This window comes from Vidua chalybeata, chromosome 4 (genome assembly GCF_026979565.1).
Source record: "Vidua chalybeata isolate OUT-0048 chromosome 4, bVidCha1 merged haplotype, whole genome shotgun sequence".
Lineage (NCBI taxonomy): Eukaryota > Metazoa > Chordata > Aves > Passeriformes > Viduidae > Vidua > Vidua chalybeata.
In genome coordinates, this window is record NC_071533.1 from 5,109,421 (window position 1) to 5,390,584 (window position 281,164).

The 281,164-nt window shown below is 44.4% G+C and overlaps 12 protein-coding genes across 41 annotated transcripts; 5 read left to right on the top strand and 7 right to left on the bottom strand.

The window, feature by feature from the left end:
- The first annotated feature begins 10,508 nt into the window (after positions 1-10,508).
- PRKG2 (protein kinase cGMP-dependent 2) lies at positions 10,509-30,980 on the top strand. The gene is made up of 18 exons (XM_053940608.1): positions 10,509-11,002; positions 13,860-14,026; positions 15,594-15,707; positions 18,410-18,515; positions 19,724-19,787; positions 20,413-20,490; positions 21,507-21,601; positions 22,335-22,403; positions 23,135-23,233; positions 24,189-24,339; positions 25,659-25,795; positions 25,956-26,045; positions 26,225-26,366; positions 27,164-27,327; positions 27,943-28,065; positions 29,016-29,078; positions 29,932-29,998; positions 30,852-30,980. The coding sequence occupies exons 1-18, from the start codon at positions 10,509-10,511 to the stop codon at positions 30,945-30,947; spliced, it is 2,319 nt and encodes a 772-aa protein (XP_053796583.1). The 3' UTR covers positions 30,948-30,980.
- Positions 30,981-41,227: 10,247 nt separating this feature from the next.
- On the bottom strand, positions 41,228-50,525 carry HNRNPD (heterogeneous nuclear ribonucleoprotein D). Of its 3 annotated transcripts, XR_008430739.1 has the most exons (9): positions 50,254-50,516; positions 46,758-46,926; positions 45,831-45,992; positions 44,949-45,080; positions 43,987-44,086; positions 43,764-43,910; positions 42,770-42,867; positions 42,348-42,454; positions 41,228-41,544 (listed from the first exon to the last, which is right to left on the bottom strand). XR_008430739.1 is itself a non-coding variant. In XM_053941805.1 (8 exons), the coding sequence occupies exons 1-7, from the start codon at positions 50,439-50,441 to the stop codon at positions 42,800-42,802; spliced, it is 966 nt and encodes a 321-aa protein (XP_053797780.1). In that variant the 5' UTR covers positions 50,442-50,515; the 3' UTR covers positions 41,228-41,544; positions 42,770-42,799. The 3 variants fall into 3 exon arrangements, 2 of the variants coding, with proteins under 2 accessions (XP_053797780.1, XP_053797781.1); XM_053941805.1 differs by lacking the exon at positions 42,348-42,454 and having other exon boundaries at positions 50,254-50,515; XM_053941806.1 differs by lacking the exons at positions 42,348-42,454; positions 44,949-45,080 and having other exon boundaries at positions 50,254-50,525.
- On the top strand, positions 50,440-52,227 carry LOC128786832 (uncharacterized). Its single transcript, XM_053940494.1, has 3 exons — positions 50,440-50,561; positions 50,657-51,254; positions 52,111-52,227. Exons 1-3 carry the CDS (start codon positions 50,440-50,442, stop codon positions 52,225-52,227), a joined length of 837 nt encoding a protein of 278 aa, XP_053796469.1.
- A 15-nt stretch (positions 52,228-52,242) lies between these two features.
- Positions 52,243-56,236, bottom strand: HNRNPDL (heterogeneous nuclear ribonucleoprotein D like). Of its 2 annotated transcripts, XR_008430740.1 has the most exons (9): positions 56,070-56,236; positions 55,591-55,759; positions 55,345-55,506; positions 54,951-55,082; positions 54,722-54,836; positions 53,953-54,120; positions 53,692-53,788; positions 53,205-53,308; positions 52,243-52,513 (listed from the first exon to the last, which is right to left on the bottom strand). XR_008430740.1 is itself a non-coding variant. In XM_053941810.1 (8 exons), exons 1-7 carry the CDS (start codon positions 56,156-56,158, stop codon positions 53,718-53,720), a joined length of 906 nt encoding a protein of 301 aa, XP_053797785.1. In that variant the 5' UTR covers positions 56,159-56,236; the 3' UTR covers positions 52,243-52,513; positions 53,692-53,717. The 2 variants fall into 2 exon arrangements, 1 of the variants encoding a protein (XP_053797785.1); XM_053941810.1 differs by lacking the exon at positions 53,205-53,308.
- A 319-nt stretch (positions 56,237-56,555) lies between these two features.
- On the top strand, positions 56,556-65,220 carry ENOPH1 (enolase-phosphatase 1). The gene is made up of 6 exons (XM_053941811.1): positions 56,556-56,702; positions 59,681-59,782; positions 60,633-60,835; positions 61,747-61,879; positions 62,152-62,275; positions 63,292-65,220. Exons 1-6 carry the CDS (start codon positions 56,619-56,621, stop codon positions 63,429-63,431), a joined length of 786 nt encoding a protein of 261 aa, XP_053797786.1. The 5' UTR covers positions 56,556-56,618; the 3' UTR covers positions 63,432-65,220.
- Positions 65,200-91,004, bottom strand: TMEM150C (transmembrane protein 150C). 9 transcript variants are annotated; one of them, XM_053941814.1, is made up of 10 exons: positions 90,901-90,933; positions 90,678-90,781; positions 80,800-80,935; positions 75,606-75,690; positions 74,562-74,615; positions 74,412-74,444; positions 74,243-74,310; positions 70,690-70,817; positions 68,186-68,363; positions 65,200-67,571 (listed from the first exon to the last, which is right to left on the bottom strand). In XM_053941814.1, exons 3-10 carry the CDS (start codon positions 80,804-80,806, stop codon positions 67,363-67,365), a joined length of 762 nt encoding a protein of 253 aa, XP_053797789.1. In that variant the 5' UTR covers positions 80,807-80,935; positions 90,678-90,781; positions 90,901-90,933; the 3' UTR covers positions 65,200-67,362. The 9 variants fall into 9 exon arrangements, with proteins under 9 accessions (XP_053797789.1, XP_053797792.1, XP_053797790.1 ...); XM_053941817.1 differs by having other exon boundaries at positions 75,606-75,687; positions 90,678-91,003; XM_053941815.1 differs by lacking the exons at positions 90,678-90,781; positions 90,901-90,933 and adding an exon at positions 86,087-86,109.
- A 2,065-nt stretch (positions 91,005-93,069) lies between these two features.
- Positions 93,070-117,952, bottom strand: SCD5 (stearoyl-CoA desaturase 5). Its single transcript, XM_053941809.1, has 5 exons — positions 117,784-117,952; positions 102,856-102,986; positions 97,862-98,067; positions 95,283-95,515; positions 93,070-94,806 (listed from the first exon to the last, which is right to left on the bottom strand). Exons 1-5 carry the CDS (start codon positions 117,950-117,952, stop codon positions 94,616-94,618), a joined length of 930 nt encoding a protein of 309 aa, XP_053797784.1. The 3' UTR covers positions 93,070-94,615.
- A 7,670-nt stretch (positions 117,953-125,622) lies between these two features.
- On the bottom strand, positions 125,623-165,300 carry SEC31A (SEC31 homolog A, COPII coat complex component). Of its 15 annotated transcripts, none has more exons than XM_053941774.1 (30): positions 165,210-165,300; positions 164,712-164,977; positions 164,090-164,172; positions 163,445-163,568; positions 161,105-161,303; positions 159,951-160,046; positions 158,279-158,419; positions 157,150-157,292; positions 156,112-156,211; positions 154,731-154,892; positions 154,409-154,561; positions 152,796-153,032; positions 152,125-152,199; positions 150,004-150,054; positions 149,214-149,291; positions 146,928-147,003; positions 146,136-146,314; positions 144,520-144,646; positions 144,227-144,372; positions 142,311-142,484; positions 141,631-141,804; positions 138,971-139,063; positions 138,137-138,266; positions 136,864-137,175; positions 133,558-133,596; positions 132,080-132,138; positions 129,952-130,224; positions 129,439-129,558; positions 127,250-127,321; positions 125,623-126,374 (listed from the first exon to the last, which is right to left on the bottom strand). In XM_053941774.1, the coding sequence occupies exons 3-30, from the start codon at positions 164,166-164,168 to the stop codon at positions 126,195-126,197; spliced, it is 3,792 nt and encodes a 1,263-aa protein (XP_053797749.1). In that variant the 5' UTR covers positions 164,169-164,172; positions 164,712-164,977; positions 165,210-165,300; the 3' UTR covers positions 125,623-126,194. The 15 variants fall into 15 exon arrangements, with proteins under 15 accessions (XP_053797749.1, XP_053797746.1, XP_053797745.1 ...); XM_053941771.1 differs by having other exon boundaries at positions 133,549-133,596; XM_053941770.1 differs by having other exon boundaries at positions 136,819-137,175.
- Positions 165,301-165,628: 328 nt separating this feature from the next.
- Positions 165,629-170,740, top strand: THAP9 (THAP domain containing 9). Its single transcript, XM_053941786.1, has 5 exons — positions 165,629-165,708; positions 165,794-165,989; positions 166,080-166,365; positions 166,625-166,775; positions 167,100-170,740. Exons 1-5 carry the CDS (start codon positions 165,629-165,631, stop codon positions 169,024-169,026), a joined length of 2,640 nt encoding a protein of 879 aa, XP_053797761.1. The 3' UTR covers positions 169,027-170,740.
- LIN54 (lin-54 DREAM MuvB core complex component) lies at positions 170,702-210,429 on the bottom strand. 5 transcript variants are annotated; one of them, XM_053941787.1, is made up of 14 exons: positions 210,359-210,429; positions 194,068-194,795; positions 188,414-188,534; positions 185,611-185,756; positions 184,025-184,180; positions 181,561-181,777; positions 180,807-180,880; positions 180,456-180,653; positions 178,633-178,724; positions 177,378-177,449; positions 174,958-175,060; positions 174,627-174,764; positions 173,709-173,911; positions 170,702-173,392 (listed from the first exon to the last, which is right to left on the bottom strand). In XM_053941787.1, the coding sequence occupies exons 2-14, from the start codon at positions 194,758-194,760 to the stop codon at positions 173,191-173,193; spliced, it is 2,415 nt and encodes an 804-aa protein (XP_053797762.1). In that variant the 5' UTR covers positions 194,761-194,795; positions 210,359-210,429; the 3' UTR covers positions 170,702-173,190. The 5 variants fall into 5 exon arrangements, with proteins under 5 accessions (XP_053797762.1, XP_053797766.1, XP_053797763.1 ...); XM_053941791.1 differs by lacking the exon at positions 210,359-210,429 and adding an exon at positions 202,285-202,318; XM_053941788.1 differs by lacking the exon at positions 210,359-210,429 and adding an exon at positions 201,744-201,765.
- A 365-nt stretch (positions 210,430-210,794) lies between these two features.
- COPS4 (COP9 signalosome subunit 4) lies at positions 210,795-219,813 on the top strand. The gene is made up of 10 exons (XM_053941807.1): positions 210,795-210,963; positions 212,112-212,191; positions 212,950-213,101; positions 214,102-214,205; positions 214,978-215,131; positions 216,231-216,381; positions 216,699-216,869; positions 218,175-218,290; positions 218,666-218,750; positions 219,254-219,813. Exons 1-10 carry the CDS (start codon positions 210,887-210,889, stop codon positions 219,385-219,387), a joined length of 1,224 nt encoding a protein of 407 aa, XP_053797782.1. The 5' UTR covers positions 210,795-210,886; the 3' UTR covers positions 219,388-219,813.
- Positions 219,814-252,388: 32,575 nt separating this feature from the next.
- On the bottom strand, positions 252,389-254,419 carry PRPF31 (pre-mRNA processing factor 31). The gene is given in 5 exon segments (XM_053940495.1): positions 252,389-253,065; positions 253,068-253,638; positions 253,640-253,769; positions 253,772-254,204; positions 254,408-254,419. Coding segments are annotated over 5 exon segments (1,326 nt in total). The 3' UTR covers positions 252,389-252,885.
- Positions 254,420-281,164: the final 26,745 nt, after the last annotated feature.

Below are 281,164 nucleotides of genomic sequence, written 5' to 3' on the forward strand. Positions count from 1 at the left end.
TCAATTTTAAAAAGTATAGGGGAAAAAAAAGTATTCTAAAAGTTTTGTTCTAATTCTTATTATTCTGTCTTTTAATTCTATTAATAAAGTTTTCTTTATACCCTTTAAAATTTTAAGCCTGCTTTGCTCTCCTCCTAATTCTTACCTCACAGCAAAAAATAAATGTGCACTGGCATTTAGCCAGCATTAAACCCACCATGTTAATTAGCATGTTAGCCAAAAAAAAACTCAAATTAGCAAACCAAAACCACTACACTTACACTTAACATGCGTTTTGTATGCTCATTTGTGGGCTTCCTGCAGTATTTTTGCTGAAAAAGAAGAATAATCCTTTTGTAGTGCAGCAATGTATGCTTTTTCTCTCAGCTCCTCTGTCTCATCTTGGTAGCAGATTTTTCCTGCTTAAAGGGAAGCATGTGCTAAGCTGGCTCTTCATACTGCAAGAACTGGTAAAGTTCAGTGAGGGTTTGTTGCCAGCAAGGGCATCATTTGATACCCACTGACACTTCATCACCATCACACTGTGCTGCATAAAGTGGAATATGGTTTTTTGTTTTCTTTCTCCTTCATTAGAAAGTTTTAGCTACAGTGTGACCCAAAAGGAGATCCCACTGTAAGCCAAGTAAATACAGTGTCCTCCTTTCGTGGAGATTACTTTTCAGGAAGATAAATGCAAAAGATAATGTGAATAAAGCAGCTGTTTTTCATCAGCTATTGATGTAGTCAAAGAAGTCTGAGTGCCAGTGATTCTGTGGGGCCAGATTACCTGCTTTCTTCTAGTGCTTTTCTCCCCTGCCTTGTGAAGTCCAGAGGCTGGAAGGGGAAATGGTTCTCTTAGGTGGACTTCCAGCTGCAGAGGAAAGCAGCATCTGGGCCCAGTGTATTCCAGGAAACAATAAGCCAAGCAAAATATCTGTTGGTATTACAGCAGGACCTTCTGCAAGCCCCCAAGTCTGGCCTAGTGGTCAAGAGAATAAATAACTTTCCTTGCATTAACGAGTCCTTATTGTCTGACAACTCGTTAGCATTTACATATGGAATGCCTCACTGCTTTTTAAATGAGTTTTTCTGGGGAGAAAGGTATATCTAGGAAGTCAGAAATAATTAGAGCTGGGAGAAAATTATTTCAGAAGGAGTTAGACTTTCCCTTGTCCTTTTCCCCTCCAGATGCTTCAGATGAGTTGAATTCTGCTGTTCCATTAAAAAAGTTAGAAGAGGATCTATGGAGGAATAGAAAAGAGAATCTGGTGCTTGGCACCCCTTTCCTGAGGCAAATCACATAATTGTAGCCAGCAGTATTGGATAGAAGGAAGTGCAAGCAATAAAAGTTTAAGTTACAGTAGTTTGTTTGACTTGCATATGTTGAATTTCAGGTTTGCTGCCTAAGAAGCTCCACTCAGCAATGCCATAGTGATTCTCTTGTAAAGGGAGTCAGAGGTGTGCTCTATCTGCTACCAGGCTTTAGAGAAGATAGCCTCCAATGCCAACAAGAATAACCTTGTAGGATGGCAGCAGAAGTTTACCAAAAAATCGAGCAATTAGTGAGAAAAGTTAAAAAAAACAGCATGTGAAACATGAGGTAAAACAAGTATTGGCTACACACAATGTGGTTCTTCCTACTGCTGATGCTAAGGTAACAATCTATTCTGATGCTAACGATGAAGAACATTACTGCTTCTCCTCAATTTCTGTTTGGGCAAACATATAACTCCTTTGGTACTTCTTTCTGTTTGGCAGTTCAGGATCACACCTAGAGGAACCAGCAGGTGATGCTGCATAACTCAATTTGATAACCAGCAGAATTGGTATTCAGAGGTGTTTGCCCCCCATAAAAAAAGTGCTTACAGCATTACACACTCTCAAATAACCTCACAGAGAACAGGTTTCATGTGAAGATCCAAGCTGAATTTGGAGGGTTGAGCATTAAGGAGACCTGATCTGTGAATTTCTGTTTCAACAGGTTTGGTGAGAACTTAAAAGTGCAATTACATTTTGAGCTGTTTTTCACAAAAGATTAATGAAAATATATTCTGGAGCAATATTCACAGAGCATGTCGTTAGTAGATTAAGTTTCAAGAAAAAGGTAAGTGTATGAGAACTGTGCATCACAGTGTTATCTTTTTAACAGATAGAATTTTCCTTTCCTCTTACAAAATCAAATTCAAATTTTAACTCAGATGGTTGCTTTCATAACACAGATTTTCAGGACATAGTGCAAGTATTTTTGATGTGCTATTAGGTGCTTGGTATACTTAAGAAACAGTCATTCACCACCTTTGGAAGTGAAGTGGGAATTTATTTAAGTCCATATATTTGTCTATACAAATTTAATTTCATATAATAGTAGCATACTTGATTGGATTATTTAAATGCTGCTTTTCTTCTCAAAGAAGAAAACTCCTTCTTTTTTATTAGCTGCTATGGGAAGTCATAGTTACACAATGTCTTGTGAAGGGTGCCAGTTGGTATATCAGTGGTCAGGTATATCAGCTGGTTTTCAGTAAAAAGAAGTGAAGAAGGCCCTTCAGTTATCCAGCATGACTGAGAGAGCCTCTACAGTTAAGTGTTACCTGGTTGTCCTGTTTAAATCCCTTATCTGTAGTCTGCTACTTTTGAATTGAGTTTTTAAAATTGCAGAGGTCCTTTTCCTAGTGGGAGGAGAGGAGGGTGGGTTTTTGTCCCCCCCCGCACCAGGAGAGGGCACTGACATTCCAGCTGCAGCCAGCTGTTCCCTGTGGCTGTTCCTTCAGTGCCCCTCTCCCCATGAGCCCGTTTCAGTCCATGAACTTTCCTGGTTTCAGCTTCTGCCTTTCGAGATGCAGATGGGAAACTTTAGTCTGATGCAGGGTGCCCTCTTGTGATACAAATGAAACAAATCCAGAGAGCCGGGTGGGATGGCATGAGGAAAAATGAATGAAGGTTCCCAAGAAAAAATGTATTTCAATTGTGACCATACCCAGAAGCCAGTAACTGCTTTATCTCCATACTCTTCAACTTCTGCCAACGTGTGGTGTGAAGCCAATGAGAATTAAGCATCATAATGAATTTTACTGGGGCATATTTCCTGCACAACCTCACTTCTCAGCTTTTTCCCTGGAATAGCTACCTTGCAATTGAAACAAAGCTAAAAGCCAGCAGCAATTCAGGTAAGGCACTGCCTCCTGTTTTGAACCACCTGGAAAGCTGGTTTCTTTGGGGTAAAGGAAATGAGATTCAGCACAGATGTTATCTTGCTTCATGACCCATTGAAAAGTGTTCAGGTATTTTGAGATTGAGACGAAGTAAAATGTAGAATGAAAAAAAGAAAAGCATTGAAAGCATGGTCAGAGTTTTCTCCCTGTAATTTTATGTCCTACTGAGTCAAAATTGCACTCACTGAATGTTTCTCTTGGGATTGGTCATGTGTGGTATATGATTCAACACAGATTTTCTCTTGTAGTTCCTTTTTTTCCTCTTAACTGCAGAGAGGGAGGTGCAAATCCCAAAAGGAACTCTAGGTTTTTGTAAAGAAAAAAGCAACAAGCCTGCCATCACCCACATATTTAATTTTTGGAGACAAATACTCAAATACTTGAGGAATGAACCCAATGAGCATATTAAAATGGTTTTGAATAAATTTATTCTCCCTCTCTCACCTTTCTCCCAGCCTTGTCATTGGTCAAATGCAAAAACATTAGTTCTAAGTGCTGTCTCTTACATGTTGATTTCAATCACGTTCTTGCTGCTTTTCTCAGTCCATTCATTTATCAGTTTGATATCACATGGCTTCCACAACCTCCTCTAAGCAGACGAGTCATCGAGCTCCCAATTTGGAATTTACTTGGTTATAGAACGAATTATATCATGTAGGTAAGCTCATGGCAACAGGCTGGCTCCTTCTTTTCCAGTGGCAAATATTTGAAAGCAAAATGGCCTTAAAAGAGTTGTCTGAGGTTGAGGAAATTGCTTGTCTTGGAAACACATTAAGTTTTGAAGAACCACTGAACAGAGATAGAGAGACAGGCCAGAGGCAGAGGCTGGGAGTATCTGCTCATTCTTGGGACCAGTCTTTTGTGTCAAGTTACATTTGCCTTGGGCTCTCTGGGCAAGAGAGCTTTGTACACTGAGAGATTCACCTGATGTCACACCTACAAGCTAGGGTGTTACACATGTAGTTTGAGGCACTGGAAAGAACCAGGCACCTCCAGCACTTCATCTCCTCTCAGGTGAAGTGATCTCACTCTTTGCTGTGCTTCCTGGAAAAGGTAAAATTAGGGTTGATCCCACCTTTAGCAGATGGAGTATGGAGTAGTCCCTGACCCTACGTTTTTCTTTCAACTTACAGAATGCTCTGCATACGTGTCCCAGTGCACAGTATCTCAGTAGGAGAGCTTGAATACCCTTCCAGATGTGTCATACACTGAAGGATCTGTGTCTTAAGTAAGCAGCTCTTCAGCATGTACTAAAACAAAGCAATGTGTAGCTCCTTTCCCTTCTCGCACTACAGAGCCAAAGCACACACAAAATGTATCCAAGAAGAAGGGATGCAGGCAGATGGAGGTGGTCCAGAAAGGACCACACACATTGTCTGGAAATATTCCTGCTTCCAACTGCTCCTGGCTGTCTCAGGGAGGAGTGGGGTGCAGCTTTCTGCAGCTGGCAGAGCGGACTGAAGCCATTCTTTGCACTGTGGAGCATCTGTGCAGCAGATACTGCCTGAGGAGGTGTCACCTGCGCTGCTGGAAGAGCCTCTCCTCCTGCTCTGAGCACACTTGCATTGCAGAAGTGACTTGCAAACTGTTAGGCACAGTCTGCCCTTTCTTCTAAACACCCAGGTGCAGCAGGTTCCTGAGGCTTGACGAGGGGAGAAAATGAGTGACGAGGTAGAAGGGGAACAAAACTGAAAAGAAATCCTTGCTGCATAAGCAGAATTTGTTTTTCCTGGGCCGAAGTGTAAGAAAAAAGGAGCCTGCACCCCTCCCACCCCTTGTTTGGCTTCCCTTGCTCAGCTGCCATCACCAGCTCGACCACCAGATGTCTGCACCCAACAGAAAACCGAAATGTAGCACTGAGATGAGCAGCTGGGATAAGAAATGAAAAGAGACAGAAAGTGACAGGGAGGGAAAGTGCGAGGGGAGCTGTAAGGGTTTCTTTCCAGGCAAAGACACCCTTGAGGCAGGGATGATCCTCAGGCCCTCCTGGTGAGCTTTTGTTCCACAGTGCAGGACTGTATTCCTACCACCAATGATGCTGAAGTGAGATGGAACTCTTTGGAGAGTGCTCAGGAAAAGGGAGTGCTCAGAAGCACCCTGGCTGCTCAAACTTATGACTTGATGGGCAGTCCCACAGGAGAACTTTTTCAAAGGAAGAATGAGACCTGGGTCAACACCAGAAAAGGTTTGCCTGAAAAAAAAAGCAGCCACAACAGCAGGATGCTTTGAAATGTGATATGTGATAGTTGAACTAGAAAAAAATGAGTGTCTTTTCAGGTGTGCTAGGTCACAACTGAATCCTAATACCAGCTATTCTTCCATGTAATCTAAAGACTGGTTTCTGTTTGGGAATTAAGCAATGCCATTTCCCTCATACAGTCCCTCTCTTGTATGCCATAATCTTTGTTATCATATCTGCATAAAGAGGCTGCCCAAGACATCCTAGCAACATTCAACCTGTCAATCAATTTTAAAGAGAGGCAGTAAAATATGGTGCTCTTTGCTCAGTGATCATTTTAGCGGGATGAGAAGCTATGTTTTCCCACAAGGCTGAGGAGAAGGATTTTTTTTTTTTTTTCTGCAAATGGAGACAGAAAGAAAAGCAGGATCTAATTTGTTATCTGCTGCCCTCTGAGCAACCACTGCTGTGATCCCAGCCTCAAGCCAGGACTGCAGCACCACCTCTTGCCAAGGGTGTTGTCCCAAAATTGTTTCTCTCACCCAGCGTGCAAGAGGCCAATCCACAGACTTGAGATATTTATTTACAGTCCTGTGCAGACAGGGGTGCTGGGTGATAAATTCACAAAGCCAGCATGACAACTACCAAAACCTTTTGCTATTTATACATTTTAGCAAACAAAACATGCTTGCTTTTTTTTTTTTTTTTTTTTTCCTGACAGCAGTGGAGCTTAGATAATTGGTGTGCTTTAGGTTTCAAACAATGTTCTTCTGATTGTTTGATTTTTAGTTATGTTACTAGATGAGCCGAAACCACAAGAACAGCCCCACACCCACAATAAAAAAACTTTTATTTGAAGTGGAAGGGAAGAAGGGATCAGCCCCAAACAAAACACTCTTTCTGAAAGTACGGTGGGCAAGTGAGACTGTATTATGTTTCAGGTTGAAGTCTATCTTCTAGATTACTGATTCAACAGGTTAGTCACAAAACTAAGAACAAAATCTTTAAAATAAAGAAATATTCCCCAAGGCATGAAAGAAGCAGAAGCACTGTTCTTTTCTAATCCCTGTTTGATTTCTACCTAAAAAAAAATAAATAAATAAACACCAACAAAGCAACATTTAACACCATCAATTTTATTCTGCTACAAAACGTGAAAGCAGCAGAAAGGTACAATCTAAATCCCCATTTAGATTTTCAAGCTCCTGCTCCTCAATACTTGGTGGCAATAAATGTCTCATCTATTTCTCTCTAGGACAACAGTACAAATGGAAAGGATTAACAACAGAGCACCCCTATTGTGCTTCACAGGTTCACTGTTACCCCTGCAGTCTGCAGATAGGACAGTGCTTGTGTGATATGACTGCACAGATTTTTCTTTCACAAACAACACCAAAATAAGTTGCAAGCTTTCCAAATTTTCAAGCAAACTTGTATCAAATGAAGTTCTAATTTATCTTCGCCGAAGCACCCCTAATTTTACCCAAACATACTGCTACCCTGAAACAAGTTCTGAAGGGATAAAAAGGCTCTGTAAGATATCTAAGGAATGTTTAGAAGAGGTGTGACAGCTGAACCTGCCCACACAGGTATGAGGCCCTCCAGACAGTGCCCTGCAGCTGACCTCAGTCCTTTCAGGTCTGGAATGCTGAACTCCCAAAAGCTCCTGGGAGGTGAACTCCCGGGTGTTCCCGTTGCCTTTTTCACCTTACCAGCAAAGAGCAAGACCCCCACGGAACCCCGGGTGTGCCACAAAAAGGGAGCATCTCTGGATTCCTGGCCGCATTTCTTGTGAACTTTGCTGCAGGAGAAGAGGGTGCTGACAAAATGCCTCAGGGAACTGGAGTCAGTCGCTGCATCACAGAGCAGCTCACTCGCAGAAGGGTTGCTGGGACAAGTTTTCTCATCTCATGCCTCACTGAGCGCTATAACATTTCTGGTTTGAGGCTTTGAGTAGTGAAATGTACGTGACCAGCATTTTTTTATAATTTTTTCTCTTGAGGGCCAGTTCTGTTGGAATTTATGTGAGCTGTATTCATCCCAGACACGGACAGAGATTGTGGAGCACCGAGATCTGTTGGAACCAAAGGAAGATTTATAAGTAGGCAGTCCCAAAAAGAGAGGGTAATTTTAAAGAAGAAATCTGGAGAGCCAGTGTTCAAGAGGCCACAGGTTGGTGTTAAAGCAACTGTTCTTGACAGCATCCCTAGGAGAGCATGCAGCTCTTTGCCTATTGTAAAATCCCTGGTTTGTCAGGCTGTTTGGGTAAACAACCCTTGGAGACAGGTGTTTTGAATCGACATAAAGATACGTGCTAGGAGAGAGCAGCCCTTGTGAAAGACTGTACTCTACCGAGAGTCAATTTTGGACATAGGCGATGCTCCATTCCGGGGCAAGCCCGAGTGAAGATATACCCTAGGACATGGGCAAGCTCCTTGCAGGCTGTGCAGTGGCGTTTGAGGCGCAGCGCCAGAGAACAGGGGCTGCGGGATCTCTGCAGCTGCGTGCCCGACAGCCGCGCCACGACCCCCGCACAGAGCAGCGGAAAGCAAGCAGGACACACGCTTGGCGACCTCAGCTGGGCCCGGCTCGTCCCTGCCCACCTGGGACGGGGCAGCGGCGGCTCCCCACGCCCGGCATCGCTGCCGCGGGCTGGGGACAGCCCCCGCACCGCCGAGGGAGGGACCGAGGGAGGGACGCGCCCGCCCCGCCGCCCCCTCTCCCGCCCGTGCCGGGCAGCGGCAGCGGCTCCGTGCCCAGCCCGGCTCCGCGGGGAGCAGCGCTCCGTCCCCCGCCGCCGGCCCGCCCCGGCTCCGGGCCGGCCGGGCACGCAGGTGAGGGCAGCCCGCGGCACCGGGCGGGCGGGGGCCGGGGGAGGCCGGGGCCGGGGGAGCTGCGGCCTCCCGGGGCGGTAGCGGGTTCCGGCGGGGCGGGGGTGCTGGCCCGGCGGCGCCGGCACCCCGCGGGCCTGCGGCGGACCCGGGTTCGGCTGGAGCCGGACCCCAGAGCATCCCCCGAGCATCCCCCGAGCATCCCGCGGCGGGCGCGGACGCCTCCGTGTCTCCCGGGTGGGTTTTGGGTCTGTCCGGTGCCTGTCCCCGTCTGCCCAGTGACCTCGAAGGAGCGGGTGAGCTTGCCCTATGTGGGCAAACGCAGAGCAATGAATGCCCTGCTGTGCCTTTTGTCTCCTGAGCTGTGGGTATGGATGGTCAGGAGGAAGGCTTTAAGTTTTCTGCTGGAATTGGCTACTGTAATGCTGAATTCCCCAAATCACCTGCCTGTCTTTTATTAATTCCTGCCACATACATGAGTTTCCTACACAAGTGGCCAGTTAAGGGCACGATGTGGAAACAGATCCGACTGCCTGTTCCATTGTTCACTGACAATTAACTGTGCGTGTACAATGGGAAGACAGAAGCTGCTAACATTGTCACTCCAGTGGGGCTGAGAGATTATGAACCTCAAACATCACACAGTAAACCTGTTCTGTTTCTGGGTACAATCCAAAGGGTTTTTCTGTGCCTTGGGGCAGTCACTCTGCCATACATAATTTTAAAGTGTGTGGGATATCTTTTATTTGAAATGCAGCGACTGCCACTGCATTTAGTAGCAGGGACTGCTACAGTGTGATGATGTGTTTCCCATAATCTCCTGTCTATATAGTAACTTTTAGTTTATGTTGATTGTTGTTTGGGGTTGTTTTTAAATATGGTTGCATGCTGAGCTAAGATCTTTGGTTAAGCCATGTGCAGTGACACTCAGGTCCCTCTTCAGAGTTATTTGGTTTGGTACCCTGATGTGCAGTTTGTTTAAATTCTCCTCTGCAGTACAGATTTGCCTTCATTTCTGACATACTGAGGTGTCCCCTGTTAACAGGCTGAAGCACCAGCTGTCAAAACGCATCTGTGAAATTGGCACAAATGAAAAATACTATTCAAAGTCACAATAAGCAAGACAGAGCTGAGAAGAAAGACTATGTTAAAGAAAACTAGATTTGGAATGTGAGGTACCTTGTCAGCTCTTTCAGTTCTGACCCACTGAAAGCTGTAAACCAGAACAGAACTGTGTATCTGTTAAAAAGTATGGTTATACTAACAAGTAAAAGCAAATTGTTGGAGCTTGTCTGATCAATGTACCTGGTCAGGGCCATGTTCTTACCCAGTTGCAATAAAATGTTGAAGGAGATTATCTTAATCCACATCACTTAGGGTTCAGCCTGAAAAAGGGGTCCTTCATCCATGGGGCAGCCAAACAGCTACTCTGGGCCTGCTGATGCCTGACCACAACAGCAGCATCATCCCTTGCTCCTCCTGAAATGATCTAATAAAACATGCCAAAGATTGTGTCCAAGGAAGAAGGTGGGTCACTTCACTGCAAATCTACTGAAGGCTGCTTGTTTGCAACAAGTGCTTTTTTTAGCCATAGGTGTGTTCTGACAGGAGCCCAGGACCATTTTGTTTTCCTGGTCACTTTCATGAGTAGCCAATGGAAAGGGGTAATTTCCCATACAAAGATAATTGTTCCTTTGCAGCCATAGCACCTGTTACAGCAGTTGTACTAACAAATATGAGCCTGTTTTAGATGAGTAAATGAGCTGCAGAAATGATGCCAGCTGCCTGTGTGTTAACACATATACTTACTAATCACATATCCTTTATGCCAGGCAGGTATGTACCCACTGGTCAAATTGGTCTGTCTATTAAATTAAATTGGTTTACACAATAATTATTCCTCAATGGGGAACTGACCCAACTTTTATTTTTTGCTTCTAACAATTTTCTTGCTTTAGCAGTCAAGCACAAGCTTTTCTCCTTCCTACTGTTTGTTTTGTCTTTGTTAGGCTGAAAGGAGCTTACACATCTCTTCAAGTCACAAAAATGAAGTAGTAGCCATGAGATCTTTTGCTTTGTTTCTACCACCCCTCCGTGCCTCCTCTCCTTGCCCTTTACTCTGCTGACTTGCAGGACTGGAGAGGATGAAAGCAATCAGCTGTGTTTACTACAGTTGCATATGGCAAGTTCAGCTGCCAGCTAATTGCTAAATTCACTGCTTAACATTCCATGACTTAATCTAATTTTTTTTCTTTGGGAATGAAATAAAACTGCAGATTTATTTTCCCACCTAGGTCTCTGGGCAAAATGGGGAACAGATTAGTGAAACCTAAGCAGCTGAGGCAGCCGAATAGGCACGTGGCAAACCTTGCTATTGGCTGTGCTGCCAGCCACAAGTTTCTGATGGACCCATGCCTAGGCATCAATGTGATCAATGGGCAAGCTGATGTCCTCTGCAGCAAGGTACTTGAACTGGAAAAGGAGCTGAAGAGAAAAGATCAGCAGTTGCAAGAGAGTCAACACCATGTTGCTGAGCTTCAGGAGCAGCTGGCTGTGCAGACTAAGGTCATAGCAGAACTCACCAAGGAGCTTCAGAGCAAGTGCATACAGTTGAACAAGCTGCAGGATGTTATTAGCACTCAAGGAGAGCACTCTCTTCAGCCTTCTCCATTTAAAGTTTCTGCTGACAGGAGAAGAGGAGCCAAGGAAGGTGTATCTGCAGAGCCGACGACAGGACTGTGTGATTTGAGCAGGCGAACTATGTTTTCCCTTGAAAAAGCAACAGTCCGGAAGGATTCAAGGTGAGCTCGTTTCAGAGGGCTTCCATGTTTGTGTCACAAGGTTATTGCTTATATCACAATTATATCCTCTCCTCATGATAAGTCAGGATTAAAGGATTCATCTTTTTCATGTAGGCTTTGCAGCTGTGGTAGATTCTGGTTGAGTTTGTGGGTAGCTTTGACCAAGAATCATCGGTGTCCCACAGACTTCTGATGAACAGTGGTGGGGGGGCCTCTGTATTTCAGATGAGAATCTTACAGTTTTTTTGGGATTTATCTTTATTGTCAGCTTCCTCCTTCCCTCCAGCTTCTAACAATCATGGTGTAGGAACTGAATCTTACTCATTCCTCCTTGAATCCAATTACACTTTCTAGACTCTGACAGACCCAGAAATCTCTGCGGTCAGAGCTGACCTTGCAGACAGAGATATCAGACTTATATCAGATATAAGAGATATCCTTAAGCATAACTTAGACCCTTCTTTCACCTTGCAGTGTAGACATAACCAGAGAGTCTGCTTAACATGCTGGTAGCCAGACTCTACCTGGACATCAGCCAGTGACTTTAGTGCCTTCAGATTTGTGAGGAGCTTTATTATTCATGGCATATCTGAGTCTTTACCACAGTAGACCTGAGAGTTATGAGGCGTGTTTTCTCATCCATCATGTCCAGCACTGCACCTTAGAGGGTGCCTCGTGAATCAGAGAGGCTGCCTGAGTCACCACAGGAGCTGAGAACTTCAGCTGGCAGTGTTTTTCCAGAGTAAGGGAACTGCATTAATATTTTATCACAAGTACCTGGGCAGCTTAAATCATAGTTTTAGGAGTGTTGTGTTTGTAACCTGTCTTCTCCTTGGCACGATCCTTGTACTGCAGTCCACCACATGGTTTTCTAGGGTGCCTTCAGAGACAAAATTGTAACAGCAGTGAGGAGAAAAGCCAGGAGAAGAGCCAGTGGATTAGCCAAGTGCAGCAGCCAGAACCAAAGCAAGTATTGCAGCTTAAGCAATCCAAACGTAATGCACATAATTTTTTGATGTTGTAGTAGTCAAAGTATTATTTGATCTTCCAGAAATTTTGGAAGCAAACATATGCCAAAAAAAGCACCACAAACCTGTACAGCTGTGCATAGCTATGTCTCTAAGTTAGATAAGCCTGTGATACACATGCACTTGTGTAAGGCCCTGTCAGCTTGCTGTTGAGACAGCCAAATGATGAAAGGCACAAACATTTGGTTTCCTTACCTGGTCTGTAAATGCTGTAGTAGGTCAAGTTCAGGCAGTTCAGACACGTAAGAACAAAAGTGTAATCTTCGCCGTCTACAGAATTCTGCTAATTTTGCTAATTAGAATAGCAAAATAGCTAAGCAGCAGAAAATTAGCAAAATTAGAAAATTAGCAAAATGAGCAAAAAATTAGCAGAATTAACGAAACAGAATTAGCAAAGACTGAGCCATTAGCCTGACAGTGTTTGTAGGGGTGTTCGGAGTTGCTGCTACCAGTAGCTGCCTCCCCTCTACAGAGAAAGGACTTAATGCAGCCCCACTGCTGTGTAAGGTAACTTTACAGTGCTCCTTGTGAAAGGAGCTGCCTCAGAAGGAGGGGAAGCTCCATGCTTCTTGAATTTGCATTGATTCCAGAGTGTCACCAGTCCCTTTTAGAAATATTTGTAAAACAAATGGCACAATTTGATGCTATTCATATGGCGGGGGTTTGAGTGCCAGACTTTTGTTTGGAGTATCTCAGCATGGATGATTTTAATGAAAGTTTTAGAAGCACAGTCTCCTCTTCTTTAGTTCTGGAAGCTTTTGTGCTCATTTTACGTATCGGGTTATATGCAATTACTGTATTTTATTGCAGTACTGTACACATGATGCAGGCCGGGATGAATCAAATTAGCAAGGTTGGTTTTAGATGAAAACTAAGTTAGAGCTTATATTCCAATAACCCTGTTGCTTTCAGCAGAAGGTAAATTATGATTCCTATTTCTAAACACAGTCCTCACCATAGCTACTTGGTTTTATTTTCCTGCATCATCTCATCACCTTTACTTATTTTCAGTCATTACATGACTAGTAACAATGTAAATGTATTTACGTGCCCTAGGTTTGTTCATTCCTGGGTTGTCCTCAGGAGATTTTTTTCCACATAACCTAGTTTTGATGACAACCTCCCATTGCTTTATGAATACAAACTAGAGGAGGCCTTAAATGCCTCAGAAATCTGTCAGGGTTTTGACTTTGTCAACATTAGGAGCATGGGGACTCGAAGGCAGAATTTATCTTTCACTTCAACAGTAAAAGAAAACTATCAGCAGGGCCATAAAAGCCCCATCAGTGCAGAAGTTTTTTAATTGCCTTAATTTCTGGTGAAGACTTGAGGCACTGCTTTATAGGATGTCCTTGAGCCAGAACATGCTCAAATCAATCAGAACCCATAGATTGCCAGAATGTACGTATGGCCTGCTTTGTTTCAGCTGGCTAGCCCTTATCCACAGATTCATCCATTGTTTCTTTTTCCATGTTTTCTCCTCCTTAAAATCCAACCATTGGGCTCTGTCGCCGGCAGCTCAAATACAGACAGTTCTTGTCTTTACAAGTCCCCCGTTTATATGCATTTACTGCAACAGGAAATTATGCAGAGGCTGTCTCAGGGAGCAGTGAGAACAAGATTGTTCAGTGAGATTGTTCCACCAGGTGACTACAGCACAGACAATTCCCTCACTAACCAGGCTACCATCCCACGAGCTCTAAACAAGGCAGGCAGAGCAGTGTGTTAGAAATGAGAGGAATCCTCTTGAGAGGAATGAATGCTTGGTGAATAACAAACCCCAGCCATGCTGGGCATTTTAAACTTCGTGGTTTTTCATTTGCAACCAGTGAGAAGAAGCTTATCACAGATGCCCTGAATAAAAACCAGTTCCTGAAGAGGCTGGAGCCCCACCAGACACGAGACATGGTGGAATGTATGTATGAGAGGACGTTCCAGCAAGGGAGCTACGTCATCAGACAGGGAGAACCGGGAAATCACATTTTTGTGCTCAAAGGTGAATATTGCTTACTTGTACAGCACACCAGTGCAAGGAACGGGAAAGGGGTCTGGAAGGTTTTGCAGGAAATCACAGTGAGGGTGTTTGGGCTCCTAAGTAATTTGTCCCTGTGGAGGGCAATGCAAGTTTTACCTGTGACTTTTATGAAATGGAGCACCTTGGAAACCTGAGTCTTGATTTAATGTGTTTTCATGACTTTTTTCATTTCTGAAAGCCCAGAGGCCAGCAGTTCCTTTCTGTTGTTTCTGTTGTTTCTGTTCCTTTCTTCTCCAGGGGAAGAGCAGGTATTATTTAAAATACAGAAAACTGCTCAATGGTGAAGCCACTCCTGAAATAAAGTTACTTTTCAACATTCATAAGATACCAGTTTTCTGTGTATGGGAAATTGAAAGATTAGGTCTGCATTCATTGTTCCCAAAGCTGAGAGTTTTTTTTTTTTTAAAAAAAGACCTGCTTGTCTTTTTCTGGGGAAAAAAAAAAAAGCTTTAGGATAAGAAGGCTTTCCTAAAATAAGGCAAACAAGTCTGAAATCATTTGTGCTGACTGCTACTGTGCCTCAAATTGCTGATCACCTGTAGTTTAACACCTTGAATTTGCTCCAGTCAGCAGTAAGATCTTTCATCATTTCACCATTAAAAATAAAAAGGGTTTAATTTGCATATTTCATCAACTGGGGACCACTAAAAGTCCCAGAGACTCATATGAATTAGAGCTCACACTATAAGGAGTATGTTCTGTTGAGGTGGGAATATTTAAACAGGAGTAAACTGGTATATGTTAGAAAGCACATTTTCTGGCTTCATATGGATGGGTTAGTTGGAAAAAAAATGATGGTAACTGTGTTAGGAAAACAGAAGTGTTAGAGGAAAAAAGAGGAGGCAGGATTTGTGATGGTGTGGTCATATTCTTGCAAGACAAAATGATAACATTCTGAAAACGGATGAAATATCAGAAAGGAGATGTGCACCTGGAACTTTTCCTGGCACATTAGAATCTTTCTTGAGGAGATGGTGTGGGCCTTGGAGAGAAGAGGGCAGAACTTTCATAACATGTTTAAGGGAAGATTTTTTGGGGCCAAAAAATGTGAAGTTCAGACTTCCTTTGACTTTTGCTAGTAAAGCTCAAGAACAACTTCTTGAATGAAGATTTAATGTGCTTTTAATTTTTCTGCCCTCTTCTTTGCATTCTGTATCTATATACACTCACACATCTGTATGAAGAGATAAACTATGAGTAATTTCTCCTGTGATCATTATTTTAAGGCTTCTTTCTTTACACCACACTGGAGTATCTGAACCACAAGTGAGTGGTTTGTTGTAGCAAAGCTTCATCCATCAGGATTTAGAATGGCCCTCCCTTCCAGAGTACATCTGTAGATTAGCAGTAAATTAAAAAAAAGTATCTTTACTGGTTTGTACATGTGTTTCAAAGCACTTTTTGCACTGTTGCTCCCATTCCTGTGTTCCAGGGAGTGGCAAAGTCAGAAATATATTGATTTGTTTTCCATTCACTCTGTGCAGCTGAGCACAGGTTTCATAGCTATTATCCTGATGATTTTTGACAGAGGGCAGCCTGGAAGTCTTTCAGCAGAATAAACTACTCTCCTCAATTCCTGTGTGGACAGCGTTTGGTGAACTGGCCATTTTATACAACTGCACACGGACAGCTTCTGTGAAAGGTACCTAAGGTTAAATGCAGCAACCTTGCTCAGAATGAAAACTGTGGGGTTTTTTTTGTGAGATCCCTGTTATATCCAGATTTTCTTTGAAATTTTCATTTAATAGATATTTACACATCTTGGTTATCTACAGTAAACTCATATTTCTTCCCAGAGTTCTTTCTTTTTGGGAATTCAAATAATACTATGCCATGAATGTCATTCCATCTTTGGTATAACCCTTGATAAACAATTAGGCACCTCCAAATTGTGCTGGATAGCCTGATCTGTAGCATGTTAACAACCAGGGCAGGATTGTGTTTTAATTTTGGATGCTTTAGTAGAGGTAGTGGTCTCTGGCTGTTATGTTCTTGTGTCAAATGCAGTGCTGAGGATGAAATCGCAGTGAGTTTGAAAGCATATGAAAACCATGGAGTTTTTAGTAGAGTGGGTACAATTCTAATTCAGTTTAAAATAAGCAGGAAATAGTTGTTTTTGCACTTCTTTTAGTTCTGTGTCATCGTTACGTTGCTGAGTCTTGCCCAGATCCATTTGCAGCTGGAAGTTTGGGGACTGACCAGGATGGAGTTGTTAAGTGTTGCTCTGATACAAAAATTCCTCTTCCTGCATAAGACTGGGTGTACATCCATTAAATACCCCCTGATTCCCTTTCCAACATGCCATAATTGCTCTGTGACAAACAAGTAAGTGACTAAATATGGTTAAGTTCATAATTTTTCCACTCTCCACCATTTCATAAATAATACTTTTGTTTGAAGACTAATTTCTGTTCTTGTCTAAATCTGCAGGGACTTTGTGCCACCAATAAGAATGAAGAGTTCATGTTGACTTAAAAAGGACCAAATGGAATAAAACAAGAAGTTGTTTGCTGTAAAAGCTTTTGGTCTTTCTTCCTGCACCCAGTTTATGCACTTAATCATTGCTGGCTTTGCAGATGGAAGTTATTACATGTAATCTGTTTTTGTTGCTGCCTGATAAACAGAACAGCAACACTAATGTGATTATTTTTCTTACTAACATGCTGTTCTAATTGAATATGTTCCCTATTTTTCTTTTTTGCCTGCTGTATAATATTAGCATTATAAAGTAGTGTTTCCACATAATAAGACATCAAGCTGCTTTAGCATTTTTGCTAGCATTAATTGGTTTTGAAGTCTGACAAGAATTGTCCAATTATGGACAAGAAAAGGTATTTGAAGACTTGCAAACACTGCAGAAATCCACCCCTCCCCAATAGCTTTCCTGTGATCCTTGTGGAGGAAGAGCAGCACAATGTCATAGCTGAGCATGAAGAGTGAGCACACATGTGAAACCTTTCCTGATGCTGGATCTCCTGACACCCTTTTCCTGCAGTCTTTGAAAACTCACAAGTGAAGGATTTCATCCAAACAACAGCTCAGTGGCTGCTGCTGCTCAGCAGCATCCTCACAGGCAGTAGCTGTATTTGAAACTGGCAATGTGATTTGCCCCTATGTTTCTGTATTTCTCTCCTTTTTTTAATCTCATCTTTGAGATTGCAGGCGTTTTTCTAACTCTATAACTGTTTCATTTAGTTAAGGGGCAAGATACAGGAGATACATCTGCAACAGGCTGGACACTTGCCATGTTTTCTTCATGCAAAGTGAACTGAAAGATGTTATCTAGGAGAGAAAAAAGTAACACCTTTGTTCTCCCATCCAGCAACCAAAAATATTTTTGATCTATTTTGATAGATGGCAGAGCATATGTGTATATTGTGTACAATGAGAAATGACTCTGCTTTGTTTTAAACCTGGCATTTTTTGTTCCTTGAAAAAAATGATTCTATGTTGATGATAAATAGAGGCAATCAATTGCCCCAAATTTTACTGTAAATTTTATCTCACAGAAAACACAGTTTTGTTCTTTCTTAGGGCAGAAGGAAAACTGCTGAATATGGTATAGCATCTTTTAAAAGAAGAGATTAAATTTAATAGAATCAACTTTTGCTTAAAAAAATAAGAACTGTTCTGTTGTGTCGATGATTGCACTCAGAGGGTGCTTAGGGGTTTGCATCTTTGATGCTGAATCCTGTGCCTGCTTACTGTCTTAATCATTTTATTATCTTTTGAAAATGAGTCATTAATATTTTGATTACCCTTTATTCCCTTATATAATGGGTAGTTTGGAGGAAAAGTGTGTGAGGATCACAGGATTAAATGAAATGAAATTTATTTCTTGATCTCTGTTGTTTCTATCTTAGTGCAGATAATTTGCATACAATCTGAATTTGTATATAATCTGAGTTAGAGTTTGATCCAAGGCACAGTACTTCATGACATAGATTTTGGAAAACCAGCCACATTCTTGTTTCTTTCAAATCAGCTTCTTTGCATTTTACAGCTTTTGAGTGCAGTGACTGACTGTGATTAGGATAGATTTTCCCAAATGTTCAGTCCTGTCGCTTTCAAGGTTGCTCAGCCTATAGAATTGCATGGAATTCTTCCCTAGAAGAACCATTTGGAAATCTATTCCTTACTTAAGTGAGCATTGTTTAAGTGGGGATTGAATTCTTTTTAAAGTCTGATTACAATAGGTGGTGGATATTTTAAAATTCAGCCTTGGGCCTTGTGAAATAGCTAGTCTGTCTTCTACCATGAGCTGATGCTGTAATATCATCCATCAAATAATTTGGAAACATTGCTGATTTTGGGGTTTTTTTTGTTTTGTTTGTTTTCTCAAAGCAATCACTAATGCTAAAACATGGGCACTCGACAGAGAAGTTTTTCAAAATATCATGAGAGTAACAGCACAAAACAGACAAGAGCAATACAGAAACTTCCTTAGAAGGTAAATATGATGAATTTCTATTTCTGATACTGCTTTGTGCATCTTACTAAGGTGCACAACAATACTGTGCCTGTCTTGTAAAGAGAGGAAAAGGTGCTCTTCATGCAACTATGGCCTCAAATGCCTGAATATTTGTCTTTTTTTTTCTTTTAAGATTCATAAAAGCTTCTTTCCACTTTAATTGTTTTTCTCCTACATCACACTAGAAAACTTCAATAAGTGCTTGAATGCCTTTAAGTAGTAAAAAGGTATGGGTCTAGAATTTAGAACAATATAATAAATAAAGTTAGGTAAACCCTCCAATGAGTAGTTAGTTTGCTGCTGGAGTAGATTAAGGAATATTCCTTATCCTTTGGAGATTTGAATATGAGATCTGCATGTCTCTCAACTTATGAACTAATTCCAACATAAATTACCAGGAAATCTGCAGGGTAGAATAATTCTCTCCTGCAGGGAATACTGAGAGTGGTGCCATGCTTCTCCTTAGGAAGATGGGGAAATCAGAGGTTCCAAACCACAATTAGAAATGTAATATTCTATCTTTTTAACACAGAATGACCATTCTGTTATGCCTTCAAGTCAAGATGCCAAGCCTGGCCATGCATAGAATGTCTTGTGTATTTTCACACCCCTCCCCACCTTTGATTTCTACACACACTTCTTTGCTGAGCCTAAATAGATAGAAAATTCTATAATTTCCTAATTTTTACAAGTCTAAGTGATCAGGGTGGAAGGTTTTTTCATTCTTACCAGCAAGCTCACAAAGTTTTTACTATAATTGGGTTATCTATCAATAGCTGTCCAAAGAGTACTGAAGTTTTTACCTTTGATTTTGCAGTCTCTGCAGTGCACTTGAAAATATATTCTTGAATTGCTATAATGTCTTGGGTTTGTAATTGCTGGATTCTTTTGAAATCAAGCCTTTTGCCCACTAGAGTCCTTCCTCTCCTGAAGCACAAAGTTGATTTACAAACTGACCAGTGTTTGCCACATTTCTAAGTTGTTTAAGTTTTGTTTATCTAAAAACCAGGATGAGAATGCTTGAACCTTCTAAATTAAGATTTAGTTGTATACTGTGTTCACCACTAGGTTAACTAGTTATAAAATTTGACTGTAAAAATTGCATAGATGAGAAGAGATCAGAAAAGATTGTTAATGATAACTACTTTGGGTTGTGGGGCTTTTTCTATTTGTTTGTTTTCTGGAAGTGTGTCCCTGCTGAAAAACTTACCTGAAGACAAATTAACCAAGATCATGGACTGCCTGGAAGTGGTAAGATATTGTTAAGTTTTTCTAAACAGTATTCAGTAAACTTCCAAAATAACAAAAATAAAAAACAACCAAGCTTTTTTAATATGAGAGTGGTTTTGGAGTGGTCAGAGTTGAATTCCAGGTTGGCAGAAAATAATAACATTTAGTGACACAGAAGTAAGTTATATTTTTGGCATCAAAGGAGTCAAGCAAGTAGTTAAGAGGATTTGTAATCTATCCTTTATTAAGATTAAGTACAACGTTGCTCTCCAGGACTCTTTTGGTAATCAAATTTACCTCTTTGTGATGTGGTTATGTAATACTTTCATATCCCTTGGACCACATACACTGCAAAATGTAAGGGAAGAAGGCATTAGGTCCCCAGCACATGAATCCAGCCAAATATCTGTGTGCCTTAGGGCTGCATTTGCCAGCAGCCTTTGAAGGTAAAGGTTTGATACATAACCATAGCTGGGATTTTTTTTTTTCCCCAAGGACAGTGGTAACTCTTTATTCTTTTCACATGGAGGCATGAAGGATATAGGAAGTTAAAGATCAGTGAAACATCCACACGTGTGTTAAGGACTCTGCATAGTAACCTTGAAAGATTTATTGGATAATATTTTCTCTCACTTGCCTCTCACAGGAGTACTATGACAAGGGAGATTACGTTATTCGGGAAGGAGAAGAAGGAAACACCTTCTTTATAATAGCAAAAGGAAAGGTAAGGTAAAATAAACCTAACTTATAAAATAGCATGTACAAACACTTGTATCTCAAAAGCCACTTTAAGGGGTGTGGTCTTCAGTAAAAATGTTGCAGAGTGTTTCTGCACATGCTGTTAAACTCACAATATCGTGATAAAAGCCTGGAGCAGCATTGTAGAGGTTCGGGGAACCTAATTTTTCATTCACAATGAACTCACGTTATACTATTCTAATTACAATGTAATTAAATTGTGTCCTGAAGCCTCTCGACTCCATGGCACAGATGTAAAGCCAATTTTTTTTGTAAATGAGATTTGACCCTACATCTTCTCCTAGATGGTGCAATATCTGATGCACAAAACATAGACTTGTGAAAAGTCTAAGTAATGGAGTCCCAGGCTCAATGCAGAATGGCCTTTGAGGTGTCTCAGAATCCTTTCATTTGTTAGTCCCAGAGGAGCAAGGCAGCAGCCTTTATCCCTCAGCTGATACCTTGGAGGCTGACACGGGACTCTAAAGAATTAAATCAGGAGAATTTTCCTCAGTAACTTCCAGTTTCCGAAACATCTCTGTGTCTGTAGATTTTTCTAGTTTGTTTTTTGCTAACATGGGCATCAGCAGAATGTGCTCCTGTGGAAGCAGAGGGGAAATGTTAGTTAATGCTTCTGGAGTGCTGCCTATTTAGCTGAGAAGAGGAAAAGCTCATATGACATCTGCCCACTGTGGGAACTGAAGTATTTTTCAGTCTTTCATTAAAATGTGACTTATCCTGCTGCTCTGTTTCAAAAAGAATGAGGAGAAAATGTTGAGAGGTTGCCAACAATGAATATATTCCTTCTTCTCAGCAAAAATCAGAGAGGCATCAGGGAATGTTTGGGTGTAATTTTTGAGAGGAGGGGTAACAATATATATCTGTAACTCTTTCTGCAGCATTACTGAGTTTAAGACATTTCTCAAATACACAGAAAAGAAAGAAAATCATGCAATACTTTGAAACTCTCTCTTACAAAATTTTTGTTCCTGTACTTTGCAGGTGATAGTTACCCAGAGTACTACAGACCACTCGCAGCCTCAGGTGATTAAAAATCTACACAAAGGAGATTACTTTGGAGAAAAGGCTCTCATTAGGTTAGTTCACACTGTCTGATTCACTCTATGTAGGATTTCAATTGTCCCATCACTGTGTGTCAGATTCTACAACTCATGGCTGTTTCGAATACAATATTTCTTTTGATTGTAAAGTCAGTAGATGAAGGTAGGGACCAAATTTGTGTTAATGTTGCAGAGAGAGCTTGAAAGTTTACACTGGCATCTGCCTTTGGTTTTCCCTGCAGAAGTCAAATTCTGGCCCTCTGCATTGTGGCTTACTGTTAATACTTCAGTAAAAACTGTGGTGAGAACTTGTGCCAGGTTGTAATTGCCAGAAGGGATAAGGTCCATTGTGACTGGAATGAGCTCCTGATTCCATTGCCCATGGCAGTAAGAAACAGAGAGAAGGAGTCACACAGTACATATATACATGTGTGATTGAGTGGGGAGTCACTTGGGTTTGGGAATGTTTTATATCCAAGGATCTTTGTAGAAATAAGTAGCAAATCCTGATGTAATGATAATTACACCTCACCTTAATTTCTTGGAAGGTTGCTAAAGGACGTCGTGATCCAAACCCAATTGAAACTGGAAAAGATACTGTGCTAGACCATGATAATGACTAGTAAAATGCTAAAGTTTGTATTTGGTTCAGCAGCATTAATCCAGGTACAGGCTGCAGAGGCCTTTGAGGAGTTTCACCTAGAGAGTGCGAGGTACTTTGAGGATTTTGACATGCTTCTGAATTCTCCTAATGCATTTCAATTCTCAGTGACGACGTCAGATCAGCCAACGTTATTGCAGATGACTACAATGTGGAGTGCCTCGTTATAGACAGAGAGTAAGTGCATTACACTTTCATAAAAGGATTGCATCCTCTTTCAGTAGGTTAACATGACTTTCAGTGGGTTAATGTGACTTCACTGTAGGCAAAACCACAATGTTTCCTTGAATGAATCCTGAGTGGTTGTGCTTTAGGAATCCTGATGGAGACAGCCTGACAGCAGGTGCCGGAGCACAGAAGCTTAAGAGTAGTTCAGAGTTACTATTTTCTTTCTTTCCTTGTAGTAGTGATGTTTATCCTGATTTCCTGGGACAGAGGTTCCTAAGGCCTGTTCTTGTCAGTGAAGACCAATACAAAGAGAGCATTCAGTAACTCTGCCTTCTCTGTCACCAGAGTCCCTGTTCCATTTAGTAATGGGTCCACATTTGCCTTTGTTTTCATCCATTTACTGATGTATTTGAAGATGCCTTTCTTCTTGCCCTTGACATCCTTGGCCAGATTAATTCCAGGTGGGCCTCAGCCATCCTTGTCTCATTTATATTTACCCTGACAACCTCTCTATATTGTTCCAAGTAGCCTGACCCAGCTTCCATCTCCTGTGTGTTTCCCACTTAAGCCTGAGTAATTACAGGAGTTCTTTATTTCTCCACACAGGCCTCTTGCCCCCTTTGCCAGATTTCTTGATCATTTCTTGAGCCTGGAGGAAGTGATTCTTGAGTATCCACCAACTCCTACTGGGTCATGATTCAAATGTTCAGCAGTTTATGATGTTTCCTTTGTGGTTTTAGGACATTTAATCAGACTGTTGGCACTTATGAGGAGCTGCAAACTTACCTGGAAGGTTATGTGGCCAATCTGGCCCAGGCTGATGAAAAGAGACATGCAAAGTAAGTCAGATCATTTGTTTGTTACACCTATAGTAGCTAATCATAAAAAAGAGCCATGGATACATAAGTAAAATCATGGATGGTAGTTGGAAGGAGATGGACCCCTAGGAATGACAGCAGTCACTGTAACAAAATAGTCTGGCTATGCTTATGGAGCCCAACAAGCTTTTTCTGATACAAAGATTACAGAGAATCTCAGGGTATTGACTTCCAAGCAAGAATTCATTTGATTCCTGGAAAACTGAGCACAGGAAAAAAAATTATGTTTTGCTCAAATAGATTTTGCATTTTGATGATAAGTTCTTTGACTGGTAAAAAGCCCTGAAGGCCAACTTTAACTCCAGGTTGAGTTAAGGAATCTGTATTGCTGTGCAAAAGATTAAGTGCCATTTCAAAAAGAAAGAAGCAGACATAAAGAAACAGTTTATTTTTAATGTTTCAGTGTAGCACTGATGGTATTGATGTCTACTCTTAGCTGTGGGCCCCACTTTTACTTTATGTAATTTTGATTTCAGTCTGAGCACTGCTGGAAGGTTAGCAGAGAGTGTTTTTCCTCTGTTTAGAGGAAATCTAAACATTCTTATTTCTGATATCTGCAATCTTATTTCTGATAATTCTACTGGAACTGGTACACAGTCCTTCAAGCATTGTTTCTCCAGCTTGGACTGCCCAAACTTTTGCAGCTGCCTGCATCAACAGGAATCTCACCAGGGATCGGTTCTTGCTAAAATTACTGTCAGTTCTATTCGGTGAATTTCAGTCTCATTTTTCTTCTTATTTACTTCTATAGAATTCCATTAAGATTCTGCTGGGAAATAAAAAGGGTTTTCTTTCCTCTTTCTCCTTTCCCACTTCCCCTTTCCTTCTTTTCCATTTCCTTTCCTTTCCCTTATATAGGATCATTAAAAGTAATGGCAAGGAAAAGCACTAACCTATGTTAATTTTCTTAATGCAGAGGAAGATCCTTCTGTGGACAGCTGACCAAAGAGGTGTCTTTGGAGATGATAGAGCTGAAGGAGAAAGTAGCCCAGTTCCCTCCTTCCCCATTCCAGAATTTAGAAGTTGTCACAACTCTGGGTGTTGGTGGGTTCGGAAGGGTTGAGCTTGTAAGAGAATGTTTTAAAATTATTCATGTAGCTCTCTGTCTTGGATGATTGATTTAGCACTGAATAATGTGAAGGATTTTGGTATTCTATGTGCTTGTGCCCCTCAGGCAGAAATAATTCTCCATAAAGCAATGCATAGTTAAAAAAAGCATTTCAGGACTTGGGTGTTTAAAGAAGCAAATCCATTCTTGTGTGCCTCTTATCTCCTGCTGTTAAAAGTACCTTCCTGGTCACTAAACACAGTCATCAGTTTGTACATGATGGAGTTTATTTGGAGTTTACAGATGTGCCTGTGTGCATTATGTCCCCTGAATGGCAGGCCTTTTTCCAGGAATCTGCCTGGACGTGGAGCAATCTGAATGGCACCACACAGTCTGTGCTGGTAGAACTGCTTCTGTATGCCCCACAGCAGCTCCAGCCAGGAGCTCAGCTATCTCTGAGCTGTGTTCACTGGGAAATTTCCAACAATTTGCAGTGGCTCTTTTGAGTCATATTCAATAGCGTGATCAGCTCTGCTTCTGGGCTACCAAGAGCTTCATTAGCCCAAAGCCTTAAATTCCACTCGCCTCTGGCTGAGCTGCAAACATCTGACAAAAACCTGAATGCTTTTTGTGCAGGCTGCTGAAGGTAATGGTAAATTAAAGGAAAATGTGTGCTTTTAGTGAAGTCAATAATCCTTTACAGTAGTAAGACCATCAACTGTTTCATTCTGATTCATGCTTCACCAAAAAAAAAAAAAAAAAAAAAAAAAAAAAAAAAAAATCCACACTGGAATTCTACTTCAGCAATCTGAATACTAAGCTAAAAATTGAATTCTCATCCAGCTGTAGAACACAGATATCTGCTTCCTTTATTTCCAAGAGGCCCTGTTTTAACTTCCATCTTTTTACTGCATATTGGATAATATTTCAGTGTAATGCAAAATCATTTGTAAACATTCTTCCTAAACTGCCTCTCCTTTTTATTTGTTTGTATTATGCTGGTGATTAGAAATCTTAAATTGAAATTGGGACCCACTGTGATATAAACTCCTTGTAATATGTAGTACCTGTCCAAGCTGCTGCTATTTGGTACATATAAAATGAACAGAGGGAACATTTCACTTTACAAGTGGGGACTGGGAAACTAAAATATCTGATGCTTGGCTTAAAATTGCACATAACAGTTCTGCCGAAAATCTGGATTTTTTTCCCTTGTTACAGCCATCAATTTCAGTCCTGTGCTGTGTTGAAAAAGATGGATATCAATGTATCTACTGAGAACGATTTAGTAAAACACCCTTTCTTTGCCTCATGTGTTTTCATCATTTTCATTCGCAGGTTAAAGTTAAAAACGAGAACGTGGCTTTTGCTATGAAATGTATAAAGAAGAAACACGTGGTGGACACCAAGCAGCAAGAGCATATCTATTCTGAGAAGAAAATCCTCGAGCAGATATGTTCTCCATTTGTTGTAAAGTAAGTTGAGCATAAGGTTCCCTTGATTTTGTCCCCTCACTGACCCCTGGGGCAGCACTATTAGGAATGGGGTTTGGCACACATGAGTTCTGCAGGAAAGACACTGCAAGTCTTGCTTTTTCCTTTGCTTTTCCTAAATTGCTGCTGTTTGTCTCCACAGGCTGTATCGCACATTCAAGGATAACAAATACGTGTACATGCTCCTGGAGGCTTGCCTTGGAGGGGAATTGTGGAGCTTGCTGAGAGACAGGTAACAGCAAACACAGCATAACCTTGCCCTTTATAGTCAGCCCCATGTGGCTACTGAGTAGGTTCACCATTCAATGAAAAGATGTTTGGTTCAGTTTGGTTAATATTCTGGTTGTTACGTATTATCTGGTTAATAACTGAGGCATTTTCAGAACTTGATTGCAATTGTTTTTGTTCCAGAGGCAGCTTTGATGAATTCACCACAAAGTTTTGTGTTGGGTGTGTGACAGAGGCTTTTGACTATCTGCATCAAATAGGAATTATCTACAGAGACCTGAAGCCAGAAAATTTAATTTTGGATGCTGAAGGATATATAAAATTGGTAAGATGTAATCAATTGTAATGTTATCCTTTTGTGCCTGTATCCTGTTTCTTTGCAGGGGGGGATATAAATAGCATGTAATTATAGAACCAGGATCCTGGAGTGTAGTAACTCTTGTGCTTCAGCAGTAAGAGGGAGGACTTCTCATTGCACAGTGAGAAACAAAGGCATTGCAAAGCCACTGCAAGCCTTGGACAAACTGGGGAATTGCAGCCTCTGAGAGCTCTTGCTGCAGTATAAGCAGCAAAAGAAAAAATTCTCCCAGCAGTCAGTTTTATTGTAAGAAGAGAAACCACATTTCCCAGGTGCAGAATTACCTCCCTGTCCAGTCTCATACAATCACAGGTTCAGCATTCATTGATTCAATTTACAATCATAGATTCCCCCCTCTTTGTAGAGGGAACGTGGAAAAGAACTCCTGCCATGCTTTACTGTGACCAAGAGATGTGCAACAAGAATATCCTTCAGGGAGCTTGAAATATCCATTCTGAAGAAAATGAGCAACCCACTGCTTTCCAGGGACAGTAACTCTCATGTCCTCAAGGAAATAATGGGTTATTCTCCCCAGAAGGAAAACTATTCAGAAAATTACCTGTGATAATAAATGTATCTGTTTTATAACATTCAGTAATCCAGTGGAATTACCTCTCTCTCCTTCACAACTACACTGTGTGGTTGCTCTAGTTGTAAACTAGCAATTGTGGGATCTTTGCAGGAGCTGGGGAAGCAATTAAGACCTTAAGGCTTCCCAGTGCAAAACTCCTCTGCATTATGCAGCATATGTTGATTTTGATCAGGTTGATTTTGGATTTGCAAAGAAGATTGGATCAGGGCAGAAAACCTGGACGTTTTGTGGAACCCCTGAGTATGTTGCCCCTGAAGTCATTCTGAGTAAAGGCCATGACTTCAGCGTGGATTTTTGGTCCCTTGGGATTCTTGTGTATGAACTCCTCACTGGCAGGTAAGTGCCTCCTACTGAACGTTCTTACCTAGTTTGGCTGTTATTAGAAACCTTTCCAAGGTTATTTTTGGACAGCCTTGCAAAGTGATACTTCTTTATGCATGTCTTGCCTTCCATCATTTCAGAAATGTCACAGACCAAGTGGGTTACATATTCTCAGTTCTGGCTTCTCCAGGCACAAGCTGTAATTGGCAGGTGCAGGGCTGCTGCTGATGTTTCCTGTGAGGAACAAGTGACAGCAGACTGTTCTCTTCCCCCTTAGTGGGTGATGGGGTGCAGTGGGGTGGATGAGCTGTAAGCAGGGCTCTCTCTTTAGCTCCCTGCACACTCCCATGACAACTCTTTGGGAGTGCTCAGTGGCAATGCAAAGTGGAAGCTTCTCTGAGTTAGGCTCAAAGGGACACGTGGTCATGCATTTTACCTGGTACCTACAGGAAGCTTCTCAGCTTCAAGCCTTTCTATTATCTTAGGCTGAAAGGGTGAGGGTTGTAAAAGTAGGACGGTGGGCTTTTTTTCCATATTTTTTCTATTTTCTCAAATATTTGCTTGGATAAGTACTAGCCACATCTGCTCTTGCCAGATGTTCCACTTATCAGTGTTGCTTTCCTTTTCAAGCCCACCATTCTCTGGAGCTGATCAAATGATGACATACAATTTGATTCTCAAAGGCATTGAAAAGCTGGATTTTCCCAAAGTAATAACAAGGCGACCTGAGGATTTGATCCGCAGACTCTGCAGGTAGGAGGGGCAGTTTGGGGCAAAGCCTGAGTGTACAGAGATTGGGCTTTTTTAGGACTCAGACTGAGCATTGAATTCCTGACAACCTCATTTGGAATTGTTATGCATGGCGTGGTCTATTCTGATTGAATTCAGTATGCATTGCACACCCCTGAATGTGTCACACCTCTGAGTCTGCAGAGGCAGCAGAGGCTCTGGGCTTTCTCTGCAGCTGGGAATTTTTTCTGAAACACATCTTTGGGAAAATTTATTAAGTGGGGGCTGAGGAAAGAGCTAAGGAATTTGATTTTCAAATCAAGCACATTGTTAAAAAAAAAAGAAAGAAAAAAAAATCTTCCAAAATTACTTAGGCATATAGATTCTACAGAAAACATAGGACACTTAAAGACTGGCTTAAATCCTTTACAAAATGTGCAGAAGGTGGTATTTCAAAAGGGCCAGCCTAACCTTGTGGCCTGCACAACCTCTGGCTGGTAACTCTGACTTTGGATTCCCAGCTCCTGTGGGATTTCATCCATGGCACTGGGAACAGTATTCAACATTCTTGTGTACCACAATTGGAAGGATCTTTGTGGCTGTAAATTTTGATCTGCCTCCTTTTGTAACCCAGACCTGCTGGCCAGGATAAAAAAAAAAGGATGTGCAGATAAAACTCAGCCAGCTGATTTCCCTGTGCTGCTTCTCACAGCTGAGTGACACTGTTTTGGCTTTCTAGAAGGTTTCTCCATCTTCAGAAAAAAGGAGCAGTGAGCAACGCCTCATTATATCTCCTCATGAGGCGACATGTTTTATGCAAGCTGCATCCCTGTGCAACCATTAAATGCAAGCAGTTAGGACCTATAAATGGTCTTTTTAAAATAGGACTATTTTATATATTCTTATACTAATTATTTTTCGGTTTTTTTTTCTTTTTTTATTTTTTTTTTTTTTTTTTTTTTTTATTTTTTGAGGCAAAACCCTACAGAAAGATTAGGCAATTTGAGGAATGGAATAAATGACATCAAGAAGCACAGGTAAGCAAAAGAGACTTCCAAGAAGAAAATTTGGGGCTTAATTTGAAATATTTTTAATATGCTAGAACCCAGACAGGTAAACTCATAGACATCCCTGTTGCTCTTGAGTATTTTTGCAACTATAGCAAGGAACAAAATGAATGTAAATCCTCAGCATTATTATCTAGAAATCTTATTTTTTACTGGTTTTGCTGCAGGTTATTGATGTAGGAGTTTAATGCAGTTCTCAGAGAAATCGATGCCAGTTCAGCATCTGCCTCTCTGACCTCCTGACCCTTCAACATTTGATTTTTAAGAATGAGTAGTTAAGGGCTCCAGAGCAATAATTTGAGGGGTTTTGTCCTCTTTCTTGTAACAAAGAAAGTCTTTCTCATAATGAATTTTTCTAATGCAAGTCTTTCTTCTAACAAAGAAAGTCTTCTGTAAATGAAACATTTTCTGCTTTCTCTTTTTACCTGACTTGTTTCTAAGCCCTACACTTTGTGCTTGGAGAAAGCAGTTCTTCAGTTTTTTCTGCTTGTCTTCCTCTTCTCGTGCTGTAAAAAGGGTGGCATCCCAAGGAGACACACAAGTCTCTGCAGGGCTGTGTTTCTGCATGTATTAACCTGCCTGTCTGTGCACCTCCTCCATACAGAAGTGCCAAAGGTCCTGCTGGTCCTGAAGCTGCCCCTGCCTTGTATGGCAACGACGGTGCTCGGGATTCCTCCTTCTAACTGCGTTGTTACAGGAGCTGACATTGAGAAAAGCTTCTTATAGCCCGTGATTTTTCAGCTCTTTGTGGTATAATGTCAGAAAAGAACCTGTCTTTCTCTTTTGATCTCTCCCTGTCTGTTTTTCATCTCTTTTTAATCAGGTGGTTGAGTGGTTTTAACTGGGATAGTCTGAAAGTGAGGAAATTAACATCGCCTTTAAAAAGAGAGGTATTGCCTTTGGCTTTCAGTATCATAATGCTTTACTAACACAGCTTGGCTACAAAGGAGAACTGATGGTGATAGCAAAATTTCCCAAAGACACATTTGAATTATTACAGCTCAACATTTTTTGTGAAAATTGAAGGAAAGAGAGACAGCAAGCAATACATAACTTACAGTCAGTTAAGTAATGGAAATATTATTCTGCCTGTGTACTTTGTATTACATTTTCACCATTACTAGAACAAATGGTGTTTGGTCAGAAACTAATATTGAAAAAAATATATCTCCCTTGGTAATGGGCACATAATTAAGATGCACTGTTCATATTACTGTGAAGAGTACAAATTCCTGTGTTCTCCTACTACTGAGTTCCAGCATATCCTTGAGTAAGCTCCCAGTTTTAAATGGCCTATTTGTTTTTGCCCTGAAATGAAAAAAAGACTAAGGATAAATCATTTGAAACTCACTTTGATCTTAATTTGAAACAAAAAGTAATTCTGAGGTCTGCTTTGAGTAGCTACGCTATGAGTGTAGATTTGGCCTTAAATAGCATTCCAATTGTACAGCATGGCCCAGTTTTCTTACTGAATTAACAGGGCTTTGAATGAAATCGAGGATTTGATATTTGGGAAGTCCTTTTGTACAAGAAGGCTAATGCCACTGTCCTGTTGTATAATGTAATTACTGGAGGTATTTCTTTTAGAGAATGAGGAATTGCATCCATTGAAAGACATAATTTTTATCATATTAGCTTTTCATTTCCATGTTGGGAGCAACAAAAATTATGCATAATCAATAGGGAACATTTTCAAAAGGTACTTTCTGAAACACACTTTTGTTTGTGTTTTCAATGTCCTAGTTGTCTGGACCAACTGATTACAGCTACTTTGACAGCTATCCACCTGAAGTGGGAAGCCCTCCAGATGAACTTTCAGGCTGGGACAAGGATTTCTGATCATTTTTCCTTCTGGCACATTTATAGAAACTCATGGGCATCAGTTCTATTTTGTTTCTTCCTTAAAATGAAGTTACACAAATTACACAGCACTCCTTGAAGAACAGAAGACAGTACAGGACCAGAACTTGTTTGGATAATCCACCAAAATCTGTGCATTTTATTGCAAGGGCATGCATTCAGTCAGCAGATGTAACCTGAATTTTTTTTTTTGATACACAGTGTCTCTATGAACATTTTCCGGATGCCATTGATCGGATCTATGGTTTTGCCACTAAAAATGTCACTAGCTAAAGTTTTGATATTGACAAGGTTACCATACATCTTTTTTTGGGTGGAGAGGATGGGTATCAGAAGCCAACAGTTGTGACATTTGTCAATAGCTCAAACTATAGGCACTTATTTTTCTTTTTCTCTGCTGTGCTTCACTTTCCCCCCAAAATGTCCTGCATTGCATTGATCCAGAAATGTGTAGAAAAGAGAATTTTACTGAAAGGTTGATTTGATTTAGCTGCAGCTAAAAGGGTATCACTGTGTAAGCTGACTGCCTGTCAGTCTAGTTTTGCACTAGGTTGGATATGTGAGACTGGTCAAACAAAAAGGTATATGCATAATAGAAGTTGCCTAGAGAATCAGACTGTGCTGTGCATTTCCCTTACTGCTTCAAAGAGCCATGTGCCTTTCTTAAAATGTTTTGCTTTTGTGTTGTGTTAAGATAAAATAGATGGACAAAAAGCTTTTACCTTGCAGGGAAAAAAAGCAGATGGATGTTGTGCATTCGTGGCTTATACAGGAAAATTCTGTGTTATGAACCTCAGCTGCTGTTGAAGTAGGGATGTTCCTGGGTTTCATGCTGGGTTTATGGGATGGATGCATCTGCAGCCACTGCTTGGATTTATTTCAGCTCCTGCTGAGACCAAGTCCAATCTAAATTTCCAGACTGAAGCTGCCGCAGCATTACCGCGTTTCACGTGCTGGATGGAAAACCTCCCGGGCAACTGGTAGTGTGTGCTCAGGGTTTAGTTACCCATGGCTGCTGGATCATCTCCCTAGCTGCTGCTCATGACTTCTCCCACTGGGAAGGGAAAAATGAGGGAGGGAATGCCTCAGGGGCAGTTCCATGGTTTGTTACGTGATTATAATTATTTTTCACTGGTGGGTGACTATCGCTTTGACGGCAAATCAATTCAAATATTTTGCATAGCCTTCAGCCTGAATAAGGCAATAGGATATTTTCCATTGAATTTAATGAAGGTTGGATGGAGCCCTTGAAAGAAGACGCTACATATTTAGCTGGTTTTGTTTCTCTGCCTGTTTGCAAATTATTATGGAAATTTGCAGCCAGCAAAGCCTGTGCAAAGTGGAATCAGAGAAGGTGGAGCAGAGGCTGTAAGCTGGGACCCTAGATGGTTGCAACATAACTTTGTTTAGTAATACCAAAGACTAAATTTTATTTTCAGGATTTAGACAAAGCACTAGACGTTATGTATTTGTGTTTCTCTGTGCATCTGTCTTTCTCTCATAAATATTTTTATTACAGTCAAAATAATATTGTGCCAAGTTTTCTAAAAAGCTTTTGAATGTATTTTTCCATTGTATTTATATGTAGTTTCCTTATATATATATATATATATAAATAATAATGGGGGCTATATATATGTTTTTTAAGTGAAAAATTATCTGTATGATAAGTTTAGTGCAGTTAGCAGTAAGTCTGTGCAGCTGTGGGATATATTTCCTTTATAAGATTTAACTTAGCTTGTTTATTTGTGTGCAAATAAAGTAAGCTTATAATGTAACGAGATGAACATTAATTTTTTACAAGCACATTCCATACAGCAGTCCGGATTCCTAGACTCGATTTATACTTCTTGTCTACATGATTCAGAAGAGACTGAGGCAGAAAAGGCAACCCTGGAGAGAAAGCCACTGATGTAATTTCTTGCAGTGTGTCGTGCACTCAGATTTTTTTTTTTTCCCTAGTGGATGTTGAGAAAATGAATATATGAGAAGCTGCAATAAATGAGGTCACAGATTATTTTGTACTTATGTAGAGTTCCCATATACATTTAATTCATTCTAGTTCTGGCATGTATGCAGTTGACTGAGGGGAAGTTTTCCAGAAACAAGCAGAAGCTGACACAGGAGAGACTAAATATTATTTGATCTCACAGCATCTGTCTCTGACAGACAGATGTGCTTCAAACTTCAGCTCAATACCAGTGGAGTTATGCTGATGTAAAACAAGGGGATGAGTAAGTGAGTCAAGCTCAAGTAGTGTCACAGTGCAGGAGATCATGGGAGAATTGAAAAGACAATTAGGATGATGATCAGATTATGCTTATTGCTGCATTTTCTAATTTAAAGTCATTGAATAAGGGATTTTGACATCCAGGTTTTGGGCATGCTGTGGATATGTTAGTAATTGTCTGAGTTCTGTCCTTGGTGTTCTTCTCTGTGCTTTGCCTTTCTGTCCTGTCAGCTTTGCTTTTATGGTGTGGCTCCCTCAGAAACTCAGGTGTAGCTGTGCTTTTCCCCCTGCACTTCTGCCACAAGAGAACCTGCCTTAGGAGGCAGGGGGGATGAAGATTGTTCCTGACAGAGAACAGTTAGCCTGGGCTGGTGAGATGAAAGTGCCTTCCCCCAAGTACCAGATCAGAGTGAAGATGCAGGTGAGCACTTCAGAGAGGCAGGAGAGTGAGAGGATACAGAAGAATTTTTATCTTTTTCTGACAAAGTCCTGAGAGATTGAAGTCCCTTGATGATTTTGAAGTCCCTCTAGAGAGCTGTGTGTCACTTTGGGTTTTGACTCCTTTGACAGCTTGACAATTTGGCTTCCTCAAAATTGTGTAGAAAGTGTGGGAAAGAAGAGAAAATTAAAACCAGCCTTCCCAACTGTAACACAGCACACTGTCCTGAATTCTTCCTGCCTTCCCACTTTTTGCAAGGCAGCACAAGACTGGCACTCTTTGTCTCTTAAGTTCCTTGTGCCTGAATGTTGTAGCACAGTTGTTTTGTTTCCTGGCATGGATCTGAACATTTCTGATAGACTTCTTTACATCTTTGGTATAGGGCTAAACCAGTAGGGGTAAATCAACATGCGCACAGAAATGCACCCAGTACAGAAATTTGTTTCCCAGTTGTATTTGTCACCACTGAAGTGGCTGCATGTCCACATTCAGGGATGTGGTTCCCATGGTTGGTGCTGTTCTTGTAATCAAAGGCAAGAGGTGAGGGCTTGGTTCTTCTGTACATCATGTGCAAGTGGTGCCAGACATGGAGTTACAAGTTCAAAGCAAACTGAGCTGCACATCAGGCACGGAAAAGGTGGGTAATTATTTTCTTTTAAACACATTACCTGTTGTTTGGGTAGATATTAAATAACTATTGCCCAGCTGTCTGTCTTGAGGATAGCAGGAAGACAGCAGCAGGATTTAACTCAGGGGTCAGGTGCATCCTTTGGCAGAATTCCCAAACATGAGCTCATTGTGACTCCTGATGTGCAGTGGCTCTGTGTCAAGCTCTCTGAAATCTGCTTTGCAATGAGCTTGCTACAAATTGATTAGATTCAGTTGGGTTTATTGGTTGAGCGTGTGAGATTGTTAACAATAGGCATTGTCACACTGAATTTTAAAAACGATGGGTTTATTTGAGCAGCTGTTACAAGACAACTGTTGCAAACTACCACATCTGATTTTGTGTGCAGGGCCTGATGCCTACCAAAACTCTGAGCCTGTTTCCAGCCTAGCAGGTGGCATCCCCCACGTGTCCTAATGACCAAGCCCAGGAGTGACCACTGGATTAAAAAGTGAATCCTATTGTACAGTGAGCCTGTGCACATCACTACTTCTGGCTGTCCTTAAAGCCAAGCCAGGAGTCCACAGAGCTCCACACCTGAGAGATGGGCTCTTTTTCAATACCATGACACAGCAGTGAAAAGTATTATTGTGCTGTCTGCAACTGCCTGTCTTCTCAGCCAGGAGAAAAACACAGCTTTTGCCTTCCTCTTTTAAACTCCACCTGTTTTGCACATAGATTTGACTTTTCTCCTGGCCATTTCCCATTGAGAAGGCTTGCAGATTTGAGCCCACCCCTGGCCAAGAAACGGCTTAATGATTTTCAAGTTCCTTCTGCCTAAGACCTATCAGGGTGCTGCTGTTTGCATTCGATGCATAGAGGCACAGCACAAAAAAACCCAAACCATCCAAACAAAAAATCTCCCAAATACCCCGCATTATCATTGTCTCTTCCCTGAATGTTCTTAAAGCTCCCGCTGCAAAAGACTCCTAATTGTCTAAAACCAAAAGAGGCTGGAATTTGGTCTGTCCTTTTTTTTTTCACAGGCTGATGGTGGTTGGTGACTTGCTGATTTCCCCACACAGGACTCGTTTTCCCTTGTCTGCATGGCAATTTCATACCACAGCCAAAGGAAAGGCATTTTGAAAAGGAAGAGAACACAGTTCCACAAGAATTCCCCTAGGGGTCGGTGTAATCATGAAATCTGGTACATTTGGATGAAACTCTTCCCTTGAGAGGACAGAACCCTGGAAAGAGAAACTGGCATTTAACAGTTGTTATAATGTGCGAGAGGAGTAACAGCAACGCAACAGAATCATTTAACTGATTTAACTAATTAAACAACCATGTTAAAGACAAGGGGGAGAATGTGGGAGGCTGCAATTTGCAATCAAGAGGTGCAACAGTGAGAGTAGAGGATCTGGAAACAAACCAGCTTGAAAGGGAAATACTGTGGGTGTGCGAATCAGGCAGGCAAGGCAAAAGTCAGAAACCTGAGAAGGCCTTTTCAGTCCCCCCACCATCTCAAGGAACATTTGAGCCAGAAATTTTATGAAAATGCACTTTTCTCCTCTTTTTAAGAGGAGAGAAAGACAACAGCTAACTTGTTAACTATTCTGCATAAATATATATATAGAAATGTCAAAAAGTGATAAACGCTCCAATTTATTGCTCTGGTACTTGAACTGTGAAAATATTGAAGGAGAAGGAAAAGGAGAAGGAAATTGATTACTGAATAGTGTGTTCATAGACCTGCTGCCACCCAGTGTCAAGGGAAAGTATAAATATAATTAGAAAGGCTACAGAGATAAAATTTCAACCAAAGTCTTAGAAAAGGCAGTTTAAAGCAGTAAAAACCCTTAATGCTTAAGGGATCAAAGCTTGTGCTTCCTACAGCTCTTGCTGACAGAGGGTCCAGCATGTTACTACTCAGGAAGCCCCAGGTAACTTCAGTTGCTGCTTCTTTAAGCTCTGGCTCGGTCTTGCAGCTCCAGGTCCTGCACAGTTGTGATGAGAGATGCTGCTGCTGCTCAGTTCAGGTGATTTCAATTCCAGTTACTGAACACTCCAGCCTCTTATAGCTTTGGCTTGTGTTCAGTTGAAGGTGATTTCAGGTCCAGCTTGTTGAAACTCCAGCTTTTGTGTAATAGTTCTGACTTCCTACAGGTCCAGCTGATAGACATAAGCTTATTTTGATTTCCAGCTCATTCCAGCTCCACTTTCTTGAAGCTCTACCCCCAGTACTGGATGCTCAGAAAGAGTTTCTCCTGCTTCTTCCAGTATCTGCTGATGGACATTTTCCAGCATGTAGCTCAAGTTATTTGAAGTCATAGGTTAGTTCAGCTCCTGCTTCTTGAAACTCCAGTTCTACATAACACCTCTGGCCACTGGCCAGAAGAGTGGGAACACTGGTGGGACAATGTTTTTTTGGGAGGGCACAGATACTTGCATTGGGAGGCCAAAAGTTCTCAAATCCCACACCCGTGGATTCCTGTGCCTTCCCAAAACCACTGCCACAGGCCTCCTGGGAATCAGGGGAAACCAGGCTCCAGGGTTTTAGTGACTCATGCAGGCACTGAATTCATTTAATGGAATATAAAAGCCAGGCCAGCACACCATCGACCCCATGGATCTCATCATAAGCTCTTTGTCAGTGCTGGCTGCAAATATGTGCTCTGTATCCATGGGCAGGCAAGAGCAACATCATCTTCTGTCAATTCCCTTGGATGCAGAAGATAAAAGCTCTTTTTGGATGGCCTGTCACACAGTTGTCATCTCCTGCCCAAAAGCTTGTTTGGGTTTGGATTTATTCTAGGCCAGTTCCTGCAGAAAATACTGTTCTGTGCTTGCTGGCCAGCCAGGACTGGAGGCAGAGGGAGATGTGTGAATGGATGTCCACGTGTTCCCAGCTGGCAGCAAACACAAAGCCCAACCAGCGTGCAAGTGGCTGAGCAGACAGCGCAGGAGCCGTGGCATGCATGACAGGCGCCAGATCAGCTCACGCATGAGCACGCCACAGCTTTATGCATGAACAGCCCATGACACTATGGACAACATCCCATCATTTCACACATGAATGTCCTAAAGCTTCGTGCATTAGTGCCCCATTAGCTTATGCATGGGTGCCAAATTTATTCAGACCTTAGTATCCAATCACCTCATGCACAAGCACTCAGTCTATTGACAAACAAGCCTCGAGACAGCTCACACGAACACCCAATTAATTCATGCCCCAGTGCTCAATCAGCTCACACAGGAGCAGCTATTTCTCATGCACCCACAGCACATGCATGACTGCTGTGCTGGGCAAAAATTGCAGGGTTCAGGTCAGTGATGCCATATTCCCACCCTCTGGCACTTCTTGCTGCAGGTGCTTCCCCACTGAAAATTGGCTCTTTTCAGGAGCATCAGAACTACATTAAAGGTCCCTTGTGCTCGTCCAGAGGTGCACAAAGAAGCCTCCTCTTTCCCCAGAGCACTGAAGGGCTGAGGAGCATGGGCTAGCAGGGGCCAGCACATCTGCCCAGCCCTGGGAAGAGGCAGAGTGTCTTTGCAAGCCCTGTGCCCAGCACCTGACTTTGCCTATCAGAGTTCAGCACTGCCCCCATCTCTGCCTTTGCTTTCTTCAAGGGTTGTACCATAGTCACACAATTTCTCACTACGAGGTAAAAGAATGTTAGTTTTTCCTTACTAAAAAGGTTAAAGTGAGCTACAGAGGGAAGTCACTTTTTGAAGATTATTTGGTTGTGAATATCTATCCACAAGCCTACACTGTTTTGTAACAAAATGAGGACATTTTCTCAAAATGCTTTGCTACTCAGTCACAAACCCACAGCTTTAAGAGAGGACTGATTGTAATTTTTAGCAAGGTATGAATTTCAATGGTCATTTATGAGAAAATGATCCACAGAACAAAATCCTCAAAATAACAGTTTATAGGTCTTTTGCAGCAAACACATTTGTGTGAGTACATTATCACCAGGCTGCTCCAGTACTGGGATAATGATCATGGAATTAGAAGGCAGGGAAGCCAAGCTGCTGGGATCACTGGCTGAGACCATCAGCCTGACCAAATCATGCTGCCTGTATGTAACACTGAAACTCTCCCACTCCTCCAGCAAGGAAAAATATCTATGTATATCTATAAAATATCTATCTCTATGCACAAAGGTTGCAAGGACTATCTTACCTTACAGAAGATGGGCAGGGAACCTTGCCAATTAACTTCAAGCACAAAGTTTACAAGTACTTACATGGTAAGACACTTTAAGTGAAAACTAGACCTGGGCTTCCAGAGGTGTAGCACAGAGCAGTGACAATCCCAGCTCAGCCACCCTTTTGCACTGCTCCTAAGCAAGGCAGCATTTGCCAAAGGAAAATGGTCTCAGCCAATTCTCAGCCTGGCTGAGAAACTGCAAATTCCAATTTACAGGACTGAAACTCCAAGGTCACTACAAAAACGTTCCTCCTCATTGCTCACAAGAGCCAAAGTTGGTTTTAACTTCCCATACATCTGGAAACCAAAGAGCTCAGCCAACACAACACTTTGTTGCCTACACAGTGAGACAGCAAAGCTGCGCAGTGATAATGACACTGCACTGAGAGAAAGCTCACAGCTCTTCTACCACAGCTGACAGAGAAGCTTCCAGATGCCTGCTTTCCTTAGACTTCAAATTTTGCTAACACAAAAAGCTAAGCAAACATTTGTATGTTACTCGCTCTCCTTGCTAAGCTGCCCGTAGCTGTACTGGATATCTGACCTGGGGGTCATGTAACCTACCCCCGTCCCAAAACCAAGTCAAAGAGAGCATTCAGGATGCTATCCAGCTGCAGGTTGAGAAGAAGAACATTGCCTAGGGAAGTTCCTCCAACAAGTCTAAGCAGCAGAGCAGAGTCTCTCTCAGAAGTATATACATACATGTACACTGCTCAGCATGTTCAGTAAGTCATCAAGAACAGCAGCATTTCTACAGTGAAGAAACAGAGACTAGGGACAAAAAATACATTCCTGTAGCCAGCTGCATTTGAGAACTAGGCAAAGACTGAAAAATACAAAAGCTTAATACATTTATTAGTAACTGCTAGCATGTACTGTAGAATAGGCTACAATCTTCATGCACAAGGAATTCGTAAGTACTGGCCAAGCATTGCAAAGCACAGGTTAAATAGAAAGCTGAAACAGCATGCACAACCTCCACAGGCTTATTAAACTGTCCTGAGCATGTAAATCCATCTCACACTTGTCCAATCAATCTGCTCTCAGTCCTATTTAAATGCTACAAGGACCAAAATTAAGGATTCAGAAAAGGGCTGGAGACAGCAGTTGTTTGCAAGTAGCAGGTAGGAAGCAAGTCCAGGTGATAGTTCTCTCCCTGCTCAGGGGTTAATTCTACTCCACTATGAGTGGAGCAAAGCTGGCAAGCAGAGAACTCAGTTTTCATCTCCTACTGCAAAGGAAACAGCAGATGCATATAGAACGTGTCATACTTCGGACACACCTTTTTTTTTTTTTTCTGAAGGGGCCATAAAAGCAAACGAGTAACCTAATGTGACCCAGGTGGTTACAGCACTCCCTACGTCTTCACTTGATCACAGAACAAGCTAATAGCAAGTTATTATACTTTTATATAGCTGTATACTTGCTAATAACAAAACACCAATTAATTACAAAGCCAGCTGGTCAGTACCCTTCCCCTTCAGCTCTAGGTTTTATTCCCTCTCTCAGTATTTTCCCATTTAGCACCTTACCCTTCACAGCACCAGCAAACGCTACCGTGACAAGGACGTTGCGCAGCCTGTGAGGTACAACCAGGCCCTCAGACCGCGCGCTGACATTCCCTACGGCTGTGGCTGCTTAGCATCCTTACCTGGTTGGACACCTTTCACATCAGGTGAAACCCTGCCCTAACTCAGGAGGGCAATTGAGAGATTGTTCACAACTTAAGTCAACCTGTCTAGAAGCAAAGTTCAAACCTTTATTAGGGTAAAACCCCTCCTTAATCTGTGCCTGAGACCAGGCAGACTGTGCTGTTCCACATCTTTCAACTCTAACACACGAGTACAGTCACTGCTACAGCTCTACTCTGGACTGACCAGGAATCTGTGCTGTGATGAGACCTTTGACATGCAGAGATTGGCAGCAGCAGCTTTCACTCAGATATAGGGTATTTTAAATGTTACCCTGCTGTGAGCCAGCCTGTAAACCACCTTTTAGCACTTTTGCTTCAGAGACAGAACAGCGGCTTAAACGCAGGTCTACCCTCTGGAAATGAAGGTACAGACTCAAGCTCATTTGCAGCAGTTTGCCCACAAAGTATCTCTTTGTGGCATTTTCCTAGTACTGCATCAACACCCAAGTAATCAGCAAGTTCCAAAGGTAACTAGAATCCAGGGTGTGCTTACTGATTACCTCAGCTGTTTCCATAACACATGCTGCTGGGCATCTTCTACAATTGTGGCAGCTGCTAAAGATAAACAACAGGTAAAATGCATGCATGTTTTCTGAATCATAGTAGTCCAAAATACAGAAAACGCTTCCTTGACCTTTGTACGCACCACTATCCTCACCGAGTCACTGAGGTCAGAAATCCCCCACCCATTGAAGTGCAGAGCATTATTACAGAGTCTGACGTAGAGTGAAGTAGCAGACTTGCTCGATTAACACTGACCAGTGATTTGTTATTAAAATCACACAGCACATAGAGTAGGAGCTACAACCCAACCCGGCTTGTAGAATTCCCATCCCTTGTAAACAACCTTCCTTAAGTAGCACATTCAACTGGATTCCACCTTTGTTATGTAAGGCACTTAGCAAGAAGAGAACTGGCTTTGGCAAACAAGTACCCTTTATAATCCAGCATTACCTAACTGATGCCATTCCATCGATAGCACAACACCAACACCCACTGTAAAAGAGAGACTGCTTTCCTGATTCAGGACTTGGACACGTGTCTCTGGTCTTGCAACAAAGAGTCAACACACAGTTATACAAAAAGATTTATTAAAAAACCAGTAAGACACTACTACATCATGACACCGTCACACTGGGCTTTGGAACACAAGACTTGAGCTACAATACTGAGGAAGGGGCATAAAACAAATTGATTCTTAAGCATAGCAATTAAGAAATAAGACCATGAAAGCAATTTTTTCTTAATGAAAACTCAATTAAACTTCAGTGGGACCCAACGTCTTACTTCCAATTCATGGACTTGATACAAAAATTAGTTTCAACTGCTATTAGCAGGTAGCATGTGCCACCTCAAATGAATCTTCAAATGAGAAAATACTGCGTCTCCACCTAGGAAAAAGAAAAGAGAAAGAAGTCATTCTGTGAAAATTGACAGCCAGCAGAAAAGTCTTTTTGTTGGCTTTTTTTTTTATTAACAGACAACTGCACTTTAGATACCCCTATTTCCCACTCTATGTAAATATGGTATATCAACATTAATCATGTAAATATATGCTTTTTAAAATTAAAGCTGAACAGAAGAGTCCATGAGCTGGAAATCCACATGTGCACCAATGTTTAAGACAAGCTTTTCATTGTATGTGAATTTACTTAGGAAATGCTTCTTGTCTTAGATGTTATAAACATCTACGATACCCATAACCACCACCAAAACTATTTCGGTGGATGGACCTTCTGGGCCCAAAAGTCGCATTTAAGATTTGTGCCGACCCACTCTAGAGTGTCATTAGCTTATCTGTTAAATTAAGAAAATACAACCAAAAGAAAAAGTTACATTAATTACTATAGTAGGATTGTATTCGGAAGCTAAGGAGAAGTCGACACAACAGGAATTCAGCTCAAGAACTTCTTGCAATTACTGCTACAATGTCTATAAATGGGAAAAGCAAGCATTAAAATAGATTAATAAAATATAAAATTAAGACTGGAAAATCCAGAGACAAGCTGTATCCTTAGAAGAACAAAGTTAAAATTATTCAGTAAGCTGACGTATTTAACCATTACTGGGCCTGTAAAAAATGCATTAAATTACATTACAAATAGTTTTAAAAGCAAAGAAATAAGTGAAGGCAAAGCTTGAAGTATCCATTTTATTTTATAATGCTGATACAGGATGTTGGAAGAGACCATACCAAACGGCAGCATTCGAGAGCGTGAGCATCTCGTACCCTGTCCGCATTGAGCGGGCCTGTGAGAATCGTGAAGTCAGCGCGACACAGGGCCTGCAAGGAAGTTCCCGCTGGCGGGTACAAACAAGGTATAATGTCAGAGTTAGTAGGCAATATTGTTTTGCTGCAATTCCTTAATTTGTACCCATTAGCAGTACTTTACCTGTTAACTTTACTGACTTGTTAATTATAGGGCAAAAGGCAAAAGCTTAAGAGCACCTGTGTTACATATCTTCAAAGTCATTACGTTACATTACGGTAAGCACGTCTGGGTGCTGTGAAATTTTAAAACATTAATCATTACAATATCTTATGCAGCAGATTTCAAAAATTACTATTAATTAAAAAAAAAAAAAAGAGCTTGTAAATATATACTGAGGACATACCTGTTTGGGGTAAGTTGCAAATGGAATAATTTAGTACGGTTTGTAGCTATTTTGATGACCACCTCGCCGAGATACTTTCCCATAACCACTCTGCTGATCTAGACACAACAGAAGGCAATCAGATGGAAAGCTCCAGAGCCCACAACGCTTCACAAGGAAACATCAAAGGCGCCAGCTCAGGCGGCTTTCACAGCCAGCTTCCCTCTCCACAACTTCTAAGCAACACAAAACTACTCAAAACTGTTTCTACCCTTCCCACAATGTCAGCTTCTCCAGAACATCAAGATTTACACCCACCCATTAAACAGCATCTGGGACAAAAATAACCCCACTCATGAAAATCCCAGCTTATTCCAAAACATCAAGTAGTTTTTGCCATACTGAGACAGCAAATCTACCAGAGAACCAGGAAAATGTCCCCAGAAGACTGATGGCCTGCCCTTCAGTACTGTGCATGTGTGGAACTGTGGCTGCCTGCTGACCATGTCCAAACGCAGCTCACAGCCCCACAACCACTGTGGTAACTACAGCCTTCTGTAGATGGAGAGTTCAGTCACTCACTATATGATCACTGCAGGCTTCAGATTCATGGTCTCTTCTTGGCCAAGAGAGCTGCTTCAGGAACCCAAATAGTTTGCAGGGCAGCTGAGGTGGGGCCCTCTCTCTCACCCACCCAAAGTGCTGCCAAACTAAGGGAGCTGAGGGGCACTTTCCAGAATGACCAGGAGAGGCAACACTCCCATCCCAGAGGCACAGACACAGGACTTTCCAGCAGCACTGCAGCCCCACCTCACAACCATGCACACTTGACAGAATGAAGCAGAAAAGTAGGGACAGATGAGTGTCCAAGGACCCTGTGCTCAGCAATACTGATAACTAACTCAGTGGAAAGCCTAAGCCAGTGTGTTATAAAGCCGTCTATCTTTTATACTGCTAGCAGCCATTTTCTTACAAGCAGCAGATTGGAACTTTTTGTAAGTAGTTCAGTACTTACTGCTATAGTCGCCATATCCGTAGTAGTTGTTGTAACCAGTGTAGTCATAGCCTCCATAACCGCCATAGCCTTGGCTGTTGTAACCATAGTTCCCATACCCCTGGTTCCAGTAGTTGCTGTATCCCTGGTTCCAGCTTTGACTGGGGCCTGCAACACAAAGCTCAGATTTAATTTCATTCAGGCTAGTCCCTCACCTTCCAACACTGCAGCAGTACAAGCTTACCTCCACCTCTCCCTCGAGCTCTTCCAACAAATCCTCCCCGACTCCCCCACTGCTGCTGCTGCTGGTACTGTTCCTTTGACATGGCTACTTTTATTTCACACTGGAAATGGAAAGTTAGAGTGAGATCCAATCAGCAAAGATAACCCTCAAACATCACTCTTGAATTTACAGAACACCAAGCAGAAAATTGGATTTGGCCACCCTGGTGCCCTCCCTAAAAAAGAAATGGATAGCTTACACTGACTAACTTGAGAGCAGTTGTGAGACACTGTAGAGCCCATTCTGAAAAGAATGCTTGTTTCTTTGTATGCCTTTCTGTTTTCCCTTTGAACTAAACCTCTGAGGCCTATTCATTTGAGAAAAGTGAAATCAAACCTGAGTTTGGCCAACATACTAAACTCAACTCAACTCTGTTCTGAAGCTTCCACCACATATTTGTGCAAGTACGAGTCCAGCTACAATTTGAATATATGCTACCAGGTTGAAATTCAACCAGGTTTCTGGAAAGAATGCAGCTTCTAACAGGGAAGCCTAATTTCCTATTTCATTTCAGTTTTGGAAGCTCTCTAAGACAAACTGACATTTGCTGATAACAACAAATATATACACAAAGATCCAGCTACCAGGAAAAGCTGGTGCTGCCTGATACAGCAGATCAGTGACACAGCACTCCGCCCACACTGCTGGAGAATGTGGGAGCTGCACTGTGGAAAGTGCGCTGGGGCCCAGCCCTCTCCCCATGGGGGTGCAGTACAAAACCTCACCTGAAACCCTCTAAGCTCAGAAATTAAGGTAACAGTCACCTACATAAATACTTCACGTACCCAATGCCTACATGTGAAAAATAATGCTTACAGGTATTGGCAGACTATTATCCCCAAAGAGATGCAACTGGTAATGTAATTCCCTCTATTGTCACGTTTGTCTAGTTTGTCAATTTCTCTAGGAAGAAATACACCTACTTTACTAAGCCCAACATTGTGGTATTTCTTTTCCATTATTTTCTTCACTGGTTCCTCCTCCTTGAAAGTAATGAAGCAAAATCCACGCCTCTTGTTAGTTTTGTTGTCCATGGGGAGCTCTATGGATTCGACCTGGTGGAAGACAGTGATTTTACTTTTTATCCTGCCATTCACATCACTGCAAAATCCCTCTAACAGTTCATACCTGTTACTGAAATTATTTAGATTTGAATAGGACAATGTGACCTGACTACAAATACAGAGTCAAAGTTCTTTGTACCTATGGCACACGGGACTTCCTAGGCAAACAGAAGTTAAAGCCTTTAGTCCAGAGTGAACTGTCTGTAAGTTTGGAAGAGGGCACATATTTACAACCAAATTCCCTGAACAGAGTTATGACCTGAAGCTGGCACCATCTGATAACCAACAGGGGAGCAGCAGCTGTAGCAAGTTCATACAAGACCAGCTTTTAAAAACTTCAGTGATACTTAGCTCATCTGCACCGCCAAAAACTGGGGACAGAGAAACAGACACTAACTACACAGTTGCACAGAATTTAGGCAGAACTGTCTCAATCTGTGCTACAGGAGATGAGCTGAGGTGGCTGAAGAACGTCTCACTGAACTGACCAAAGCACCCTGCTTGAAACACTGCCTCCCTCTCTGACTTATCCCAGCTCCCCCTTCCATCAAACCAGGCTGTTCAACTCAGAACCTGTAATTGAAACATCAAAATTCTGACCACTAACACACACGGAACTACAATGGCCATAAAGCTTGTATTAGCATCCATGCAGGCTGCACATGGGGGATGCTTCTTTTTAATAAATTTGTGAAGGCAGAACAGGTTCCACAAGTAAAAGTAGTTTGTTTCACTACATACCTCACCAAAACCTCCAAAATATTCCCGTATTTTCTCCTCAGGTGTGTCTGGAGATAAGCCCCCAACAAAAATCTTTTTAACGGGTTCTTTTGTTTTCATGGCTTTAGCTCTTTTTGGATCAATGACCTTTCCATTCAGCTTGTGTTCTTTCTGGTCCATGACCTGAGGATAATAAAAACACAGTTTTACACAGTTCAAGCTAAATGTTTCACTGATGTTTGGAGTAAGTCCAAAATTGTTTCAATTTCAAGACTTGGATCACACCAATAATTTGTTGCACAAAGTTCTGTGATTTTTGATCACTATCCACTGACACAGACAGCTCTGACAACTGGAACCACTTATTAGCCAGCAGAAGCAAGAGTGTAACATCTCTCAAAAAGTACTCTTCTCATCCTCAAACCTTATGAAGTAAAAAATCTGTACTTTAGCTATCACAAAGGTCATAAAGGTGAAAATTTTTCTGTGTGCTGTATCCACAGCATTTTAGAAAAGTTAACAACCAGTTTTTGCTTGGATAAAGCTTAAATGTATCAAAGCTATTGGCGCTACTCTAGGGGGTCACGGTACAGCTCAGGAATGCAAAAACTAGAAGATCTTTGCAAATGCTGCTTTCACAGCAGAAGGCAGCAGACATTTATACACTGTATTTTTCAAGTGCCCAAGTCCAAAGACTTGAAGAACCTGTAAGTGCACAAATCCATACCTCAGGAATCACTGCTGGTCCTGCACACAGCATCACGAGTAAGATGGTTCATAAGAACCATAAGAAGTTCATAAGAAAGCACTTTCAACAGGCACATTAAACATGCTGCACCCCTGGATCATCTTTACCAGAAGATGTAAGAACAATGCCTACAGTCCTCCTAGTGAGCGCTTTATCTCTGATACCTGAATTTTGAACATGTTTCATTACTTTAATCCCACCTTATCCACGCTCTCCGACTCTTTGAAGAGTACAAAGCCGAAGCCTCTCGATCTCCCAGTGATGGGGTCCAACTTCAGAGTGCAGTCTACGACTTCACCAAACTTGGAGAAGTAGTCCTTCAGATCCTTCTTTGTTGTGTCCCAGCTAAGGCCACCAATGAACATTTTCCTGTTAAGACAAGTTGGTCAATCTGTAAATGTGTGTTACCCAAAATCCTGCACTGCCAAGCTTTATGAGCTCAATAACCTAATGCATGGAACTGGCAGGATTTTATCAGTCATGTCACTACACACACAGGCCTGCACTTTTTGACAACTTGCTTAAGTGAGTCTGGCCAGGACAGATAAAGACTTCCACATACACAAACGTTTTCCACTGTCTTCTGCTGCAGCTGCTTACTCTGCTGCACCAAGAAACCACTAGTAGTAGTGACAAAAAAATATTTTACTACTTCTTTACATCCCTATCACACGTTTAATTCCATCCAGTTCTCCGTGGAGCCTCTGCACAACTGCTCATGAAACACACGCAGGCAGATTAGATTTGTAAGGAAGTGTGGTTAAAACAGAAGCATTTATCTACCAGTCTGGACATATGCCCAAATTAATAAACTAAAATAAATAAAGTTTAGTCAAGTTCCCTTCCCCAAAAAGTAGTTATGAAAAAGCAAAGTATTGGATATTGGACGGTCAGAAGTTCTCTTTCCTCACAAAACTTTATATATAAACACCTGGCTTAATCCACTGTCATCAACAGAATGTCTTTCCCGTATTTCTACAGCGCCAGTGCTGCTGGGCAGATGTGTACAGCACATAATTCATAACCTGTATTTTCAAAAGCACACTGGAAGCTTAGAATCAAATCATGACCATCACACCATGTTAGTAAGGCATAAAAAAAAAATTAAAATATGAAAAATCAAGCCACTATACACACAAATGAAACATTCCAGGTTATTAGGCATAGGGCTTAGGAACCCATTCAAAAGAGGATTTGATTTGAGATGATCTCTTCTAATACTGAGAAAGAAGATTTTACCGTGAGCTCTAACCAAAAAATTTGATCCATTATTATTATAAAAGCACTTTCTACAAAGCTTTGCCCATTTTCACTGTCCCAACTTATTTCACAATCAGACACAGTTATCAGAAAACCTGAAAAAACACTGTATCATGTTTCCAACCCTTCCACTTCCCACGCACAAATATTCCTGCCAATCATGTAAAAGAGCATGGCACCTCCACCACTCAGACTCTCTCGAATCAAAAGCTGCTCCTGTGAAATACCTCTTTTGACTTAGCTGTGCTCTCACAGAATTAACAAAAGCATTCTATTTCTGACAAAAATCCATACAGATGAGGGGTGCAGGAGCTTCAGAGGTTTTTATAACAAGTCTCCAAATCTGTAAAGAAGAAGCACCAGCTCCCCATCCCTTTATCCACTTTTCCAATTAGTTCCAGATCTCTCTTAAGGAAGTACCAACAGCCCTTTCTATCAGCTGTGACTTCTTCCTGTCCTCACAGAAGAAATGGCCCGGGCTGGTAAACCAGCAGCCTCACACCAGCACAGGGAGTAAATCAAAGGAGCTTTCTGCCCTTTGTTCACCCATCATTGAGGTCCTGCTGTTCTGTGGAGGGTTTTTCAAGCAGCCAAACAGCAGACCCAGAGGATGCAGCATCATGTTTCTGACCCATGGGGGGTAGCGATGCTCCAGCAGCTACTACTGAACTGACACCTGCTACACAAACCACGTGTCTCGATACTAACATACAGACCCCACTTTGCATTCCTAAGGACAGGCAGACCAAGAACACGAGCTTGAATCCCACAGCCTGGGAAGGTTTTTCATCTCTCCACGCAGGAACTGCACCTTTGAGCCCAGGCACAGCAGCAAACCCACGGCTGCTTCAGTCTGCCCCTACATCAACTACTGCTCCAAGGGAAACTGAGCTCAGGTCAGGGCTACGCCACAAACATCAGCACAACCATTCAGGAGCGGTGTCACAGCTCTGCCAAAAGCTTGTAAAACACATAATTTCCTCGCCCACAGTCTGGCTGGTCTAAGCCACATCAGCACATAGAGTTTCTCAAAATAAGTTACCAGAAGTGCACTGGGAAAGCTTTCAAACCTCAGACTTAGCTAAACAAAGTATCAGAGATATGCTTTTTTTCCCTTTACTAACCAGAAGTGTTATCAAAATCTTTGTTTCCAGTACAGCATGAAGAATTGATGGGCCAAAAAGGCTGAACTAGAGTACAAGTCAATGTGTGATATGTGTAATCACTGCACCGCTTAGAGACAACTTTTTCTAAGCTCTCTTGCCTCAAAAGAACCTGAGTTTGCACATGAAAACCCTTTAATTGGTGTGTATTCAAGGATAATAAGTAAAACAAACATGCAAACTCCAAAGGCATTTGAAACTGTTAAGAACAGCTGAAAAGTAACAAAACCATTTTAATTTCTGCTAATCCCAGCAAAATGCTCAAAAAATGGGTCCCTCTCCGCATTATCCCAGATTATTAAAATCTCTCTCAGCAACATCCCAGCTTATTGCTGAAGGAGAAAGACACTCAGGAAGGTTTTGCAGCAGGTATCTTCAGGATACAGCAGTTAGCACTCCTTTATCCAGGTTATTTTCTGCCTTGACCAAAAACAGACCTGCAGCTCGAGTTTCACGGGCCCGACAGGAGACAGCAGAGCGCAACAGCCTGTCCTGTCACTGGATTTATTACACACAAATTTCACCGGCAATACAAAAGGGACACTGCCCCAGGCAGAGACCCTATGAGGATCAAAAGCTGTCTTTACTAGCCATAAAACAGAGTAACAGAACATGCTGAGTTGGAAGGGACCTATCAGAATCATCAAGTCCAACTCCCAGCCCTGCACAGGACAACCCAAGAGTCACACCATGTGCCTGAGAGCATTTTTCAAGTGCTTCTTGAACTCTGTCAGACTTGGTGCTGTAACCACTTCCCTGTTCTATTGCCCAACCGCCCTCTAGGTGAAAAACCTTTTCCTGATGCATAACCTGGACCTCCCCCGGCTTAGCTTCCCGCCTTTTGGACTCCTACTTCTCAAGTTCAGACACCACCTAACGTAATCCGACAAGTTCCATGAGAAGCAGAGGCATGTTTTAGGCTGGGAAGAAGTGCCGGCACCTGGCGCTTCTGGCATTCAGATGACACACAGCAATGCCTGCAGCACAGGGCAACGCAACCAGAGCATGCGGCTACACCGAGTTACTGTCTTCACGCAAGCACCGCACTTTAACTCACAGAAAAGGCATCATTAAAAAGAAAAATAAGTAAAGAGGGCCTGTAGTTTGAGGTACATCACACCATTTGTACACCGCGGGACCAGACACCGCCCCCGCCGCTCGGCCCGTGACGTCGCCGAGGCGCCAAGTAAACAAACAGGGCAGCGAGCGGGGCCGGGCCGGGCCGGGGGCGCCGGGCCCCGCCCGGGACACACAACCCGCCCCCGCCGCTCACCCCTCGTCCTCCTCGTTCTTGCTGGCGTCGATCTTGGCTCCCTCCGACTCGACCCCGCCGCCGCCGCCTCCCCCATCGGTGCTCCCCGGCCCCGCCTGCCCCTCAGGCTGCTCCGCCGGCTCCGCCGCGCTGCCCCCGGCGCCAGGCGCTACCGCCGCCGAGTCCAGAGCGAACTGCTGATCCGACATGGCGCCGCCGCCCCGCACCGGCCACCCCCGGTGCCGCCGCCTCCCCGCCGAGGCCCCGGCCCCGCTGGCGGCCCCGGCCGAGCGCGCTGATCCCGCCGATCCCTCCTCCTCTTGCTCCCTGTTTTTAATGGCGCCGCCACCGACCCAACCTAAAATGGCGGCCGGAAGGAGCGCGGCGGGCGGGACACGTGACACCGCCCCCGGCGGGCCGTGAGGGAGCGCGGGGGGAGCTCCGGCACGGCCCCCGGGGGCAGCTCCGGCACGGCCCCCGGGGGCAGCTCCGGCACGGCCCCCGGGGGGAGCCGGAGCCTGGGACCGGCGTGGACAGCCACGGAATCGATAGGGTTGGACTGGGCGTCTGGAGTCCGTACAGTTCAACCCCTCCGCCCAAGGCAGGGCCACTTGGAGGGGGTGACACAGGAACGGGTCCGGGTGGGTTTGGAATGGCTCCAGAGAGGGAGACTCCACAACCTCCCTGGGCAGCTGTTCCAGTGGTCTACTGCCCTCAATGTAAAGGAGTTCTTCCTCAAGTTCAGGTGGTACTTGTTGTGTTTGTGTTTCTGGTCATTGCTCCTTGTCCTATCACTGGGCAGCACTGAAAAGTGCCTGGCACCATCCTCTTGGCACCTGCCTTTGAGATATCCTTGTGCATGGCTGAGGTCCCCTTCATTTTTCTCCAGACTAAACAGGCCCAGCTCCCAGGATCTCTTGAGAGAGATGCTCCAGCCCCCTCACCATCTTTGTGGCCCTTCACTGGACCCTCTGCAGGAGCCCCTCGCCTTTCTAGTGCTGAGGAGCCCAGACCTGCACCAGGTACTCCAGCTGCACTTCACTAGCACCAAGTGGGAGGATCACAGATTGAAGTAAAACTTGGCTCTTAGCAAGGATTTGTGTATTGACAATCCACTGGAGCAATGAATCCATGTTCTTGTGGCACAAGTCTCCCTCAGCTGCTGTGGAGGACAGTGCTGGATCCAGCTGCGCTCACAAATGCAGCGTATGATCTCGCACTGCTGTGGCTCCTTGCTGATTCTTTAATTTGTAGTCAGTGACATCAGTGAGCTTTAACAAGCAAGGGTTATTTTGATGCCTGACTAGGTATTTGTGCTGAGAAACATCACATCTTCAGGCAGACTGCTGCAATCCTCTTGCCTCAGACAAAATGCACGTGCTCCTTTACCCATCCCAACTACTCTCCTAATCCGGAAATGTGCTGGGTTAACACAGCGTTCCTTCTCCAGCAATCAGGCACTCAGGCTTTTAGTTGTTGCTTGCTAGTGTGCACTAGATAGGAAACCTGTTTTCTGATCCAGGTAAGAAGAGTCTAGTACAGCACCTAACTTGTACCAAGTTGTACAGAAAATAGTTGCTGAGCCTAAAGTTCAAGAACTTGTAATCTGCTTGGAACTGGAATAGAAGTGCTGTGGGAAAGTAATTAAGCTACATTCCAGAATACTTGAGGTTTTAAGTGCTTGAGAAGCCTTGAGAAACTCCCAACTCCTCAAGCAGTGTTATCAGCATTGAAAAGGTGCTGCTATAGTTCTAGATCCCTCCTGACATGTACAAAACTGGCAGCGTTGTGCCATAGACCACCCCCTCGCTGCTGCAGAGGGCAGGACGTGACTCTGCCATCTTCCAATGCTAATTCCAAGCACTCTGGTGCTCTCAGGACAGACCAGGAGGAAGAAGGGGGTGTACAGACCTGTTCCTTACAGTAACCCTCATCTCCAGAGAGGTACCTGCCCTTCTCTCCAAGCAAAACTACAGTTGCACCACTTTAAGGTGACAGCAAGACTCCACACTCACTTAAGTAAGCATTTATTAGAGAATCTTTTAACATGAAATTATACAAATAAAGTTTGTATAAACACAAGTCCACATTGTGTCATAACATGAATGGCAAAAAGAAAGTAAAAACCATAAAAGAAAACTAGTCGGCCGCTATGTACAGTTGGACACAGTTGTGTCATACACTAAAAGTCTTTTACAAAATAGTCATTTCCTCTCACGAAGACCACCCTCCATTCACTCGCGATGCGTTGCAAGATGGCTTTTTGTTGCAGTATCTCTACCTAAAAAATCAAGACAAAATGCATGTCAGATCTGTGATAGTTACTACAGGATTGTTAAAAGGTCCATTTTCATGAACTGCTTTAAGTCTTCTATATATTCCTTTCTTCACTGTTAAAGATCATATGCATATTTATTAAGGTAACACAAGAGGTTTGCTTAGTTACCCATCAGTAATTTCTTTTCCCAAATGTTCAGCCCATCTAGGAGGCTGCTCCAAAACAACAACCATCCAGTTTAGACAAGTAAGCAGGCTCTGGATCACTTTGTTTTCCATTGGAAACGCTGCCAAAAGGCTTTCTGATTATTTGTTTATACAGCTAAACGACTTATGTGCAACACAAGTCAGGTCACTTTAGTTCAGACAGTCCATATGCATATGATCTTTAATGTTTATCCAGATTTAAAAGTTCGTTTTGGTTTGCAGATTTCACTATTAGCTATAAAAAGAAAAAAGCAAGCATTAAAATCTTAAAGAATGCACATTTAAAATGAGGTTCCACAATTGAAATACAACACTAAACAGAAGACCAAATGATTAAGCTGTAAAGGCATTTATGTACTTTAACTCCTGTAAAAAACCATTTAAGTTAAAGACACTTAATCTCCAAAAAAGATTAAAAAAAGAAGCCAAAGTCTGAAGTTTTCCACTTTAATCTTTACGCTGGTACATGAAGTTGGAAGAGACCATACCACAGGACAGCGTTTTCTGGTGTATGCCTTGCGCTCTGCCTGCAACGTGCGACCCCAGAGATAGACGTGGTCAGGGTGACACACGGCCTGCAATGAAGTTCCCGCTGGCGGGTACAAACAAGGTATAATGTCAGAGTTAGAAGACAACATTCTTGTTTTCCTTAAGTTGTACCCATTTCAGTACTTTACCTGTTAATACTTCTAATAAGTTTAATTATTCCTCTAGACCACCTGGTACACAACGCAAACCAGAAAAACTCTTATGTTTTTCTGAAGTACTAAAGAAGATAAAGTCACACTTTTACAAAGTTAAAGATCTATAGACACGTAGGCAAAGCTGGTTTTAAAAAAAAAAAGTATTTTTTAAGTTAACAAAAGCTTAATTAAAGGAAAAGTCATGCTAGGCAAGTTTTTACTCTTCGTTTGTCTATTGATCTTTAAATTAGATTAGACATAGTCGGAGTGGAGCTCGTGCTCCTGTACACACCTGTTTGTCAGGTACTAGGTACTGCCTTAGTAGGGCTGGTAGTTGTTTTGGTGGTTGCCGCCGCCACGGGACGCCTTCCCATACGTGCTTTGTTGGCCTGGAGGTAGCATGCGGGGAAAAACAGAACCCACAAGCGTTAACGCCAGCCTCAGAGGGAGACTTCACCCACAGCAGCACACCAAGGGATCTCATCTTTAGAGCCATGGGCTGACTAAGAGCAAAGCTGCTCTTGTCATCGGGAACGAGGGCAAAACCACTCACCGCTGTAATCTGTGTATCCCGGCCCATATCCATAGTTGGGATAGTTGTACCCAGAGTAGTCGTAGCCTCCATAGCCACTGTAGCTCTGATCACTGTAAGCGCTATTGTAATTCCCATAGCCTTGATCATAATAGTTATTAAATCCTTGGTTCCAGTTTTGTCCCTGACCTGAAACCAAGCATAGCGAGTGTCAGTTTCAAAACTTATTTCACTCCTCTCCTGTGCCCCTTCATCTAACTTTTTGGACACGAGAATAAACAGAAATTGCCTGAGCACCAAGTGACACCAAAGGACAAGCCTTGCTGCGTGGTGCGAGTTGTTGTCTGCTTGACCTTTAAAGATTGAGATGCATTAACCTGTATAGTACCAGCTGATTCCTTCTGATCCATTTGAAGGGGCAGTGAAGCGACCACCCCACTCCTTAGCAAACAGCTCCTCATGAGCTTTCTCCTCAGCTTTCTCTCTCATGAGCCAATTAAGTGTATCCCTTTCAAGGAAAATTGTAACCGTGCTGGTTACACTGTCCACTAAGGGTGTACAGAAGCACCCTACACCCACCTTGCCCTTCACCACTTGAATGCAAGCAGAGCAAGAGGCGATTCCTCAGCTTCAACAAGCAACCATAACCACCAAAACACCACTTACTCACAGGCTACTTTACACATTTGATTTAAACATGAGATCTGCACACAGCCTGCAAACTGGAATATCTACAAACACCTAAATGTTTGGTAAGTACTTGATTAATAAAACCACTGAAAATACTCACCCCGTCCACGCCCCCTTCCGCCTCCACGTCCGCCAGAAGAATTGCTTTTCCCTCCTTTCTGCTGCTGCTGCTGCTGCCTGTACACCTCTTTGGGCTGTGCTACTTTGATTTCACACTGTAAGGACAGAAATCCTTTAACTTACTAAGAATTCCATGAGCATTTTGTGAGCTGCTTTCACGGAAGCCTACAAAGACAGACTTCATATGCTAAGAACAAGAGTTTTCCCACCTTGCCTGAACCAATCTGGTGGTATCTGCTCTCTAGTAACTTCTTTACTGGCTCTTCGTCTGTGTATGTGATAAAACAGAAGCCCCTCCTTTCATTCGTCTTTGTGTCCATGGGAAGTTCAATGTTTTCAATCTGAAATCAAAATTAATATAAACAACACATGAAACCTGTAAGCAACCTTTTATGCCACCAGAACCATCTGGCAGTGCAGAATCCATATGCTGACTACCTCTGGCAGCTATAAATCGTACCATTACAATTTTATGAAATCATTAACATATAGATTCAACTAGCTCTAGTTTTGGCCAACTCCCTCCTCACTAATTCTTTCTTAAGAGAGAGGAAAGACTACACTTGAGAATTAGAGGTGTTCTTATATGCCAATATACTATACCTCGCCAAAAGCACCAAAGTACTCCTTAATCTGTTCTTCAGATGTATCTGGACTCAGCCCACCAACAAACACTTTTTTGGGCGGCTCCTTCCCTTTCAGCGCTTTTGCCCTTTTAGGATCTATTAACTTGCCATCCAGTTTGTGTTCCTTCAGTTCCAACACCTAAAAAGCAGAGGAACAAAGTCTCGGATCGCTACAGCTACACAAGCTGGCTTTGTGCCACGGGCCCGCAGGAAAAGCGCCCACCTTCTCCACGCTGGCAGCATCCTTGAAGAGCACGAACCCGAACCCCCTCGACCTTCCAGTGACCGGGTCTGTTTTGATTGTGCAATCCACAACCTCGCCGAAACGCGAGAGATACTCCGTCAGGTCCTTCTTGCTGGTGTCCCAGCTGAGGCCTCCGATGAACATTTTCCTGGAGGGCAGGAAATGAGCGCGGACTCGGGTGAGGGAGCGGCGGGGGAGCCCCCCCCGCGCCCCCATAGGCTGCCGCTGACGTCACGGCCCCGACCGGCTCCCCCCGCGTCCGTGTCCCCGCCCCGCGGAAACTGGGTCACCCGCCCGGGACACAAAGGCGGGCGCGGCCACGGTGCGGGAAGGGAAGGCCGCGCTCCCCCCCCCCCAGCCGCCGAGCCGCCCCTCCCCGAGCCGCAGGGCGGGCGGCGGAGACGGACGCGCGACTCCCCCACACCTCCCCCCCGCCACCACCACGTCCCCGGCCCTACCCGTCGTCCTGCTGGTTCTTGCTCGCGTTGATTTTGGAGCCCTCGGCGAACTCCTCCTGGCCGCCGCTCATCTCTGTCGCGTCCTCCATGGCGGGGCGAAGGCGGCGGGGGTGCTCGTGCGAGCGGCGGAGACAGCGGAGACCTGCGCCCGGCAGAAAATGGCGGCGGAAGAGATCCGGGCACCGCCTGCGCCCCTTTTATATAGCCGTGCCGGCAGCCAATCAGCGCCGCCCGGCGCCGCAGCGCCCCCGGCGGCTCGCGGCGGGGTTGCAGCAGCCGCCCTGCGGCCGCCATCGCGCGGGCCGGGCCGGGCCGGGCCGGTGCTGCGGCTGCGGGCGGGCGCGGGCACCGCCGCGCCGGGTACCGCGGCGCCGGGGCCGGGGCGGAGCGGGCCGGCCGGCGGTGGGTAGCAACTCGTAACCCAGAAACCCCGTTCAGGCGGCGGCGGGGAGGGGCGGGGCGGGCGCTCCGTGGGCGGGCGCAGCCGGCGCGGCGCTCCCCGCCGCCGCGCGTCCCCGCTGCGCCCCACGTGCCGCCGCCGCCGCCGCCATGGGCGTGCTGCCGGTGCCGGCGGAGGTGCGCGCCATCCTGCTGGACATCGAGGGCACCACCACCCCCATCGCCTTCGTCCAGGTGAGACCCGCTGGCCGCCGGCACCGCGGGGGGCTCCGGTAGCATCGCCGCTCCTGTCGTGACCCGGCCCAGCCCTGGCGTCGCGGGGGGCTCCCGTAGCGTCGCCCTTCGTACCGTGACCTCCCCGGGCCCGGCAGCTCGCCTCAAGGCAGGCCGAGGTGCCGCCGGGGCCGAAAGCCGTGACCCGTTTTCTGCGTTTTTCCGAGTAATGCTCGCGAGCAAATACGCCTTGTGTTGCCGCTCGGCCGCCCCTGTGGTGGGCTGGGGAGCAGGTCACTAGCGCGGAGATCCGGGCACGTCGGGGATTTGTTTCATGCATGTTTGTTTCGTGCACGTAGGGCATTTGGGGGGGCTCGCAGCCTCCCCCGGGAAAAGCCCTCGAGCATCGCTGATGGCTGGAGCTGCAGCACCGCACCCGGGTCTGCAGGGAGCCTCAAGTGCGAGCTCTCTGAAGTACGGTGCTCCTTGGCCTTAATTTCAGTAATTAACCACTTGCAGTAATCGATAATTGTCGGGGTTATCCGCTGCCTTTTCCCTTCGGAAAAAGGGTACAGCCCTTGGTACAGCCAAGTGCCTCCGGTGTGCCGGGGGAGCGGAGGGGACACACCGGGAGTTCGCGACAGGGACTGGAGTGGCAGCCAATGCACGAGTGGCTTCCCTTGCCGAGGAAAAAGCTTAAGACTGCTGGAAGTGCTGGTTTAGGTGCGGAACCGAGGGGCCTGGGAAGTCTGCGAGCCGCAGGCGCTTGGAGAACCGCAAATTGTGATTAGCCGAGGTCCCTCCTCTCCGGGAGGCTTTGGTTCGCAGGAGGGAGCGGCTTGCTAAAACAGCGAACAGATAGATGTATCCCTCCTCCTGCCGTCCATTAACCTGGATTTCTCCAGGTTAATGAGACATTATAGCTTTTGGTGGATCTTTGCAGCCAGCGGCTTGCAAAGGTGCTTTGTGACCCACTTGGCAGGTGAAGGCTCCTGCCTGGCTTTCTAGAGGCTTCTGCTAGCACAGTTTAACAGATGAACAGCGTGACCTACATCTTTCCTGCCCATGTTCTTCCAGTGCTCCTGAAGAAACTACAGGCCTAGATGGCATTACAGCTGCCTCCCTCCCCTCAATATCTTTCAATTCAAACCCTTTGGGCAGCTCAGGTTTCTTACTAAACATCTAACAGAGCAACTAAGTTGTTTCTGTCCACCTTGAAGCTGTTTTGCAAACAACATGCCATGCACCTGAGACTCTGGGCTTCCACCCAAAGTCTTTCTGTTGCAGGGAGGCCAAATGAGTTTTGATTCTGAATAAAATTCAGTTTGATGGAAACCCTGAAAATGCTTGGAACGAGTTATTTCATCAAGTCTTTCAGTTAACCTCTATTTGCCTTTGAAAGGTCCACTGATGGTTCAGCGGACACTTTATTCTTCAATATTAAACAATTTTATTTAATCCTTTCTCTAATGTTAGAATTACTGAATCTGCAAAGTAAGGAAATAGAATGAGTCAGTTGATGAGTGGATTAAGGAAAGATATTAGAAAAGAGAGTATTTGGAATCTTTCTTCCACACAGACTCATGGCCTATTAAACTTAGTACATCATTGACTGGGATCCCTCTTGACATCCATAAACCATCTGTCCCACTAGCTGTCCACTACTCCAGCTGTCACATGGGTGTCCCCTCTTAGTTCACAGACCTATGCACTTGCCAGTGGACCAAGACTTTTACCCTTTTAAAATCGCCCAAATCACAGAATCCACTGGTCTTTCAGAGTCATTTTGGGAGTTTTTCTTAGCCAGCACAAGAGTATGAAACACTGCTTTCGAAAAACAATTGGGTCCTTTTGACATCTGAGTTGTAAAGGAGGTTAAACCAAACCAGCAGGTCAGCTGCATTTCCCAGTGGATTCTCTTTAATTTCTTCCATGATTTAAAAGATAGATTGAAAGTAAAGGACATGAGAGTAAGTGGGGGCATTACACAGCTTTTAATTTCCCTAGGCAAGTTTGTGGTAATTCTTGAAGCAATTTGCATTGTTTTTAAATTATACAGCATTAGAAAAAAATACAGTATTATTAAAAAATACAGTATCTGAGCAATAGAAAATCCTGCAGTTCTGTCATCACATCACAATCTCAGGACCGCTGCTTTCTTAATTCAGTAACAAGCTAAAGATGACATACAAAAAGGCACAAGAAACTATGGGCCATTTTTTGAGGCGAGGTGAGTTCAGGTTAGTTTTTTCCCAATTAAGAAAAGCTCAGTTCTCTACCCAAAGGAAGGACTTCCCTGCCCTTCTCCTTGACATGAGGCTTTTCCTGTACCCGGAGATGCACGGTGGCTGCTTGTGGCTTCTGACTCGTGAAACATCACTAATGAGAGCAATTTGTAATTATTTCTGGTTGCCCTTGGGATCTCTGTGAAGGTTTGTAATTTTCCTGTGGCGCTTTTCCCAAACCCCGTTTAATTTCATTTGCAAGACTGTCCTGTGGAGTTCAGTGTCACCAGACCAGGCTTTTCATTTTAAAAGGTCCTCTAGCTTTGGCGAGAGGTTGAGACGTGTTTTCAGAATGACCTTTGCTTGGACAAGTGCCCCATCAAGAATACAGTAGCATAACTTATCTGTTCAGGGTACATACCTTGTCAGACTTGTACCCCTCAGCTGGTGGGAGTGTGGGGTCACATGTGCCACTTGAGGCATTTTTTGGCAAGCCCGGGAAAAGTTATCACCTGCCTTTCCATCGCAGGCTTTAAGACTTTCAGCTACGTAAACATTTGTGTAAAAAAATCCACCTGCACTGATCCTGGCCCAATGTTGGCTCAGTCCTGTGCCCAGGCAGACGCCCTTGGCAGGAAGTTTCACCAGCTACAGCACTGTAGGGGAAGCTTGAGTTTGGGGAAATAACTGTACACAGCAGCATGTGCGAATGGTTCCTTTAAAAGCCAGTCAGCCTTACCTCTGCCAGGTTAAAGGAGCCTCTTTTTCTGCCAGGAGACCTTGTTCCCTTACATCAAAGACAACGTGAAGGAGTATCTGCGTGCTCACTGGGAGGAGGAGGAGTGCCAGCGGGATGTCGGACTTCTGAGGAAACAGGTTAAGTAACAGAGTAATTCCATGTCTCTGCATTTTCATAGCATGCCTGAGGCTTCAGGTCACTTGGACTCTCCCGGTCACCCCACATTTGTCCCTTTCTCTTTGCCCTCATCCATGGAGGCCAGTTGCCTTGAAGGTTGGATTCTCCCCCATCCAAAGCCTGGGGTTGGGCATGGCGGGCAGCAGCTTCCCTCAGCTCGCCTTGGTCTTCACAGCCCCTGGGCAGCTGTTGAGCCAAGACTTTCCAGCTTTTTGCCTGCACTGTGCCCTTCTCTTGTTGAATACAAACCTCTTTTGGGAAGCAGCACAGGGAGATGGCAGAGCACTTGTTCCACACAGGGCAGTGGACGCTGCCTCTGTACAGGGAACACAGCATCAATTTGAAACTTGTGGCTGAAGCCAACACATGCATTTGCTTCTTTGCCTTAATTACAGTAATTAAATACTTAATCAAGCACAGTTCTCATTAGAGTATTTACAATACAGCTACAGTAATGCTAATTGTTTGGTTTGGAAAGTACAATGCAAGCAAGTATTTCTAAACTTGTCTCAATTTTCTATTGAGAAAAGCATTCAGACAACGATGTGACCCCTTGTGTGAAGAGCAGTTCAAGCAGTGTCCTGCACAGGGGTGCATGGATGCAGGTGTTAGATCACTTTCCTACATTAGAGGTGTGCTCCACCTCTTCCCTCTCCTCTTTTTATCCTGGATGATTGCACAGAATCACAGAGTATTCTCAGTTGGAGGGGACCTGCAAGGATCAGCAAGCCCAACTCTTTAGTGAACAGCCTGTACAGGGGATCAAACCCACAACCCTTGTTAACACCGTGCTCTAACGCCACTTTGCAGGCTCAGGAGGACTCCAGCCTGGACGGGGCCGTGCCGATCCCTTTGGAGAGCGGCAGTGGGGAAGAGGAGCTGGAGCGCGTCATCCAGGCCGTTGTGGACAACGTGCACTGGCAGATGTCCCTGGACAGGAAGACCACGGCGCTGAAGCAGCTGCAGGGCCACATGTGGAGGGCAGCCTATGCCACCGGGCACGTCAAAGGAGAGTGAGTAATTGTGTGAGTAGTTGTGTGCCCCCTCCTTGGGGGGGGCAGGTGTGGGGGGAGCATCTTTCCTGAAAGTTTATTAGCAGAAGAGCTGCATAAGCTATTCCTGGGAACAGCCCCACTTACAAATACAAGTAGCATCGCTAGCTCAGCAGATAAGCCAATATTTGAGAGATTTCTTGTTAAACCGATAGTCTAAGGCACAAGTATGAGCTTCTTACAGTTCTCTGTCTTGCCTTTTTTATCCCCAGGTTGCACTTGTATTTTAGAACAAGTGTAAACAAGCCAGGATTGAAGGGTCAGACCCTTCCAGTTGTTTCCTCCTGCTTTGTCTTTTACCTGTGTGTTTCCTGCCTTTCCACTTCTTTTTTGTCTTCAGGTTCCTCTTTATGTTTCAGCCACAACACGGGGGTGCATAAGTAGGGACAACTGAAATTAAGCCTGATCTTCTTACTTAAGAGATACTTGGTTAAGCTGTGTATTTCAGGTCTCTAAGTAAGTAAAATAAGCCCATAAATTCACAAAGTGTTTTTCAGATGAGGAGCAAGGAAGAAGAAAATGAGCTCACAGAAAAATGTAAACATCCACCAGAGAAAGTAACAAAACCCAAAGACACATATCCTGTTGGTTTGGTTTTTAAAAACAAGGCTAAATTGTCTTACAGTGACCCAAAAACTGTGGAGAAAGCTGCCTGCTTGGCTGCATTCAAGGAGTGAGATCTCTAAAATCTCCTTGCCCAGCTCTGCAGCACCTGCTGCTGGAAGAGACCTGGTTCTGAGCCCCGAGCAGATCGAAAATGAAGTTCCCCTTGCAAACTAATGGGACAAAACTAATTGTCACAGTGCCTGGCTAATGATGTCCCTCCAGGTGCCTCTGGGTTTGCCCTTACCTGCTGCCCTGTTTTGCTCCAGAATCTTCGAGGATGTTGTTCCAGCCATCCGGAAGTGGCGGGAAGCAGGGATGAAGGTCTATATCTACTCTTCAGGCAGCGTCGAAGCCCAGAAGCTTCTGTTTGGATACTCTACAGAAGGTGATATCCTAGAGGTAGATAACCATACCACCTTCCTTACAGCTTCTCCCCCTGCAGAGCGCTCCCTTCGCACAGCCGCCCTTGCTGTAACGCTTTGTGGATGAATTCTGTGACAGGAAGGTGGGGCAGTGGGTTTGATCCATGGGAATTCAGCTCAAGCAGTTCACTGTGAGAGCATGGCTGCACCGACCCCTCGTTACTGTGGCAGAAAGGGAGGGAGGGAGGTTTATTCCTGCTCTTCAGGTGGCACTCAGCAATGGCCTGTGCTTCTCTCTCTCTCTTTCAGCTCTTTGATGGCCACTTTGACACCAAAATAGGCCCCAAGGTAGAAAGTGAGAGCTACAGGAGGATTGCTGCCAGTATTGGATGTGCCACCAACAACATCCTCTTCCTGACAGATGTCCCTCGAGGTACGTGACCTGCCACTCCTACTGGCTCTCACCTGTGCAGGGAAGGCAGGTGCTTTTCAGAGGTGTGCTGCTGCCTTCTTACAAGCACCCCAGAAATGCTTCAGCACCTTCCCTCTAGCTGCTGTCATCCCCCTTCTTTTTACACACCCGGGCTTGCACACAGCAGCGGGATGTCCATGTGCAGCGCTGCAATGAGGGAAAATAGGTCAAGTAGAAAACCTGCCTTTGCACCAGCCAGGAAGGAGAGAGTGCTGAAGCAGAGCTGAAGCACACCCCGTTTACAAACAGGGTCAGTGGTTTGGCCAGTGCTCAGGGGAAATGATGGTGTTTGCTGTGTTGCTACGTGGCTGGTTCTTTGTGCTACTTATGGTTAGGTTGTGTTCAGCAGCAGGAAAACATTGCTTCAGGTTGCCAGCACTTGACCCATGGAAAGCCAGGCTTGAGAAGCTAACTTAATTTCCTGCTTTAGCTGGAAACATCTTTCTGGCAGAAATAGCACTGGGTCTCAGTCCGAGCCAGCTCAGTCCCCCAGAGTTAGTCCTTACCTTCTTCCCAGCCTTGGCAGCAGAGCTGGTGGGAGCTTGTAGTTACCTCCTTTTCCCTGGATCATCTTCCAGTGGCCTTTTGTGCTCAGGGAGCAAAAAGAGGCTTGTGAGAAATGACTGGGGGAGGGGGCTGTCTGACTCACAGATGCCATAGGCTGACCACAGCCTCATGACAGGAATCGAGCTGATGGTGTGTGCTGCCTGCAAGGAGCCTTGGACAGCCATCAGCTGGCAGAGGGGAGGGGATGGTGAGGCAGCCAGCTCCTGTCCACGCCCCTGCAGCTACAGCCATCCACAGCAGGTCTGCCAGGAGCTGGTTCCTCTCCAGAGCCCTGCCACGTGCTGCTTTTCTCAGTGTCAGCCTTTAAAAGCACTCGAGTGTTTTGGGGCACCCTCAAGCCTTGGGGACCCTGATGTGAAGAGGTCAGTAAGCAGCTGTCACCTCCACTGTCCCCGCTCTGTTTGTTTCAGAAGCCAACGCGGCCGAGGAGGCGGACACTCACGTGGCTGTGGTGATCAGACCGGGCAACGCGGGACTGACGGACGATGAGAAATCCTATTACAGCCTCATCTCGTCTTTCACCGAACTTTTCTTGCCTTCCTCCGCTTAGGGAAAGCGGCGCACGCACAAAAGACTGTGCTTCACCTAATTGTCCTTGTGAAGTGTTAGGTCATTTTGTCCATCATCAGAATCTCAAACCAAATCCACATTATGTCTTGGGCCTCGTGCAGGCAGGTATAGATGGAGAGCACGGTGTGGAGTCCCTTGTGCAGCAGGACAGAGGCCTGCTGCCAGCTGGAGCTGGGAACAGGGCAAGGAGCAGCACCCATGAGCCCTGCTGTTCCTCCCCTTTCCTGGCTAGCAGTTAGCTAAGGGAATGCTTCCTCCAGACTCATCCACTGAAATCTGGTGCTGGATGTCCCACCATGAGCTCTGTCATTTTTAGAAGCAGTCTGCAAATAAGGTTTATGTCCCCCTTGTCCCAGAGGGAGCGCCGGGGACCACGGGGGGATATGTGAGCTTCTCCCCGCAGATAGGATTTCTGGCTAAGTCAAAAACTTTCACAGCTAGGATTCCCAAAGGAAAATGCCAGCTGTGGGCGATTATACAGTAGGTTTGGGCTGCTACAGAAAAAGCCAGCCCTTGCTGCAGACAGGCTCTTTAGACGAGGAACAATGTGTATCTCGGCTGTGCCTGCAGCAGCTCTAGGTACAAAACAGCACAACTTGAATATGGAAGCTGCTTAGGGGCTTTCCACAGCCAGCCTACCCAGAATGAAGTCAAGTATATATAAATACAGCTTTAAAAATTATATTCTGGACACACTTCACTGCTGCATCATGGTGCTGGGCTATGGGATGCAACTCTCTGGACCCCAAAGTCAGCTTGACAGCATTTCTGAAGTATCTCAGCACTGACCCACAGAGCTCTTCCTCCAGCCAACATCACCCAGTCACACGTTCATAGCACTGGTCAGCTGTGAGCAAACCTTGACAAACTGCTCCTGAGGGTAGACATCCTGCTGCATTTGATGAGAATTAAACCCCTGACCTTTTCAGCTTACCTAAATTGTGCCAATGTAGATCAGGTGGTCATAGAGCTTTTCCTAATGTAGTAAATAAAAACAACTTTGCTTTCATTGTGTTCACTCCATCACAGCATTTAGCCTTCCTGTCTTAGCACCAGTGATCCCAGCACCTAAAAGGCAAATTTTATTATTTTATTTCTAAACCTGTGAACACTGTGTTCCTGCTTTCACCTTCCCCAGTCCTCTCTTTAAGGCAGCAGCCTTGTCCTGCCAAGGAAGCTGTACTACCTCCCTGACCATTTTAGGATTTCAGTTGTGGCTCAGTGCAGGAGTGAGAGCCACAGGTAGGTTATACGTGGTGCTAGTGGAGTCAGAGGCAGTCAGAAGCTCCTGTCTGAAATCCTGTTTCCCCAGTCCCTGCTGCTGGCACTTCATGCACGGTGTCTTGCCCTCACAGCCATAAAAGATGTGCATGCTGCCTTCCTGAGCTCTGATCTACACTCACAGCTCTCCCTGTCGAGGGAGGCTGATGGGTAAAGAACAATGAAGAGACAAGCACTTGGGAAGGAAACCATATTGTGCCAGCATGGCCCTTCTAAAAATTTAATAGTAGCAGGCCAGGCTGTGGGGCAGCTAGCCCAGATCCCTTTCTGGCTGTGCAATGGGTGTGATCCTGCTCCTAGAAAGAGCCTGCTAATTAGTGCTGTTAAAATAAGTGTATCTGCATGGCTGAATGGTCCCTGGCTTCCTTAAGTGATAATGTTAATCATTACACTGTAAATAAATACCTTTTGTTTCACTTTTGCCATCAGAAAGCTATGCTTGGGGTAGGGACAAAAATAAAGCTCACTTTCTCCATAAAAGCACTTTATTCAGTGGTCATGTTTTAGTGTACATCAGCTGTCATTTAGTTGTACTGAAATGTACTGTTAGAAATACTCTAAGAAATGTACAGAATTATCACTAAAAACCTGAAGTTCAGTTTGGATTGCATATAGGAAAAGGAGCAAAAGGAAAAAAAAAATAACCACACAATTTTTTTTTCCTTTGATAAAATTACAAAAGCTAAAATAATAAACTGAAAGTATTAATTAATTAGGGGGAAAAAAAGACACAGTGGACTATTTACAGTAAAACGCCCTTACAACAAATTGCTATTTTGTGCTCCATATGGATTGAGTGTGTGCCAGTGCAAGAGGATCCCCACCTGCATGTTCTCCAGACTGTCCCCTCCTGTCCTTGCCCAGGAGGAGCTCCCTGGATGAGCCTCTAGGGAGCTGGCACCTCACACTGCTGTGTCCTTGGCCACTCTCAGCACATCCTTCTGGGAAAGCTTTCCACTCATGACACTGCTACAAGGAGGAAGCCTTCAGCAATCCACAACAACACTCTGTTGGCCAAAAATGCTCTGGACTTGTAACAGCTGCCTGAGAACAAGTTTTGGTGCACAGGAAATAAAGGGCTGGCTGAAAGCTTTCTACTTAACACACAGTTTGTCTCAACTGTTTCTCCTCTCAGTGTGACCTTTGCAGAAGACTGAATGCCTTTTTGCCTTTTCCTTCTCTGTCAGAAATGCCACAGAGCAGTACGAGTTCCCCTTCAAGTGCCCTTTCCTACCATTTAAATTTCTGCTTGTTTTCCTGCAGCTCAGACAAGATGTGAAACTAAGCTGAGCTTGATTTGTGGAGGAAAACAGGAGCCATGTTCATGAGAAGCAATTCCCATCACTCCCCTACCCAGGCAATACAGCAGCCTTCCCAAAATCAGGTTTCCAAATGGGCTTTGAGCTCCTTGTTCTCCGAAAACAGACCTTCTGTTTGAGAACCTCCCTTTAGGGAGGGAGAAGCCCTTCTGGTTTGCCTGTTCCCTTCTCACACCTCCAGCCCTCAGGCAGATCAGCCAGCCTCCGTGCCACAACTCCCTCCTGGCACCTTGGAAGCCCATTTAAACAAACCTGTGGCAGGCTCCACTCAGGGCAAGTGGCCTGGCCACACTGAGGGGCCCAGAGCCCAAACCAGCATGTCTGAAGTTTGGCTTGCACAAGGAGCAAAACCAAACCCTGTGTCCAGAAGCACTGGTACTTTCTCATGGCAGACAAGCCTGGTGTCTCTAACACAATGTTTTCCCCCTCAGTGAACATTAAAAAAAAAAAAAATTAAAAAGCTTTTGAAATGCTATACACAATGTGTGGTGGAAGCACTACACATGGAAAAAGCAGCCTTTTCTGGGTCGTCTTCAGAGCACACAGACGTTCTCATCTTAATTCAGCACCTCACTCCTACCAGTGCCCACCAGGAAGCCAAGCACAGCATCCCACTGTGTCACCCCCTCTGGCCTGGGGATGATCTGCCTGGCTACAAGGCAGCATCAGCTAAGCCTCACTTCCTGATCACAGCACAGTTCCTGCCAAATCCAGATTTACATCGTCTGCTTTCCAGGCTGGAAGAAATGCCTGCCTGCTTGCCATAAAAGCCAGTCCACTGGGGTCTTCTGTGTCTGATTCCAGGTTCTGGAGGAACAGCTGCTCTCGCTCCCCCTACCAAGTTCCCCCAAGTTGGCAGCAAAGAAAACAAGCCAAGAAACACATGGAAGATGCAGTCTGGTGACTCGGGAAGAGGTGACTCCTGAAGGCTCTTGCTGTTAGGAGAAGTCTGCTTCCTTCACCTCCTTCTCTGCAGGGTGGGCTGAGTGGGACCAGCCTCACAGGGGCATTGCAAGGCTGCTGAAAGTTTTGAGCAACAGGAGTGTGACAGAGCCACTCAGAAAGAGTCACTGGTGGCACAAACTAAGCACCTTGTGCTCTCTCATGCTGCCGCTGAGATGGATCCACTCCTCTCCCAGCAGACACCTCTGTTTGTTTGGCTCTTAGTGAGACAGCCACCCTCAGAGCCCTTTGGCAATACCATCATGATTGCACATGAAAACAAGCTCATAAAAAAAAAAAAGTGTAAATGAGGTCATGTTTCACCCATGAGACCACCCCTGCCCCCCTTCCCCCCTACCAGAGGACAGGCTACACCTGATCTGTCTGGTACTCGGAGGCTTCTGATAAGCTTTCGGAAAAGCTCAGAAAGTTTTCCTGGTACTCAGAACAAATTATCTCAAATCTGTAATGCCTGAACTCCACTGCAAAGGTGCCAAAGTAGCACAGGAAGCACATCACTAGGCCCCACTGGATCCTGGAAGCATGCATGTGAATGCCCTGGGCCATAAGGATGAAATCTGGAAGAGGAAAGTCAAGGAGAACAAGTGGGAGCAGAGACACCAACAAGTTTGAAAGCCAACAGGGAAAAAAATCTGAACAAAGTCAGACCCATCCAGCCATCGTGAGGAGAGTGTGAATGTGATGCTAGAGATGAAAGGGATGTCAGGTGTCCAACGATGCCCATGGAGCACAACAGCCTCTACAGACCGGGGCGTCCTGATCCCAGATCAGGGTGATAAACGTTTACAGAGGGGAAGACTCAGGTGCAGAGAAATCAGTGATTTGCTTGAGCATCCAGCTAGCCAGGGACAGATCTGGCTGTGGGCCCCTACCTGCCAGGAGCTTCCCAGTGGGAACTGGATCAGATCACTGCACCCACCGCAGGCAATGGGAACACCTTTCAACCCACACTCTGAAATATTTTCTTCTATTTAGATCACCTCAAAAACTGCCCCTTTCTGTGAAATCTGGAAGCATCACTCTACACAGTGTGGCACTGAAATAGGATTGTGCCATGAAGAAAGACTGATTAGCATTCCAAAATGCTTTGAGATCCTAGGACAGGTGTGAGAAGAGGTGCTGCAGAACATACGCAATACCTGGCTTCCCGGGGAGCAAAACAAAAGGATACAGAGCACCACGCAGAGGGTGATGCTGGCTGAGAGAGCCACTCGTGGAATCCCAGCTTTCCTCCCCTCATTCTTCAGGTTGATCTTGAGGGTAAGGGCAGACTGGATCCAGCACGCCAGTGTCCCGAAGCCAAAGGTCAGCGATGTGCCCACGTTGTGGATCTCCTCATCATTGGAAAGCTAGGAACAGATAAACCAGTGATTGCCTGGACACAAGAGGAATTATCTGAGAGCTAACTGGATTGCTGCTGGGGGAGGGGTAGGGGAGAGTGGGGATCACTGGGGTGCGAGACAGAGATGCTGTATCATTTCTTCTGGCAGAGGTGTAACGTGTAACGCAACCAAGGTGAGTTGACAGCTGTCACAGTCAAGCAGATCTTTTGCCCAAAGCCCAAGAGCACTGTGGAAAATGCAGTTGCTTGGGGACTGTCTCCACAGCTCGCTGACAAGACTCACAAATGCAGAGCTCAGAAATAAATTCTTCCTTGGCTCGAAGTGATGGCCAGGGCAGGCAAGGACAACCCACTGTGGGTCTTGTACAGCTCCCTGCAATGGATGCAAATTGTGCACCTTCAGTGCCAGCTGCAGGGAGCAGAAGCCTGGCACTCTCCTGAGCTAGCACAAGCCAAAACACAAATACACGCTCCTGGTTTGGCAAGTTCCTCCCACCAAATTTCTTCTTCTGTCCATCCTCGACCACTGGGGTCAGAGGCAACATGAACCCAGCCTCTCTGGAATGTCAGTGCTTTCCTGTTCCTTGGGCTGCCCTGTCCCACAGGGCTCTGACTGTGCAACACTGCAAGGCAAAAGGATAGCCAGGTTCAACTAGCAAGAATCTGCAAAAACACCCCTTGAGCCTGCAAATCCATTCAAAAAGTCCAGCATGGACTTAAGCCAAACAATTTCCATTTTCCCTCTGCCTCTGAGGCTTTTCTAGAAAAGAAACCAACAGTCTGTAACTTCTTCCTGCAGCCTTAATTCCTGTTTGATGATTAAACAAATATCCATCAAACAAGACACAATCTGCAGGACAACAATCTAGTTGCTGTGCCTCCCCTCCTCTCTACACTGAATTTCTTTCAAGAGTAAGTCCAAATAATCATTCAGGAAAAAGTGGGATTGAGCTGCCTTTCCCAAGATGGTCAGCACTGCAAGGGACTCACAGCTATAATGTCCCTCTAAAACACCCAATGTATAATTTTCCAGAAATATGATTTAATGCCACATTCAGCTCAGCAGTCAGGCAGGGACAGGCATAGACTAAGGTCTCATTAAGGTCTCATGTTTGGCAAAAGATCTAAGAAAGGATACAGGTAACTAACACAGAATGGATAGTTAGAATCAGATATCAGAGAATAATCAGAATTTATAGCCAGGCAAGATTCAAAGCATCTACTGTTAAATTACAATCATTTGCTCTGAAGACTGAAAAAAGGAAGGCAAGGTCAAAATCATTTCCTAGTGCCTGTCCTGTACTAGAAATACTCTTCTCAGAGGTAGACAAAGCTGTTACACAAGCTTCATAATTCCTAGCTGGGAAGCTTTTGTGAAATAACAAGACCCTGGGTTTTGGGCTTGTGCTGTGGAGTTAGGAAGACCAAGTCCATGAAAGTCAAATTATCTCACACCTCATTCAAAAAGAAAAAAAAAAAAAAGTCAACTGTAAAGGACACCAAGTTCCTTCAATAACTGTACAATCCAAAGAGATCCTCCTCACCCTTCAGAAAACAAGTACCATTTCTGTATTGGGTCCCTGTCATGCAAAGCCAGGGAAGCAGCCAGCCTGCACTGACCTTTCTCAGTTCCTGCCATTATTGGGGGTCATTATGTGCACCCCAGTGAGAGACAAAGCCTCAGAGTCAAACCCAAGCCCCACTGACTCTAGCACCTTGATTTTCACTGCAGCCCTGACAGACACAATCGTGATCACAGGGGACACCCATCCCTACAGATGTGGCAGATGTTTGTTGCTATAACATCACAGGACAGAGGGAGAATGGGAGGGCCCTCACCCAGACACCCATCACATCCAGAGAAGTCCTGGCACTCCTCTGCTGTGTGCCTCTCCTGGCAGGTCTGAAGATCAGTAGGAGGTGGATTTAAAGCAGCATATGCTTTAAAAGAAGGACACCGAGCTGTCTGCTAGATTTATATGGGCATTTGTGCATCTGTTTGCACAGATGTGCCCGCAAACTTCCCGCTCAACCCTTTTACCCAGGGCCATCTGTGCCGACTCCCAGGGCTCAAGAGATTCAGGAGGCTCCTGCTGAGGCTTTCAGGTCTAAGCATGCAGGTGCAAACCCTGCTGGAGACACGTGAAAAGTCACTGTGGCCCTTCATCTCGGCTCACAAGTGGCAGATAGAGGTGCAGAGCAGGTAGAGGAAGGCTGGGCCACGTGCTTTTCCCAGGCTCACATCACGGGCCGTTCAAGGACCCGAGCAGATCCGCTAGGAAAGCAGGGAAGTCACATCACAGACAGAGCAGTCCAAGCCTGCAGAGCAGTACCTGAAAGTTGCCGAGTAAGGTCATCCCAAAAGAGGCCAAGCACAGAGCCACCAAGCCGCTGATGTTCAGCCAAGGGGTGAGCACCTTTGGCTTCAGCTGAATGAAGCGCAGGACAGCCACAACAAGCGCTGGGAAGGAAACACAAGGCAAGGGGCATCAGTAGGTGGAACCTGCTGCAGCAAACACCTGCCTGGGGCCTCACAGCCCCTCCTCCTCTTTCTGCCTGCAGGCTGGCAAGCTTTGTGTTTCTGCACGGCCCCCTCCCATTTAATCAGGGACAAGACTAAGCACAGGAAGCATTTCTCTCGTAATCCAGCTACAGCAAGCTCCAGACTTATTTTTCTCATTATGCTTTGTCTGCAAATTTTCTGGGGGAAGAACACCTTCCTGCTTGCCTGTGAAGCTCCCAGCACACCATACATTCACTTAGTGGCACCTGGACTTGCATTGCTTCACTCCACTCACGAGTCCTGAGCTCTGCTGGAGAACGTATGTCAAACCCCACTGGTATTTAAAAGCATGTGAATGGCATATACATATTTCTGCAGGGTTTGCCATAACATCCCCTGCCTTTTCTCCTCCTCTGGAGTTCTGTTGCCACAAACATAAGCCAAAATGTTGCACTAATTTTCCATGAAGAACAGAGTAACATTCCTTCCAAGCTAACAATTCCCCCAAGCACTGTGGTATACTATACATGATAGATATGCTGTATCATACATTGTATGGCATGGCATAACCCCAGAAGATACTCAAATTGTGTATTCTTGCCCTCCCTAGTGAATGGTGCGTGGAACAACACAGAAAGCCAGGCAAACAGTTGCCCTTCAGATGGGATTCAAGCCAGACCACTAAAAACCAATTTAGTTGAAGAGGGAAATTTGCTTGCTGTCAAACACCTTCTTATGCTCGTGCTCAACTTGATAGCACACAGCTCATATTGTTGTAAATAGATGCCTCTAGCAAATTAGATTTGCATTTTCCCCAAAACCCCTGGTATAATACTGAAAACGTGGTTTAGGAAAAGTAAGGGCACTGTAAGTGAAAACCACCCACTTTAACCCAGAATGTAAAAGACAGTTGAATTTACTCTCTCACAATTACTCTAGTGAATCAATCCACTCCAAATCCTTAAAAATGAGAACTTTGTTCCCCCTCAAAAAGAGGATTTCTATTTTTTATCCCCAGGCAATTGTTTGGGACAGCCACCTGTGACTACTCAAGCTCATGTACAGGAACTTTTAATTTCTATTTCTACAATACAGACTCCTGAAATTATGTGATCTTTTTCTAAAACCTGATGGGAATGACAAAAGGGTATTAAAAGCATTCCATGCAAAACATTGGCATTTTCAATTTCAGTAATTCCCACATTTCTAGCATGTTTCTCTAGTTTTCCTCTCCTTTAGCTTTGACATAACTAAGGTGGTCAGAGATACAAGCTAAAAGCAGCTCTCAGAAGTACACAAATACAGCAGAGGAAAGATTGACTTTACCCACAAAGCAGAGATCAGAACAGACTGTTTCTGTTGGAAGGGGCCTACAACAATCACCAAATTCAGCTACCTGACCAATTCAGAGCTGACCAAAAGTTTAAGCACGTTATTGAAGGCATTGTCCAAATGCTTCTTGAACAGTGACAGGCTTGGGGCATCAACTATCTCAATAGGAATCCTATTCTGGTGTTTGACAGCTCTCTCAGTAAAGAAATGCTTCCTAAAGTTCAGTCTAAACTCCTCCTGGAGCAGTTTTGAACCATTCCCACATCCTGTCACTGGATCTGAGGAGGAAGAGATCCACACTTCCCATTCCACATCCTCTTATCCATTTATACTTGAGCCCAGTGTTACTCTGTCCCAGGTGCAGGATACAGCATTTCAACTTGTTTAATTTCATCCCATTGATCACTGCCCAATGCTCCAGCTATCTAGACCCCTCTGGAAGGCACCTGGTTTCTCAGGAGAGTCAACAGCACCTCTCAGTTTGGGATCCCCAGCAAACTTGCTAACGGTGCCTTCATGTCATTCATTCAGATCGTTGATAAAAATGTTGAACAGAACTGGCCCCAGAACTGAGCCCTGAGGCTGGTGGCTGGATGGCAGCCAGATGTAGCTTCTCTACAGCCCTGTGAGTCCTGCCCTTCAGCCAGTTCTTCACCCAGTGCACTGTGAACCTGATGATCTCACAGGTGGAGAACTTCTCCAGAAGGCTGCTGTGAGGGACAGTGTCAGAAGTCTTATTAAAATCCAGAAAAGCTACATCCAACGCCTTCCCTTCGTCCACCACGTATGTGGCCTTATCATGGAAGGATGTTGAATCTGTTAAACAGGACTTTCCTTTGTGAGCCCCTGCTGACTGTGCCTGGTGATTGCATCATTCTTTCAATGCATCCATATCATCTTGTCCATAATTTTTCCAGGAACTGAGGTTAGACCAAGAGGTCTGTGGGTCTCAGGGTGTTTCTTCATGCCCTTCTTGTAGGCTGGAATAACACTGGCTGGCTTCCAGTCAGCAAGGCACCCCTCCAGAATCCCAAGACATTTGGTAGATGAAAGAGAGAGGTCCTGCCCTAACATCCACTACCTCCTTCAGTATTCTGGGATGAATCCCATCCAGGACCAAGGGACTTGTGAGCATTCAGCTGATACATCTGGTCCCTGACAGTTCCAGTGCTCACAAATGGACAGCCACTGCTCCCACACTTGCAGTCCTTCAACTCAGAGGACTGGACAGCCCAAGGTCTATCAGCATTTTATGAAAGACTGAGGCAGAGGAAGTATTGAATGCCTCAGCTTCTTCTTCATCTCTATTAGCCAGGTTACAGCCTCTAACAAGTATCTGTGTAACATCCTCTTCAGGCCTCCTTTTGCCACTGACACACTTAAAAACACTCTTCTTGTTGTCTGAAACAACTCTGACCAGTTTTAAATCACACCGAGCTTTGGCCTTTCCTGTCTTCTCCCTGCATATACAAACCACAGCTCTGCAATCCTCCTGCAAAGCCTAACCTCTCTTCCAGAGACCATATAATGGCTTTCTCCTCTTAAGCCAAGCTGGTCTTCTGCCCCAGTCTTTGAGCATAATCCCACACAGCTGGGTTGCCTGCTCCTGTGCTTCTAAAAGGTGGTTCTTAAAGACTGACCAGCCCTCATGGACACCTAAGCCCTCAAAAGCAGATTCCTGAGATATTCTGCTAAGTACCTCCCTGAAGAGCCTAAAGTTTGCTTTCTTGAAATTTAGGAGATCAATTCTGCTTTGATTCCCTAAATTCCTTTTCTCTCATTACAGCAGAAGTTCTAAACTCAACCATTTCATGATCACCAAGGCCGAGACAGTCACCTACCATCACGCCTCCCACGACACATTTGCAGTCTGGAGGTTGCATTTCCCCTGTTACATTTCTTCCTTTGCAATGGGAAGAAGCAGCAATGAAACATACAGTTCAAAAGGTTTCACATCATCACATTCAAGAAGAATATGTACAGGATATTACTTATGTTTCAGTGACTCTTAAAACAAACAGAGAGAAAGAAACTCCAGTTGTGGTTCCTACCTAGAAATGCTGCCATGTTCATGACTTGACTAAACACACAGCTTGCAGGAGGTGCATCACCTGCAATACTTGAAAATATAAAGTGAATCATTGTAACTCTAAGATGGCAAAGACACATAAGTAGCAACCATTAACCAGAGCAGTACTTGGAAAAAAATAATTCATTTACCTTATATAAGGCGGTCTTTTGGGACCAGGTTTCCTAAGAGACACAGGCACAGGAATAAAGATTCAAGGTTTTCTTTCCCATTTTGCTGTAATTGTTTCATTATTTCAAAGAAACAAGGGATTGAACATAAAGCCCACAAACAGCTCTTACCTATCTGGTACACTTAGTGGGAGAATTTTGTTATCTTCCACTGCTATAAAGTACCTGTCAAGAAAAAGGGAAAAGAAAAAAGGAAATAGTGTGTAACCTCATCCTAGCTTCCACTCTAAATATCACTTAAACAACACATTAAGTGTTTCAAGCCCACTGGCAGGATCTGCTGGAGTTTCTCTCTGCCCAAGCAGGCAGTTTTATTATTTCTCAGTCCATGTGCCTTCCTTTGTGTTGCATCTGGTTTGCACAGTTGAGTAGACAAACAGGGTCACTGAACTGAGCTGCTTTAAAAACAACCAGCCAGGGGAATGTTTTCATTTTTAGTTTGAGTCATTTTGATTCATCAGGTTTACTATGGTACTCCATCCACAAAAGCTGTTTTAATAGAGAGTGGATGGGACAAGAAAAACAGCAAGCAGTGGAGGTCAGACAAAAGGCTTAAGCTGCCCCTGCTGCTGAAAAACAGCATCCATGGACCGTGGCCAAAGCCACATCCTACAACATAACTGCTTCTCAGCTGGAGCACACATTTATCACTCCCAAATTCATGCTGCAGTCATCTGCCTGCACGCTTGGAGAGAGCCCAGCTCAGGGAAGTGCACGTCTTACATGCATTTTGGTAAGAAGCATTAGGGAAAAAGTGAGGTGTCAGCATTAAGCTGCTGGCAGGTTTTCAGTGTGGTGCTGGAGGCTGCAGATTTTGAATTTCGACCCCAAAGCAGGGCCTAAGTGTTTCTCCAAGAGCTCTGCTGAGTCATTCAAAGAAAATGTCATTAAAGGAAATTTTTACATTTTTGGCTGTCTCTTTTCAGGCAGCTCCCAGTAGCACATACCAGGAAGAAAGCAAGGTCAGCAACTTGGCCTGGGGAGCACAGAAACTCAGGGATAAAAATGTGATACCTCAAGCCACGAATGGCACAGAGTGGCCCCTGCTCCTATCATGTGCCTTCCCAGCCCCACAGCAGCTCAAGGGCAGAGCATCCCCAAAGGCTCTCCTTAATGAGAAGCAGCCTCCCAAATAACCAGCAGGAGATAACTTACACTATCCATAATCCAGCTGATGTAAACAGGGTAAAGACAAGAGGTAAAAACATCCACACGCTGCATTTCTTCCCATCCATACCTGCTAGAAACAAAGAACAAAGTAAAAACAGAGGGCTGAGGCACCCACCCTCCTTAGCCCCCCTCTTCTGAGAGCAAGAAGGGCATCCTCACAGCAGGTGCCAAGGCACCAAGCTCCTCATGGCCACAAGGGGCTAAGCTGCTGCACGCAGGCAGCATCCTCCACACGGTTTGTAACAAGCAAGGCACCAGAGCCCCGCAGCTGGAGACTTTTTTTCAACCACACCTACAGAATTTGAGTGGTTTTCGAAGTGCTTCTCTCAAGGATTTGGTGCAAGGTGACCACAAGACCTGCAGCTCTGATTCCCTGCTATTTCCCACACGGACAAGGCAAGGCAGCCTCCTACCCAGGATCATTACCAATTCCACACACGCTGCCTCAGCAAAGCCTGCGGCACGGAGAGAGAGGGATGCCCGTGCTGGCATCATCTCCACAAAGGGCACCACCAGCTCCCATCCTGGCCGCAGCAAGCAGCTAAAAACAGCGTCTGGCCACACCTAGAGCGGAGCCAAGCTCCAGTGCCGGCTCCCAGGGCGCTGTCGGGAATCGGGACGAGGCGCTGCCAAACAGCATCCGCTCTTGACGCGCAGGCACTGTGAAAGCCTGCATGTGGCGTAAGGATGCTGCGGACAGCGCCTCCCGAGGAAGCATTTGTCCTCCAGGCAAGATCACGCTGGACGAGCATCTGGAATGCCGGGGCTGCTCCTCTAATATGTGCGATTCGGAAACGCTGCTGTGCTGCGGACACAGGGAATCCTATGTCTCCATGAGAGTCCTTCGATAATGGATCAAGTATTTTCTCATGCTCTGTCCTCCTCCATAAATGTTCCTGAAGGCACCAGCACAGCCAAGAGACAGAAGGAGAGGGGAACAACACCAGGCTCACAGCTCCAGCACCTGCTTTACTTTCACCAGGGCAGCAGCACCTGTGCTGCAGGGCAGGCATTCCTTGGGGCCACCAGCACCCACATGGCATAGTGAGGCACCCTGGGGTGCCAGGACAACTTAGAGATGACAGCCTCTCACTCGAGCCCGCTTGCATTTGCAGCCCAATTACCTTGTCCAGCTCCTTAAAGCCATGACCCATCCCTCAGCTCAGAGAAGAAAGTACCCACCTTGTCATCCTCCTCCTCTCAACTCCCCTGGCCTTCCTACATCTGCAGCACAGAGCCATGGTCTGCTCCCTGCTGTGAAGACCCAGAAGAGAGTCAGCACCCTCACCGTGTCACAGCAGCCCCCAGCTCACTGCTCCCCTAAGGCACCCCAAGCTGCAAAGGACACGCTGGCTGGACTGCCTGGGGCTCCAGACACCAATTCCTGCCCTGCCTCACTGGGACAGAGGCTGAAGAGCTTGAGTGAGGCTCCCCACACCCCACAGAAGGCATGGCACTCTCACCTCTACAGGTCAGCTATCTTGTTTTCCCTGCAAATGGCCTAGCAGGGGTACGAAACAACAGCCTGGCAGTGCCCAGAGTCACACCACACTTGCACAGAGCCACGAGACCACAATTTGGTGCTGTTCGTACAGACAGCCTGGAGTAAGGCTGAATTCCAAACCTTAGAAGACAGAAAAGCAGTCAGATAAGGTCTCTTCTCCAACCTGGGAGCAGAGAGAACTGCAGACAAGGAGCATGAAATGATGCAAGTATTAAGTATGCTGATTTAAAAGGCAGGCAGCTCCAGTGTGCATATAGATCTTCAGCACAGTGAATGGATCAGAAGAAATTATCAGCGAGGGGGACTAGATCTCCCATCACTTCTGTTCCTCTCCTCTAGCACAGGAGACACAGCATCTCACATTTCTGTAACCTGCACAGCTCCTGCTGTCATGCTTGCGGCTGTTCCATGAAGTGCTGCCCTTGCCTTTTCCTCCTGCTGCTCTGCAGCACTGCAGCAGCATTCCTTAGCTGGTGTTGGACGGTGCTGTGGTACTGGGAGACCCATGGCAGCAATCTCAAGGACCACTTCCAGGTGGCAGCTGCCACAGGAGCGCGTCCCAGACAGCCTCTGCCAGTGCCCCGCGCAAGGCAGACACAACTGTGGCCAAATTCCCCTCTCCTGCCTTGGCTGAAGGGAGCAACCTCCTGTTCCAGCCCCTGTCTGCCCTGCAAGGTAATTACTGCTGTGCTCAACTCTCCTCATGTCTCTGGTGGGGGCTGAACTGAGCCAAGGTAACACAGTTCTTTCATGTCAGGGGATAGCACATCTTATTGTTTACCCTTCACCCTTGGAAAGGCACGGAAGTTTCATTTACACAATAAGAGCAAACAGTAGCCAACCTGTCCTCACTAATGGGTTGCTGCAGCTCCTCCGCCTCCCAGCATGGAAACAGCAGCCTTCAAAAGCTATTTCAGCATTGCCTGTTGTGCAGAGAGGGAGGTGGCATGGGCTCTTCCCCCAGGCAGAGCAGCAAGGCAGCACACAGGGACATGGACTCCACACCAGAAGTGGGGAAATGTGAGAATGCTGCCTACATAACCACTGTCTTGTGCTGAGCTCGAAAATGAAGCAAGGCCAAGACTAGTGGCCAACCTCCCCAGAGTCAGAGCAACATGGCTACAGACCCACCTCCTTGGAAAACAGCCCTCTCTTTTATATTCACTGTGCCACACCGAGTCCCCCTCCGTCAGCCACTAACAGAAAATGACATCTGAAATCATTGCATATTAAATGAAGGATCAGTGCAGAGCACAGTATCCTGATGGGAAGCCAGCTCCATAGCTCAAAAACCCTCATTTCAGCCAGTTAAAAAGAAGGAAGCCACCTGCATCTGACAGATGAAATACCAAAGAAAAGAAAGGGTCCAAAAGGAAAGAAGGGTCCCTTTCCCCCATGTCCCCAAAGAGCAACACCTTTTAATGCTGGCCATTGGCACAGCCCACACAGGTTTGGATATGTTTCAGCCTCCCAACGTGGGCAGAGGATGGTTTAAAACCACGGCTCAGCTCCCGCACATTCCTCATTTATTCCCTGCTGTGTTATTCAGGTGCCAGGAACAAAATTACATACAATCCAAACTTCTTCCGAAGTAGAAACCCCGAACACGTGCCAAACCTGCCTAGCTTTGCACTAGTGTTCAGCAGACATCATTTTCAGCAGCTGCCTTTGGGTTAGCCTTGTCCTCTTCAGGGATGTCCCCAGTGTTTGTATCTTCAAGCTGGGAGACCTCCTAAGACCAGCACCTCTAAAAGAAGACAGGAACAAGAGAACAAGGAACCCAAACATCAGCCTCTCCTGCAGCACCACACCAGTTTAGCCAAAGGAGAATGCCAAGAGTGATAGGAAAAACTACTAAAACTCTTTATGGGAAATGTAGAAACAAACTCTTTAACAGTCAATTGCTCCACAGGGACGACATAAAGCCAAACTTCCTCTCCACAGCTCTGTTCTGCATTGCTGCCACGTCCAGTGATGCCAAATCTGAGCAGTCAACTCCAGCTGGCAACAACAGCAATCTCTGCCAGCCCATGTTCTCCCAAATAAACACGCTGCATCCAAGAGGCAGTTGGTAATTTCCCATAGCCATTTGTCTTCCATTACTAAGGTCTGCACAGGCAGGCCTTCAGCGACAGAAAGCCCTGGTGCAATGGACTCAACAACACCAACAAAAACATTTTTGGTATCACAGCTGACCCAGCCCACCTTCTCAAAAGCTCACATGTGGTTTTCCAGTCCCTCTTGACACACACACTCACACCATCCCTGCAAAACCTCTGCTGAGGTGTGCTCCTGCTGCCATCTGAGTCAGGCTGCAGACCTGAAAAGAGTTTCACATTAGCACTGCCCCAGTGTGTGTCTTGAGAATTTCTCTCAATGCAAGCTTACTCATCTCTAGTTCCATTTTTATGTCTAAATCTGCTTAGACTGTCAGCTGCTTGCTCTGCTTTTTTTATCATTGCCCCGCTATACACCCTCAACTAATTAAGCTTCCGTTCCTCTCATGTACACACTTCAATTACAGCAGGCAGCTCACCAAACATATACTGCTGCTTGCTCAAGGTTCATTTAATATGGACATCTTCATTTCATCTGCCAAGCAAAGTTACAGGCTCCTCCTGAAGTTGCTTTCACCAGAGAACATGAATGTAAGGAAGGACAAAATCACAACATGAACAGAGTCATACATCTTTTTTTAAGACTAAAGCATGCAGATGCATTTGAAATGCATAATAAGCCAGAGCAACACTCCTGCATTTCACAGCACTAGGCCATGGGGTTATTTCAGAGAACAGGTACACTGCAAGAAGGAGGACACTGTTCAAAGCATAGAGCAAGTCAAAAAATTGCTGCCAGTCAGCAACAATCAAAGGGGAACAAACACATTCTGTCTTTTGGGGGAGCCCACTATAGATCTCTGTTGCTTTTAAAAGCAAAAATAACCCCAGTCACTTGCTAGCTAATCACTGTAACTGAGTGGATACAAACCAGCACATTATATAACCTGCCACCCACAAGTCACAAATGCCAACATAACAAAGCAGGGCGTTTTCAGGTTTATCTCAAGGTTTCCAGTGTGAGTGCACAATGAGAGAGAGATAAGATGTGACAGAGGCTTGTAAATACATAACAAAATGGTGGGGTAGCAAGAAAAGAAGTGATCCCCTCTGTCAGCAGGACAGGATGCTCTGCTTGCTCCAGGTACCCACCTACCACCTCACGGATGTGCAGAAATGCCATTTTCATTTCATTTATACAAGAGGAATGGGAAAAGGTAAAGACATCTCTGGGTTGTGCGTGGGGGAAGCAGGAGAGATGCTTCAGTACTCCTGCAACAATGCTGAGAGGCAATGTTTTCACCCATGGCAACACCAGTACATGTTTCTTGTCTCATTTCATACACTGTGACTGCATCCAGTGTGCTAATGAAATGCTCTGGCCAACCTATCAGAGATGGGCCAAGTGCAACAAAGGAAGGAAACCTTGAAAGCACCAAAAACAGGGGCAGTAAAGGACATATTGATACCCACAGTGTCTGACCCAGAGATATTCCTGCAGCACTGCTGGGCCCTGAGGCCAGTGCATCCCACCGTACTGCAAAAAGTGCCCTTGCTTTTCTGCTTCTTGCTGCCCCACAACCCTCACCCTCAGTCCCACGTGGGTGTAAGTACTTACAGGCCATTTAGCAACCAGTGCTGAGCTGCTGTTTTACAGCCAGAGACGCTGACTTTCAACTCCTGTGGGCTGCGTCTGCCTGCCTCGCATTTGGCGCTGCACGAACCGGGCACGCCCCGCTTCCAGACTGGGCTTCCTGGGTGTTAGAAAAGAAAAATTAACCTGATTTGCCACCACAGGACTAAAGGGGTGGTTCTGCAGGCTTTGACCCATGGACCTGTGCCAGATCACTCTGACTTCCATGAGGTCCCACTCATATCATGAGCAGGGCTTGGGCCCTCAGCCTGCAAAGAGGTGAAGGAGGCAGAGAGAGGAGCTGGCTAAGGCAGAAGGCAACACCCAGTTCAGACAGAAGGAGCTGGGGCAGCAGGCAGTGAAACCAGGCAGGAGCAGCCAGGGTGAGCCGAGGAGAACCACATTTTGCGGGTGCTGTGTGTTTCTTTGCCCCAGGGATCCCATGCTGCTAGGGAGCACTCACTGCAGGACACAGCCATCCCAGCTCCTCCTGGCCTCAGGGGCTGCACAAGCCAGGTGGCAACCAGCTCCCATGAGCCCTCCCAGCGTGTGCTGGGCTGCCCACCTCCCAGGGCAGATGCCTTACTCCCTCCAGGTGCAGATGTTGAGGAATACAAGTAGCAGCTTGGTGAGCAGCCACAGTGGGAGCTGCAGGTTGTGGTGGTGGCTGGAGCCACATGGAAGGGGCCGTGACCCAGCATCTAGCCTTTGCCTAGCAAAGGGCATGGAGACCTTGCCACCATGCCACCTGGGGTGGCTGGTCACCCAGAGACTCTGTAGAACCCAAATAAACAGTGAGAAGGCCCCAGACTACGTGTCCTGATTGGAACGGGCACACAGACTGTGAGGGTATAAAAGGCCAGGGATTCCCCAGTGCAGGGAGTCCCCCTGAAGGCATCAATTCAAGCTGTTATGGTGTTATTGCACCATGATTAAAATACTTAAAGGGTCCAGGCTTCTGGGACTCTGCTATGGCGATCCTGAGATCCAGCCAGTGAGGAAAACCTGTCTGACTGTGTAAATGTGGGGCGTGTGGGGAGTCAAGCAAGGCACACATCAGCTTAATGGAACCACCCACTGTGAAAGTCCCAGCAGGGACGGCCCGGGGTGGTGGGAGCGTGACTGACAGAGTGGCTTCTGGGTGGTCAGACAGGAAAGTTTCCTTTACACAAGAGATACTCAAGACTGGAGCCACTTTCACCAGACCTCTGAGACACAAGGGAAATCTCTAGCAGAGTCTCAACACAGACCAAACCCACAGTCTCGCACTACCACCACAACCACAGGGGCTTATCTTTCCCTTGAGAATCCTTTGGTTTGGGATGCTTGTGAGAAGGGCACTTACCTCAAAGTCCCAGCCAACCTCCAAACTAAAGAGCTGCTGGAAAATGAGGAGGGCTATCTATCTCCTAAAAAAAAAAGTAAGACATCAAAGCTCTCCCTGCTTCAGCTGTGCTGTGAGGAAAGAGTCACTGAAACCATCTCCTTGCTCTGCAAGCAATACAGAAATGCAGGCTGTATGTATGTCATGGCAAAGCCATGCAGAGTCACCGAGCAGACAGGCTGTCCAGTGATTGTCCTCCACCTCAACCACCCCAATCTAATGACCACAATCTAATGAAGCAGCAACAAGCAGATGGAGTGTTTCTCCTCCCATAATGTACAGAGGTCTTGACAGGGTATTAATAAACTGATCAAGGTGTTTTATCTGCTCCTCATTTCCAAAAAATCACAAATGGCTTCAATCATTTCCAACGTGCACGAGCAAGCAAAGCCAAGACACGCATTAGGTCAGAAGGGGGAAGGAAGTCTGCCCAAAAGGTTTGTCCCATTATCAGGAAAACAATGTAAGTGTTGGGAGTGGCAAAGAACACTTAACAGGGAGGTGAACCTTCAAGTGTTGATTTACAAATAGCTTTGAAGGTAAGGAAAAGCAGACAAGCCCAGGGGAACAGACTTGGCAGAACGTTATTCCTGATCACGTTGTCTCCTTCTCCTGTAGTTTATGGATGAGAGAGTACACACCCTGCAAGGCCAGAAAAATTCCAGGTTCCCCTGCCTTTTCTACCCTGCCACTGTTTTTTCCCCACCAAACAGAAAACAAACACTCAAGCTACAGAGCTTCTCATGGGCTTCTCCCACCTCTTCACCCTGTCTTTCTTCTCTCTTATCCCTGTAACCCCTCTCCTATTCACCTTTTGGAAGCACAAGCCCCTTTCTTCACAGCACTTCGCAGCCCTACGCTTTTGGAGAGATGTACACTGTCCCCAGAGCAGCATTTCCTTTGGTAAATGCAACTCATCCTGGGGAAAACACCCCAGGCCTGTGAGCTGTTAGGGACTGTGGCAGAGCACACTGGTTCTCAGGGACAATTTTCCTTCACCAGCCTCTTCAGCCTGAGGACTTAACTCCTCCTCCACAGAAAGAGGTCCTCTTCTTCATGTATTAATCACCAAAGCTCCAGAGGAGCAGCAACGAGGTGATGGGCCAGAGGGTGAGCCACAAGGAATGGACGTGCAGTACCCACGACTTGGCTTTTGGCCCTCTCTGGCACAGGGATTGTCTTTTGATTCTGTTGAGACCTGCAGAAATCATTTGCCCTGAGAGGCAAAGTATGAGGCAAGCAATCATAGACAGGCGTTTCTGTGGTGTTCACCACTTAATTGCCAGCATTCCTTATTTGTAGGAATTATTTTCCTTTGTTTACCAGTGTCTCAAGCTGCTACAATAATAAATTGCTGTTTGTAGGGTGTTTGGGTGAGCTACAGTAGGAAGGTGCCATACAGCCTTTCCCTTCAAGCAAACACAAGGGACAGAAGGGAGAAGAGTTAAACAGGGGCCAAGCCTGTGTGAGCAGCCTCTACACTGCATCCAGAGGGATTATTACTTTTTAAGTCTACTGAAATATTTTCAGTAGAGACAGACTTTCCTGTAGGAGACCACATTCAACTACCTCTAAGAGCCAAGACCACACTGGGGAGGCTCTCTCTGACAAAGCTGTGGCCATCCTCGGTGTCTTGGCCAGGCAAAACCCACTCTTGCAGCCCTGTGGTGCCAAAACTGAAGGGCCACTGGCTCTTCTGGTTTAGGCAGTCACCACTATTAATACCAGTGGTTCCTCACAGGAAGCAGGAAATAACACAGCAAGAGCAGAAGTTCTCTCTCTCCCTAAGTACCTGGACCTGCCCCAGCTCAGGAAATTGCAGGGAGGACGCTGGACACGCTCCCCACCATTGCAGCACATCAGCCCACATCCTCCAGGCTTTTGCTCCCTTCCCCTTGCTACCCATGGGAGAGGCAGCCCAGACCTCTCCCCGGCAGGCAGGACCATCCAGCAGCAAGCTCAGCATTAAAAATGTGCAATAAATCCCATGTGAGGTAGCCTACAGCTGTTTTAACAGTTCCTTTCATGGTTTTTGAAGCTGCATCAGCCTTTTCCTCTCCTCCCACTCGCTCTGCCCTTCTCTCTCCACCTGTTCCCAATGTGTTTCTCTTCCTTTTCACTCTCATCCTGCCCTCATCCCTGAACCTCAGGTGACCTCTTCTGCAACCTGCAGGGACCTAAGGTGAGGAAAGACTTTTGCAAGTCTTCTTGAGACAGCGAAATCCCACAATTAATCCCATTTTAGACAACAAGGCCAGTGATTTCCTGAGATGTCACACAGAAAATCAGTGGCACAGAGGAGTGTGCACTCAGAGAGTCCTGGTCCAAGCCTTGTACTGCAGCAGCAGCAACCTCCTCACCTGCCATCACCCCCTATCCCAGCGTATCCATCCCAATATATTGCCTAGGATCATCTTTCTCTTTTCTCACAGACCTTTCTTTGCTTCTTTGCTCCCACTTAACCTGCAATCACAGCTCATTGCTTCAGCACGGACTGCAGGATAGGGACCTTAAAGTCTCTCTGTTGGGCCAAACTGCAATCTTGCAATCCCAGGCTGCCCGGAAATGGCTGGGGGAAGAGAAAAAACCACGGACATGACATTTCTTCCAAGGGAAAAAAAAATAAAATTGAAAACATTGGTGTTCTTACAAGCACACATCCCTGCTCTGCATCTGAAAAGCAAACACTGCAGCACAAAGAATCTTAAAAGGGGAAATGAAACAACTGCACTTTCAGCACCCAGGTTCAGAAAATGCTGACAGCTGGGCATGGATAAACCACAAGAAAACAATTTGACTTTTAACAGTTCAGCAGTGAAAACAGGAGCATTGTCAAGCAAATAGGAGCCCCCTGTCTTCATCCTATTACCCAAAGGCAGAAAGTGGGCAAGAATCAAGTTCCCTTCTTTTAGGCACTGTCATGTTTGAGCAAGACACAACAGGCAGTGTCAGGATACACCTTCCACACACTGCCCTCCTCCATATTGGACTGCTATTCCTAATTAACCATGCATGTGTACATTGCCATGGCATGAGGACTGCGTGATCAGACAACCCTTAGGGTCACTTTGACAAGCAGTTTGGCTTGAAAAGAAAAAAAAAAAAAAAAAGGAAAAAAGAAAAAAAATCACAAAGGCAGAAAGGTTAACTCATATTTTCTGCAACCTTTATAGCTTAAGGACTCTGAATCAAAGGTCTGGCACAAGCATGATGCTCTAACTGAAAGCTAAGACTGAGATCCCAAGCGCCCCATGGACATCAGCACCCAGCATCTTTCTATCACTCAGAGAGAGGATCTCGCCCTTCCTTCCCCGAGGCAACCCAGCACAGCCGAACCGCCTTTCCCGGCACCTTAAATTCCCTCCAGGGAACTTAACCGGACACAGCCTGCATGTCCTGACAGGACAGCCCGACAGGATCTGGGGAAGGCAGGACCTGTCCCACCCCACAACCTCAACCCAGGTAAGCTTCTTCACAGACCCCTCTGCAGCAACCTAGCCGAGGACCCGGCCGAGTTCTGCCACCGCCACATCCCCCAGCGCGCCGAAGGGACGGACTCGCGGCTGGGAGGGATGCCCAAATCACGACCCGGGAGGGATGCCCAAATCACGACCCGGGAGAGCTGCCCCACAGCTGCGTCCTCCGGGCCCTGCGAGAAGCCGCTCTCATCCTCTTACCTAGTGCCTACCTGCCGCGACACAGGACGCTCCAGGACAGGCACCGCGGGGTCCCGGCTCCTGCCGCAGCCTGCAGCCCGGCCCCACTCGCAGCTCGGGGGCTCCGCGGGCACCCCGGACCGCGGCCGGGGCGGCGGCGACGATTGGCGACGGGGCGGGGCGACAGCGAGACGGGAGGGGTGTGCCTGGCGCTCCCGGGAGCGGCTCCTACCTGCGCACCTGCGGACGGCTCCGGCGGCGGCGAGCGCGGCCGGGCTGGGTCCGAGCCCCCGCCCCGCCGAGCCCCGCCCCGGACGGGCGGGTCCGCAGCCGCCGCGGCCACCGGGGGCCGCGGAGCTCCGCGGGGCCCGTGTGTGGCTCTGACCGCCGGGTTTAGGTCGCTGGGACGCGGCCGCAGCTTGGCCCGGCGCTTCGGGGCATCCCTCGGGCACGGCCGGCGCCGCGCCCCGTGTGCAGCCGCAGCGGTGCCGCTGCCTGCGGGCTGTTCCCGGTGCGGCCGTGCCAAAGCGTCCCTGCTCTGCCTTCTTCCCTGCCCGCCCTTCCCAGAGCCAGGAGCACCTCCCCAGCCCGCGGCTCCTGGCGCGCCTTCTGCTCCGAGCCCCGGAGGCAGCGGGGAGGGCTCGCCACACGAGCCCCGCATCTTGGCAGCCCGCCCGGGAAGTGCTGCCCACCTGGATGGCTGTTTTGAAAGGCCTCAAGGAAGCAGCCACTCGGTAGCAAGAGACCCCAGCAAGAGCCTCTTTCACCCCTTTTCCCTTTCCTACTGGGTGGTGGGCTTTGTGATCTCTGTGAAGTATCCCCGTGGTTGGAATTTTGAGAAGAAACATTCCCAGCAAAACAGCTCGGTGATAACAGTTTGGGACAGTTTCCTGGGGTGGAGGGGTCACTTTGCTCTCTGATCTTCACGGGATTAAGTCAATGTGATTGCTACCACTTCTTTTTCCTCTTCCTCCCATCTCTCTCTGTCAGGATGACTGGTGTTATTCAGCGACTGTCTTGTTTGTTTCCCTAAAATCCAAATTAGGTAGCACTTAGTCAAAATTTTGTCCTGGTGCCATCACTTATGAACCAACACAAAACAGACAGATGCCTAAATCCATGTCAGCCCCCAGAACTGAGCTGAGTTATACATCAGCAGTTTATTGGTATTTCGTAGGTTGCCCTTCTAGCAAGCAACACTCCTTCACCCTGCAGCTTTGGCCCTCCTGCAACATTCTGAAGAGGATTTTGTGTCTCTGATCCCCAGGGATTGAAAACCCCTCAGAGTGCTGATCCTCGGAGCAAGCACTGCACCAGCAGGTCCCCTGAGCCCTTATCAAAGTGGCTGCATCATCAAGGGAGAGGACAGATGCTCCCACAGAAAGGCATGTACTGTGTATGCTTCTCGGTGTTTTAAAGGCCAAGGGGGCTATTTTTAGAGCTGAAATAACATTCCTCCTGCTTTGGTATTTCAAATCTTATGTTATCTTGCAGTAATAAATGTTTCCTTGCAGCATTTGCTTTTTTTTTTGCAACCCCACAAAATCCAGAGATCTTGGCCAGGTTTCCCCTCTGCATGCACCTGACACTGACCCAAGGCACTGCCACACTTGGGAGCCACAAGTGACTTCCATGGCTTTCCTTGGGCAAGGAGCTGCTATTGCCTCCATGTCACCAAGAGAGGCCCTGAAATCGGGTGCCTGGAAAAAAAATATGCTTGAGGCATCAGCATTAACCACATCCCTCCCTGCAAGGCTTCAAGCAAGAGTCAAGGAAGCTCACTTTAATAGAGGGGAGGTCTTTGAATCCCACTACCCTCTGTCTTTCAGCAGCTGAGGCTGAAGAAAACCTTCTGCCAAACAGGTGAGAAGTGACAGTGCTCAGCTCCAGCGATTTTGGCCAGAAAGGAAAATGCAGCAACTAATCAGAAACTGCCTTAGTCACTTCACCTCTGCTGTCAGCCAGTGCTGGAAGGGAAACAATGCACCATATGGGATTTTAAGGCAATTTCATTTTTGGTAAACTCTGAGTGTCTGAGACATTTTGTTCACAGCTCCTTTCTGAGCAGATGGTGTCCCTCTGAGTGCTGGAAAACACATGATGCTGACAGGCCCACCAAAAACCTATCACAAATTTAAAAAATCACAGCTTGAAAAAAGGGCACAGCCTGGGGACAGCAAGCATGTGTTAGAGCCCACCCAGTGCAGGAAGCAAGAGAGATGCAGGGAGGCATCAGCCACAAGGGGTGATGTTACATGGGTCCTTGGAGATATTTCCTACAATGATTTCTTCATGGGACACCATAGGAGGAGCAGCTCCTCTCCCATGACCCTCATCCTACAAAGCAAAGCAACCTCAAGCCCCTCTAGCTGCTGTCCTTCCCAGGGTGAAATTACCATTGAAGACTGGCTGTGGTTATCCTGGACTGGTTTGTTTTTTTTGGGGGGGGGAGGAAAAGGTACATTAAGATGAGGAAAATAGAAAAGGGAATTGCTGTGAGTTTGCTTCCATTTCTGGGAGATACATGTCTTCTGAAACTATATTTGCCACCTTTTTCTCCTGTTCTGCTCCTTTCTGCTCCAAAGGTGGAGTCAGGCCTGGCAAGAAAGGTTGTCCACCCAGAAAAAAGGAGTAGTGGGAAAATGGGCCTAGGGACCACTCAGCAGCAGCCACTGGAGCTGCTCCATACCCCGAGGCTTGTATTAAATACAATTAAAACTGTTATGAACCAGTTAAAACTGTTTCTCAGTTGAAGTGTTAACCCCCATTTCATTAGTCAGGTCATCTCCTATCAAGCCATCTGTTCCTTTATCGAGCTTTTCAAATATTGTGATAGACTTCATGTCTCCAAATGCCCTGCAGAGAAACAGATGCCACCTAATAAGCAAGCCCACCTGTGGCTTGGCTTTGGCAAAGTATGCTCAGGGTGGCTGGAGAGGCAGTGACCTGCAAGGTGCACTCTCTCACCCTAAGAAACATTCCCAGATACCAGCCCTACAAGATGAAGCTGTTCCCAGTTCACCCACATGATCCCAGCTGAGGAAAATTCACCTAGATCAGGGAATGGAGCAGCAAATTGGAGAGACACATTCCATCTAATTGCAGCAAAGTGATACCATTTGAATGTTAAGAAAGGAAGTTGAGAAAATGGAAAAATGCAGATGGGAGATGCAGACTGGTGTGCCCTGGTCCCAGTGGGTGTGTATTCTGGCCTGGCAGGAGGACAGTCCTACATGAAGCACAGAAAATGCTGTGGAAAAAAAAAATTTGTTTGTTGGTTTGGGTTTTTTTGGTTTGGTTTTTTTTTTTTTTTTTTTTTTTTTTTTTTTTTTTTTGTTTGTTTTTTTGTTTTTTGTTTGTTTGTTTGTTCACTTGGCTTTTAAGAATAATGAGATTGGGTAAAATAATTATTTACCTATTGTCATGCTATAAATGCTAATGGAATCATATCAGTCAGGAAAATTTAGTAGCCACATTGAATACAAAGGTTAGGCATGCTGTGCAGATGTGGTAAGCACCATTTCACCTACATTTCTTATCTGTGTTGCTCATTGGAGCCTCTCCTCCAATCATTTTCCACTCCTGCAAAAGGGGATTTTTTTTTATTTTTATTGTTCTGCAGGCAGGCTTTGCTGCTCATCCACTTCTCTTGGGCAGAAGATTTACCTTTAAAAATGCTTGTGTGGGGCAGGGCCTTTACCTGCACTAGGGCCATACCTTTGCTCCTTGCCCTTTTGGCTTTAACCCCATCTTAGCCATGGCTGGTACAGGAAGGGGAGAGGCAGTGGCACATCTCCTGGAGACACTTGTCTGAAATCCAGGGTGGGAATTCTTTCACCATTTTCTCAGAAAAAAAACCTAAAATCAGGGTTTAACTCCTCAGGGAATGGGGCAGCAGGAGATGGACTCACTAAAAGCAATGCATCCCCTGTGCAAGGCATGATTTAAACAGCAAAAGCCTCCAAACCATTTAGTGGGAAATTTTGCCCATGCAGGGGCACCCCAGGAGTTCTATTTTTTCCCTTGTTCTCATGTGTTTAGTGGGGCTGGGTAGAGGTTTTTGCCAGAGGTTTCTGCTCCCGGGCCAGGCACAACCGTGCCAGAGCCACCGTGGGAGCTGGGGCACATTGGCACCACATGCCCTCCTTTCCCACTGGGCTCTGCTTTCAGTTTTGCTTTTCATTCTTCTTCTAAAAGAAGATCTTATGGGAAATTGCACTTTGATTCCCATAAACAGCCAGAACCCGGTGAACACCCTGCACACAAATACCCTTTCCACTTAAAAGGTAGAGCTACAAAAAAGCCTTGGGGCAAAAATATCAAGGTAATTCAAGTCCAGCATGGCCATGCCTTTGGGACAACTGTTTGGGAGCCAGTGGATCATCAACCTCCCTCCAAACTGAGAGGCCTCCCAGCTGCAAATACCCCAAATATCATCTAAGCAGAGCCCATAGCTCAGCTACCACACTTCCCGCCTTGCATGGATTCTCAGGCTCATGTGGCCACAGGAGACCTTTTTAGGAGATTTTTTTTTTTTTTTTTTTTTTTTTTTCCCTAGGAGCCTCCCACCCCAGCAGCTGAATGTGATTCCTGCAGTCAGGCCACATTTCCCATCTGCTGGGCTTATTTCTAGAAAGCTGTGTTCTGGCTGCCAGCCGGGGACAGCAGTTGCCTTGCACTTCCAGGCTGCAGAGGGATGCAGACATTCCTGGGGCTTACCAGGGAACAGCAGAGCCTCTGGAGGAAGTGGGCAGAGCAGAAATCCACCCCCCCATGCCCCAAGAATGCAAACCCCCATGCATTTCTTCAGCACCAGCACTCACCCTCTCCCTGCAGCGTCTTTCTCAAGGCGTAACTTCAGTGCCAGCAGGTTTTGCTCATCTCTCCTGCTCCAGGGATTACCCCAGTGCAGCCCAGCCCAGCCCAGCTACAGCAGGGATGGGGTCAGATGGAGTCAGAAGGGATGGGGTCAGATGGAGTCAGAAGGGATGGGGCAGATGGAGTCAGAAGTTCCTCTGCAGTCAGCCACCAGAGCCTGGGCCTCACCTTACACCTTGGCTGCTGTGTTTGTGTGCAGCCCTGATGGGGGGGGCGGGTTTCATCGATGCTTGCATAGCCAATTACGTGCTGTAACTTGGAGATTAAATCCTCCTCTCTGCTGTAATTAACAGATTAGATCCTCCTCTAGAGATTGTGCCAAGTCCCAGGGGTCCCGGGGCAGGCTGGCGTTCCCTTGAGCCACCCCATGCCAGAAAGCAGCTGACCTGCTCGGGAGTTTCCACTTGGAAGAAGCACACGGCTCCAGAGCCAACACTGCATTTCACAAGGGCCCCACCAGTTCTGGGAAAAGAGGTAAAACCAATCCAATGCCTGCTGTGTGCCAGAGCTGAGAGCCTGGAAACACTCAGTGCAACAGTGCAGGGGGGCAAAGGACAAATTCCTGCTCCCACTGCTAAGGGGTGTTGTTCCAGATGGCTCAAGGTGCCAGAAACAGAGTTAGAGACAACACCAGGTCAGGCACTGCAGACCATCAGGTCTCAGAAGACAGTCACTGGTTGAGTCCAGCCTACAGCCAGCCACCAACCCACCAGCAGTCCCTCACCACTTGTGCACTGCTCAGAAAGCTCTAGCCAGCTTTCAACAACCAAATCAGCAGGAGAAGTGCCGAAGTCCACAGAAATAAGTGCAGCTCATGCCCCAGTACCCACCCTACCAAGGCTCCACAGCTTCCCCACATCACCTCATTCAACAGTGGATGGATCCAGTAGCTCCCCTGGGAAATGGCAGTGGCCCTTCCTGCCTCCCACAGACTCTACATCATGCTGAGGAAGAGAAAACCACACTAAAGAACCCGACCCAACTGTTAAAAAAAAAAAATCAAAACAATTGAGCAAGAAGTTCAAAACAAACGCAAAAATACAAACAAATAAGCAAAAAAAGAGAAATGCACAGAAGTATTCCTTTTTTACCAAAATTCGAGGCACCCTCTTTAAAAATCTAGTTTTCCTGTAGAGGCTGACACTTTTTTTATCAACTCTATCATATGGAGAATTTCATCTACAAAAAGAGGGATTCAGGTAGCATAAGCTTCCAGGTAAAACATTTGATGGAGGAGCTTTTTCTTTTCTGAACAATGTTTCTTTAGTTATTTTCAGTTTTTCCAAAACCAGGTAACTTGACAATGGCTTCAATTTCAGTTTTCAGACCCCTGAAATGCTGCTGCTTTTGAAGTCTTATGCCTTGGGGGAGGGTGAGGGGAATATTACCCTGTAATTTCAGGTACTCAGAGAGGTTCAGAACAGCATGTGCCTCTTAGCAAGGCCCTTTATCCTTCTTACACCAGGCACTTGACAGGAATGAGCCTAAGGAAGTCCAAGCAATAGCAGTACAAAAGAACAATTATAAAGATCAACAGGAAGCTGTGTGTCTTGGTGCATTCCCTGTAGTTCTGCGGCCAGGAAATTGCACAAAGGAAAGGATGAGAGCAGCGGTGAGATCAGGCTTCTGCACATCTTCCAAGCTTCACTCCTACACTCACACCCCAAGTCCAAACCCATTACTTTGAAGGCAGGTTGCCTATGATTTTTGCCATGGAAGGAACAGTTCTATCTTTGTAACCAGCAGGTCAGGAACCTCTCAGCTCCAGGAGCCCGTTTCCACACCATCCTGCAGGCACTGCAGCACGGGGTGGGGAGACATCTCCTACTCTGTGTGTATGTAATTCCTGTGTGTGTCAAATGGCTCAGACTCCAGATGAATGCACATCAAAACACATCTTCAGGCACACCTGGGTCTTCAGGCCCATCTCAGCCGAAAAAAAAGGAGAATTTACAGCAAAATCTAAATAAAATATTTAATATTTTTGTCCAAAGCACTGTCCTGCTGTCACTCTGGGCTAGGATTTTTCTATTAAAGCGGGATTTTCACATGAAGGAACTTGCCACTGTCTCCTTTCAAGATTATGTCAGCTTCCAGTTTCTTTTCCCCCTCCATCAGCTTGGCCAGGAAGCCCAAAGTTCTCAAATCCCTTGGTGCCCTTCCATTTGACAGCCTCCTCTTCCCCTGATATTCAGAAATGCTGAGGGGGGAGGTATTATGACCTGCACCAAATGCCTAGCTGGAAATGCCAAGCAAAACACTGCTGTCATTCTGATGTGTGATGCACAAAGACCTCTGCTTTGGGAGATGTTTCAAAATGAAACACAGTGGCCAGGCTAACTCATAACTGTTTATTGTAAATCACTCAAGAGTTTACACATCATTAATGGCAAAATAACACTTTTAAAACACCTGCTGGATGAAAGACAGAATAAAGACAACTCTTTAATATTATATGGCATCATTTGAAAAACAAGAAACAGAACAAAAAAGAAACCATTTTATTTTTTTCCCCCACTTTTGCATCTTTCCTGAAAATATCTGGGCCTGAGTCTCAGTTATCTTGAGATCCCTGCCTTGCCCAGGGTGTGGGGCTGTGTGTCTGGGAAGCAGGCACTCCCTCTCTGAGGGGCAAGGCAGTGACAATTCTTTATAAATGAAAATCATGCCCTCTATCTTCAAAAGTGCTCCAGTGCTGACAGTATAAAGCCTCTCTCCTGCACTGGCTAACAACTAACACAAAGGGCTATATGTCCCATTAAATCCACATGCCTTTTTTTTTTTTTTAAGAATTTTCTTTTTTTTTCTTTTTTCTTTTTTTTTTTTTTAGTTAAGCAAGGCAACTGTTAAAATTCAGAAGCTACATAACTGTCTTTATATTTTGCTCAGAAACCAATGGATGTTGCATGCAGCTGAAATATTAGTACAGGCTCTTAGATAAAGGTCAGTTTTCTAAGACCCACTAGTCAAAGGCAGAAAAAGAAATGAAGAGGCCTCTTGTGCAAAAGGAGCTAAAATATGCATGCATCGATGGCCATGACTGATTAAAATATGACTTAGGTCTCCGAACATTGAAACCGAAGCTTTATTTGGCTTAAGACCTGGTTGAGCTCTATACATTTACAATTACAATGTATATGTGACAACAAAGGAACCATCTCAATATAGCATCAGTTGGTATTTTGGCCTGTATAGAGACTAATCTTCAACACAAAAGCCTGCTCAGCAATAAATGGTTTTCATATTTAGCAAAGACAGCAGTGCACTGGGCTGGCTAACAGGGCTAACAAAAAGAAGAAAGCAGGTTTCCAAACTAACATCTAACTAAACTGAGGGTGATTTTCCCCCTTGGACATACTGTTTTTCATCAGGGGTGTTACTGTCCTTTCCACGAGTATGCAGCTGACACAGCACACTGGGCCCTGCCCCATCCCCCCGAAAGATGCGCCTCAAAACCTTACTGGATTAGCAGTAGGAACAAAAATATCCCCTAACTGCACTTGGAAAGGACAGTTAGTTCCTTCAACCTGCCAACGTTTACCATGAACAAGCAAATTACAACAAATCTCAGACATGAACTACAGTGACTAAAATCAAATCTCTCTCCCGCTTAACTGCAATATTAAATAATATATAACATTTTTACACTTAATAGTCTTAACTTCAGACATAAGACAGCTAATAAGGAAAGGAAAAAAAAAAAAAAAAAAAAAAAAAGAAAGGCTGTGGCTGAATCAGTTCCTGGGGAACTAATTCAGCCCAACCAATCGGAAACAAAAAAAATAATTTTACCCAGAGGTAAACCCACCACAGGCAGGGGGTTGTGCGCGCACACCCAGCCAGCCACGCGGACAGCAGCGCTGGCGCAGCGAAGCGCCGCTCCTCAGGCACTGCCATCCCCAGTCCTTTCCTTGCGAGCCTGGATCATCTCCTTCGGAGCCTGCTTGCGGTCAGTGACCAACCCCAGCCAAAACATGAAGTCAATGAACCAGGTGGTGGGGTTGAACTTCAGGCCCAGCTCACTGGCTGAGTAGTCAAACGGGAAGGTGTGGTGGTAGTTGTGGAAACCCTCACCTGAAAAACAGAGAGGGAGTTCAAAGACCACATGGCTGCCACTTTTGTCAACACAGGAACACGCTCAGGGCAGGACACTCCAACACCCACTGCCCAAGTCTTGCATCTAATGGAGGCTATGCTCCTCCCCAGTAGGAAGGGGCATGTCCCACACCTTATGCTCAGGGAAGAAAACCAGAAGTGCTTCAAGAGGGGAGACACACAGCTGAGTCAGAAGTGGGGTCAGTCACTTCTGCTGCACTATCTGCTGAGCAGAGCTTGCTGGGTGCTAACCCAGAGACCACATGATGTTGTTCCAGCGTGGCACCATCAGCAGAACACAGGCGCCTTCCTCTAGGATGCACAAGCTCCGGCCTCCTCCAAACCCTGGCTCCAAGCGGCGTCCAGCTGCAGGCACCCAGAGTCCCCACCAGGGTGAAAGAGGATGGGACATCACCCTGAGTTGGCAGAGCCGTGCCCAGGGCTGCAGCACTCACCAATGGCTCCCAGGGTGACCAGGGTGTTCTGCCTGGGGTTGATGTTCTTGTCGTAGGGGCGGTTGCCGTACATGTGGGCGGCGCTGTTGACCAGCCAGGTGACGTTCAGGGAGATGGTGTACCGCAGGATGGAGGCCAGGAAGTAGGCGTTCCACAGGCTCTCGCCCCACAGGTACCACGGCACGACGGTGGGGATCACAAAGCACATCAGCACAACTGAGCTCTTGTAGTACCTGCGGGCGTTACGGGGCGAGAAGGGGAAAAGGAGTGCAAAGCATGACCCGTCTTGTTCGTCCCCCTGTGACCGGCTTAAAATAGACCCCTGCTTTTGTTGAGTTTTCTGGAAGGGATGAGGAAAAACAGAGGTTGGATTTATTAAACAGTCATTCGAACTTTGCATTCCCTGAAAGTCTTTCGGATAGGAAGAACTGCCATTTTTATTTGACAAAAACAAACAAACAGCTTTCAATTAAGATTCACAGAGGTCTGGAAAAATGCTAATATTAGAAGTATTTTTGAAGGGAAAGAAGTTTTCATGAACACAGTTCTCATCTGTAACACATGAGCTAGTTTTGATCATCTTGTGCATGAAATATATCAATCTGTTCCCTTGCAAATTCTCTGCTTGGTGTATTTTGTTGCTCTTTGGAGGTTGTGCCTCACAACTAGAAGGAGATCTGCAGCTCTACAGCTACACCAGCCACAGAGAAGAGGGCATTCCTCAGCTCTCTCACAGGACTCAATTCTCACTTACCTGAGCTAAGGCCCTCCAAGCAAACAAGTTCCCCTTCTTTGCTCCACCAAAGATAACAAGTAATTTCCCACTCATATGACTGACTTCTGATAAGGTCAGAAGTCTGACCTTATCAGAAGTCTGAGGTCAGAAATCTAAGGTCAGAAGGTTGACCTTATCAGACTCTCATCAGTTCAAGGCCAGGATTTAAGTAGAGCTGGAGGAGAAAAATACTTTCCAGTCCAGAAAACTCCTTCAAAGTTCAAAGCCTCTACCACTCTGGGGAAATAGAATAAAATATGAAAACAGCTTATCAGGCACCAATTAAAACTATCCTGCCAGATGGAAGAAGCCCAGACCAAAGTCTTTGTTGAAGATATGAAATCTCCCATCTGAACAAGCATCAGAGTAAATTGTCTTCCTCTGACTGAAACATCCACCTCGGAGTGAGAAACCTGCTTACCTGGAGTGCAGGGAAGTCAATGCCTGGGGAGCACTGCTGCTTTCACCACACTAAAACTTTGTCATGGGGACACTTCACCTGTGAGCTCCTCTCTCCCATCACCTGCAGGATTATTCCTCCCTGATTCACAGAGGGTAGGTTTTGCTGTCAGTTGTGCCTGGAGCAGTACTACGATTTCAGCTGAAGTGATGTGGTTTTAAACTGACTGACAACTCAGCAGCACCACTAAATTCAGCAAAGCTAACAATTTGGCCTTAAAACAAAACATGACAAGAAGGATTTATTGTCATTCTTAGTGCCTGCTAGTTTTTCCATGCTGCCAAAAAAAAATCCCAACACTGCAACCCCGTAGAAAGGAGAAACCCAAATTCTGGGTAAGGGACTAACTCCTAAATCCAAATCCAGAGCAAAGGCATTTGCTAAGACAACTTTCCTGTAGAAAACACACTTCTTCACTGGACAACCTTTGCAGCATGACCAAAGCAGCAAAGCCTGCTTCTCATGGGATGCTGTTGTTGTGGAAAAGGTAATAATCAAGAGGAGCTGCAGGAAACTGCAAGGGAGCTGTTGCAAAAAGGCACTGCCAACTGAGGAACCAGTGAAAGCAACCATACATGGAGGGAAATATTCCTCAGTCCTGGAAGATTTCCATTACAAGGGTATTTTTTTTTTTTTCCTTAGAGAAATCTGTGCGCTAGCAGAAAAAACTCTTAATTTTTAGACTTAACTGACTGCTCCCCTCACTCAGAAAATACACAGAAATGGCCTTAAGCAGTTTTCCAAAGTGCCTGGATGAACTGCTTGCAAGCAGAAAGTCTTTTGTGCCTAAAACACAGGTACTCACATAGAGCATAAAGGATGCTGCTCAATTCCCAGCTCTCACAGACTGTGCAGCAAACTGAGCTAGGACTGTGCTAATTCCCAGTGGAGACAATTAATCCTGTACACCTTGGGAGAGGTGGCACTTGGCCTGCACTGGCCCAGGGGTACCAGAAATGACTTTGCAGAGTGAAATGTGCACTTCTGTGTTAAGGCAATTAGTGATTGCACAGTTTGCTCCACAGCAGAGTTTGCTGTGATCAAAGAAGAAGGCCGAGATCTGAGCAACTTCTGCCACAGCTGCTTTCATAACCAGACCTGGCTTTTTGGGAAAGCAGAGGCACAAGGACAGGGCTCACTGCTTGTGCCACAGAGCCTGCGAGGACAGTCAGCAAGCGTCAGCCACATGGGCAAAGGCATCCCAGCAACTGCAGTCACGGTGGCAGGGATATCTCGGGGAAGAAAAGGGAGAGACGAAAACAAGGAATGAGCCACAACCAGACCGCCAGGCACGAGGATCTCTCCACGCCCCACCTCACAGCAGGGCCCAGCGCTGGCACTTACTTTCTTTGGAACCTGACGACAGGGTCATCCAGCAGGTCAGTGAAATCCAGTTTCCTGCCCTTCTCGATGACGTCGCGGTGCTTGCGCACGAAGAGCCAGCCGATGTGGGAGAAGAAGAAGCCCCGGCGGGCGTTGTGCGGGTCCGCGTCCGTCTCCGAGTACTTGTGGTGCACGCGGTGGTCGCGGCTCCACTCGTAGATGTCGTTCTGCACAAAAAACACGGTGGGGTCAGAGGAGAGGGGCCAGGCACTACGACCTCCAGTCCTCCCACACGTGGTAACAAGCAGCAAGCCCCTCTCTGACGCTCCTCAAAAAAGGTTGTTGACTAAAACCATGGGAGTTGCCATCATCCATGGTAAAACCATGTTTTAAAACCATGTTAGTCACCATGTTGACTAACATGGTTTTAAAACATGGTTTTACCATGGATGATGGTAAAAACTGATGGGAGCTACCATCATCAGTCTGCCCTGGGTGTCTGAGGATGGGCTGCAGGGACTGGTACATACACTGTTATTTTAAGACTCTGCCATGGGGAACCTTATATATTTATTTTCAGCGGACTACTGTACAGAGGCTCTCAGTTCTGGCATCCTCTTTCTCAGCTGGTTGCAGCTGGTGCCCTCCAGGCACAAACACAGCGCTGAAAATGGGACAGAGCTTCTGGATCATTAGAAGCACTGTAGTGAACAACACGACACTGAAATGCCTTATGGCTGTAAATGGAATCACGTGGACTGCAGGGAGGAAGGGATGGACCACTATTCCACACTTGGATCCATAAAGAGAGATGTTGGGGAAGATGAAATAGGAAAGCCCTATAAATATGATTGCCTGGCAAAAGATTTGGAAAATACAGAAACTGTAAGCGAGATTGAGATGAGAACAAGTTTTGAGATACCAGACCTTAGTTAATGAACAACTAGAAAACAACAGCATAGCCAGCTGTAGGCAACCCCCACTTTGATTAAACAATGCCCTCTACCTACAGACAGCTCCAAAGGTCAAATGGAATGTTCTGTCTCACCCCCCCCCCAAAATGTGTGGCTCATCCCACACCTGTAACCCTCCCCTGAAGCATCAGGTATCTGTAACCCCATTGGCCCAAGTCTTGTTCCGCACCCACTTTGAAGCCCCCTGATAAGGTGTGCCCGGGGAACAGGACCCTGTCTTGGCATCCTCTCCCACCCCTGCTATATCTCTCTATCCCCTCCCAATCTCTCCCTGCCCCCACTCCCTGGGGCCTGCCACGAGCTGCAGCTGGCAGCTCCAAGCAGGGCCCCACACCCACACCCTTTACAATAAACCGTATATTCCAAGACGTGACTTCAGAGATCTCTTGTCTCCACCCATCCCGACCGTGCAGGAGTCCAGCGCTTGCTACAGAGAGACTTTCTGAGTTCTCTCAGCCAAAGGGATTTCAGCCTCCCAGCTTGCTCTGCAGGATGCCCTGGACTAAACTGGTGACTTCTGCAGTGGTGCTGAGCCATTAGTGCAGGGCACTGTAAGCACATTCAGCACTCGCAAACCTCAGGCCACACACTCATCTATGAATTGAATTGCTCAACACCAGCACCAAAATGTGGAAATGTCAGTTAAAGCCCAGATCCGCAGGAGGGTGAACTTTAATCAGAGAGCTCTTAGCAGAGGTTGCTAGCTCCATCTCTGCATGGTCACGGAGGCACCCAAGCAGAAATACCCAAGGAAGGAAAGGCTTGGGTTACTTTTAGGAACAGCACCCACAACCACCAACCACAGCAGCTTTGCTCCCAGTAGAACTGAGCAAACTGATTGCAGTGTCTCTGAAGTAGGAACAGGACACCACCCATCTGGGCACTGAATATCCCACAGGACACAGCAGGCACAGGATAATGAAATTGTGTGTACCTATATTCTGTGGGGTAAAAGCCCTGTGCTGAAAGCATTGCAGAAATCATCTTTCTTTCTTTCAGCTATCAACAGTTCAGAGAAAGCACTGAGGGGACTCTGGGAACAGCTGCAAAGAGCAGCTAAAGAATCCAGCTCAATTGGCTCCTCATCCAATTTCAGCTTTGCAAAAATGCTCTCTGCCTGCAAGAGCACACCAGGGACAAGTGAGGAGCAAGAGCCCCGGGTAGATCTCACCTCCACTGCATTCAGCCATGCTCAGCGCTCTACTGTTGCCATGTAGTGAACACTGGGAGTGGGCTGGGGGTGAGTGCTGCATTTTTCTGCAGCACTAATGCATCTAAACCACTGAGAGGAGGCAGCAAAGATCTGCCCCTTGCCAGGGCTCCATTGTGCTGCACCTTAACTATCTCACTGCACGAGAAAACAAAGTAACCTGCAAAAAAGCAAAGGAAGTCACCCAAGTCTTCAGTGAGAACAAGGGGAGACCTCTACCTTCCTACAGAGAAATCAAAAGGAATGAAAAACCTCTACACTGCTTCAAGTGGCTTCAGTGGGAATATCCATATGACTGGAAAATGACAACTTTAAGTAACTTAAAAATAAAACAGGGTTATGCAAGAAGCACACTTAGAAAAGGTCTTCTTTCTTAACCAGAAGTATTTTTTCAAGTGAGACTATTGATCGGCTTGTCACAAGAGCACTTGCTAAAGTCATTTGTGGGACAGCAGATAACCAGAAAAAGCAATGATACCGTGAGAAATTAACTTGGCTTTCCATGCCACAGCAAATGCCTGCAGAGCTGGTAAAAAAAAAAAAACAACAAACATGATTCCCCAGATGAAAGGGTTAGGAAGCTGTGAAACAACTGAATTGCATCTAATTAAAACCAACAAAGCTAAGAGGAAATAAAGGCCTGAGGCCAGTGCTGTTGACAATAAATACACCATGAACTGGAGCACAGCGTGTGTAAATATGCTCTGAGTGTATTATTAGCATCCAATTTTCAAGAACACATCACTTTTGATCAAGTTTCAGGTAAACACAGGTGTGAAATCCCTTCTGAAGCAGAGAGCAACAGCATCATGCTGTGACAGTGATGCAGCCACGAGGTTTCATTAGCAGGTCCCTTAACAAACCTGCAGACTGAAATGTGCCGATGGGCTGGGCCGTGTGACAGTCTCTGTGTGCTGACACAGATTTCCACACCAGCCCTCCTGCTGTGTCCAGCACAAACACAGATAGTGCCACAGGGATGACACCAGCACAGCCCAGCTGAGGTGCTGCAACTTAAATGCCAGGAGATCAATAAGCCAGGTATTAGCTGTGTCTGAAACAGACAAGTGACAGCAAGAAGCAGAGTCTTTCAAAATTATGACAGCTTCATTCTAGATGGAGAGGAGAAACACAGCTCAGCATGCTCCAGTCACAAAATAACCCCACATGGCAAAACTGGCTGCATCTGATGGTATTCCAGAGGAAGTACAGCATGTCACAGCCCAGGCAGTATCAAGCTAAAATTCTACAGCAGTTTCCTTCCCCTGCCCTTCAAGAATTCTGAATATTTCCTCCTCATTTACCATCAAGGGATGCTGTATGCATCTCCAATGCTACCTCTTCCTCCCACAGCCAACGTGAAGGAGATGGACCTGAAAACTCATCACTCACTGTCCATTTGTGGTGGTGGAAACAGCCTTTACAGGCAATGGATGTCATGGTAATTAGGAGCAGGCTTCAGATTTAGAGTGGGTAATTTGGCCTTTCATCTTATTTCTGATATGAAGAGCACAAAGGTGGCTTGATGCTACTTTGAAGTACTTCCCTGCCTCAGAATCCCAGTGTCCTCAGACAAAAGCAGTGATGAGCACAATGCAGCTGAGAGCAAAATCCATAGCAACAGGGGAGCAGAATGCAATGAAATCCCTGTGTGCAGGCTCACTGCAAACAGCTCTGCACATTCATTTAAATTACTTGTGCAAGATAAGATCAGCTGTGTAACAGGGAGACAGTACCAGGGGCTTCTCAAAACTCCAGACAGTTGTTAAACACATTGAGCAAAGGGCTTGTAAAGCTCCCCAAGGAACCAAGCAGCAGATGGAAAATGGTTCGGAATAAAGAAAGGCTATAGTCAAAATGGACACATTTCCATTTTCAAGCAAAAGCATTGTGCTCTTTGGAATGTGTAGAGGGGCTAACTAATTAATTCTTTCCACCTTAAAAAAGAAAAAAAAAATCAAAGATGATAAATGAGAAGAAGTACAGAGGTAGATAAAGGGACTCTTTTCATTCTCTGTCAAGGCAAATGAACAAAAACTCAACCAACTAGATTGGAAGGGAAAAGATGAAAACTCAGGGCACAAGACATACATGTCACTCAGTGCCACAAGGGGTTATGGCAGCCAAGCTCAATAAGTTTAATTTTAGTACAGGTAAGTTTAATTTTAGTGCAGGTTCCTGTCTCTATCCTTGCCAGCCAGAGGAGGAACCAAATTCACACCGAGAAGATCCTGGTTCAGGGCTAACTCCTACAACCAGCTGGGTGTTACACAAGTGTTTCTGTGGTCTAGGACTGCCTACCAGCAAGTACAGAGCTAGTAACACACTTCTTCACAAACGTATTTGAATTTGGCTGGTGAAAAATGCTGCATAAAACAGAGATAAATTAAGATTGTGGAAGGATGCCTGCTCTCCTTTCTGGGCACAAAGTCTCCAACTGCCTGGATGAACAGACTCTTGGTTACACAGACACATTTGCAGCATCAAGTTGGCCCTTATGAAAGTCTTCATGTTGTCCTGTGAAGTGTGGGGCCTGACCTGTGCCAAAATCAGTTGCTGGGGTGCTGAGCCTCTGATTTGATCACGTTCAGCTTGGTCCTTATGCAATTATTGCTCCTGGTCTGCCTAGTGCACATTGTTACGTGGGTGGCGAGAGGGGATCTGCATCCCCCGAGCCAGCAGAATGTGTTACAACAAATAAATGTCTTTCTGCCAGTTTTTTTTTTGTTTTGTTTCTTTCTTTCTTTTGCTTTCTCTAAGCTGAGGAGATCCCTGCACAGCAGAGAGAGCTGCCTGGAGGCCAAGAATCTGAACAAGCAACACAAGCTCACCTGGAAAGCCATGGAGTTAGCTGCAGCCAGAAAGATCCTCAAAGGCAGCTTGGCTTTGTAGGAACGGTGGCTCCACAGGCGATGCGCGCCAGCTGTCACGCCCAGAGCCGTCATCAGGAAACAGAAATATGCTGAAAGACACAAAAACAAAACACAGGGTGTGCCACGGGGCCAGCTGACACTCCTTGTGCTCTCTGTGGTGTAAAGATGCTCCTCGCCCTGCCTGCCAACGCCTGCAGGGTCGCTCTGGAGATGAGGCTGGGCAGACAGGAGGCGAGGTTCTCAGCCCACCTCTGCCTCACAGACTCTTTGCCTAAAGAGGACAGGCTTATTTTGCAAGTGTAAAATTAAAACGAGAGCAGATGCAGATATTAAAGAATATTACAGGACAATTTCAAATCGATTTACACCATCTGCAGCAATGTGTTGCTTAGCCAGGGCTCCCTGCCATCCTACACACACGGACATGTTTTGGTTAAAACAGCCTATTTCAAATACCTAAGCAGTGTTACCAGAACAAATAGGGAAAATGAGATCCCCAAAAAGGGGTTTTGTATTTTTGTCTGCACAAGAGTCTGTCCACCAGGGAGCCCTGTGAGGCAGTGGCTTGACAGGAATTCACAGTCTGCTTTTCCTGGTATGTAGTGTAAAACATTTGTCTCTGCAAAAAGAAAACAAATGTGTATGTAGGTGTGTGTCTACTGTGTCCCTCTATCAACTCCCAGCTCGCAGTGCTTGAAATTGCAGCATCTGAGAGAAAATAGAATGGAAAGATATTTGGGAAAGTAACAGCAACCATATTTCATGTTGATCGTCACCCCTGCAGACTGAAGAAGCAAATGGACTTTTTCCACTCTGCTGGTGGATCCATCAAAAACAGATTTACCCAAACTGCTTGCCATTATGTCTATGGCCAAAATCCCTGCCATCTCCTGTACAGCAAACCAAGGCCTTTCTCACAAGATGCAGCAGACAGCTGGAGTCAGAATGGTCCCAGTCAAGATGATGCCTCTCTAAAACCTGCTTTGGGTGCCATCACTGAAGAGACAATTCTGATTTTTCAGCAGGCTGAGTGCTCATGGTACTCCTAGAAAAGGCTCATTTGTGCAGTTGTGCCGAGTCCATTGAAGTCTATAATGAAATTAAAATTTCCACTTACCTGAAGAGCGCTACAGAAATGAACTAAAATCATGCATTCTCTCTGCACATTATCTATAGATATTGCTGAATCTACAGATTACTCTCAGATCAGTAAAAATGCTGACATCACAACTCCTCACACTCCAGTCTCCACTGGAGAGTTGCAGTTCTTGCATATGCCTTGTTAGAGCAAGGATTTGGACTTCTATGAAATTAGGGAAAAGCTCTCCTACCATTTGCTGTGTGTGATGTTGAGCTGTGCAGAAACATCACTAAATAAAGCCTTCCAAGTCACTCAAATGACTGTAATTGTGGGAACAGATCTGTGACACACAGAATACTGACATTATCCAGCTAACATAAAAATATTAAGGTTGGACTCCTGAATCATTACAAGAACATATTTTCTGTGGGCTTTATGACTAGTTAACCTCCTGCTAGTCACGGGCTGAAATCTCCCATCTTCAGCAGTTTCTTTGCTTCCTTAAAGCACAAGGGGACTTTTCTCCTGCTTCAAAGCAACAAATCATTTAATTGACCAAGTGCTTCTCAAGGGCACCCATCCAGCTTAATCATGAATGATTGCTTAAAACAAGAATGAGAGATAAATTAGTAAAGTGAGACATGCGACTTTAGGGTTGATTTCACCTCCCTTCTCTGTGTAAGGAGGAGGCTGTGTGGTAGGTAATAGACCATATGGAATATCTGCACTGAACACCATCAGGGACAACCCTCTCTGGCCCTTTCCAGCCCCCCAGGGACTTGCCAGCCCCAGCCCACTCCTGCAGTGCTCAAGTGATCAAGGAAACAGCTGGGGCTCATGCCCACGCACCATGACTATTTTTTGGCTTTGCAGAGGAGGAATCACAAGAGCAGGAATCTTCCTGATATAAATTCTGAGGGCTGAAACATCCGCAGAAACAAACAAACAAAATTACTCAGGAGGTTCAGTGTCAGAGCAGAGACAAATCCTGTCAGACAAATGCACTGCTTGGTGATAGCAAGTTTTGTGATTCTTACAGCAATTAAGGTGCCCGAAAATAATATTTGACCACTAATTCCCAATGTATAAATAGCCAAGATGACAAATATTTACCATGTAAGGAATAGGTCTCAAGCTCTCCTTTGCAGAATGAGGATCTCAAACCAAAAATCAGACTACTAACCATTTGATTATATATTAATAATGTACAGCTACAGTATCTGTATGAGAAAATACTGTTTGCTTACCTGTCCCATTTTTGGGGATAAGAGTGTGTGTAGGGGGTGAACGTGTCAGTGAAACACAGAAGGATTGCAACGTGGAGCAAAGCAGCCAGTAAATAGCAATTCCTTCTCATACTGAAAACACCCTCTCAGAAATGCAGCTGAACGGGTTTCCCAAGTAATAAAGAGTAAATAATGTTTATTGCAGAAAAAAAGGGGGAAAAAATAAAGCCACAAGAAAAGTACCAATTAACAACCTGGAATTCATACAACTAACGTTATATTTCTTTTTAATTTAGTGGGCTAGCTAATGCACAAAGAGGAAATTGGTAAAATAGCCAGATGTGTCCTCTGCATGCTCTGCTAAGGGCTAGACAGGAGCATTTCCCATCAGCTCACTCGACAGAGCACAGCATACGCACAACGATTCGGAACTGGAGCAGAGGGAGAGCCACCTAAAAGAGGGAACAAAGAGGAAGAGTGGGAAGCGAAAACAGCAGGTAAACCTGTGCAAAAGGACAACAGAGAGACCCAGAGCTTGGGGACAGGGAGAGGATGCAAGAGAGACAAGACACATGAGGTTAAAGTACCGTGCAGGCAGGGAGCTGGCGGGTTGCTAGGCTTCCAATACACTGTGCCTGTGCACAGATGCTATTTATGGGAGCATGCCAGAATCAATAGGCAGAAGATTTTTATTCAACATTCTTATTAATGACCTGAAACAAAGGCAAACAGCATACTAATTACAACAGTGGATGATGCTATATTTGGAGCAGCAGTGAGAGAGCTAAAAAAACACAGAAGGATCCGTGCAGAAACAGGGAAAGAAGGGCTCAAAGTAAAGACAAAGCAAAGTAATGTAGTTTGGGGAGCAGTAATTGGAGACAGGGATCTATGATGAGGATAAGAAGCTTGGGGAAGCAGGAGCCTGAAAGGAAGATCACCAGCAGTTCATAAAGTATTCCCAGTGGGCCATATGATAAGGCAGCACGACATCAGTGTGATTTTGAACAGCAGGCACAGAGGTATCATCTCACTGTCAGACAGAAGTAATGAAAACTACACCAGGTAAATAATTTAAAAATGGATGGCAAATCAACAGCATCAAACATTTGAGCCACCTTTTCAGAACGACTCATTATGCCCATAGCTGGATTTCCAGAAAAGCTTTACTAAGCCCAGTGCCAAACTCTTCTGAAAAATCTCAGTAGCCAGGGAAATGGCTTCCTATGAAGCTATGGGGAGATGTTGCCACAGCCTGTATCTACAGGCATCAGGAAATCATCCTCTGATCTTAGTGGTTGCTTAAATTGGAGCAGATCTCACCCCCTGAAAATTTCAATTCTGTTTTATGCTAAATATCAAAATTAGAACAACTTCTGTTTCTGAAACCTGGGACCACATTAGAAAGATATGCATTTATTGTTTGTGAATCCAGCACATTACAGATTGATTTTGACTTTTATCTCATTATTAAAAAAAAAATGAAATCAACCAAAAGAAGATGCTCAGCAAACACTGGGTTCACTCTGTCTATCTGAACGGATAATTCTTGCTCCTGAAAGCAAGGAGATGACTGGACATCCTTGTTCAGCACAGATGACAAGGAGACACTGTGGGATAGCAACTCTCCACAGGTTACCAATGTCAGACATAACCCAGTTAGATGGAGCAAATTGCAATTATCTCAGAGGGACGATACATCAGACAGGAAAATGGGAGCAGTGAAACAAAATCAACTGCACATTCACAATAGCACTGCTGTCAACACACAAACCATCCTTAAAATACAGAATAATGTCACACAGCTGTTCCCATGGGGTGGCAGCACACGGAGCCTGGCACCAGCTCACACCAGTGGCTCCAATCCCTGTGCATGGATGGCAGGGAAGGAGGGACAGCAGGGAAGGGAATCAGCCCTTACCAGACTCGCTGCAGGCATCTCTCTCCCATGTGGCTCCCCATCCCTTCAGAGGGACTTGAACAACCACGGCAAGGTGACTACTCTGAGCCTGGCACATGCCTGGAGAGCCACCACCCTCACAGTTTGCTCTCTGTGAGGTGTTCCAGACACAGAGCCCACCACAGCCCTGCTTTCTGAACACACTTTGGGACCAGGCAACCTCTGTGAAGCTTTGAGCTTGTTTGCATGTCACAGCGTGTAAGAAACTTTTTTTCTGGTTCTGGAGCAGACTTGGTTTTAAGCCAAGTGATGACACATCTTACATCAGCCAGGACTGGGGTGCATTACATCAATGGCAGCAAGCAGGGAAGAAATTCCCAGTCTCTGCAGTACCAACAATGGGGGAAAACATGTGGGGGAAAGTGCTCATCCCTTCAAACAAGAGAGATGGCAGGCCTTGTGAGAGCAGAGCAGTGGCTCACATACATTCTTCTGACAGGGGTAAGGGGAGCTGTTATGCAGAGGAGACTGAATTAAAGGAGAATTACAAAATTAATTCAAAAGGAAAAAAAAAAAAAGGCAACACAGGCCAGCTATTGTTGCACTAGCACTGCCTACACACTTCAGCTGGTGTGGGCTTCAAGATGTGACATTTTGCACAGAGAATACGTGAAAAGTAATTACCAGGCCAAGTAATTACTGGAGGCTGTCCCAGCATCGTTATCACACTTGCTCTGACCAGGAGGGTGACAGCCCTTGGGTCAGGATAGCCACCAAGGGTCAGGGCCTTGGTTTTATGTCTTGTTCTGAGGACATCAGCCCCATTTACTCCTGTGCTGGCTGCTCACAACCAACCCACAGCATTATTTAGTACGTGCTCAGGGAGCTGCTCCTTCAGCGGTGAGCTCCTTTAGCTCTTCTACTGCCATAGAAGGTCTGACACATTCCCAGGCCCAGCCCGAAGTTACATTCAGAAAAAGCTTATGCATTTTTACAAACACTCTCTGTGTCTCCAGCAGTTCAAGGATCAGGAGGCACAATCCCACAGATGCAGGAGGGAGTAATTTCCTCAGATGTGAGTTCTAATCCCACTAATGGCAAAGGAAGCACATCTTTTGCTTGGGGAATTAAAATTAACAAATGCAAGGGCTGTGCTTCACCTGTACCTCATCTGTTACCTCTTCAACAAGAGGGCAGCTGGAGACAGCTGACCTTAAAATGCTGTTCACGATGAAGACATCTCGTGACATGACACCATTTGATGGAAATTCTCTCTCCGCAGTAGCCAACAAAGTCTCAAGCAAGCTGCTGAGAAATTTTCATCTTGGCACAGGCCATTTTTCTCCCCTGTATGTAAAATGATAACACAACTTGACTCACTTGTATTAAAAATAAAAAACTATTTGAGGATTAAAAATTACAGGAATGGACATGAAACTTTCGTCTGCTTCCACACGAGCATCCCGTGCTTATTCAATCAGAAAAAAATTGCTTGCTAGGGAATTTTACTAACCAAATGAGTCAAACCCAAAGTCTTCCATTATGCTGCAAGAACTGCATGAGATACACAAACAGCAAGTTGCTCAAGGACAAACATGCAAAGCTGACTGACTGCCATAAATATGTAACACTCCTGTAACTTCCAGTGATGATTTTTTCCTTTCTAAAAATTCAATTACATCTGCATATCCTGTATCTGCCTTCTCCTCCTCACTTGGTTTTTGCTGTTACTCAGTGGCAGATTTAGGACTAATACCACCAAACCAGGAAAAGTACTTCCAGTAGTGCCAAGTGATGCCGAACTTCATTCCCACTGAAATTCAGGGCAGCACTGCCACGCATTTCAGCAGCTGCACCATGCCTGATCTCTTCTGAACTCCTAAGAGATCCTCCACTTCACTACACACGCAGACAGAGGTAGAAGATTCTCTTCTGATTCAACATCAGGGCTGAGACCACTTAATTTTGTGGTGTCCTGCATGCTCTTTTACGCTTTCATTAGATAATGTCGAGTTTGGGGATACACTTCCTTAAAATGCCATGCCTGCCATCAGAATGGAAAGCTTTCCTACCCCGAACCAGGGCAGCAGTCTTTCCAAACACCTCAGTTAAAAATGCTGGTTGGTGTCACGCACTGCACCAGTGGGAGGGACAGGGTCACCATGCAGCATTCTTACACGCAGATTAGATATCAAGTCCCCAGTAGATATCTCTATGCTAAACTCCAGGGAAACCTTGGAGATCTCTTCCTTCACAGCAAAGAGACACCAGGCAGCAGTAACATATCATTTAACTTGCAGCATCCTACTAAAAAAAGCCTTATTTCCTGACCTGGAACTACATTTATTAAGGAGGAAGAAATTTTCACTGTAGTCCCTGAATTGCTGCCAAGAAGTGAAGCTGAATTAGTGGCTCTGGCCCTGGGGTCTCTGGGAAGGAAACACTGCTCTGCTAGCCAACCCTCTGCTCACTGAGCCCTGCTAACTATCAAAGGCTGGCATCAAAAGCTCCTTGGGCTGGATTCAAGTGAGCAAATGAGAATTAAAAAGCAGTGGCGTGCAGCAGCACCAATTCCCTGGGCCGCCCACCACGCGGGTCATGCCAGCTCTCACAGGGAGCCGTGCTTTCCCGTGGAGAGCAAACATGTGAAATCCCAGGCCAGAAAGCTTCATCTAAAATTAGATCTACACATCCTCTGAGCTACTCTAAATTGAGCCAAGAGAGACAGAGATAAGAGGAAGCACATCAAAGGCAAAGGGCAAGTAGAGCTTCAGAGCTGCAGAGGAGATGATTTCTGATGATGCCCTGCTCCTGCCCCTCTGTACCGTGGTGGAGCTCCAGGAGAAGCCATCTATCACATCCCCTTGGCCCTGCCATCACCAGCTCATGAAACCCAGGCTGCCTCTGCCTGGATGCACATGCCTGCGTATGCATTTTCAGGAACGTTCCCCAGAGCCAGCACTTTTGGCTGAGTATACGAAAGACTTTATTCCGGTTGGAATACCAGAAATGTTCATATTGACAGCTGCAGCCAATGTGACATAAATAAAGCCAACAGAGCAATGGAAATCGTGGCTGACAGCAATTATTCCAGCCAATGCTAGAACTCCCCTAGGAAGGAAATACAGATTCCCTGGACTCACCAGCAACTGAAGATTGCCTTAAGATGTCGAACAGCTTGCATATATTTTTAGATCAAAAGAGAAGGCTGGAAGATGCTTTAGCTTCTCTGAAATTTTTGATGCTTATGTGTAGCCTGTCTCAGCTCAGCTGGGCCCTGCATCATCACAAAACCACGGGCAGATTTCACTTCTCTCCTAGTGACCTCACTGCTGTCCTCAATCCGCACACTGACTCGGGCTCTGGTGGGTTTTAAGCGCTCTATAAATGCCAAGACAGAATAAATGCCAATTTTACCTCTTTTTTTTCAGGGACAGAGTAAAGAAATAGCATGGTTAAGCCATTAGCACAGCACCCCAGAGCCCTGCATTCAGCAGGCAGCTCTGCCCTGAGGAAGAAGGTTTCATTATTTTTTAGTTATTGTTTAACATCCCTGTCCAAAAAGGGACAAAGGCAAAGCTTACCCTGTGCAGAACCAGGTACATGGCAGGGGAATGCCCTGCTCTGACCCACTGCCTTCACTGTGACCACTGAAGCAGAGATCTGATGAGTTTGACTTTTCCAAGACTTTTTTCCTCCCCCTTCCAAAACCAAACAGAGCTCAGAGCAAAACCTGTTGCAAAAAATGGCCTCTTCCAGCTTTCTCTCCTGGCAGTTTTAGCCTCAGAGCTGGGCTGCAAGCGCTAAACCTCATTAAAATTAGAAGGCACAAGCCCCCTGCACCCAGCAGGTCAGTTAGCCAGAGCTGTCAGAATGGAGGATGGTTTATTGTTAGCTTACATGGTAAAAATAAAATCTGATTACAAGAAATTGCTTGGCTTCAATTATAACATCAGTGTTAGTTACAAGTGCAACGGTGACTGCAGGGAGGGTAGGTGGAGTGGCAGAGATGAGGAACCACACTGATTTCAGTGCAGTAAGCCCCTTGAGACTTCTCCTGCAGAGAAGTCCATCATGACTAATCCACTGAAACTCCTCAGAGCCTGTATTCTGCCATCCCCACCTGCACCAAAGATAAAAAGCTAGAGCCAGAAATCCCTGATGACTCCCCAGAGCTGCCTGCACCGGCTCAGGACTGGAGGACCATGGCTAAAGAAGGCACTTTATGCTTTTGTGGCCTTTGGCTGGGCTTTTGTGTGCTTGCCACAGACAGCTCTGGGGGTGCCAACAAACCTTCCTTTCAAGGGGCTGCTTCACAGGGATGCCTCTCCCAAGCTCATGATGTCAGGGGGCAGCCCAAATGCCAACAAATTCAGACAGGGATTTCTACCTTTGCAGGGTCCAGCTGTCATCTCTGCCCTCATCACACGGATCAAAAGGAAAGGGTGCCTGAGGTTCTTGTGGCTTGGCTGGTCAGAGCAGCCCAGCAGTGCTTTGTGCTGGGTGAACATCCCAGTATCAAGCACACACAGCTTTACTGCTCACTCATCCATTCCCACTGTAAGAACTCTTCAGGAGTGCCTTGAACCCACTCCTGAGAGCAGCAGGACCAAAGGTGCATCACACACATCTAAGGCTCAGCACACACGTGGAATTTTTTCCCCATCCCTGTGCTCGCAGTGACCACGTGATGTGCAGCACACAGGACAGAGGGAAACAACACAGGAGCACCACCAATGCACTGGGGATGAAATCAGGATAAGGAACAAAAACACATACTTTACAGCTGAACACTGTGACAGACAAGACCTTAAGGAACCACCTCCTCCAGCAACAGTTAAACAAGAGACGAGTGAACGCTGGGGAAGGGAAAACATCCAACAGGCAGGAGTGTCCTCAACAGGAGATCATCTCAGAGCAGGATTCTGGAACAGACCCAGGAACACTCTGTGACTGTATCCATCCATACCTATTCCATGAACAGGCTGCCCAGGGAAGTGGTGGAATCTCCATCCCTGGGTGGATTTAAAGGATGTGCAGTTGTGGTGCTTAGGGACATGGTTTAGTGGTGGACCTGGCGGTGTAGGCTAATGTTTGGTTTTGATCATCTTAGAGGTCCTTTCCAACCCAAGTGATTCTGTGATGCTGTTCTGTCTGTGCCTTATGAGAGGGTGTGTTCCCAGTTTTACCAGGGACACGGAGCTCAGACCATTCCCAGACGTGTTACAGCCACCCCCAGATCCGGGGCTCGTGCCACTTTTAAAGAGAAAAGCACTGTTTGAGAGAAGACTTTGTTCTTCTCGGAGATGATGGGAGTTCAGCTCTTGATGCCAGGAGGGAAGGAAGAAGCCAAGAATTTGGCTGTTAAGAGTGACAGCTGTATAACTACGCTTTCAAATGGGCCAGGGGAGGAAAAGCCAGTCCAAAACCTCTCTGGAGACAACCTCTGGGCAGTTGTGCACCTCAGAAATGCAATTAACATTTGGATGCTCCACTTCCTCTCCATGAGATGCTCCGTGATGCTCCACCTCATCATCTAGTGAGACAACTGCTGTCTTCAACAGCTGAAAGCACGGTGGAGCTGGGAGCTGATGGACAACAAGGCCAGCCTCCTGTATTCCACAGAAACTTCCCAGAGCTACTCTCTGCTCATGGCTGGGACTATTCTGGGAGCCAGCAAACAGGAGATCACCATGAGCAGTAAGGTGAGGAAAGGTCCTTCTGTTCATTAAGCCCTTCCCACTAAGTATCCAAGATAAACGAATTTGTTCCCTATTTCTGACCCAAAACCTCACCTACAGAAATCACCTGAGCACAACCACTGTCCAGGCCACAGGGGAGCATAACCACTCTCCAGAGTGGCAGCAGGAGTGACAGAGAAGTTTCCATCAAATGTCCCCATTTCACTGGGTGTGAAACAGGGACAATATTTGCGCTCTCCTTCATCCACAGAGGTACCAAGGGGGAACTTCCCCGGGGCTAGGATTGTTTTATTTACAGCTGTCCGTGCAGAGATTCCAACGCCGTGCGTGGGAATGGTTTCGGACTAAAGCCAGTTCATAACCAGAAAGCCAGCAGGTGGCACTCCAGAATATCCAAGACTCTGGAATCATGCAGGACCAATAAAACTTGCATCTGCAGTGCACAACAGCAACCTGTGCCTCATTACATAGGTGTGCTGCCTATCAGCAGCCTGAGAAAGAGGCGATAGCCTGAAGTGCTAAGGCCACAATTGCTTTAGTCTCCTTTATTGAAGGGATCCAGGCATCCCAGGCAGGATCCAGGCATCCCAGGCAGGATCCAGACTCTTGCCTGGGAGCAGCCTGCATCTCAGGAAGGGTGCAGCTGGGCAGCACCACTGCTCCTTCTGCGTTCCCAGCCAGCCAGCACTCGTGCATGAGGGAAAAGCTGAGGATAAAGCATGGCAAAGTGCCCACCACGGCTGAACATGAACAATCTGCAGCGCTCAGGAGCACTAAAACATCTCCTAAAGGCTGCTGAAACAACAGCAACAAGCCTCCCTTCCCATATGAGCACCATTAGGGCAAGGCCACCCTCCTTGCCAAGTCCAGGCTCTGGCAAGGCACAGCAGTGTGTGACATCCGCTCCTCCCTCACACAGCTCTGCCAAACACATCCAGGTGATCTGGGGTTTCTGGGTGGCAATGGTCACGCAGGTTTTTAAAGTTGTTTCAGCAGCCTGAAATGAAAGGTTTTAAAGCAGGTGAACAGCTTAATCTCTTTTGTGGTGGCTCCGTTTCCTAAAATTAATTTGGCTACTTCAAGTGCTTCCTCACGAGCCCTCTGCGAAGACTAAAAAGCACCTTTTTCCAAACAAAATCCAAGACAATCAGGTGATTCCCCCAGATGGAGTCTTTAAGAAATTACCATGAGCCCACCAAAAGAAACTGTGAGCAGCTGTTAGCACTGGGCCCTGCAGTGAAACGTGCTGGTACTTCTCTCTGTACAAGGATTTCAGAATTTTTTAGTTTGCTTTCCTAAATCAGTTCCTCACTGGAACTGCTACAGGGTGGACCTGGCTGGAGCAAGGATTGAGAAGCATAATTTAATGGCACGTTACTGTCATAGGTGACCTCTGGAAGGTGGTGCAGCACGTCCAGCCCAAAAGAGGACATCAGTGAGCCACAGCCCCAGCTGGCCACAAGCGCCCCTTTGCACAAGATCATTCCTGGGAAATCTGCACGCTTGGCCCAGCCAGCCCCACTGGAAACAAGCTGCTTATTTCCTCCTGGGATGATGGTGATGCCTCCCCTTCAAACCTCCGGATGGTGAGCACCAGGGGGAAGGCAGCACGGTCTTCTCCACTCACCCCCACACCAAACCACAAGTCAGGCTGGCAAAGAGCAAGGCAAGGGAGCTCCCAGTGAGCCCGGGCTGCCGCAGCAGGGGACATTCCACAGCCGCTCGGCAGGTTCCACGGCTGTCCCACGGGCACAGCCCAGGGCTGCTCCATGCCTTGCACACACCATCTGCTGCCTCTCGGGTCAAGGCAGCTCCCAGCTCATGGAAAATTTTGACATGAGTAATTTCATTGGTTTTGTTCAGCTTGGACTGAAATCAAATTCCACAGAGACACTGGGATGGCCCTGAAAGCCTATGTTTTAACCAGCTTATCTGTACATCCCTTGAAAGATAACCCAATTCTGGGTTCTGCAGCAGTTCACATCCCCAGTTCTGCACCACCCAGAGTGCTGTTTGGGATCCCTTGTGCAGCCCTAGCTCCACATGGGGTGTGGGAAGCTGCAGCACGGGCCTCAAGGTGCCGGTGCGGGAGGCAGCGGGAACAGAGGAGCCCAGATAACCCTGAGTAAACAACCAGCTGAGCCTTCCTTGGCAGCACTTTCCCATTGTCTATTATGTACAGCTGGACAAATGTCAATAAATTACCAATGGAAATGAGCCCTGCTGAGCAGGCAGCTTGGCTTAACAGCTGTTTTCTAGGTGGCACAGTGGCATTTCAGCTCCACTTTGCAATCGGTGCTGCATCAGCTGCCTCCGGGGGAGGGAAGGGAAGGAGGAAAGCAAGCCCCGCACAGAGGGAGGGTTTGTACCTGGCCTCCCCCAGGGGAGAACACAGTGAGAGGTGGATACCTTGGGGGAGGAGAAGGTAAAAAGCCAAGCAGGCTGTGGTGAGTCATGGGAAGCTGTGGCTTCCTGCCAGACACCACGGAGGTCACAGCCAGCAGCGGCATCCCACTCCCAGCACACTTGTTCCTGCAGCTTATCCATGGGGGAGCAGCGGCGGGGAACACGGAGCGGAGCAATGCAAGGGCTTGCACAGGATCACCGGGAAGCTTCCCGAGTGCCAGGAAAGCTTGGGAAGAGAAAGAAAACCACAGAGGGATGCATGGAAGGCTGCAGCTCCTCCATCTGCACCCTTCAGCGTACACACTGAGGGTAGCTGCACTACCTGACACTACTCTCATAGCCGCCATCCAAGTTTGCCGGCGTGCCAGCCCGGCTCCGAAGGCTGGCCGGCAGCCAGCGCCCACAGAGAGGCAGTCTCACAGCTGATCTGCACAAGGGAAGGGGATGTGGAGAGCTGGGGAGGGCGAGGGACACGTCTGATTGACACCTATTCCTCCCAGCACAACTTCACTGCTTGCCACACTGAAGCGAGGTGGGTTGTGAACTTCAGCAACAGCCACCCTTTTTTATCTACCCTGAGCCGCTCAGAGGGATCTCAGAAACAGGTCACCAGCGTGACAGCAAGCTGATTTGTCTGACGTATTCTGCAGGAGAGTGTGTATTTTCACGTTGCTCAGCACCTCTGAGGGGAGCAGAGCTGGCAGCAGCCAGACGTGAGAGTGGCACGCAGTGTCCAGGACAGCTGGAGCCAGTGCACTCACTCCCTGCTGTGGAGCCCCTGTAAAAACCACCCACCAAACTCCCATAAAAAACTCTGTGGTCTGCTCTAGGGTGGCTGTTAAATACAATTATGCCAAGAAATGAGAGGCTCTCACTTTCAGAAGGAAAGGCATTAAGCTGCAAAGTCGTTCAGAACTGTTTATTATGTAGCGTCTGTTTAATCTCCACCAGGAAAAAAATACCTCGGAGGATGGAGGGCTGAATTGGTAATTCCATCCTTTGCCTCCAGCCTTGGGGATTTTTGTAATTAAGCACAGTGAAATCAGAGATGATTTCAAATTGTCTTCTTGGAAAGGCAAAACAGAAGAAGAAAGCCCACCTGCCTGCACACAACAGGACCTAAAAGGGTTGAAAGCAGACCACAGGCTGTGCATTCCAACCACACAGCTCCCACAGGCTCTCCTGGTCTCCCTGATCACCCAGCTGTGGCCAAGATAAACTATGAAATCAGCCTGAACACAACCAGGAATAGGGAGGCGAGAGGAGTAGTGCTTACAGAAGGAAACTATGCAAAACACAACCACCCCACAAGCTCCTCTGGTCAGGAGCAAGCCGGGGGGATTGTGCAAACCAGGCTGCCAGTCAAGTGCAGGTGCCCTCCAGGGACCCAGAAACTGAGGATGGTAATTGATGGAAAGATTCGTTTCCCAGCTGCAAGCAGCAATGGTGGCAATTTCTGGGGGTTTAAGACAGACTGAATATCAAAAGCTGAACCTGTGAGAAAGAGATTTAGGACTTCTCCAAACACAAGGAATCAGCCTGACTTCCAAAGCATTTAGCTGGGGCTTCTGAAGAGTCACCTCGACAGTAATGATTGCAGCCTAACAACCCAAATTCCATGTGAGCTCCTGCAGCAGAGACCCTTTTTTTCCTCTGTATAAAAGAATCCCAGGCTGTTATATCCTCCACTTACCTCAAAGCAGAGTATTTACCCAAGAAACTGCACCAGCTGTAAGCAGCACTCAAGTTTTTACCCTCTTGGCCAACCGAGATTTATATGAATCAAAAAACAGTGCTGAACAGTGATGCTGACATTCACCATCTATTTGGTCTCACAAACCCTGACAAGCCTTGCACAATACTGCAGTGCTTCTATGGAGCGTTTTCTCCCGGCATTGTTCTTCTGTGGAGAAAAGAGGACCTCACCACTGTAGGGTGGAAGAAAAGATGCTGTATTTCATATTCTCTTCCCCAAACCAAATCCGTGGCTTTTCATGCCTAGCAGGACAGACGCTGCAAGCCAGAAAGCACAGCCTGGCTTATCGTGTCTGTGCCAGCATCTTATAGCACTTACTCGACTTTCACATCTTCCTTAATGAAAATTTGTTATCACCTCCCTCAAGAAACAAACGAGGAGCTGATTTTCTACTCCAAACCGGAGTAAAATCAGAAAAAAAAAAAAACAAAAAAAAAACAACGGAGCAGAAAATCAGAAAACCGTGGGTGTTCAGAAAGTAACACGCTGAAACAGCAAAGGGACGGCCAGCGCGTCCTCCCTCAGACCTTTAAACGGAAACATCAGCGCTCGACTGGGCTTTTTTAACTAAAAAAACCTGATAAACGTAACCGGAGGGAGAGCGCCTCCTGTTTCTACAGCAACCGAGGGCCCGGCGCGGCGCTGGCAATGGCATCCCGGGAGCGGCCGTGGGAGGTGGGGGGGGCTCGGCAACAAAAGCCGCCGCGCCAGTAAAACGGGGGACGGACACGGGCAAACCGAGAGGCTGCCCGCCGCCCCGGGGTCCCGCCGCCGGCCGCCCCCCGCCCCACCTGTAGCGCATCCCCGGCACTCACCCCAGAGCAGGGTGAGGATGTGCGCCCGCGGCACCAGGCTGAGCGCGTAGACGGCGCCCAGGTGCAGCAGCCCCATGAGCACCACGTTGCGCCACACGATGGCCTGCCCGCCGCCCGCCGTGCCCGCCGTGCCCGCCTCGCCGCCGGCCGCCCTCCGGGCCGCGGCCATCGCGCCGGCGGCGGCCCCCGCGCAGCGCGGCCCCGCAGCGGCTACGGGCGGCCGGGACGCGCCGCCGCCGCATCTGTTGCTGCCGCCGCCGCCGCCGCCGCCGCTGCCGCCTCCATGGAGCCGCCGCGCCGCCGGCTGCGCCCCGCACCGCGGCGGGGACGGGCGGGGGGCGGCCGCGGGCACCGCATAGCGACAGCCAATGGTGGCCCCGGGCCGCCCGCTCCGCCCCGGCCGCCGCTCCGGCCCCGCCCGCGGCCGCCTCCCGGCGCGCCCCCGCGGCGGCGCGGCCCCGCTGCCCGTGCGCGGCGCTCCCGCCGGCTGGCCGGAGACAAAGGTGGCGTTTAATTCTGGGAGGTGGTGCCGTCAGAGTAAAAGATGCCGCTGGCGCTAGAGGGGTGCCGGTGTGGGAGACGTGGTGGGTAAAGTTTCCTGCCTGGGAGTGACAAGGTGGGCGCTGAAAACAAGCGCGCAGACAGGCAGCAAGCTGTCGGCAGCGCGCAGCCGAGCGCGGAGCTGCCTCGCTTGGTGTTTGCCCCGTCCCGCCGCGGATGGAGCGGCATTGTTGTAGCGCTCCGGTGTGGTTTCGGGGGGGGGGCGCCGCCCCCTGTGTCCCCACCGTGCTGCCGCGACCTCCCGCTGCCTGCTGTGCGGGAGAGAAAGGATCCCGGGGCAGCGGGGATGCCAGGGTGGGCGTTGTCAATGGCAGGCGGTGGCACAGGGGTGGCCCGGAGGAGCGGCAGGCGGAAAGCAGCTCGCTGGTACTAGCGGGGTGCTTCACCTGCCGCGGAGCAAGAGCATCCTGCACAAGCAGCACACAGAGGGTTGAAGTCATTAGGTGGGAACCAGACACTGATTCCAGATAAAACGTTTGCCCGTGGTGGATTTTGTTCGGTGCTGAATGCTCCTGGGAGGACTGGAGGGAAGAAGGGAGCGAGCCCGGGAGTACCAGCAGCCCTCTGCCCTGTTGGGACCAGATTTTCCATGATTTACAGCTTGCCATGTCCTTCACTTGCTGCACCAGGACCGCAGAAGAAGGTGATTTAACTTGCGCTGTGCTTTCCTGCCCTGACCTCCTCCAGGTGCCCAAGGTCAACTGTCAGGCTTATTTCATGTGTGCCTACTACTGATCTAATACGTGATACTCATCCTCCTGTTTGGACTCCGATGCTGGGGGCAGGCAGGAGAGAAGATTCCATCCCTTCAATGATTTTTCCATGTCTTGGTGCCTGAGAGCAGGAAGAAGCCCCCACACCACACAGAAGGAACCTGCAGAGCCCAAGCTCACCTCTGCACACCACGGATAGGATGCCCTGAGTGTTTAAGGCAGGAATATCAGGGTTCAAGGTGAATGAAATGGGAATGCTGCCAGGCAGCAAGGAAGTAGGGTGACCCAGGGAGCACACCCCCCTGAAAAGGCAGGATGTAACCATTCATCCTGACCTGTTTTTGCAGACTGTTAAGGCATGGCACAGGACAGATGTCAGTCCTGTATGCTTGTGCAGATGCAAGTGGCACTGAAGCCTCCTAGCTGCCTTCCACAGACATTCCTGCCACCCTGGCAAGAGGCAAACACATAGAAATTGCTTTGCCAGATTTCCAGCTAATTCGAGTCACTGATGAACACATCTGTGAAGGTTCCCTCTGTGAGCCGCTGAACACAAGACCGTAAGTTTCACACCCCACATTTATCTCTGGCTCCCAGCAGTTTGCTTACAGAGTAGCCAAGGCAGCAGGGAAAGCAGGTGAACAAAGATGACATGAAAAATGCTCTGCTGTGGCCACTGGTCCTCTGGGTGTACAGATTGCTGATGCCTAGGGTGACACTGTCAGGTAACTTCTGTGGAGAAGTCCTCGTGCCCCTCTCCAAGTGAAGTTGGCTGCATGCAGAGAAAGCTGGGCAAGTGCTGCAGCAAAACTGTAAGGGGGATATTATGTGGTACCCAGCCCAGATGGCTCCAGAGCAGTCCCTAATGCTCATGGAGCTGCTGGTCCTGATGGAGGAGCAGAGGAAGCCCAAGGCAGACCGAAGTATCCCCGTTTGAGAATGTCATTGCACGGTGTCATTCCCCATGCGTGGAGCCCATCACTGTTCCCCTGCTCCCAGAAATCACTGCTTGGGCAGTGGCAACTCGGTGACAGCATCAGCATTTGTCCCAGGATCACTGCAGTGGCTGTGGGAAGCAGCATGTTTTGGGACATGATGCTGCGAAAACATCTACTCTCTTAAATAAAGGTACCTGGCTACACAAATCACAGTGTCAGGATTATGTGTCACAGAGAGAGGTCTGAACTTTCAGATGAAGGCCTTGCTAGTACCCAGAAATGCAAAGAAAAGATTTTGCAAATCTGAATCCTACTTCCCTTGGTAAAAAAAAAAAAAAAAAAAATTGGAAAACATTCAGTGAGCCAGAATTGCCTAGAGAAAAAAAAACCTGGGGAGCCGCAACCAAAACAGCAACAGAGTTAAAAGGAGATTTTCTCAAGAAACATTCCTGAGTTCATATTTTTAAAAGCGAAGGATGTGCAAGTCTGGAAGAAAAAAAAAAAAAACAACTTGTGAGTGTAGTTCAGAGATCTGGAAACAACTTGGTTTTGTCTGCTGTACCCAATGGTGCATGCAGACGAGCTGAAAGGGAGAACTCAAGGCAGCGTTTTAAGAGGAAGATGACAGCCTCCCTCTTGTCTGCACATCTTGCCTTAGCTGGCAATTCCAGCTGGACTTTCTGTTGTCATGCCTGTCCATCTGCTTGCTGAGTTTGGCCTCCAGTGCTGCAACAATGCCTTTTCTGTGCAGGTGAAAGGGGCACCTGGCACTGAGCTGTGGTCCAGGGGATCTGTCTGTAGTTCTTGTTCCCGTCTTGTGCACCGACTTCAAATGATCTCACTGTGCCGTCTGCCTCACACAGTTCTTGCTTAAATCTCACTGCTGGCTGAGAGGGCTGGACTACAGACTCAAATCCAGTCGCAGGAAGCAGGCAGGAGTGTGATTCCCCCTGGGCTGAGCCTGCCTTTCTGAACCTGCCTGAAATGCTGCACCAGGTTGCTGAACACACTGGCACAGGCTCTGAGTAGTGCTTCAGTGCACCCCACAAGTGATGGCACATCCTCTCAGCCTCGCCACTGAGAGAGGGCTCATCCATCATCTGCACCGAGGTGTGAAATGCTGCCCTGGACACCAGCCTGGGAATACCTCGCTGGCAGATTCCCACTGCTGATGGGGGCAGCTGTCTCTGGGCCACAAAGATACTTCTGTGTTGCTGGGAGGAAGGAGGTTATAGGTAACTCTGCCAGCACAACCGAGTGTCCGACAACCAATGTGAGAACAAAGGACAAGGACCTAAATCTTGTGGAGCTTCCTGTCCCAGCAGAAAACATCCTGGACTTGCAGGGGTTCAGGGTTCAGCACTGCTGCTGGAGTTAGGCACTGCCCCTTAGACAAAGCCTGTTTTCTTTCCTCACTTGGCAGGGAGAAGCGCGGGGCAATCCACTCACAGCTGCAAATGGCCCTTGCATGATGTGCTCTGTGTGTCAGTGCCTGTGTGGGCACAGCAGCAGCTTGTCAGGTGGATGCCTGTGCCATCAAAAATCCTCACTGACAAGTAACATGAAGCCTAGAGGCTCTCTGCCTCACTGGGGTGAGCCAAGCTCCTCTGGAGCTGAGACTGAGAAGGGCCTGAAAGCCTTTGTATCTCCACGATTTTATTATCACAAAGGTTTCAGCAACAGCAAAAACTGACCCTTAGTGTTGCATAGCTCCAGAATTTATTTGTCCTTCTCCAGTTATGTGACCTGGCAATTTCCTGCCTTAGAAAGCCACCCAAAGGAGGTCAGAGGGAGGGTTTTGCCAGGGTTTGAGAGTGGTGTGGCAGGGGCAGGCAGGCAGACACTAGCTCACCTCCATCCCAAATGGGTCTCGGCGCAGCACTGGCTTCGACTCCTGATGGGCCTGGACCCAGCAGAGCGTGGCTTAATGAGTGATATTGCTACCAAGCACATTAGTCTGAGGAGCTTATTAATTACTAACTACACCTCCTGAGGCAACTGAATCAGCAGAGAGCATATCATTAGATCCAAGATTGTTTTTGATATATTTTAAACAGTCTTCTAGAATCCTCTGCCTGGAAGAAAGAAAGAGGGCAGTGGTGATGAAAGGCGGTGAATGGTTCGTGGGAACATTGAGTATATTTTAATGGTTCTCAATCCTGCCTGCTACCATCACATTTCAGTGCAGACCTATTTAATGTTGTCAACAGTGGCCTTTCTTTTTTTTTTTTTTTTTCTTTTCTCTTGCCATGAAAAATAATGATCCCAAAGCATTGTTCAAACGAGCACTTTAAGTAAAGAAGGAAACAAAGCCTTAAACATCAGAGGGACAAGGAATATGTGATCAACGTTTGTGAATTGAAGTGCTTCTTCTGTACCTGGCAAAGAATTTGTGCAACAATTTCTCAAGAAGCCTTCTGTGTGCTGTCCAGGCACAGGGGACAAACAGCACCCAAACTTACTGGGTGAGGTCAGCTGCAGCTGCCTTTTTAATAAATCCTCTCCTAATTAGATGCTCTTCTGGATAACTTGCAGCTCTAAAGCTCAGAGGAATTTTAATCAGTTCATCCTCTTTTGAGTGAGGATTACATTAAATGTATCCATACATCCACGCTGACTGGCCATTTGGTGATGTATCTGTTTGATCTGCAGGATCTCCAGAGGAAACATGGGAATGATCAACCCAGTACACAGCAAGTCAAGGCTGGGAGATTACCCGTTTGGGGCTGGACGTGCTGAAACTGTTCCTGGTATCAGGACAGTATTTATTACATTCTTCAGTATTCTCTGGCAATGGCCTTGGCCCTTGTTCAAGGCTGAGCAACTCTGCTCAAAACCTCAACAGGACACTCAGCATTCCCTGCAGGGGAGGTGCTGTCAGTTGGTGGCAGATGTTTGGCTGGATTCCCCTTTCGCTTTGAGCCCTGCCTGCCTCTAGACCTGCTGCTCTGCCTTTGCCATGGATGCCTCAGAACAACGAACACTTTGGGGTGTGGAGCCATGTGGGATGGCAGGTAGTGGGGAGGGGAAATATCTGACTCAGGATCTCCTCTGTTTCCCCTCTCAGGCGTAAAGGGGCTGGGCTAATGATCCAGCTGGGGCTGGTGCTGCTGAAGCCAAGTACCAGTGGTGCCACTGCTCTGCATGCTGGCTCTGCCATGCTTCCCAAAACATGCCCCCTCCCCTCCATAGCTTTTTGGGGAAACAGCTCTGGCAGCAAGACCCCTGTCCCTTGTCTCTCATTAGCCCAGTCAGCCGAGCACATGCTTCCTTCTGGGCAGAGAAAGCACAGTGAAACACTACGCAGTAAACTCGCATTCCCAATTTATGTTTGGGAACTGCATGATCCGGAAGGCGCAACACAGGAAAAATCCGAGGTACACTGAGCACAGGCTAGAAAGGCAGCAGCAATTAAAGACAATCTCCAACATTCATGCCTAATGCCTAATGCTGACCTCGGACCTCTGCCAGCAAAACCAAAGCAAATCCATTACAGAGCTGTACAAGCACAGAAAGGTTTTCACTCGAGCGTTTAACTTGGATGTCCTGCCTGCAGCCAGGCCTCTCTGCAGCATTGCTGCTGTTACATCCCCACCTGTTTTCAGCAAATAGGACACAACTGCATTAACTCTGCCCTTTCCTGCTGGCCCTTTTGCTTGGATGGTGGCCACTGAAGTAGCAAGGTACCTCCTCATGTCAGCTGCCATCAGGTAACACCTATGCTGCTCTCTGAATAGATCCTTGAATTTCCTTCCATCCCTTCTTAGAATTCTGCAGCCTTGGGTGGCTGCAAAGAGGAGCAGCTTGGTTGGTGTTACAAAGGTATAAATCCCTTCTCACTCAGTGAGATCAAAATTAGGCTATTTGGGGCCAAATTATTTCACCAGCATATCTTGGCAGGACTTCATTGCCTTCTGTAAATGAAGATGGCCATTTGCATTTATCCCATCAGATGGGTGGCTAATTGCTTGGCATTCCTTGAAGATATGAACAGACGGCAGCATAACCGATAATTCATCTCAGCTGCTCTCAGGAGAGAAGTAGCAGATTTTTGCATCCACTCCTGTTACGCTCTCGGGCAGTGCAGCTTTCCTGACAATGGCTGAGGTGGAAGACAGCTTTTGTTTCAGCAAGGAGAGGAGATTGCTCCATTGCTGACAGTGTCCAGGCCATGGTGCAACATCAGGGTACTCTTAGGATGCTATCACCTCAAAACCTCTCCTCATTTCTCTTATCTGGTGGTCTCATTTTCGATCATTTCAATTTCCAGACCAAACCTACACCTGGCCAGCTCATAGCACATTTGTTCTCATGCAACACTGCTCTCTAGCTCCAAACAACCTGATTCCCTTGTGCTCTTCACAAGGGGAACAGGCAAAATTTATTTAACTTCTTCCTATTAAATAAACTTTTCAGTCCTGTCTCTGGCATGTGTGCCTTGCTGAGTCCCTTCTGATTTGGCATCCTCTTTGACATGGATGCAAGTCTCATGAAGGTTTGTGTCATTAAGCACTCCTTAATTTTCACCAAGCCATATCTTACACAGGGATAGTCCCAGCTAATTACTCTCACATCCTGCTGCTCTTGTTCCCAACTTATGAGCTTCCAATTTACAGCAGTGCTTTTGCCCACCACCCTGTACCTACTGGAGGGCATGCCCTTCTGCCATCAACATCAGTCTCCCCAGTTGTCACTGCCAGAAACAGCCAGCTTCCCAAAATATGAAACATCTGCCGGCCCTTCACAAGTGCCAGTGCATGCCACCACTCCTGCTCCATGTCAAGAACTCCCAAAAACTCAGGGAGAATATATGCAAGGCCAGCTCCTGAATTCCTTTAGCATTACCTAAATTATAATTTATAAATAAAAAAAACTTTATTATTTTAGTTTTTATTATTTATTTATAAATAAAAAAAAATTATCTGCAGGTTTGGTCCTGAAGTACTGAGATTGCTTATTCTTTTCCTTGCTGAGCAGTGCATCACAGAAAGCAGAGGCCAGCCCAGCACAGCTGCTTTTCACCCTGAGGGTTGTTTTTTTTAAATTTATTTTATTTTTGTTTACCTTTGAATGTGTTCTGATAAAACTTCTTTTCTACCTTGAATCAAGACACAAGGGTGCTGAATACACTGCTGTAAGTACATTTATACAAGAATACTTGTAACACTGCTTAGAAACCTATAAACTAGATCAAAAATTTTACTCCAAGTGTTGTTTAAACTCCTGGAATAAGGTAACTCCAAGCTGAAGCCTTGTATTCACCAATTTTAAAAGCTTATGAAGTAAGAAAATGCTGGAAAGGAAATAAAAGTGTTTTGCCTAACAAATCTGTTTGAATTCACAGAAGCCAGCAGTGATTTACACTGTTATTATTTCTTGCAGTATGCTCTGCCAAATCTACATTCCACAAGCACTGATACTTTAGGTTGTTTCAATGCAAAACTGCCTCTTTTGTTTCCCAAACCCAGACATTTCTTCCAACTGTTGATCTTTCTGTGTCCTACACAGACCCTTTAGTGATAAAAAGAGGAAAAACAAAAGTATTCTCATGCCCAGGACACAACAGAAAGCAGCCCCGCTGTACTCCAGATCAAAATCCCTGCACTGCACTTCATAAAGACAAACTGTAATAAATTTACATTTATTGAAAATATCACATTAGCTTTTATTTTACTCATTTGCCCCAGTGCACAATTAAGCTATTTAACATGTAAATTGTAGTAACAGAACTGCAAGCAGCTTCATAAAATGAAAGACCAAATACACTTGTAACATGATCAGACTGCTTTTAATCTGGTGGATAAGGAACAGTGGGGTGGAAGGGAATAACCTGTTTTAGGGTCCAATACACAACCTACCTTGTCGTTTCAACGCATATATCTGTTATTAAAAGCCACTGTTTAGCAGCGTAACATGCACCTAAAAATTGACGACGTGGGACATCATCCATTAAATATCCTATTGGTAGATGAGAATCGTTAGGGATGGGGAAAAGGATTAAAATAAGAAGAAAAGCACCAGGGCTCCACAGCCCTTCTAGAACCAGGTACTTTGCAGGGAGAGTGTAATGCCATTTGTCAGCTCTACCGCGCCATGCTGTGAGGACGAGCGTTTGGTCCATTTCCCGCATGTCTGCCGTAGAAACGCACTTCTCTTTGGGAAAGCAACCACCAGGGCTCTCTGCAAGTGTGGGGCCACCTCACACCCCCAGCTTATTGGCCTGGGTGAGGACAACCTTGAGGACTGGCATGAAAGCAGAGGTCTCGCTGAAGTTGCTGGTGCTGACGATGTGCGTGTGGATGTTCAGTCCCTCCTGGTAGTTGCGGGTCTCGATGCTCTTCACGATGTTGTGCAAGCCACTAATGATGGTTGGAGAGAGCTGCAAGGAAGGCAGGCAAGGCAGATCAGCACAAAGGAAAAGAAAAGCTAGAAAAAGAACTAGAAAAACTAGAAAAAGAACTTGAAAAAGAAATTCTGAGCGTGGCACTTGGCTCTCGGGAAGGTGTAGCACTTAGCTCCTTTATTTGGGCAGCCATCTTCAGAGCTGCACCACACTGGGAACAGTCACTGGGAAGTCTAACAACAGACTTCAACCAGAATGGACCTTCTCTGCAGTATTGCTATGCCCTGCAAGCCTTCCCTGCCAGCCCCTGGATGCACTTCCCTGGGCTGGGAGACCTGCTGTGACACACTCCTGACACCAGAAAAACCTACTGAGCTTTTTGCCTTTGGGTAAGGTTGATTGCTCAGCAAACTTGGCCTTGACAAGAGGATTACATCACTCTAATCTTAAGGTACTAAGACATTTAAGCACAGTCCTTTATTCTGCCAAAGCCTCCTGGAAGGCTTTGGAAAAATTACCAGATCTTCAAAAGTACTTGCACATCTGCCTTCCAGTGAAGTCACTGAGCTTCCAAAATTGAAGTCCCCTGGGTTCTGTTTTGACCCCAGCTGTGTGTCTCATTTCCTGCTACAAGGGGCTCTGCTCTTTGGCTGAGCACAGCCTCTGCACAGCACCATAAAACTCATGACACGACCCCAAAACAACACTGTGAAGTCTGCACAGGCATGTGGGGCCAAGCACAAAAACTGGCTGTTTTCTAAGAAACCCATGCAAACTTCCAATAAACGGATGTGGAGCACACTTCCAAAGAAAAAATGAGCACCTGCTACATACTGCAGAAGTAGTACTGCACCAGTGAGGTCACTGGCCATACGTGACTGAGGGATGGGGGGAAGTAAAACAGAACTTACTGTCTGTTCCCTAAGTTTGTCATACAGAAACTCCAGGCGTTTATTTGCATCATCCAGTTTCCTCTTGGTTTGCTGCAAGACAAATAAATGCATCAAAGGACAGCGATTTTTAGAATCCCAGACCAATCTGATATCATTGCAAACAGGTCCATGCAGCACATCAAATTCCTTTCTCAACATTTTCCTAACACATCATTTGGATTCTTTGTCCTGTACTCTTCTCCCCTGATTTTGCTAGCAAAGACCACATGACTGTAGTTCTCCACATGTAAACACTTCAGCTGTCTACAGAAAATAGAAAACTGTAGAGGTGCACCTCTACACTGGTCATTTGCAAACCCCACTGGCACAGCTGATAAGAAAAGCGACAATTCTGAGTTGCAACACAATTTTTTTTCCTATGGTTCACTGAAAAAGCATAGTGATAACTGGATAAAATTATTACTCGAATGAAGTATCCAGCAACACTAGTGAGAGCTTAAGGGCACATGCAGATTCTCCATTTCTAAGTGTGCAAAACTCAGCCATCATTTATGGCAAATCCTGATTATATTTTTCCTCACATGAATAGCAAAGCCAGCAGTTTGTCTAAGTTTTTAGTCTCAACAGAAAAACTAATAGCCTAACCCAATCTGTCCTTACAGACACTTTGTGCTTCCATGGCTTTTATAAAGTAAACCTCTCACTGGTGTGCCTGGAATTATTTTGCCACCAAAGGCCCTTAAAATAACCCCAATACATTTCACCTGGGGCTGCAGCTGCTGTAGAAATGAATTTTCATCCACTTTTTTTTTATTAAAACAACATCTAAAATTGTAGATTTTGGTCCAGAGTAATAAAACAGAAATAAAGCATCAAGGTTACAATTGCAGGAGCACAAAAAAGCTGCTGGTCAACAGCAGCAGAAATGGCATCAGTGCACAGGAGTAATGGAATTTCCTCCTAAATCAGTCTGTGCATCAATCCATCTTCACTTAGGATAACCACCGTTTTCCCTGGCAAGTGGAAATGTTTCTCTGGATTAAGTAACTGCCTGGAGAAAATAAAGCCTGTGGGAAATGCTCTAGCTCAAGGGTGAAGACCAACTGCTGGCTGCTTGCTGTGCTAGAAATTAGGGAAAGCTGTTCAGATGGCATAAAGGCGAACACAGCACATGGATCTTGGGTCACATGCAGAAAACGCCTCAGCAGCAGTTACATCATCAAGGAATTGAGATATCTAAGGAAAAAGTACCCCAAGAGGAGCAGCTAAGAAACCCCCAGCTCAGCTCCTTTGGACTGCCTGACTCTCAGATGCATGACCACAGAACACTTGTTTCAAAACCCATGAAAAGGTGCACATGCTACTTTTATTTTGCAGATGGCCAGCTAGGACAGAGAGGAATAAATTGTGTCTAGGAAACAGCAAGATAGCTCTCCAGCCAAAGCAATTTGGCAGAAGTGCAAACTGGGTGTTCCCCTCGCTCTTTGGGTCCTGTTCCCATTTTCCCCTTTAGAATGTAATAGCTGAGCAGTGCCTGTATTTGCTCTGACAACAACTGATGTGTACAGTCAGGGTGGTGTCTCTTGTCTCCGTGGGCTGAAACACTTTCACTGCCTAAAAAAATCAGAGAGACTTAACAAGAAGCAAGCAAAATGTATTGGCAGAGCAGAAAAGCAATCCCCAGGTGCAGGTACGAGTGGAATGCTTTTGTCGTCTCCGTCTGTCTGGGGGAAGGGGCACTTAAGAGGAAGAAAAGGTCAAAGGGAATGCAGAATACACTATATATACATACAAACACAGACACACACACATATTTATGCACTCCACAGCCTTTAAATAAAGGATTTTGAGCAGTTGTGTGATACTGAACCGACAAGAGCACGAGTCTGTGTTGCTGACCAAGCAAATTCAGTGCACAAAGCCCTCTGCATGCCACCAGCACCACCTTTTAGCATGTGGCAGGCACGAGCTGAACAGTCAGCACCTGGGCTTTGCAGTGGCATGTTATTTACTGGCCATCAGAAATAAATGAGCAGCTTTGGGAGGGATAGCTCATTTATGAGGTACTGGCTGCCATGGGAAATGTTTTCCCTATCCAGCTCCCAGTGGTTGTGTTAAAGCTGTTAACCATCCCTTTCCCAGGCAACTGCTGTTTCCCTTTGAAATGAGTTTGTTATCAGAAATCACAAGTCACAGAAATCACCTACCGGATCGGAGGCAGACAGCAGGCACCTCTGGATGAGAGCTTCAAACGTAGTCTTCAGAATAAGGTGCTCCTCAGGGATGGGCTTCTTGGTGATCTTCTCTGTTGGCAGTGCCTGCACATGCTGAGCAACAGAGAACAGGTGAGGCTTCTCCAGGTCACTGTGCCCACATGTTGTTTTCAGCTAAACCAACTGGCATTATTGCCTAGCTTGGCACAGCTCCTATTTCTTCCCTGTGGGTGTGTGGAGGTGACTTTACCAGCATCTGCTGTTGCTCCCTCTGGGAAGCTGTGAAAGTTGCAGAAGGAAGCAGCTTGTTGGCCCACACTGACTATAGGATTAGTGCCATCTAGGTGGAGATTACAGTAGCAAAACGCCAGCATGGTACAAAGCCAGTGCCTAGAAACTCCACAGTACACTTTGTGGCTACAAGGAAAGCCTGGACAGCAGGATCCTGCCTGGCAGGCTCTACTGATGGACAAGCAAACCCATGCAGTGCTGGGGCTACTACATTACCTGGATGGCATTGCCGATCGGGGCCCCCGGGGCCCCCTCCGTGCTGGGTTTGGAAACAGTGGGTGGCATGGTGGATGGCCCCAGGGGCTGGGCAGCAGGCTGGAAGCCACCCTGCAGCACCATCTGCCCTGCAGGGAGGTGTGGAGGCTGGAAGCTGGGGGCACTGCTGGGCGGTGCTGGAGCCTGGGGCTGCTGCATCTGAGACTGCGGGTCCGCCAGCGGGTTCATGATGGGGGACGTGATGGGCACCGGGGGCAGGAAGTTGTCAGGGACCTGGGGAAAAAAGCAGGGCATTTATGTTGCTGTGGTTGCTGCAGGCATAGCACAACACCCAGCTCTTACTGACTTCCCAAACCTCAGTAACTGGGAGTGCTGGACACAGAAATAACAGGGGCAGACAACACAGAATTTCACTCTGGCTGACCAAACCCATCCCTCTGGCTGCACGGTATGCGCCTTGGTGCAGCCCAGCTTGCCCCTGGCCACAAGAGCTGAGTGCAGCCACCTCAAATCAGAGCCACTCTCCCTCCAAACCACAGGTTTGGCAGACCAGCACTATTAGAAGAGAAAACTAACCCACACCTGCATCTATTCTTACTATTGGGTCATTATATTTAGACTTTTGTGTCTCACTTTCAAGGGTGTATTTTTGTCCACGCAGTACAGTACGTAGGTCACAGCCAGCAACATGCCCCAGTAAAGCTTCTGAAAGCCTTTCAAGCTTCTGGCACACAGGTCTGCACTAAGGCAGATTACCAGGGCATTTCAGATTCATCCTTGAGCATCTGCCAGTCTTTACACAGGGGGGGTTTCACAAACATTTGGTAGAGGGAAGAAACAACAAAATGAGCTACTGGCCTCTACTACACATCATGCAGGAATCAAAACAACAGAAAGGGCATCCATGGGAATGTGCACATTTCTTCAGGTGTGCATGGAAAAAAAAAATTCCCAATCCAGCAACAAAGTCAATTATAAAATAAATTAATCCAAGCAATAAACTTTTGAGTGGTGAATAAGTTCTAAGTTAGGAGGAAAACAGCTGAAAATTGTGGCTTGAAATGCCAGATATTTCTTCTCTTTTATAACAGTCCATGTGGTGAGTCATTTTATAATATCCTAAACCACCCCTCAGACTGGACAGAAGGGAAACAAACATAGAAACATGACTGACAGATTTGTTAAATACTCAAGAGAGACTGCAACAAACACATTCCTCATTTAGAAGGAGCCAACCCGCAAGCCTTGGCTCTGGCAGAAATTCTGGCTGTGACACACACATGACAGAAGTAGCAAGAGCCCCGTGTGCAGAAGGCTGCTTCTTGAGCTCTCTGCTCCAGCAGTTATTCTGACACTAAGAGCTCTCTATCCAGCCTCCAAAAGCTTCTTCACCTTGAACTGCAGAGACCAAAACCCAAAGGGTAAAGAAGACTTCTGCCTTTGCCTTCACCCAGACCTTATCTTGGCTGCTCTAATGTTTTGTTCTCCCCACATCTTTACATGCTCCAGACTAACTCTTGCCTCCCAGGGTCAGAGTGGTGGATAACACTGACTGCTGTGGAGATACTCCAGGCTACAGCAGCACCAGGGGATGAAAAGGCTCGCTCTGCTCCGTGCCAAGTGTTCCCAGTTATCCTGCCCTGCTGCAATTTAAATCCATTTTGTAAAACTACATTATCTCCATAATGAAAATTGTCTTACTCTCAACAGATCTCTCAGGGTCAGACCCTTAATCAGGATAAATTGCTTTCAGCTCCAGCAATGTCAATAATCTATAACAATTTGCACAGCCTCCTTATTTTGCCTAAGTATCATCTCCTGCAAAACTCTGCTGATGAAAACTGCAGATGAAAACACAGTTGGAAGTATTTGCTTCAAACCACAAACAATGTTGTTATTAGCAACCACAACTTCAACAAAAACCCACCATCTCTTTAGAGGCTAGGACATTTTGAGAGGGATAATGCATATTAGAGAGACATAAAGGCCATTTCTGCTCATGAGATGCAGCTTTTGTTTGTTGCTAACCCTTCTCTTCCCTTCTCCTGCCAACAAGTTTCCCAGGAAAAACTGTTGTTTTTCAAGGGATCAGCACTCAGTTGTGTTGAGGTAGGACTTCCTAGAGTACCTTCTTCTTCTTGGCAGCTCTGTTGAGGGTGGGAGGGTCATTCCAGCCATTCTGAGGCCCTGGGACAGAAAGAGAACAGAGACTGTAAGTACCTGGGAAGAAGGTACTTACAGCCTGCTTTGAGCAGGCTCTGCTGGCAGAGCCTGCCCTGACCTGCCTGTTCCTCTGCCCTTCCCTGAGGGCCAGAACATCTCCTGTGCCAGCCAGAGCCTCCCAACATCCCTGCCATCAGACCCTGTGGGCTCCACGCCCACTGGGCAAAGTTTGGGACCTTGACCAACTGTTCCCAAGCTAATAACCTAATAATTAACTTGTTCTTTTCTTGCAGGAAAAAAGAGCTTTGAGCAGATATGCCTTTGAAGAGGGCCTACCATGCCCCAAAAAGCTCTGCTACACAGACTGTATATGTGAAGAGAGCTTATCCACGACATTTGTACATAAAGTTCCCCAGCCACACCACACAAAACACCACAAAAAAAAAAGAAGAGGCATAAGAGGCCTTAAGCATTTCAGGCCAGTCACCTTGGAATCACAAAAGAGCTGTAAACCCAGCTTTCCCCTGCCAGCTACAGCATGGTTTTGGGTGCTTTGCATCCCCAGAGCAGAGCAGAGCTGCTTGAGCAAGGTGGAAAAATCTGGCTTTCTGTACCAGGGATGATTTGTTTGAAACAGGAAGCACAGAAGATTTCTGTTCTCCCAAGAAAGCAAGCCCCCTGCAGCTGTGAGATTTGCACCCCAAAGCTCCCATCAGTGCAGTAGGAAGAGCTCCTCATGGAGCACATGGAATTGGGCCCATGGCATTGCACCCAGGCATTACCACGGCTGCCCCAAGTAATCAGGATTTATTGCACAAAGCCACAAAAAGCCAACAAAACCAAATCCCTGCTCAATGGACTTTTTCACCACAGTGTTTTTCACTTAGGAGATGATGAATTTACCTTAAACAGCACAGGTTAACATTACTGCAGAATTTGCTCAATTTATCTGAAATTTCATTTGCTCCCAGGCTTCTGTCAAGCAAACTCCACATCCAGAGCATGTTAAAGGGGTAAATGAAAAGCTATTCAAAACCCCTTTCACATTTGCTTTCTCTTTAACCAAAGGCAGTGCCATCTCCTGGCAGCCTCCTCTATTCCTCCCTATCCAGAAAATCCCAGAGTATTTCAGATACAGGGAGTTTAACTGATAGAAATTAGACATTAAGAAGACCTCCCAGACTGTTACTGCTATTAAATTCCTGGAATAATTTGCATTAAAAAAGAAAAATATTTAAAAAGTATTTGTTTCTGTGGTTAAAAACTCCAGACATATTGTTATTGGCTTCAATTAAGGAATTAAAAATCAATTTGATTAAAGTCTAATTGGCAAACAGCATCACACTTAATGTTCTGTAAAGAACATTTGCATAATTGATGTCCGTTCAATTAATTTCATGTAGTGGCTGTAATTATTTTCAGGTTAGGTGGTACCTAGTTCACCTGCGAAGGAAGAGGCCTGGTCTTGAGATGGTAGACTTTCTGCAGACAAAATGCAAAGATAACTAAAAAAAATTTTTTTTCTTCAAAAATAATAAAGCAGCTGGCCTTTAATTTTTGACCAGCAATTTAGTTTCACAACATGCATCAGCAGAAAAAACCACCTAACCAAATTACAATGCCAGCCTGGAGACAAGTCATTTGTTCAAACCCCCCATGGAATTGCTTTTGTCCACCTTCCCCCACAACAAGCCTGTTTGCTCTTTCCATGCAGTAAATCAGTGTTTCTAGTTGTTTGTAACAAATGTTGCAGTGTTCTGCCCTTTTTTCTTCTCTCTTCTGATGCTCTCATTTTCTATTCCAGTGCAGTGCACAGACCATTACTCTTAGCCACGATCTTCTCAACACCATTTTACCATTCCAGAAAGCTTTTCAAGAGATGCTTGAAGTACCTGACTTTAAGGTGGATCTCCCAAGTATTTTCTCAAACCAAGGCAAGCTCTCAACTTGCATGCAGCCCAGCAACACGAGGATGTTCACACATCAGCTTTACACTCACACAAAGACACAGTGCCTGCTCAGACTGAGCAACAAACCCAAATGGCAAAATGTAGCCAATAAAGCCCTCACCATTCCAAAGAGGAAAAAGGAGCGCTGGGGAGGAGATAACTCCTGTCCCCTGGGGTTGGCCTGCTCATACTTCTGGTGAAAACCCTTCCCTTAGCTCAGGATTGGTCTACTGCATTTTCAAACAAGATTCAAGATGCTGAAAATCAGAACTCCCTTGAAAGTATGTTTTAAGATCTAACACAAAACAAAGTGAAAGGGGTTGAATATAAAATTAAATGTGGGCTTTTCTTGCTTACAGAAGCTTCAAACACAGCTTAACATACTGATGCTATGTGCCTTTGCAAAAACCAGAAAATATTTACAGAACTCTTCCTTTTTACATGCATCTTTAAATCCAAGCCAGTTCAAAGATCAGGTGGTTGTGAAGAGTTCAGACTTGAGATATTTTTCCTTCCTCCCTTATTCCTGCTTTTGAATGAATCACAGCTGCAAAGTGAAGCAGATGATGTTCCCAGATAAGAACATCACCACACACAAAAGCACACTACTTTGTTGCCAGGATCAGCATCACTGTACCAGAACACTCAAGAGTTACAGGTGAGATCTACTTCTGGCTGCAGATCTCAGTGGTTCTACAGGATCTCATGCCAAGGCATCCTCCACTAGGCACTGCAGCTGCTCAGAAAATGTGTTGGTGGTTAAGCATATTAAGCATGTACACTGTCACTGCTGCACTTAGAAAACAAGGGTTTTTTCATTCTTGTTGGTATGCTTCCTGAAAGGTGTAATCTAAACACTAGAAGAGAACAGAGTGGGCTCTTCAGACACACTTCATCTTTCTTCCACAGTTCTCCAGCTGCAATCATCACTTGTGTGTAGGCATGAGCCATCCTGGGCTCAGCACCTCACCATGCCCAGCAGTCCACCCCTGCATTTCAGCCTAAGGCTGCAGAAATCAGAGAGGATGCCCAAGTTTGGGTTCCTGAAGGTCTGACACTTTGTACTGGCTACCCTGCTCACCACAGCTGCTGAGAAAAACAGAAGCAGCATTGATAGTTCTCAGAAAGTTTGATAAAAAGCCTCATATGAACAACTTTGAACTCTGAAAAGAGCTTCACCCACTCTGAGCATGCCATGTGGACTATGTCACACCACTGCAAGAAACTCAGCAAGTGGCAGACCCGAAGTGCCTGCCAGTGATGCATGAGCAGTAAAATGGATAAGGAAGAACAATTTTCTTGTTCCTTGCATTTATTTGGAGGTGCAGAAGCTATGCTGTCTGCATTATAATGTGCTGCTTGACAGTCCAAGTCTAGAACCCTATCCAACACCTCTCCCTCCATCCAATTTAATAATTCCTCTGGCTTAGAGATTCAAGTTTGACACACCCTGTAACACGGGGTCAGGAGAGATCACACTACAGCACCTCCAAAAACACTAAGGACACCAAATCTGGCTGCATGGTGGATGGAAAAGGCCTTTTCTCTCCTTGCAACTCTGGCAGCCCTACACCAGTCCTATTTTTTGACATAGCAGAAGACCACTTTTTCCCCCAAACACAAGGGGGTATGTGAGCTGCCAGCCTCGAGGACACCAGCAGGAGCACCTTCTCATAGGGTTCATGCTGCCAAAGGCAAAATGCCTTTTGTGCACTGCATCACCCCTAACAGACTTTTAAAATAAGAGAGGGAATGGCAGTGGGCACATTAGGGTCTGTCAGTAAAACAGACATCCCCAAAACATCCCTCAAATCTTGCCCAGTATTCCCTGTACCCTCTGCTTCCCAGATCTGCTCCTTGACTCTTCAGCTAGACCACCTGGATGTGAAGGGTGTTCATGAGCAGGTTTAGAAAAGGACTGCTGATTCTTCCTGCACTGTCTGACATGCAAAGCTGCTGTTTCACAGGCTGCTAAGTGAAGGCACAGGTTTGTTATGGCAGGCAAGGTCACTGTCCCACAGCAGTGACACCCAGGCAGTCACAAGCAGACACAGAGCCCCACCTCAGCGAGTGCTCTCTCACCAAGCATGCTCCAACATGCTCCTAAGTGTCAGCCACACACACATGCTTTTGATTGACATTCAGGGAAGAGACATGTAAAAGCATTTCTAAATCACTTCTGATTATCTTTTAAGGCATTCATAACCTCAGTAAATCCCATCACAATAAGAGGTTAGGGACAAAATAACAAAAGAGAGCTGATGCCATGGGAAATGCTGTTTAAATTAAATATGCTGCCAATCCAGGCTTAAAAGGCTGCTCAAGAACCAGGGACGTGGACAAATCACATCTGCAAAATCATTCAGCGAGGAGAATCGGGATCATCTTGTCTGCAGTGATTAGGAAAACTTGCTCATTTTTGTACTTTGCTCTCCAGTCCTAGTGCAGGCTTTGACACCAACGTTAAAACTGAGCCATGATCCATCCATGGCATACAACAGCCTCTTAAGAAGCCTGTTGTAGCATCCTGTCTTGGGCAAGACAAAAGCTCTGTGACAGAGCTTAGTGCACCAACATAGCTCTATCACAGAAGCACAGGGGTGATGACGTGGTTTAGAAATGCTTTGAACTGATCTCTGAGCAAAAGCAAACTTTTTACAGAGCATTCACAAGGAAAGAAGTGCATATTTAACTGAGTGGGTGAAGACCAAACCCCTCCCTCCTCCCTGCCTGCCCCCCCTGTCCAAGCGCAGACCTGTTCTCTGGGATGCAGGAAGGTCACTGGCTGCAGGCAGAGTACCTGTTGGTCCAGTAGGTAATGCATAAGCCACAGAAGTTGCTGGAAGTCCTGGCCTGCCATGCTGAAAGGATGTGCCAGAAGGAGGAACAGGGAAGGAAGAGATGGGATTCAGGCTCGTTGGGGAGGGTTGAGGCTGCCCGGGGTACAGCGGGGAGGGCATGGAGTGGGCAGGGGCAGAGGGCAGGTAGGAGGGGGTGGTGTTAGGGGCAGGGCTGGGGTAAGAGGCTGAAGCAGGGGCAGCAAGAGGCTGCTGAGGCTGATAGAGAGCTGGTCCCCCAGTTCCAGAGGAGTACTGCTGTGTGGCCTGATAAGCTACAAACGGAGAAAAAACAGTCAGTGAGTTCACAACAGAGCATCAGGTTTCATCTGCCTCTGCTTCCTTCTTCACTTGACTCTCCTCTCTTCATGTCCCACCCCCCCGAAACCACTTACCTGCCCAGCCAAATCCTTGCTCCCACAACTCTGCCTGCACTTGCAGGACTGCTCAAATCCCCAGCCTGTCACTGGGAGCAGGGAGGCACAGAGAGGATGGCCTTGGCTCAAAGGACTGCTGCTCTCCCACACAAACCCTCCAGCCCAGAGCCACCATGATGCCTGGGGTGGGGCTGGACACATGGACACTGCTGTCTTCTGCACCACTGCAATCCTCAGAGGGGCTCTCAGAGAAAGGAAAGCCCTGTCCCGAGGTTTTCACAAAGGGAAAGCTTAGGCCAAGGAAATGAATACAGACTCTGGAAGGGAATGTAAGCTCACAGCCTTTCACTGTGGGTCCTGCAGCCTAGTTTCACTGCCTCTGCCCATCTATGGCCATTTTTCCTCTCTCATGCCAGTACTTTCAGTCCCTGCTTTGAGTGAGTCAGGGCTCTGCCCCCTTCTTCGCTCACCTCTACTCATTTCCTCATCCCCTCTCCCATTCTCATGGAGCCCCAGTGAGAAATGGATGGATCAGCTGTGTCTCTCTTTACCAGGTCTGTGCTGCTTTCCCAGGACTCAGACTTTGGAGTGTCTGACTCCAGCACAACCTTGGGCCAGGCCAGCTGAGGAGCGAGTCAGAGAGCTGTGGGAAGACACCTCAGCAGAGGAGGAATGTTTGACAGAGGGCATCTGAAGCCTGGACCCCACCAAGAAATGACAACCCTCAGATGTCACCTCACCTTTCTCCCCCACCCTGCAAGAACTCTGGGACTGGCTTGGTCTGAACACTCCCAGCCACAGGGAGGGCCCTGGTTATCCCTGAGTTAAGGCTGGAGAGGGGGAGGCTGCTGTTACTCACTCTGTGGGTACGCTGGCCGCGTTCCCGCTTGCGAGTACATGCTGTAGTTGGAGGACGTGGCTTGCTGTGGTGGCATGCTGGGGCCAACAGCACCTGGCATAATAAACCCTGGAGGAGGTGGGTTGTCCCCCTGTCAAAAAAAAAAAAAAAAAAACAAAAAACAAAAAAAAAAAAAAAAAAAAAACAAAACACCAACAGGAAAAATGGTTGTGAGAGATAGAATTTAATCAGTAATGGTAATGCAGTGCTGAAGCAGAACTGCAGCAAAATGATGAGTTCACATTTCAAGACCTGAAACCATGTTCCCTGGAAGAAGGGAATCACCAGCACAGGGGCAAATGCCTCCAACCACCCCAGTGCCTTAGGGTGCCCAGCACAGCACTGAAAGCACAGCTGGATGGGCAGTGACTTCAGCAGCAAGCAGAGCAGCACACACCTGCCTGCACAAGGAAGAGCTCCCTGCCAGTGCTGCCTGGTGTTCAGGCAGCCTGAGAGCACTCCTGCCATCTTTCAACTAAACTTAAATGGTAACTCTGAAGCTTCTAATCTCCATGGAAAAGGGGGAAAGGAAAAATCACACTTCAAATATTCCAGTGTGGGGCAAGGGTTGGGGAGACTCAGGTCACGCTGAGCTCCCACTCAAGACTTTGCAGTGCCACTCCTCTGGGCATTGGTGAAAAAAAAAGTAAGGAGATGGAGAGGAGTAAAACCAGAGCACACATGGAAGCTGCTCTGTCCATCTATCTGTACCAGACTGTGCCAAGCATACAGATTACACCAGGATTACACACTGGGGTGGAGCAGAGGCTCAGAGAGGAATAATGAAGGTTATACCTGTGTGTCAGAGGGACAGCCTGCAGGAGGATGGCTGGGAAGGGCAGTAGGAGTTTTGTTACTCCAGGTAGTGACAGTAGGGGCAATTCTAACCTGAATTGAACAAAGAAATACCAATCATGGAAAACAAAACAATAAAAAGGTCTAAAGGGTTTCACAAAACAAGATGCAAAGAAGTGAACGCAAGAAGGTTTGCATGCTGGCACTTCTAACAGCCATAAAATCTCAGAGGAAGAAGGGAATAGCATTCAAGACAGACAAAAATCACTGTGCACTGGAGCCAGAGTGAATTGCAGAGCGCGGACGAAGCACAGTGTTGCAGCTGCAATAGGCTGTGGAGCTGTGGAGCAGTGTTATGTGTGCCAGTCAGCCAGGTCTCCATCTTTCATCACATTTTCCTACTGCAGAAGCACCCCCCCCCCAACTGGTCCACGACAGTGAGCATCACTAACCACAGCTGCAAGCCCCAGGTTCCATGTTAAATTCAAACATATGCCTCACACAGAAGGAGTCTGTTCAAATTGAGCTTCAGATAAATTTTAAAAGGTTAAGATATAGTTTTAAAAGGTTAAAAACCTGATATTCAGCTCTTGCACATGCACAAATACACATCTTAATGGAAATTGCTTCCCAGCCAGTCTCCCATAGCTCCTTTCCTCCATCTTCCTTCTTTGCCACTCCAAACGGCTTCGATTCCATACAACCACTCCCACCTTTCTGATGGGATAGAAATCAAGAACTTCCCATGCCTGGGACATTCCTGAGCAAGGAGTGGGCATGCTGCCCCAATGGTTGGGGTTCAAGGATATAAGCAGAGGGAAAGCTGTGACCCTGCAGCCCTGGCTGGCTCAGCTGGCTTCAGTCTGTGTGTGTCTAACCCCACGCAGTGCTAAGCTAATGGTGCAGTCAGCTGCACCACAGCCACTGCTAATGCCTGCATAACTCATCACCAGAGTATCTAAAAGACTTTTCACCCCATTTCACGCCTGGTTTACTCAGATGAAAAAGAGGGTTCAACAAAACTATGCTGAAAGGAATCCAAGTGTTAAGAACATGTTCCTATTTGGGACAGCAGTTAAACAAAGGCTGCCTCAAGCTTCAACAAGCCCTATATACACTCTTTCTTAAAAGGAAGTCAAGTAAAGCAAGTATCCTAACGTGCAAACATGTAATTTCTCTCCATTCTGGTTCATCAGCTGGGAACCTTTCTGACTGACACCTGTCCCCTTCAAGCCCTTCCTGCTGAGGATGAACTCCCTGAAAAGCCAGCAACACAGGGGGTTGTAACTCCCAGTGAACTCATGGGGTTGTGATACACCCAGCCTTTAATTAACGAGCAGGGCTTGCTGAAATAATTGCTTGAGGCATTTCGGAAACAGTGGGAGAAAGAGGGAACTCTGGTTTAAAAAAGCACAGCTCATATCTCAGCATCTAGAGGAGAGCTGCTATTCTCCAGAGCCAAACAGGACACACAGAGCTTCACTTCTCAAGGCAACTCATTGGTTACAAGGAAGAAGGCCAAAGACACAGACAGCAGAGTAGACTTGATTATTAATGATGATGCATTTAAAATCATATGCAATGGGGTTAGCAAGGTAAATCCTGGATGAAGGATTTGTCCCTTCTGAAATCTACCATGCTAATACCTTGGAGAGAAAGCAGAGGCATACACTACTGCTGACATCAAAAATGTCCAACTCCCCCCAGACCCTTTCATCCCTTCTTTCTTCCTGCCCTGGTTTTTCTGGCAGGCAGTGCTTGGGGGCAGCACAGACAAGTGATACCTCTGCTTGTGCCAATCTCTGCCTAAGGAGAACACCCACAGCCCTAACACAGCTCTGCTCTCAGAAAAGCCCAGCCCAGAGCATCTTTAGAGGGGGGCCAGATGAGCTGCAGTGCTGTGCTGGGGGATTAGAGACCTGGCAGTGCTCTCTAAGCACACACTGAGCCGGGGCTGCCCTGATGGCCAGTGTGTTCTGCTGCAGTGTCATCCTCAGGTTGGAGGTAAAACCAGAGAATTTCCCTCCCCCAGTTCTCCTCTTCCTCCCTTATTAGTCTCATACTCACCTGGTCTTTCTTGTAGCAGAGCTCGCTCTCAGCCTCCCCACCAGCCCATGCCCTCTTACACTTGGGCTGGGAAGGTGTTTTCACAGCAGGCTGTACCCACAGCTGCAGAAAAGTGCCCTCAGTTTGCTATAACCATTGCTCAGCAACTTCTGCAGCCAAAATCAGAGCTAAGGGTGGGAATAATCTGCCCCAAAGGAGGTTGGAGAGCAGCATGTGCAAGCCCCAAGGCTTGCAGGGATGGGACAACATAAGGGACTGTGAGAGGAAGCACACAGAACTCCTGCAGTGCTCTCCTACACAGCTGTTCTTGGCACTGAAGCACATTTTCAAAAAAAAAAGGGGGGGGGGGGGAAACACCTAATCTTCAGAAGCAGGCTACTTGACAAGGTGCTTAAAGGATGTTTCCAGGGGAGGAGTAAAGGAGGCATCTGTATTGACTGAAAGGAAGCACCAATGACCTTCACCACAAGGCTCTCAGTAGAGGTTTGTCACACAGCCTCAGATCAAGAGAAAGGAAAAAAAAGAATTATTACATCCATCACTCTGCAGAACTCAAGCACCACGTCCCTCCCTCACTACCAAAGGCCCTTTACCTGCTGGTAATACTGCTGGGCTGGAGCCTGGGGCGCTTGCATGCGTCCAGCCACGGGGCCAGCTCGCCCTTTGGGCATGGGCTCTCTCTCATATGGTCCCTTGAGGCCGTCCTGTCCCACTGGGAGCTCCCCTTGGGCTCTGCAAAGCCTGTCCCGTAGCTGCACGATGTTTGGCTGCAATCAGAAAAGGACACTGAAGGGAGCTGAAACGCACTGCCCGGCACCCAGCGCATCACACCGAGAGGCTGAGGGGCCACTCGCTGATGAGCTCTCTCTGAGCCTGCTTTATTTCACTGGAATAAGTCTTTTCTGCATGACACATGAGGCCATTGGAACTGCCTTACAACTGCCTCATTCCCAAACCAGCTGTCTACAAATATCAGCTGATGGAAGACTGGAAGTCAGAAGAGAACAACTAAATGTTAATGTCGCTTCATTTGCCTTATCTGGCTCGCAGGAGGGACACCCTTTGGCAGTCACTGGCTGTGGGCACAAGGGTGTGAAACCAAGAGGGAGCAGAAGTTTGTTGCCTGCCAGCTCAGGGTGAGTAGAACAGCCTGACTGTCACATTCCAAGGTGCAGGTCAAGTGGCAGTCCTGATGCTGAACTGCACCAGAGCTCTGCTCGAAGCACACCTGTTCACAGACACAGAGGGAGCAAAGAGCCTGAAGGCCCCATACCTGATTGGTGTTGGCAGGGAGGAAGGTGAGTGCTGCAGCCAGGCTTCCCTGAGCAGCCAGGAGGTTGGCATATTGGCTCATCTTCTCGGCCAGAAGGGCGCCCATGGCGTTCGGGTCCACAGCCTGCGTGAGCTGCACGGCTTTGCGCAGGATCACGACCTTCTCTATTAAATCCTGGAAGATCAGGAGAGGAAAACCCCACCCACAAGTGAGAACAACGAAGTGAAGTAGGCCCTGGCTTAAGCCTGTCCCTGGCAGGACCCCTCTCACCCAGTGGGGAGCCCAAGCCAAGCGCAGGTTTCCCGAACAGCCACAGCTGCACCAAAGGCTCGGCTGCTCCCAGAGGATGGAACAGCAACCACCCACCAAGCAGCTTCTAACAGCAGAGCCAGAAGAGTTCAAAAGAACTGCTTTTATCAAACAGGATTTCAGGGCTCTATCAGCACTGAGCATCTCCACCAAGTGGATGCTTTCATAAAATTATCTGGTGACAGCCTCAGAGCAAACAAACATTACACCTGTCACCACTACTGGTGCCGCACTGCTGCATGCTCATTTACAGGGTTTTAGTAAGTCAGTTCTTATCCATCTTAAAAGGATCTAAAAACTCCCTTAGAAGAGTTGTCTATAGTTCCCTGGTTGTTACAGCAAAATGGTTTTCCTGGTATTCACCAGAAATACTCTATATCTTGCCTTCCTTGCACATCCCCCAACACCAGAGCTGGTCTTGGTTTGGAGGTTTCCTTCTAGTCCTAAATTATAGGAACATTTTCTGTTAGGTTTTCTTACGTTTTTCTTACTGTATTTATACTGAAGGATACCAAAAATATTCATTTGCCAAAATTGAAGCCCTTTTAAAAATCTTACAAGAGATTTAATGACAATGTAGCACAAAAAGATTTTAACCACACATTACTAATAAAGGTAGTTTTCTAACAGTTTGTTTTTCCCTACAAATCAGCACTTCAAAAAAGGCAAGTGAAAAAAAAAACCCAAAGCAACAGCTTCTATTGCCACTATCATAGTAAACAAGCCACCTAATTAGGACTTCAACATTTTCCAATTTTACACCCTGAGAGACCAAAGCTATGCAATCAAAATGCAAATTCAAACCAAAGGTAAATCTGTAAATAAAGCCCTCAAAATCAAATTATTTTGATAATTCAGAGAGTTAATGACATGAAGCAAAACTCAGATACACATCAGTTCCTTCAATTAACTAAACAGTCTCACAGCATCATCAAGTAAGTACTTTCTAAAACTGGTTCTTCAAAGGCCTTAAACAGATGGAAGAAACTAACATTGTATCATAAAATAAATTATTTCATTACTGCTTCATTCCATTCATCAACCCTATTCCCTCAAGATATCTACTATAAGCAACGTATTTCACTGCTGGAAAGCAAACTTTCTATGTGCAAACCCCTAGGGAAAACTCTCCTGAGAACCTTCCTACAACTGCCTCTCCAGATTTAAATCTAATTCTATTCATTTCTTCTCCTGAACTTCCAAAAGTAGAAAAGTCCAAGTATTTCCTAACCACAAAAAATGAGAGCACTGAAAGACCCTTCTTTACCAAAACACTAAGTACTACAATTATTTTACACACGAAGTATATTAGTACCACTAATGTGGTACTAATTATTATTATTATTATATAGTTTTTATTATTAGTACCACTAATGTGGTGCTAATACCACAGTGTATTAGCACTCAAACAACAAGGCAAGCACAAGGGCCACTGTACTTCCCAACACATTTTCCAGTATCATATTTGTGTGTTATTTTTCCAGAAAGGAAAGGCTTGCATCCTGATGTGCATCAGACAGCAAAGCTCTACAAATAGATAATTTGATTTAAGAGCCAAATGAGTGCAGTCTGTTATTTCCAACATCTTTCTTAAAAGAATTACCAACCTGAAGGGACAAGGGGCTGTTTCCATCCTGAAATTTGGTCCAACAAGCAACAAGTTTATCCACGTTGCCAGCACAAATGTAACAGAGGCAAGCTTGTGTCTGCAGAATGCTGTCCCCCTCATTCTCCAGCCTGCTACCCAGGAGATCTAGACAAAATAAGAACAAAGATGCTGGTAATTCACCCTGGGTATCCCTCCCCACCACTGCAGAAGCTGGGGAAACAACTGGCCAAGGAACTGTGAGCAAAGCCATGCTACTGCTCTGGAATTATCCAGCCTGTGAAGTGTCCTTACCACAAAGGGCTGTAAACTCGTCTGGCCTGGCATAAGTGAGCACAGCAGCCAATGCCTCTCTCCAATTCTGCAGGTCACAAGACTGCACAATTTCTTTCCAGTTCTTTGTTACAACTGCAGTGATGAGCTAGAGCAGAAGAGAGATCTTGTTAGGATCTTGTTAAGATTTCCTCTGTATAATACACAGGATAATTTGGATCTTCTCCAGTGTACTCATCCCCACTGCATCCAGGGTCACAACAGGTACTGCATTGCAGTTCAACAGCTGCACAAGAGCACATCTTACTTAAAAAGGAAAAAAAATCACAAAACAAGTTCAGAGAGCACAGAGGCCAATTATTCTTGCTACAAAATGAACAAGAAAAGAATACACAAATCTCCACAAGCTGTTGCAAATGGTTTTCAGTGCTATTTTTGCAGACAAAGATAACCTACCAGGTATTTAGCTATAAAGTCTTCTACACAATGCCCAGGGAGATGTATGAATTTTGTTTGTTAAACTTTTTCATTCAGCTTTAAGCTCTTGGTCTCAAGCTGACCAGCAAGGGGCAGTTGAAAAGGCTGCATAAAGAAAGCAGCAAGTTGGCAGCAATATAAACCTGAGCTGGCTGTAGTAACCCTACACTGGCTGCCTCTGCAGAGCCCTCAGAATGAAATTACAGTTTCTTCCTTCTAAAACTCTGCCTCCAGTTATTTTGCTTTGGACAAAAGACAGACTTGGCAGCTGTGCTGCTCTAGAGTGAACAAAACCCTTCTCATGCCAAGACTTCAAGCTCAGAAACAGCTGAACAAGCAGTATGTGTGCAGTTTGGGACCAGAAGAGAAAAAATACACCTGAACAACAAATGCAACATCCTAACTACAAGGTCAATGTTTGCTTGTCAGCATAGGCACAGATAACTGGTCAGCTCTTCATAAAAACACCTTTTCCCAAACGATGAACTACAGTGAAGAAATTCCTGTAAAAGCTGCCACCCTTGCTAAACCAACTGTTCTTTTAAAGTCACTTCTCCTGTTTCAACCTCCTGTCACTACTTTCTCATATTGGTAGTAAAAAAGAAAGATATGCACAAGCAGCATCTGCAACCCCTAGCACTGCAAAAAGCTGAAAATAACAATAACCAGCTGGCCATAACACACTGTCTCCTAGACAAAGGGTGATTAATCTACCCTGGGCATACTTTGCTCTCTCTTCTGTGCATGCAGTAAAACAAAGCATCAGCAAAATCTGTGAAGACTGATCACAGGCAGAAATCAATGTAATGCTGCTGGCCCTGAGCATGGGTGACGTGTGAAAAAAGTGACAGAACAGCAGACTGAAATGTGCCTTTCTTAAGGCACTTGTCTTTATTGTTGACAATCTATTAGTGTGTATGCAACTCAAAGACATTGGAGATGGGATAAAGAATACTCTTGTGTTCTGATATTCAGGTGGTGTGCCTCTTCTCCCCTTATCAATGCATTAAAAAAGAGTAACAAAAATCCTTCTGCTCCAAGATCTTACCGACTTCAACCCTTACTACCATCTGCCAGAAATACACCTATAAAATGGCAAGAAAACTTTTTAAGGTGAAAAAGGGATATGAGCATGTTACTTCTGACCTGAAAGCACATACCCTGGTGATTTTGCTCCGCATCTTGGCGAAGTACTTCTCCTGCGTCCGGGAGAGCAGCTCCTGCCCGCCGGCGATGGCCAGGATGATGGCGTCGGCCATGCGGTTGTCGTGCAGGCACAGATCCACTGCACTTTCAAAGTTCCCTGTCAGCAGAGCCTGTGTGATCAGCCCATCCACATCTGCAACGACACAGGGGTGCACTTCCAAATGCTGCCACAAAAGCCACTGAGAGATGCAGCAGCAGCAGGTGACACTGTCTGACTGTACGACACTGGCACAGTTCTCTGCAAACCAGCCTGCTCCTGGCCAGGTACTTACAGGGGTGCTCACCTTCACCTCCAGCCTCAAACACACAGGGGCACTGTCAAGCATTACTTACCTTGTGACAGAGCAAGTTCCTAGAGGTCTAAATGGCCCCTAAAACAACTACCTGAGTAGTGCCATAAAAAGTCAAACCTCGACAGGGGTCAGTGGCTTCTGTGTTACTCAAGATCCCCTGGGAGTTTCTGTAGAAACAGCACTTCATGCCTGACCAAGCATAACCTCTTTTATCACTCAGAGCAGCTGCATGTCAGCAATGGGGTACACAAGTGCTGTATAACTTCCTTCCTTCCTTCAAAAAGTTGTATTTTCAAGTGCCTTGAGACTGCGTGAGAATGCAGTGAGAGGCAAGTAATTACAACCCTTCAAAATCTGTGCAGAATTTGCCTTCTCACTGGAACACCAGTATCAACAGCAGTACTTATAAATAACAGTACATACAGTAAAATCAATATCAAGGTTTTTTTGTACCTCCACTAACAGAGATGTTAAATGTTGTCTTTGCAGGTCCCAAATCTTCAGTTTCTTTTTTATGGTCTTTCAGTGTCTAGGAGAAAGGAAAAGCATAATTTCTGAGATTATGCAAACACTTAGAAAATACACACATTTTAAAACCATATGGTTCTTGCACTGCAAGTTAAATTTAGAACTTCAGACTGCCAGTCAACTCAGAGACCACTAACTTAGAAGGGAAGGTTATCCCTGTGTGCCAGTTTGGGCAGAGGTAAAGTTACTTTTCTTCACAATAGCCAGTATGGGGCTGTGTGATTTGTCCTGGAAACAGTGTTGATAATAGAGATGTTGCTGCTTTTGCTGAGCAGCACTTGCACAGCACCAAGGCCTTTTCTGCTTCTCCTACTACACCTCCAGTGAGAAGGTGGGGACTGCATGGGAAGTTGGGATGAGACACAACCAGGACAGCTGACCCTAAACTGACTCAAGGGATATTCCAGGCCACAGAACATCATGCTTAGCATAATATAAAGCTGGAGGAAGAAGAAAGAGGGGGATGTTTGCAGTGATGGCGTTTTTCTTCTCAAGTCACTGTTATGTGTGATGGAGCTCAGCTTTCTTAGGGATGGCAAATCTGCCTGCTCATGGGAAACAGTGAATTAATTCCTTGGTTTTTTTTTTTTTTTTTGCTTTATCAATTAAAGTTTCTTTATCTCACAAGTATCAGCAGCCAGACACCTGGATCTTGGGTACCAACTTACATCTGTAGCCATATACACACAACCCCCTCCGAACAAAGCTACAGCTACAATGAGAAAATCAGAATCCTTTTCTTTCCTTCTCTTTCAGCCTTATCCCCTACCAAGAGCAGTCTACCATTAATGCTACCTAGGTTCCACTCTGCTCCACTTTGAATTTCAGCTCATCCTTGAAACCCTCTGCCCTAGACATACACCCCAGTTTAATTAAGCAAATTACACACGAACACAAGCTTAATTTTCAACACAGAAATCCAATGTAGCACTCAGGACAGGAATGTTCAGTAGACAAGAGGCTTCTTTTTCTACAAAACTCCCGAAATATTAAGACAGAGACCACTTTGTGTGAGTACCTGGATTTCGGGATTTCAAACAAAACTTTTCAATGATAAAAAATAGCATCAAAAGAGAAGTCTCTCTTCACCATCCATTTTCACAGCACAGGCTAAGCAGAGTGCAGAACCTGACCCACAAACCATCTCCTCTGTCACAAGCCATTGCTCCAGTACATGAAGGGAGTTCAGGAACACCCTGCTTGTTCAGCTAAACTGAAGGACACAGCAGACCAAAGACATTCATTTGGAGGGGGAAGCAAGTCTGAAACAAGCTTTATGTTTGATTTGAGAAAAGGACACAGCATCTGGAAAATGGTTTTGTTGTCAGATAACACTGGATGTGTGTTTGATATCAGTTGAGAGCATGTTGTGACTACCAGAGGAATAATGTGCCTGTCCAGTTACTTTATGCATGTGACAGCATGCCCTAATGCATCACCAGTGGCCTCAGGCCAGGCTCACAAATATTTAGGTAGGCTAAGGTCATGTTTGGCTGTGAATTCTCTCCTAGAAGAGACATTTGTAATGAGATATCCAATATCTTCATGATTGCATACGGCAAAACCCTTACACTGTCAGACACACACGTCTGCCACTATAGAGCCTGAAGAACTTACAAGCAATCAAGCACCTAACCCAAGGAGAGCATCCTGATTTCAGTGTCTTTAACAGGCTCTTTGTTATGTGGAGTCAAATGCACCACCCCAACATGCACGAGCCCTAAACCACTGTCCTCATCTCCACAGCCAGCTGTAGACAGGCACCAAGCACAGGAGGCTACCAGCCCAAATTCTAATCCAAAACGGAGACTGAGGGAATGGGGAAGAATGAAGTTGGGCTGTTCACACAGCAATACACTATTTTCAGTGCTAGTGACACCTCACAAGGCAGAGGCTGGGTCCTTAGTGCTAATTAAAGACCTGTCCTCATATGTAAAACACAGGGTTGAAAACAATGCTGTTCAAATGGAGCGTAGCATCCCAAATGCTGACGTGGTTGAGCACAAACTGCCTGCAATAAACCTGGCTGCATACTGCCTGAGGAAGATGAAAAAAAATCTCAGCAAGAGTCCAGTTTCACCATTATAAATAATTTTTTGAATTTCTGTATATCCTCAGCAGCAGGAAAAGCCAAGAAAATGAAATGCTGTTAAAAGGAACAAAGTAAATACAGGGGAGGTCAGCAGGGTTAGTCTAGAGGGCAACAGATACCTCTCCCAAGAGCTGTTCCTCTGTAGTCTGGCCTTCATCCCCCTCATTTGGCACAGATCCATCAGATTCTGTAGGAGCCTTCAGCAGAGAGAAGATGCCATAAAAACCCACCAGTGAAAGAGGCAGAAATACTTTGCATTGCAGAGTACAGTCACCTTTCCACCAACCAACAGTTAGAATCAGACTGAAAATCACAGAAAATGCATTGGCAATATATGCTTGAGCCTCACAAACGGGGCAGAGGCCCTGTTTCCTTGCTCTCTTGTCATTATACAGTATCTTGTGCTGTTTTCATCTTAGCTGCCTCAAAACATGCAACAACAGCTTTCTTCCCCACGAGGCAGCTACAGGTGACTCTGAACTGTCTGTGGCACAAAAGCACTGCAGTCCTGCTGTAGACTCAGGCCACTGCAATTACAGTGTGGGCAGTGCCTGAACTGTAGTTACCAGTCTTGTAGGAAAAGTTATAGGACCACACTCTCAGTCCTGCTTTCTTTAAAGCCTGATGAAGGTGCTGTTCTTGAAATCAGGTGCCAATGAGACCCCATATTAAAATCTGTGACTGAGAGCCCTTCACTGGAAAAGGAGGAGAACATCTGAGTGGACAAGAAGTGGTTGTTTTTTTTACATAACACCTTCATCCTACTGAATGTAGTAACTTGGCACATGCTGGATTATTTGTGACTTACTTTGGAACAACTACCAAGTGGAAAGAAAAATGATTCTTGCTTTAAAAATTACCATGACATTATGAAACTAACCACAGAGTTACATACATGTGTTTGCTTACCTCTCCCAAGACACCATCTGCAAGACCTTCTTTATTCAGAGCAGATGTGATCTAGAAAACAACAAAGATTTAAGTAAGTAACCTTTTAAAGAGGCACCAAATTCTCAGATTGCAAAACTGGCACATATAGCCACTACGTTGCTTGCGCAACAGTTCACATGAAATTAAACATTTTAACATAAAACTAAAGCCATTTCCTTTTCCAGCCTGATGATGGATTTACTGCTAAGATACCTGCACCCCAAGCTCTGATGGAAACAACAGCTGCCCTACACCTTTAAACCTTTAATTGTCAACTCAAGGGCTTCAAACTTCACTAGAGGTGCTGGAAACCACAGGAATAAAAGCAGTATCAGAACATGAAGGACAAAATCCTCTGTCTGCTCTGGTCAGGGAAAATAAAGCAGCGGCAATCCTTGTGGAACAGAGAGCCTGTCAGGAAGCTGTGGGTTCCTGACATCAGGCACTTGGCTGTGGGCTAGGATTTTCCAAGGTAAAAAAAAAAGTTTAAATGCCCAGCTTCTACTGCTTTGCAAAGCAAATCATGACTCCAGAGTCAATTAGGGCTCTCAAAACCAGCAATTTTTGTACAGAGTTTCTATATTATTTCAGCATCAGGGAGCCTGGGTTTCATATTGCTCCTAAAATTACCTACTGCTTTTTTTATTGTAGGCTTTATTTTACCCTTGTAGACTGGTTTGTGTAAAGAGCTGAGCTCAAATTGCTGGAGACAGCTTTCTCTTTCTTTTTTAACCACTGGTTTACAATAAAAATGAGAAATCCAGGACTTGGCTTGCATGAGAATCACAGGTTTTAAGAATATAACCCACCCTTCCCACATTCTTAACAGCTTATTAGAAGAAGCTGAAATCTGTGATCCCTGTTTTTACTTTCCTAATGCTACCAATAATAGTAAAACCAAGTTGTGATTTAGTGAGCTTTTCATCTGGGCATCACAGACTTTCAGATGAGCTGTATTGTGCTGCTTATTGACACTGAAACACACGTGGAGTCAACTTTTTTGTGGAATGTTTTGACAAAATAGCTACATAAAGCCAGGACCTTGCAGCTCCTCCCATTTGTTTCCTAAATATTGAAATAATGGGATAGGCCCAGCATTCCAGGCCACCCAGTTCAGCTGTGCCTGTTTTCCCAGCTTCTCCCCATGCACAGGGCATATAAAACCAGAGCAAAAGCAAGCAGTGGGCTTTAATCTCATGAGGCCACTCTGCAGAATCACTACTAAATTTCAACTGGATTTTCTGATTAAGAGCTGCTCTTCAAAAACAGGATTACCCTTACTGCGCTTGCCTCTGCACAAATATTTAAAAGCTGAGGACAAACTGTTATCAAAACCATGATTTTTCTTCCATAATCATATTAATTTTGCCCTGAAGGGCATTTAATTTGTGAGCACAATAAACTTTAATAGAGCCAATCTTTGAAAATAAAACATTAGTTTGATATAATGAAAATGAGTCAAATGTTAAAATCCACTGAAACAGAACTGAAGAAATACTAGATAATTCCTGGGTAGACAACTGGAAACAACGGAGCCAAAAGGCACAGCAGGTAACTCCCTGTAACACTGAGTAAAAGTCTTCCAGCTGGGAAGAAAGGTCTATAATGATGTGCAAATTGCTTCCTGATAATCCAAATTTTGCTTTTCCAAATGTAACCACGGTTGACCTTTGGGCTTGTTTTTTTTTTTTTCCTTTTCCTTTCAAAAATGAATGATGTCTCCCACAAACAAAAAAGACTGTCCATGTCTAGTTAATGAAAACTGCTTACACGTTCTTCTACCAGAAAGCCTAAAAAGCAGATCTCATTCCACGACGCTCGAAGTAGAAGGATGTCACATAGCAAAGTTACATGAATAGCCTGAACCTTTGATAAATATCAAAGTTTCTTGATGAGTGAGAATTTCATATCAACAATGGATAGCCAGATGCAGACACACTTCTGAAGTCTGCTGCCTGCTCTGGCATTTCCACTGAACATCCACATTGCAAGAAGACACAACTAATGAGAAAACCCAACAGAACAAACTGTTTTCTGTAAGAAATCTGAAATTAAATTCTGAAATTCAAAAGTTACTTATCTCACATATTGCACATTTACCTTCTTCCTCAGATCATCCTTCTTGTATCCTAAGAGCTCGAGGTATCTAACACGTGAATCTTCTTCGAAGTTCACCTTTAAAAAGTTAAAGACTATATTGCAATTCACAATTTTTCATTTTCTCCCTCACTGGCAAAAATGACCCAGTGAGAGTTACTCAGCAGTAAACTGACTTTACCCAGTCAGTTTACTCTGAGTAGACTGAAGGTAACAATGTGAAATGCAAAAATCTTCAGTGACTTGGTCAGCTGAGCAGGTGGGCAAGGCTTCCATCTGGCTATTGTAGGTGAACAATCTGTTTATCTGCTTCACTTGGAAACCTCCAAATGCTTAGAGTGAGCAGTGAAAGCCCTTCTAAAGCTATCCCAAAGGTTTAATCCTTCTCAGCAGCTCCCTGTACAAATATGTGCTGATGGGGAATATCAAAAACCGTGGGATACCCTCACCCCACCTTTACTTTGCCGTGACTCCTCGCAAACCCCACAAACACCCCCGCTCCTGAGGATCCTCCCTCTTCTGGTGGGCCTCCTGCAGGGCCATGGCTTATGGGCACTATTCCCACAGCCTGCAGCTTTTAGTTCCCAGCACCTCTTCAGCTAAATGTGCAGAGGGAACCACCTCCTGGCTCTCCCAGTCCCTGGGGAGCTCCTGAAGGGCTGTCACCCCGTTACCTTTAAGAAGGCCCACACGTTCCTCTCAAAGTCAGCCAGGGCCATGTCTATTTTCTTCTGGCAGTAGCTGACAAAGCCCTCAGACTGCACAGCCTCCTGCAGCTGGTTTGAGCGGGCCAGGAACTCCTTCTCTGTGACAACCTGGCTCACGTAGACGTGGGGATGCTGCTGCTGCTGCTCCATGCCCGGCTGCTGCGGAGGCTTGGCATTCTCAAACGTCACCAGCTTGCCTCCAAACTGGAATTGAAGCACACATACAGTATGTGAAAATACAAGTATACAGCAGGGGAGCATGAATGAAAATGAATTTTTCATAACATATATATGATTATTGTCCAATAATTGAACACTCATGACATCTGCTCATTCAGTTGTTTCCCCTCCATCCCATACTTCTATGCATGTAAGGAGCTTGTTGGATAAGTAGGTTCACATTTAATAAGATTTGTAAGCAGAGCCACTCCTGTGCCTGTTTTTTTCTCTCAGACAAAAGGCAGACCAGAAACTGAGAGCTAGAGCTGTGGGTCTATGCAGTACCCAGCAACAGTGGAGTATTTAATGATATTGCAATGCAGTTGCCAAAGAAACCTTTACTTGGCATCATTAAGTAAATGCTCAAGCATGATGTCTGCCCTGCTCTTGCCAGGCTGTTTAGCAGTTGAATCTCTACTGAGAGATAGGCAGTCAAAGTTGTGACAACATTTGAAAAGGTAAAATCAACACAAGAAAATAATTAGCAGAGGCTTATGATATTATTTCATTCTATAGCTCAAAGTTAATTTACACAGGCAAGTCCAATAAAACCTGCATTAGAAAAAAGCAAAAGCCTAGCCAGGGAACAGACTGACACCTGGCTCCTAGGAAACCAGGACAAATAAGGGAATAAACAACATCATAAAATAACACATCAGTCAGTGACTAGGCAACATCACTTCTCTTTGACAGGAGAAAATTGCATTTAATTTGCGCATCAGATGATGAATAAACAGACATATGATGCTGAAAATTGAGTAGTATTGCAGCAGAGAAATCAAATTCAAATGGACAGGTTAAAATCTCCAGAAGTTCCCAAATAAATGGCCTGTGGGTTTAGAAAACAAGCCAAAAGTGGAGCCAAGGCGCAAAAAAGCTGAGCTTGCCATCCCCTCAGCTGGCTCCTCTGCAAATCAACCAGCCATGGAGGCTGCAGGTAACAGCAACTCCTGTTACCTTGATCAAAGCTAACCTGAGTGTTCTCCACCATATTGGTTCACATGAGTGCAGTTTGAAGCTATGAAGTCTCAGATACTTGCCCAGTTTGGTCTCATTCCCCACGGTGTATATTTATTTACTCTAAAGCAAGCACTGCACAGAAACAAAAGTGAAGCCCTAATGCCAAGGCATAAACAAATGTCTCTCAGCAACGTTTCTTGTCCCAAGCATTTTGGTCAGGCTTTCCCCAGTGCCCTGTCTGGAAACTACCCCGAGCATCTCCCGTTATGATAACAAAGATGAAGATCTCCCAAGGTGGAGCCCCACACTGAATTCCCCCCTTCCTAAGGAGTTTAGCAGGTGCCAAAGCACTATCTCCCTACCTGCCAGGCCAGCCCTGCCCATCCCTGTCTCCTCCTTACCGAGAAGGACGCTCCCATGGGTCGCCGGATCCACTTGGGTGGTTTCTTCAGAGGCATCACCACACTCTGTGGGGCAGTCTGCTGGGGAAGCTGCAGGGGAGGCAGGGGCTGGCCCGTGCCAAACGGATCGAGGTTCCCAAAAGACGAGGAGAGCTTTGATAACACAAGGGGGAAAAACCAGAAGCGACATTACTCTAGTAAACTGAATGTATATTTGTGCTGAAGCGGTACCCCTGCAAGCAGGGCTGCAGGCAGCCACTGAAGACTTCCCATATTTTCCCCACCCCTCTTTTCTGTCCCTATTCTGAACAATTTTCAACACCTGGTCAACTTGCTTCTGCCTCAGGCCATCGGCGCTGCCGCCCATGATGGAGTAGACACTGATGCGCCCATCAAAGGAGGCTGCAGACAGCACAGCAGGGTTCCTCGGGCACCACTGGATATCAAAGCACCACTGGGTGTTCGTGGGCAGCTCGTACAGCACCTGGAGAGCAAAACCAAGCCCAACAAATCAGAGCTTTCATGGAGCACCCTGCCCCAGAGCAACAATCTTCCCGTGTGCCCCGAGGCCGGTCTGCTCTCCCTGCTCCCCGGCAGCTTCCACATCACCGTACACACTGACAGCAGGCAAACCCTTACGATCTCCAAACAGCAGGACATCACACACTACTGCTTCATCTCTTTCTTCTCTCATTAAATCTTCTCTTTAATCCTCCCAGGACAAATGATGCAGGTGGGGTATGTCTGTGCTGTCCCACTGACATTCATGCTAGCTTGTTCAGAGCTGATTTAGGTATCCTCACACGCTATGTGGAGGAAGTCTGTTTTCACAGGAAAACTGAAAAGGGTAAAACCTGCACCATGGGCAGCCAGCCTTTTGTGCCCTGGAACAGACAAACTCCCCTTACAGCAAATATTTAACCATAAACCAGGAGACACTCAAAGAACAAAGTGCTAGCTGTCAGCAAAATGCTGTCTCCCGTGGAACTAATTTTTATTTTTAATAAAAACATGCAGCATGATTCAACCACATGTAAAAACTTCAGAACAGCACAGGAACCAGCTCAGATAAATCATCTAACACTGTTCAGCTTTTGCACTTTTGGGCCAATGTCTGAATTTTAGAAACACTTCCCACTCCACAATTATTGCCCACTGGAGGCAAGGAGCCCTCCAGCATGTCTGAAGCCTTTCTCCTGGTCTAGGGACAAACACTGTCTGAAAAACAGATCTGCATCCTCTTTGAAAGGTATTCCCAGGCCCAAAAGGGCAGGGTGGGAACACATTTGAGTGGCTCTCACTGATCTGCCACAACTATGGCAACCTGCAAAAACCCTCCTGACTGGATGAAGTTCTTATAGAAGGAAAAAGGCTATTGTAACAATGATCCAGCCACACTGGACCCAAAACAAAATAGGAAGCATACACTTAGTTTAAGTTCAGCCATTTCCATCTCTTATAATGAACAGGAGCATCCCTACTCAGTCAGAGAGAAGCTGCAAGGACAAATCTGTAATATTGACAATACCAGGAAGGAATCCTCCCCCACAACAAGCTCAGAAGACACATATAGCAAACAGGATAGGGGGCAACATCCCACAGAAGCATCATTCTTAGGAATGCAAGCACAGGAACATGTGCTTTGCATCTGCCACCTCTGAGCAGACATTTCTGGGTTTTTAGAAGTGGTATGCATACAATACCTCGCCTGTGTTAGGGTTGGAGCAGAGAATTTTAGCATCCTTCCCACAGCTAAGTAGCAGCTCTGGATCTGCCATACTCCAAGCAATGGCCAATATACCCCTGCATGAAAAGCCACAACAAAAAAAAAAAGCTTAAGGTTTGTGATAAACAATGCATATTTATAAGTTCAGCATCCCACATCAAAATTCTCTCTCCACTCCTTCCTCTTACAGAAGGAGGAATTTTTCAATGTTATCAGCCCTTATTTTTGTTGAAATAGATATTATTTTCTGCATGAAAGGTATAAAGATGCAGCCATTGCATCTGAACATTAAATGCAACAGTCATATGGGAGAACCTGGGCATTAGTAACCATATGGTTTGTTTGCCTGCAGTGCCACTGATATCCAGTGTGCAAACCCATAGGTAAGGCCAGTGACTAGGAAGTTTTTCAGCTTTTTATTAGCAAGACATTCAAGTCAGCAGAACCCACTGGCAGCAGTTTTGGTAGAAGCCACAACACTGTTCTCCCTTCTTAAATCAATCATTGGATTTAATCAATAAGGAAAGTTTCACCAACAATGGAGGAGGGACAAGAATTTAACAAAATCATCCACTATACCAAAAATGAAGGCATTTAGGAGACTGAGGGGCACAGAAACTCTGCAGACCTACACGAGGATGTGCCTGGGCGCACCTTTAGTACGTTATTCAGCCAAAATCAACTACTACTAATTCTTTTTTCCTTAGCTTCCTCTTCTTAAAAAACTTAGAAACAAACTAGCAGCTTCACTGTTTCAGCAGCCTGGTGGGTTTGTTTGTTTATTTACTTTTGGGGCCTGTTTCCTTCAGAGTACCAAGCTCCAAAAACACAAGTCTTTCATGGCACAGGGCTGCCACAGGTCAGCAAGCCAGAATACAGCACTGGCTGCTGCTGAAATTGCCAGCACCAAGGGAGCCTTCCTCCCCAGGGAACAGCAGAAGTGAGGTGCACAAACTGGGACAGTCACCAACAGTGCAAATACCGTGGAGCACACCATGCTATACAAGACTCATACCTTGTGTGACTTTCTAGAACACGAAGTGGCGAGGAGGCAAATCTCAGGTCCCACATCTGAATAACAGGCAGCCTGTCATCCTCCGAGGCCAAAACCATCTGGGTGGCAACTTCAGGGTGCCACGCCAAGCCTGAGCAGTGCATCTGAGGGGAGACATCAGGCCAAAGCATCACCTAACTGAGCAGCACTAAAGGAAAAAGAAAACTAGCCCAAATATGTCTGTGTGCGTGGTAAAACATCACTGCAAGGGAATTTGCAGGTGTGTTTCCAGGAATTATTTCTGACTGCGTTCAGACTGGGAAATTCTCCTTATTCCTGTGGATGAGGAGACTTGCACTTAAGTTTCCCAAGGTCCTCTCAGAGAGATTACACTGTGCTGACTTTTTCACAGTCCTAGGTTTTAATGTGAGAAAACACTAAAGCTCACCATATAAACCTTTTCCTCTAGTATTTTTATTGCTAATTTAATAAAAGCCAACATGAGGCAGAGAATGCCTCATTATTGTCAGGAGAACATTGCATCACAGGACTACCATCACATGATGAAGACAGCCTGCTGTGCTGCTGTTATGTCAGGCAACAAACAGAAAACACTGAAAGTTACACAGTTTAATCAAAATAATAATACAGTGAGGATAAAGCTACTTCCCAACCACCCACTTCTAAATTTCAGTTTTAACTCTTGGAGTTTGTTATAGCAATCTTGTATTTCAAACAATATCAAATTATACAAATATGTCACTCTCCACGAGTTGAACAGGCTCTTTTTTTGGACTTATACTGCCTAAAGGGGTGGCATGGTGGTTGTAACTATAGGAGGCAGCACCCCTGTAACCTGATCAATGCCACACTTCTCCGTGGCAAAATCAATAAAATCTTTCTGTGGTAGCCCCAAACAGATCTTCCTTAAAATTCAGTCATCACTCTGATAGGACACCTGAGTGCCTTGCCTTGCTTCAGCCTGTAGCTGGCTATTTTAATTTATAATGCTGACAACCCCTCTTGTATAAATATACTCCCAAGAGCAAACTGGGCCAGGCACCAGCATCTCTGTCACATAAGAAGGGGTGCCACGAGCCACCCCTCCACCTCTGTGCAAGCACCCCAGCAGCTGCAGGAGAGAACTCACCCTGTTGTTGTGGTCACTGACTTTGATGATGGGCTCGTTCTTCCTGAGATCCCACACGGTGGCTCGGCCGCTGGGGCTGGCGGACGCCAGGATGTGCTGCACTTGCCTGTTCCATGCAATGCAGCTGATGTCCTCCAGAGGCTGCCGCACACACACAACAGCCTGTCACAACCCTGCTGTTTTCAGCACTTGCTACAAGTGACACATCTGCAAGGCAAGTGCCCCGTGTACTGGGGTGTGCTCTGGCTTCCTTTCTACACGTGCTGTAGTGTACAACGCCTCAAAACATTGATTTATAAGCTGCTAGAATTTCTCTGTGAAGTTATTTTCTGCTTTACGGTACTACACATTAGTTATTAAAACAAGACTAAGCAAAACTGTCTTCAAGAACAGAAACTTAGTCCATGAAAGTGTATCCAGACATATGAATTGCTCTTTTGTCTTGGACTTAGGTATTTATTTAGCAAACAAAAAAAAAGGTTTGCTTGAAGAAATTCCATGGTTTTTTTTTCATTCCCCTCCTATTCTTATTTTTAGACCAAAAATTTAAAGCATTATTAACCCAGCTCCTGTTGCCCTATTATTTCTAGTTGTCATTATAAATACGGACTAAAAGATATCCCAGCCTAAAACATCATTATTAGACATAAAAAGTCTTTTACTAAGGTGAGTATCCTCTCAAATGCCTACATGTCAACGAATTACTTGAACTAAACAAAGTAACCAAACCCCATAAAGTTTAAATTAAAAAACTTTAAATTTAAGATTATGTCTCAACTCATTTGCACACTTTTTTGTCTCCAAATTATCATGCAGTAATAAACCCATTTTTCAGTAACCATGAACTTCCATGGAATTTTGTAACAGCAACAGAAGTGTGCTTGCATTGAAACAACTTCCTCCCATTCTTCCATTTCCTTCACAAGGCAAAAAGCACAAAAGACTATTGTTTTTCCCCATATATCATCTTTAAGAGACACAGGCTAAACACTGGACCTTGAGTATAGCAATTAAACCACTCCCTGAAACCCACCAAGGTAACTGCAAAACCTACTGCCTTATCATCTGACTTCTCAGTAGCTGCTTTTTATCTTTCTCCTATTTTTTCTCTGTGTACCTTCATCATCTTCAGATTTGTGCATGCACTGAAACACGCAGGGGAAAACTAAAAGACAAGTAATGGTTATGGTATTTGAAAAGAAGTGTAACCTGAGATACTCTGCTTGTTGCTTGATAAAATTGAACATTTCTCAAATATGAAGGGGACACTACAGCTTTCCCTGGCCAAATACAATTTCTTAACAAGAAACTGCCACATGAAGACATGGCTGGCTTGTGCAGCAAGCCAAAACTGCAGGTCTGTCCTGGATAAAGAAGACAGCACATCCAGGGCTGCTGCAGGGGAAGCTGAGCCCACCACTCATTGCCTGGACCCGTGCACACTTGCACTTACAGGCACAGCCAGGACACTGCTCTCCAGGGGCTACAAAAGCAGCAGCATCCAGTCACCCTTGTATGCAGCTACTACCCAAGTTTGACTTCAAGAGGCTTCCCCTCCTCCATGCTCTTGAGACTGCTTTAAAACTGCAAATTTCAACCAGCTGTCACTTAACTGCCATGCATCTTTTTCATGAGTCTGCTCTGGAGAATTTAATAAACACAAATCTGGTACCTGTGTCTTCACTCCTGGTGTCATTGGTGTAGCAAAGTTGTTCAAGTCCCAGATATAGATTTCAGACTCATTAGCACCAGAGGCCACCAGATTAGTCTGTAAGAAATATTAATAGGCATTAAGAGTACTTCAGCATCAGCTCTCCCAGTCTTAGCTGCTGGGAGGCATCAGATCTGCAGGACTCTGTGAATTTCCCCTGTCAGCTTAGGATATAGGAAAAAACATAGGGGAAATAGTGACACGGCAGAGGAGGAAGCAGTGCTGCAGTTATGGCCACCACAGAGCTTTGCTCTGGACAGTGTGGCATTCCTGCCCTGCCCACAGTGAGTGCAGCCATCCAAAGCACTCCTGCACCTGGGATGAAAAAGTCCAGGCAGGGCAACATGAGCCAAGGTCACCAAGTGCCCTTTGGTCACATTTTGTGGCTGATGACAGGCAAGTCCTGAGTTCACAACAGGCAGAGAGGGACAGGAAGCGATTCAGAGAGGACACAATGAACACAGTACAGCCTTGCTGGAGGCAAGTGTGCAGGGACAGAAGTGTTATTTAGGAAACAAATCCAACTGAATTCTCACACAGCTGGTGGCAACAAGGAAAAATCAACACACTATCCAGAAGGAAGTAAATGCCCATTGATGTGGGAAGGACTGTTGGTTTTGAGAGCTCTTCTGCTCAAGAGGCCACATGGCTGTGTCCCCTTGCTGTCTCCTCTTAGGAAGGAGGCCTTGAAGGTGGATCCTACCAAATCACCAAAGGAGAGACCTGAAAACTGATCTCACCAGAAACATCAATGAGAGCACATCATTCCTTCCTGTGTGACTGGCACAGTGCACAGAAGCTAAGAGAAGAAACTGACTAAAAACACCCTGAAGAGCACCTCGACACATAAGCAGAGCTAAAAAGATCAACGAAATTGACAAGGTAAACTGATGAGGGGAAAGAATGAAGCAAATACCTCAGGCACTTTCATTCCCCATCCTGAAATGCCAGTAATGGGACAGGTGTTTCCTACTAAATACAAACAGACACTCAAACACCAACTATAGTTCATGCTTTCCAGGGGAGGGGAAGCAGCAGAAACATCTCAGGTTACAAGTTAAGACAGGCCACTCCTCTATTAATGGTATGTTAAGAGAAACAGCAGAAAAACCAACCTGGAACATGTTGACATCGAGTGCTCTCACTGGTCCCGTGTGCTTGTCTTTCTGGGCTATTATTACCTCAGCCTCCCCATCTATGATTTTGGCTGAGTCATACAAGATGACATTTCCATTTTCACCCCCAGCAATCAGGACTCCAGACACTCTGTCCCCTGAGGTCATGCTGTGAGGGCCCCAGATCAGCTTGTGGTACCTGTAAGACACAGAGGGCCCCACAGTCTTAGAGCCATCCACCACCAGCTCCCTGTAGGTTGATACATCCCATTTTTGCTCACCCCAGCTACAGTGAGAGAAAAGCACTGCCTGCATTTCTCCCTAAGGACAAGTCTCAGCACAACCCTTTCCATCAGGAAGGCATGTCCCAATTCTGCTCATTAACAACATGCACAACCAATAACCCACAAACTGGCAATATCTCCAGTCTCCTGGCTTCAAAATCAGGTAAGTGCTCCCAACAATAAAGGCAGTCATCAAAGTAAGGGCTGTAAGCCCAAATAGCCACAGCCTGAGAAACATCTCTGCTATCTGCAAGCAGCTTCATACAGGAGAAGAAACAGGTGAAAGTAGAAAAATTCCATATGCTTTTCCATATCTGTGCTTTTGGATGTGCAAGTTTTGTCTCATTGTTTTGTCTGCCATACCAGGGACTCGGCAAGTTTAATCAACATCACAGACACATCTCTTGGACCATGGCCTATTTTCAGGCTAACTCAAGAGGAATCAAACATACTTCCAGAAATTAAGAACACTATTGTGTCCATCTGTAAATACCCAAATTCCCTTCAACTCAATTGACTTCCTGCATAAGCAAATCAGCATTCCTGTGCACTTAGCCCTGCAAAGAATGAGCATGTTCTGCATAAAATGACACGACCACTTATCAGCTCTTATGCAAGCAGAAAGCAAACCCACATTGACTGGAAGGTGGCAAAGAGATACCTTAGCATTCACTGTAATATTGCTCATCTATTTGTTGCCTCTGGGCAATCTTCAAGTAATTGCTTTGAATCACACCAACTTTAGCGTGGTAAGATAGGGACTGCAGAAAGCTACCCAAAGAGCATATGCTGGGTGAGAAATACCATAACAGCCAAGTGTTCATGCTCCCAGTGTTGAGATTACAGAAGAGGTTCGCAAAAGAATGATGCTACAAATGGAAATTGGTCTGTGATATTCAGACAGACCCATTCCTGGGGATGATTTTTATGCTTCTGCACCTAACTGTGCAAGTTTACGAGAAATGAAGTAACTGACAGGGTTGTCCAGGCATCACCAGCAAGACTGAAGAGGACTTAAAACAACCCAAAATGAAGGCAGGAAACAATGAGGAACAAAACCCAAAAATTAACAGTGCAATTACTTTCCTTTTGCCCTTTACTCTTTCCAAGATAAAGCATGGTTCTATAAAAGCAGTGCAAAACTTTGCTTGAAGGGCAATTAAGGATTTATCTCTTGTGGGTCCACCTGGACATTTTCATTTGCTGAAAACCAAAATACAGCCTGACGTATACATTGCTATCTAATCTTTAATTAGAAACAAACAAATAAACAACCCTCAACCTCATTTTTAATGCATTTTCTGGGGCAAAGTCAAATTCTTGTGTTGCTGGTCAAGGGAGGTACTTTCCAAGGAGCACTGCATCCTGGCTATAAGGAGTGCTTCTAGAAATTCAGAATGCAAATGGCAAGTCTTGAAGAATTTCATTCACAGTTAAAACAAGGTAGAACAATGAAACTCAAAGAGCCAACACTGTCTTCCTGCTCTGAGCAGGTCAGTAGGACGTATTGACATCAGCTCTGCTCACAGAGCAGGGCATTTAAAAAGGGATTGTGGCTGTTTCAGCTCTGCCAGAGAGCTGCTGAGATGGAAACTGGATGCTTTGATGCTAACAATATTTGTCTGGATAAGCACATGGTGAGGAGCTAACAGCTAAGTGGAGCTGCACAGCCAGGAATTTGGCTAACCCAAGTTAGTTATGTAACAGGAGTCCCCCTGAAATGCCTAAATACAAACAGGATGGTGCAATATGAAAAGCTGCCACCATCATTTCACATTTTCTTCTGTTTTCTTGTGAATCCCAGAGGCTTTCTAAGATAAAGGCTCTACACATGTATTCAAAGATTTTCTGTTTATGTCAAAGCATGAGCTGCTTTCTTAAGAGTCCAAGATCACTGCCCCACGGTATCAACTGCACACACTTGCCCTCATCTTTCAGTGCTGAACTTCTGCTTCTCTCCTCAACAAGAGCAGCCAAACCACACGAAGTGACATTTCTACACATACCACACGTAACAGTTCCACACACTGTACTTTTCTCTTACAACACTGCCTACCTGTGTGAGGAGGGGAATGTGGCACAGCTCTTCATATCCAGTGAAGGGTCTGCTAAGTCCAACTCAAATATTTCTAGAGAAGCACTTGTACTGAAGGTTGCATCCAGCTGCTGAGCTGATGTACCTGCGAGGAAGCACGGCTGGCAGTGAGAGAGCCATGATACACAGAGCAATAACTGCAAATGCAGCACAAGAAGGGGAACAAAAACATCATCCTTTCAAAAAGGATCCTGAGATGGGCTCAGGCTTCTGGTTTTGTTACTGAGATGCAGTTCCACACAACTCTCCTCCCCGTGGTTCTTTTTGTTTGGATGCTTCTTGATGAGTATGAGCAGGAAAAGCTTTGGGCAAGTACCTCTCCCTGATGATGCACAGAACCCGATTAAAGTTACAAAGAAGCCACAATTGACTAGTGCTTAGGACTGGTGTGACCTTTCCCTGGCACAAAGAGAAGGATGCTCGCTGTCACTTGCAGAGTGCAAAGCATGTTTTTATCAGCAAAATGCAAGAATTCCACTCAAAACCCTGCAACATATACCGCACTCCAGCCCCCAGGATACAGTGTGTCTCCTACAGCTTTCAATGACCCCTTCTTGGCAGCCACCACACACAGGTCTGCTAGCACGTGCTTCCCAAAAAACTCACCTGTGGCCAGGTAAATGGGGTGCTGCTGGGCAGGGCTCCATGCCTGCATGGCAGTACGGTCCACTTCCTTCAGCTTCATTTTGCTGAAAAGTAAGGCCGAGACAGGTGATGCTTAAATGGTGCACGGTGAGACTGCGCTGCCACGGATTCAGGAGCCGCATTCGGACTCGGCAGAGGCAGCCAGAGGGACCATTCTTCTAAAGATATCCCTCAGACAGACAGCCAAGCCATCCTCTCCAGAGGACACCCGGGGGGAGGGGAGGAATGCCTCTCCGTTAGCAGAATAACATCGACACGTAAACTGACGGCTGCCGCACATAACACAGGAAAACGTGGGCAAAGCTCCCAACAGCTGTGAAAAACCCTCTTCTCACAGCACCGAGGCACCGAGCACCCTACAGCAGCTTTCTGCCTCAACCCACGAAACAAACCCGGCCCCGGGAAGACCCTCCCCAGGCCGTGCCGCCAAACACACTCTCAGCGGCTCTTATTCCAGCCCCCCAGGGCTCCCCCGCCTCGGTGCACCCCCGCGGCCAGCGGGACCGCCGCCTTCGCCCCGTTTCCGACGGGAACCGGAGGGAAGCAGCAGTAAAGCAGAGGGTTTTGCCGTCCCTGCCCTCACCTCCGCGTCGCCGGCGCTCACCCGTCCCCGGACCGCTCCAACGTGGCAGCCCCGGCACCGCCTCCCGGCCGCCACCGCCTTCCGGGCGCGCCCCGCGGCTTCCGGGCGGCGGCGGCAGGGCCGCGCCTTCCCGGCACGGGGAGCGGCGGGCAGCGCCGGTGGTGCCGGGGGATGTGTGTGTGTGGGGATGTGTGTGTGTGGGGATGTGCAGCCGCCTCCTTCCGCGCGTGTCCTCCGTGTCCCTCGGGCGGGAGCAGCCGTCGGCCCTGGGGAAGAGGGAGACTGGTTAGGGGCGCCGGGAGCGGGGCGCGGCGCCGGCAGCGCGGGGGCCGCGGTGCCGCCTGTCCTCAGCTCAAGGGCAGTAATCATGGCGTGCTCATGATGTGAACAGCAGTGAGACTCATCACGGGACAGGGGCCACCCCAGGGCGGGGGGAACAGCCCAAGGGAGCCCAGCCGGCTTTCACAGCCGGGGGGGCGGCCACAGTCCCGGACCCACCTCCTCACGGCAGCAGGGGCACGGCTCCGCTGCCGCCTCCCGCCGCCGCCGGGCTCCGCGGCCGCTCGGCGGGCAGACGCCGTGCGCCGGGCGGGCGCGGCGCGGACCGCATGGCGCGGCACAGCGGGAGAGGCGGCGGGCGCTGCCGGCCCCGCCATAAATAGGGGCTGGAGGCGCGGCTCCCATTGGCGCTGAGGATCGCCCCTCGCCACTGGCTGCTCCCGCCGCCGCCGCCGCTCCCGGTTGGCTCGCGCCGCTCCCGGCCCCGCCGCCGCCGCCGCCCGCGGTGACGCGGCCGCGCCGCCGCGCCCAATGGGCCAATGGCGAGGCGGCGGCCGGGCGCGCGGGCGGCGGCGGCGGCCAATGGGCGGGCCCGCCGCGGCGCGCGCGCGGCGGCGGGCGCGGCGGCGGCGGCGGCCATGACGCGGAGCTGCTCCGCGCTGGGCTGCACCGCGCGCGACACCGGGCGGAGCCGCGAGCGCGGCATCTCCTTCCACCAGTGAGTGCGCCCGCCCCCGCGCCCCTCCGTCCGTCCCTCCGCCCGTCCCTCCGCCCCTTCATCCCGCCGTCCCGCTCTGCCGCAGGTTCCCGGTGGACGCCGCGCAGCGCCGCGAGTGGATCCGCGCCGTGAACCGCGTGGACCCGCGGAGCCGCCGGGCGTGGCGGCCCGGCCCCGGCGCCATCCTGTGCTCCCGACACTTCGCCGAAGGGGACTTCGAGCGCTACGGGCTGCGGCGGAAGCTGCGGCGGGGGGCCGTGCCCTCCCGCTTCCTCCCCTCGGTGCGGGCGGGTACCGGGCGCGCTCCCCGCTCCCCTCCCCGCCGTGGGTTCCGCCGTGTGCCGTGACCTGCCCTCTCCTTCCCCCGGCAGGAGCCGCCGGGCGCCGGCCGCAGGAGGAGCGGGACCCCCGGCCGAACGCTGAAGCAGCCGCTGCCCAGCCCGCCCGCCGGGGACCACAACTACAGCCTGCAGGGACAGCGGGCGGCCGAGCCGCGGCCGCCGCCGGATGCCCCGCGGCGCCAGCAGCAGCCGCCGGCCGCCGGGACGCGCGGCGCCGCGCACCGGCGCAGGACCGTGCCGAGCATCCTCAGGGAGCTGGCGGAAAAGCGGCAGCTTTCTGAGGAAATCGTGAGTTTGCTGCAGGCGCAGTTTTCAGGTACTGCCGGGACGCTCGCTGAGGCAGAGTGCGCTCCCTCGCCCCGGGTTCGTGTCTTTGCTTAACCCGTGCCAAGGAAGAGGCGAGGCACAGTGGTAGCGTTGCTGAGCCCTGCACTTCACGCCAGCCTTCAGGACCGAGTTGTTCCAGAGGCCATGCTGTTGCCTTGCGTTCTGCAGGGCGTTTATGTCACGTATCCCTCTGTTTCCAGCCATTTATTTGTTTCACTAAAGTTGACCTTTTGTGATTTCTTAAGCAGATTTGCCTCGAGAGTTGCACAGCTGGAGGCAGATGGCAGACTACTCACCAGAAATGAGGCAATTTGCTTGTCTTCTCCATCTCTACCATATTAAGGCCTATGATTACCTACGGAAGATTCTTCCCCTCCCTCATCCTTACAGCCTGACAAAGCAAGTTTTTAGTTATTCATTCATTCAAAATGTATTTCCAGTACTCGTGTAGAAACGGATGTAACTGATGCGTCCTGAAGCTGCTTTGTTACTTCCCTGCGTGGTCAGTACTTTCCTTGGCTTCCCACCACTAGGGTGAGAGGAAAGAAACTTGGACTATGCATGAAGGAAAAGCAGGGCTGCCTTCTTTGCCCTGCATGTCTCAGCCTGCCCTGCAGCTCTGGGCATGGCTGACCATGTCCTGAGTGGTAAAAAGTGCTGCCTGTTGCTTCAACTTTTCCAGAATCACGTCTCCTAATGACATCCTCCCTTTTTTATTTCCAGCTGGCTGTCTAATAACGAGGCTGCTGCAGGCTTCAGCAGTGACATTTTTCTCCGGCTTCAGGACAAGGTGGAGAGAGGGGATCAGGCCTGCCGCTACTGCGCCGTGCTGGTACAGGATGTGCCCCTGCAGAAGCAGCAGGAGTGGGACCCACAGACCAAGCAGCTGACGGGCTTTGTTGACTTGGGAGCAGGCATCCTCGACGCTGACGAAGCTCCGCTGGCGTCGGAAGCGATAATCCTCATGGCAGTCGGCATCTCGAGCCCTTGGACAGCTCCCCTTGGCTATTTCTTGGTGAACAGCACATCCGGCCGCTTCCTCGCTCAGCTCCTTCGTCAGGCCATCCATAAGCTGAACAACGTTGGGATCGTGGTCCTGGCTGTGACATCGAGTGCCTCTGCTCGCGGTGCTGAGACTGCCAGAGCTTTAGGGATCAGGATAGATCCCAAAAGGATTCAGTGCACTTTCCAGCACCCACCCGGTTCTGCTCACAGCATCGCATACTTCTTTGATGTCTGTCATGCCCTCCTGCTGATAAGGAATGCTCTGCAGTGCTTCCAGAAGGTCGAGTGGCTCGGTGACACCGTGTGGTGGCAGCATGTGGTGGAGCTGGCAGCTTTGGGCGAGCAGAGGGTGTTGGAGCTGTGCAGTCCTGAGTCAGGCAGGGCTGGGAGTAAAGGGAGTTACCACCTGAAGGTCAACCTTGCTACCCTGCTGTTCAGCGAGGGTGTTGCTGAGGCGCTGGAGCACCTCCAGAAGCTGGGCCTTGCCTCGTTTCAGAGCTGCTGCGGGACTGTCAAGTTTGTGCGTCTCATGAGCTCTCTGTGCGATGTATTTTATGGCAGAGGCCCCTACGGAAAGGAGCCTTTGCTTGCTGGAAATTACACCAAAATAAGCAACCTCTTTGACGAGGCCAGGAGCTGCTTTGTCAACTTAACAGACTCTGTGGGGAGATACATTATTAAGAGCAAACGCAAACTGGGATTTCTGAGCTTCTTGCTCAACGCTGAAAGCCTCAAGTGGCTTTCCTCCAACCACACATGTCCAAAAGGCACTCCTTCCCACCACCTCCATGCACATGCCTTCAGCCTGGACCCTCTGGAGCAGTTTCTCAGGGCCCTTCAACAAGCCTGTGGCAGCAGCAGCCCCACCTGCACCGTGTTCCAGGCTGCTTACCACAAACTGCTGGCCAGCTGCAGCCTGGCCCCCAGCTCACCACCCAGCAGTGGCAGTGCCAGCCCCTGGGATGCATCCCTGTCTCAGAGGAGAGCTCTGACTCTGGGCAGCATTCATGCTCAGTACCACCCAGCTCCTGGCAGGACTCTGGCCCCAGAGTACCCCTACAGTGCAGGGCTGCTTTTGCCCAGCTCTGCCCTCAGCAACGCGCTGACAGATCTGTCACTGCACGCACAGAGCCTCACCTGCACTGCTGGCTGGGTGGCCGAGCAGCTGGCCTTGGACTTGCAGTGTGAGGCTTGTTTTGCCTCTCTGTTTGAGGCAGATGAGAGCAGGCTAAGATGCAGGTCAGTGCTCTACATAAGAAAGTTAGGTGGCGTGAGTCTGCCCTCAGCCAGTGTGCACCACATAACAAGCATTTCAGAACAAGTCCTAAACCGATATGGCAAAGTAGGAGGTGCCAACAAAAACACCAAGCTGTGGCATTTGTGTCTAGAACAGAAAGTCTTCCAGGAGCTTCTGGGAGAAAGCCCCCTCTTTCCCACCCTCACAAACCATTTATTTGAGGGGGAACTGAGCATCAACAACCACTACACAGTCTTAGTAAAGGAAATAACACGGTGTTACTTAAACATACGAACACACCCCGCCCAACACCTGAATTTGAAATACCCTTGTGGAAGGCATAAATTGAAGAGACTGAAGGGAAAGCATTTGTTTCCATCACCACTGGGTAGCTGTCAGTCAAGCTAAACCCACACATGGTCTTAGTGATTACTCTGTGATTCCAAGGATGGCTGTTCCTTGCCGAGGCTCAGTGCTGGACAGATCTAGGCAACACGTGAGGAAACAACGTTGGCAGAACTGGTGTTGGTAAGCAGTGCTGTTCTGGGCCACTGCAAACCCCCTAACCAGAGTTTAACTGAGCAAAGCAAGGAAGTTTATCCGATCCCCTGTTCCTTCTAGCAGTCCTGCAGAGCAGCCATGCATTTACATATGGCAGGTCAGGATGAACCAGGGCTGCTCAAGGTGCCTGGGGCAGTGGTAGGAGACTGCAGTGTCCCTGGAAGTGCTGGGTGGCTTTAGTGCTGCAAGTGCTCTTGCCAGAAGAAAGCTGATAATTGATGGGGTTGCAGGGAATCACATGCACTGGCACTTTGATTTCACCAAAAAGATGTGCTTTATAAAATCTGGGAGCAAGAAAGTTCGCAGAGTTTCTACTTAAATAAGAAAATAAAGATGTGAAAAGGAAGTGGCACTTGAAGTTGTACACAAGCTCTAATCACCTTTCCAGTAGGTCTCATGAAACAGCTAAAGATGCTGGTCCCGTCTAGGTCCTCTGGATCACTGCTGAGCCTGTGACCAGATTGTTGTGTCCAGTGACATCCAGGAGCACCAATACTTTCCTCTAGGGGTAGGAATACATGGGTGTGCTGCAGAGGGCAAGCATTTCAGTTCCCATTTCATGGCCCCATCCTCCGAGGGCTGGCCTGTGTCCTGCAGCCCAGGGCACATGGCACCCTCCCTTCAGTGTTTCCACTGATCACTTGAACCATAGCTTTGATGCCACCAACTAGGACAGGCTTCTTCAGTTAGCTCATTTCCATGGCAAGGAAGCTGCCTCCAGTGCTTTGCCTGGAATAGCAAAGTTTGGCAGAACTGCTGCTAAGGGATTTCCTTTTGCCATGCAGAACTGGAGTTGCACCCATAGAGGTGGAAGGAAACAAATTCCCACAAAACCTGCTGTTCACTCACTTTCAAGATCCATGATGGAGCTGGGATGAAAACTGGTGATCTGCCACATCCTAGGGCAGTAATAATATTAAAGGTATCATTCTGCCTACCATTAAGTTGACAAAACTGTCCCTGATTGGTTTGGGTTTCTCCTCTTTCCCCTAGTTCTGCTGCACTCAACCCCTCAAGCTCTGCTTTGAGAGCAGCAGCACCACAGAAATTCATACAATCACTGCTGGGAGGAACCAACCAGAACCTCTGAGCTTCTTTCCAATCCAAATACCTATGCAAAAAAGCACCTTGAAGCCATCACTGTCACAGAGCCATTCCAGCTACAAGAGATTTTGCAGGAAACTATTCCCTCCCTTCTATATGTGATTTTTGGGACAACTGGCAAAATGCTGCTGAAATCTCAGTGACAGATTGCAATCATGGAATGTTGGAACACTTGCATTGCCTCCACCTCCAGCTCTAAAATGAGTAGTTATGAACTGTGCCATGGATTGCTGTGCATGACAGCACACCAGTAACCAAGGGATATTTATTTATCTCTGGTAGCATTTGGTCTCACACTGAAAATCCAAGTCAGTACTTGCATCAGAAGTGGACCTAGTATTAACAATTTATTTTGCTATTTCAGTGACAAACCTTCTGTGTATATTTGTCAGTGCTGAAGCAAAGGAGTGCAAAAAAATCATATTTACAGAATAGTATAAATGTTTATTTTTTGTGACTTATCTGACTGTTTTATTTGTACAATATAGAAAAGTGTATTCTTTGAATAGGTCTTGTAAATATAAATTTAATTTTTCTACTTTTGGATGTAAACAGAACTATAAAATGAACCCTTGCCCCATTCCCAATTATTTTTTATGTAACTGGATGAACTTGACTGTTAATCTTGTCCAGCAGTTTGATGCAAATGGCTAAGTACAAAAACCAATTCATACACTCTACACCAGGGAGAAGGGAGACAGGAATCCAAGCTTAATATTTGAGAAAGCTTGTTCAAAACAAAATAGAAGAACTAAGAGCATTTGATTGCACCTTCGAAGTCTTTACAAGCAAAATATTCTCCAGCAATGCCATCATACATAATTACAACTGTAATCTAAATTTCACAAGTGCTTTTGCACACTGTATATAAATACACATCACAAAAGGTGCAATTTAGAGTAAAACACTGAATATATACAAAATTAACACAGATTGAAGTCTAAATAAAAGGCATATTGCAATCTGTTTGAAAAATAACGTAAGTAGGTATTACTTTATTCACTTACACTAATTTACATTTATACAAATCTTACTGGACAGACTATATTAGGTCACTAGAAGGGAACGGAATATCTGCACTATCTACAGGTAAAGTTACTGCACTGATTTTTTAGTAAATCCAAGTCCTAATAATGAAAAAATGTGGCATTTACTTACACGAGAGGTGGATTCCCTTTTCAGAGATTTGCACAAACATTGCTATTTATGCTCAGGGAGATGTCCTTAGCTGACAGAGCCCTTCAGACAGTGACTGGCAGGTCAGACCTGGTCTGTGAGCCCACCACTGCTGCTGACTGCCTCCCAGGCATTTCAAGGAGGCACCAGAGAAGGGTCAAGCGCCTTCTGTGCAGTGCACAGGGCTGGGAGGTGAAGCATCTTCCTACCCTATTGCCTTCACACACTGAGGCTCTGCTGCTGGTGTGCCTAGCCACTACCTCTCCCCAGCCTGGACCTGCATTTCTCTGTATTTACAGTTTTATAGAAGGAATGCAAAATCCCGTTTGGAAAAAAAACATAGCTAGTTCAGGCTGCAGTGAGACAGGTAATAAAAATGCCTGTGATTAAACATGGTTAATGGATGTTCATGATAGGCAAGTAACCCACCAGGTTAATTCTGCAAATGTGTTCCACTATCAAAAATGTGATCTGATATTGCCTGTAACAAATACTGAAAAAAATCCCCTGCCTTAGTTTATACCCAGCTATAGCTGATTGCCCCCCATTTAGTGTAAAAAGGATCTGTGTTTTTGTAGCAATCCTGATTCTGTGCTAGCACTTTTCTCTGATAACATCTCTCACAATTACTCTAAACAACACTAAAAGAGCCTTTATGCCAAGTAAATAGCCAACATGGAGAGAAGCAGCATCCTGAATACCTACAGCAGGCTGAACATGATCCCTACCTGCATTTGCAAGTCGATTCAGATGCAGATTGTCATCTCCTGTGACTTCAGCTTCTCAGGCCTAAACACTTTCCCAGGGTTACAGCTCGATCCTAGAAACCATAATGGACTGCACAGCCCTACTTCCAGTGAGGGATTAGGCTGCTGCAGACCTCTGAAAAACCAAGCTTCACCTAAACAACAGCATCAATCTGCTACACACTTAGGTAACACTACACTGGGCAGATAGTCTGGCATTATGGCTGCTCTTCCTCACTTCTGAGGACAGGCCACTGTCTTAGCCTTCCAAGTTCCAGCTTAAGAAACACCTGAGCACTCTGCCCCATTCCTATCATTCCCTGTAATGCCATTCTCCTCTGTACTCCTTGGGCCCTACTCCAGGAACATTCTCCACAACTTGCTCAGTTGGGGTGCAAGCAACCCCTCTGTATTATTACCTATGTATCTCACAGTGCTCTGTGCACTACAGGGACATGCTGTGTCAGGTCCTAAATACAAGTACTACCTTCCATTTAGATGCTTATTTCTACCTATTTCCTTTCAGAATTATCTTGGATACACTGGTACCTCCATATTACAGGCCTGTCAGCAAAAGCATGACCTGGCTGTTGACATCACCTGTGTTTTCCTCTATGCACAGTGATGCAAATCCATACACTGTAAATAATATATATTATAATAATTTATATATGCCCTTCAGACAATTATTCTGGGAGAAAGGGGAGAACACATCTAACTTTTAAGAAACTCAGGGTAAAAGCTGTACATTGGGAAGAAGAACTGACTTTCAGGCATTGTCTGACGTAGAAGAGGATTTAGCTAAGATTTAAAAGGCTCTACATCTTGTTATAAAAGAATTTCCCGTTTCAATCTTACATGGGTCAATTTACAACAAGCACCAAATTAACAAATATTATTAAATCCATCCTTTATGCTAAACCAAAGTGTCCCTGTGCCTTAAGTGTTCTGTTCAGTCCGCTTCATTGTGGCTCATGTGCATGAGTCAGCAGTTCATGGCACAAGGGTCACCTTTGGACTTCCCTGCAGAGCTGATAACCCTCATCAGACAGCGTCCAAACTCCTCCAGGATCATGCGCTCTGCTGCAGCTTTGGACTTGCCCGTCTTCTCCGCTTGCTCTGCCTGTGCCAGGAGGCATTCACAGGTTGCATCAGCCACTTCCTTGGTGACAAATGTAAAGGGCAGCCTGAAACAAAGAAACATCCACTTAGCGTCTGCAAAAACACACAAGGCGCCTAACTCCAGGGCTGGCGACTTTTTTGTCTGAGGACTGATGAGATTTCATCTGTCCCATTGCTTCCAAGAGCCTTTAGATAGTGAATAAGCCTCAGTTAACAGCCAAAGGAACTGGTGGCTCAGAATCCCTACTGTTAGAGGAACAGTGTTCCATCCCACCTCTACAGCTTCCACAGACAAGGCTCAGAGATGACAGGGACATACCTGTCACACACATCAAAAACCTGTGTTAGAAACAACTCAAAGAGGGTGCAGTATTAACTTACTTCCCACCACCACTGCTGAGTGCTGGTGCTGGCCTTGTCAGCAAGTCTGAGATCTGGGAAGATAACTTGGTCTTTGCAGCAGTCTGCTGCTGCACCCTGACCTCTGCAGCATCTGCTAAATGCATCAAGGTCTTTCGCTCCGGGCTTTCTTCAAAATTTTTACAGCCAATGCATTTGCATATGGAAGAACACATGATTTTTGCCTGAAAGAAACAAACAAAACAAAAGAAACCTGTTGCAAGTTTGACTCCCCTTATGAGAAATCACAACAAAAAGGAGACCTTATTTTAATCTCTTGCCAATTAGCACCTAGAACAAACTCCCAAGTACTAATCTTCTCTCTAAATTCTTACCTCAAGTTGAGATGTCTTCCCAGAATGCATACTTCAATTGAATCATAGAACCATAGAGCATAAAATGTAAATAAGTGGTTTCCCACTCATCCCTTTCTTCATCAAGCTCAGTTTCCAGTCAGCTGAGTTTTGAGAAAGGGCCATCTACACTGTCTCTACATTCAGAGACTGATCAGTTAGTAATGAAGTAACAACTTCTGCTTTTGAATTCCAAAGACACATTCTATCCCACAGCATCTGTGGGATGCTGCTTCAACTCCTCCTAGGGACTTGGTGCAGTAAATTTCTTTAGGAAATGGTGCTATTCAGTAAAAAACAAATCCAAGCCTAAGTTCAAAGTTGCTAAATTGTTTAAAATTAAAATTACAGAACAGCAGTGACCATTTTTTCCACGTACATGGCTTTCTATGTGCAAACTTCTGGGAGAAGACATAACATTACAGGAATGGAAACAAACAGAAGAGAAAACACTATAGCAATACAAGGAAGAGACAAAGCAAATGAGAGAAGTCACTACACTAAAGGGAAAAAGCTACTAGTTTTCAAATGAGATAATGCTTTGTACCTCATAACATTCGCAGTAGTTTTTGAGACATCCCGAGCGTTTACAGTTACACCCTTTGCTGTGCCTCCGATCCGATTCTCCTTCCTTTCCTTTCCCTATTTTGGGCTTGAAGGCTTCAGGGTTTCTGTCGAGGCAGGCCTGTCAATGCAGACCCAAAGGGTCAGTCATTGCACGCAGGGAGAAGAATTTAGAGGTGCAATAAAAGAACTTAAGCCTTGCACATGTGGGAGGAGATCAGGGCATTATACACCCACTCTGTCCCACTCTGGAGCTTCAGAAAAAAGAAGCTAAATGACTTTGAGCCCAGGGGGCAGGGGAAGAGGCCCCTCACCTTTATTGCTTTTTGCCTATCGTTTTCATGGTCCAGGTTGTTATAACAATTTGTACAGTTGCAGTTATTGCAGAATTCACCGTTTGCAAAGCAGTCACAATACCTGAAACACAAGATGCAGAAAGCATTTGTAAATGTTGACCATTGCACTGGTGTGTGAGTATTGATTCCCACACTGCAGTAGCAGAAGTTCTTACTCTGGCACCAATATGGGTAAAAGGACACCTTATGCTCAACTCCACATGTACAAGCAGTACCAACCTCACTGCAGAGCCAAAATCCTCTAGTGCAAGTCTAGCTGCTGTCTAAAGACACAGGTGGAGCTCAAGGGTGTCCACCTGAGCTCATCACATAGCACAGGTCCCCCAAGCAGCAAGAGAAGTTAATGAGACTTTTTCCAAGACTGACTCTTGGGTCCCCCACATATTGAGGGCAGGTCTGCTGCAGCCACCACACAGCCAGCTCCTGACCCAGTCAGTCCAAGTCAGCCCTCAGGAGCCCTCACACAGCCAAAATAAAAGGCAAGCAATTGGAGTGACAGTTAACAGGCAAACTAACCCAGGAAGGAGATTTTTTTTTTATTAGTTTTGCCCTTAAGCTGGGATGGAAGAATAGAAAAGGGATAACAATTGGTACATCTCAGAGGCTTTGAAGCACAGGTAACCAGGGCAAGGATCTGAATGAGGATAAAGCAGACTTTAAAAAGGGACAAATATATGAACAAAAAGCAGAAAAACATGGACAGCAAAAGCCAATCATGTTGCCATGTTTCTTATGTACCTCTGGTGCCTCCCATCAAAAACATCATCTCACCAATCCACAGACTTGTAGATCTGATACATGGAAATACCACATTCATTCCCAGCTCAAACATGGCTTTAGGCCACAACAAACTCCAACATGTTTCAAGGTTTGCAGGACCACCTCCAGCTAATAGCTGAAAGCTGCTGATCCTCTTCACTTGCTTTTCAAATCCTGCTGGGGGTGTATGGTCATTTTTTGGAGCCTAAACCCATTGCTAAACTGGCTTTCTGCCCAGCCTAGCACCACATAAATAGATCAGGGTTGCCCTGGAGCCCACTGCAACCCTTCATCAGGTTGACCTAGATTTTGGAGATTTTTAGCATCTTGAATGATCCCAGGGCAAAACTAAATCAAAAGCTTTTACAACCTGTAACAGCTCTTCGTGATTTTTTTAAAATTCAGTGGTAGAATAGTCCTGGTTTCCAAAAGAACCAGGGCCAGCATCAATTCAGATCGTGAGCAAATAGCTGAGTTGACTTCTTAGTAAATAGGCTATGCACCTATTTTATTTGGGAAAAAATAAGTTCCCCTCTAGACAAAAAAAAAGGGTTTACTACTGAGAAAGCACCTGTGCCAGACTGAATTAACCATCTGCTCTGCACCAATGCCCATAACACATAACATCAGTGATTTTACAAGAACAGCTTGCTTCCTAACAGCATTCTGAAGGTGTGAATTATTCCCAGTGATACCATTCCTCTCCCAGCATTTCTAGGGCACATTTAGTCACCAAAACCTAACCCCCTACACATCTAACATACATTGGGCACTGTGAGGTCAGTCATGTATGCAAAATATCTGAAAAACAGCTACACATCTTCCTGCTCTGCAACAGACAAGTTTGAGATACAAAACACAGGGCACACCTCCACATACAGAGGTGGGGTGCACTATGCAAAAGACACCCAAGCTTAAGAGTTTAAACAAACTTCTTAACTTGGGTTCAGATGTCATTGCATCACTTCCCCTTCGAGTACCACACCCCTGATTTCCTCTTCATTGTCTAGGATTCAGAACCACAGATTAATTTCAGTATCTCCTCCCATTCCTGTCCCAGAAATATCAGTAAAGTGACTTTGATCAAGGTGAAGAAACTCTCTTCAGCTCCAAATGCTTTTGTGTCAAATTCTTACAAATACATGGAATGGAATAGCACAATATCTCATGGATAAGCAAGAGGCAGACCTATCAGTGAAGAATCACTTGTCTATTCAATCCTTTAATAAAATATACACAGACCAATTTTTTCTGAAGTATTTGATCTAGCATGGTATTACTGATGCACTTCACCATAGTAAATACCCATGAGTGATATCATTAGATATCATTTCACTCATGGTACCAACAAGGCAACCAGAGCTGCTGAGTGGACTTGGCTCCACCATGCAATAAGGTACATGATGCAAAATTAGACATTTTTACATGTCATGGTCCATACAGCTCACAGGAGCTGCAAAATTACACAGGCTCTGCAACATCTCCACCAATATCCACCTTAAATCAGCATCTAGATATAAAATTTCTGACATACTTAAAACCATTATATTCTGATACTTGGCACACATTTGTGATGTTAAAAGATTAAAAGAAAGAAAACTGTACCAAGCTGTACTTACAATTTCAAACACAGAGACTTAGTACAATTGCAAGGCTTCCTGGGGCGGTTTGCAGACTCAGAAGAAATTATTCTGGGGGGAGAAAAGGGCATTTATTTACACACAGTTTGATCAGTTTGTTCCTATTTTAAAATTTAAACATCTCATAATAAAAACTTTGAAAAAATCTTTATATTCCCCTTGCATTAGGTTTTTTGGGTGACTGTGTTTAAGTAACTATTATAAATAGTGCCTTTCCAGCCCAGAAAGAGATGGATTATTTGCTGCAAATTTGGATGCATGCCTGAAGTAGCAATTAGGCTTTAAAGCTGGAGGAAGCATAACTAAAAAACTGGAGTCAGGGAAACCTTCCCCAGAATCCCTTCAAGTGCAGTGGGACCAGATCCAACCAAAATTCACACAACATGATGTGTGCCTTTTCTTTTGTTCTACTCAGAATTTAAAAAATCCAAGAAAACAAAAAAATACCACCTCTGGAATAATGGGAAAGCAAGCCAAACCACAGTATTCAGTTTTCAGATAAATTTTATAGTAGACACAGTCTTTAACTGCTCCTAAGACTTGGATTTTGTGACACTAATCACATCCGATGAGATTTGTTCCACCCCTATCCAGCAATTTCTGCACGTAATACCAGGGAGATTAAATCAAACCCGTTCATTTGAATAGCTGCATCTGGATTTGGGATTAGTTTGCATCAGTTGAGGTTGCAGCAACAAAAAAGCAACTTCATGTTCACAACTTCCAGCAAACAGTAACACAAAAGGACTGTGCAGAACAGCTAAGCCTGCTGGATTGGCAAAGGGAAAATAATATACATTAGCTGTTATTTTCATCCTTCAAGGAAAAATGCAAGACTGAAAAAACCAAAAGCCTCCCATCAGGATCCATTTTGCTGTTTGGCTGAATTTCTGCATGTGTTAAGCATCTAGCTTATATGTTGTCCAGAACCTCTTTGCAGCAATATTGAGAAATAGTTGAGGCCTGTAGCTCGCAGGTGCTGTTGCAAATAAAAAACGAGCAACAGGGAGCTTTCAGGTCAACTTCCTGCTGCATGAGTTCAAAAAACAGAAAGGAAAACACAGCTTTGATCAAGAGACTGGCTCAAATGTCAGAGAGATCCACATCCTTCAGTTAGAGGTAATAATCACACCACAGCAGACTTGAAAATTCCCCAAATCAAACTCCAAGACCTCATGCTTATTCAAGCAGCCTATTCTACAGGTTTTGAGATTTTTTTTTTTAGAACTCTTACCCATTAAATGGCAGTCTTGCCTGGGACTGGACACTGGATGTCCCTGTGAAGCCAGTGTTGCTCGCTATGGATACATAGGATGACTGTTGTAGCTAACAAAACAAAAAGGTTAATGCCTGACATGAAAGAAATTATAAAGAGGATGTGTTGCTAGTCTTTAAATTAGCTTTCCAGATATTGCTACAAAAATAACTTGCTTCTAAGAACACTTTTAGTCTCTTATAGAACTTGGACCAGGTGGCAACTTCCTGCCTCCATACTAAGCATAAAAATACCATTTTAGATTGTATTTTTTGTTGTCTATTACAGTGTCGAGATCCATACAGATGACAGGCATAACACACAGAAATGTTTAGACCACAAACAGCTCCTAAAAACACGCTCATTTTTCCCCTAATAGAGCAGAATCATGTCCTGCACAATTAGTAGCTTCCTTTATATACAAACCGCTTGTTATGAAAGTAAGCAAAATGGTTTGCATTCCAACCCCTCTGCATACCTGAACCCACCATTTATTTTTCACATTAAAAAACCAAAATCTCATAAGAACCTGCCAAACAACACTGCTCTGGGCTACCTTCTTTAGCATTACTTAGAAGCAGCTGTTTGCTCCTGCTGGGACAGGTTCTGGGGACATATTGGCACATAGCAAGATACAGACCTACTGGGGCCAGGCAAATGAGGACAGGTTGTGACTGGAACACAAACCTCAGGAGAGGTCCAACAGATGTTAGTTTTAAGTAAAATTTGCAGAACTAGACTGGAAGGACACAGTAACAATCTTCAGGGTCAATTTGCAACTGTGACAAAACCAAAAGGCAACCAGAAACCAGTCTGGTACCAGTAATGCCAGGAGCTATCAGTGTCTTTGTTTCTACAAATTTCAGCCTTCAGCAGAACATTTCATCTATTCTGCTTTTCATCCTGAACGTTGGTCAGATCCTGGCAAAGAGCAAAAACCAAATCCTTAGGCCTCAGCTGGGTGACTGGTACCAGCTGCTTCTGACCCCTGGCAATGTGCTTAGCATTAACTAAGACCACTTTATAATGAAGACAGCCATTCTCTGTGATCAAGCAGGTCACATATATGCTCCCTTTCTCATCATCAGACTCTGAAGGTCCTGTGAACCAAGCAGACAAACCAATAGGATTTCTTCTTCCCCCCACTATTTTTGGGCACCAGGCCAATTACTCTGTTCCTTACTGGCCACGGAGATCTCAGACACCCAGATGGTGGTGACTGCCATGGAACAGGGAAGTGTAACAGCACACAGGGCAGTTATAAAATCAAGCTGTTCCAAGTCCTAAGTGATGAACCTGGAGTGGAACTGCTGCTGTACACTGAGCCCTGTGACTGCCAGTGGCCAGGGTCACCTCCACTGACATCTGAGGACCAAGTGACTTGTACTCTTTCATATGATTTTCAAGTCTAGGTTATGATTGCTAAAGTGATGAAGCAAACTGTGTATCAAGATCTGATCCAATATGCAGGGTCTAGGTGATTAGAAATTCCAAGTTGAGATCTAGGTGATTTGAGTAAGTTGACATTATAAATTCTGTACTATGCTACTCAAAATTGCACTACACCAATTTTGCTTACAGAAATGCTGTGCTATTATGGTAATAAAAACTCCTTTGAGAAAACAAAGCTTTAATTGTAACTATGATTGAAATTAAAGTGCTGTCATCATTCTGCCAAGGGTCCCTAAAAGAAACTGTTGCCTCAGTGTCAGGTGGCAGTGACAGAGCAGAAACCTTTAAGAGAAAGGCAGAATGTTCCACAAGAGCAGCATTTGCTTAACCATCTCTGGGAAAGGCCATACCTGTGTGACATACTGAGCTGGAAGGACTGCATAGCCAACATTTCCTGTGCCAGGGGCTGGTGCCAGCACAGTGCCTGGGGGGAGGTTGGTGAGGTTGGGCTGGATCTGTGGCAGTGGAGTGGCTGGCATGATAAGTCTTTGTTGGGGCTGACTGGTAGTGACTATTTGAGAAGTTGAGTTGATTGGCTTGGGCACCACCTGGAGAGAAAAGAGCTCTTTGTGAAATCAGTGTTTCAGTCATTCAGAACACACCTTGATTAGCAGAACAGTTCTTTACAGAGCTGGAAGCAGACTTTTTTTCTGTCCAGCCAAAACAGGTCAGGACTATTACAAGACTTAAACTTAACTCACCTGTTTCACAGTCTGTGCTGGTACTATGGGAACTGACATACGCACGGGGGTCGCGTTCACCACCACGGGCTTTGCTGGTGTCAAGAAACAACATCATATGAACGTGTGTTAGTCACTCCAAGCCCACAGTTCAGCCCTTCAGACTTTCACATGTGCATAGCACAGAGGTACTTAACACTGTAACTTGTGGCATGCAACACCTGGGTCTAGACAAGACCTTTGTAAACAGGTTTTTGGCACACATTTCACAGCAAGAGTGCAGACCTCCTCTGGACACTGGATCTCCCTTACATCCCTTTTCCCTTTGAAATCTTTTATTCCATCACCCCTCTGGAAAGCATGGGCAGAAACCAGCAAAAACACCTGACACTTCTAAAGCAATTTACATAGAAGGATCTTCATGTTACAGGAGTTTTGGCAATATGCTTGTGGGCTGTCCCACCTTCATGCTCTTCATATAGAGGAGATGGGAGAGGCCATGAACCACTCACAAATCCGGTGAACTAGGGAAAAGCAACCTAAAATGATCCCAGGATTCAGGCCCAGCTACAGAGCAATTTGATACAGAGGAGCATTTTCACATAAAGACAAGAGGTAGCAGCAGAATATGGAATTTATGGAAGCCTTACCACAAAACCAAGTACATCTGGCAGTCTTCACAGATCTCTGTTATGTATTCATTTTAATTGTTACAGAACAAACATGAAAGAAAAACCCAACAGAGGCTTCAGACAACGTTACCACCAGCACTTACCCTGTTGCAGAGGCTGAGTATTCGTACTGGGATTTTGACTGGCAGATTGGGTTGAACTACTGGCTGTTGTGGCAGTAACGAGTCTGACATAATGGAACTTGCTTCCAGGTACCTGAATCTGCTGAACATTGGGTGCAGTTGCCAAGGGAATAATTGTCTTAAATTGAGATGTACCCACTCCTCCTACAGTAATGGTCTGCACTGCTGATTTCACAGCCTGTTAAACCAACACAGACAGCACAAAGTTACTTGTACAAAGGCAGAAAGAACATCAACAGGTTTATTTCTCAATTTGTTAGTGAGCAACTCTAGCATGCCATTCGTACCCTTGAGAGGGAAGACAGTTACCCTCTTTTTGTTTTCAAAAGTAGAACAGATGCAAAGAGATTAAATGCCTCTCAACAGCTCAGAGTAAACTGAGTTCCATTTTCAATGCTCTACACCAAACACCAGAGTAAACTAGTATTTACATGAATAGGGTGACTCAGTCCACAAGATACATCTGCCAAAACTATTTCAAGTGACTACATAGAACATGGCTTGGTTTGTCTTCCACAATCAACCAACCAAACACAGAAATATTCCTACTATTAAAAGCACATGGTAAGAACTTGCAGAACAGTTTGTCTGGACTGCATCATAATTTATCTGTGTGTGTGTACAGATATGTCCTGTTAAGATAATTTGTAAGTAATCCACAGAAATCATTGTGCAACCCTTGAGAGGAAAAGGAAACAGAATCCATAACTGATGGACATCAGAAAGAGTACAAGCTGAGAAATGAAAGAAGCAAGAACAATGAGGAGTAGCAAAACAAATTCATTAAGAAAAAAAGGCAAAATGCTGAAAGAAAGGGAGCTCAGCAGACCTGTGCTACCTTACAGCTGGAGTATCAGTATACCTGGAATTTGCAAAAGTTCATCTTTCCAACTTTTCTCAAACTACAAACTGATAACAAGAAAGTTTTATTTCATTTATACACATTCCTAAGTCTACTGGTTTGATAACAGCCTCTTTTCCCAGACTTGCTCAACCTCAAACCTTGATTTCTTCCTTTTTCTCCTTCCATTTAACTTTTTTTAAAGGTCAGCTTTTTATTATCATAATCTTTTATTATTGGTATAAAGCATATTGTCCTTGACATCAAGTTTAAGTATTACATTTGGTTGACAGTATGATGTGAATTCTTATGGGAACATTTTCCCAGCTGCCCAGTTTTCAAGCAACTACATGAATGAAATCTCATTTTGCACACATTTTACTAGAAAAACAACCCTGCTCTTCTAAAAGGTGTTTTCTTGGAATTTTTTATTTTTCTTAAGACATTTTATATCTTAACAAGCCAGAGCATCAAAATAAGCACTATGTGCAAGCACAGTCACAGACATTATCAAAGGGAGACCAGTTCTCTCTAGCACACAAATGAGCAGCTGCTATCCAAGGACAACTGGGAAAATTGTAAAATTCAAGAGACAGTTCTTCCTAAAGGCATGTTTTTGAGCCCAGTGAAGACAGGTGAAGCCCTTGTGTTGTGTCAGATAGCTTTGCAACAGGAACTCCCACAGACATCTCCATTTTCTCATTTAGAGTGCTTGCATTAGAGAGACTTAACCTTTTAACAACTATTTCAGAAGACAGTTTTCCCTGGGGAAAAAAACAGTTCAAATTTCTATGGTGTCCATACTCCAATATCAGCATTCCAATTATTTCCTGTATCAGTAAGATAAGACTGGGAAAATCTGTCTGAGTCTCTGGTCTCATGCTGTACATGCGTGTCCACTCCCAGCTATATCCATACTCTGGATATATTTATATCCATACACATCCCTTCGTGTTTACCAGAACAAGAGAACAGATATTGTGATAGAAAAAGATTTACCTAAGATCACAAAAGAGGAAAACAGCAAAAACTGTCATTTGTAAGAAAGGTCAGTTTTGTCTTGTGATTAATAAATGCAAAGCTTTTTATAAAAGCTATTATGGAAAACCCCGTTTTTCTAGAAATGAGACACAGGAAATAAATAATTTCTGGTTCTGTAGGTTTAAGTCCAGATCTCTACAGCAGGATTATGAACTCCACTGCTTCAAACCTCAGCAATACCTGGAAAGCATCCCTAGGCAGTGGCAGAAGAGAGAGAACCACCCAAAGAACTCCTCCTCGTGTCAGAGTTCTTCATGTGACTTGGGAGATTCAGTACACAGAAACAAGAATTTGCACCAAGTGGGGCTTTCCAGGTTGGAAAGCTACTTCCTAACAGCACACCCTTGTATGGGCTTGCAATGGTTTGCACCCCTCAGCTGAAGAAGTGTACACTCCTTGGGGCATTGCTGTTGCCAATTCCTAAGCAAACACCATTCCAAGAACACCGGCGGACAGACTGCTGCCAAGCCGTGGTCCAACACTCCAGTTTCCAGCAAGCAATGACACAGACACAGCAGAAGACAAAGGAAAGTCAGTCTGTACCTGGGTGGTTGTGTGGTTGACTATAGCCTTCCCAGGGGAGGAGGGTGCTGACTGCTGCACTGTGAGGATCTGCTGTCCTAACGCTACATTCAGTGGGACGCCCACCGTCTTCTGGGGGGAGCTGGGAGGCTGGGAGGCCACTGACACCACTGTTAGCTGCTTGGCAAAACAAAAAGCAGTTTAAACCTCTGTGCAGGATACAGGAGCCTGTACATACACATTCCCCTCCTCAGGACAGCACAGCTCTCCACCAGAACAGGGCTCTTTCTGTGAGCAAGGGTGCTGCATTTAACCACAACTCACACGGGTCCAGCTGTAACAACAGCTAAGAGAGCCCTTAGGAACTTGAAGGCATCACTGGTTTCCAGCACCAAAAGGCTCCTGTAGAAATCTAGCACAGCATCTGAGTGGGAGTAAGGGGTTGTCTTTCCATTTGTTTTGTTGAGTTTTTTAAAGGAAATTGTCCCATTAAAGCTTGAGCATTGTCAAGAGGGATCTTCTAAATAAAGGCATTATAATTGGTACAATGACTATTTCATCATAAATAGGAATTTTAAAGAAAAGCTGTTCAAAAGAAAATTCTCACCTCACACTACCAATTCAGCAAAGTATAAGAATATCAGTACTTTCAAATCTACACTGCAGTTTCCCACAGAGATCCAGTCTTCTGACCACATTTCTGCAGAGTGCAGTGTTTAAACACTCTATAGAACCACATCCCTTCCAAGCCTGGTTTTCTACTTTCTGTTCTAAACTTCCTTATATTTTAAGAAAAATCAGATACTTAGAATTGCTTATCAACAGTAAATTCAAGAGGTAACCCTTCACACTCACTTCTAGTTAAAAAAAGTAACTTTAGAATAAAACTTAACTTCTTTATGTTGCTTCTCTTACTAATAATTGTCAAACACAAGACTTTTACTCCATCTGTATAACATTGAATCACTAAAGCATAGCCAAACTAAAATAATTCTTTATTCTCACTTTGTTTTTATACATGAGATTTTAGTTTGCCTGCACTGTGCATCTTGTCCCCCTACCTCCCTTTCTCCAGCAATATTCCTCTTCTCAAGACAATTATCAAATCTAAAGCACCAGAGTCACCCTGACCTGTGCCAATCTCCAGCTCTGTGCAAGGACCATTGCAAACCTCATTTACTTTAGAAGTGATCAGGGAAGACTAAATTGCCTGTGCAGTAGCAGGCCATGGTTAATAAGTGCTGACCTCCTCTTAAACAGCCTGTTGACGTTTTATGAAGGCATTAAAAATAATTTGAGTGCTTGGCTAAGAGTGAACAGCTGCTCTCAGAATCGATGCTTAGGGAATGGCAAGAAAGGGAAACTATGCAGTAATGCATATCTACTTAAAACCATAGTAAGGGAGCCAGTTGGAAAAAAACTAAATTAGGGCATTACCACAGAGCATTGTGATGCAAAATGGAGACTCTGGAGATATTTTTATGGACTCTGGAGACATGTTTATTATCTCTGCAGAGATAATAAACAGCTTGTAGCAAAGACACAGAGAACTCCATTCAGACCACTGTGCAGGAGGGATAGAAGGCTGCAGCCAGAACAGTCCTTACCTTATTGGGGGATTTGAGTGGTGAGATAGCTATTTTATTCGGTGTCTGTTGTGTTGTTGTGCTCAAAGATGATCCAATGACTCCACTCTCAGAGATGGTTATTGTCTTTGGTGGTGTCCCTGGAGCAGACTGTGAAAAAACCCTACCTATAAACAATGAAGATACCATCAGCTCCAGTTATCCCTGGTCACAGTAACTTTTAAAGCAAAGTTTTCCCTGCCATTTGTGCAATTTATCCCTACTTCTGAGAGTGTACGACCTGACAGGAAGGACACTGGCATTCTTTAATTTAGATTTAGCAACAAAGAAGAAAACAATTGCTGTTATTACAAACAAAAAGACAGTTTTCTCGGGCTGGAAAAAAAGAGCCAAAATGCACGTCGAGCTTTCTGTGCCATTCAGCTGATAATTCCTGACAGCCAGGACAGCATCCTGAGGAGCAGAGCCCTCCAGTACACCTGCACCACACACAAACACCCAGCCAGCTGGCAGTTTCCTGGGAAAGCCCTGGGCTGCTGCCAATGCACAGAGAAACTGAGCATCTGTGGGAGACTACTTCCTTTGAAACCTCAGCCATCAAACACGAGCTGTGTTACAGTGACCAAGAAAAAGATGTTTGGTCTGTCTACAATCAGCTCTGAGGTTTTTGGGTTTTTTTCTTTTCTCTGTTGATAGTTGCCTCTTTCACTGCCTAACAGATTTTAGTCACACTACCACCTATGTTTTCATGTGTGTTTTCATATATTCTCTCACTTTTTACAATGCCAAAGAAGAGTAAACATCAAAAACGGCAGCTCCAAATCATGACATCAGTTTCAGGAATATCGCAAGCTCCCAGAATGGAAAATAATTTTTTTTTCTCCATACTTTCTAAGTTTCTTTCCAAAGAATGCTTGACCACTGAGCTTTCCTCTGCTCCACTTTGGTTCAGACTCATTTGTTATAGCTTCTGTCACCCATTCTCTTGTACTACATTTATAAAAATAAGAAAGAAACAAACAAATACCAGCATAACTTTTCCATCCAAAATCAACTAGTGGCATAACAATTAAAGTGAACAAAGAAGCACTATCGTCATGGCAAGTTGATTTCTTCTGAAGTCTGTGTGCTCTAAAATAACCACTTTTGTGCAGTCTAACTAACAGCATAGATAGTTGCCAGCAGCTGCTAAAGCCATATGCAACCTGAAGAATGTCAGTCTGCAGGGAATTTCACCATCTAGAGGTTTCAATTCTTTGAGTTATTTTCTTGGTGACAGCTTTCCCCCTTCTCACTACATCTCCTCCTTGGCATCAGCTTCCTAAAGAGAATCTGGTTGCTTATGTTGACAAGTCTTTCAAGTTTACAACTTCCACCTCAGCTTGCAGGTATTTTCAGACAATTAAAAATATTTATCAGATTCAGGAAAACATGCATAAAAAAAATCAAAACACAAACCACAAATGTTACACTTTCTCTAAAGTGATCCCAGCCTCTCAAAGCTGGCAAGCTGTGCTGGCTGTTTGGAATGGTGAGAGAAAACTGGTATTTACAGATTTCCCTCTCAATTAATGAAGCAACTTTACCTCCCAGTGGTGGTTTTGGTGATGGCTCGTGCACAGGTGATTTTTTCAAAATACTGATTTAAAAACTGCAAGTAATTTTTAATGTTTTTGGGGTGGGTTTTTTGTTTGTTTGGATTGTTTTTTTAAACACACAAACCACTTAATTCAATCTTCTTACAGGTCCATATATTTGGTAGGGCATTTGAGAAAGAGGACAAACTGGGAGCGGGATGGGGAATTCCTCTTTCACCTGAAACACATGTCAGGCTGCCTGCAGCCTGACAACTCAGGAAAGAGATTATGTTCCAGCTATGTGCCATTCACTGGCATCTATCAGAGTTTTGAATAGAGACAGTAGCATCCTTTTTAAAACCAGCTCAAGTCCCAGTGCTGTAAAGACTTAACAAATTTGTTTTAAATACCTGGAAAAGATTTTAGGCCTACTTAGGCTGATCAATCTGTAAGCAGTTAGACATCTTTCAAAGCTCTAAAGACAACTCCAGCTTCCTACATTTGTCTTTTTCAGAAAATTTAGATGGGTAAGATGTTTAGCAACAGATACACTGCCATTATATACAAGGTATTACACTATGTTTTTTTCTTTAATTTTGTTGGTGTTTTTGCTGTTCTTCTGTGGTCAGTTGGGCTTTTATTTTTTTTTTATTTTTTTTATAAGGATATATAGAGTTGTTTTCCAAACAGAAAGACCATTTGTTATTTGCCTTAATTACTTTCCTAGATACTTCTGCAATTGTTATTTTTGAAGTAGGTCAGCAACTTAACAAAAACAACACAGGTTTATTCATTTTCTTCATTCAAACATTTTTTTTCTGTTACTTGCATGTATTACATTTAAGTCCAACTATAAGCAGATTAAAATAATACAAAAGTATTTGTCTCCCTTTCCCCCTGTGTACTTATAAAATGTTTCTACAAATACTTTCTGTTCATCAAGTAATCTTTTCCGTGGCTCTGGGGTATTTTTTTCTCCTCCCCAAAATCCATGAACTAAAAGTACCTTGCAGTAAAAGCAACTCTGCAATTCCCAAGATTATTCTAAATGAGCTAAATATAAAGGTACCAACAACTGTATTTATCTGCTTCTACCAAAAAAGTTTTCTGATTTTTTTTTTCAATTGCTTGATGTACTTTGACAGAAACTACAGTAAAAGTGTTGAGACAGAAGAATTTCTACAATTACCATTTCTTTGAAAAGCCTTTAAAAAATGGCAAAGCAAAACAAGTCAAAGTAGTACAACCTGCAATGACTGGTGACACTTGAGTGGTCTGCCCTGTAACAGCTTTGCTATTGATTGGTTTTGCAAATATCAGCTTGGTGATCACCGGGCCAGAAGTTGGGGTTCGAGTCTTCTTCGCAATCTAAAAGATGGAGGAAAAAAGATCTAAAGTAACTTGAGCATTTTGGATCTAAATTATTGTATTGTTAAGTACATTAAAAATTAAAAAGGGCAATACTTGCACACACAATTAGAAGAATAACTGTGTATCTTGCATTTCATCTCCACTTCTCTTTATGGAACGAACTAGGAGATTATCCTTGACACCTCAGAATGACAGCTACCAAAATAGGATAGCCAAATCCCTCTCAGCTTTTTCAGGAGATAGCTTTTTGTGCAAACACCTCATCTTCAAGACGCTGAAATTATTTCTCACGTGTGGTTGGTCTACACAAAAATGTTAAAATTAAATACACAACTCTGAGTATCTGATACTTTAAATGAAGTCACTTCTTTTTGAGCCAACCAGGACAAAAGTTGTCCCCAGTGATTTAACTATGACCACTACTGCTCTGAAACATCTCTTGACCATTTTGACATAGCAGCACACTTGTTTTGCAAATGGGGAAAATGCTTTCTGCAACAGTTCCCCAAAAGCACATGGATCATCAGTGCCTGCAAGTTTTGAGTACTCACTAGCCAAGAACAAATCAGTTGGCTACCTCCAGGTACAAGGGGATCTGTTTTCATATTGCTATCCAGTCTCCTGAAACACAGCTGGACCAAGAACATGTACAGCAATTCAATGACAGATCATTTCATCTTGAAATCTTTGTAAGCAGGAGTGTATAGTCTTTAAAGTTTTAAAGAAGATTTTTCTCCTCTTCCACACTGAGAGAAGTTAACTATCAGATGCATTTATTCCAACAGTTTTTATACACTGGCACCCAGTTAGCGAATAGTTCAATTTAGAGGTTGACTTTTTCCAAAGACTTTTAAGCTGCTGACTGCAGAGGCTGCCTGTGGATGTGGCCTGAGTCTATGTGAGCACACTGGAAGGCTGTGTGCTCACATTTACTGAAGCCCTTACACCTGCCCACCCCACAGGTGAGGTACGTGCTGCCTCTCCTCCACCACATCCCATGGGCACTAGCCATCAACTCCAGCAATATCAGAAAGGCACAACATGAGCATCCACATGGGGAGCCACCTCTCAAGGACACAGAGCCACCTTTCTTACTCAAGCAGCTAAATCAGAAATCTGCCTGACATGCAAAGATACAGAGCTGACAGCTACTTTCAACAGCCTGAGTAAGTTACAAGTACTCAAATGAAGCAATTGAGTAGGCTGGAAGTTATGGTTTCCTCCACAAACCCCTATCTATAGAATTTGTTGCCTGAAAACACCTTTTTTTCAACCACCTAAGGCAAAACCATTCAAAATATTCAGCAGCACATAAATTCCTCAGCTGCTCCACAAAGAGCACACCTGAGGCTGCCCCAGCTCCCAACAGCACAGCCATGGCACGGCCAGGGAAGCTGGAGCTCCCTCTGCTATGGCACTGGAGCCCTCCCAGCAGGCTGGTGTAGAAAGCCAAGGGCACTTCTGTGTGCCTGAGCTACAGCCAGCCAGAGAAGCCAGCAAGGAGGAGCTCTGACACCAGGCACTCCCAGAGAATGGATCTCATTTAAAGGAAGCCACATGCTGCTCCACAGTTACACTACAAGTGCTCCTCAGGCATAGTAGGTGCTTTATGGGTGATATACAATTGTCAAGGCGCTAAAATGAAACAGAGGAGAAATAAACCTGTTCTTTTTGGAAATATACTAAGTAAAACTTTGAAACATAAGTTGTTTGAAGAAGCAAGCTTCATTCACAGCCCTGTTCACAAATTTAACTCAAAGTCATTTCTAAATTTCAACGATTCAATTATCTTAGCACAGATAGAGCTGAGAGATGAGCAAGCATTTTAGCCGTAATTTTTTTTTTTCAGCTTGGACACACTTTAATTTCTGATCAATTCTACACATTTCATCTGCTTGATTTGAGATTTCTGTTTTGCTTAAATTAATCTTACCTTGCCATAAGGTATTATTGCAACTCAACTGCTATTGCTTTTTCTCTGAAGTGAGAACTAAGTCTAGCTCAGAACATGATGAGCACTCAGCAGAACAGCCAGCTCTGGATAACAGCAGTTGTTTCCCAGTAACAGTCAATAAATGTGCTTAAAAGACTTACACGAATGTATGTAAAATACTACCAACCATTAACACAAAGTATTTCAGAAAAAAAACTTTAAAATCCCAAAATAACAGATCAACACAAGTAGCCCTGCTTCGCTCATACTCGACTTGCAGTATCCTCCTCAAATAAATTTCCCCCTGCTGTTTTGTCTACAAAGAGGGAGGTCTAATATACAAGTGAATCCCTTCAGGGCTTAGGAAACAGCAAGACAAATGTGGTTGGTTATAAATGAGGAAGAGCACTCCTGCCCCTACCTGCTGCCAAGCAAGCCTTTCTGAGTTTTATGGCACTGGACAATCCCAGCCACCAGGGAGAAGCTTCTCCACACCACTGGGAAACTCACTGCCCATTTCAGTAAAGACTGGAGAAGCCAGAGGAAATAATCAAGATGCCACTCTGATACTTCAGAATGGGCAAGTTCTCTGGAGCACTTTGCCATTGCCTGTAGTGATCACAAGGAGCTTAACATTATCCCCCTGCCTATGTAAGCTAAGCATGCTCTCTGCAAGTTACTTTGAGTTAGACTGCAAATATATTCCCTGGAGCAACAAGCTCTTCTGTAGGAATGTTATTATATTTAGGAGCGCACACCAACCTTCTTTCCCCTACAGAAGTCAAGAGATCTACCTGCAAGCAACTTGACTTCAAGGGTCAAGTTTTGTCTTCCTAAACACTCTCCACTAAATATGAACTAGCAAGTTCATACAGCTGAACTTTGTTTTCAGACTGCTCTATTCACACAGAAATAGGCACACTCGTACCTCACATTTACTGCTGGATATCCACATAGTCAACTACCACAGAGGAGCTAATACACTGTAAATCCACTCCCTAGATGACCTGTTGGGAGCCTGTCCATGTATCCACTCTCTAGGTCGTTTATATTTGGCCTAGTATGAAAAATCAGGGACCCTAGAAATGGAAAAGAACACCTTAACTTCAGAGATTAAGAAACTGAGCTAGGAATGGGAGTTTGAGGTTAGGGAGTGCACAAGGTCCCTTTTCAATGACGAAAAAAAGCCACAACGATGGCTTAGCAGCTGCCTTGCCATGGTAGCAACAATGCTATGGACACTGTTAAAACCAGAGCCAGTTACCACACAAAACAAGCACAAGACAGACTTAACAGCAGCCATGGTGATGTGTCGGACACACGGTTCAGAGTCATGTGCAAGGCCAAACTGCTGCTTAATAAACCTGGACTAAAGCAGTAGAGCAGCAGGCACACCACCACTTTTAAGGCTGTAGGCAGACAAGAGCCACAGGCTGAAAGCAGATGTACTTGCCCAGCAGTTTTTTTTCACACATCCATGGCACTAGTTTCAAATCAGGACAAGTTGCTATAAGGACAGTAATTAACCTCTGGATATAGATAAGGCCAAAGGCCCTGCCACACTTAACACTTCAGAGTCTCATACATCTAGAACTGTAAGCAAAGAAGGAGTCAAATTCCAAGAAACAATTTGCTGAACTCTACCAATTATGCCTCAGGTGCTGAGATTTCAACTATCACAATTAGATTACAAGATTAGATTAGGTGTCAAGGCAATTGAGTTTCTCTAATGATACACAAAGCCTTTATGAGAGTGACCACAAGAACTGATAAAAGCCCTTTGACATCTAATCTGTACCAGTTCATTCTCAGCACCAAGTCAAAGTCTTGTGCTGCCCTCCATCTGAAATACCTGATTACAAGAGATAAATTACACAAGGGAGGAGGAGTCAGGGAGGCATTCACATCCTCCTTTTCCATTCACTGAAAGTTTAAGGGGCTGGTTCAGGGTGATGAGGTAAATGAATCACTTCATTTTCTAAGACAGGGACTCAAGGTGTGGGTTACCTCCCCTGTCATTCAGGGTAGAGTAGAGCCAGAATCACTCACCCAGCCTCATATGTCACTCTGACACTTCAGAAATTTTCTACAGGGAAAAGCACTGTCTATGAAGTGCTAATGTAATCATTTCCCCTGCAATATCGGGTGCTAACCTTTTCTTCTTGCTTTTCATTTCTACTCCCTCCTCTCCTTGTAGGAAAAAAGCAATGTCAAATGCTAACAATTCAGTCTGTTTTGCAAAGGGAACCAATGGCTTAACAAAAAGAAACCACAAGAAAACAAATTTACCCAGACTGCAATTAACTAGATTTAAAAATGGATGCAAATTCATTAGTAAGAGCTTCTGCTAAGGAACGTGTAGAATTCCCAATGGTAAATCACAGAGGTCAATGGCCAAGCTGCTGATTTCAGTCACTGACAGCACAAATCATCTCATGCAAGGAAAAACCACATCACAGCTAAGTCCTTCTCAGTTTCCTGTATCTGTCACTTGGCAGTGAATAATGAAGCCAAGTAACAGGAACTGATCCATTCTTAAATGTTCTTATGATGACTAAAGAGCAGAGACTTTCTTGAAAACTATAGTGACAATCATCTATGTTTCAAATGGCCATTATTAAATATGTTTCCAGATATGATGTAGCAACAAAAAAGGAGAAAGTAGAAATTGGTGCAGTAGAAATCATCTGCAACTTTAGAGAAAATATTCAGAATTGATCTTATTCACCTGCCATGAAATACTAATCAAGGAACATTTGGCTAATAAAATTCTTTAAACTTTGTCATTTTTATGTGCAGCTGATTATTTTTAATAGCATACTTAAGAGTTTAATTTCTCATTTCATTTAGACAGTAAAATAAATATTTTCCTATCATAATCTGCACTGAGTTCTACTTGTCCTTCACTTTAAGAAGTCTCATTTCTGCGTCACTGCCAATAGAACAAAGTCACTCACATTTAATTCTGCCACACAACAGATGAGAATCAGACCCTTTGGGTCATAACCCAAGTCTTTTCAACACATTTTCAGATCCAAGTAGATTCTCTGTGGCTTCAAATATCTCAAGATCCATGCCAGAGATTGGGAACAAAACCTTGAATGTTCAGCTTATGATAACTAGATTTGAGACAGACCATATACACCCTTCTGATCTTTTTCAGATGCTAGAAGTTTTTTTCAGAGAGTTTATTTAAACAAACTGAACATAATAGGCAGAAGCTACTCTTCCATAATGGAGGCTATACTTTGAATAAACGACAACAGGCATATAAACTTGAATTCAGTCTTCCTGAAAGTATGTAGAATTTATTTTTATAAAATGAAAATAATGAGAAAATTATCTTCAATTTACTGAATAGTTCACTTTCTCTGAGGCAAACCCTAAGTTTCTAGACAGTAGCTAGAGGCAAACAGCATAAAATGGCAAACATATCCACAGATGAAAGCATGGGCTAAGAGCAGTATTGTATTTTTTTAATACAAAGAATAAATGCAAAGGCTGAAAGCAACAGTGTGCCAATCAGTGCAGGAAACAGACAACAACTGCAGCAACAGAACTGGTTTTAAGAAGTTTCATCAGCATAACTCATTTTACCTGTACTGTTTTTACTTGCTGGGACTGCAAGACAGAGGGCTGGGCCGCAGTGTTTATCAGCTGACTTCCCTGTGTCAAAGCTGAGACACCCACAACAGGTTTCACTTCCGACCGACCTCCAATGACAACTTTGATCTGCTGGCCTTGTACCTTGGAGTCTCCACCTTGGGCTTGGGACACGGCCTTCTGCGACTGCGGGAGCTGGCTGTGGGGTAATGCTAAAACAATAGGCTGGCCAGACTTGCCCAAAGTTGTTACAATCAGCTTTTGCCCATCTGGTTTAATACTCTGACTGCCTATTTTAATATCAGTGGCCTTGTTCAGAATAATCTGATTAGCTGAGATAGTGACGGGGGTCTGAGCACCAAGTTTATGGAGGCCACCTGGGAAGGCAGGCTTTACAGCTGCATTCACATCAGGGCTTGGGGCTGTGGTGGTCAGTGCTGTATCTCCTGAGTGGCTGCTGGGTGCAGGGGCCGATTCCGTGGTGACTGTGGCAGTAGTTGTGGCCGAGGAGTCGCTGCTGGAGTTTACGTTCACTATTTCTTCCAGTTCTGTTTCCATGGGGATAGACTCTCCCATCGGCGAAGACACGATAACAGCCTCGATGCCATCATCTTCCACCAGAGTTATGCCCGTGTCCATGATTTCCTCGGGGAGCAAGCTGTTCACTTCTGCTGAAACCACCTCCATCTTAGTAGCTGTGGCAGTGATGGCCGGAGCAGGTACTGCAATATTTTAAAAAGTTATTGGCTTCCAGAAAACACATATTTTCAAAGCTTTATGAATAATATTACCAAAGAAGAAAATACAGTCAATTTTTTTCAGACTGAAAGGATTATGCATGCACAGGAGGGATATAATGGGAAAAAAAACTGTTATCAAAATGTAACATACTAAGCTGAATTGAGTCTCAGTAATAACTTATATCAAACCTTTACAATATCATTTGCTGAAGTAAAATAAAGGCATTACCACTCCACTCTTCACACCACAGTACATAAAGAAGCAGTGCTTCTCACCTGAAAATATGGGCACATACATCTAAACTCACTGAAGTATGAAGCAAGAGTTAAACAGCTTTAAAAAAATCTAATAGATGATGATGTCTTCTCGTACATGCCAACATTGATTAGCAGGTTATCTTGCTCAAGAGACTTATTATCCATACCAGATGTAGCATTATCGCCAAATTTTCATTTTGGAAATCTCGGAGAAAAACAAATCACTGTTTAGTGATGGACTTGAACAACCCCAAAAGCTCAATCAACAGCCACCTACCACAGGGTCAAGCCAAAGCCCTGCCACTCACAAGATGAAGAGATAATCCCTTGATGCTGGCTATGAAAAGAAGAGCTCAGTAATTTTTTTACCTCAATACTCACCAGAAAATTTATAACACAAAATTCATTATTCATTTGAAAGGTGTTCTAAACATAAAACAAATAACACACCTTATGAAAAAAAAAAAAGGAATTCTTTTTAAGAGCACTCAAATTCAGATTCAAAGCCACTTGAGAAACCTTACAGACATTGCTGGAAATGGTCACCATTCCCCTAAAGCTGTATCAGTGTCAAGAGTCTGAAAACAGATCAGCTTAATAAGGCATTTTCTGCACTTGCTGACCCCATGAGCACACTTGGGCCCCGGATGGGTGAGCACACCACGTGGGTCTGCCTACATGCTCCTGAGTACTAATTATAAGCTCAAGGGGACAAAACCCTTACAAATTCTGTTTCCTACTTGCTAGGAAAAGCAGAGCTGAGTTTTAATACTAATTCATGAGGAACTGTGCCGGTGAAAATACTGACCAAATGCCGAAGCAGCATTATTTCCTCTGGAGTCATTGTGGGGCCGTTTTGTACAGCAGCTAGCTACAGAACAGCTGCATTTCACCCACGAGGTGGAAGGATTGGGGAAAAAAGCCCTGCTAGAATTACACAGTTTCCACACCGAGCTCCAGAGACTATGCTGGAACAGTCCTGGCCTCCCTGATTGCCAAGGGTGCCACTCTGACCCCCTCACCTCAGAGTGCCAGCCAGACCAAACTGCCCTGACACTCAAGAAGCCTGAGCTCTGAAAGAACTGCACTGACAGTCAAACTCGCAGCTCACTTATTGGCAGGCATTTAAAGATACAAAGTTATCTAATGTCACTGCCAGAAATACCTCCTATGGAAAGCATTTCTCCCCCAGTAATGCCTGCACAGTGATGCCAGCCCTGGTAAGCAGCCCTAGACAAAACAGCCAGCTTGGAGGGACACATTAGTAATAGTATCATATTGCTGCCTTAAAGTCAAAGAGGTTAACTGCATAGATGATTACTCCAAAGTAGGCTGTTTTTGAAGACAGCATATGTTAAGGTCACTAGGTCTTCTTCTGAGCTGTGTCACTTGCCTGTCACCTCAGCTACTTGCAAAGGCTTGCGGCCCATATAGTAAAACTTCAAACTATTTCAGACAAAAAAAAAAAAAAAAAAAACCTCAAACCAAAGCATCATCCTGTTCTCTACTGATATGCCCATAGGGCTTGGATCCAGAAGTTAGACTCTTAGTGTCAAGCACAATCCATGCAATGATTGCCTCCAAGTTTGAAAAGGAGAGAATCATCTAAATCAGACAGTGGGAAATCCACCTCACTCTGTAATTATAAATAGTTTTAAATAACTTGCTTTTGTTTTCCATTTGTACACGTTTTTCCCAAAAGGAAAAGCATTATTAGCATCTTTTAACAGTATGACCGTAAAATACTTAAATATATCTAAGTAGTTTTATAGTTCATCAGTTATTTGCATTCTTTACCCTTGCCATTTGGTCATGTAACAAAGCAGTAAGGGCTTATAAAATACCTATATCTAGTTGACAGCATATTTATATTAAAATACATGGAGTCAGGCTTTTAAACAGCATTTTGACTCCAAACTAACCACTGCAAGTCAGAATGCAGAAGAAAAAGAAATACCACATCTAGTCTGGAATTAGAAACTGAGAAGTGAAAAGGAAAGAAACATTACTCATAGTTACTGGATTAACAACTTATGGCAATCACATAGGAAGATTTTGCAGTTATCAGGCAATTTTAAACTTAGCTTTCATTATTGTATTCAGGCTAGTGTGCTCAACAATAGCAAAAAAAGAACCATAACACAACCCACTTGGTCAATTTCTTCATTGCAGGTTGGACACGACTGGAATAGATAGGTGAAAGGCAACAATGAAAATTTCATCCTGGCTACACCAGCGGCTGCTGTCAAAGGCAACTTCAGCATCCCTGCAGATTTTTACTTCTTGGTATCTAGCCAGGATTTCTCAACAGTTCAGCTGTTTATTTTTTACTAATGCTTTTATACAGTTTCCATTTTTCCAGCTCCTCTGCTAAAGCGATTACCAACAGTAAAAGCGTGCCAACCTCTTTTAAGATCCTAACAGCCTTGAGATTGTCAAGAAAGGGTAGCAAATAGTTTTAACTCTTTAAACCCTTCAAAGTTTCCTTCACTTCAGCAGCTATGTTTTGAGTACTGAATAATGCACAAGTGCTAACTACAACCCCTTGAAAAGATGCATCACTACATGTTTAGTCAAAGCTTGAAGGAAAAAACCAGTCTAGACCAAGCAAGTGTTTAAGATTCAGACTGGGAAACTCAGCAAATATCCTAGGTTCAGATTACTAAACAGATTATTATAGCCTAAAAAATAATGGCCACACAATTAAACAAAAGTTCACAAAAAAAAAATAATTACATAATGAAGATTTGTAAACACAGCTAGCTCAGAACATCCAACCAGCCAAACACATAAAAAAAAAAGTTAGAGACTAAAGCATATTGTCAGTAAAGTCCCGGACCAACAACTTTGAAAAATGCTAGGTAGGGTAAGAAGGAGAGGAACAAACTCTCAGCTTGAGCAAACCACCTATGATCATCATCTTACTCATAAAACAGATTCCTATCCTTGATATTCAGGAAGAAAAATATATATATGATGGTATAAAAGATAAAGAGGATTTCTAAGGAAGAGGATAAAGAAGATCAGGATTGTAGGCAAAAATACAGAATGGTGTCTGACAGGTATCTGTGAATTATGATCTTTTTTCTCCATCACTAGCATGTCACTGCAAAATCTCTAAGAAACTCTGTTAAAAGTATTGAGATCAATCATATCAACATCCTTGTTGATAAAACACCAGAACAGCCACAGGGGAAAAAAAAAAAATCAATATAATTAAGCACAGTGATCTACAAAGAAGTAAACAAAATGCAAGACATAAAAATGTCTTGTACTTTACAATAACTGCATTTTATTACACGCAGAAATGTCTCAGTTTCATTAAGAATAGCCAACCTACCTGCCTGCAAATATGAGCAGTTTGAATAGGGTGACAGGTTACAAAGCTACCAGCAGGGCTATGTACTGCAGGCAAGCAAAACACACCTTTATAAATTCAGATTATACAGAAACAAGGCTGCTGAGACCAGCTTTACATGAATTCCTGGGAAGGTGATGCATGTTAGCAAGGCCATGACAACAGAGCAGAGAGCCAAGGCACTCATCATCATTTGTGGCTGCTGGCCTGGTGGTGCTCAGCTGTGGGAACACTCTGGTCTAACCCAACACATCTAGGAACACTGGCCAGACCTGCCTTGAGTCACTGGCAATGCTCATTTTTTAACCAAATTCCCAAGTATTGCTTTCACCAGAAAATAAGGAAGCCAGATCAGTAACAGTTTTTATATGAACACCTCTTGAAGTACAACACAAACCCACACCACCCAAAATCAAAAAATGCAACTCATCTAAGTTACCCCTGAAGCAGCAGGGATTCTCTTGGGAGCAGTAAGAAAATGCTAAGTGAAACTAAGTATCATTGCCAGATACAGCAGTATCTGTAAGTAGTTCTTTAAAGCTGGGACAGATACACTTAAGAGTAGCACCCTTAAGAGCCAGCAAGAGCAAGTATTTTCAACTTCTGAGCTAAAACTGTGCAAAAACCCTTAAAAAGAAGTATGAAGAAGAACAATGAAGCCTGCCCCCAAGAAAGGGCAGAGTGAGGCTGAAAACCTGAGTCAGAAGAATGGCAGAAAAGTAGGAGTGAACAACCTAACAAGTAATTGTTCACTGCAAGTACAGTGGACTCTAATGAAAATGCATATAAAAGAATGCAGGATCAACTAGTTAGTCAGTACAAAAGGGGTGGCATTTTGATTTTCCATAGCTGAGACATAAATGTGCCAACACCATCTCTTCTCTTTCCAATCAAGGTGCAGCAGAGGACTGCAAGCAGGCTATGGCTCACACGTGAGGATTTTTAAACTCAAAAATCCCACATTACATGGTTGCATTCATAAAATTGGCATAAAACCTTAACTAACAAAGGTTTAAAAACACAATATATTTCCTTCCTAAGTCCATTCATTAGAACAAAGTCAAGAGCAGGAGAAAAAAAGGGAAATACAGAATGGATCCTTGATGATTTAAGTGAGAAGTATGAAATGCTGTCAACTACATCTTAGTTGCTTAAAGATATTGCTTTTCAAATTGTTCAGCTTCTGCTTATCTGCTCTCTCCAATCCTGGCAGATACGTAAACTCCTGAAGGCTGCCGAGCTGAAGAAATCTGATTTTTTGGGACCTTAATACTTCAAGATTAAGCAATTTGAAATGCCCAGCCCTCAAGTGCCAGTGCCTAGACCTTTCTGCCAGGGCAGGGACAGGTAGCAGACCTGTCTGTAAAAGGTGCTGGATCTCCTGCAGCAGGTGGTAGGAAAGAGTTGGATTCTTGGTTCCAAGCACAGGCTGCAGGAGACTCACAGTCCACAGCCAAAGAGCCAAAAACTCCCCCCCAGCAGCACACCCAGAAGAGATAGGAGAAATAATGCTGAAGAATGGAGGCTTGTAATGGCAAGGACAGGCAGAAGGAAGAGACTTCTCCCAAAGGCTGAGGTGCCCTTACCAAACTGCTTCGCTGCTCTGCAGACAAAGAGGAAATACCCATCACAGCAGGAAAGATGCTGGAGCTAAGGCAGCCCCATCTACTCCCTTTGCTGCCAGCAGGGGTTTGGGTGCTCAGACCATGGGACTTGCTTCAGAAACCTGGTCTGTGAGGGACTGGGGGATCCATCTGACAGAGAAAAGAAAGGGATCTTTGTCCATAGGCTAGTCTGGATGGTGAAGAGAGTTTTAGACTAAAGTTGTCGGAAGAGGGAAACCGAGGGCTGTGATCTGGAGCAGTCTGGTTGGAGATCTGCAGCCAGCAGTGTTCTCCAAGGGGTCAGTGCTGGGTCTGGTCCTGCAGAACTTGTTAAATGATCTGGATGAAGGGACAGAGTGCTTCCTCAGCAAGTTTGTGGATGATTCAAAACTGGGAGGTGTGGCTAATACATCAAGAGGTTGTGCTACAATTCAGTGAGACTTGGACAGAGAGGAACCTAATGAAATTCATCAAAAGTAAGTGCAGGGTCCTACATCTGGTGAGGTATAATCCACACACCAGCACAGGCTGGGGGCTTACCTGCTGGAAAGCAGCTCTGTGGAGAAGGACCTGGAAGTTCCAGGGGAGCAGTTCCATGCAAGCCAGCAGTGTGTGCCCCTCTGGCCAAGAAGGCCAATAGTATCCTGGGGTGAATTAGCAACAGTGGGGTCACTATCTAGACCTCACAGCCTGGAGGGCCTGCAGTGTGTCCTCTTCTGCAGAAACCCACCTAGACACAAACACATGTAGCCTGCCCTAGGTTCTGTTAGACTAGATGATCTAAAGAGGTCCCTTCCAACCCCACCCATTCTGTGTTTCTGTGAGCAGCTGGAAGCTGCGACAATTTAAGTACAATCCAGTGGAAATAAAAAATAAAAGCATGTTGCAATTATTCAACCATGGAACACTTAGTAAGCTCTCCATGCTGCTATAATTAACAGATAATAGTACACTTAAAACATGAGCACCCACTCCTGCTCAAAAAACCCAATACACAGAAGAAGAAAGAGATTATGTTCTTTGCAGACATGCTGTAAAGAAAAAAAAATTCAAGTTTTCAAAAGTATTCATGTCTTACTGTCTTCAAAATAGAAATGTTTTACACAACTGCATCTTCTTCCTTCACCACAATAGCTGCTACAAATACACTTTAAGACTCAGCTATCCTGTGACCTATAGCTGTTTTCTTCACATCAAAACTATTTCTCACATAGAAGGAATCTCAGCATGATACCATAGAAATTCAATTACACAAACCAAGTACAAAAGCAATTTTTACAATTAAACTAACAAGGTCCTTAGAAAGAGTACATAACCAAAAATCCCCATTAGTCAGAGCCTTTCAGGCAAAATAGAAGGTGGAAAGAAAAAGGAAAAAAGCTATAACTAGGTTTTGGATAAAAGCAACATGTCATACAAATTGCAAATGGTTGAATTACATTACATGTACAAGTGAGTGCATTGTTTCCTAGAAAACCAGCATTTCAAAACACAGGAATATCTAGCTCTGGATTGGACAACCCCCTTTCCATCACAAGAAAATAATACTACATTGCCCAAAGGTACTACCTATTACAAAATGAGATTATTAAGGAAGAACATTCCAGCTGTTGAGAGGTACTGAGCAGTATTAGGGAACAAAACACAACAAAACTCCAAGCACTCACTCAGAGTCATTAAAGTCTTAAACACTGCTTGTTTACCACACACCTCACTCACAGCAACTTTCCAGGAAAGTACTGGAAATAACATTCCGTGCAGCAGAATACTTCAAAGCAGTTTGGATTGCCTTCTGTAATGGGAAACAATGTTCTACTTTCAAGTAGAGCTTTAGGCAAACTAAAAATAAAATAGAAACTAAAAATAACAACATTCCCCTTCACCCTTCCCTTGGTTTGCACGCCAGTTTCAGTCATTTTCAAAACATGCCATAGCACAAAAGCTAAAACACAGAAGTGCACAGGTGCTACGACCACCAAATGCATTCTGAAGATGTTCATGACAGTGAACAATCCAAATTTTGGGTTCGTGGATTCCAGGGTTTTTACATTTAATCAAGTGCTTCTAACCTTATGTTCCATACAAACTTTGGGGTGAGACCAAAAGGAAAAAACCTTAAAATAACTTCAAGTAATTTAATTTTTTGCTGCATTTAGTAGGCCAATAGTAAGGCATTACAAATCTAAAGTTACATTGAATAAATATGTAGTGAACTTAGCTTGACTGATAAAAAAACAAAAACCAAACAAACCTGAAATGTGAGGAGTTCTTATCACTAGGCCCAAAAAAATGCAGATTTTTGTCTTCTATATATAGCTTGAATAAAGGTCTTGCTTTCCAAACTCCAGACACCTCTTGAATGTGAGGCTACAGAAGAATTCAGAGGACACAGCAATATCACACCATGAGCCCTGAACAAGTGTGAAAACTACCACCATAGACTTGATATCAAGTTCCTCACAGACTTTCAGCAGGTGTTATCATATTACACACCCTTAAGCTCAGGCTTGCTGCCAGCAATTTCAGCAAGAGTACATTTTAGAAGTGTATTTATGAACAAGAGTTCATCATAACAGAATCCTAACCTACCATTTTTATTGAGACTTTGCCAACTGGGAAGCACAATGATGATCCAAGTGCATCTCACCTATACTACACTAGCACTGCCCAGTTAGCTACAATACATGAAGTTAATTCTAACTGAAACAAACCCCCCCCCATTACACTGATTTCAGTGAGGTATTTAATTAAAAAAAAAAAGCTAAAATGCACAGAAAATTTTGTCCTAAAAGCTTAATTTCTTATGTGTCTTATGCAATCATGATCCTTTTCAAAGTTAGAACACCACAGAGATGAAAACTAGAGAAAAACCTTAAGACAAAAAAGTGCAGTGCTTTAAAGGTAGTGCTGTCAAGATTTGAACAGCAGTGAAAGCTGCTATGGCCACTACCACTTTTTAAACTTATCTAGATTGGCTTTCTTCATTTTTGACTCAAGTGGAGCATTAAAACAAAAATAAAGATAGCCTGAACAGTTACTTTGCAGTGATTTGCAGGAAAACATGCTTCTAGCTGCAGTCTCAGCAGTTCTACCAGCTTTAAACATGACAACACTCCACAAGTACAGAATATATTCACTTGCAGAAGGGTTGAGCTGAAGATAAATAGCTCACCTGCAGGCAAACCAGGACTTCATTCAGATTCCTTCAAAAACTACTATTAACACCTCCTTCCCACTTCAAGCTCTAGATAAAGCACCTCTGTATTCCTTTTGGGAAAACTTACTTAAACAACTATGACTGTGCAATAGCTGACTGACCTTTGTGGAATGAAATTCCACATTAAGATTTTGAGTTGAAATCAATTCAACAGGAGAAACAGGAATTTCTGTGGAATCTTCATCCCTGCTCCAGTACCATGTGGGTCACTTCAAATGCAGGCTGCTCAGACCTCTGAAGTCTCATGTGTCATTACACAACAAGTTGAAGAGCTTCTGAAACAAACTCATACGTTTTCATTAGCTGTTGGTAAGAAAACCAACAGCTTTGGATAAGCACTTCAAAAACCCCCAAAAACTTACAGACAGGACTAGCCAGAAAGAAACATTTCAGTGACTAGGACTACACTGTATCCCTTACAACCTTTGTTTTCAGTATGCTGGAAGTGACACAGCAACATATTGACACTGTATCTTATTCTACCCCTGGAGAAGCTTTATTCCACACAATATGCCAATGCCACCTAGGAAGAAGAGCTCTTTGCATGCACCCTCCATGCTGCTCACAGGGAAGCTGTTCCAGTGCTCAATCACTCTCTGGGGGAGGAAAACCCTTTCCTAATACCCAACCTAAACAAGCAGCAGGCCTTGAGAAAAGCCCCAAATATGTCTTTACAGGCTACCCTTCCAAATTTGATTTTCATGGCAGACATGCTCAACCACCCATTGGACAAGTCACCACCACACTGTCTGAGCTGATACCGATCCAGAATGTTCATCTCTTTCTCAGAATTACTAAATGAAGAAACAATAGTATGCAAAGCCTTAACTGTATTTTTTCCATGGGAAAAGTTGTTTGGCTTTTTTTTAATGTAGCAAGATCTAGCTCTTTACTACATCTAAAACCAATTTGTATATACAAAAGAAGCTTTTGCCAACTTTTTTTTTTTTTTGACAGCTTTTGTCAGTTCATAATTTTGAGGATTGGAGATTAACAGTGATTAACATATGACAGGACACTGGAGCTGACCTGCAGCTTGGCAGGTTCTCTGTGTGACTCAGCTGCCCTAGTTCATCACTACACAGTGAACAGCACCTCACACCCACAAAGAGCTGGACACACCTGAACCACAGGCTGTCACTCTGTGAAATTCTCCCACAATCCAGCTCAGGACACACACCCAAACAGCTCTGTGACAAACTGTACAGTCCACTGAAACCAATTCAGCAGCAGCAATAGAACTTGAAAATAACTATGGGATGTCTTTCTGTAAAATTCTATAGCATCTGCATTTATCAATGTCATTAAGAATTTTTGTTAAGAATCCAGGACATCCAATTTGTCAAAACCTTTTATTCAACCTATTTCTTTTTGCTGACATAACATCAAAACTCACCTCCCTGCTCAGCAAAGAATGAGCTCTTATTTTTCCCAGTCATTCAAAATGGTAAAAATTCACAGGTAGCCTCCCTCTTGCCTATTTTCTGCTTCTCTCCTGGGGAAATCCACATTTTGTTTTGTCCATAAGAAACAGAAGTGACAAACTTTGACTGCAAAACTGACTTCAGCCTTGCTGGTCATTGCAGTGTAGCCAGTTCACACTACTGGCACCAAAACTAATCTCTGCAAATGGAAAAATCACCCACTGGTCATTTAATGGTCCAGGCATTCTCCTAGCAAAGAGAAAACTTATTTCAGGAGAAGATCAATGCCTACCAGCACAAGGTTCATAGTTCCCAGAGATTCTTGACTGCTTGCTAGTGCAAAGGATTTAGAACACCTACCTATGCAAAGTAGAATCAAGTCACAGTTTAGAAAGTGAAGGTCACTTGTTTGCCTAAGTTGATTTCAAGGGGAAAACAATTAAATCTTAGAGAAACAAATCCTTTTATTGGGTCATTTTATAAGCAAACAAACTAAAGAACAGGCTAGGTAATCTCCTTATTTGCTGTGTTCTCTCATCCCTTTTTGACAAATACAAACAAGCACATCAACTATTCCAGGCAACTGAAATTTACAAAGAACGACACAAAAAAAAAATAGGAAATGCAGTTCTTAAGAAACTATTGACACCAGACATGCTTTCATTCATTTGCTAGAAAAGCCTCCACAGAAGTATATGTATAATCAAGACTCATCCCGCTCTGCTGGCATATTGTCAAATGAAAGAGCACAATTGCATGCAGGTGATCTTGCTGTACTACATTTCTCCTAATTAACTGCCATTCTTCAATTTTGCTGTTTTTTCCAATAATGGGTAAAATAGTGTCACTCATTTTAGGCATTCCCCGTTTTCTTACTCTCTCTGACACTCTATGTTTTGTCTCTAAAACTGAAGTTTGTTTTGTCATAAAGCAAAGAATTACAAAATCACTCAGCACTGTGTTTTTTCAACAGAGAGGCTTTTGTTTAAGCTTACTGAGCTAGAGATGCTTTAATAAAATGCATGTCATGAAACCAGACAAAGATGAATCCATGAGGAAGCTATGATTAACAAGGGTAAGTGGAAAAATTAATCATCTAAGACTACAAACTCACCATGTTTGCATATGTAATAGCAGAGTGAAAGCAAATAGCTTTAACACAGTAACAAAATATGTATGTGGAACACAGACAAAATTTCCATTCTCTTTCCCAATGCCCACATAAGACAAGTCATGGAGGCAGTTTGTCTGCATGCTTCCCTGAGGACCACGGCTCTAGGTTTAGAAAATACAATACCAATGGCAAACAATAGCAAAGAAAAAAACTCAACCTCATTCCTTATCAAATGCTGAATACATAACCAGTGTAAGTATCCAGTCTTTTTTCCAACGTTTACAAGGAATACTTAAGAAAATACCAGGTGTTCTTCTACCACAAATTAACCATCTATAGTCACAAAATAGTTCCCAAGGCAACCATAATTCCCTCAACCAACGCACACCATTCCCTTCCCATTACTCTACATTCTGCTAAGTGAGTGCTCACTGCCTGAGACTCCACACAAACAACTGTGTGCAGCAGATCAGAAGAATGGGCAAGGTACACAAATTAGCAACTCCTACGTGTTAAACTGACACTTGTCAAGTGATACATATATGAGAATTTTATATTACACAGTTGAGGTTTTTGGCTTTGTTTCATTTTTTTACCATGAGAAGATTGCTTAAGCTCATGTTTCCACTGCCATGTTTATAATAGAGGTGCTAGCTGATTTCTTTTTAAGACTGGACAGAGAAAAAAAAAACCAACAAACCAACTTGTCCACATACCAGTTATGAAGACATCCTTCTTCCCTTGGCAAGCTCTGAGTCATTTATGCTTCCATTATAATTTTAAAAGGAAAAGCAAAAGCTAAAAAAACCTTATATGTCAACAAACTGATAATTATACACTAATAAAACAAGCACCTGCTACAATTTTATAGGACTTAGTGTGAGCAATATCCTAGCAATACCTTTATTGCACGGTTACTTCAAATAGCATCATTTGCTACTTTGTGTGTGCATGAGCAGCAGCAGTACTTTCCCTGTATTTCAACTCCTTGTGTGTTCTAAGCCAGCACTACTGCTCAAGGTCTCCTGTCCACCTTCAGCATCTGCCTTTTTGTTTCCATCCGTTTTCCCTCCTTGTGCTAGCAAACATCCAGATGAAGGAGCCAGGCAGGAGCAAAGTCATCCAAAACCAACTGTAGGTTGTCACAAAGCCATTTTCTCTATGCCACTGACACTGGTGTCCAACCCAGGAAGAAAACTAATCCACAAAGTAGTAAACAAATTCTGGTGAGTCAATGTGCTGAGACAGCTCTGTTCAAAGTCTGGGAGCACCAGAGCAGCACCAAGGGATCACACATTAAAGACTTTTCACAGAAACAAGTTTCACCCAAGGAAGACAGACTTCTCGAGTCTGTAACAGAAACTGCTGTTGCTCCAAAGGAATAGAAACCCCAAAACAGTCAGTCCCTAAAAATGGGGATTCTGTATGTACCTAGAACTCGTACAACAGATCAAAGCAGAGCCCAGCACTAAGGGCATACCCCTCATATGGGCAGCAACACGTGCAATAGCAGGATGGCTTCTGAAGGGGAGTGATGCACAAATTAAGGAGCTACCAATCTACATCCAGACCTGGAACATGGGAATCTCTACTTCATGTAGCTTTACACCCCACAACTAATCAAGGGATTATTCTGTTAGTCTCCCTCTTTCTTGTGCAAGAACATTCCTTTCCAGACTTCTAATGACGTCAGGTGAGCAAGCCTAGTCACAGGCTGTACTGAAAGCCACATGCTGCTTATCAGCTTTCTGAGCAACTGAGGAAACCAAGCTATTCAAATATAAGGCCTGGCAAAATAGAAACTTTTGAAACAAGAATTCAAGAAACATTTTCCACTTCTCTTTGGGAGCTCCTGAAACTAAGAATAATAATAAAAAACCCGAAGAATCAGAGTTTATCTCCTAGGTAGTTGCTATGAAGGGGCCCACCACACCCTTGCAGTGCTGTAGTGTACAACCTCTGTAGGACATTAGGATGTGCTTCTCACAGCATGTGAGCACTACCTCTATAACAGGTATGGAGAACAAAAGCACAATCACACCAAGTGACAGATGAGGTACCACAGTTTGTTGCTGAAGCAGAAATCAAAACACAACCCCCCCAATCTACCTTAGTTCTCTCTTAAAACATTTTTCAAACAAGTGTAAGGGAAAGGAACCTAAGGGGCTCTGATGGTTTTTCCAAATCTAAAATAAAAGATAATGTAGTGTATGAGATAACATCTCTAAGGTTGAATTCTGACAGTACTCTTCATCATCACCCTTCTTATGCACCTGTGGTTTGCAGATACTCCACCTGAAAGCATATAAAACTTCTCAAGAATTTAAGAATGACAGAACTGTTCAGAGCCTTTAGTTACAAATGATCTGAGCTGGACATCAAAGTATAAGCAAACCAAACATCAGCAGATAGTTCTTGATATGTAAGCTGAACAAGCAGCCTTGCATAACAAACTGCTGAAGCTTACCCCACCACAACAAGCATGAAGTACTTTTTTATCCCATTAGGGAGGCTGGGCTGTGTTTTCAAACACACTCTCCAGCCTGTAAGATTGTTTGGCCTACAGAGCAATACAACCACACCTCTCTCTCTAGGCTGGTGCAACTCTGTACAAGGCATGTAACTAACATGTAACTCAGTGACAGATATGTAAACTGGATATCTTGACAAATAATAATTTAAAAAGAAAAAAAGACAAGTCTAATGCATTTTATTTTACGAAAAGATTCCACTGACAGAAGAAATATATTCAGCTGATAACCTACTATTCTTCTTGCCTCCAATAAGCCAAAAGCTATTGTGAAGAAGACAGCCACATACTCAAGGATTGAATAACCTGTTTGTTATTGCCAGTCTAATGTAAACATTGCAAAGAACACTCCGAGTTATTTCTCTATATTCAGTATTTCCTACAGTAACCTTAATATATTTCAAGGAACTGTTCAGAAGGATAAAACAAATGAAAGGTGATTTAAATATCTGTCCTTTCCTCACCTGATATCTTAATTCTGAGAGCTTTCCTCCTGATTACAGTATATTCCAGTGGACAGTTTCATGTGCTCTCAGTGCCACCAGGCTTTCCAGAATCCAAATCCTCAATATCAAGCATGACATAATTAGTACATGACATGCTTTGAATTCAAGGCCACAAATAATCAAACACACTCTGAATACTGATACAACTCATAACAAGAAAGATGATGACAAAAAAAGCTAGGACTGTCCCAAAAGATGGTCTGGCTATATTCACCGATTCATTAAGTTTGAAAAGCACCTCTGGAAATGATCCTGTCCTACCTCCCTGACAAGACAAGGCCACTTGGAGCAGGTGACACAGGACACAAACCACGGCGTCTCCACAACCTCCCAGGGCAGCCTGTTCCAGTGCTCTGCCACCCTCAACATAAAGCTCTTCCTTGCGTTGAGGTGAAACTTCTGGTATTTTTGCTTATGGCCATTTATCCATATCCTGTTGCAGAGCACCACTAAAAGCTCTGCCACCATCCTCTTGGCACCTGCTTTTGAGATATTTATATGCATTAGTGACATCAGTCTTCTCTTCTCTAGACTAAACAAGCCCAGCTCCTGCAGTCTCTCCATACAAGAGATGCTCCAGATCCCTTATCGTCTCCGTGGCCTCCCCTGGACCCCCTCCAGGAGTTCCTTGTTTTCCTTGCGCTGAGGAGGCCAGAACCAGACACATTCCCTTGGAGCCGGGGGCTGTCCACGGCCGGGCAGCGCACGCTCAGGCCACAGGTGCGCCCGGGCACCGGCATGAGCCGAGGAAGCGCCGCACCCGCTCGGCGGGGCACAGCCGCAGCGAGCATCCCGCTGACACAGCCGCGGCGTCCTCACCCACCCGGCGCCGTGCCCGGTGCCGCCCCGGTCTTCGCGAACGGCGCATACCGGCGAGCAGCCCGGGCCCCGGAGCCGCCCGACTCGCTGTCCCCGGGCCGGGGCAGCCGGGCCCCGCCAACCCCGGGCCCGGCGCGACGAGCCCCGGCGGCCGCCGGCCCCGCGCGGTGCGGCCGCTCCCCCCGCGCCCTCCCCCGGGCCGGGTCTCACCTGGCGGGAGCGGCCCGGGCCCGTCAGCGCCGGCGGCCGCCGCCGCATTTCGAAAGATCCGCCATTTTCAGCCCGTCACCGCCGCTCCCGCCCCCGCCGCACCTGCCCCCGCCGCCCCGCCCCGGCGCCGCCCCCGAGCCGCGAACCCCAACCCCTTCCGCACCGGCGGGTCCCGCGCAGACCCCGCTCCGAGAGGGAGCCTCGCCCCGCCGCGGGGCCGCCGTGACCCCGCCGCTCTGTCGCGGCTCCGGGCGCAGCTGACCCCGGCGGGGAGCGGCAGGGAGGGGACGCGCCGGGCGGGCACCCCCGCGGCGGAGAGGCGGCCGGGACCGACTGTCCGCGCCATCCCGGGGAGGCCGGCGGGGCCGCCCGGGACCCCGGCCCGCCGCGGGGAGAGCGCCCGGCGATGCCGGGCCTGTTCTTTCCCGGCGGGAGGCGGCTGTCAGCCGTGCCCGCGCCCCCTTCCCTGTCCTCCCGCCGCCGCTTTCCCGCCCCTCGCACTCACCGGGCGGGCGGGCGCGCTTCTTCTTCCTCCGCTAGCGATGCCTCTCGCCGGTGCCGGCGCCCCCCGGGGCCGCTCCCGGCGGCCGCGGCGGCGGCGGCCGCGCCCGCGCCGATCCCGCCGCCGCGTTTGTTCAAAATCACGCGCCCCGCGCCATTCCCCCGCCGCATCCCATAATACCGCGCCGCCCTGGCAACCGCCGGCGCAGCGCCCCGCGCTTCCGGGACCGCCCCTGCCCGCCGTCCGCTTCCGGGGCCGCGCGCGGGCACCACCCGTGGAGGAGGAGGAGGAGGAGGAGGAGGAGGAGGCGGCGGCGGCGGCGGTCCGGCCTCATCCCCCTGGCGGTGTAAATCCCGTGGGCTATCCCCGTGGGATAGCTCCGTGGGATATCCCCCTCCCCGCCCCCGCAACCGGCCGCCCGCGCCCCCTCCCTCCCGCGGCCTGCTTGCTCTCCCCCGTCACGTGACACGACCCCCCCCCCCCCTCCCGCCGGCGCGCGCGGCTCCATGGTGGGAGGAGGTGGCTGCCAAGATGGCGGCGGGCGCGGTGAGGCAGGACTTGGCGCAGCTGATGAACTCCAGCGGCTCCCACAAGGACCTGGCGGGAAAGTGAGTTGCCGGCCGCCTCCCCGCGCTGGGGCGAGGAGGGGTGCGGGCCGCCCGCGGGGTGAGGGGGCGCCGTGAGCTGGGAGGGTGGGTGGGTCGTGTCCAGCGGCCGAGATTTTTCGAATAAAAAGGAGACAGAAAGGTTGCGCTTCATGGTTGTGGTTTTTTTTTTTTTTTTTTTTTTTTTCTTCATTCACGGGCTCCCGCGTGTCCGCTCGGCCCCCCTCAGGGCTCTGCTGGTGTGGCACAGCGAGAGGCCGGGCAGTTTATTCTCCTCTGCCGCCCGTGTATGTGTCAGCGACTCTCTTGTTACTATGAAGAATTATTACCGTTTCCTTACGTGCGTGTTTTGGACAGCAGCCCTTAGGGGCTGAGCTGCTCGTGGCGCGATGTGTCACACAGCTTTTCGCTCCGAGAGCCCAGTCAGATGTGGATCTGTCACCTGGAATTCTTCGACTCCTTGTGTTCTAAGGGGGCTGTGTCACTTCTAGGATTTTCGTGTAAAACCTTGCAAATTTTCCCCTCAAAATGTGGCTTCCACGCGGATGTAGTACCTCATCAGTGTGACACGCGCTGAGGAAAAGTTTCATTAGCTTGCTGAAACAATAAAACAGAACTTGCTATTTTTGGCAGAGTAAACTCTTGAAAACACATGGAGTACACCTGTGTTGGTGTCACGTGGCTGTAACATAATATTTGTCACAACACTTTCTCAGTCACACTGAATGTGGCATTTTGAACGTTTGACTACCTTGATTAATCTGAATCTATGAGCAGTACAGATTTCATTACTTTTTCAATGCGCTATCCTGGGCATATTATTATTATTATTATTATTATTATTATTATTATTATTATTATTATTATTATTATTATTATTTTAAACTTCCAAAACTGCACCTATGTTCTTAGATAACAAAATGATTGAACTCTTGTTATCTGAGAATCTAGTCCCGGGATTTAAGAAGAGCCAAGTACCAATTCCAGGTGAATGTTCATAACACTTGGGAACAAATTGGAGAATTGCTATCTCAAGATATAGAAAATATGAGCAAAAATAGGGCTCTGACACAGAAAGCACACAGAGAGGCAGAAGTTCTTAGTGAAAAAATGTGCGGTTTTTAACCTTTTTAAAATTTATTTATGGACAGGTACCGTCAAATATTGGAAAAAGCCATTCAGCTGTCGGGTGTGGAACAGCTTGAAGCTCTGAAAGCTTTTGTAGAAGCAAGTAAGTGCATAAGTGGTTGTACAGTGAGTGAAGGCCAGAGCTCTCTGGGTTTGTGTGTTTGTATTTCTTAGCTCTACATGAGACTGTGTAAATGCAATGTGCTCTTGTCCTGTTGGAACTCGGACACAACAGGAAGAGGAACCCTCACCACCACACTCAGAAGTGAAGAGGGAATGGATTTGTAAGCTTTGTGGTTATTACAGCTTTCCAACCTGTCAGCAGTGGAAGGTGAAAACAAAGCAGTCCCTCTTGAGTGCTGAAGTTTGTACAGGATGCCAAGTGGTATTTAAACTGACAGCCTCCTTCTTCATCCGTTTGTAAAACTGCCAAGAAATTGTTAGGGTTTGTTTTTTTTTTTTTTTATTGTGTTGTACTGGGTGTTTGGCTTGTTGAACATCTCTGTAAATTATGTCTGCTATAATGTTTTTAAAGTTGAGAATAAGCTTAGTGAGCTTTAGCCCAAACAGGTACTTTGTCCAAGATATTTCAGCAACTGAGAACTATAAATCAAGGTGAAAAATTAATTTATCTGTCAGGGGTTAGAACTCTGGTGACCTCTAGTGTAAACACTTTCTGAAAAAAAAGGAAAACCCACCTTTATAAAAAAAAAAAAAAAGAAAAAAAAATCCCATTCACTTGCATAGTTTTTAAAATTTAAATATTCAAACTTAATGTAAAAGCAAATTATCACCTGTAGTGAAGGCACTGAAAAATTTTGCATCTATTCTGTGTGTTTCTTCTGTGCCTCTCTGAACCAGTGGTGAATGAGAATGTCAGTCTGGTGATCTCACGGCAGCTGCTCACAGATTTCTGTACACATCTTCCAAGTCTCCCTGACAGCACAGCCAAAGAAATTTACCACTTCACCTTGGAAAAGATACAGCCCAGAGTTATTTCATTTGAAGAACAGGTGAGAGATCAGTGGTGAGATGGGTTTTGGCTTGTGGGTTTGGCTTTAGTTTTTCCCCTCCTTGTCTGCTGACTATTTCAAGCCTTTCAAAAAGCTGCTCAAAACAGATATTTCTACCTAGAGTCCGGTTTTTCAGGAAAACCTGAGCTAAATGCAGAGAGCACTTAGGACTGTGCAAAGATTACAGACTGTCACTTCATCATGGTGATGGACATGTGATTCCTCTGCTTCCAGTAATTGGCTTGTTAAAATGAAACAGTCCTTGAGCTGCTGGAGGTGTCTGGAGAGACAGGCTGCTACTCACTGTATTGCCTTTTAGCTGAGTAGTAGAACAGACAGGTGGTGTGAAGAGCATGCACCTTGAAAAATAGCTTTTGTTTCAAAATAATTAAATTTTCTCTGTGTGTTTATTTTAGCCATAATCATTTTACCAGGAGAAAATATTTTCTTGGAATCCAATTCTGCTTAGCTACTGAATATGCTGCTTTGCTTTTCCAGTTCAATTCTGTGTTTTGTTGTCCAAATGCATAGTATCATCTGAGAGTTCTTAGAGAAGTTGTTTATATAAAAAGGCCTTAGGATCTAGTATTGGAGGAGAAAGTCAAGGCAGTTTCTGCCATGATTATTTGCTTCTCTCTATCTTTTTTTAAGCAGCTTTTACTCTGAGCTAAACATGCTTGCAGGTATGTCATCATGATTATGCAGAAATTAAATCCAGTACATCAGATGATTTCTTTTTTTTTACCCACACTTCCAGTTAAAAACCCAGGTTGTAAGCACTAATACTTTACCTGCTGACAGCTGCTCTCCAAAGCAGAAGTTCCTTCATTAGGATCTAATCACAGATCACCTCATTCCTACCTCACAGGCATGATGTGAGATGTAACTGCAAGAAATGGCTTGTGATTCTTGGTGCTCCAGTTCTTGAAAGATTTGTTTCATCTTTTTAAAAGCTTTATAAATGATGGTTACTTTTGCTGTTGATTTTATTGTCTTTCAGGTGGCTTCAATAAGGCAACATCTTGCATCGATCTATGAGAAAGAAGAAGACTGGAGAAACGCAGCACAAGTGTTAGTGGGGATCCCTTTGGAAACAGGGCAAAAGTAGGTTACACCCAGTTCTGTGGTGTTAGCTGTACCTGCTCTCTCTGTACTGAACTAGACCTGCAAGTGAGAATTTTGGGGTTTGCTGCACCAGAAGTTACCCACTATTAATTATTCTTGTTGATAAACAAGTTCTTTTTAATAGTATTTTGCAGTAGTGTTTCTAAAGTTGCTGAAAGTTCCTTGGAAGGTGGCAGTTTTTCAATGTGTTCACCTTCTCAGTTCAAAATGAAGACGTAGTTTGAAATTGGATTTGGATATTAACAAATGCAGTTGGGGATTCTTTTGTGTGTTTCTGAGCTGGGGTTTGTTTTAGTTTGGTTTGCTTAGGTTTTTTAGGTGTAGAACTGTTGCAGTTAGTTTTCTCTGGCAGTCCTTTCCCCTTTCTTATTGTGCACCTAGAAGGAATTGCTGTGGGTTTTGCCTATTTTTAGCACTTATTTGTTGCACTGCAAGGTTGATTCTTAACTCAAGTGGCTCACCACTGGTGGCAAACTTCCAGTCCACAAAAAACTGATCATGAGAGTGTACATTTGTCTCTTGGTGGACAGCATTATTTCTGCTGGTGTTTGCAGGAGCCAGTTCTGTAGTAGCATTCGTCTCAAATTTCCTTACTCTGTACAGAAAGCACTAATTTGGCAGTAGGGAAGAAGAAAGCAGGGTAAAGCAAATGTTGCCAAGTGCTTAAGAATCATAACAAATGTTAGAGCAGCTAAGAGCAAAGGTAGTTCTGGAACAACTCTGAGCACTTGCTTTTTTCTTTCCTCTACAGGCAGTACAATGTGGATTATAAACTTGAGACCTACCTGAAAATTGCCAGGCTGTATTTGGAGGATGATGACCCAGTTCAAGCAGAAGCTTACATCAATCGAGCTTCCCTGCTTCAGAATGAATCAACTAATGAACAGCTGCAAATCCATTATAAGGTTGTCTAACCTGCTTTATTGCTTTCTTTTTCTAAAGGGAGACAATGCGCTGCCACTAAAACTTTCATCATGAGAAAAGAGACAAAGGGAAAAGCTATATGGTTTGGGGAGCTTGAGAGACACATCTTAGCAGTTATTAAACAACTCATTCCTTACCATTTGGAGATAAGTCTGTAATGGTTCCTTAAATGCCAGCTTTACTGATAGAAAATAAAAACTAGGCTAAAAAATCTCAAGTATTGTTGAAAATATTGCCTCCCCCTTTGTCTATAAATCTAAGCGGGGGAAAAAATTGCATCCAGTATTAGAGACAGTAGTAGTCCCCCCACCCCCTAGTAATTAAATAATAAGTCCCATATATAAAGGTAGCTCAAAGTCTTAAGTAGTAAATTAACTGCTGACATTCCTGCTTTTTTGTGGGTTTACTGTGTACGTAGTTCATACACAAACTTCTCAAACCATTTTAGTAACTGATGAGCATTAATTACTACAGTGTAAGGGAATTGGTCAAGTGTGGAGGTGTTTAAAATTCTGTGACACAAAGCAGATGTGCCACAAGCAGTAACTCAGCGTTTGGTGGTTTTTGTTTGTTGGATTTCCCTTTCCTTTTTCCCTCATTCCATATAAAGTTTCGAAGTGTGCACTCAGTTGAAAGTGTAAATATTTTCTGTGAATTTTAGAAAAGCACAAAGGAAGGAAGAAATATCAGGTGGTGTTCCCATGCTGAACGGGAAAAGCAAATACTTGAAACATAAATTGCTGTCTAAGTGGTAGTTGTCAGTGCCAGTAGTGAAGGGGAAACACAAGTACAGTATCAACTGTACAATATTTCAATTACTTAGGCTCAATACTTGGCTTTTCAACATTTGGAATGTTTAACATGTGAACAGTGGTGGGAAATGTCCTTTCAATTGATTTCTCTGATACTTTAGCAAGGACTTGTCAAGTCAAGCTAATTCTTTGAAGGCACACATTTCCCTAGGAAGCAGAAGAGCAATATTTATGGGAGCTATCACTTGACAGTGTGCAATTTTTACACAGCTGTATTATGCAGCCACCTCTGCTGCTTTTCTTTTTCTGAGCTATCCTTCCTTTCTAGGTTTGCTATGCTCGAGTACTCGACTACAGAAGGAAGTTCATTGAGGCTGCCCAAAGGTACAACGAGCTGTCCTACAAGAGCATCGTCCATGAGACTGAGCGGCTGGAGGCATTGAAACACGCATTGCATTGTACTATTTTGGCATCAGCAGGTAAAATACACCTCACATTTTTGTGCAAAAGGTATTTCCCCTGAAACAAGTCAGCTGGTGTATTACTTGTATGACTAAGATTTGCTGAGGAATCCAAAGTTGTGAACACGTTGTCGGAATTACATGTTGGCAAAGCTCAGAGTTGGATTAGTTCAGTGGCTTTGCCTTTGAACTGAACACAACCAAATTCCTTCTTCAATAGAGCTTTGTTGGCTGTAATTTGCATGCATTGGGGAAAAAAGGTAACTTCCTGCTGTTTACCTCTCAGTACTCAGTGTTTTGGTGCTCAGTTATGAGAATCCTCTTGACTTTCCTAGGACAACAGCGTTCCCGCATGCTTGCTACTCTCTTCAAGGATGAGAGATGCCAGCAGCTTGCAGCCTATGGGATCTTGGAGAAAATGTATCTCGACAGAATTATCCGCGGAAATCAACTGCAAGAGTTTGCAGCTATGCTAATGCCTCACCAGAAAGCAACTACAGCTGATGGTACACACTTCTCTAAAACCTTGTAATGCTAGGTGTTCATCCATGGGAGTTAGAATTCCCAAATCAGTCAAGAAGTGTCATGGAGAAGAATTTATTATTGCTTATATCATCATTTAAGAAATATTTTTCAGCATGTATAGTTAGATAGTAAGGCTTTTTAGATATCATTCATCTTTCTGCTTTGCCATTAAGGTTTTCAAATACTCTTCTGGAAGATAACTTGTCACATTTTCTTTCCCTGTCCATGTGCAGTCCTCTTCACTGACAACTTTGCAGTGTTTGTGATGGAGTCTCTGTCCTCGCGAGCTTCTCAGGCGCTGTTGAGAGTAGGGAAGTAGGGTGCCTAGAAACCCGTGACATGCATGCAGGCCATAAATGGTCTGTACTGATGATACATTTATTGGAACTGCTTCCTGACTTGACAGGAAGGTGACATAGTGAGGGGATGGTTTGGATCTCACACACGTCTCCACTGACATGACACTAAGTCCTGAACATCTGAACAGTCAGAAAAAATGTCAGGTAATGACTGAGCTGGTATCCTAAACACACTGGTCTCAGTTTTCTAGCTTGGAAGAATATAAAAGTGGAAAAATATGTAAGTGTGAAATACCTCTGAATCAGGAAAATCTTCCTAGTGAAAATAGTTGTTGATTAAGGAAAAATAAGTAAGCGCATACTTGCAGAAGTGAAAACTGTGTTAAAGGTACTCGCTAGCAATATGCTACATTCCTTCCCTTGGTGACTTTGTTGTTTATTTATAACCTGTACTGTTTGTCCCTAAAGAATGCAGGTTAGCTGGTGTTTAATAATGTGCTTATCTTCAGCTAGAAGTTAAGGGGCAAATGAGTTATACTGTTGAAAAGTGTTCAGTCGAGGAGAGAGACATCAGATAAGGGTTTATCACAAGCAGAGTAAGAGAGAGGTTAATTGTACCCCTAAAAGCCATAATGAATAATAAGAAAATCCCCAATAGTCTTTCCGTTTGTCAAGCTAAGATCACAAGAGGTCAAACCCCCTCAATTCAGACAATTAGTCTTGTAGCAAGGACTCCACTTGCTTAGTCTAGAAATTAAATGAAAGGTTTATCTGTTTTAAAATCAGCCATGTGCCATCCATTTGTTTCTGTCTGCTGTCTCTGGGCAGCTTAACAGTGATCCAAGGCAGATGCATCTGGACCTTCCTAACATGTAGCACTTCAGAAAAAGAAAGAGAAGCATTTTTTCATTTGCTGTACTATATAAACCAATATTTCAATCTTATAGTAATGTTTTGGGGTTTTTTTTTCCTCATCTAACCCTAAAGGTTCCAGTATTCTGGACAGAGCTGTTATTGAACACAACTTACTATCTGCAAGCAAACTTTACAACAACATTACCTTTGAAGAGCTTGGAGCATTACTAGAGATCCCTGCAGCCAAGGTATCCATTTCCTACCTTTTTTTTTTTTTTTTTTTTTTTTTTAAGACAAGGAGCATGAATGGCATGAGAAAATATCTGTGGTAAATATTAGGAAAAATAGTCAAATATTAGGGAATAAATAAATATTCCATGTTACCAGGAAGGTTAAGTATCCAGCACATCTTATGAGAATGGGAGTGGCATAATGTGGAACGAACAACAGTGGAGTTAGATGCCACTGATTGTTTGTCTAATCATTTAATGAGTGCTCTCTGTAAGTTCCTTCCCCCCCTGTACATGGACCTGGTTAAAAACCCATAAGACTGTTAAGTCTGAATAATTTCTAACTTTTCTGAGAATGGACTCAGTTTCTGACATCTTTCCTTGTTATTCTAGGCAGAGAAGATCGCTTCTCAGATGATAACTGAGGGTCGCATGAACGGCTTTATTGATCAGATTGATGGAATTGTTCACTTTGAGAGTAAGTGCAGCCACAGTATAATTTATTTTTTTAGCACCTTTCAGAGTGAGCTTTTTGAGGTGGTCCCTGCCAGGATAAGGAAATTAAGTTTATGAATAATCCCTTCTCCCTGAAGTGAGCTTGCTCATCCTGCTGTAGCCAGGAGGTGGCAGAGTTGGCCATAAAGACAACCTTTGACAGTTCATCCACTCCCTGCAGAGGTCTTTGCAGCCTCCTACCCACAGCAAAGAGTGAATTTATTCCATCAGTCTCTTTCTAGAAGACCTGGTTCACTTGGAAGTTCTCTGTTCCAATCTGCTTCAACGCAGGAGTTAGGCTTGTAACAGGCAGCCAAAATAATTGCAGCTTTTGAGTACAGAAGTGATCCTGGTGTCACTGCAAGGAAAGCTTCCTCTGTGAGCTAGGTGAGGGCAGTGGCAAAAGGACAGGTTGCAGTTGACAAGGCAAGGGAATTGCTAAGACTTACTTTGTTTAGTATTGGTTGCTTTTTCTTCTCTTTGCAGCTCGTGAAGCTTTGCCAACTTGGGACAAGCAGATTCAGTCCCTGTGTTTCCAGGTGAACAACCTTCTGGAGAAGATCAGTCAGACAGCCCCGGAGTGGACAGCGCAAGCCATGGAGGCCCAGATGGCTCAGTGACCATGCCCCACTGTCCCAGTGGAGCCAGTCACCTGCCTGCTGTGCTGGCAGGGGGAGCTGAGAGGGACTGGGAAACAAACAAAACACTGTCTTCACTTCCCCATCTTCTGCTTTCACTACGGCTTAGGACACAGCTAGCTGATCCCATGTTTGGTGTGACAGGCTCCCAGTTCTCTGAGCTTAGATTGATGCTCTTGCTGCCTCTGCGTTGCACTCTGCTCTGTGGTTTTCCTTTTAAAGAAGCTGTAATGTCTGCAGCAAGCTTTAGGTTTGCTTTATTTAATTTTATTTTTTTTTTCACTGTATCGCTATAGCTTTGTAGCCCATTACTTCTTATGATGCGTGTTCTGCTGTGAAAATAGAAGCACCATGTTTCTTTTAGTTGTAATTATTCTAATAAAGGCTGAGATAAGCCACTTGGTTTAAGTGTTGTAAGGACCTGTGGTTTTGTTTTCATTTTTGTTCTTAAACAGTAACTTGAAATAAAACACATTTTTGTAATTGCATTTTCAGCTCCTAGAAATGTTAAATTAAATCCTTTTTTTTTTTTCTTTCTTTGCTTATGAAATGCAAGTCAAGGTGTCATGTGATAAGCAGGACTAACTTGAAATGCTTATGCACAGCAATGAAGACTGATTTTTATCAGTCTGGAGTTCAGCACTCTTTACCCATCCTTGCTTTGCCAGATACACACATTTAAAAAACATGACAAATATTTTGGTCTTCAGAGGCTTCTATGCTTGGTTATCTCCAGTCTGTTGGAAACTCCATCCACTCAATTATGCACTCAGTTGCATATCTAGCTCCATACCTTGGATCCATCATATTTTTCAGTTCTTTAATGGCTAAGAGAAACAAATCCAAGTTGGCTGACAAGGCAAACATCCCTGAAGAAAGGAATTAATAAGTTTCAGGATGTCAAGCACAGCAGAAACTACTTGCTGTTAAATCAAAATCTTTAAACAGGAATGAGCAGCATGCACACTTCCTATCCTTACACTTGTCATTGTAAAGAAGTGCCTTGTTTCAAGGTGTGTTGACACTACTACTCAGTAATAAACTGTCTGGTGAGTATAGACCCAATTATGATGTTCTTCTTTGCTGTGCAAGTGCTGCACATCTTAGTACAGCATCATCATAAAAGTAAGAGCAAAGTGATGACATAAATGGTGAGAGTAGGCTGAAGGGTATTTTGACCACCAATTTCCAAGGGAAATTACTTGTAACTTGTTCAAAGTGGTACTGGCTGAGAATTTCCTCTCCTTTCAAGAGAAATGCTGACATAGTCACTATTAGTTTGGAGCCTGTTGTTTTTCTTTTTGCTTGTGCTCTGACTTCTGCACAGAGCTCTTCTCCTGGAGCATGCCCTTTGCAGATGGGCCATGTATGCCATTCATATACATTCCCATTTAGGTTATTTGCTGCTTCAGTCTGGTACTTTAAGGAGAAGCCTGTCCTGAAAAGCCATAGGGGTGTGTGTTCACAGCTGTTTTGTGGACCTTTTCTCCCTGTGGGCCAGGACAGACTTCTGGAAAGCAGTAAACAGTTCTACTGAACCATTTCTGAAAGGACAGACCTGAAGTGGCCAACTCAAGCCTCAAAACCAAGATGACCTTTGGTGATGCATATTTCAAGCCACAGACTGATTTATCTGATGGCCCTGACAGCATTCCCAGATCTAACCTGGGAATGCCGTGGCGAGCCAGGGACAGGTGAGGGAAGCAGAGCCACTTCCAGCAAGGGACAGAACTTGTAGCCTTGACACATGCAGCATTTGGGGTATGGAATGCAACAGGAATGCTATGGAAAGAGTGTAATTTTCACATCAGCAGGGAAGACCTAATTTATTAGAGTACAGTTACCTGCAGATATTGCCGTAATCCATTGCCCAGCCCACGCTGGAGGCATTACAGAAACCAGTAAAGGGAATGGCTCGGAGCACCTGGTCCAATATGTTATATATATGCAAAGAGCTTGAAGAGTGGAGAAAGCATGCTCAGTGGTATCAGTCCAGCCCACTGGAGACACAGGTATGTGCTATACAGCCTGGACTTGGAAGCATTAATGAACGTTTTCTCACAAATCTCCAAATAGGAACATAAATGGCAGAGACACTGTCTTACTTTGTTCTTATTCTGCAGTTGACAGTTTTAGGTAAGGAAAACTGGATCCACCATTCTCACATTAGAAGAGTAGTTAAATGATCTACTAGTTGACCAACAGTGACTTTCGAGACTCCTCCATGATTTTATATAGCTGATCATTACCACTCCATGGCAATCTCGTTGGCCTTAATTCTATTACATTTGTTACTTGTAAGGGCAGTGGTTCAATACTTTGAGGATCCAGAAGAGTGGCACATTGCTGTGGGAAACCTGTGTGAGCGTGGGGGAGCCCAGCGGGGCACCCACCGGCTCGCTGGAGCTGCCCGCTGAGAAGGGGCCTCGGTGCCAGCAGTGAGATCCCCGGAGCGGTGGGAGTGTGTGGCTGCCAGAGCGGCTCCTGAGCGGTCAGACGGGGAAGTTGCCTTAACACACGTGCGTACAGAGCAGTGCCAACCCCTCCGAGCGCCTTCCCCACCCGGGAATCCTCCCCGCTTCAGCCGGGATCCAGAGGCAGCAGCTCCCCGCTAGATGGAGAGCCAAGCGCACAGAACGGCGCGGAGCCCGCAGCGCCCGCGGAACGGCAGCGCATTCCCGCTTTCCTTCTGTGATTAAACTCCGCTCATCCCTAGCGAGCACAGGAGAACAAGTGACTTGGCCTCTGGGCTCTGTAGATTTGTGAGCCTTTAGCTGCATTCAGAGCAGCTTACAGAGCTTGTTTCCATATGCAGGGCTTAGGTTGCTCTTCTTGACTTCAACTAGCTGTCCCCTGGTACCAGAAAGTTTTCCCTTCACCCAAGCTAAAAAATGACAAAAGGAGAACTTTGCTCAGAGTAAGGGAGTAAAAATTACCACAGGGCCTCACAGGATGATCAAAACAACACATAAAATGTTTTTAAGTATAATGTGGGACTGAATTTGGGATAAGGTCTTGGTATTATAACAATTAAAAAAAATCTTAGTACAATGAGCTACATTTATGTAGAAATGTTTAGTTTTCTTTCTATGAAGAAACCTGGAAATAATGTAAGTCATCTGTTAGGGGGACAACACCCATGCAAATCCATTTCCTTTTTTTTTGTTTAAGGCTTAGGGACTTTACAGATGATAAATGACTTCTCTATGAAAGCATGTTTTTATTCTTTGTGGTAGTCCTATTTTAACTTTGCTATTCATTGCAAAAGATAATCCAAAAGCAAAGAAGTTTACCAGACTAAGAGCATTAGACTGAAAAGCAGGGGGGTCAGCCTAGGTTCATAGTGAGTGCACAGTATTCATTTTGTTGCAACATTGTAAACTTGAAATTACGACTTTTGAGGGAAGGGATGCCACCCAGAGGCACCTTGACAGGCTTCAGAGGTGGGGCTGTGTGAGCCCTGAAGCTCAAGTTCAACAAAGCCCAGTGCAAGATCCTGCAGGCGGGCTGAGGCAATCCCGAGCACAAATACAGGCTGGGCAGAGAACGAGCAGCCCTGAGGACAAGGACTTGGGGGGGTGTTCGTGGATAAGCAGCTCAAGATGACCTGGCAACGTGTGCCCACAGCCCAGAAAGCCAAATGTGTCCTGGGCTGCATCCAGAGCAGGGAGAGGGAGGGGATTCTGCCCCTCTGCTCTGCTCTGCTCTAGTGAGACCCCACTCAGAATGCTGTGTCCAGTCCTGGAGTACCCCAGGGCTAATGGCTTTAAATTGAAAGAGAGCAGGCATAGATTAGATATTAGGAAGAAATTCCCTACTGTGAGGCTGGTGAGACACTGGCACAGGTTGCCCAGGGAGGTTGTGGATGTCCCAGCCCTAGAAATGTTCAAGGCCAGCTTAGAAGGGGCTTTGAGCAACCTGTTCTGGGGGCAGGTGTTCCTGCCCGTGGCAGAAGGATTGGAACTAGATCAGTTACAATGCTGTAAATCAAGTAATTGGTATATTTTCAGAGCATAGCATGTGTGGATTGTTTGGGGCAAGGATTGAGGAAAACACATATTATCAGTTACCTCACAGCTTTGGGTGAGTCCTAGCACGATTATGTCTTTGTTGCCTTTCAAATGCTGCAGTCATCGTTGTAACTTCCATATTTCAGGGTATATAATGCTTCCATTATTGCCTGTATGATGCTTTGTTTCTGGGTACAAAACACTTCCCAGCTGCTGTGACTTTGCTTTCAAAACAGGCACTGTTGTTGCACACCTGATCACCATTAAAGCCCCATGTAACAATTGGCACTGATGGTTTCAGAGGGTTTTTAAGAACCAGGAAGGAGAGAAACTCCTTTCTCCAGCACAGTCTGTCTAGCTGGTCTCTACTAGGTGTGAAGAGTCCCGAGGTACTGCTCTGACTAAAAAGTTAGAGGAAAATGATGAGGTATGTGAAGTACTTTGTAACTATTTCACATGGTCAAAGTCCATGAGCAGCTGTAATATTGTGATCTGAGGAATAGTCACTTTCTCCAGTTGCTACTGCTTTGCCTTGTACATTTCTGTTGGATGTGGCATTTTGTTGTGACTCTGCATAGCTTGTGGCATTATAGGCAGCATCATGGCTAGGTTTGTGCCCTTTGAATTAGCATGCTTATTATCTGAAAATAGACAATTGTCATGATATTTTTCTACTTTTCAGTAATGGCTAAAACCAGAGAGGAGTAGTCAGAGAATCTTTCAAATTCTCATAGTCTTTGTAAGATGCCTTGTAACTTGAATGTGTTCCGAGCCTGTGCTATTTCCATTGTTGTCATTTTTTTGAAGGGCTGGGACTCCAGATCTGCCTTTGTAAGCCTCCTTTACCAGCAGCTCGTCAATGGCTTTGATCTGTGGGGTTTTGCTAATGGAGCTCAATACCTGCTCCCCTGACCTGAGGGCATCTTCTCTGATCAAATGCTTTTTCGTTCCATGCAGAATAAAGATTACCAGCCAGGGGAGGATTAGCAGAGAGGGCAAGATCATGAATTTCCTGGGGGCTGTTGGGGAATTCAAGATGCACACCCAGCTGGTGGGGCTGATACAGTATGCATGACCTAAGGTGTATTTGTACTCTGGGGGAAACTGAAGACCCAAGACAGGATCATAAGGATCTTTTGTTGTCACTTGCAAAAGTTGCTGCAACTATCACAGTGAAAGAATATCTATTCCAGATTTACATTGAATTTTTATGTGTGGCTTTTAGCTGGAATTTGCCTTTGTATTGTAAGTGCTGTTTCTCCTCTTTGTGGCAGATGTGAAGAGATAAACAGATGGGAGTTGATCACTGGACTAGGAGCTCACATTAGTTTAGGGCTCATCCATAGGCTGGCTATTCTGTCAGTATTCCCAGGGAAAATATGTCAAAACAGAAATGTGATTCACTTAATAAAGAACTACAGGATGGGAATGTATTAGTGCAGGTCAATATGACTTAAAGGGAAACAGGTGCTGGCAAACAAGCTAAGTAGGGTTGAAAAAAGTAATTGTGCAGGGGACAAGAGGTACCCAGCTTCACAGGTGCTTGTGATTTGCAAGAATTGGCTGTTCAGAGCTGATAGGATGAGAGTTAACAAACTGATGTCATTCTAGCTGTTGAAGAAGGAATCCTTGTCAGCTGGGAGTTTTTGTTAGAGACAGACTCAGTTCAGCATTTCTGTTTGCAGTCTGCAAGTAAATAGCTAATAGAATGATGTTTGTGGGTGCTGTGTTACAGTGAAGGCACAGATTGGTAAGGCAGTCTGGGTGGAGGGGAGTTATTAATTCAAAACAGAGCTTGAAATGGCTGCATGCAAATTAGACACACAGGTGTGTCAGTATTTCATTGCTTTTTGTGTTGCACATTGGTACTGGATTAAGCCATTAAGAGAAATAAGCCTGGAGTATTTGTACATCTTTTTAAAGCTGTGTTAAAACAAATGGTCAACAGTAAAGTGTGGTCAGACTGATTTTAGAAAAGGTGAATTTTTTTTTAGGGAAGACCTGAAGAATTTAGCCTGTTGAGTTCTCTCAGAAGCCCCTGGAGTGACTAACTATCCATTTTCTTCCATGCAAAGCATATTCACTGAACTAGGGTGAGAGATGCAGTAAGAAATGGGTAAAAAATGAAAATATGTAACTGCAGTGATGAAACAAAGCAGAAGTTCCTCAGAGCAGGAATTAAGCTCTGGAACTAACTGTCAAAGGGCAAGGGTAGGTTTCCACTGCTTTGCTGTCTTGAAATCCAGAATGGCTGCCTGGCTGGCAAGTGGCTTGGTCAGTCAGTACTTGTGGCAGCACATTTCTCTCTCTCTCAGGGTTTTTCATAGAGGTGCACAGAGAGGAAGAAAGAGAAAACCATTTCTATTTCTGCTCCTTGTTTTTCCCATGTGGAATGTGTTTGGAGAATTGTTTACCTGGGGTGATTGCTTGATTGGATTCTGGTGAGGATTGTTTGAGCCTGATGGCCAATCCAACCCACCTGTGTCTGGACTCTCGGCAGAGTTGTTAGAGATGATAGAACAAATAGGTTTGTAGTTTTAGTATCTTCCTTTATATGGTATATTAATTTATTTTAGCATAGTTATAATAAAGAAATCATTCAGCCTTCTGAATTGGAGTCAGATGTCATCATTTCTTCTCACTGGGTTTGCCTGCATTTGCAACAATACTGGCTGAGTTTAGTCCAAAGGCAACAGTGCAATTTAAGGGTCTGACCTACAGGAGGTCAGACACTGTGACCTAATGGTCTGTTCAAGCCTGAAGCTGTTTCAATCTGTGAAGTGATTTGAAGGTGAAAAGACTTGTACCTTACCCAATTCTGCACAGCAGCCATGCTGTAGCCTTTAATTGTTTTTATTCTGTGATGCTTGTATTTGAGGCAGAACTGCATCAGAAATTCATGGCCAGACAACAAAGCAATCAAATGCATCAAACAATAACTGCACTAACTTCTGGGTCTGAGTGGAAGGGTACATTCTGTTTTCCAATAAGGTAATCACATTTCATCTGACAGTTTGACTTTAACTAACGAAATACTTATTTAAATTCCTTGATCAGAAAGTGAGATGCTAGAGGATATATTGCCACATGTGAAGTGCTCTGCTGTTGCTTGCCCTAGTCAAGTCAGGAAAACATTTTCCAGGGAGTTATCAAACATGGGTGAAAAGCTGTGCCTTGCCTTCTAGGGAGAGACATTGACATTAGGGCTGATGAGTGACCCAGCTGGATACTTGGGGAGAATCAAAGGGCAGGTGGGTGATTTTCAAATCAGACTGCCCTACCTTGCAGGTGGGTGGGCTGTTGTGAGCAGAGTGGTGGGGTTGTTCAGAAATGCCTTCTGCTGTCAGCTAGAGACTGTGGCATTTGGCTAGGTCTGAATGTGATTTACAGACTGATGCTGGTCACGAAATCCCATCAGCATGCTGCCTCCTGGCATGAATGTGGACAGCCTTTGGGAGACAGATGGGTAAAAGGCCTCCAAAGGACACAGATTGGATTATCAGTTGTAGTACTTCATCACATGCTGGACTCTTGCATAATTTTTAATTGAAAAAAGATGACTGACAATTCAATTACACATTCTACTGTGCAGGCATTCAATTTCATAGCCAGTTGTTCCTCTTCTCTCTGCCCCAAGATGGATCTGGTTTTACCCTTGATGTCAGTTTTGTTGCCTTGTGACCATTAATCTCATTGCCAAGCTGATGCACGCACCAGCCTGTGCAGAGGAATCCTACTGGAAGCTGCAGCTGGTAGGAAGAGGAGGTATGGCAGAAAACTCCCTTGTATCAAAGGGTTCCTTATAAACCCACCTGTGCTGAGAGCAGGCTTTGGGGATGCTTAGGTGTGTTTATGCATGTTGTGGGAGCTGGGAACAAAGCAGTGTGCTCATTACTGATGACTTATTGTCGCTCAAGTGTTTAGGAGAGAGATACCAGCCAGCTGCTACCTGCTCCTGAGGGTCTAAAACAATTCTGGTAGTTAAGAGATGGTTAAAGATGTTCCATGTGCTCCTCCAAGCTTGTTGTTTCCCACACCTGTAGAGCTGTCAGGCGTTTTCTTCCCTTGTTGACATTCTGCAATTGCTTCTGGCTGCTATCAGCATTGATTTTGCTATTAGCTTGTACTAAAATAGGAGAGAATCCGTGCGAGTGGTTGGCTTTTCTTTCTCACCCAAAGCTGGCAATCAGTCCTCAAGCTGCTGTGCCTAGAACAAATCACTGCATTCTCACAAAATGAAATATGCTCCATTTTGGTAGGAAGCCCTTTGTACTTAGCTGGATTGATTTATCCTGAAAGCACCATGGAGCCAGCTTAGGGTTTCTACGTGTTAGCTACAGTACACAGGAAGGGAATCTGTTACCTCACATTTTAAGGGCTTCAGAAACGAAACAGCGATTCTATCTCACAGCAAGTGTAACTAGGTTGTTAGTTTTGGGGGTTCACCAGCTCTTTTGTGTGCTAGGTGCAGTTATAAACCTGTCCTGTGTCTTTCATGTGGCTGGGATGTGGCTCTGGATGGGTTAGAGTTGCAACCCTGGCAGCCCAGTGTGCCCCATTTTCCAGTGTGACAGCTGTAGAGAGGTCCCAAAGTGCTACAGGTGTACAAGATGAACAATCATTGTTTCTAGTGGGGAGTCCCTGAGAAGGAGATGCCAGCCTGAGTTAGCAGAACTGTACTTCTGAAATCTGGTGTCGCATGAAAAGGGAGCACATTTTGGCAGGAATTCCACAGAAATATGCTGACATGGGCCTGTTTCTGGGCAAGTGAGAAATCTCTGAATGAAATTGCCTCACAAGACATGATGATGTCTGACTCCAATTCAGAAGGCTGAATGATTTCTTTATTATAACTATGCTAAAATGCATTAATATACCATATAAAGGAAGATACTGAAACTACAAACCTATTTGTTCTATCATCTCTAACAACTCTGCCGAGAGTCCAGACACAGGTGGGTTGGATTGGCCATCAGGCTCAAACAATCCTCACCAGAATCCAATCAAGCAATGACCCCAAATAAACAATTCTTCAAACACATTCCACATGGGAAAAACAAGGAGCAGAAATAGAAATGGTTTTCTCTCTCTGCATGTGCAGCAGAAGGGACTTAGGAAACCCAAGTGAAAATATCCTGTCAGGATAGCTGATAGTACAAATAGTCACTGTAAAAATGGCACCAATTTTAGTACCTAAAATATTTTCTGAGCTATATCCCATTAAAAAGTTACCCTTTAAACTGTTTAGTTGTTTTTGGGGCACGTCTTGAAGAATCAGTGGTGTGTTATTATTTCAGCTTGTGATAAGGGCTTTCCTTTATTGCCTTGCATGGGGTATGTTTTATTCATGTTTTCCACACAGTTGGTTTTTGTTTCCTGGAAATGGCTGCTGTGCATGGTGACCTGGAGAGCTGCTGCATCTCCACACCTGTGAGGGTGAAATGGCTGGGTAGTTTCCCTTAATGAGCAACTGAGTCCCACAGTGGAAGTTTCCACTGCAAGGACCCAGCAAGCTGCTCTGGCACCTTACTCAGACAGTGGCACCTGGGAGGGAATGGCAAGAGAGGAAGTTGTGCCAATCCTCCCTACTTTGGGTTTTGCCTTGTGACAGTCAGGTGGCAAAAAGCAGATTTCAGTTTCAGACTGATGTTTTCCCCCAGTGGCTGTGCTGCAAAGGGTCTTGTGCCTTAGACATATCCAGGCCACACAGTGAGGACAAGCTGGGTAAAACAGGCTGTGCTGGATTCTGGGGTTTTGTACCTAACCTGTCACAGGCTTTGTGTTCACCTCAATTAAGCCTTGCTTTTGTAGCTCTTAACTGTCCTATGTCATAATTAATTTTTGTGCGTGGCTAATCAGCAGTTTTACTTTCTTTGAAATGTACAAGCTGTGTGCTGGTTTTGGCTGAGATAGAGTTAATTTCCTCCACAGTAGCAGGCATGGGGCTGTGGTTTGGATTTGTGCTGAACACACTGTTGATAACACAGGGATGTTTTGGTAACTGCTGAGCAGGGCTTGTACAACATCAAGGCCTTTTCTGCTTCTTGTACTGCCCTACCAGTGAGGATGCTGGGGAGGGGGCACAAGGATTTGGGAGGGGACACACAGTCAGGAAAACTGACCCCAGCTGACCCAAGAGATATTCTAGACCACATGGCATCATGCTTAGCAAATAAATCTGGGGGAAGATGAAGGAATCTTCTCCTGGACATCCCTCCTCTTGAACTCTTTTTTTTTTTTTGTGTGTTCTACAATACTGAACAACCAATTTACTGCCATGAAACCTGAGTACTAGCAACAGAACATTCTCAGACACTTGCTGCTTTGTCACATGGATCATTCTTGATGTGCTCTGCAGCTGGTCTCCTTTGCTGCTCCTAATCTGTGCTGAACCATTTTAAGCTCCTAGGGACACCCAGTGATTCAAAGTGGTGTCATAGTTTATTTCCAGTATTAACACAGAGAAAGCATCATTTCACTGAACACAAGAGCCTCCTGTCTAGTGCATTAGAGGCTGTTGAGCTGAGACTACAAGATCCTTCCTTAAACATAATCAATGAGGATTTTTTTCTTGAAAACCTGATTTCTCCTTTATCAGAGGTCTTGGTGGTGGTTTGTGTCAAAAAAAAAAAGCTACCTCACCTGAATTAGGGCTCCCAAGTACCAGAGAGGAAAGGCACACAAGAAGTGTCCCAAATGAGCTTAGTGTGGTCAGGGAGCAAGGATGCTTTTCAAGAGCATTGCCTGTTGCTCTGTGTGCATAACTAATCATCCTGTCTCCTGAAGTTGAGAAACACATAACAAGTTAGCCAGGGATTATTTTTGTAAGCTCAAAAATGCCCTGCAGGGATTTCCCCACCGTTGGGAGGACAAGCTGTTGAATTATGTCCATGGTGGTACCTTCTGGGTTTAAAATACCCTAGAGGAAGGCTTGAGAGGAGGCTCAACCTGAGTGGATTTGTTCCAATACCTGGAGGTGGGAATTAGTCTTTGCTCTTCCACTGATTTCCCTTTAGGAAAGAATAAGTAGCAGTGTATTACTAAGATCTGCTTAGACAGGAGAAATTGTAAAATGCAGCCAAGATTATGTAGAAGTTTAGGATCCCTTGGGGGGTTGAATTTTTCAGGCTCACTAGGTTTGGAGACGATTCTTGGGAGCAGTAGCCCAAAGCTGTGATGGGAGGCCATGCAAAACCTTTGCCTGTCCAGGCAAATGAGCCCCATAATATTTCTCAAGGGGAAAATGCAACCTGATCCAACAGTCCCTTAAGGGCAGTGGTTCAGATAAGGGAGGTCATGGACCAGTGCCTTGTACCTTTAATTTACAAACCAGCTAATAGGAGCCCACCTCAATCAGGGTTTCTGAGAAGCAGAGAGGACAGCCAAATGTGAGCTGTCCCAAACCACCTTAGCGTGGCCTGCAGGGTGGTCAGGGAGCAAGGATGCTTCTCAAACAGCATTACCCATTGCACTGTGTGGATAATTAATCATCCAGTCTCCTAAAGCTGAGAAACACCAGAGAAAAGTGTTCACTTTTTGAGATGGGTGGGACACCTTTTGCCCAGGAGAGTGTTGGTTATCCTGCTTGCCTATGGAGGGAGCCATCCTGCCTGGGATGCTGTGTGCTTACACCACCTTTAGACAGCATTCATCGGACAGGAGAAATGATATTCAGAGCACTGTCCCTCATGCCATGACAGCCACATGATCCCAAGGGTTAACCCATCCTCTGACAGTGATTCAGGCCAGGCCAATGGAATAACATCTTTTTTGGGGATTGAAATGAGCTACAGATTGCTCATATGAATGGAAAATGTGGTGTTGATGGTAACAGATCCAGTGTAATTAACATGTGACAGGACAAAAGGGCAAAAAAGATAGTTTATAAGTGTCAGCGCAAAAACAAAAGTTACAAATTAAAAGACAAAAAATAAGTTGCTTCTTCTTGTATATGTTTCTAGGTATGCTTTTCCTGGCTTGTCCTTGGCTCCTGTCTGCAGTAAACACTTAACTGAGAAAGCAGAGCCACTGGTACTCAGCGATTCCCAAGACTGTGATTTAACACAAGTAAATTTTGCTAATGACTGTTGCTCCTTCCTTATTATTTAAATATCCTTCCCCCCCTTTCATTTTAGGTGATATAAATTATCAGCAGCACTTACAGTGTCAGAAATCCTGGGAAGTCCTGGTTTGTGAGGAGATCTTTGAGGTAGCAATATAGAAAATGTACAAAACTTAGCCTGAAGCAAGTGCTTGTTTTCAGCTGAAACCTTCCCAGCAGCTCCTTGTCCAAGGCAAGGTGGAAGGACATATAGCAGACTCTGGTGCCTGGCTGTGAGCTGAGTTGCCTTGGGATTGTGGCACAGCATTAACACCAATATTGTCACACAGGAACAATAGGAAATCATCTTCTCTATCTAGTGTAATACAGACTTTCATGCAGTCGTGGGGTAGCAAGTAATAAACACTGCTGAGGGCTGTTGTAAAGAAGATGGTGATTGCTTATCTTGAGATTAAGGTTTTGTTTTCCTTGCAGAAACTATCTCAAAGCTTGTAGCTGGGGAAACTGTTGTGTTACTTCTTCAAAATGTGCCAGAGTTAGTATTGCTTATGACTGAGGAAAGCAGGATGCAGTTGTTCTGTCTATGATGGAGTGGGAGCCACAAAAAAAGGGGACAAGAATGTGCAGAGACTATTCCCTTTTCTCTTGCATCTTCCATCAAGTGTATGGGCTTAATTATGTAGCTATTGGAAAATGCATGGCATTGGCATTCCAGCTAAGGATGATTCAGTGTGCTTTCAACATCTATGCTGTAAAAATGGGGTGGCTGGAGCAGGGAAACAAACCGAGGAAAGTAGGAAATGAGGCAGATATTAGGGATTTATCTGAAATTCTGTTAGTTTGAGGGTAGAATTTGTGTTGGCAGGGTGAATTCTTGAGACACGCATCAGCAGCTTTGCCTGGATATCCCTCCCAGTACAAACCACTGTGTTTACAGAGGTCAGTGGTGTTGGGCTTATCATTGGGATTTTTAACTGTGGAATTTGTGCTGTTGATACCTCACTGGTTCTGAGCATGGGGGTCCTGCAGACACAGGTTGGAATGAAGGAATCCAAACAAGGTGAAGGCTATTTCTCAATGAAATGGTACTAATGAAGTGTCCTGCTGGTCTCTACTATTCTTCTGTTTACCCAAATGCCATTTATTAGCATGTTTTCCCAGCTTGACTGTGTGAAAGCTGAGTAGGGACTGTCTCTGCTCCTTAAAACTGCTACAAATCTGTTAGACTGTACACATCATGGATCTAAATATACATTTAGGTAAAATATATAACACAGCTGCTAGGCAGTTTATTTTCACCAGTGGAAAGACTATATTTCAAGAGAGTGGTGAGATGTCAAGTGAATTATGGGGTTTGTCTTCTTACTTGTAAAAATAAATTGTATATTCTATAATCTGAACCAGACTAGGTTTTAATTATGCACTGTTTTGCTTTGATTTACTAGGCAGGTTATCTAGAGGCCAAAACACTAGCAGATATATTGTAGTAAGTCTGGAATGACTTAAAGGGCAAACATTAGACTGAGTGATTCATTTTGAACAAGCTATCATAGGTTTTCTTGCTAGGCTTTCTTTCATCTTTTGCCTCCAAGCTTAACTCTTTTGTGGATTACTGTAACTTAATTTCTGCTTTATAATTTGGTTGTTAATTATCAACCCTGTTGGTCCTGCATATAGTTTATCCCCATAGGAGTCTGGAGAAATAGATGTCACTGAACTTGTCTATGCAGGACTTTTAGCTAATTGACAGCTTTTTCTTGTGCAGAGCTGAGTCTGGAAAGACAAGCCACAGGCACTGGTGTTTCAGTGAAACGTGTGCAGCACACGATGGGAGATGCTCTCTGAAGTCTCACGTTACTGGTAGCAACACTGATGTCTAATCTTCCTAGATATATGATACTCCAGCCAGACTCCAGAGATTTTACCCTCTGGTCTTTGTATGATGCTTGAATTTTTTGCTCAAATCAAATGCCAGAAGTTTCTGCAGAGCAGGATGGGTTTTGAGCCGGACAAGCGTTTCTTATCAGTGGATTGAGTGCTTGCGGTCAGTGATGAACAATTGGGTTTGACATTCTCTTGCATGCTGGTCATGGATTCTGACAGCACACTGAGAGATGCTGTCAGTAGGATTGCAATGTTACAACTCAGCCCTTACAATGGCAATGGTTAGTTTGGATTAGTAAAGATAATAGCTGAGAAATGCTGACTGTAAAAATCACCTGTTAACATCTCCAATCTGGACATCAAATCTAGTAGATTTTATGACATCCATTAAATACAAGGGCTGAAAAACTGATATTAGACCAGAATATCTGTGTAAAGAATCCAGTAAACTTACCTAGTGTAAAGTAAAACAACAGCAACATGGGGATGGTCTGGGCTGATGTCTTGGAAGGTTTTTTGATGGCAGGTGTTTCAAACAAAAGCAAGGAGATGCTAACCTTCACTAAGAAAACACTTTAGAGAAAATGTTACATCAATAACTGGGCAGCAGTGGATCAAAATGCAGACAGACCAACTGTCCAAAGTTAGTGAGTGCTGATACTGTGCTGGAAGAATGACTGCTGTTCTCATATCAAATGATGCTCTAGCCTGACCCTGCTTCCTTCTGGGTTCTTAAGTATTTTTAGCCTGTTTGAGAACTCAGCTGTAAAATGGACATATGTGCATTCAACTTGTGTACTGGCATATGTGCATTCAAAGTGGTTTCTTGACATGTGATCAGGTGCTGCAAAGCAAACTGGTATTTGTCAGTGAGCAGTGGGACTGGGTTTGTTTGGACTTGTAAGATTATTTACCTAAGTTAGATTTTTGAGTTGCTTTTTGACTTAGATGAGTAAAAAGTTTATAAAAAGGCATCAGATCTATCTGAAGAATTATATAAGTAGAAAGCAAATTACTCAGGAGTAGTGCTCTGTACCCTAAGTGCTCCCAAATTATGTAGTGCCCATTACTAGTTGTTTGCAGTACTGGATCAGGACGGTACTTATTTCATCTGCCTCACACTGTCTGTGGTTTCTAAATTAAGTCAGGGAAGAAAATTTGGCCCTACTCCTCCTTTTTTCTATTTCACAGTCAAATATCCCCAGTTTAAAGAAGCCCCATAACCAGCAAAACTGAGTGGAACTCTTCGTTCACCCACTTTGCCTAACAGCAAGTGCTGAATGTAGTGACCCTGCTATGAACAGTACCAGAGCCTACTCTGACCAGCCCAAAGTAAAGGCCATGCTTTTTTAATTTATTCCTCTAGTTAGCATGCACTGGCTAGGTTGTGGAGAGCTAGACGAATTACTAAAATTCTTTGCAGAGCTAGAGCTGAACTTGATTATTTTTTAGCAGTAAGTTTTTAATTACCTTGTCACTTACACCAGATTTGCCGACGGGCTTCAGTGAGCATTGCAGTGCAGCTACTGAATGCAGCACAAAGTGGTTGGTGTGCTTTATCTTGTAGGTCTGTCAGAGGGGTTTTTATTCTTTGAATTAATATCAAGTTGTTGCATATGGAACCTTAGAAGCATGCATTTAAAATTTTTTTCTCTTGTTTAAAAGTAATCTGTTAGAGTTCTACTGGCTGAGAAACACTTTTTACCATCAAGAAGCAATGCTGCATTCACTGCCTCTTAATGTCACGGGAGCTTCCTAGATTTTTTTGTTTTGTTTTGGCTGTTGTGGTGGATGTTTGCTGCTAGAGCCACGTGATCAACTGCTGTTTAGGCAAATTATAGACAAGTATAGAAAGAATGGTTGCACTCCTCAGAAAAAGAGGAAATAGCAACAGGGTAGCTAGTTAGACTGATGATGTCAAGTAAAAGGGAGGGCTGGTGAAAGATACTGAAAGCTGAAGTATAGAGAAATATTTATGGAAAATAGGAGGAGAGAAATATAGCCTTGTGCTGCATTTGCCCTCTGCCTGATGACTAAAAAAATTATCTGCAGTTGTCTCTGTTATAGTACCCTGGCTGTGGTCTGAAAATCACTGTTTGTTACTTGGCAATCTATTTCTCACAGAATTTCTTCTCCTGAACTAAAAATGAGCATATATTTGTATCTGTCTGCATCATGCATTTATTTTCTTGCTGTGAACAAGTATCTAAGGTAAACTTGTAACTTGTGTCCAAGCACAGCAATTAAACAGGAAGAAGTAGAAAGTTGCTCTGTAGAGAGATCAGTCTCGGAAAGAAGCAGTGGGTTTTTAACTTGTAAATGCTTCAGCAGTGCATAGGAGGCTGCAATTTGCACTTTATTGCTCCATGTGACTGTACCCACTCTGTTTTCCTGGGCATAATTTGATCCAATAAAAAAAAAAAAAAGGCATAAGGTTTTCACAGCAAATGGCATTACTTGACTGAGGTTTTGCACTTGCTTAACTTGAAAGGTCAGTGAAGTTTCTCTGGGTAATTCAGTGTTTCTGGAGAAACTCTGTGTATTGCAGGAATTTGGGAGGTCAGGTGGCATGATCACATCTGTTTCTTTTAGATTTGAAATCAAGGAATCTGTAAATTGGAGGAAAGGAAAGTATTCTGCCTGCTCATCAGGCAGAAATTTGCAAATTTGCATATTCAAATGTAGCCATTGAAATTCTCCATTCTGTGGTCATGGTTTCAGAGACTGAAATATTTAACATGAATGCGGCTTAAGCATTTGCACAGCTGGGGATCATGCCATATATGAAACTTGGGTGTAACCTTGAAGAAAAGAAAGCTGCTAATTTCCACTTAGCTGCATTAAAAAGAAGTCCTGTTTTCAAGACTTGTAGTGTTTTTCTAAATAAATATTGCTGGGTTGTTGGATGTGTGGTTGCTCTTTGTACCCTTTTATAAATGACTTGCATGCCACCAAATACACCTATTAACCTGCACTTGATGGAATAACCAAATAAAGTTTTAAAAAGCTGCATTACAAAGATGGATATCTATGTAGGCTGGTTGATTCATGATCTGGTTTACTTGAACACTGGTGGATAGTAGAAAAGTGGTGTTACATGTGGCTTATCTGAATGGGATTATCAGGGCTTTCCAGCAATTACTTCCAGCTGTTTCAAAGATAAGTGTGAAAAATGGAAAGCTGTGGAGAAGGGCTGGATGCAGATATGCAAACTCTTCAGACCCTGCGTAATAAATACTAAGTGTGAATGTAAACAGTGCTGCTTTGAGGGTATGTAACAAGGATTTTGGGGATGGTGCTGTGTGGCAAATACACTGAATGCAGGCAGAGAGAAGATTAATTATATCTGTAAAAGCAGTAATTGAAGCATCAGAAAAAAAACCATAGTTCTAGCACTTCCTATTAGTGAGATTTCCTGACTCTTTGGTAATGTATGGTAGAATGACACAAAGAATCCAATTTCTCATTTGCTGCTACAATTCCTGAGGGTAGAAAAGCTTTTTTTTTTTTTTTTTTTTTGCAAGTAATACTTTCCTATCTAAAGGAATAAATTGAGCTGGGTGCTGCTTCAGTGCCTTGTTTCGATCCCTGTTTTGATAGATGGGAGACAAACCACAGAAACTACCAGAAATGAAATTAAGTGAAAATGAGCACCACTTAAAACAACCAGGCACTGCATCTTAAACTGTAGAGGGGAGTCTAAGGATTGTGCAGTCCCCTGTGTCCATGGTTTTATTCTGTGCAAGAGTTAGAGGTGTGAAGTCCCAACTGGACTGCTGCTGGGGTCCCTGGAGGCAGGGAGCAGAGTTATTCTAGCTGAGCATCTGCTACATAGCTGAAAGAGCAAAAAAAAAAGTGCTGTTCATGCATCTGCTGCTATTGATTATTATTGATTTAGCAGCATCCAGTGCCTCAATAACTCAGTGACATGAAACAAGTAAATTAATGGCACCTTATTTACAGGCACATCTTGCTGTGATGCCTTTGCCTGTGGCCAAGGGCAAATCATCTCTGGTCTTTTAGCCCCTTCAAAAGCTGGGCAAGTCATTCTCTCAGTCTCCTGATTATCTCAGGAAATTGTCCAAGTTGCAGTAGAAGCTGCTTCCAATCACACTGGAAAGAAGGCAAGTGCAAGGACACGTGGTCCAAGATCAGCTGATGTTCAACAGGCAGGTGTCAGGCTCATCTCCATAGGCTTTTTCTTGTGTCTAACTGTATGTGACTATTCCTGTCAATATTCTTAATGATATAGATATATATTAAAATTGGTAAACAGGACAATGTTGATAAAGGTTTTTACAAGAGAGGATAACAGTTTGGTCTTTAATCAAAAGCTTAGCCCACATAGTTGGCGTTTTTAAGTCTGGAAAGAGTTCCAGGACAGAACCAAAATGGTTGTAGTATAAGTCACAAATTTCATTTGAAAGGGAATAAATGTTCTATAAAATGTTTTTTTTTTCACAATAGATTAAAAACCAAAACAACAAAACCCAGAAAGTTCAGAATAAATACATATTATTGATCACTAATAGCTTAGTTTTACCTCCTGTATGCTCATGTGCTAAATTACAAATGCTTTCACAAATAACTTAGCAGTAGAGACTTAAAATATCTCCTCTGCAGTCAGTCAAGTTCATAAAATGTGGTAAGCAGAGAAAGTTCTTAGTTCCTGGTTAAATTAAATCAAAAACATTTGATGTCTAACAGGGTCATGACTAGAGTCTGTGCTTCAAATTCTTTTTTTTTAAACTTTTTTGTTCTGCTTGACTGAGATGCCTGAAACACAATTGTGGCTTCCCACATTCAAATGAAAGCTCTGAGCAGCCTTTCTAGTGGTGATTTTCTGTGGGATGCTATAGTATACCAAAAAGATGCACCAGTCTGTACTATCATCTGCAGTTCTGATGCAACTTCAACTGTAAGCCATGGATTATAATTTACCATGGCTTTAATGTCCATACTACTGATTCTAGGAAATGCTGATCAGTGTTTTCCCCTTCCCTTTCCCAACAAGGCACCCAAACAAATATTTGTGCTCCCCTTTCCTCTCCTAGAACACAAGGTAATTTCTTGAGGTTTAAATGTCTGTAAGGGTAGGTGTGAATACATGGATTTTCCATCAGAATGATATATCTGCTTCCACTGGAATGGTCAGGTGATCTAATAAATTTTCATCTCTGCAAGGGGAGAGTTGGAAAGCTACTATATTATTGCCTTGTTTTGAAAAGCAGTTGAGGAACAGCAAATGTGTTTTCATATGCTTTCATAGAATGATTTGGGTTGGAAGGGACCATAAAGATCTCATTCCTGCACATTTAGTGGTGGATGAAAGGAATGCTAAAGTGTTCATATAATGGGCACTCCTCAAGGATCTGCATGATTTCTCCTGCAGGATCCATGGATCCTGTGCTAGTACCTCAGCTGAACTAGAGTCAGAAGGGAAAGGAAAGAGTGTTATTCATGAGAAGATCTTATGGCTTGCTCACTGCTGGGGGCAGGTGAGTCAGATGATTTTGGCAATTCAAGGTGTTTGCAAAGAGAACAGACAAGAAAGAGTATATTTTAGAAGGGAACAGTCACAGAGTTCATGTTCCTGCTAGGACAAGTTTGTATTGTTCTGTTAATATAAATCATTCCTTGAGAGGTCTTGGGAATGCAGGCAGGCAAAAATGTTGACACCTTAGGATATTTGCCCAGGGTTTTTTCCTCAGAGGCTTTGTCTTGTGATACTGATCCTGATAAGGGAAAATCTTTCAAAGTAGAAAATGACCTTGCAGTTAAACCAACTTTGACTTTTGTTATTCACTCGGTTCTGTGTTGCAGGGTTTAGTATTTTAGAAAGTTCTTTTGGAAAGATCAACTGTACAACTTATGTAAGTTTGCTTTTGTCCTGTTCAGCTATTCCTTCTGCTTGGAAGAACAGTCATTTTCTCACTAGGTGTTGTCAGGGATACACTTCAAGGGCTGCACTGTTCATAAAGGAGTTTAATCAGCTTGGAACAAGACCTCTATGAGGCATGATTATATCCAACAGGAAGAGTAGCAAAAAAAAAAAGTGTCTTGTGTGTTCACAGCAATGCTCTGTGTGTGTCAGTTTTGCAGTTGGCATAATTGTGCATGGGACAGGGCTCCAGAGATGTAAGCTAGTTTGGCACACTCTCAATAGCTTAGGAGATATTATTTTGCATGGAAATAGTGCTTCAAACCTAAAGTTTTTCCTTTCAGCATGATCAGGAAAGGACCCTTCTCAGGTAGTTGATACATATGAAGCATTTCTCTAAGATTGTGTGGTCTGGTGACAGTGCCAGCTCTGCTACTGCCCAGCCACATCACCTAAAGAAAGTTGTGGGCCAGGTCTGTCTCAGTTCTGCTACCTGGAAAAAAGGGAGAGCCACTGCCTGCCTTCTCCAATCCTTTCTGCCCTGGTCCAGCCCATGCTGGGAGGAGGAGGAGAGGGCTTCCAACCCCTCTGGGAATGCTAGAGGAGTGAATGAGCAGCTGTGTTGTACTTAGTTGCCAGCTTGGGTGAAACCACAACACTTCCACATCTGTGGGGGAGAACATGGCATAAATAGGAGCAAGAAAAAGAATTTTTTTTTTCTTCAGTCCCACAACTGTTGTTGTCACAATCCTCACTTGAAAGTGTCTTCTGTGGAAATATTCAGATCTGTGCTCAAGTTAAGGTTCTGGCCAGTGCACAGTAAAGGTTACCACTAATTCTGTTTCATCCTGAGGAGAAGCTGTCTCCTGAAAACATGAGAATACACATTTTTTCTGTGCAGCAGGCTGCATTCACTTGTGGAGACAATGGACAATAAAGGCTTTGCTGTAGTGCTAAAGCAAACTTGAATTTTCAAATTATTTCCTTTCAGAGTTGGTATCTATTATTCATCTGAGTGTAGCAGTTCTGAAATCAGAGATCTGCTCAGGGAGCTCCTGGATTTGATTCAAGAAATAATAAAAGAGTAGAAGAACAAAAAGAATGGTTTCTACAATATTTGGAGCAATGGCACTTTGAGATGCTTCAGTAGACTTCTGTATCTTGAGTGCAGCCTTTTATGTTACCTCTGGCTGCACTCATCTGCAGCCTCTCCCTCTTTGTCCTGGTTTGCTATTCTTCCCTTGAAAGGACTTAATATATATATATATATATATACATATTTTTTTTTTTTCCTGTATGAATTGTCTGGAATCCACTTCAAAGGCTTATTGATCTTGATGGAGTTTACTTGCTTTGGAGCAAGCCTCTGACGAGGCATGATCTTAAGGTGCTTCCTACACTTTATGGTCTATAGATCATGTTCTTTAAACTGCTTCCTCTGTAAACTTGCTGTGGCCAGGTTTTCCCCAGTCTCAGCTTGCTCCTACACCTCCACTGAAGTGTGAGGGTGCAGTGAACCCCATCTCTGTCAAAGGTGACTGGAAAGCAAGGCTTGTTTTAAAAGGAGTCATGCCAAGTTCCCCAAGATGTGTGAGTTTTGGAAACTATGCAAAAATGCCTCTTAGTACTGTGCCAGTAATAAGCTCAAATAAGTTTGTTTTGTTGTTTTTTTTTTCTGCTAAAGAATATAGAAAGACAAGTTCCTTCTCATCTGTTGCTTCTCACTGAATTTTCCAGAGATTTCTCTAACTTCCCAATTAAGAGAAAGCTAGCAAAGGTTTAAAGAAATGTGACGTACAGTGGCAGATCCCAAACTTGGAGTCATGCAATTTCTTCTTGGAAGGAAAACAGATTTTGCAGTAAATACAAAAGGCCAATGCATCCCAATTGGAAACCTCAGAGCTGCAGTTCAAAATCATGCTGTGGCAGGACCTTTGTGCCATGGGGTGGGCAGACAGGCTTGATGGCAATGGAGCAGCGGAAGAAAATTTCACACCACAGAGCTAGATGAGGACATTGTGGCCCCTTGGGAAGAGTCCTGTGGCTGTTTTGCTTACAGTGAGCATGTATTTTGTATGTTCAATGTTGGTATTAACCTCCTTTTGGAAGGTACAATCAAATAATAAATGTGTATGATAAACAGGTAGTTTACTGGTAGCTAAGCAAGAGATAATAAAGATATTATTCTGTGTCCATATTTCCTTGGCATTGCTATTTCTGGTGTTGATGAGCAGTCTGCTAAGCTGTGTCCTAATTTCAATTTTACAATTGAATAAGCAGTTACTTGGGGTATTTTAATTAATCAGAATTTCCTTACACTGATACATAAGATGCTACTGCATAGTAGTGAAGCACAGATAACTGTGGACATGCTGACTAACCTTGCAACAATTCCATCAGCTGAAAATCCTTCTTACACTTTTGTTCTTTGGAAGGAACACACTTTGCCTCTTCGAGGTGAAAAGAATCAGTTCTTTGGTTGTGGTTTGCAGTGGATGACTCATTTGTGACAAGTGAAGAAGGCATGTGCAAATGTGTGCTCTGCTGTGTAGCACTGCTGTAATCTTATCTGACATGTGATGTGCCCAAGTGGCACATGCTGGATGGAAAAATCTGGTGCTGTTAGAGATGAGCTCATCCTTTTCTTTCACATCTTGTTGCTGAGAGAGAATATTCTGTGTTTTTTCTCATCTACAGCTTTTCTTTCCTTCCATCACTTTACAAATTGAAGAAGACAAGCAGATACCTGAAAAAAGTATTTTCAATATCTATGCTTCCTAAATACTTGAGTTTTTATTGTTTACTTTTTCACTGGTTCTGAGCCTGTTCAGTTGGAATTCAATAATTTCCATACCATTCTTAAAATTCAATTTCTCTGGTTAACCAGAACTGAGCTTTGAGGAGAAACTTTAACGTTAGCCTACAACTCCCTGAAGGGAAGCTGTAGCAAGGAGGGAGTCAGTCATTTCTCACAGGAAGCAAGTGACAGGATGAGAGGAAGCGGCCTCAAGCTGCACCAGAGGGGGTTTAGGTTGGATATTGGGAAAAATGTCTTTGCTGAAAGGGTGGTCAGGCATTGGAACAGGCTGCCCAGGGAAGCAGTGGAGTTTCAGACATTGACGTTGATGTCGTAGCTAGAAAGATGCAAGTTATTAACTGTGCTTTTTACAGTAAACACAGCTGACTTCATAGTTAAATTATAGATTATTTCATTGATGAAAAATGCAGCTATTGTCTAGTTCACATAGCAAGGCAAGTGTTTAATGCCTTCTTGTTTTTCACACAGCTGAAGTTACATGAACAGCTGAAGTACATGAAGTTACATGAAGTTTTTCACAGAGCTTTCAAGTTACATGAAAGATGCCCAGTGAGAGGCTGCAAGTCCTGTTGAGCTCTGAGAGTTTTCATGTGTGCCTTTCATGAATGGCAGTGAGAGATCAAGCATAATCCTGCAATTACACATTTCTTGGAGTAGGCAGGTTGGTGGGAGGAGGACTGTTCTGTTTTGCTGATAATCAGTTCTTAGGTTTTTACAAATGCATGAAGTAGAAGAAAAGCGTGGATTTAGTGTGGTGGGTATTTAGCTACACTTTAATCTCCTTAGTGTTGGTGCAATGCCCCTATCAGCAGGAGGAAATCCCAAGAAGCAGAACTCCATGACATCTAGAATGTCCTTAAAGCCCCAACTTGGCCAGAGGGTCTCTCTTAAATCTTTCACCTACATTAAAAATGGGTTATCATATCAGTCAGGTGTTATAAGTGCAGAATCACAACTGAGCTGTTTTCAGGGGAAGTGCAATTGTTGTGTGTCTGACATTTATGTGAGAGCTCAGACTTCCCCAGTATAAATCTTTGTCCATCCTCTAAAAGCATGTGTTCAGGTAGACATGTGGAATTGGAGGGACCTTTGTGCTAAGGTATCAGACCTGGACATTTGCTTTGCACAAAACATTCATCTAACACAGCTTTAAATTCTCACTGGGAGGTTTTTTACCACATGTTAATATTTATTCAATACTCCTGTCAGAAAGTGATCAGTAGCTTTGGGTCACACAGAAGAGCAAAGGATGTAGATTGAGAGGTGAAAGATTTAGTTCTAGAAAACAGCATGTGAAATATCTTTAAATTTATTTTAAAGAGTGCATGAGTGTCCCTAGCTGTAGCAAATCTTCTGTAAGTACTGGAAGTAAATGGAGCTGGTTATGACCTTCTGTTCTAGTATTTGGACTGGTAAGAAGGCATTATAATCCAGTGAATATTTTCAGATTAAGAGTTTGAAATTCTTTTAGAATTTCAATAAACCTTTTAAATTGAAATTTTTGCATATTAACTGCAATATTTGACTGGTTTGGACTGTCAGGACTGTTGAAATACCAGAGTGTCATAAAGTTCAAGTGTGGAATTTTTGTGAGGATGGAAGCCTTTCTCTTCATAGTTTGAAAACAGGTAAAAAAACCCTGCTCCAAACGGCTCAAAGACAAAAATGAATTTGGAGCATACCTACAGCTAAAAACGCAGTTTTACTCAGTACAGCATGTTATGAATTTATTAAGTGACAATTTTATTCTCCTTGATGTTTTGAAAATTATCTTAACATTGTAATTTTAGTGGACTTGTTTGCTTGAAGAAATTAATTTTAATTGGAAAAGACCCAGCTGTATCCTGTGGGCCTTCCCCCTGGTGGAGACTTTGTGGATTGTTCTGTGTAGCTGCAGAGTGATACATCAGTTATTAACCTCTGAGAAATAGGGGTTATGATAAGGGAAAGGCTGGCACGTTGTCATTAGGGCCACAAGGAGTGTTACTGTAAGAACAAGATCTTGTTTTGCTCGGTGAATATTGTGAAAAGAAACCTTCAGCTGCTCTGCTCCTCTTGAAAAGCAAATTAAATTAATCACAGGAGAAACTTTGGGATGGACAGCCCTTGAAGTGAAATACTGGGTTTATTCATAGGAGAGCTGCAGTGTGGACAATAGAGGTGTGGGTTTCTTAAGACCAATGAGTAAAAGCTGTGATTTTTTTTTTTTTTTTTTTTTTAAGGCTAGTTCCTGAGTATCATAGAATCACTTAGGCTGGGGAAGACCTTGTAGATTATAGCTCATGTCATGTCATTGTCATAAAAGAAATATCTTGGTTTTAAATAATTTTTTTTTAAGTTTTCAATTAAAATGTAATGCAGCTTCTCACCAGAAATTATGCTTATGATCTGATGCTGCGAGATGTAAAGTGAAAAACAAAGAAGATAAATTGATGACAAAATAAAATAAGGTCATATAACATAAGGGAAGACTGCAAAAACAGAAGGGAGTGTGGTACACTAAAATGCAACATAAACAAGTTTAGTTTCAAGTTTTGCTGGTAATGGAAGTTTCTTTTTTTGGGAATGATGAGTCTCCTTAAGGTATACTTACCATGGAAATTCTATAATTGCTTTTAATAGCACAAATTCATATGGATGTATAAAACTGTCTATTGCTAATACCAAGAAAACCTTTCCATTTAGCCTGACTCTAATAAGTTTTTGTCATCATAGGGGAGCAATAAATGCCTTCTGAATCTGAACAAAAGACTTTTGTCTCCTGCTCTGAACAAGGTTGGAGTGAGCATGTGCTGGCAATCCCTTTGAATTTCTCCTCTAAAAAGAAGAGAGAGGGTGCAGTAGTTGTATTTATAAAAGTTCACTAGAAACAGAATGTGTGTGTTGGTGCCACAAAACTGTCTCATGACAGTTCTAGCTGAGATGCTCTCCATGTTTTAAATTACTACACTTTCATGGAACATTTCTGTGATAAATGCAGTTTTTCAATGCATCTGGTTTTCCCACCATTTTTTTTTTTTCCTGCTTGATCAAAAGTAGATCAAAGGGGAGATTTCTGGGGAGAAATAACAAGGAAATTTAAGACAGTAGAACAAGGATCAGAAAAAATAGGAGGGCTGGGAACTGCCTTGGGGATGATGTCTGGACAGCAAGCAGTAGCAAATGTTTTGGGGTTGGAAGTGAATGTGAAGAATGGGGACCACAGTATTTTTGTCTTCCAGCTACTCCAGCCTGCAGGAGAAGGAGGCATTTAGGGTGTACAGTACAGCAAGTCCAAGCAGAAAATCAAAGTGTCTCCAGGCAGAAGCAGGACTGGAGATGGAAAAACTGCCTCTCCATGGGCTCCCCTTGCTGCTTGGGTAGATCAGGCCTGGGAGATTACAGAAGGACTTTTGGAGGGAAAGCAGTCTCTCCAGCAGCCACAAGGGGAGGTGTCAGTGTCACACCCCAGGGAACTTGGAGGAGCCTGAGCCAGCCAGCCCCACCAACAGCCTGCTAAACTCATATTGCTGTGGGTGAGAGCTTGGCACAGAACTGTAAGGGAAGCCAGATCCCTGAGGTTCTGTGTATGTGACAGTCAATATTTCTCACAGCAGAGAACAGAGCTTGGGGTTGCCCTCGGGGCAAAATGAGAGACTGCTTCAGAAGCCTTGTGGCTCCTTCTGTGCAATGAGTGTGGGAGTCAGAAAATGAAGCTTTCTGCTACACCAGAACACCAGAGCCCTGGATATTAAGCTGATGAAGTCAATTCTACAGCTAAAGCTTTAGCAAATTAGAAGTTCGAAACATTTTTTTGCACCTAAAAGTGGAATATAATTTTCCTGATGGAAGTGGACAACAGGAGGGGAAAAAAAAAAGGCTTGCAAGATTATCAGCAATATGGTAATTGCTTCAGTTGTCTGTTTTGGAGTCCAGGGCACTGACAAGTGAATGCAGACATCCTCTGAAGTGTGCAGACTCTGATTTAGTCTGAAAGAGTTTGTCACTTTAATAGTTTGTGCTTGTAATGGTTATTAGCATAAATAGCATGAGTTAGTAAAAAAAAAAATAAAAATTCACTATTTAAATGAGAGTCTAGCCTAAGGAAGGTGGTTTTCTATCAATTTTGAAATAATATTAATAATATTTGAACATTTTTAGCAGAAATGTTAAGGGTAAATTGCATTTCAGTCAAGTGCATGCGATTATTCTCGCCTTGCTCTCTGGCACGCTGTTTTGGTGTTGGGCTGAGGGTCCAGACTATCAGACTCAATCTGGATTTCATATCCTGTATTTCAGGGGCACTGAAGTCTGAGACTTGGCAGTTCAGCAGATAGCAGGCACCAACTTCTCCTTTAATCATTCTTGAAATGGAACTCATGTTTCTGTCCAGCTACATTTTTTGGCCCTGACTTTTCCTTCACACTGATACTTTTGATGGCTCTGTTAACTCCAGAAAGTCATATATGAACCATCTAAGAGTGAGGACCAAGGGCTCTGTGTTACAAGGTGTCTGGACTGACTGAAAGTCACTTAAAATCCCAGTGGGCACGTGGTCTCAGTTCAATGGTTCCACCCAGCTGCTCACAAATGAAAGCTGGTCTTACTTGCTTTAAAGTGGAGACACAGGGTAGGGAAGAAGGAAAATAAACATGCTATCAAAAAAAAAATAGCTTGGCTTTTAAACTTTTAATCTTCAAGCTGTACTGCAGCAAAGGCAAAACCTCCAGTAATGAGTTTCACAAGTACCTGAGTTCAATTCATCCTTTTGTCTTAGTTACATAATTGGCTTTCATTGACTTGTTTCCTGAGTCCTTGCTGGCTGGCTGGCTGCTGCTCTGAGATTTATGGAAATGTTCATTATTTCCAAGTCAGATTCAGGGTAAAGGCAGAACTTTTAATGCAGGTAGGTCCTGTAGGCTGTATTTGCTCTGTATTCAAGCAAATGTGCTGTTAAATTCCTAGATTTTCTGAAATAAATAACCAATTTTGGTATTACAGGTACCAAATTAAAGAAGTATGAAAAGTATTAAAGGGTATGATTAAGGGAGTAATGTTTTCTTTGAAAATGTGAAAATAGACAAAGAAATGTTCTCTCCAGTAGGGATCACTAATTATCTTAGAGGGAAGCAAAAACTACTCAGCTCAACAGGGCAGAAAGAAGGAAGTTTGTTAGAAGTTGCTTAGAACATCAAGCTTAAGCTTATTTAGGTAGCTACCTGTCCTACACTGTCATAACATCTGGAGGAAAACACTAACATAATTAGGTGCTTTAATGGAGTTTAGATCTAATCCTTTCATCCTATCATGTCCTTCCCTTTGCCAGAGTAGAGATTAGCATTAGTCAATGTGTTCTTGAGCTTATTGAGTCTAGTTTTAAATGCTCAAAGTGCAGGATTCCGTGTGAACTTAGCTGCAGGTAGCATCTGGTAAGTGTGTGAGTTTTTACTCTTGCCATTTCATTAGACAAACAAGGCTTCTTATCTTGTTCTTCTCTGTATTAATTCCTTTATCTTTTCTTTAAATTTTTTTTTTAGTGGTATGGTAAAATAATTGTACTTGCTGAATATGAGCGTGGCTTAAACTGTTGGAATATGCCCATTTTAATATTTTTTTTAAAAGCTTCCACTGTATTTTTTTGAGGGAAGGATTTGGATTTAGCAGTAGAGTAGAGAAGCTACTAATTGAGCACAGCCATCTTAAGTTTATCCTGTCTCCAGATCAGAGTAGTGGTTAGTTTTGTTAGTGTGTCTAACTAAAGACTCTTCAAGTTTATAGTACAAGAAAGTTTGGGGGGAAAACCCATTTCTGTGTTGCCTGGTTAGCCTGTGAGGCAGATTGTTCTTCCCTGTGAATTCACTAAGCTTGTGTTTGTTTCAAGGCTAAATCAGAATTTTGGAGCTTCAGGCTGTTTTCATGCCTCCTGCTCAACCTGTGCCTGCTTCTAGCAATTGTACATCCCTTTATCTTTGTATCAACTGAGTCAATTGTGCAGGTCTTGAAAAGAGGCTGGAAGTGCTGCTCACTCTCCTGTACAAAGACTGTGGGAACTGAGACTTTCAGAGGTTGAATCATCTCTTTTATTCAGATGGGTTTTAATCTACAAGCTTGCTTACCAAGCTTGACTTTGAATTTAAGAGTAACTGGTTTTCATTTAGGTAATTCAGCTTGGGCTTTATGGGATGTCTTCTGAGTAAAAGAAAATGTCATCATTTACAAGCACTAAAGGTGACAGAGCTAAATTGCTTTGCCTTACACCAGTGAAAGGGCAAAAGGCAACAGGTAACAAATCTTTCTCCTGTGAAAGTGGCCAAGAAGGATCAGAGATTTCTCAAAAAGACTGTGAAATCTCCATTCTTGGGCTATTCAAATCCCACATGAGCCTGGTCCCAGACAGTCTGTTGTAGATGACCTATATTAAATAGGGGCATTGGACCAGATTATCTCCAGAGGTCTCTTCCAGCTCAGTCTTCTGCTGTTTGGAGCAGGCTCTAACCATTCCCTCTGTAAGCATCTATGTGAGGTTGAAAGCTCATCATTTTGCTACAGTTAAAAGTTTTTTGTTCAGCAGTGCAAGAAAAAAAAAGGACTCAGAAATGCTGTCCTTTTTTGTAGAAACTCATAATTAATTTCTTGTTCTGAGCTATAAAATGTGTTGAGGAATTCTAGGCTTTATAGTTTTACCTGTAAAAATAGTCTGATTTGGTAAGATTCTGTACCTGCATGAAAAAGCCTATTAAGCACTGTTGTGATTTGCCACAGCCTGATTCATGACACATTTAACTGGTCTTCAGTTTTAAACTTGCATGTTTTCAGTATCTTTTTAACTGACAGTCCTGTTAAAAGATGTGCACAAAAGCAGGTGCAACACTTGATTTGATACAAGTGGCTTTTTATGTGCATGACTTTTAAATGGCAACCTCAACTAAAATCATACCAGCAAAGCTTTCTGTGGAGTTGATGCCTTTTTTTACCTGACAATTCCCCTCATGGACTTAAAATTCCTTTAATACTGGCTTGCAGCTTGCTTAACTTGATCTATTGCTAGGCTTTAACTCCAGAGTTTAAAACTAGAGATGGGTCTTTTGCTTCACTCGCAATACGTGTAGGTATTAGAGATACTTTAAATTGTTTCTTTTTGAGTGCTAGCAGGAGATGGTGTGTTGTAACAATGATTTTTGTCCTGAAGAGGATGAGTTGAGGAGCCTTAGTTTAGTTTAGTTTACAGAAGCATCAAGTATACACAAGTTTGCTGTGGTGTTGAATTTAAAATACATTGGAATTCCATTAACCTCAAAATAGAAGCCACTTTGTCATCTGCTATGTGCCACTATTACTGGACGAGCACAACAGTGATGTTCCCATATCCTATAGATAGTTTTCCTTCTGTTCTGATAGGGTTTGAGAACAGTACAGGCAGAGAAATTAATGCTTTTAAGAGTTTGCAATTGTGTGCTTACTGCATGTGATGCTGAGTGTGAGCCAGGGGTCTTTGTGTTGTTTTTAAATAACTGAAGAAGGACAAATTGACACTTGTATATCTCTAATGCTTCTCTGAGTGAAGTGGGGTGGAGGTTAAGGGTTTGTATTTTTAACAGATTTGGTAAAATAATGCAATAAGGAAGTGTAAATAATTAATTGAATATGCTTTCTGTTAAGGGACCAAGCTGTTTGTAAGAATGTTAGTGTTGAGGGTTGAATTTGATTTTTAGCTTGGCACTTAGAACACAGCACGGGGCTGTCCATTTCTGCATCAATGCCTCTTGCTACGAGCTCTGCTTTGGCAGAGAACTTTTAATTAATATAATGTTAATTGTAACTAATATAAACAGCATCTGACCATAGCAGGGTTCAGTTAAAGCTGTTCTGGCAGCACTGACACACAATTATCTGTTTCTCTTAGTTCATGTTGTGACTTCATAGAATTCTTAAGGCAGGAAAAGACCTCCAGGGTCAAGCACAACCTTTGACCAAAAACCACCCCACTGACTAAACCACAGCAGTGAGTGCCATATTCAGTTGTTTCTCAGAACACACCATTGCTCCCTGGGCAGCCCATTCCAATGCCCAATCACCCTTTCAGTGAAAAAATTCTTCCTGATGTCCAACCTGACCCTCCCCTGGCCCAGCTTCAGACCATTTCCTCTCATCCTGTTGCTGGTTGTCTTGGAGAAGGAACCAACCCCCACCTTTCTACAACCTCCTTTCAGGCAGTTGTAGAGGGTGATAAGGTGTCCCCTGAGCCTCCTCTTCTCCAGGGTAAACAACCCCAGCATGCTGAGCTTCTCCTACCAGGACTGTGCTCTAGATCTTTTCCCAGGTCCATTGCCCTTCTCTGGATTTGCTCCATTGTGGGCCCTTCAGAATCTCTCTCTGTCTTCAAAATGTTATTTTTAAGCTTGTTGCCTTTGGTATTAAATTGCTATGTTAAAGCTGAGTATTTGGGAGCATGCAAGAGAAAGCATGATGCTCTTCAGTTTTTAAAGGCAGTAGACAGCTTTTTTGGGAAACAAATGAGCTTTACTTTTCTTAGGAAAGCAGCAGAAAGTTGTCACAAACCTTGCTATAAACAGTGGGAGAGGTATATGTACACAGCCAAGTTATCATGATTTAAATAAAAAACCCTTGTGTAATGATTTATAAACATTTTTAAGAGGAATTCAGGACATGTAGAATTTTATTTTGAAATAAACAGGAGTTAATATCTTCAGAAAAATTTATTTCCTAATTGTGAATAACTTCTGCATTGACCCCAAATTATAAACAGAAAGTGTGCATGCAAGGAAGCTGACTTTATGGCATGAAAGAGGTGGAATAAAATGCAAGTTAGGCAGGGCTAAGAGGAGAAACTTGGAACCAGCTGAGCATATTTACTGCTGTTTTGTTTGTTACAGCTACCTCATTCTGTTACTAATAGTCTTCAAGCTATCTGGCCTGATGTTTCCAGTGCCACAGATGTTGGGAGGAAACATGCCAGCTGATGAAGGCCTGGACTTGTGCAGAAGCTCCCCACAAAAGTGAACTGCAGAAAGTATCATGCTGTGTTTCAAAGGGGGTGTGATCTGGATTAACTTTCTGAAGGTCGACATCAAGTGTTTGTAGCTCCATAAGATAAGGCATAAAGTGAAACTGGATCTCAGCTGTTGCAGCTGGTCTTTGTATTCCTAGGGCCTGCATAACAAAACCAACAAGGACTGGCAGTTGAAGGAGCTGGAAGAATGGTTCAAATGAAATTTAGAATTACAAAATTCCCCAGTAAGCAGAACCATTACGTTTTTTTTTTTTCACTAAATGCAACAATGCCAGTTGTACTTAATGGGGTATAAAGGTATGTGTCTCTATAGCATAACTCCTGTTTTACTGGTCTTTTGCTAGAATGATATTTGAATTTTGTGATGGATACAGAGGTTTCTGGCATTGGCTGAAATGAATTATTCTTTTAGCTTTCTCGTTTACCTATTGTTTTTGATACAGAAGATAAGGTGTCTTTTGAGCTGATTATTTAAAAAAAGACACTGAGAAAATTGATAAATGCCTCTTTGTTTTTCTTAATCCATGATTGCAGAGTTGGTATTTACCATTATATTGCACCATTAGGTAGAACATGGAATAATGCTACGGTGGAAAGAAAACTTTGCAGGCGTTTTTAGGTCTGATATTACAGTCTTTTGGGTCAGTAATGATTGAGAAGCCTTTTCATGTTGTGAAGGCTTGTTTAGCAGCTTGTACCAGGCACAGGTGAAGATGTCAGAGGAGGTCTTTCAACTTTTTGTGGGCAAAATAACCAGAGCTTGCCTGAAGTGATACAACAAAGCAGACAGGAATTTGCTCCTTCTGTCAAGTAATTCTTCCCAAGCTGCTGTTATGGAAGATGTTTGTATTTCCACACCTTCCTTTAGAAGATAAGGTTAGTATCTTGCACATCAGCCCTCTTTTGGGATTAAAGTAGGAGAGTTAAGGACACAGTGAGCCAGGGCTCACTGGTGCAGCGTGTGAGCAGCTGCCTGCTTTGAGTGACAGAAAATAAACAGGGCTTGTGTTAACAAACCAAACACATGCAGGTGCTCCAGAATTCATGGTGCCATGGGTGATGGATTTCAAGGGGATGGAGAGGACTCTTAGGATTAAAAGGAGACTAAATATATATTTTTTTGAGATACTAAGGGAAAAAAAAAAAAAACAACTTGAGAAATGACACCTTTGTACTGCTTTATATGATGTACTCTCCCAGGAACATATTTCTCATTTTAGGAAGCTGTACTAATATATGAGTTTGGCATCTGTAGTTCTAGATTGATTTTGAGGCTGTAAAATTCACAAACACAACTTAATCCAGGCCCAGCTCTTAATCAGTTTCTGTTGTTTGAAGTTTATTGCATAAGATTCAGTCAATTGAATGCCCAGGAAAATCAACAGTTCCGCATACAGCTATTTGCTCATTAAATGTACTACTCAGTAGCCAGGGGTTTGTCTGCTTTTTGGGCTGATATTTTAGCCCTGATGTACTGTAAGGAATAAAAAGTCAGGTTCCAGGAGTTCTAGCAGAGGACTTGTAGCAAGGCCTGCTTCATTCTGGGCCGCAGTGCAGGTGTTACCATGGTAACTTCTTAAATATCAAAGTACCATGTGGATGTGATGCCCATTGATTTTTGCCTTTTTTGTTTTATATATTCTCTGCGTTCTTTACACATATATTTGCAACTCTGTGGTCTATGTATTTTTTTAATTTATTTTTTTCCCCAGGACTCCCCAGATCTATCCCCCAAAATCCCTCCAGGACCATCCAAAATCCTTCCAGGACCCCCTGACACCCCCCCCAAGACGCTCCAACCACAAATTCCAATATTTATAAAAAGTTTAGGAAAGTGACACTGGGGCAGAATCCTTGGGAATTTAGGGGTCGCAGGGTGAGAATTGGGGATCCCAGTGGGGTCGGGGGAATGGAGACCCCACTGTTGTTCCCCTTGACCTTGAGAAACTCAGCCATGCTGGAGAAATATTTCTCGCTGGCCTCAGCCACTTTCTTCCTTGGCTTGCCTGTAGGTTCATGATCTCCAGCTCCTGCAAGGAGGTGAAGGCTATGCTCGAGGCCATGCCTGAGCTGCGGGCCTGGATTGTGGATTTGCCCCTGTGGATGACACTCTGCCTCTGCAGGGTTTTCCTGATCCAGGCCTTGGTGGCCTTGACCTGGATCTGGTGCGTGCGGCCACCGCTGGCCTTGCCCAGGTGGCCCAGGCTGAACCCGAGGCCCTCCTCCATCTCCCCAGAGCTCATCCTGTTGGCCTGTTTGCGGATCTCCGTCAGCCCCAAGCGTTCCTTCATCTTCCAGTACCGCCAGCCCTTCCTCTTCTCCCTCAGCCCGTCCAGTGGCGCTGGCAGCGGCTTCACAGGGCCCAGGCTCCGCCACTTGCTGAACTTGCACTCGATCTCCTCCTTCAGCTCGTAGCCCGCCTTCCCGTCTCGGCTCTCGTGGAATCTGTCCCCTCTGGCTGCCACATCGCTTTCCTCCTCAAATCGGGGCCGGACGATGTCGCTGCGGTGGGTGAAGCCGGTGTGGGGCAGGACGGAGTTGGAGGAGGAGAAGCCAGAGAATGCTGGGCCCCCCCAGCAGGAGGATGTTGCAGGCTGGCAGCTTGGACAGCGGGGTCAGGCCCTCTGCCACCCCCGTGATCTCGACAGCTGTGGAGGCCTCGAGGGTGAGGGAGAGGCTGGGGGCGATGAAGGACACGTGGACTCCACGTACTCATAGATGCGCAGCTTGGCCCCGCTCAGTGCCAGCACCGTGTCACACGCGTCCTCAATCCTGCCCAGCTCCTCCTCCGGGAGCTGCTGCCTCTGGGTGGTGGAGGCCACCACGCTGACCACTGTGATGGTGGCGTTAGTCAAGATCTGCTGCATGTTCTTTTTCTTGCATTTACCCAGGGAATTCCCCAATTCCTTGACAGATCAGCTGTAATCCAGGGTGTTGGGCATCAGTGACTCCATCTCCGGGAGCCATTTGGAATATTTGTCTGGGCTATGTGTGGATGAAATGATTTCACATTCTGGCCAGAGAAAGTAATGCCTTGTTTCTCTAACACTAAAAATATTGTTGGAGGGCTTTTGATTTTCCCGCAGTTTCAGTGACACTAGGAAGGTACTGCCTACCACGTTTCCTCCTTGAACCTGTTATTTTACCCCAAAGTTCAGAAGTTCAGGCTTGTGTAGACCCTTGACTGTTTCAGGAGCCAAGCTGTCCGGCCCCTGCAATAAACCTGCTGCCCGAAGTTAGTAGAGACCCATTAGTTAGTTAAAACCCATTTTGAAGACATAAACACCCACACTTTCACCCATCAAATTGTTTGTAAAGACATTAGCTTTCCTCTCACTTCTGACTGCATCACCCCTTGTGCTCCCAATTGATGTTTTTTTTGACAATTATGCTAATTTACTAAACTTGTAAAACTGTGTGCACCATTGTGAGGGGGGGACTTTTGTGGAAATTTGCCCATAACTGCCTCTGGAGGCTTCCAATGAAGACCAGCTTCTATATTACCTCCTATACTAATATTACCTTGAAAATGTGTGTTGTTTCATTTCTAGGTTGAAAAAGGCATCAGGTGCAGAAACTTTCCCAGGAGAGATCTGGGAGACACTTGGTTCTGTCCATTTGAGATACAGGCTCTGAGATGTAGGACAGCTGGGCATCTTACTGAAAGCCAGTGGAATTAGGAGCTAAATGAGCTTCTGGAAAGTTAATTCATTAATAACACATTTTCTGAGTAGTTAATGTGAGTGGATTAAATAATATGCGTGAGGGTGGCATGATTGGCCCTTAACTAAAACAGCAGTGGGGAAAGGCAGTATTTATAGCCATGATCTGAGGGTTTCATTGTCCAATCGCCTCTGTATTCCAAATTATTCCTTGAAGACCTTCTGAAGGCAGCTGTTGAGGGAAGGATGAATGTTTCCAAACCTGTGCTATGCAAGAGATTCATAGGCTGCCTCAGCTGACTTCCAGTTAGTTCTCACCGTGCTCTCAAGCAGACTTGGCACAGGATATGGGTAGCTGATGGAAAAGGCAGCACATCTGTCTTCTGCTGACTTTAACCCATGAAGCTGTTTGTTTTTGGTGGAATATGAGACCCCTGGCACATCAAATCTGTGTTTGCTTTCCCAGAACACAGGAAAGCTGGCTCCCTGGCAATTGTTATGGTTTCATTAACATCTGAGATTTTTATGGGGCAGAACATTTTGTGCCATTTTTGCTGCCACTTGATATCTTGGTGAAGGGACGAAAAAAACCCTGATCTGTTTGTGTGTCCTCATGTCCTGTCCTAAACCCAGGGAGTGCAAGGATTATTTCCTTCAATATGGGAACTGGCTACTAGGAAACACCTATCAAAAGGAGCACTGGTGTAAATGTTCCCATGCACCCTCTAAAATGCTCTACCTGTGCAGTTCTCTGGGGGTTCTCTCTAAAACAGGCAGAACTGGTGTTGGAATAACACCCAGGCCTCTCCCTGGTCCTTCAAGAGGATTTACTGTAGTCTTCCTCCTAAACAGAGGTCAGACCAAATGAAATCCACAAAAGGATTATTAATGACACCTGCCAGGACACAGCAGAAGAAAAGAACAGAGGAGTCAAAAGGCCATAAAATCCCCTCACATGAATTTGTCAGACCCACGAATGAAACAGCTCAGCCTCCTGACACTTCTCTGCCCAAATGTGACGTTTGCAGTTGTTCCAGTTTCCTGGAAGAGCTGCACGACACAGTGACCATAGAGATGGCTTCTGTCTGGGTACCCAGAGGGCCCATAAAAATCTGCAGACCTAGTGTGAGATGGTTTATAGGATTTTTGGCTGGTGAGCTCATGAGGTGAAGAGCTGGAGGACTGGAGGTGGCTGTCACCCACTGTTTGCTGGTCATTCTCCCACCCTTCATCTTCTGCCTGAAGACTTCCACATCAGATGTCATGGGAGCACTCTAAAAGCTCAGAGCTTTTTTTTTTGGGGCTGTGCTAATGCAAAGTTGCTTGACCACTGTATGTTGTGTATTGAAAACTGCTGTATACCAGGTCAGGGACTTGTTTTTTGGCTTGATTTCCAGATCTGTTTGCTTGCAAGTGATACAAATTCTGAAACAAAGAATATGGATTCAGGTACAGACACCCTTCAGGTACAGACACCTTTTTACTGTAGGTAAGAGCAGGTTATAGAAGGGAAGGAGATTTAAGGCCTAGGGTATTTCAGGTTACACAACCAGCTCTAGGTCAAATGTCTTATGCATGTTTTGGCAAAAAATTCAAGCATTGCTGCTCCTTTTATTAATTAGTATCTGAGTTCTCTATACCAGTTATGTGTACGTTATTTCAAGTGTAAGTTTACAGACAGGGTTTGTTTGCATTCATTCTCATGCTTGCTCTGTGTCATAATTTTCATACAGTTATAGGAATGAACTTGTTTGAACATTCCTAGTTGAGTGTAAAAAAATATTTTCCCATGAGTATCATCTTTTTGGCAAACACTTATGTGAAAAGGAACTGATGTGGAGACTGTTCTCTGTGCTTGGGAAGATTTTACTTTGAAATCCCTTCATAATGCAGAAAAAAAAAAATCAGTATCGGTCATGACACAGAGGCTCTGTGGAAATAGAAACTTCACCCAATTATCTGGGGTACTGATAAATAGCACTATATTTTCCAAGATTCTTGGGAGTGAAGCTGAAGTTAAGGGCCATCTTTTTCAACAACATCTGAGGAAACCTTGTGACCTATTTGAACAGCCAGGATCTGCTTCTTGGTTTTGTATGGGCCAATCACATCTTGTTTTGTGATGATTAAGAAAACAGGGAAAATTTGATGCTGATTTTCCATCTTGGGATGGAAAGAGTTCTGCCAGGTTCAATTGTTACATGCTAGTTTTACTAATGTAAGCACTGTCTTAATGACACTGTCATTGTGTGATACTGTGACTGCAGCTGAACTCTGGTGTGCTTTTGGTTTTGGTTTGTCAGGTAACATCATACTGAGGGAAAGCTGCATTTTGTCTGGGATCCTGACTGCAGTTTCCCCTGCTTTGTTTTTGATCTGAGGTCTGTAGGAGGTCAGTGGGGGATGATGGCTGGGAACAAATGAAAGTGTGCCAGCACAGAAAGCTGCAGTGCTGTAATCGAGCATCTGTTGCTGTGATGTGTGAATGCCTGGCATTCTGGGAGCTGGGACACAGATTGTTGCTAGCTCCTTCCCAAGGTTATTTCGGAAGTGCACAGAGCAGCTGGTGAGCTCTGGGGTGGGTTTAACTCTCTCATGGCTTCCAAGTGCATGCTGCATTAAAAGTTAAGTACACATCAAGAAGCAGTTTTTCTCAACATAAGATTTTTCTCTTCTGTAACTTGTTTGACCTCGACACTAAATCCCTTGGTCACCATCTGAATGAATTACACAGTGTGAGACATCCAAAAGCAGAAAATAGAAAACTGAATAAGTTTTGATGGGGTTGGGTGATTGTTTTTGAAAGGAGATTGTTGAGCAGAACTGAGGAAAATAATGAGATGTTTATTGGGAGCTAACATTATAGCCCTGAAAACAACCTGTAGGATGCAAGGAGAAAAACTTTCATCAGCCGTCACTGTGCTACCTAACTAGATCTCTGAGGAGACAGCTTGCCATTCTTCCTACAAAATGCTTATCCCAAAACTGCACACTGTCTGCTAATAAGATGTAGACTATAACATTTTTTTCTCTAACATTTGATCTGAACTTTTTAGCTGTTCGGTAAACTGACTTGGTATAATGAAATATTAATAGGCAGGAGAAAGTATCATTCATATGGGAAACGAAGTGCCATTGTTACTTAATATGCTTTTAGACCTATCTTGTTCCTTTACAATTCAAATGTGGTTGTAGGATTAGTTGTTGAAAAGCTACAATGTGAAGTCGTGGAGACCGATGAGTAAGTCAAGTGAAATACAAAAATTATTAGTGACGGCATTTTTCATGGCCTCTTAAGGCTTTATACTTAGCACCTTTGAAACTTGAAATTTCCTGTTTTAGTGGCATGTTTTTATTCAGAGAATACAATGGCAGAGAAAAATGGATGAGTGTGGTGGCTCACTATGGACATTTGCTGTGCTTAACAAAGAAGTTGCTCCTGGATGGTTCCCCCCTTTGTTGCGTTTTCAAATGTCTTGAGATGTTCATTAAGTCATTAAAAATCTAGAGAGACGAGCAAATCAAGGTGTCTAGGTATATACAGAAGCCAAGAGTCATGTTGTAAAAGAGATGAGGCAATCTTTCAGCACTCATGTGCTGGGTGCTTTTTATTAGTTGCTTATTACACAGCATTTTCTGCTGCCCAGTTTGCTTGGAGGCACAGTTGCAGTGTGCCATCTCCTTCACAAAAGGCTGCCAATGCTGTTCATTCTTTAACATTGAATATGATCTTATTTGCAATGTGATTTATTTTTTATTTTGTTTTAATCCTTAGGTAAGTTTCCTGTCTTCTGATAGTATCTGTCTGAGCTGTTGTTTGAGGGAGGGGAAGGCATCTTGGCTGGCAAATACTCTACAGTAACCAAAACTGATTTTCTCTGTAGGTGTTACATAAACACAACGCTGACCACAGCAGAACTCAGTTTCCCCATGACCTGGTCCTGCAGGCGTTCCTGTATCTGATGGAAGTTCTTAGATCCCACTGCTCTCCATTTCCCTGGTGTTTCCATCGAGATCTGTGCTGACTGATAAGAAGCATGAGAATAGTGTGGTGCTACAAATACTTTTGCAGTAGAAATGTTTATTTTTCATTTCTTCTGTCTCTAGGAGAGAAAGTTCCTTTCAGTACTGTATATAGAAACATCATATGTTCATTTTATGCCAAGGGTTTATCCTCTCCTAGGTACTCTTGTTTGACTTGTGGGGATCCAGTTCTAATGTCTCATGAGGAATAAGTTGAAAGTATAAACCAAATTGTTCAGTCAGTGCAGGCTATGGTTTCTAAACCAAACTGAAACATGGTGGTGGTTCTCTGGTGGTTCATGGAGCTTTGTTCACTGCATTAAATTTTTTTTTTACTTTTTGTTTTTTTTGCTGCTTTAGGCTCTATTTCTCCCTGCTCTCCCTGTTCTGAAACCTTACAGATTGCCTGCAAGTGTTTTCCTATGAATAAATTGTAGGCTTTGGAAAAATAGAAAAGATGAAGCACAGTTTGTTATTTTTCATCCTGCCTCTGCTGTAAGGGAAATATAAGCAAAATACACATTTTTCAGATCACACAGTAATTGTCAGCATGTGCTGTCCAGCACCTCCTATAATGAGCAACTCTTTGTCCTTTCTTTTTTTCTCAGGGAGTCTCAGGTCTACCTTGCCAGACTGAAACACATTAGGTACATGTGTGATGTGTGGACATCTTATATTGATATTCTTCCATAAACTTGGAACTAAAAGAAATGCTCAGGTATTGACAAGTCTCAGAAGAAATTCCTGTGTTGACTTAATGCCATGCTCGGTGATACAGAAATGTTTCCAGTGTGCTTTCCATGAAGTTATGTACTGGATTTCCTTCTGTATGAACATGACAGAAAAGAAGAGGTTTTGTTTGCTGAAGGTCAGATTATATAAAAAAGATGCACTGTTTTGGGGGGATTCTTCTTGCACATGTGCACTTTTACTGGATCAAATGTGGGTGGCCTGCGTTGATAAAATCAAATATCTGAGTAGGCTGCTTGTGGACTGCTCAGTAAACAGCTCAAGTACTGTGTCTAGAAGTGCCTTAAAACACAGTCATGTAATATTTTTGGCTCAGTATATTGCAAAATCTTTTGTAGTTTCTTTCCAATAATCTGTTGCCCTAAACATACTGTTAGATCTTTGTAGCATTATTGGAAAAAAGTCTCTCTGGTAACACTGAAAGTAGTTTATTCTCTCTTGATCAACTTTTCCTTTAATCCTCTGTATCAGAACCCCTTAAAGGGCTATCATGGGCCAGATTATCAGCATATTAATCCAATGCTCTCCTTCCTAACAGCCTTCATGTTATTTGCTGTACTCACATTTTTTTCCTCTCCCCATTCCCTGCGTGTACACAGGATGTTGCAAACAACAGGCAGCTCTATTTTCAGACATTGAAAAGTTTCACAGTTGACACTTCTTTTCTTCATGGTTAATTTGATGATAACTTGATGGTTTCAGGATAGGTCAAAATACAGGTAACTTGGTAAGCACCTTGTTTTGTGAGGGAGGGAAGTACAAAGATGGTGTTTCAGGAAACTGTGAGAACACCTGGAATTACTTTTATATGTATTGGGCATGTCTCTTCTATTTTTTGTTTTGGCTTTGTGGGTTGTTCTTTGTGTAGAGGGCTTTTGTGGTTTTGTTGTTGTTGGTTGTCTGATTTCAGGCACATGGCTTTTATAAAACAGGCTGAAATTTGACTTTGAGCTCTGTATTTGATGAGCTGCTCCTCCACGGTGGTATTAACACATTGGTGATGAAAGGAGGCATAAATTTTCCTTCCTTGTATATCAGCCCCATACATGGGCTACCAAGTTAAATATTTAAAAAATGAACTCGACAGCTCACCTACTCTTACTCCTCTTACAGTCCAGATGCTTGATTATCAAGTGTTACCACAAAGCTGAACTAAAATATTCATATATCATCAGTGAAGAAGAATCTTGCTGCGTCTTTCACTGCATGCTTCCTTGCCACGACTGATTTGGGGGGTGTTCTCTCTGGCACAGTGATAGGAGCAGAAAGTAGAGACTACAAACTAGGTTTGGTATTCCAGTAGTTTGGTATTCCAGTAGTGTGAACCATGTGACAGAAGAAACCCGGCACACTTCATGTCTATTGAGTGGCACCAGCTGGAATTTGTTTGAAACTGAAGTGGTTTAAACCAATCCTAAGTGGATTTAGGCACACTGATCTTAAGTGAGGATCAAAACTCCCCGTGTCACACAATGGTAAAGCTGGAACAATTTATCCAGGCTCTTGTTTGTTTTGTCAGCATGGTGTTTGCAGCTGTTCTTGGTTATCTTTATTTTATAATAGAGCTCATATTCAGCTGTAACAAACTTGATTCAGTGTGCTTACTGTCTTTCAATTTTTCTTCCACTCACACCCACTCTCAGGCTGCCTCAGAAGCCTGGGTTAACTGGGGCTGTCTACAAGGAAGGTGCTGTGAGCTTGAACAGGCAGGGGGAGCCTCCAAGAGGCAGGTGAAAAACAAAAATTGAGTTTAAAAAGCTCAGAAGGCAAAAGGTTGGGCTGAGCCAGTATAAAACTGTGGACCAGGGTCACATCGCAAGAGTACTGGACATATTTTTTAGCTTGTAATTTAATGAAAACTCAAAGAGGAAAAGGAAGTCTTAAAAAGTCTTTGTATTAATAAAATAAAGTGTTTTGGAAGATGTACCCTGGACGTAGCAGTCATCAAGAATTAAAGAATGAAATTTAAAAAAACCAAACAAACTAAAACTCAAATCAATTTACCAGTACTTTTAGAATAAAAGCAATGAAACTAACCCAAAACCCATTCTCTTTGATACAAAGTTGTCTGAGCCTTAGATATGACATGGAAATAAATAGGAAGTATACCTGTTTTCATCATTTGGGAAATGGATGTTATCAGCTCTCATTTTTCAGATTTCTTGTTCATCAAACACTGAGGCAGGAGCCAGGATGAAAATCTAACTTACTGATTAAAGCAGCAATAACCCTCCCCATAGCTGTAATAATAAATTTCTGTTCTGATTTAAAAGAACAGCATGTTGAAGCATTAAATTTTCCAGATGAAGACAAGACATTAAAATAAATGAAATTAACTTAGAAGCTCCTGATTTATAGTACCAATGGATACAAAGCTTAAGAAGAATGTCTTGTTCGGAAGCTTAGAATTAGAGTATCAGTTTTATTGTGGGAAAATGTTTCTTTGCAAAACTGAAAAGACAAATTCCTTACTAGTTTTATCATCTATTTATTTTTCCTGTTATGATTCAGACAAATCAAAGGTTAAAAAGCCAGCATTTAATATTTGACAATCTGTGACTCAGCTCAATTTAAAAAAAAAATCATACATTCAATGAGAAACAGTGCTCTAGACTGCCTTTGGTACACAGAATTCTTAAGAATTGCTGGCTCTTTTTGTGCACACACATGAAAATGTATCAGCTGGCATTTACTGTTCTTTCCTTCCAGGGCTTACTGCCCTTCTTGTGGGTGCCAAGCAAGATTAACTTTTCCCACAAAAAAAAAAAAAAAAAGCTGTAAGGGCAGTAAGGTCAGCTGAACTGCTTGGAAGGAGGAGTGTCATCAGTCTTTTATTAAGTAAATGTGGCTTTAAACTTTACTGCCTTCACAAAGAGCTCCATAGGAAATGGACAGCACCAATTAATGGCATTTAGCAAGTATTGCTCTCTGAAGAAATTTCCTGGTTTATTTTCCTCTGCAATCAGTTTCTCTGTTGTACTTTTTAGTAGCATGTCTGATTGGTTCCAATGAAACAGTAACCACGTTTTCTTCCATTTACTATGAAGAGTTGAGAGTATTTTCTGAGCATGTAACTTTTTATTTTCCTGTCCCTTTAGTTATGTGTATGTTCTACAGTAAGAAAATCCAACAAAAATTGTATTTATGAAATTTAAATATATTTTGTGTGCTGGATTCTCTGGCATGCAAACTTCTGTGTAATGGAAATAGGGTTAAATATTTTCTTTAGTAAAGGGCATCTGTGTAGTTGCATGTGTTTTCTGAGCAAATCTATTCAGTTCCACTGATGCAGAGATTATACTGCTGCAGCAGATTTCTCCAGTGTTAAACATTGCTGGCATTTAGCCTGTAGAGCTTTTAGTGGGATTTCAGATCCCACTTAAATATATATTTTCTAGAATGTCAAAATAATGTGCAATTTTAAAATCTAAAAATGGTAGTTAGGACACAAAATACCGATTTTCATTTCTAAAAGGATTTACCCCTCTGAGGTGGTTTGGTAATTTCTTATATTCCATTTGTAAGGTAAAATGGCTGCATTAAAAGTCTAATGAAAAAGCCTTGATACATTTCTGTTGTGTAAAGGTAAAGTGACTCCAGTAATAGGAAAACAGAAAAGAAATATTCTACCTACTTTGTGATGAGTCCAAGTAACCGTTTAAAACTCAGCATTACTTGATGACAGTGATGTACGTTTGCAAAGTCTGCCTCCCTATTAGAAATAATGTAGAAATAATCAGAAATAATGCTCTTCATGTCCTTTCTGAGTTGTTTCAGAAAGTGAGAAAACTCTGGGATCACAATATAACTCAGGTTGCAGATGAGTATCTAGCCTAACTACAGTCCAAATGTTTCCCTGGATTAGGTAGAACATGGATATTGTCCCACATTGGTATGCCCAGAGAACATTCCTGAGTTGTGTACTCCAGTACCTGAGGGCTGCTTGGTTAGGAGATGCAGGAGATGTTTTTCAAGAGTAGAAATGCAAATTTTGGGCCTGTTGCCAGCTTTTTTTGTGACCCTTTGTCTTCTGCACTCTGCTGTTTCTGTTCTCATACCTGGAGAGTATTTGGATGTCTGGTTTGGTGCAGGTGCTTCATGCCTGAAAATCAATTTTGTAAAGAATTTAATTGAGAGAAAGGTTAAGGAGAGGCTGCTTGAGTTTATGCCTGCTTTAAGTGAGCTGTCCCACAATTGGGAGTGCCAGCACCAGCCAAGGGGAGCCTGTTGTGCACAGTTAGTCTTTTTTTGCTACCTTCCCACTCTGATAAATTGAATTAGCTCTGACTGCTTGCTCATATGCCTCTGCAGTTTGGCTCAGTCAAGACTGCCCTTTCTAAAACAGTTCATGATTTAAGCTCCAGATACTGCAGTAAAAAGAAAAACAACTGAACAAGCGAGTGATGGATCCTGAGATGAGATCATTGGGCAAGATAATGAACAACTCCTTTCAGAGATGAAATACTACTGTAATTCAGCAATGTTCTGGCTATCAGAATTGAGTTACTATTGCCTTGGAGGTTTTGCAATCAGCCTGCTGGAGTGCAGCCTCCTGTCTGCTAAAACACTCCAGTTAAGTGACTGTCTCAGTGCAGTTATGCTCCTTTGTCAGACACTTGCATTCACTGTAGGCAGAGACACGAGGGCAATGCTCTCTCAGGGGATAATCATGACTGGACAGGCAGCATTCGTAGAGAAGACCAGCAAATGTGCAAGGGTGAAAAAGTCTCCCATGAGTCTGGCTGAGTGGCTGTCTCTGCACCTGCTCCAAAACCTCAGTTTTCCTTCCAGAATGGAGAGGCCCAGAGCTGGACACAGCACTCCAGGTGTGGCCTCGCCAGTGCCCAGTACAGGGGGACAATCACTGCCCTGCTCCTGCTGGCCACACTGTTTCTGAAACAGGCCAGGGTGGTGTTGCCCATCTTGGCCACCTGGGCACAGCTGGCTCATGTCCAGCTGCTGTCAACCAGCACCCCCAGGTTCTTTTCCACTCATCCCTCAGACTGTGGTGCTGCCTGGAGTTGTTGCCAGCTGCAACCTGGCATTTGGTCTTGTGCCACGAGACCTCATGCTGTTGGCCTCAGCCTATGGATTCAGCCTGTCCAGATCCCTCTGGCAAAGCTTTCCTACCCTCCAGCAGATAGGTGCTCCCACCCAGCTTGGTGTCATCTGCAAATTTGCTAATAATAGACTCAGTCCCCTCACACAGATCATCATTAAACAGGACAAGAAACACCGGACACCTCTCTGGTCTTGTGCAATCTGTTGAAGCTGCAGGTTCATCAGTGAAAATCTGTGGTTGAAATGCTCATTTTTCCTCACCTAAAGAACCACTGCTTTACATACCTTACGTTTTGCACTTGTACTTTGGTGCTGTGGGATGCTGTAACTGGAGCCCTCATCAACTCTAAAGTAGCAACCATTTTCTGTGTATGTGGTGGAGTCAGATTGAAAAAGTCAGGCCACTAATGTAGACAAGGTTGAGGAAAAAAGGTTATTCTCAAATCATTCTAACTAGTGAAGCTGCTGCTTTTTGTCTGTATGCTTTGGATGAAGGACAAACAGTAGTTGGTGGGGCCAGGCCAGGCCTGTAATAGAATTGTGGAATATCTCAAGTTGGAAGGGTCCCATAAGGATCATCAAGTCCAGTTCCCTGCTCCTCCCAGGGCTATTTAAAAAGAAACCATATGACTAAGAGCATCCTTGAACTCTGTCAGGCTTGGAGCCATGACCACTCCTCTGAGGAGCCTGTTCCACTGACCACTCACTTTCTCACTGGACCACTCTCTCAGAATCTTTTCCTGATGTCCAGTCTGAACTCCAGGATGCAGGCTCAGCAAGTGATTAAGACAACTGTTAAAACATACATTTGACCTAATTTAAAACACTCCTGTGGGTAGCAGACACACCTGCTGGGTCTCAGAAATTTGTCTAGCTATACTTGTTCACGTCTGTCTTGTCTTCACCAAGTATTGCTAGTTGCTGTATTTTTTTTTTTTTTAGAACAAGTTTATTGGTAAATATTTCCTCTCTGAAATAATTTAGTGATGACTGGATGTTGCTTAGTTTTTCTTCTCTGTATGCCTTACCAAATGTTTCAGCTCTATGTTGTTTCCATTGTATTCTACTGTTAATATAGTTCTTGTGCAAGATGTTATTTTTTTCACCAGCAATTTGCTGACCCCTTTTCCAGTATCTCCTAATTTTTCTCATGGACCATTACTTCAGAGACTGCAGGAAACTCCTAATTATGGTTAGAGCACTGAGTAGTTCCTTAGAAGCTTCCAGGGTCAGCTCAGATGATTTTCAACCATGCTCTGAATTTTTTTTCCATTTTCAGGCTTCAATTTTTCCACCAGTTATGTATGCTTGCTTTATTATGTAGATTAACGACTAGTGTGAATGCAGAATGATTTCTGTAACAGGGATGGGATGAGGAATTTTGAAAACAAAATGAAGTGAGCAGTTCAGGTATCCATGATGCAGGTCTACCTAAAGCCATTTGCTTATGTGAAGTCCAGTCTTAGTGTGGCACTTTGTAAAGGATAAATCAGAAGAAAACAATTCAACATACTTGAGTGAATTCTAAATCTGTGTTTTACTACATCTTTTCAGAAGCTGGATGAATTGGTCTCCAGCTTGCTGAGGTATAAAGGTACTGCTAATTACTGAGGAAAACAAATGTCAGTGTGTTGTTGTGAGCTAGCAAGGCTTTCTAGAAGTAATGTTTGAACCGCAGGTTTTTTTTCAAAACATTTGATTTACCCTTCTCTTTCTTTAAAGCTGAGGTAAACCTTTACCTCTTTGAAGACACTGATACAAAGGGAGACTCAGGCTGTGGCTCTGATGTTGGTGCTTTGTCAGTTTTCTTACAGTGAAAATTGCAGTAGAGTTAATACTCAGTAAAGATTAAAAAAAAAATTTCCAATATTTTACACAGATGATCATCGAACCCTGCTTTTGCAGAGCACAGCTTAAGATGTGTTTTGTAGTCCTGCTCTCTTTGTGTGAGTTTCTTGGTCTGTCTGGCCTTTCTGAAGTTACTCAGCTCAAAATGGCCAGATTCTGGATGGATTCTGTTGGTGAAGTCAAGCAGTTGAACGCACTATTACATTCATATGTGTGCCAGCAGCTCAGCTGAACTACCAGGCATCAGTATCAGCCCTTAAAAGCAGAGCTCTGTGTGATGGTGCTGATGGAGGAAGGCTTTTGTGCTGTAGAAGAAGTAGATAATAAAAATTACATGTTACAGCCAGTAGGGAAACTTGTCTATTGCAGAGGCCCTGTGCAAGGCTGAGTAATGCTGAATAACACTGGTGAAATATTGCTGCTGATACAAACAGGAGGCCTGGAGGCTGATCTTGCAGATACTTGTCTGTACACTCTTTTTAATACAAAGAGGTAATTTATCAACAGGAGTAGCTTCAAATGTAGCTAGGAGAGCTCTGCAACAAATGGCCCAGAATGAGAATGTGTCGATGTGAATGTGTGCATGGAGTTTAGTCTAATTAGCAAACACAAAGTGTAGCATGTTAGTGCAATTATTGCCTGTAAAGGAAACCATGGCCATTGAATGCTGTTGGCTTTTTTTTTTTTTTTTTTTTTTTTTACCATCTGGAAGGTGGGGATATAACTTGAGCTATTGTTTTGCTAGTACCTGTGAAAGCTAAAACAGAGCACATAATAAATGAAAAAGATTTTGTGGGACTCTTGCCAATGTTGTTTGTTTCTTGGAAAATGTTAAAGAGGGATTATGTTTACTTTTTTGGTAAGAGACTTTGGGCTGGGAGGAAAATTAGCCAGAATTTTCCATTAAACATTGCTTGAAATTGGAAGAGGAAAGAAAATGGAGAGTCTTAACATCAAAGAATGCCCAGATTGCATCATGCAGACTGCAAAGTTCTTAGGTTATTTTAGGTCATAAAGGGTTATTAAAGCTACATAAAATTATGTTCTAAGTAAACCTCCTAAAATCAGCTATTGGAATAGGCTTACTCTTGTAAGTCAGCAGTAACCACTGATAAGGCAATTTCCATTGTAGGCATCTGTACTAATTAAAGGTGAAAGGTGCTATGCTTTTAGGGGAGCTTAAATGTGGTAGAGATCCCTTACAGAAGAACTCAGAATAAGATGGTAATGATGGATCTAGAAACACAGAGATGAAGAATAGGTGGAAACACTTTTGATGGGTGTCTGAAATGTTAGATCATTGTTGTAAGGAAAAAAAGTGGGGAGGAGTATTTGTGGAAGAAAGATTTTCTGCATTTAACAAATAACAATTTGTATGGCATTCTGAGTATGGGATTTTCATCCTAGCTAAGGCCAACTTTTAAATTTCTGTCAATGCTATCAGAAATATGAATTTTTGGCTCCTCAGGGAAAAGCTGTGTCAAATGTTCTTCCTGACCACAACAGCCATACTTTGGTGCTTGGCAGAGCAGAGCTTGTGTACTGTTCCAGTTTTGCACAGCAGCCCTGGACTCCAAGATCCTGTTTTCATTTTCTTCAAGCTCTGAACTGGATATTCAGAGTGAACAGGATGATGAACTCATTGTCACTGAGTAAATGGACAACCAAATTATGTGCAGAACAGAATTACATTGCTATAACATATGCTTTTATTTCAAGAATGGCCTTTTACATGTACTGCTCGTGTCATGACACAGACAGAAGAGAACCTTATCTAAAAGTCTGCATGATGCGCTGAATTGTTTAATCCATTTTAGAGTGAGGGCACAACTGTTGTGCAGAGCAGTGTTTCAGCATGTGGCACAGATGTATGTATTGTTTTTACAATTCCTGTTGTAAGCATTTTCCTTGTTTGTACATCGTCCCAGGGTGGCATGTGGCTAAGAAAGCAATATACCTGTCTGGGAAATAACTGTTTCCTATTTCCCAAAGCCCAAAAGCAGAAAAATGAAGTTTTTTACCGAACAATCATAGCTGCATTTGTATTGGCTTTTAAAGCTGACTTTTCTGTGTGTCTGTAGCAAAAGAATACACTGCCTATGTTGACAGGGTGGCTATAGCATTCAGGAGGAATGCTGAGCTGTTAGGTTGTATAAATGAGTAATGTCTTGCAACAGTTGGCCTTGACAGCCTTACGCTTTCTTAAGCGGATTTACAATCAGCTAATATTTGCACACCTCCTTTCAGCACTTAAAGCACCAGCTCCTCTTTAGTCATTGTAAATCTAGGGCTATTCTTACAGGAGGAAGTTCCCCCCCAGAGTGATTTCAATGACCTGATATGTTAAGTGAGATGGCTGCACCTTTAATGAGAGGGATGTTTCTTAGTTCATCACCATTTGCATTCTTATTTGGCCAACAAGAGTCTCATAATAGCAATTTCCAGATAGAAAATAGCTGAATGCTGAAGCTCAGCTTCAATTAAGTGCTACATCTAGCTTAGCTACTCTAACAGGCTTAGATGAAGAAATACCAAATAATTAAAGGGATAAAGTAGAGTAATGACTAGGAGTTGTAACAAAGAACCAAGTCTGGTTTCTTTTAATCATGACATGTTTTTCTTTTTTTATGTGTGAACTTAAACATTTCAGCCCTTGTGGCTCAGTTCACTCAGCTGAAGAAAAAAAAAAGTTATAATGTTTATGAAGAAGTGAAATATATTTGACACAAGACCTTTTTTTTGGATGTTGCCACAGAGGAAAACATCATATGGTGATGGGTATGGGTGAATTTTTGAAAGGTTAGCACTTAGATGGTTGCTGTAAGGACAATTACAGTTGCTGTGAGTTTGATCACAAAGAAATCTGGACATTTGTTATGCTTTGTGACAATGCAAATTGTGGTAATCTGTTACCAGAACTCTCTCATGCTGTAGTTTTCACATTCACTCTTTCATAGTGCAGTTGAAAAAAAAGCAAAACAAAGTCAAAAAACCTCCAAATTAATAACAGTTGTAGCTAAAAACATCATTGAAATGCTACAATTCCCAAGAATTTAGACACCATGGAGCAACACCATGATTTGATTCAGACATTTCCAGACTCTGGACAGTGGATTGATTCCAATCTTTCCTCTTTGTTATCCAAATTTTAATTTCATGCTTTGTAAAGTTGCTGTGAGATGCTAATTATTACCTTGTGATCAGCTTTGGACCAGCTCCGATAGTGCTGTGGTCCCAATGGTTTGCAGGAGCATAAAACATCCTCTAGTGCTTTTTTCCAACAAACTGAGTTCTTGCAAGAAACACGTCTTCATGCTAGTGTTCCCACTGTATTACTGTATTCTAAGCAAAAAATTCCCAAAGGAAAGCCACACTTCAAAGAAGTTGAGCAAGGGAAGATGAAACACAGATGCTATTCTAGCACAAGGTTCTATTTAAAAAGAACACCACCATCAAGAGAAATTCAGCAGCATGGATTCAGCCTTTCTCTTATTTTTCCATCCTCCTGGTAGTGAAATAATTGCAGTAGCTATTTAAATATGTACTGTGTCTTCCTGTCATGTCCTGAGGAGATTCTACAAGGCTAAGAAACAGAGAGGGATAGTCCAGAGGAAAATGAACAATGGAACAGCACAGAGGGAAGTCACTGTCTACTTAATTTCACTCTGCTGCAAACTGTTGAGGGCTTTATAGTTTGACAACAATGACAGAGCTGTCATCAGTCCTCACTGTCAAACCTTAGACTTGTGCTTTAACTACTTCACCACTGGCAACATAAACAGGAGGTTGTGATCAAGTAATGTGTTATGTCTTGTGACAAAGCTGAGGTACACAGGGCACTCTGCAATTGTACAAAGAATCATGAAAATATAAAGAAAACGATCCCAGACGAAAATGAGGACATGTTTTTTATTTGCTTAGGAGTTAATTATAGGTTTTTACTTTGACTTGTGTATGTCACAAGTCAAAGTAAAAAATAAAGTATTACACAGCAGTAATTTGCTCAATTTATGCATCTGAAAATCTTAGTTATGTGTGGAGCTTGGAGCAGCCTATTTCTAGTGATAGAAAGGGAAACTCTGGTGTGAGGTTTTTCAGCACCTTGGGCTGTAAATGTCACCAGTGTGTTCTCATTTAACGAGGCATTCTGTACTTTATCACAGAAATGGGAGACTTGTGCACAGTTTGTACCATCAAGATAATTGTCAAACATGTTCATGCTTGGCAGTTGAATGTTAACTAGTGCTGACCTGTGCTGATGAAGCAAACAGCTGGCTTTGCTTGACATGCTGGAAAAGAATATGTTTTTGTTACAGGTTCAGAAATATCAATTAAGTGTTGGAAATGTGCTTGAGGCTATGAAATGGCCACTTTGATCCAGGATTCCTTGTTGTTTGGACTTGTTCAAGTGGTGAAGTTTGGTATGGCCCCTTGTGGGGATAGCCTGAATAGAAATAACTGTATTTTAGATAACAATTATTGTTTTCATCAGTACATCTGATCATTGAGGCATAGGTTTTCACTTAGGTCCATTTCAGTGCTCTTGTCCTTTTTGCTTGATCACTGGATTTATTTCACAAGGCAGAAATGGTAAAATACTTAGAGAAGTGATGTTGCAACACTGGAAGTGTGAGTTGTGTGGAAAAAGGCAGGAACCAACTGCCCTGAACAACTCAGATTGGCCTGGGAATCTTGGGTTTGATGAAAGGAGAGTGAGAAGAGTTGGGAAATTTTGAGTCTTAGGAAAAATGGTGTGTCATTAAGATTTTGAGAGGCTGTAGGTACAAGTTGTATTAGCGACTTACGTGGTTTCCTGGGACTGCTTCTTTAATGCAGCAAAACTGCAATTTTAGGAAAGAAAAATGGGATCTACAGAGAAAAGGCTTGAAGAGAGGTGTGAAGGAAAAAAAACCAAACATTGAAAGGGTCCAGGTGATATTGTAACCCACCAGACCATGACTGAGTGCTTTATCATGTCACTAAAAACTCCCCGTTTCTAGTTTAGATTATATGCTTCATGGAAATTGAAAATCAGGCCTTGAAATATATTTAGAAATCTCTCAGGATTTATTATCTGATATTACAGTATTTTTTTTCCCTGGGCTTGACAAACACCTCCAAAAAACCCAACCCTTCAACCGCCTCAAACCACTGGAGTCTTTCCATCCTGTTCTTGTCAGTGAAATAAAAACCTTTTTATTTGACAGGAAAGCTGCTAAGCAAAAGTACCCAAAGCAAATCAATCCTTCCTAAAAAATCTGGAAACAAAATAGAATTGGATATTGAGCTGTGGACATCCTACCCATATTAGGAAATCAATTACAGCTTTTCAGAAGCCAATCTATTTAAAAGTCAATTAAATTGTTTACTTTTCTATCCAGGTCATCTCTTTCCTGTCCATTGCATGCTGTCACAGTTATCACTGGCTGCATCTCACCCCATGCTCCTAACAAAATGTGCCATACATCATCTTATGCACAAGATGTTTGGATTTTCCATTAAAAGTGAACAGCCAATATAAAATGCATATGTGCTTTCAGCCTGCAAAGAATATAAACAGTCCTTATTTGACAATAATATTCATGAAAGCAACTCACTGATGTCTCAGCCTGTACCATCAAGGAGCACCCACAAAGTAGGTGGGTGCCTCTCCTTGTAAAAGGAGACTGTGGACTAAAATTCTGCAACTGTATATTGCAAGGTAAAGACCTGGTGAGTTTGCCTTATGATCTGGTGAAGTTTTCCTATGGACTGTTCCTGGTAATGTGAATGCTAATGGCTGTCTTTTCAGCTTTGAGTGACAAAGGTAAAACAAGGACAAAAAGCTCCTTCCTCATTCTGGTAAAAAGATTTTCATGCTCTGTGATGTCACTGTAGTTTGGTTTGCTGCTTCTTCCCTAGGAAATATCCAACTGATTAATGTAATTACATTTTACTAAAATCAACTGTGATTCACTCGTATTAGATTTTTGCTTTGCTACTTCATCATATGAAGCCAAAGCTTATAATTCACCCTCTCAGTTATTCTCTTTACCAGTCCTGTATTTCTTGTCCTGATGATGACAAATGTTCAGTGTAATTAATAGAAGCATTTCCTTGTACAGAGAAAGGTCTGCAGGTGGTGTGTGAGAGCACTTAACCTTTGAGTTCATTTGAGACAGCGTGATGGATAAAGTAATTTAAAATATTTTTAAAGTAGTATTAAAGCAGCAACAGGGCAGTGCATTTTGGCAGGAGATAGTGGGCCTATCTAGCAGTACATATGTGACTGAGCAGTAGTACAATGATTCTGCTTTCTCCTCTAAACCCTGATCTGTGCTGTGGATATCCATTTCCCCTTTGGGAGCCCCTTCCTATGTCTTTTTTACCAGTATCATTTTAATGATCAGGGTGTTGCTGCAGGTAGATGCCCACAGATAGGTCAGTGAAGCACTGGTGTATTTTAGGGTTTTTATTGCCCTCCTGCAGCATTTAGCTGGTTCATAGGCTTTGAAGGAGTTTAGTTACTGAGCCCACTTCTCATTTGCTCTTTTGAGACTGTTTATCCCACAAAATGGGACCAATACTTCGTTGCTTTTTACTTCTCTTTTCCAGGCCATCTACATACCACCAAATATGGGAAAAAATGAGTTGTCTCTGATTTTTATGGTCTGGGTAAAAGTTGGCAAGGCGTTATTTACTTGTGCTCTATACAGTTACTTGAAGATGCATCGCCTGATCTGTCGAGATGGGATTCACAGTCCAAATTCCTCTTTACTCTGCTTCCAGTGCAATGAGTGGGTGACTTCATCCTGTTTCCTTGCAGCAGAAAACACAGAAAATAAAATCCTGTGCCAGAATCTTTGAGAACTAAGTCTGGGTATCCTATAGTCATGTTAGGCATATAAGGTTTTTGTTGCTTCCTAATGGAAGCACGACATGACGGGCATTGTAGCAACAGAGAGTCATTGTCCTGGAGAGCTTAAGTTGAAACAGATGTGTTAGAAGTGGGGGAGGAAGAAGAAAGACATAGAATAGCAGCATGGGTTTCCCAGATCTGCTTGGCTGGCAGAAACTTGGACTAGAACTCAAATCTCAAGGCCCCTAGCTCATTGCTTTTTTTGGGCTGGATCCTGCTCTCTGTTTATACCCCTCATGACATCTGTCTCATTTTTGAGACTTGCCAGGTAGGTTGAGGAAAAGAAATCAACGGGACATTACCACTACAGTATCCGTAAGTTCCCAAAACCACAATTACAATTCTTTTTGAAGGGGGAGAAGTAACAGTGGTTTTTTGTTTTGGGTTTTTTTTTAGCATCCAGTTTTGCTAAAAAGTTCCAGTTACAGGATTGACTGTGCATGACTTGTATGCAAGCATCAGGTAGGAATGGTTTTATAATCTGGGATGCATTTTCCTACCCTGAATTCTTCAGCTTTGTTACCACGTTAGCAGTGTAGCAATTGGCTGGGAGTGGTGGGGAAGCCAGTCACAAGAGTATTGCATTTTCTGTTGCTTCTGGTCCCCAAGGTCTGGCAAGCAGGAAGGCTCGGGTTGCTACAAAGCCCTGGTCTGTGTTTGACAGCTTGGTTCTGGCTGAGAGCTGGCAAGGGTTTTGGCAGCCTCTCTGAAAGGGATTTGAATCCCACTGTGGGCTTAATGGTAGATGCAGTGTGATCCGGTTCCCCAGAAAGCTTCTTTCCTCATGTAACCAATTACATTTTCTTCCTACTCCACAGTCTGTATTGTTTGATCACAATTAGATGGGTGATGGAGGCTTGGGTGGGCAAAGGGAACCCGGATGAAATAGGGCTCAGTAAATATTATCATCCCACAGCTCCTCTGTCACTTATAGGGACTAGTCTGTCATTTATTTGTGGCTGATGGCAAAAGTTTTACCTCAGAGATGCACAAAATACAACCTCAGGGACCTTTACTGTAACACCCTAGCCTGGTGCAGGGGGAAAGAGTTACCAGGAAAAAAGAGTTAAAAAGAGGAGAAGCTTTCAACTTGTTAGTGCTTGGAATTTCCTGTGAAAGGCTTGGTGTAGATGAGGCATATGATGCTATTTCCTCTGTCAGCCATCGTTTGCATGGAAAAGGCTTCTTGCAGGTCTCCTTGTACATGGGCAATTTCTGTTTGCTGCTAAAAGTCTTCCAAAACTGCTTCTCCCTAAATGGAAATAAACAGACCTCTGGTAACAAAGAGGATTGGAAGAGACACATGAGGTGGCAGAGGTGGTCAGACAGATAAGGGAAGGAGACCTGAAGGTGCTTTCTGAAGTGTAATTTCTGCTTAGTATTGCTTATCTGGTTGTTTACTCTCACATGCTTGCTGTTGGGATTTAGTATGCATCCTTATCCATTAGTTTCTGTTCCCTGTACCTGATACAGACAGTGATGCACAGTGTGAGGCAGGTGTGAATCACTGGGAGCTTCTGCCAGATCACTCCCTTGTTTTTCAGCATTTGCTGTAGAGTCTAAATGCTGGGATTGTGTATTGGCTTAGAAATGTCTTCAAAGAGTGAAAGGCATCAGCTTCCCTCACAATGAGAAAAACTGCATGACCAAGGCCTTCTGGGAGCAGCTGTGAGTTTCTTAATTTTGGAGATATCAGGTGTGATCTCAGTTTTGCCATTTTTGGATCTGGATGTTTGCCACAGGAGCCTTCTTCCACTGCTCTGAAGAAGCTGAGGAGCAGCAAGTGTTGACTGTTGTAGCCTGCTTGTGAGGGGCAAACAGTAACCTCAGTGCTTGCAGTACATACTGCAAAAATGAGATTAAATTAAAAAGAAAAAAACCCAACATAACCTGTATGCCAGGTCCTTTATATATGTATTTAATACAAAATTCACCGGGTTAAATTGCACGATGAAATAATGGGGCCAAAAAATGATGGGTCTGTTTGTCCTGGATTATACTGTGTGAAGTAGTAATCCCCACTGTTTTTGTGACTTTAAAGCATTATTCTGAGTAATTAAGGAAGGGAAGCATTTTTTCTTCTAGAAGGAATAGCCTTAATTACCTCATTGTTACAAGAAGTGATGCATTTTGTTTCTGTGGCTGCTTGCCTAGAGGAGGAGGTTGTTTGCCATGACACTTTGATAAAATCTCTGGAATTAAAAACTTTGAGTATGCAGGTCATCAGGCATACATTAGGTTCTGGAAAATACTCATAAAACTAAATGAGGCATGTGGAGATGAGTGCAGCAGCCTTTATTGCCACGATTAGGTATCCAGTCATGTTGCTTCATTTGACTCTCGGATTTCATGTAGCCTCTGCTCATGGCATCACCTCCACTCACTGCATCTATTTTGTGTCACGTTGAGGAAATTGTGACAGGGGCTTAAGACAGACCTCTGTGGCAACCAAAATATAGATGCTTTAAAACATTTAAATGTAAAAATCCTGTTGTTGTTGGCAGGGTTATTCTTGGGTAAAAGGTCTTAATGAAGAGGGGAGTATCCATAGGGAGCTCTAAAGGGCAAAAGAACAGAAGACAATGGGATTGCAAGAAAAACCCAAGAGCTAGTTGAGGGTTTTTTCCTGCTGCAAGGTTTTTATTAAGCACCTGGAAGGCATAAAATATACATCTCAGAAGTACCCGGAGTTAATTGACTGACCTTGAAAACAGCTTGTGTGTGGGAGAAGAATGGACAGTCACTAGAATGGCTTTTATGTATAGGATAGCTGGAAGAGGTTCCTATTTATGCTTGATCCAAAGGGGGTGTGCCAAGTGGCAAATGGGGCTTTTTGACTCTAAAGGTAAAAGCTTTACTTTTGCTATTGAAATCAAATGGCTTAAGAACTCTCTCTAGTATTTTGAATAAATGCTACTGTTTGAGATGGAGGTCTATCTGTCAGTCATGCCCCAGGATGCATCCAAAAGAAAGGGAGAGAAATGACTTTGGACTCCTGTGCTTTCTGTTAGTGCTTAATCTGAGAACTATCTGTTGCTTGAATCACCTGCTGGAATTTGAAGGCTTTAATTGGGATATCCTCAGGTTTTCCTTACCTGTAGTTCTTGTGAAGTGCATGATGAGGAATGGCAAACACTGCTGCAGCTTTGAGTGCTCAGCTTCCCAGCACTTCAGGGGTAACCAAGCTTACCATGAAAATGTGATTAAATTAATTGGGATCAGCAATCCACAAATATGAATGGGATTGTGCCCTATCTTTTCCAGTGAGCTAGATCTCACCTTTTGGCTTTACTCTGTAAGTCTCTGGTCAGATTTACAGCACTGCAAAACAATGCATCACACATTAAAGATGAAGTGCAGCAAGAACTGCTGGTGAGACTTAGGAAGCAAACAGCCCCCTAGCAAAAGGCATCTGAGCCGTAACCATTGGAACTTTTGGTTTTTTTCTAGTCATGAGCACAGTGGAACCAAAGCAGTAGGCAACCAAGTCCATGTGATCCATGTTTTGGTGAGGAATTGATCAATTCTTAACTGTCTCTTCCCCTGGATGCTTAACTAGACTAACCACAGAGACATGCCTTAATACGTGGCTGGAAGAAGTCCAGACAGTTACTGATATCACCAGTAAAATAAAACTTATAAAAGCAAAATGAAAGAAAGCAACAGCAGCCTTAATAAAAGCATTTTCAGTACTAGGGTAATAAGAGTGCATCATAACACTAACAGAAATGGTGAGTCTTCTGGAAGGATTTAGATAGAATAAATATTGTGCACTGCAGATGCCAATCAGTAACGTTAACACATCATGATACATTAGTCGATGGCACACTGACAGGGTAAATATTTGGAGGGGTAGGAAATGATAACTTGTCTGGAAACCTTTGGTGCAGTAGTAAGATTCTGGGTGTTTTTATTCAGTCACTGACACAGCCTACTTGCATCTGTCCTTGAAGGAAGTGCTGATGGATATTCCAGAATCACATTTCAATTATTGCAGAACATAGATATTGCAGGCAATGTCCAGCAAGAAAAGAATCTGTGGGTTTACCAAAGGACTGAGGTTCCCTTGATATACAATGTTTTGGTAATAGGAGGTCCAGATTTGTGACACCTAGGTTGTGACAACTGGTATCATGATGATGCAGTAATGCTAGAAAGGAAACTTGCACCTGGAAGAATGTCTGAGAAAAGGTGAGATTTCCACAATCTGGGAAATGTTATGCTCCATTTTGAAGGCATTGTGCGAGTCCTGATTGTAGCAGTCTTGATACAGCAACTTTATTGGATGAATTCAAGATATTTTAGTGCTCCTTTTTCAATCACTCTTCAAAATAATCCTTTGGTAATGTGGAACAGAGTAACTTGTTTCCATCACTCTTGCTTTTGTTCACTAATGAAAGCTGACCCAAAAAGCTATTTGTGAGTTTTTTTACTGCCTTATCCAAGTCTTCAAGAGCAAAATTTCTAATTTCTCCCTGGTGACTAAGGCTGTTGTCTTGTGCAGGAGAGTGTTTTGTTGGCAAATTGGGTAACAACTGTCTTCAGTTTTTGCTCTCTTGTTTTTTTTTTTTTGTTCTGGTCATGTTCATCTTATGCCTGTTGCCCTTTGCACCTTAAATGATGCAGTTCATGAAGTGCACCTTAAATCATGCAGTTCAGAGCTTAAGTCCAAGAGGTTAGGACTGACCTCTGGGAATCTGTGTTGGGGTTAAACATGGGTTTTGTTAGATCCCCCCTCCTCACATGCCACCAGGGTAAAATATAATGCAATGGTCGTATTAGTTTTCTCAACTAAAAAAATACAAACATTTCCTAGTGCAAATTGTTTGAGACACTGACTTCCTACCCCTCTGTGCTTGTTCTTTACTGATCTAATGTAGCAGTGACTGAGTCAGAGGGTGATGTCTGGCTGCAGATGTCACCAGAAGTAATTGCTGTGATAGATATGGACTTGAGCATTTTTAAACAGACACAAATTGTGCCTTGTACAATAACTGTACCTGTACATTTTATACAGTCTTTTTGTTACAAGAAAGCATAGGAATGAGAACATGGTTGCCTGAGGAGTATGTGCTCTGTGGTGTTTTCATATTTCTCCTCAGAGATCAGCCTTGACAGGTGAATGAGTGTCCCCTGCACAGGACGTGCAGACAGCTTGTTAGAAATCATAGGAATTGCAAAGCACAGACACAGTGGCACATAATTTCATTGTTTAGGGTTTTCTGAATTCTTTACCTGCTGCCTTAACTGTTAAATTCATCATATTTGATGCAGTTATCCCTGTGTATTATTCCAGGTTCACCGTGGGCTGCTGTTTTTCCCTTGTAAATGTACTGCTGCTTTACGGAGTGGCTGTTTCTGTTTTTCCATCCAGCCTATGGAGAGGCCACATAAACTGGAGCTCCTGTTTAGTGCTGATGAGGAACATGCACTTCTCAGTGACTTGAGAATATTGCTTGGCCAATGGTAAACTCCTCTGAGCTCTGAGGGCTTGGGGTTTCCCCCCCCCCCTACTGCTTACTTCCTACTGCTTTTTTTCCTACTGATTTTCTGCTGCAGCTGTGTTGCTTATGAGAGTGAAGTTGCTCAGAATCTGCATCTTTGAGTAGAAGGTGAGACTATACATTTAAACATCAGATAGCAGGAACATAACTCTAAATTAAGTTCTGCTTGTGTTCTCGTGTATATACATTTTAAGTGCATCACCAAAAATGAACCCTGACATCCAGTATTTTTGGGTTTGCTACTTTCATCTTGGCTGCTCCAGCTGCTAAATAGACAACCGAGGAGTTTTCTGTAATGTATCGCAGAATAGAAGGGTAGATGTTAATTTTTAAGGGGAAGAAATCTTGTTTTGCAATGTCAGTATTCCCAAGAGGTACAGGCAAAACCCCCTTTATTTCCACATGAATTTCAGCTTCTAGGAAGATCCCATTATTTGGGGTTTTTAAACTTACTTTCAAAAAACTCAACATTATTTTTGCATGGTACCAATTACTCTGCAAAATGTCCATTGTCAAATTTGGAAGAAAAATACATGTTTGTATATTTGGGGGTTTTACTATATAGAAAGGAACAGAAATAAAACTTTCAGTTCTAAACTGTCCTGTGCTAACGTGATCCAGAATTTGCAGCTTTGAGCTGTGTCCCATAATAGTAAATCAAGATTCACAGATGGAATGACTACATTAGGAAGGGTTTTTAAATTTTTATTTCTTCCTACAAGGGACAGCAACAGGTAAGGATATATTTGCTTGTGTTCTTTGCTTCTGACCAAAGACACAAGGTTAGTTACCATCTGCCTGTCCTGTGAGTCCAAATGAAATTTGTTTTATAGCTGGGAAAGTATGTTTATACTAGTAAGGGCTAATTCCAAAGTAATCTTGGAGAAAAATTGGAAGATGTTTAGGAAATCAAAGCCAAGTGGTGTAATCTAATCTGAGATCCTGGCAACAGCCTTGTGAAAGAGTCAAGTCTTGTAGTGAGTGAGTGCTTTAACAAAAACATTAGTTTTAAAGCCTTGTGTTGATGTTCCTGATCTTGGTTGTCTTGTTTTTACATTTCTGCATCCATTTGCCACACTTTATCATCACTTTTTCTACTGAAGCTCTATTCTGTGCCTTCTAATGCTTTCTCAGTTCTAAGAAATCAATGTCATTTGAAGTACATATTACATGGGTGACAGTCTTTTCCTCAGTCAGGACACAGGGGAATCAGCTTCCTTCTGTGTGTCCAGAATAACCTTGTTTTGTTTTTCATAATAATTTTAGTACATCTCTAGACTCAACAATCTGGACTTGAAGGAAGTAGACCAGATAAAATTGTTTGGACTCTTAGGAGGAGAAATTCTCTGCTGAATACTGACATCCAATCTAAACATGAGGTTACTCTGAGCACTTGCACAGAAAGAAAGAGAGAAGTGATGAAAAGCCTTTTTTTAAAAAAATTTTAGTATTATCACAATTTCTTGGGATTTGATGTATGACACACACATCTTAAGAGTCCTACGTTAGTCCCAGTTAGTTTCCAGTTCAGACTGGAAAACATGAAGCTAGGAATTATGATATTGAGTGCAACTACTGTTGTATGTGAAGTTCAGTTGCCAAGCACAGGGAATGGAGCAGGTTATAAGGCAGGGAAAGCAGAAAAATCTACAATCTGGTAAGGAATAGTTTGCTGCAGTTGGAGGAAGTGGATGCGTAAATTGCAGGATGCCCATGGGTTATCTGAGATAAAATGATTCTCAGCTGGATAACTAGATTTTTGATAGATTTGAAGACCCAGAAATCATTCAGACATTCTTGATAACTTTGAGTAGAAGTTTCCTGTATGTGGAAGGAAGAACTTAACACTTTACAAACCATTTTCAACATGTAAGGTTTTGGCCCTGTCTCTGAGGACTTGCATGTCTGTGCTTTATGGCTGTCAGTGTAAGCAGCTTTACTCATTTGTGAAACATCTTGCAGAATCTGCCCCTAGGGACACAGTAAAGATTTAAGCCACTGTTCTGGGTGGTGTCTTTTAAATTCTGAGTGTGGCTTGTCCTTTTCTTGCTGAGGACTAAAGATAGAGGAGTATATTTATTCAGTGAGCTGTAGTTGTTTTCTACCTTGTGGCCTTAAATTTTGATGACACTTGCTATTTGAAATTTCGGTTCTTTCCTTATTGTCAGCTGAATAATTGAATAAACACAGGAAGTAGTGGTAAGCCAGTACTCAAAATCCACAAAAAGTTAAAACACTAGTGTTAAAAAAAATACTGCCTCTTCCAAAATAATCCAGGCACTGGGGGAATATGTCAGAGTTTGTCTCTGAGTGAGTTAATAAGGTGAATTGATTTCCATGAAAATGAG

What these genes read in the sequence shown, in the direction of transcription:
- COPS4 (XM_053941807.1), top strand. Translation starts at nt 210,887, where the DNA reads ATGGCGGCGGGCGCGGTGAGGCAGGACTTGGCGCAGCTGATGAACTCC. An exon ending in AGCTGCAAATCCATTATAAG is followed by an intron (nt 215,132 to 216,230) that starts GTTGTCTAACCT and finishes CTTCCTTTCTAG; the next exon opens with GTTTGCTATGCTCGAGTACT. An exon ending in TGGAATTGTTCACTTTGAGA is followed by an intron (nt 218,751 to 219,253) that starts GTAAGTGCAGCC and finishes TTCTCTTTGCAG; the next exon opens with CTCGTGAAGCTTTGCCAACT.
- HNRNPDL (XM_053941810.1), bottom strand. Translation starts at nt 56,158, where the DNA reads ATGGAGGACGCGACAGAGATGAGCGGCGGCCAGGAGGAGTTCGCCGAG. An exon ending in ACTTTGGTGCTTTTGGCGAG is followed by an intron (nt 55,083 to 55,344) that starts GTATAGTATATT and finishes TTTTGATTTCAG; the next exon opens with ATTGAAAACATTGAACTTCC. An exon ending in ACCAGATTGGTTCAGGCAAG is followed by an intron (nt 54,837 to 54,950) that starts GTGGGAAAACTC and finishes CTGTCCTTACAG; the next exon opens with TGTGAAATCAAAGTAGCACA.
- SCD5 (XM_053941809.1), bottom strand. Translation starts at nt 117,952, where the DNA reads ATGGCCGCGGCCCGGAGGGCGGCCGGCGGCGAGGCGGGCACGGCGGGC. An exon ending in GTCGTCAGGTTCCAAAGAAA is followed by an intron (nt 95,516 to 97,861) that starts GTAAGTGCCAGC and finishes TAACGCCCGCAG; the next exon opens with GTACTACAAGAGCTCAGTTG. An exon ending in GGTCACCCTGGGAGCCATTG is followed by an intron (nt 94,807 to 95,282) that starts GTGAGTGCTGCA and finishes TCTGTTTTTCAG; the next exon opens with GTGAGGGTTTCCACAACTAC.
- LIN54 (XM_053941787.1), bottom strand. Translation starts at nt 194,760, where the DNA reads ATGGAGGTGGTTTCAGCAGAAGTGAACAGCTTGCTCCCCGAGGAAATC. An exon ending in CACTCAAATCCCCCAATAAG is followed by an intron (nt 184,181 to 185,610) that starts GTAAGGACTGTT and finishes TTTGCCAAGCAG; the next exon opens with CTAACAGTGGTGTCAGTGGC. An exon ending in CTCAGCAGTGGTGGTGGGAA is followed by an intron (nt 173,393 to 173,708) that starts GTAAGTTAATAC and finishes TCTTTGTTTCAG; the next exon opens with GCTGCCCTTTACATTTGTCA.
- PRKG2 (XM_053940608.1), top strand. Translation starts at nt 10,509, where the DNA reads ATGGGGAACAGATTAGTGAAACCTAAGCAGCTGAGGCAGCCGAATAGG. An exon ending in TTGATCCGCAGACTCTGCAG is followed by an intron (nt 28,066 to 29,015) that starts GTAGGAGGGGCA and finishes TTATTTTTTGAG; the next exon opens with GCAAAACCCTACAGAAAGAT. An exon ending in AATGACATCAAGAAGCACAG is followed by an intron (nt 29,079 to 29,931) that starts GTAAGCAAAAGA and finishes CTTTTTAATCAG; the next exon opens with GTGGTTGAGTGGTTTTAACT.
- SEC31A (XM_053941769.1), bottom strand. Translation starts at nt 164,168, where the DNA reads ATGAAGCTGAAGGAAGTGGACCGTACTGCCATGCAGGCATGGAGCCCT. An exon ending in AGGAACAGCTCTTGGGAGAG is followed by an intron (nt 147,004 to 149,213) that starts GTATCTGTTGCC and finishes CCTTTCTCCTAG; the next exon opens with ACACTGAAAGACCATAAAAA. An exon ending in CGAGTTTACAGCCCTTTGTG is followed by an intron (nt 144,373 to 144,519) that starts GTAAGGACACTT and finishes TATTTTGTCTAG; the next exon opens with ATCTCCTGGGTAGCAGGCTG.
- ENOPH1 (XM_053941811.1), top strand. Translation starts at nt 56,619, where the DNA reads ATGGGCGTGCTGCCGGTGCCGGCGGAGGTGCGCGCCATCCTGCTGGAC. An exon ending in TCGGACTTCTGAGGAAACAG is followed by an intron (nt 59,783 to 60,632) that starts GTTAAGTAACAG and finishes GCCACTTTGCAG; the next exon opens with GCTCAGGAGGACTCCAGCCT. An exon ending in CAGAAGGTGATATCCTAGAG is followed by an intron (nt 61,880 to 62,151) that starts GTAGATAACCAT and finishes TCTCTCTTTCAG; the next exon opens with CTCTTTGATGGCCACTTTGA.
- HNRNPD (XM_053941805.1), bottom strand. Translation starts at nt 50,441, where the DNA reads ATGTCGGATCAGCAGTTCGCTCTGGACTCGGCGGCGGTAGCGCCTGGC. An exon ending in ACAATGTTGGGCTTAGTAAA is followed by an intron (nt 44,087 to 44,948) that starts GTAGGTGTATTT and finishes TTCCATTTCCAG; the next exon opens with TGTGAAATAAAAGTAGCCAT. An exon ending in AGCTCGAGGGAGAGGTGGAG is followed by an intron (nt 43,911 to 43,986) that starts GTAAGCTTGTAC and finishes TTTGTGTTGCAG; the next exon opens with GCCCCAGTCAAAGCTGGAAC.
- TMEM150C (XM_053941814.1), bottom strand. An exon ending in AAAAGACCGCCTTATATAAG is followed by an intron (nt 74,311 to 74,411) that starts GTAAATGAATTA and finishes TATATTTTCAAG; the next exon opens with TATTGCAGGTGATGCACCTC. An exon ending in GAACATGGCAGCATTTCTAG is followed by an intron (nt 70,818 to 74,242) that starts GTAGGAACCACA and finishes TTTCCTTCCCAG; the next exon opens with CGCTTGTTGTGGCTGTCCTG.
- LOC128786832 (XM_053940494.1), top strand. Translation starts at nt 50,440, where the DNA reads ATGGCGCCGCCGCCCCGCACCGGCCACCCCCGGTGCCGCCGCCTCCCC. An exon ending in CCCTCCTCCTCTTGCTCCCT is followed by an intron (nt 50,562 to 50,656) that starts GTTTTTAATGGC and finishes GCGGGCCGTGAG; the next exon opens with GGAGCGCGGGGGGAGCTCCG. An exon ending in GGAGCCCAGACCTGCACCAG is followed by an intron (nt 51,255 to 52,110) that starts GTACTCCAGCTG and finishes TGGTGCTCTCAG; the next exon opens with GACAGACCAGGAGGAAGAAG.
- THAP9 (XM_053941786.1), top strand. Translation starts at nt 165,629, where the DNA reads ATGACGCGGAGCTGCTCCGCGCTGGGCTGCACCGCGCGCGACACCGGG. An exon ending in CGCGGCATCTCCTTCCACCA is followed by an intron (nt 165,709 to 165,793) that starts GTGAGTGCGCCC and finishes GCTCTGCCGCAG; the next exon opens with GTTCCCGGTGGACGCCGCGC. An exon ending in CCTCCCGCTTCCTCCCCTCG is followed by an intron (nt 165,990 to 166,079) that starts GTGCGGGCGGGT and finishes TTCCCCCGGCAG; the next exon opens with GAGCCGCCGGGCGCCGGCCG.